The sequence below is a fragment of the Podarcis pityusensis genome (genome assembly GCF_964106645.2).
Source record: "Podarcis pityusensis genome assembly, chromosome: 3".
Taxonomy (NCBI): Eukaryota; Metazoa; Chordata; class Lepidosauria; order Squamata; family Lacertidae; genus Podarcis; species Podarcis pityusensis.
In genome coordinates, this window is record NC_138026.1 from 62125279 (window position 1) to 62413636 (window position 288358).

General features: G+C 41.3%; 2 long non-coding RNA genes across 3 annotated transcripts; one reads left to right on the forward strand and one right to left on the reverse strand.

Annotated features, from left to right (window-relative positions):
• Nucleotides 1-55579: 55579 nt before the first annotated feature.
• On the reverse strand, nt 55580-72278 carry LOC308472586. Its single transcript, XR_013983594.1, has 3 exons — nt 72197-72278; nt 57412-57587; nt 55580-55628 (listed from the first exon to the last, which is right to left on the reverse strand). It is a non-coding gene; the product is annotated as an uncharacterized lncRNA (long non-coding RNA).
• A 1208-nt stretch (nt 72279-73486) lies between these two features.
• On the forward strand, nt 73487-197042 carry LOC308473909. 2 transcript variants are annotated; one of them, XR_013984390.1, is made up of 5 exons: nt 73487-73695; nt 120240-120436; nt 186785-186852; nt 193955-194012; nt 196243-197042. It is a non-coding gene; the product is annotated as an uncharacterized lncRNA (long non-coding RNA). The 2 variants fall into 2 exon arrangements; XR_013984391.1 differs by lacking the exon at nt 196243-197042 and adding an exon at nt 195354-196026 and having other exon boundaries at nt 73489-73695.
• The last annotated feature ends 91316 nt before the right edge of the window (nt 197043-288358 follow it).

The following is a 288358-nucleotide window of genomic DNA, read 5'->3' on the forward strand; positions in this document are numbered from 1 at the left end:
GGGTTGACTACCCCTGTTCTAATGCCTTGTCTCAATTTGAAAATTATCTCCCTCTTCCTGCACTGCCCAACATTCCCAGTTATAATGTGGTGAATTTATTGCATTGATACTTGCCTTTAAACTCAGCAAGATGCCTTTTGGAAAATATCCCACGCACAAATTTCAAATGTGAAATTAAAAAAAAAGTCAGTGTTGAATTCTGAAATGTTGGAACTGGAATACATTTTGTGTCAGCTTTGCTGTTGTCTCTAAAATCTTTGAATTTTCTTTCCCCCTTTTAATATGCACAGGGAAAGGATATTTTGTGTGCCCTCCCAGTGCTCATTAAATGCAAGCCTTGGCACGAAAGTTGGCATGAAAAGAATCCATGTGAAAGAGTCCAACCTACCACTTTCCTAGAGACTGATATAATGGGCTGGATCTTCACCAGCCTTGAAAGCGAGGGTCCAGCTGCTCCCATGTGGCAGTGGCCCTGTGTGTTTTCTGTGCTTGAGTCACTCACTGAACTGTTATTTACACAACAAACCTGACTTTTAAGCACTGCCAGGCTTCAGGCTTCAAGCTTAAGCGATAGGGAAAACAAGGACAGGCTGGTCCAAGCCACATGCCGATAAAAACAGGCAGGTGTTGAGTCAAGCATGTATCTCTCCAAGCCAATCCCACCCCCACCCCAATCCAGCCTTTTCCATCTACATGTCCCACCCATGTACTTTTATCATGCGGTACTCATTTGCCTCATGTATTAGCTAATTTCCACTAAGACAACATACAATAAAGCCACAATAGAACAAGAATTACAGTCATACAGCTCTCCTTAAAATTGGTTGGGAAGGAGAACTGGTACTACCCCCATCTGTGTGTGTATTGTGTGTGTGCTGATCGCCGAAGAATTGATGGTTTTGAATTATGGTGCTGGAGGAGACTCTTGAGAGTCCCATGGACTGCAAGAAGATCAAACCTCTCCATTCTGAAGGAAATCAGTCCTGAGTGCTCACTGGAAGGACAGATCCTGAAGCTGAGGCTCCAATACTTTGGCCACCTCATGAGAAGAGAAGACTCTCTGGAAAAGACCCTGATGTTGGGAAAGATGGAGGGCACAAGGGGACGACAGAGGACAAGATGGTTGGATAGTGTTCTTGAAGCTACCAGCATGAGTTTGACCAAACTGTGGGAGGCAGCGGAAGACAGGAGTGCCTGGTGTGCTCTGGTCCATGGGGTCACGAAGAGTTGGACACGACTAAATGACTAAACAACAACATACATATATACACCACACAAGTGCTGAGATGTTTCTAGAAAACAAGGCTTTTCATCTCTAATGAAAGGGATTCTTGCCATTCAATGTGCCCAGCCAGTTCAATGAATCCGTTATCAGTGTCATAAAGCACAACACAATGCTTCCATATGGGTGTTGATTGTGTGATTGGGTTCCTCACACATACAAGTTTTCTTTTTTTTTTACCTCGGTGGCATCAGAAGTTATTACCCATTTTCATCTGTTGAAACTGAGTTTAGGGAAATCTAGTTAAAAAACCCAATTGCCAGTGACCTGTTTGAAATATATTGGCAGCCCATTTATAATATTAATTTCTCAAGCACGTTCCCTTCTCTCCATTCCTACCCTGCTGTGGCTCAGAGGAGGAGAGTGGAAGCATCTTTCCCCAGGTTTAAGCTAATGTCACTTTCTTCTAACATCTGACAAACAGCAAACTGTGGTTCGTTTAAACTAGGTTTTATTGAAACAAGCCAAGATAAACTGTGATCTCTGGTTTGTTTCAAAGAAACCATAGTTTACAATTTCAATGCATTTCCCACGTCAGACTTTAAAGAAATGGAGTTATTTCAAATCCAGAAGCAGATGTCAGGCACATGTCAGAGAAGGAAAGCGGAAGACTCAAACCTGAGACTCTAGCAGGCTTTTGTGTGTGTAACACTAGAGCAGGGGTGGGAACTGTAAGCCAAGGAGCCAAATGTCCTCCTTCAGGCTTTGCGATTGCCATTTGGGACTCTCTCCAAGCCACACCCTCCTTGAGAGCTTTTGCCTGGCTGCAATGTATCCTTGAACTTTAATGCTCTCTCTTGCTTTCCTGGATGACAGGTGGAGAGCTGTATGTGGAAAGGAGTAGTGAAACCCATGACTTCTGCCAGCCTGGAACATAGCCTACTGTACAAAGGCAAGAGTCACATTCGCTGCTCTCCCCACTTTTGCATCTGGCCCCACCCACTGGATGGTGGCCTACCCTACACAGACACGTCTGTCTCCCTTGAGCTCAGAATGATTCTCAGCCTCTGCACTGAAGAATGGTTTGGCATTTCAGCGGAACCAGTCTGCATACTGTAGAGTGAGTCAAAATTGGCCTTGGATCTCTGCAGTGCACATTGTTTCCACATATTATGGAGCAGACTGCAGGGTACCAGCAAGATCATGTCGTGTGAGGCAGGCAGTAGAAATTTGCACAAGCAAACCCCCACGCCTTCTGAGAAGCAATATTTCGTTCATATTCAATGACTTTTCCTTGCAGGTTTTTTTTTTTTAAATGGAAAACACCCAGAAATATTTCATGACAAATAGCAGCATTCCGTTTCAGAAAAGGGAGAGAGGAGAAATATGCATAGGATCCGAGTAAAGCAGCTGCTGTGTAGAAACCATTGCTTAATATGCTGAGCTTTGCTGCATATTTATTTCCCTGCATCCATCTGTTTTCACTTGTTGTCTCTTGTTTTATAATTGGATTGTAGGAAATTTGGGGGCAGGGAATAATCTCTCAGTTATTTGTTATTGCAGTACTTTGTACAACGTGATCGTTAGACCCAAAATAAATGTAGTCACAAACATTTCCGTGTGCTCGTTGGATGACAAATCAGGTGGGGAGAAAGCCCCAGCTAGATGCAATATAATTTGACTGGATTTTCTTCATATCTTACCCTACGAAAAAGGGTTCCTTCGCCCAAGACAAGACTGTGGTTTGAGTGGGACTTTCCAGATGATCATTTTATTGTGCAGTAAATGCACAGCTGTTCTTCAGTTGTTGTGAAGAATCCAAATGTTTGGGGGTTTTTTTTTGTTCCTAGCTAGTGTTTCTCTTACTGAGAAACCATATTTTCTTGAGACTCGGTCGGTGAGATTTTGCAGCTGGGAAAATGAGATGCTCAGCTAGCCTGCCTATGGTAGGCTGAAATATTATGTAGCATGTAATTACATGAATATCCTGGGCACCTATAAGTAATGTGTACAATGTGACACACCCCTCCCAAGGCCCATAACATCCTAAGAAAGCTAAAGTAATAATTTACTTCCCATGCATTTTTAATTTTACCATGTCATATTATTTGTTGAGGACTTCCTATAGTATCACTTCAACACGGGAACACTTGGATAAAATATATACAGTGACATTTCCATCAGTGTGCAGCATATATTCCCTATGTGCTTTATAGGATGCAGCCTTCATAAAGAGCAGTAAAGCTATCTTCTCCAGTGGGCTAATCTCATGCTATATCATAAGTCAGCTCCCTCCCCACTTCTTCTCCGGTACTTTGACCATGCTGTATACTCCGTATCTCCAAAATGTGTGTGTGTGTGTGTGTGTGTGTGTGTATCACACTGCCATTTACTGTGCGTTCACTCCAGTGGCAGGGTTTTAATCCATGATCACAGGACATTATCTGAATTGCATCTTGTTCTTTTTTATATTTTATTTTTAGAAAGTCCTACGATTTGATGTGCTGTTTATCAAACCATCTTCACACTGATTGGAGTCCTTAAGCTGTTCCCAATCTATCTCCAGCAAAGTTGCAGACGCCTTCTCTGGGTGGTGTGAATGTAGGTGTGTGTGGAATTGGAGCCTCACACTCCTGTTCCTACTTGCAGCTTTGTTTCACTTCTGTTTCTTCTCAGACTAAGGGCTTATCCACACATACCTTTCCTCCACTCTAACCAGGCACAGCTCATGGTTTAAAGCCCCCATCCTTTTTTCTTTAGATTTGGAGCTTTCCTTGCAAAAAGCCTGCTCTTTAAAGCTCAGTCAGAGCAATCATCAACCCTCTGCAGAAAACCTAAACTGATGTTTGTTCCACTTCAGCTTTAAAGAGCAGGTTTTTGCAGGGTGAAAGCTCAGGGTGAAACACAAACGTTGCCTCCACCAATACATCCGCAGCTCACAGAGAACACAGGGTTGAGACTAGGTTTTGGGGAGAATTTCAGTTCATTTCACATTTAAAGGCAAAGCTACCAAATTCACATTTTCCAAAACAATATGTGGGCTTAAACACAGCCATCCTTTGAATTTCACACTTCTACCAGTTTGCACTTCTCCTCAGCAGGGCATTTTTTCAGGGAACTCAGTTCTGCTACCTCTCAGGTTGGCACTGCTCCTCAGAAGCTAATGGATTCAGATGGTTTCCAGTGGACTTTGGGCTTTTCCTAAATGATATGGCTGGTGCTTCTATCAAACTTTGGTAGATCTGTGGAATGAAAACCCTGTCATGTAGCCATCTGGCACCCACTGTGTCATGTGCAAAGCATTTTGAGGATAAAATCTCTCACATTCACTGAGATTGGGACTATACTTTGGTAGTAGAGCATTTTTTGTCTAGTTTTAATTAATTTTCAGTGGTGGCATTTTGCTGTGGAATGTTCTCCTGCCACCCACCTTTACGTTATTTCTGGCATCAGGTGGGAATCATTTCCTTTACCAGACTTCATAGCAGTTTTACTTTTACTGTACTTTTTTATTTGGCTGAGTTGCCTGTTTAGTTAATATTATTACAGACATTATTTTATGGATTAAAAAAACATGTTGATTGTAAGCCACCTTGATAATATAGTTGGTGAGGTTAAAATCTAAACAATAAAGCACAAATAAAGAAATATTTTAATGTGGCAAAGCTTTCACCCTCTCCTCTGACAGCTCTGGTGAACATGAGTGTCATTTCCTTGTAAAGCATACAAGATTGGGAAATAGTTTAAGGGGGTAATAATGATTTCTCTACAGACTTCTGAGGATGGGAGCTGTTAAAATGAAGAGCTCAACTGTACCAGGGCTCTTTTGCAACTGAAGCACTCTAATTGAGAGCCAAATTCATTAATAATTGCTTTCCATCAGGGATGTCACTTTTTTGTTGTTGTCAAAGATATTTTTTGCATGATTTGCAGGGTGTAGTGCATGACCAATTCATAATGTAAAATTAAAAACTTTCGCAAGTGCCTCCAAGCATCTGTACCGGATTCTAGCTACCGCTTGGCTGAACAGAAGAATTAAATATACACAGTGGAGAAAAGATCCCCTTTGAATGGCTGGTGGCTAATTGTGGTTGGATTTACAAAGATCCGCCTAGAATATTGTAGCCAAGAAGCATTTAATCAGGAATAGGAAAGAGGGTTGCAAAATGTTTCTTGTTTCAAGTCTTGAGGATAATGCAATAGTTTTGCAGAATGAGAATGAGGATACAAAGCCAGGTCTTCTCAAATAGTGGGGAAAGAAAATCTCCTGGATTGGATAATAGGACCTGTTTCATTTCCCAGTGATTTTGCAGAGAAGTGGCAGCCCCAGCTTGTCAGTGGAAACTAGACACTCTTATCTTAAATACAGTAAAGGGAGTGGAAGGGAGAAGAAACTTTGCTTAAGCACCTGCTCCTTCTTGCTGAACTATGTCTAAAAGTTTGGCAATATATCTACAGCAGACCAGGGGATGGGACACTGCCAAAAAGTCCTTTCTTTTGTTGTTACCCTCCATATTTAAGAAAAAGGGGTCACTTGGAGGTGGACCTCCATTTGTGAACATAAGGTCTGGGTAGCTGCATGTTGAAGGAGGCATTCCATTAGGTAGTGGGGCTGTGAGCTTGGAGGTACTTTGCTCCCAGATCACAGCTGACAGTTTTCCTGGGATGCCAACTGCATCCTCTGCTGTCAGATGACCACTGTAATTTGTGCCATAATGATACCCAGAACAAACTATTATAGGGTGTTCAGTGTGAACCTCCTCGTGAAGAAGGTAGGGAAACTGCTATCTGTATATCATGCTATATTGGACGTGGGTGGTGCTGTGGTCTAAACCACTGAGCCTTTTGGGCTTGCCAATCAGAAGGTCAGCAGTTCGAATCCCCATGAAAGGGTGAGCTCCTGTTTCTCTATCCCACCTCCTGCCATGCTAGCAGTTCAAAAGCACACCCGTGCAAGTAGATAAATAGGTACCGCTGTGGTGGGAAGGTAAACGGTGGGAAGGTAAAGAGGACCTCCAGAACAGCATGGGCAAGGAAAAGATAGGTCATTCCATCAGGCAAGCAGAAATGCTTGCACAGATGGAACAATCTCGTTAGGAATGCGGGTGGCGCTGTGGTCTAAACCACTGAGCGTCTTGGGCTTTCTGATCAGAAGGTCAGCAGTTCAAATCCCCACGATGGAGTGAGCTCCCGTTGCTCTGTCCCAGCTCCTGCCAACCTAGCAGTTCGAAAGGACGCCAGTGCAAGTAGATAAATAGGTACTGCTGTGGCGGGAAGGTAAACGGCATTTCCATGCGCTTTGGTTTCCATCACGGTGTTCTGTTGCACCAGAAGTGGTTTAGTCATGCTGGCCACATGATCTGGAAAGCCGACTGCGGACAAACGCCGGCTCCCTCGGCCTGAAAGCAAGATGAGCGCCGCAACCCCATAGTCACCTTTGACTAGACTTAACTCTTCAGGGATCCTTTACCTTTATCTTTTATAGCTGTATTACACATACGTTGAAACTGCTGTGTTGGCTATCAATAGGGTACCTATCCTAGTTCAAGGTGCTGGTTTTGATTTTCAAAGTCCTAAACAGTTTGGGCCCCAGCTAGTTCAGGAGATGCCTACTCCCATATCAACCTCTCTGTCAGTGAAAATTACTTGAGGCAATCTATTTAAGGTTCTATCTGACTTGGAGGCTAGGTTGATCTTCAGCTAGAAGTGGGTGTGGCTGTTCCAGAAGGAGGGGCTGATAGTACGCACAGTGCCAACCTCCCTGTTGCCTCCATCCTGGTAAATCGTAGTGATGCCACTGCTGGAAGCCAAGTATGCAGCACCCTACTTTCCTGTGGGCTGATTCTTTGTTCCATGAATTTTGGGTGCCTTTCTGCAGCCATTTGTTCCCTCTCCCTCTCCCTCTATCTCTGCTCTCTAGGCACGTAAAATTTTCAGCAGGCTTGAAGAGTTTACTCATTGTTTATCTGCTGTTTATATTAAGATTTTAGTTTTTATTTTGTTCAATTTTTATTGTGTACCATCTAAGAAGGGGGAAAAATCATCTAAATTTAGGAAAGAATGAGTCTCTGAGCTGACCTACCACACCCACCAAGAACATGGAGCAGGGCAAGAACTCAAAATGAAAGCTGAGCTCCATGGGGCAAGTGTTTCTAAACTGTATGAGTTGAGCAGGGATGGATCCCTTGGCACAGGGAAACCATTTCCAACATGCGAATGGCAGCCGTTAGGCATCATGCTGGAAACCTTTGTCTCAGAGAGAGGAAATGCAGGGGGCAAGAATAGCAGGAATGTCTGCTGCCACAAATCCAGCTATCTCCAGACTCATCTACTTTGGAAAGGCAGCAAACATGGAGAAAGTGGAGATGTTGGACAAAAGCCAATAGCAGGGTGGAGCTGGCTGAAGGCTCTGTGGGATGTTTTTGAACAAGTTGGGGAGGCAGATGACCAAAGATGGTTACTGAAAAATTGCATACCAGCTGAAAATAATACAGCCAGCTGGAACAACAACTGACATTGGTATGAATGAGAGGAGGATGGTAAATAATGTAAAGAAGGAATGCCAGGGGTGAGAAATCGCAAGCATACAGAATAGCAGTTCACAGGGTGAACGGCAATGGACAGATGAGTTTACGTATTTCTCATCAATTATGTTCTTTTTCCATCCCATCCTCTCCAGTGCTCCTATCAGTCCAACATGATTGCACAGTCACAACTGTGGCTTTATAGTTAGCTGAACAAGTCAAACTATGCTCTATAATTATAAGGTCTGAACATTTTGGGTAGGTTCCACTCGTGTAAAAGGGCTTTCTCCCTCCCTACTGCAAGCACACTGTACCCTCCCCAAATCTGTTCTAGAGCATGGGGGGGGGGGACCCAGGATGTATTTAGGGGGCACATGGGAGGAGAGAGGAGGGAGTCCTAGTGCTCAAGTGGGAGTCCTTGCACCAAAATAAGGCTTACCTAGCCCTTCTTTGGATGCAACCTTTTATTTTAAAATCACATGTTCATCTCATGTGTGAGGAAAATCCACACGTAAAAGCGATTGTAGGGTCACTCAGCTAGCCTGCCTCCAACTTATTTATTTATTTATTTAATTTTATTTATACCCTGCCCTCTCCAGCCAAGACCGGGCTCAGGGCGGCTAACATCAGGTATAAAAACAATTGATTAAAATACTACTTAAAATGCAGCCTCATTTCAGTGGAAGCCCAGATCAAAAACTGTTTGGGGGGAGAAAACGTCAAATCTTCACCAAGGCCAACTATCCAGACTGGTCCTACATGGGCCAGGAAAGCCAGGGAAGTCCCCAAATAGGGGTTCCATCACAGAAGGAAAAGGAAAGAGGGGGAGGAGATCAGGCTGGTTCCAAGCCAAAGGCCAGGTGGAACAACTCTGTCTTACAGGCCCTGCGGAAATAAATCAGATCCCTCAGGGCCCTGGTCTCATGAGACAGAGCATTCCACCAGGCCAGAGCCAGTGTTGAAAAGGCCCTGGCCCTGATTGAGGCTAATCCTTAGGGCCCGGGACATCTAGACTGTTGCTATTTATGGACCTTAAGGTACTCCGTGGGGCATATCAGCAGAGGCGGTCCCATAGGTACGAGGGTTCCCTGCCCAGCCCTATTCCCTGATGTCCGTGTGGACATCTGAAGAAGTAAAGCCTATGAACATAGAGCACCACATGTCTAGACTTCTGTGTGATCTGATCACACAGAACTAGGCTTCTCTTTTTCAGATGTTCAGGTTGGGGATCATGGGCTACGTACAGCTAAGTAGGTACACTAGTGGCCACACAATGGACTTTCCCCTTCTCTTCTCATGCTCCCCTAAATTGGCTTGGAGGTTCCAGAGAACTCCTCCCCACATGGGGAGGAGGGGGAGATCGTTCTGCCAGGAAAGCTGAAATCCTTCTGCCGACAGAACAATTGGAAGAGCAAAGTGTTTAATTCATCCTCATGTCTAGCCAATACTGTGGGAAATGTACCAGGGAGGAGGCCACAGGATGGAGGAGAAACGCTTGTTTCAGGCCAGGAGTTAGCCCTTTAAGGATTCTCATTCTTCAGGGAGGGGATGGAGCTTAAAAGAGGGATTAACTACACGGAGGGAATCAGAAGCTCTCAGCCCATCTCCACCTTTAGTTCATACTTGTAGCTTTTCCATAGTACTGCCTTAATGGAAGTATCAGAACAAATTATTGCTGGTTTGGGGAATCTTTGACCCTCCACATGTTGATGAACTATGAATCTCATCATCCCTAGTTATTGTCCATGCTTGCTGGGCATGATGGGAGTTGTAGTTCAGTAAGAGCCAAAAGTTCCCTACATCTGTGGTAAAACTGCCTGATTCCTAACTAAGGGTGGCTTTCTGGGAGCTGCACCAGATCAATGTGTATACCTGTATATGAGACATGTATTTCTGAACTCTCCTATAGACAAGGTAATTATCTGGGTTGTATGTGACACAAAATATGAAAGAGTAAAGGAAACAGCTAGAGGAACGTGTTCGAGAGACTTCCTCAGAAAGAATAATTTGGCTGCGAAAGACACCCTGAAGGATTTGGAGCCAGATCAGTTTCTCTGGCTAGAGAAGGTACTGCAGAGTGCTATAAACTCCTTCTTCCTTCTAATCTGAGTCCAGAATGGGACATTCTTCCACAGTAAACACATTTTCATTTACTAGTGTTAGAACTGCATAGAGTGCTTTTGCAACCTGATCTCTACTCTGGACTGTATCCAATGTTAGTCATGCTCAGAGTAGACCCATAAAAATTAATGGGCATGACTAAATTAGGTCCATTAATTTCAATGGGTCTACTCAGAGTAAAACATAGTTGGAAACAACCTTCTAATTTACTGATAAAAAGTGTCAACCTCATTTTCCTCATCACCCTTATTTGAAAAAGATCTGGAAGGGAATGGGGAGGCTTCGCTGTGGCTTTGTTAGATAAATCTAATTTTATCCATCACTTTTTTATTTTTATTTTTGGGACTGCATCGTGCAGCACAGTCATTTTCCAGTTCGTCTCGAGTCACTGCCATGACTCTCAGCTGCTAGTCAAAGAGGCCGAGTCAAGGTCATGGGACCCTTTGTTGATTCAGTCGAGAGTAGACAAGCTTTGTTCCAAAGGGCTGTCTTCATTTTGTTTTTACCCATGTGTGCGTGGAGCGAGGCTGTGACTGCCTCAACATTTACAACATATTTTCCTCCCAATTTGTTTAACTTCAGCGAAAGAAAAGAAAAACAACGCCCCTCTATTAATGAGCTGAGAGTGCTTCTAAAGAAAGAATGTGTAACCATTCCAAAATGAGAGCGTGCCAAGCGCCAACTTCTTGCAGTACTTCTGTGCTCTCGTATTTGTTTCAAATGAATGGGTTCCAAAAGGACAGTTTGGCTACTGGGACATCTTCTTGTTGCTCTTTTGTTAGACTCGCTTGATTATTATATATTTTTTTCTGGAGTGTAAAAACTCCATGTTGAAAGATACCTTCCAAAACTGGTCCTGGGTCAGTTCAACTTGAATTCTTCCAGCATAGGACTTGTGCAGTGGGCATTTACCAAATGAACATATGGCAAGATTCAGGAATTATATTGGGCACATAGGAAATTTACCCAGCTGGGAGAATCCAACAGCTGGTTATTTTCTGTGCCTTTCTTCTAGGGTTGTTTCAGACCTTTGTATGGGTAGACAACATGATGCCCTTCAGAAGCTGTTGGACTACAGTCCCATAATCTCCTGCCAGCATAGTCAATGGCTAGTAAATCAGGTCCTCCCTTAAAGAGGGCACGTATTGTGGTGAGACCTAGAAAACCGACACCCTGTGTTGTGGGGGGGGGGTATGATTGGTCAGCCACAACACCTGATTTGTAGGTCCCTCGAAGCTGGGTGCAATCTGGCCAATGGTACACAGTCCAAATGGTTTGAGGGACCTATTTATGCCCATGCACATGACCCAGAGCTTCCTCTTTCGGCGCGTGCATTTGGAACACCCGCCCACCACTTTCTACTTTTAGGGCTTTGACTTGACCTTGCTATGCCGTCGTGTGTCGTCTGTCGTTGGGACAGAGGCACGGCAGGAATTTTCCCCACTTGGCTGATTGGCTCTTGCCATTTGGGTTTCACCTGCCACATAGCAAATCGTCACAACTTGTAAGGTTGCAGATAGGCTCTGGTTCAGGTGATAGGGATGGGAGAATGCTCTCACCATCCCTATGTGAAGGCTTTTCCATTAAAGGAATCCAGGGGCTCGATGGTTTGGTCATCCCTGAAAGGGGGTTGTGCCCGTGCCTGAGTCCAGGGGGACATTTAGGTGGCAGAGATAGCCCGTTCCTGGCTTTCCAGGTGTTCACCCTTGGCTGACCTATGCTGGTGCCCTGGGTCAGCACTACTTGCAAGGGTGCAGGGAGCTAGTCGAATCAGAGCCTATGCAACCAGTCACTTTCTATAATCAATAAAGTTGTGGCCTAAATTCTGCCAAAAAAACCAAAACCAAAATTTGAGTCAAGTGTGAATTTATTTAGGGGGAGGTTTCTGGGTCTGAACACGCAATGATGAGAGCTTTGCCATGCCAGCCTCTACTCTGCCAGGTGGTGATATGATGCAGAAATTGCAGTGGTTCTATGGCTACATCTGGGGGAAGAAGCACAGATTTGTGGAGACAGGGAAAGGATGCAAAGCTGGTATGGTTCTTTAGCATTCTACTGGTTGAGGTCATCCCTCCAGTGCAGAACAATAACCACATTCTCCCATGATGTAATCTTCCTTACTACCCTCATATGATAGTCCTTTCCGCACAACCACCATGCTTCTGAGAAATATTGGATAGCAATGGAATCAGCCTCAGCGTTGTTCAGGTCAATAACTTTTCTGGCTGTGTGGCATGGGACTGGAAAGGATAAACACCCAATGCCTGAGCCAAGGTCTTCCTACATCTGACACTTAATAAAGTTGTGGCCAATTTTAATTCCATAGCACGTTGTCTTGAGTCATTATTCCACTTGGGGGGTTGCCTGGGGCTGGGGGGACTCCGCCTGTCCACACAAAGGAATCTCTCTCTCAAACTTCCTACAAAGAAACAACAGTGAAGTAAAATCCTTTATTCATCAGCTTCCAGGATGGAGGTGATCTACCAGGGCTCCTGGTTTTGCTCAGTGGAAGAAAAATGTGTGTGAGAAAGGGGAGATGAATTCGTATTTGATCATGAAATATGAAATTGCGTAACAACCATGCGCACCAGAAATCTTGTTGATATTTCAGTGTTTACAGGGAAAACTGCACAACACACAGAGAGGCGAATTAAACCAAAGGCCTCACTTGACTCTGCTAATGAATTTTAACTTGAGCATTTTATGTTATTCACCACTAGTCCCTCTGTTTTTGTTTGCCCACAGATTCATATCCCCTGGGAAAATCCGATTTGCTCAGCAGCACAAATATGTTTGCAGTGCTTAAATACGATGCCAATTGAGCAGCTCATGCTCCAGTGATACTTACAACTTTGGATACCAGCTGCCCTTATCCGAGTAATTTGTTCTTACAAAATACCTATTTATTTTCCAGTCTGGTTGTGTTTGTTCTGGATTATTAAAAAGTAAAAGCAAATCAGAAAACCAAGAGCAATGCAGATCGGCACACTTTAAAAGCCAGAGCAACTACGGTAAATAGCTCCTTTTTTTTGCACTGGCAATATGAAATCATAATGTTAAATCATTGCATTTAATCACTACAAAATCCTTGGAATAGTTAAAAATTAAATTCAGCCCTAAATCAAAATGTGTTTCCCTGTTGAAACATTTAATCAGCACCTTCACAGTGAAAACAATGAATGAATGAACTGTCATGACAGGTTTTAATTAAAAGTAACATTTTTTATAGCAGAAAAGTGAAACAATTAATTTCATCTCTAGCCTGCTATTCTCCCAAGGATCTCAGGGTGGTTTTCATGGGTTCCTGCCCCCATTTCTATCCTCCCAACAGCCTTGTGGGGTGGTCTGTGCTGAGAAGTAGAGACTTGCTCATGTCTTCCATATAGCTGGGCAATGAAAGAGCATGCCAGTGGTACAGAATGTGGCACCCTCCTGATATTGTTCAATTTCAACATCCATCAGCTCAACAAACATGACCGATGATTGGGGTGGTAGGAGTTGCAGTCCAGCAAGATATGGAGGGCACCACGTTGGTTATCCTAAGCTTACGCCATAATAAATGTGCTAGTCCTGAGCTGTGATTAGTCTGTGTATTTGGGTGGAATTCAATGTAAAAAAGGTAAAGGACCCCTGGACAGTTAAGTCCAGTCAAAGGCGACTATGGGGTTGCGGTGCTCATCTTGCTTTCAGGCCGAGGGAGCCGGCGCTTGTCCACAGACAGCTTTCCGGGTCATGTGGCCAGAATAACTAAACCTCTTCTGGTGCAACAGAAACCAGAATGCACAGAAATGCCGTTTACCTTCCCGTCACAGCAGTACCTATTTTTCTACTTGCACTGGCGTCCTTTCGAACTGCTAGGTTGGCAGGAGCTGGGACGGAGCAATGGGAGCTCACCCCATCGTGGGGATTCAAACTGCCGACCTTCTGATTGGAAACCCCAAGAGGCTCAGTGGTTTAGACCACAGCGCCACCCGCGCCCCTAACAAGATTGTTCCATCTGTGCAAGCATTTCTGCTTGCCTAATGGAATGATCTATCCTTTACTTGCCCATGCTGTTCTGGAGGTCCTCTTAATTTTCCAGAATCCAGCTTCTGAATACCAGTTACTGAAAACCATGAAGTGGGGCAGAGTGCTCTTGTGCTCAGGTCCTATTTGGGGGTTTCCTGCAGGCATCTTGTTAGCCACTGTGCGCACAGGATGCTGTTTTTATATCCAGCAGGCTCTTAACGTTCTTACAGTACACTGTGCTGACTTTCTCTCCTTGCACTCAAAATCAGACTATCTGAAAGATATAATACTGTCTCATGAATGCTATTATATTTAGCAGAACTTGGGAATCACTGTTTAAGCACTGAAACATTTTAGGGTCATGCTGTAAAGAGCAGTTAATTATTAATGTATTGATTATGTTCTCAAACTCAAAATACACCCATTGATTAGCCTCCCCTCCCAAAGGTTATCCAAGAATATTCAAGGATTTTTGAACTTTAAAAGTGCGACTATGGGCAGCAGTCCAAGATGAGCCAGGAAGCAGGAGCCAGAAGTTGAACTAGGACAGCAGAACAGAAGATGAGCCCTGCTGGATCAGGCTGCAGGCAGTAGCAATAGATTGGCTGGGTTCCCATCAGCTCCTAGTCTCACAGGCCTGCTAATAGAATCGTTATCTGTCAGAATCAGCCAAGCCCTGCTTTCCTCATGGTAATAAAATACTCTCGAGGTTTTTGCACCTTATATATCATCGTAGTTATGTTTGGATGGCACATCAAGGATAGAAACAACAAGCCAATGTGCCCATAGATCTTTCCAGCCTTTGTCTGCATGATGCCTCCTTTACATGAGTTACTAAATTTGTATTGATTTGTGATGATATGTGGACATGGATGGCTTTAATTTGATTTTGCTCCTTACATGCTGAGTGTTTTGTTCAGGCAGCAGAACCTTGTGAACAAGTTTGCCCTTTTAGATGGCTACCCAGCTGCCTTCGACTCCCACCAGAAAACTCATTTTTCATTGTTAGCTTATTCTTTTTCTATTACCCTATCAACTAAAACAATCCAAATTTCTGCCATAAGCTTGCCAGCTTTCCTATGTTTGGCATGCTTCACTATTCACCTTGCATCTTACTCTTTGAATACATGTGCATTCAAAACTTACTTTTCATGCTTCACATTTGCAAGGCAATTTGCAGGGCTTTTCAAAGCACTTCAGACACTTTCTGAATCATCTCTATAAGAAACTTGTAAGGTGGACCAGCATTTTTAGGCTCAGGTTGCAGATGGGGTGCTGAAGATGACAGGTAGTGACTTGCCTGAAGTTCATAGATGAGCTCAACGGGAATGAGTTCCTCGTAAGCGTGCTCAGGGTTGCAATGCTACTCTTATGGCATTCAATATATGGGCAAGGATCCTGAGAAAGTATTTCTGATGTGCTTTTGTTCTATGAATTTTCATGCATTGTATCCAGTTCTGCACTCCTGATAGCATATGGGCAGCAGAGTTTTTCCTTCCACCTGCAGCACCCTAAAAAAGAAAAAGAAAAGGCTTCCTGTAGCTTTTCACCAGGAAGACAAGTGGGGAGGGAGGGGCTTGTTTCCAATTTAGAGGAGAAAGAATTCTGAATTCATCAGAAAGCACATTCTTCAATAGTGTTTTTCTATGTGACAGTTGATAAGGTCTGTGAAACAATAGCCCAATGAAGAAGAACACTGTGGCTCGGACAGAGACACCTATTTATATCAACTACAGTCCTGCAGCTACAACTTCAGACCAACTAATGATACGGTAACAGCAATAAGCCTCAATGTGAGTCCATCTGTCAGTTGCATGGGGTGCCACAAAAGAAGACAGCATCTTATATTTCCTGCATCCCAAAAACAAAGATGAGCAACTTGGAAATGTTGCCTGTTAACAGAGGGAAAGAACTAAATCCTTATTTGGCTGCTGGCAAAACATGTTTGCTTGTGAGTTTAAAAAAAAAAGAGGGTTGAAAATATTTTGCATAGGAAAATGCTGGACATAAACTACACTAATCAATTAAAAAATCATCTTAAAAAAACATACATTATATTGGTCTTTGGGGATTGAAGACCATTGTTTTCTGTGTTACAGGTACTGTATATGCAAGAATAAGCAGATTGGCATTTATTATATTGATTAACTTACCCAGTGCTTTTTAAAAAAACATGTTTAGGGGTACTCTCATTTTCCTGCTCATATTGAAATACTGCCCCTCAATGAGGCCAAACTGAGAATCACAAAATGTTTAGGGGTATGCGTCCCCCCAGAAAAAAGCACTGAACTTACCCAAGGCATTGTATAGGATAGTTATTTACAGGCATGAGACAGAGCAGTGGCCTTCTGCTGTTGAGTCAGGAGCCAGTACTGGGTAGTAGCCAAATCCAAGGTGGATTACCATCATGCAAATACAGTCATACCTCGGGTTGTGAACGTGATCCATGCGGGAGGCACGTTCACAACCTGCAGCGATCACAACGTGCAGCGCTGCGTCTGCGCATGCACATGACACGATTCAGCACTTCTGCACATGCACATGATGTCCTTTTGTGCTTCTGCGCATGTGCGAGCACTGAAACCCATAAGTCATCTGGTACTTCTGGGTTTGGTGCGGTCTGCAACCCAAAAAGGTGCAACCCCCAGCATTCATGACCTGAGGTATGACTGTACATGGTAAAAAATAAATAAATAAGGAATGTGTCTCCAAATTCATGTTTGGGTCAAAGATCGGTCACAGGCCTGGAAATATTGAAGACTACTAAGTTAGAGGTTGAGCTATCTGTTAGGAAGCTTGTACAAATAAGAAATCAATTTTAGCAACTTCTCTTCTCATGCTATGGTTCCTGTACCTGGATTTGTCCATCCCCAGGTATTTTGTTCACTGCATGCTGTACTCTTTTCACTGTGTGAAGCCGATTCATGGGTCGTTGCTTCTGCAACATGGTGCCCTTTTTGGATTAAGACAATGGACTGAGCTTTAGTGATTCCTAGTTTATGCTTTTTTCTATATTGCTAACTTCAAGGTCTGCTTGAAAGAGGACAAGTGCAATTTTCCAGCAGAACATTAATTGTTAGCACATACTCCACACCATCTGCCGAAAGTGTTGAGTGTCCAAACCTTCTGGTTATCTGACTTGTGACTCCAGCCTGAGGCATCACTTTAGTGTATTGTTGTACAGTGTGGTCCTATTTATATGTGGGTTGACATCTGGGGAAAGTCTTTTTAGCATGTGAAAATGAATGGGAAATGTCCCGTTGAAATATTCAGTTTGCATTTTTTTAAATATATATATATATTATTATTTTTAAAATAGTTTTTATGGCGAAATTGACATACAAACTGTGAGACAAGGACAACCGTGGCTTTAAAGAAGAAAGGGAACTTTTTACAAATTACTTTTAAAAAACCAAAATGATTTGGACTCCTTGGCAGGTTTTGAATAAACATACACACATTTATTATTGTTAACATAATAGATAGACAATTTAAGGATTTTTACAATTTTATAATATGCAGAGAATAGTATGTGTTTTTCTTGGGGGAGGGGGGGAAATGGCAGTTTGCATTTTCTAACTATTAGAATGCCCTGGAAGCCACCTATCGGGAATTTTTTTGGTGGGGGGGGGGTAGAAAAATGTTCACATAACATTTAAATTTGCTATTGCTGTTTCCATCATCACATTTGAGAGTATATATATATTTTTTAAATGATATTTATTCCAAATTTAAAGTTACAAAAAAGAAAAAGAAAAACCATACAAAATACAAAGAAAACTTTAACCGTAACAAAACGTAGAATGAACAAATAAAAAAGAAGAATAAAATAGAATATAAAAAAAGACTTAACAAAAAATATAAAAATACATTAAGTTAAAATAAAACAAAAACAGATTAGACCTTTACTTAGCCTTTTTCTCTTTACTTATTTCCATGACCTCCTCTCACCTCCCAATTTTGTATTCTAGTTCAGATCGTATTTCCAGCAAATCCTTCTAACCTTCTTTTCATTTACGTATTTTAAAATTAAAATAATGTAGTTAAACCTCCTCTATTTCATCAATTTCAACACCTCATTTTTGCTTAGTCCATTATATCATATCTGCCAAATCAACCTAATATTCTTTTTCCAACCTCTTTCTAACATTCTTTTATGTTGCAATATTTTTGAAGGTATATTTTAAATTTTTTCCAGTCTTCTTCCATCGACCCTTCTCCCTGGTCTCGAATTCTGCCGGTCATCTCAGCCAGTTCCATGTAGTCCATCACTTTCATCTGCCATTCTTCTCGGGTAGGCAATTCTTGTGTCTTCCAGTACTTCCCAATGAGTATTCTTGCTGCTGCTGTGGCATACATAAAAAAAGTTCTATCCTCCCTTCGCACCAATTGGCCGACCATGCCCAGAAGAAAGGCCTCTGGTTTCTTCAGAAAGGTATATTTAAATACCTTTTTCAATTCATTATAAATCATTTCCCAGAAAGCTTTAATCCTTGGGCATGTCCACCAAAGGACAAATGATAGATTTTTGCTAGCTTGACTGGGGTTAAGTACCACCTATAGATCATTTTCATTATATTTTCTCTTAAGGCATTACATGCCGTAAATTTCAAACCTGTGGTCCATAACTGTTCCCAGTCAGCAAACATAATGTTATGTCCAAAATCTTGTGCCCATTTAATCATAACAGATTTAACCGTTTCATCCTGTGTATTCCATTTCAACAGCAAATTATACATTCTTGACAAATTCTTAGTTTTAGGGTCTAACAATTCTGTTTCTAATTTTGATTTTTCCTCCTGGAAACCAATCTTTTTATCTAAATTAAAAGCCTCCCTTATTTGATAATAATGAAGCCAGTCTCGAACTTTAGTTTTTAGTTTGTCAAAACTCTGCAGCTTTAGTTTATCTCCATCTTGTTCTAGAATTTCATAATATTTTGGCCAGTTTGTCTCCATATTAGTTTTTTTCAGAGCCTTAGCCTCCATTGGTGACAACCACCTTGGTGTTTTACTTTCCAACAAATCCTTGTATCTCACCCAGACATTAAACAGTGCTTTCCTGACAATATGGTTCTTAAAGGCCTTATGTGCTTTAACCTTGTCATACCATAAATATGCATGCCATCCAAAAACATTATCAAAACCTTCTAAATCCAAAATGTCCATGTTTTCAAGAAGCAGCCAATCTTTCAGCCAGCAAAATGCGGCTGATTCATAATAAAGTTTAAGGTCTGGCAGGGCAAATCCACCTCTTTCTTTAGCATCAGTTAAAATCTTAAATTTTATTCTAGGCTTCTTGCCCTGCCAAACAAATCTCGAAATATCTCTCTGCCATTTCTTGAAACAGTCCATCTTGTCCAAAATCTGCAATGTTTGAAACAAAAACAACATTCTAGGCAATACATTCATTTTTATCGCAGCAATTCGGCCCAACAAAGATAACTTCAATTTTGACCATATTTCCAGATCCTTCTTTACTTCTATCCAACATTTTTCATAATTATCTTTGAATAATTTCACATTTTTAGCAGTCATGTGAACCCCTAAATATTTCACTTTCTTAACCAATGTTAATCCTGTCTCCTTCTGAAACCTCTCTTTCTCAATCTCTGTAAGATTTTTCTCTAACACCTTAGTTTTCATCTTATTCAATTTAAAACCTGCTACTTGACCAAATTCTTGGATTAATTGCAATACTCTTTTTGTGCTGGATTCTGGCACATTTGAGAGTATATTTTAACAGAGTTTGCATAAAACAGGAAGTTAATTTTATTTCTACTTTAATCAAATGCTGTGGATTCTTATAATGGTTACATTGCTGCAGTAATAATGAGGCAGAATGGGTGAAAGAACAGCTTCCTTCAGCAGACCATGTTAACTACTCCTGCAGTTGAGAGATCCGTTTTGAGATGTGCTCTTGGAATCTTGTCAGCTGTGAATTGCACCACTGAACAGTTACATTAGATAATCCAACTCCCCAAAGTATGCTGCTGAAAGATATGCTTCATAACCCCATTCAATGTATTAAAAGCAAAGTGTTCTTCCGGAATTTCTTTCCGTATTAACAGATTGTCTTTATGACTTCTAGATTCCTCACATTGTTTTTGCTAAACTCATCAGAAGCCCAAGTCCTTCCAATTGCAGTTCAAATGGAAGTGGGTCTATAACCCTGATGGTCAGAGGAGGGCATGGAAATCAAAACCTAATCACACTATTTCTGTATGATGGGTTGGTGCCGGCTAAGCTTTACTTAGAGTGGACCCACTGAAATGTCTGAACCTAAGTTAGTCATGTCCAATAACTTCAATGTTATGACTAACACTGGATACAGGATTATGTTTGTTTGATGTGTTTATTCATTAAATTAGAAACAAGTAATAATCCACTGAGGTATGTGAACATCTATATTTGCCTTAAAAATAGCACAACAGTTGTTGTTGTTGTTGTTTAGTCGTTTAGTCGTGTCCGACTCTTCGTGACCCCATGGACCAGAGCACGCCAGGCACTTCTGTCTTCCACTGCCTCCCGCAGTTTGGTCAAACTCATGCTGGTAGCTTCGAGAACACTATCCAACCATCTCGTCCTCTGTCGTCCCCTTCTCCTTGTGCCCTCCATCTTTCCCAACATCAGGGTCTTTTCCAGGGAGTCTTCTCTTCTCATGAGGTGGCCAAAGTATTGGAGCCTCAGCTTCAGGATCTGTCCTTCCAGTGAGCACTCAGGGCTGATTTCCTTCAGAATGGATAGGTTTGATCTTCTTGCAGTCCATGGGACCCTCAAGAGTCTCCTCCAGCACCATAATTCAAAAGCACAACAGTTACAGCTGGACAAATGCTAAAAAAGGGATGCATCTTGTCAAACATAATTTGGTACCTATTCTTCTCGGCATCATTTCCCTCTTTTCCTTCTCAGGCTTTGGCCTCAGTGTTTGGCCACTACCATTTAATCCTGTTGGCTCTGGCAATCCACGTGGCTCTGTTTATGGGCGTGGAACATATTTGGTCTAGCAGGCCAGATCTTTATCTGCCCCCACTCCAGAGGGCCAGCTTTCCACGAGGATGGCGGGAGGGAGGATATGGTGACCAGGCAGGATTGAACTCTCCACACACCAGCTGATGGGAAGAAGGTTCAATCCTGCTTTCTGCAGGGTTCATGTGCAAGAATTGGGTTAGTTCGAGTAAAATGTGGTTGGTTTTAGATTTTTTCTGTTCTTGTGACTTTTGCATGGTTTGGTAGCTGATTGAGTGTAACCTTTGTAAAAGCAAGGGACTTGGATGATGAAATAAAATGTTAAGAGCAGCAACAACGATTCCTTATTTTATGTTATAGACAAATACAATTTGCTAGCCAGATACAGCTGTATTTGTTTTGCATTGAAATAATTCTGCTTTTTAGACTAAGTAATTTAGATTCTGTTTATGTTTGAGGGTACCTAAAGGACAGAAATCTCAAGAGTGGTGCACTTCTTGCCAGAGTTTCAGAAAATCCTTGTGACATCATAGTGGAATATGAAAAAATGAATGACTTTCTTCACTGAGTGCTTTCAAGTTGCAACAAGACGGTTTCACTCTCCTATTTACTAAACATTTGGGTAAAATAATTAACTATTATTTTGTCTGAAATCCAACATGAATTAATATGGAAGAAAAACATGAAAACAACCTTAATTGATGGTGATTTCATTCTTTCTCTGCTATATATGCTAATAGTTGCCTTTTTGTTGCTTCCCAAGAAGACTTTTCATTCTGTGTGAATTATGGGTGGAGGTCAGGGGCAGAGAAAGTCAATTACTGTACTATGAATTACAGTATCTTTCTAACTTCTTTCTCCTGATTGACTGCTTATAGTCAGCAACCATAGTATGTTAAACACTAGCTTAAAAGGGAAAAAAAAGGTGCCCTTTCACTGACATGGATTTATCCATATTCTACCTGTGTGTTTTTATAGACCTTGTCTCATTTCCCAAGATCCTTGTGAAATAATGCAGAAAATAATGGTTTATTGTATCTAAGTCATCCTCAGAGTAGACCCATTGAAATCAGTGGAGTTAAGTCACATTAGGCCAAGGCCACCCACTCACTTCCATGTCTAGACTTGAACCTGAACATTGTACAACGAAACCTAACACTTTATACAGTTTGCAACACAAATAGACGCCCCCCTCCAATCCAAAGTCACAATTCATACAATCACTGTTTATTTTAACTTGCCCTTGGCCATATGAATGATTTGTTGTCACCCAAGAATTCCACTGTGGTGTTCACAAGCTCTTAATAACTGAAGTTCCAAGTTATAAGAGTAAGAAAAGCCCTAAAGGGGTCAAACTAAGAGTCCACCAAGAGTCAAAACAATGGCCAATGAGATGTCACACAAAAAAACCACCCAAGCAAGGCATAAAACCAACAGAGCCCTAAGGCTTCCTTGCTTGTTCCCAGTGCCTGGAGGAACTCTGTCTCTGAACTCAGAAGTTCCACTTAGCTATCAACTCCAATTGGATGGACCCAAAGAAACATCATATGGTTTTCACTTCTTCATGAATCATCACCACTGACTTATTTGTATGTATGCTGCTTTTTGGCCAAGGCCCCCCAAGCGGTGAACAGATTAATACGAAAGAACAAAGCAAAGCTGCAGTAAAAACAAATGCAAAAGTACAATAAATAAAGACAACAAATAAATAAATAATCAAAAACCCAGGTACACCATGAATCATACTTTATACACTCATGAGTTGCATATGTGCTCTTACCACAAACACAACTGCCATCCACCAGCTACTGCCTGCAGAATGGGCTTCTCCCTGGAAAGAGCTACAGCTGTGGTAAAATTCTTGCAGGCGCTCTCCATAAATGGGGCTAGTTGCCTCAACATTCTGGATTCTCAATAGGCTGCAGTTCTCCAGGTGCAGTAAAAGAAGGTCTGGGAAAACTAAAGTTGGGATTCATTTCCCAGCCAGCAATAGTCCTATTACAGCCACATATCCATGGCACTGTTTTAAAATAGGTTTGGGGGAATTTCAGTTGTGTAAAAACGATGAAGAATTGAGGATTTGTAAAAACAGAGAAATAAAAAAGAGCAAAACCTGTTTATTTGGGAGGTCATGCTCAGGACACATCTCAGTATGCAGCCACTGAAGACGTGTCAAAGACTTTTGCTAGCAGACTTCAGGTTGTGATGTTTTGTTCCAAGAAAATTTTGGCATTTAGATCTGGTGCTTTGTTTAGAATCTGAAGGTCAAAGCACAAGCAAAACCTTCTTCTATTGTTATGCAGTGGGGCGGCGTGGCAATGCTTGATATGTGCTTGCCACCTGTAAGGGAGAGGAAATAAAGAGGTAGAGACCAAGAGGTCATGTCTCCTGTCCGTATCTAGATTAATGGGAAATGGCAGTAATATGCTAGCTGTTAAGACCCTTCCTCTTTAGTGATACCCAGAGAAACTGAAATGGTCAGTAATCTGAGAGATAACCCTTGCCATGACTCTCCACCTCTCTCTCTCTCTCTCTCTCTCTCTCTCTCTCTCTCTCTCTCTCTCAGCTGAAAAGCCCCACTGCCGCCCCTGTGATGGGGGGTGGGGGTGGGGCAAGAGGCTCTACAAGTCCCTCATAAAGCCTTGTCATTGGGCACATGCATGGGAAAGAAGGCAAACGTTGCCCCCCTACCTTGCCCCCACCTCTGACCTGGCGGTGAGGCTTGAGAGCAGTGGCAGAATGCCCTTCTCTTCCTGAGACTTGGTAAGATAAGGGTGTTCCACCAGCGGCAGAAGTGGTGGGACAGGCAGGGGACCATCCCTTGCATTTCCGCCACATGAGGCCACTGCTTCAGCCCACCTCATCTGTGGGCCGGCTCTGCTAGTAACTAAGGCTGTGCACACATTAGCATTTACTCCAGGTCCAGGGCACTCCCACCGTTGGTGTTTGAAGCTCAGTAGACATCATGTTAATCACAGTCCATAGGTATCCTGTCACTTCTCGAGCAATGCTCCTTTTGATGCACTTTTCCTCAGACCAGCTTCCATCCCATTTGACTATGCTTGCATCACAGCCCACCGGTAAGGTAAGAGGGCTGATGGTCTGTTCTTGGGCTGAGCTGGCGGGGAGGGCATTCCTCTGGGGTATGTGAGGATACCACCCCTTTTAAATTTGTATTGCTGAATTTATCATCAGGTAAGAGTGTCAAATTGTAATGTTTGTGGGATATTTGCAACGCAGTCAAACCAACAATGCATGTTTGCTAGATAGGCACATGATAGGAGCTGAAGCTGAAAGAGTTTGCCGGTAAGTTTGCTAGAGAGAACTTGGAGAGCCACTCCCATGGGGCTCTGACAGGGGGAGGGCATAGTCACATATAATCTCCTCAGCTGGCTAGACACTTCATTTTTGCTTTTTGACCTCATTCCAGCATTGTGAGAACATCTGCATGTCTGAGCTCTATTGCTAGATTAAGCTAGATTTAAGCATGTCTTTGTTCCTATTTTACCATTTTAAGCCTGCCTAAACAAAGCTGCTGCATCTGTTACTCTTCAACAAGTATTCTGAATGAGTAAATGCTTTTTTTACCTTTACAATACTGTGTGATTATTGTTTTAAGGGGGAGAAAAGGGAGAAATACCAGGAGAATCCAGTCTGTATTGAAGCATCCTGGATTACTTAAACTAAAAGACTAAAACTAGCCTATCTAAGCTACCCTTTTAAGCTGCAAAGGAATAGCACTCCGCTGAACTCCTTTCCTAGCATCTGTACACCATAGCATCCGATGACACCCAACTCTATCTGTTGATGGATGGCCATCCTGACTCGGCCCCAGACACACTGACCAGATGTTTGGAAGCTGTGGCTGGATGGTTTCGTGGGAGCCAGTTGAAGCTAAATCCTTCGAAGACAGAGGTCCTGTGGCTGGGACGGGGCGATATGGGATTGAGGGGGCAACTCCCATCTCTTGCGGGGGCGCAATTAGTGCCAGCACCGTCCGTTAAGAGTTTGGGTGTAATCTTCGACACCTCCCTTTCCATGGAGGCGCAGATTGCAGCTATAACAAAGGCGGCATTTTTCCATCTCCGCCAAGCTAAGCAGTTGGCTCCTTACCTCTCTCGCCCTGACCTAGCCACTGTGATCCATGTGACGGTCACCTCCAGACTGGATTATTGTAACTCGCTCTACGTGGGGCTGCCCTTGAGACTGACCCAGAAACTCCAGCGGGTGCAGAATGCTGCAGCGAGACTCCTTACGAGGTCTTCGCTGCGAGATCACATTCACCCGGTGCTATACCAGCTGCACTGGCTCCCGGTGGAGTACAGGATCAGGTTTAAGGTGCTGGTTTTAACCTTTAAAGCCCTATACGGCCTAGGACCCTCGTACCTACGGGACCGCCTCTCCTGGTATGCCCCACAGAGAAACTTACGGTCTTCGAATAAAAACATCTTGAAGGTCCCAGGCCCCAGAGAAGTTAGGCTGGCCTCAACTAGAGCCAGGGCTTTTTCGGCTGTGGCTCCGATCTGGTGGAACACTCTGTCACAAGAGACCAGGGCCCTGCGGGACTTGACATCTTTCCGCAGGGCCTGCAAGACAGAGCTGTTCCACCAGGCCTTTGGCCAGGGCACAGCCTGACTCCCTCCCTCGGCAATCTTCGCGGAGCTCTGGCTCAATGGTTGCCAGTGGCTTGAATTAATTAATTTTATAACGAATGATTTTAGACTGTTGTTTATGCTGTACTTTTGTACTGTTTTATTGTTGTTAGCCACCCTGAGCCCGGCTTCGGCTGGGGAGGACGGGATATAAATAAAATTTATTATTATTATAGCTGTTGACTTTTCCCTTTTCTTGCAAGGAATCCTATTCGGAATAAGGGAATTTCCCTTTAAAAAAGGAAAACGTTGACAGCTATGCTGTACACATCCCTACAATGTTTTTATGTATTGTAAAGTTGTTTAATAGTACTCAGTGTGGGGACCAAACCAGCATAGAGCAAGGTCCTACCTGGGTCGGAAACGGAGAGGGAGTGGTTAGGTTGCTGATTGTACAATACTGTATCACCTTAGATGGAGGTGGTTGTAAATTATGCTTAATGCTTCTGGGGATTTTTGGTAGCCCAGATGTTCACTTTGTTCACTTTGTGACAAATGGTTGGCTGGGGATTAGCTGTGTTATGGGTATGGTTGGTAGGAATGCTTGAGTTTTGTACGTGGATGATTACCAAGGACGTGTTTGGGAGATGTTTCTGTCAGGAGAGGGAAGTGTGGATGCAGCTTCTGTCACAGTTATTTTGTTTAATTGCAAATGATGTGATATTCTACTTTAAATTGCATTTTATTTTTACTTTTATTTTTTATGTCTAAAAGAATATTTTCCTAATTACACTGTGTATATTTATTGTATCTTCTTTGATTTTCATTTGGAATGTTTTCTTTGTACTGTTCTATCTGATGTTTCAAGATCGGCTGAAAACCACTTGGGTGGACTCGCTGATTAGGAGATCCCATAGATGCAGTGTTCAGCCGAATGACCAAAAAAACAATGTAACTATTAATTGTGTATGTGCAGGAATTACTTCCAATGATCTAAAAATACAGCTGACATCACTGGGAATGTTGCAATCCATGTTTAACAACATTTAACTCTCAAATGGGTATCTGTAGGTAAGAAAGAGAGTAGCTTGGCTGTCTAACCTTCCTCCAAAGTTTCCCCAGAAATTCTCAAGTTCCAAATGGACAAATGCCACACCACTTCTCAGAGTGGTGAATCCCATCCACTCTAAGAAGAATCTGCCATACCTGGCTATTTAATTACTGCGCCCTTGCCTCCTAAACACACTTGCTCTGTGTGAATTGCTAAATACCTTTTTCACCTGAGTTATTCTAGGCCCAGGTGGTATAGCATGAATGGGCCCAACATCCCTCAAAAAGGTACTGATATTTCAAAGGTTGTTCTTTGTATTACAAGCATCTGGAGAAATGGTTCTGTCTCATCTTCTGCTGTGTAACATTCATTGGGAGCCAAACTGATACATGTTGGCCCGTTGGTTGATGTTCAGCTACACCTGCTGATCACTGACAATTGCTTGTCTGTGCCCAACATCCCTCACTGTGCCCAGAATTCAAGTTCTCATTGGGCAGGGTAATGATCTGATAACAAATCTGCCACACCACTAATGAGAACTTGATTTTGAACTGCTTCTGTACACCCTGCTTCCTTTCCTACTGTTGTATCAATAGTGGCTTCAATATGAAAAGAATGGGGCCCAGGCACATGCAGTACTATGGAAGTGACAGCCACTTTCCAGTTGAAAGACCCCCACAATCCAAAACTGTGTTAGCAATTATCATGTGCTAGTAGGAACCCAAGAAAACTTACCTTCGCCTCAAGATGTAATGCAGCACACAGGCAAACCTGCCCTATCCACAGTACATAGAAGATTATCTTTTCCCTCACCCAGCATAACCCAAAGCCTAATCCTCCGGCAGCTTCAAAATAGTCCAGCAACTCCACTTCTAATCCTCCCAAAAGTCATCTAGGAAATCCTTCCATGTGACTACATTTCCTTTTAGCTGCCTGAACACCTCATGATTAATACAGGTATTGAAAAACTGGCTGCATACAAGTAGTCACCAAATGATTGATCATTCATTCATTCATTTCCTTTGTATACCACCCTTCATCTGAATATCACAGGGCAGCTCACAAAATAAAATACCTTTATTGTCAATGTACAACCTGTGTACAGTGAAATTAACCGAGCCTCCCCCCCCAAACACTCAATCTCATTGCACTCTGTGTGCTTGTCGCACAACACACCAACCCCGAAAGTCAGTTGCACTATATTATTTTCCGTACAGCAGCCTAACAGCCCACGGATAGAAACTGTTTTTTAGCCTGTTGGTACGACTGATTATACTTCTATATCTCCTGCCCTAGGGTAGAAGATTGTGCTAACCGGGGTGTAAATCATCCCTGAGAATTTTTCTCGCTCTTCTGAGGCAACGATCCCTTGCTATGTCATCTAGCGGGCTCAGGGGACAGTCCATGATATCATGTGCTGTGCTCACCACCCTCTGTAAAGACTTTCTGTCCATGGCTGTCAAGCCAACGTACCACACTGTGATACAATATGAGAGGACACTTTCTATTGTGGACCGGTAGAAGGAGGTCATCAATTGTTGTTGAACATTGTTCTTTCACAAGACCCTGAGAAAATGGAGTCTCTGTTGGGCCTTCCTAACAACCTGAGTTATATTGTTTTTCCAAGTGAGGTCTTCACTAAGGTAAACTCCCCCAAATTTAAAGGAAGGGACTCTCTCCACGCAACCCTCCCGATATACAATCTCCTTTGTTTTGCTAATATTTAGGTGCAAGTTATTCTCTAAGCACCATGTAGATACTTTTTGAACCTACCCCCCTGTATGCTGATTCATCTCCACCTGTAATTAGACCCATTATAATAGTATCATCTGCAAACTTAATAATTACAGAAAACACATAATAAAACAAAAACAAGCCAATAACTCCCTCTCCCAGAAACACATTTAAAAGGCCATAGATTGTTTAATCAGCCCAAGGCTATGTTTTTGCCTGGCGCCTAAAGATATGTAATGAAGGAGTCAGGTGAGCCTCCTTGGAGAGAGCATTCCACAAATGGGGAGCCACCGAAGAAAAAGCTCCCATTTTCATGTTGCCACCCTTTGGGCCTTTGGACTTTTTGGATGCAGTTAAGAGGATATTCTTTTTTATTATTATTATTATTTTTAAATGATATTTATTGAGAATTTTAAGATTACAAAAAAAACAACGAAGAAAAAAAAACACAGATAACAATTAAACAATACAAATCGATAAAAGTCAAAATCAAAAAGCAAAAGCCAAACACATAATACATCAAAATCAAAAAGCAAAAATAAACAAAAAAAATTTAAAAGCAGATCCAGTATTCTCAAATCCTTAACTGTCATTACCTTATTTCATCGACCTCCTCAGACCTCCCTTTTTTGTATTCTAGTTGTTAATTATCTCAGCAAATCCTTTCCATTTTTCATAATATTCTGTCATTAAATTACCTTAATCTATTTTAACCTTATTTTACCATAAAAAACCCTAAAACGTAAAACTTAAATCTTATTTATACCAATTTCTCATAACCATAGCAGTATCTTCAGCTCACAGGCAGAGGTACCTGCCCTCCCCCGAGGCAATTGAGCGAGATACTGTGTGTTTACCATCCGTCTGCGACCCCGGCAGGCTAGGTAAACAAACCCGGCGATTCTTCTCATTAGTCGTGAGAAGAACACACCCTCTGCTTCTCTCCCTCCCTGCATTCTCCCCAGGGAGGGGAAATGAGACAGACAGGAGTCCTTTCTACATGTTTTATTCCTGTCACTCAACAGTACATAGAAATGCGTCTGCACCCTTCAGTCTCCATCAGAAGAGACACAACACTTCTCCCCTGTACTTCCAGTACAGGTCATATGACACACTGAGCTAACATCCGGTGCTCAGTACAGAGAATAGGCTCCACCTTTTCTCCAACAGTACATCTGCACTGTTTTGCATTCCAGCCATCTGGAGCTGGCTTTTGCCTTGGTGCTTTTTCCCAACATCCTCCCCCAAAAGCATCAATTGGCAAAACATTATCCAGAGAAGAGAACAAACAGTTGTTATACATATAACAGTCCCCTGTTGTTTCAGTTCCACCCTTGGAACTCCCCACCTCTGGTTTCACCAGTGTACCTCTCTGGTTGTCTGGCTTCCAAGGAATGAGTGCTTCTGCATTACCTTGGCTAGCTACCCTCTGTTGTGTCTTTGTCTCTGACTTAGACACTGCTTCAACCTGCTTTGAGTTGTTAACAATAGCAATACATGCAACAGCTAAGTTAGCAAACTCTTTTGAGTACCTCTTTGGTGGTACACCCTTTGTAACTCTCTCAGACCTGCGTATGAGGTGCTGATCATCTCTGCTCACTGGTTCAGCCTCTGGACTCTTAGGAGAACCAGATCCAATAGTAAACAGTGGTTCTTCCTTCACCTGTGAAGGTCTATCCATTGTGTGAGATTTCCTCTCAATGACTGTTAGAACTGAACTCTCTGAGCTATCACTGTCATCATCATCAGTACCACTGTAATCTGTGACATCAGAAAAATCATCATCATCTGAATCGCCACCTGTGGGAAATGTTTGTACAACTCGCTCTTGTTCAGGAGCACTCTCTAGGAACTTTGTGAGAATCACCTGACCAGATTCAGACAAAATTACTCTGTAGAGACCTTTTTCATATCCCACAAAAATGCCTCTGGCATTCTTTACTCCACCTGGAGCTTCTGTTCTCACTTGAGACCCGAAAACCTTAAAGTAGGCAACAGAAGGTTTTCTATTGAACAGCTTCTCAAAAGGAGATCATCCCAACTCTGTTGAGACCTTTCTCAACCACACATGAAGATAGGACGCTAGCGATTCGGCCCAATATTCATGTGGCAAATGTGAACTCAGCAATTGCGCATTCATCCCCTTTTGCAATTCTTTGTTCACTCTAACACAGACCCCCCTGTTCCACGCTTCTTGCGAAACTGCAACTTTGTGGTCTATCCCTTTTCCATCCAGGAACTTCTGAAACTTCTGTAACAGAAAAATTTGCTTGTGATCTGTGAAAAGACAATCAATGTTAGCATCATGCATATTTTTAACCTTGTCACAAAACTCCTGAAACTTTTCTAAAGTTTCTTGCGGTTTCTCCATCATATAAACCCAAGAATAATTAGTGAAACAATCCACACACAAAAGGTAATACTTTGCACTGCCTCTAGATGGTTCTAGAGGACCAATCACATCAGCATACACCCGCTGAAATGCTCTGTCGACCTTCTTGGTCAGCTTTCTGGTGCTCACACTGGTCACACCTGCAAGAGAGATTTCGTTAGAAATAGAAAAATTACATTTTATGTAATCACTTTGATCAAAAGTCAACAAATACAGTCCATCTTTCTCTTTGGCAGTAAGAAACAGTTCTCCATCTTTGTAGATCTTGCAGCTTTTAGCATCATAGGACAGTTTCAGTCCTTTCTTTGCAATCTGCGACACACTCAGCAGATTAAATCTCAGTTCTGGAACCAGGTAAACATCACTTATAGTCAAGTTCAGACTCTCAAGATACACAGTTCCAATTCCGGTCGCTTCCAACTCCTGACCGTTGGCCTGTTTCACAGCGAAGCTTTGCTTCTTCAACGTCGTAAATAGTCCTCTGTGCGGGCACAAATGAACCGTTGTGCCCATGTCAATTATGAACGCGTTCCCAACATCTGGCGTGGTTCCTTTCGCCATCATAGCCTTTGCAGGTTTCACCTGGCACTTGGAACGGCTTTTGCCTGACGCCTCAGGCTTCGTAGAGCTGCTCTTTGCTCCTCTTGACTGGCGCGGCTTCTTACAGTTTCGCTGTAGATGCCCAGTCTGTCCACAATTGTAGCATCGGACAGCACTCAATGCTACACCATGCTTCCCAGTAGCATCAGCAGTGGGGGAATTAGAACTCTGTTCTTCCCTCCCCCTGTCAGCAACACCCATTGCACCTTGTTCAGGAACACCAACAGTTCCAACAGCCACAGTTCCTGCACTCTCCCCTCTGGGGTCAAAGCTCTCCTCAGCTTTCGATGAGCTCTTAGGAACTTGGCCAGCATCATCTTGGCTCACCCCTTCTGGGGTAGTTATCCATCCAGACCCTGATGAATAACTGTCTCTGGTCAGGGGAGATGAGTTAGGCAAGTCTCCCCCTTCTTGGCATCCATTCTGAATCCAAGCCTCTCTCACTTTCAAACAAGCTGTAAAATCCAACAGTTGTTTTTTTCTTTCTCAGGCAGGCAAAACTGCAAGTTGTTTACGCTCTTTGCACCTGGCAGCTAAACTCTGGCTGCTATGGAAAGTCCCTTCCAAGAGCTCGTAAACCTTGTAGCCAAAACATTCTCTTGTTTTGTTTCGCTTTCCCAGGCTCACAGTCCAGCCCCTTTGCCAGTAACTTTCCAACTTTCCGTTACCTAGCAACAATGCATTTCAATGGGACAGTTTATCAACCACAAGAATTTGTGGAATGCAGGCTTCAGCCTTTAAGCTGCAGGCCTCTTCCTCCCGGAGCTGTATTTTTCCAAAACGCAGCTCCCCGTGAACCAGTGAATTAATCAGACTGCGTTCACACTTTTAGCCCGAAATGCAGCATACCTTGAACTTTGTTGCTCTGGAAAACACCTCTTCTTTCCACCAGCTGTCTGTTGAGCCTCTGGCTTCTTTCAGACGCTTGCCTTCTCCCTTGGAGCAGAGGAGGACAATCCACCAGCCTCTCATGCAGATGTCCGATGAATCGCAACCATCCGAAGGCTGCCATATGTCAGTATCTTCAGCTCACAGGCAGAGGTACCTGGCCTCCCCCGAGGCAATTGAGCGAGATACTGTGTGTTTACCGTCCGTCTGCGACCCCGGCAGGCTAGGTAAACAAACCCGGCGATTCTTCTCATTAGTCGTGAGAAGAACACACCCTCTGCTTCTCTCTGCTTCTCTCCCTCCCTGCATTCTCCCCAGGGAGGGGAAATGAGACAGACAGGAGTCCTTTCTACATGTTTTATTCCTGTCACTCAACAGTACATAGAAATGCGTCTGCAGTCTCCATCAGAAGAGACACAACACTCCTCCCCTGTACTTCCAGTACAGGTCATATGACACACTGAGCTAACATCCGGTGCTCAGTACAGAGAATAGGCTCCACCTTTTCTCCAACAGTACATCTGCACTGTTTTGCATTCCAGCCATCTGGAGCTGGCTTTTGCCTTGGTGCTTTTTCCCAACAATTCTTACATAGTTCTTTTTAACATTTCTGCTAAAGACAAATAATTTCGTTCCAACATTTTTCTAATACTCATTAATTTTACAAAACATTCCTAAATAGAATTTTTGAAACTTTCTTCCAATCTTCATCCAACGTCTCTTCCTCCTGGTCTCGGGTTTTGTCAGTCCTTTCTATCCCATCCATCTAGCTCATTAACCTGGTAACCTTATGTCCGAGGCCCTTAAGTCTCTTCCATTTCCCTTCCGCAGATCTTCTTCATATTTATACCTGTACTTTACTTTGTCTTCTGCTCCTTTCACTCGTGGAGACTCCAGCTTGACAATATTTTTGTCCCTTCTCAACAGATCAGCCCCTTTTCCATAGTCCACACTGAACTTCATGTGGTATTTAAAAGCATGTTTCAAGGTCCCTCCAAGGTTGAGGACCCCCACAACTCCAAACTCCTCCCGGCCCAATGCCAGTTTTGAAAATTCAAAACATCCCTGCATAGGGGGGTCTATCCAGCCCCCCATCTCCAAGCCAAACAAGACTCTGTCTCTCCAAATCTGGCTTTTTCCAGGTTCATTCGTCAGATCCAACAACTCATGTTCCTGCTGGGCCACAGTTCCCTCCATCTCTGCCTCTTGAGGTCCAGCCACAACCTCCTCCCTCATCTGATCTGTCAGAGCACACTCCTGAATTGATTCCTGAGTGGGTTCTATATTGATACCCACTACCTGTCCAAAATTTCTGATCACATCAGTCATCAAATCCGTCTTCTCATGTAACTGTTCCAATAATGCACTTGTTTTGCAGAAAGCACGCACCAGAGCCTCCGAGTACATTGTTGTGCAAGGTCAAAGTCTGATCCCACGATCTTAATCTATTGCAGCTGCAAAGTTCCCCAGTTCAGATTAATAACAGTTTCAGAAGCTCCCTCTATGGGAAGAACTTCTATTTGTATCCATCTCTCTCTCTCTCTTTTTTAAAAGCAGATCTAACAACAAAGTTTCCTTTTTCAGATATTTTGTCAATATTTTGTTCCTTTTAACTGTGAAGGAGAACAATGGAATCACTATGTTTCTCTTCTTTTAACTATCTGTCAGAAACGTTTGTCTATAGTCAATGAACTTCCCGAAAGCGTCTGTCCTGACACCCCGCTCCCAGGTTCAAGACGGTGGAAAATTGCTTTTCTTTACACTCTCTTCTGCAGGTTTAAACAGTCCAGAAAAAATCCCCCCTCTTCTCCTGCTTCCAAAGGGGGTTCAGTAATTTTAAATGATGAAAGTTGATCCTTTACAAATGATTTTCTAAACTCTAGCTTGCCATGTCTTTGCTTTAATCTTTCTACAAAAAGCGGAAGGCTGACTTCCTGTTTAGACCTTCCCGCTTCAGTGCCAAATTAAAAGGAATTTCTTAGTCCAATTTTCCGTTCTACTCACGGGTCGTTGTTTAGAGTCCAATTGTCCAAATTTAACCTACTCACGGGTAGTTGTTTTTGTAGCCAGATTGTCACAGGAAAAAGGTAGAGGTCTCCGGTAACGGCTGTGCGGCTTTGCTCCACGGAAGAAGCAGTTGACTCTCAGCACTGCGCCGCTTACCCCGCTTCGCTCCGGAGCCCGTAATTGGGTTCCTTTACAAATGGGGGTGTGTGCGAAAGGTGCCCACCGAGTCCCACGGTCACAGGCTTCACCCGCCTGTGATTTTTTAAAGGGTCCCCGCTTCGCTGTAGCGGAACAGACCCGATTTCCGTAGAGCCAGTCCCTCCAGATCAGAGGGAGTCTGCCATTACCGATGGCGCCACCCCGGAAGTCCAGTTAAGAGGATATTCTTTCCTGGTTCCATTCTCATGAGATCCAATCCACTTCTACTTATGCTTCACTCTTTTTTTTTTTTTTTTTTGCTACATTATCACAATAAGAACAGTCACTTGCATTATTCTCAGAACTGCTGAAATAATTGAATAACACATGGTTGTTTTTAGCTAGAAGAATATTATTGTGTGCCACATGAAATATAGAAAATTGGTTTATCAATATTTATGTTGATTTTATTTTGCATTTGATCCTAATCCAGATTCTGGCATTTTAATGAGAAACTATTTTAATTTTAATGAGACAGACTAGACCAACCATGTTGAGTGCACCATCTTGAAACCAATGGCAGTGATAAGATCTTTCTTGGGAACTGAAAGGAAATGGAAAGGACCAAATTGTGTGCATGCACACACACACACAAACAGAGAAAGAGAGAGTGTTCTGAGTTCCATGGCTCAAATACTGAGATACAGTTTTTGTAAAGAAGGGCACTCTCTAGATATGAATGCATCATTGTTGTTCAGTTCTCAAGGCATGACTCTGTTTTGGTGGATGTTTACAGAGCATGTCTAAGTCTTCTGGGAATATTAATGGGAGTTATGAAAAGGGGATAGATCAGTCTTGCGTCTTTATTACCGTTCCTTGAAAGAACTAGAATAATGGGGGAAAGCACAGTTATTTTTTCTGGTAATGTTCCATCAGGTCCCTGACAGAGTCTTTATTGGCCTGTCTATCTTCCATTACTTGTATTGTCCAGGTAAAGAATAACACAGACATGGTGCAAAACAGTCTCTAACCCTGACAAATGTTTCAAAAACAACCTTGTGTAACAATTGGGATGGGAAGTTCAAAGTGTTTTCTTTTATTACGACTGTGTGCAAACTTGATGGCCAGTGGTTTTGTAGAGTAAAAAAAAAAAAAAAGACTATCCCCTCACCTCTTTCAAGCTCTGGGTTTCATAAAAGATTTTTGTGTGCAACAGCTGTGCTGTTTTCTTTTTAGAGGAAGAGGGAAGATGTTACATGAGGGTGTGGGAGACAGTCATCAACCCTCACATAATGAAATTTCTGCATACATGCAAATGATTAATATAATTATAATGTAAGTTAACTACCATTGCATAATATTCAACATTTGTTATGCTATCCTAGAACTGGAATTTTGCATGGAGGTCAATCTATGGTTTGTGTTTTCTTGCACACCTTGTCCTATCAGTGCAAGACCAGCAAGGCTGCAGTCCTCCAGAACTGCCTCATTCATTCATGGTTTCTGTATGCATGCTTTACTGAAATGAAAGAACGGACTGCTCATTAAATCCAAGCTTCCAAAAGTCAAGCTCTGTCTTTAAAATGGATGTTGAAGTACCTTGTACAATGTCTTAATTTTCAGATCCCCTGTGTTCCTCTGGCCATTTGACTAACTATACAACTAATTAACCAATTTTAAAATAACTTCAATGATTTTCTTCCAAAAAAACAAGCAGGGAGAAGAGAAGATCAGAACCATTATTAAAGGGCAAAACAATTCAACGTGCACCAATTATAGTGGTCCGAAACTGATTTTAATTAGAGAGCAGAATGCACTTTAGATCACTTTGTTGATCTTGTCACTTTCAAAGCTGGCTCTTAGTGCTTGTTTGTCTAAAATTCTTGTTAAAGTACAGTTTTTAATTGGCTTACAGAATGCTTTTCTGAAAGGCTTTAAAATGATTCTTTGGCTTTAACAGTGAATTAGTGCTTCAAAATAAACTGTTCCAATTACAGTTGGCTGCTGATACAGTCCTCAGTAGCAGGAAATGTTACACTTTATTAAAACTGAACAGCACAATTCTCTGTTCCCCTGTGCATGCCCCACTGGAATGAGGGGTGGGCAACAACATAATAATCCCATAATGCATTTTTGCCATTCCTGTCTTTCCAATGGACTCGGGCAGGAAAATGTCTCAGGAGACTTTCATTTACACTCTTTATAAAGGCTTGCTATTAAAACACAGGAATGAATCATGCAGTGCTGACAAACCGCAGCACATGAATAATTTGCAGATATCATGAGTTCAGACCAATCGTTATCCTCTTCTCAGTAAGAGCAAATGCCTAGGACAGCTTCCTATTGCCCTTCCTCCAGTGCCGTACTGCAAAAGTAGGATTGTAGGAAGTCCTGAAGGTAAGAGGCAGATGTTTCCATTCTGAGAGCAGTGTCCAAACTGCACAGGGTGTGCACGTCCTACAGTTATTCCCATCAGTCATATACATATAGGAAGGGATCTGACATCCTAAAGTAACAGACCCAAAATAATAAGGATATGCATGTGGGCTGGTGGTGTGGCCAACCTCCCATTTAAACCAATGGCCAAACTGCCACTGACATATCTGAATTTTGATGGCACCATAAACAAAGGGATCTATTTTTGATGGATATCATTAGTCCTTGAAGTCTCCTTCTGGCATTTCACATCAGATTTAAGTAATTGTGCGGGTAGGGGAAGCAGAGTGTCATGGTTCTAAAATACACAGGGAGTACAGGAGCACCCGGCTTCGGAAATTCACTCTCTAACTTGTAGAGACAACCAGAAATGTGATGGGGTTGAAGCTGGCAGCCAGTGGGAAGTCCCAAAAAAGACAGTAGAAGTGGGGTCTGTGCCATCAGAGTGCCACTGGTGTCACTTTGCAGGCAGCAGCTGGTGGGAGGCTGAAGGAGGCCTGGCTGGACTGGATAGAGGGCCACATTGGCCCAATTCAACCCCTGAAAGGTGCAAATGGGCTTGAATTGCTGTGTCCGTGTTTAAAAACTCACATTTTACACAAAACGAGAGTGGGCAAACTTTGTAAGTTAGTTTGCCGAGATTTGGGGTACTGGATGTTGTTTTGGAATGTTTTTAATAGGGTTTTAAGGGACGCGGGTGACGCTGTGGGTTAAACCACAGAGCCTAGGACTTGCCGATCAGAAGGTCGGCAGTTCGAATCCACGCGACAGGGTGAGTTCCGGTGCTCAGTCCCTGCTCCTGCCAACCTAGCAGTTCGAAAGCACATCAAAGTGCAAGTAGATCAATAGGTCTACTCTGGCGTGAAGGTAAATGGTGTTTCCGTGTGCTGCTCTGGTTCGCCAGAAGCGGCTTAGTCATGCTGGCCACATGACCCGGAAGCTGTACGCCGGCTCCCTCGGCCAATAAAGTGAGATGAGCGCCACAACCCCAGAGTCGGTCATGACTGGACCTAATGGTCAGGGGACCCCTTTACCTTTACCTAATTGTTGTAATCCACCCTGCGGCCTTCAGGTGAAGGGCAGGTAAACAACAACAACAACCTACTCTCTCCGGGGAGTAGCAGGATGAGGAATCAATGTTTTCTTTCAAGAACTGCTCAAGTTCAGTGTTTCAGGTGTATAGATTTTGAACACTATTATTATAAAATGACAGATTCACAGAGCAGTCCTATACATGTCTACTCAGAAAAAGTATATCCTATGAAGCAGTGGGCTCTCAATTGTGGGGCCCTGAAGCTTGAACTGTTATGAGGGTCGCTTTGCAACCAGCCACCAGGCCTGGGTAACTACTGTTAACTTCTTCAGTTCCATGACAGTTCATCACTGTTTTCTTTAAGTTTAACTACTACACCTCAGATTTTGATTAAAATTGCCGTACTGGACTATCTCACATGTCAAAGTCCAAGATGTGAATAAAAAATTTCTCATCCCTTAGAGTTTTCAAGTTACTGTGACACTCCACCTTTATAACATCTTTGCTACTGGCTCTCAAACTTTGGGATGGTTGAAATATATACAACAACAAATTAATTTGAGTTGTGCAACACAAATTGGGTCTGCTAAACCCAACATTGTAAAGCAATGTGGACTACAGTCACTTCTGGTGCTTCTCTAGGGTTGGGGCCCCTGAAGCTTCAGTAGTTTCATAGTAGATCCACTCTTGATCCTATGTTGGAGGTTCGAATCTGCACAATGGGGTGAGCTCCCGTTGCTCAGTCTCAGCTCCTGCCAACCTAGCAGTATGAAAGGATGCCAGTGCAAGTAGATAAATAGGTACCACTGTGGTGGGAAGGTAAACAGCATTTCCATATGCTCTGGTTTCTGTCATGGTGTCCTGTGGTGCCAGAAGTGGTTTAGTCATGCTGGCCAATTGACCCAGAAAGCTGTCTGTGGATAAACACCGGCTCCCTCGGCCCGAAAGAGAGATGAGTGCTGCGCCCCATAGTCGCCTTGGACTGGGCTTAAACGTCCAGTGGTCCTTTACCTTTACCTTTTTTTTACCCTGTGCAGTGTGGGCATACAGCCAGCTAAGTGGAGGGAAGTGTCAACAATTTTATTCAGCCATTTTAGCAATGTGATTTATTTGCTAGTATGACTTTCAGTGCTTTTATATGATTATCATATGCTATGTGATTTGGGCCAGAGCAGCTGTCCTTAGAGGTATGACTAAATCCCCCCACCCCTCATTTAAAAAGGTATAATATTGCTGTACTCCATAGCCACCTCCACCTGCTTTCAATAGTCTCTGGGGTCTGTGGGGTTAAGAATCCCATTGCCCTGTTCTTATGTTCCACTTCCTGACATTCCCACAAACTCAAGGAAAGTTAAGAGGTATGATATGGTAGCATTACTGTCTAAACCAGATACCTTTTGAAACATTCGCCATCTAGAATATATTGATCCGATTTGTTATGGTAGTTCAACCTTCACTGGTTTTCAGCTCCCCCATAGTTTCCCCCTTCCCTCTTGTCAAGACACAGCTGCATTTTGCATAGTGTTGATAATAGGAAATGAAACACTGTATCATAACAGTGCCCAGCAGGGCATAATCTATCAATTCTTAATAAGATTACTTACCTAATATATGGAGGAAACATCTCTCATAATATTGTACTACATAACAAATAGGGTTATCGGAGGTATTTTTATATTGGTTTTCTGGTAATGCTGTATGGAGACATCTGAGTGAATTAAGGGGAGCTGTGCAACGTAAAATACTTGCCAGGTTTTTTTTTTAATAAAAAAAAGTTTGCTAAAATAATATGAATAATACAAACTGTACTAATAAACAATTTCAGGACTCTAAATGACCTGAGAAAGGACTGTTCCCTCTTTAAAATGAAATTTTGAAAAGTTATTAAAGGAGTGCACAATCTGCCAGTCTTGGAGTAAGTAATGTCATCATCTTCATTTAATGTGACACAATCAGGGGGTCCAGTTCATTACATTGCAGAGAAGCAGGGAAAGGAGAAGCACAAATAGGTTGTGTTCGTTCTCCCCTGTGGAGTTGGTCCATCTAGCTCTCTGGGATTTAAGATGGGGTTCTGGCCCAGCCTTAGCTGGAAATGTCAGGGATTGAATCTGGGATCTTCTGCCCACGAGGCAGATGTTGTGTCACTGAGCTATGGCCCCTTACCCTCAGCAGGTATTAAAAGCTGCTCAACTGCATTTTAATTGGATATTAAAAAAGGAAAAAACATATAGCAAAACAAAAGACAAAAGAGAATGGCTACAGCTTCCTAGCAGCTACAGACTCACAGCTCTAGACCCACCAACCAGGAAGCAACCCTGAAAGATACAGCCGGGTTATATTATGGAAGTGTTCCATGCATCACATATGTAAGATATCCTGATACTTTGACTTAGAAGGGGCAAGGGAGCTTCAAACTGGGTTGGACCAGCCTTTTTGTAAAAGGAGTTCAGCCCTTTCCCCTGCCCTGAGCCATTTCCCCAGTCTAAACGCCTCTTCTCAAAACTGGTTTGGTGGCCAAATATAGGCCAGGCATTTGTTGGGGGGAGCACTAGCTGCGGACATTAGTTACTCCCTCCTTCCTCTGATTCCTCTTCCAGAATCAGAACCTTGAACTTTTCAGAGAAAGCATAGTTTTCATGTAGTTGTTTGCGGTTGTTATTTTAACCTCCCAGTCCCAATTTGTTTTGCTTTTGGTACTGTTCGTCTTCTCAGGAAATGTTTAATTTATGCGGTTAAAATTAGCCTTGCAATGTAGAAGGGAGTGCTAGGCCACTGGAATTTCCCCCCTATAAAGTTAACCCAATTTTATCTTGATTGCTTAACATCTGCATAGTTCTAGATGCATCACACACACACACAAAATATGCAGTGTTGGGGCAAGACCAGCTCAGGACAGCAGCTTTCTTTCAAAAAGAGTATATATGATAATAAACCAGTGGGGTCTTGTCTTCTTTTTATTAATAGCTTCTCTAATTCTTTGTATGTGGTCTAGTATTTTGTATGATTTACTGCGCATACAAGGTAATCATTCCATGGTTTCAACATTAAGGACTTAATTCTGAGATCCGGGGGTGTTTCCCCCCAGCATATAACTTACAAGGTTTCAAGGAGGGCATTTTAAAGACCTAGTTGTATTTTGTGTCAGGGTTTAGAAACCAGATCACAATTGAAAATGCCAGTTAGCTTGACCATTTCTCTTGCACACACAGCCTCTGTCTCTAAACTCTGCACAACAGGGATAAATTCAACAGAGGCAGCTTCTCCCAAAACGGAGGAACAATCCCCTTTTGGACATTACAATATGCTACAGAAGTGTGGAAGCATGAGTAACCCATACCTTTATTTTTCACTCACGTTTTAGCATCCAAAGCTATGGCCATGAAACCCACTGGGTGACCTTGGGTCTGTTGGACTGACCTGCCTTACAAGGTTGTTGTGAGCATACCATGGCAAGGAGCAGAAGTGTGCATGATACCCTGAGCTCCTGGGCGGGAAAATGGGAGAAAGCTGTAATAATCAATAAAAAGATTATTTGGTACAATGGCGAGGAGATGAAAGAACCAGCCCCATGAGGAACCATCACCTCAAGGTGTTTAGAGTGCCTTGAAACAGTGGTTTGCAAGGGGACAGTGTCCTCTTTGCTGTTGCTCTGTTGTTCCACGGGGATGGAAGGTTTAAACCATTAAACTGAGGAATGTCATATCAAATATCTAAAGTTTAGACCTTCAGTTTGACAATCCTCAGTTTGATGCTTTGTGCTGTTTAAAGATGTTTATTAAAGAGCTGATTCCTAAGCCATTCTAGTTAAAATGAGGAGACATTGCACTGAGATGGACGGCCTGTGTGGGCATGTTCACGTGACTGGATTTGTGTGAAGGGAGAGAAGGGATGCGTTAGCTGCCTCCATCTCCTGTGGGGCATCTCTGTGGTCTGGCCTTGCTGCCTAGCTCCATCTTCACTGCATTGGTGGCAGTCCCCACCTCATCGCATTAGAAGAACGTGTGAATCCAGTGGCATCCGGTGCCTACACGAAGATGGCGTGCCAGAAAGACAATTTCAGCTTGTTACTTTCCTTAGCTAGTACCTTACATCACATTTTTAACAGGTGTTCGGTGAAATCTTAACAATTCTGGGTTTTGCTTTTGTTTGCCTCATGGAAGTTGACGTACTAAGCACATGTTACTGTCAAAGTCTGGTCCTAATATTATTTGGCACGTCTGCCTCATCTAGTTGCTTTCCAGACTCAGTTTGGGTTTCCAGAAAAAAGAGAGCTTTTCATTGAAATGCTACCAATACTGCTGAACATCTGGTGACATATTTTAAAACAAAACATTGCTGTCTTAAAGCTGGCTGGTGTAGGTGGTGGGGCTTTTAAATAACTTAAAACTTGCTTCTCCTTTGCTATAAATCAGCCACACGGAAATATTCAGTCAGGAGTTTGATTGTGAGGCTTTTAAAAATGGTGTTGCTGTAGTCTTTTTTTTTTTTTTTTTTTTTAAAGGCTCCTGCCAGTTAAATTGATAGGTGGGTCTTTTCTGAATTACTTTTCCAGTGAAATCTTTGTGGATAGGATCTGATATTAAAAATAAAAGTAACTGTAACAGCTTTGAATGTTCATGCATACATCAACAATGTAAGTCCAAGCCTGTTGGATTTTCAAATGGGTAAATTAAGAAGGTAAATATTCTGGCCCTTTATGGGAGAGGGGGAATTGAACAGTGGCAACAACAGTTTTAACTTTAGGATGAAATTTTTAAAAATCTATTTTTTTCCACAGTGCAATCCAATGTTTGTTTATTATGGGGTAAGTCCAGCTTTCTTAATTAAAATATATCATAAAACTTCTTATTTTTTTCTTCTCAAGTGTCCTTTGGAAATCTTGAACAACAACAAAAAACCAGAATAGTTTTTAGTTTTTGTGTCATTGGATTAGGTGTTTTGCAAAATATTCTCCATCACCAACCAAGCATGTGCTCTGTGACACACAAATTACTATGTGAACATTCCGCCCAGCCCTATTTGGCTTTGTTTAGAAAGAAGCCCAAATCAGGGTAAATTTGGATCCAAAGAGGAATTGAATGGAGATGGCCGTCTCACAAAATGAACTAGATGAGTTAACAGAAGTTGGGAATATCGGTGTCTCTTAACTAAGGCTGCAGGCTATTGTGGCCAAATTTACAGAAAATCTAAATGAGGTTGGCTGTGTTATATACAAATTAAAGACATTAGGATTATACCTAAAGGAGCTATTCACTGGGCATCGTACTGCCCCTTTTGAAATCACTGGGATTACAACAATGCAAGTGGTCTTCCAGCAGCCCTCTATAAGCAATAAATCACTTGACAAATATGTTATTAAAAATAAGCTGCTGTTGTAGAACTTAAGCCCATCCTAATAGGTTTATTATGTGAGGTTGAGAGCAAGAGCAACACTGGCGTTTTTATTTTAAACATTATCATGAGTAATTACTTTAGATGTTTGCTTAACAAAACAATAATGCTGAACGATGCAGATAAAACACCAGCATTTCCCACTGAAAAGATTTAGGCACCTTCAGCTGCCAGATAAATAGAGGCCGACTTCTACAAGACAAACAAAGTACTGATGTCAGGGAGTTTAATTGTCAGAGAAAGGCAAATATGGTGAAACATTTTCTTCTGCTTATTCGTCTGAATCCAAAGCTGATCAGTCATTTCATGTCTTACTTTCCACCAATGCATGGGCATAATTTCTGAAGTGGGTGCATGGGGAATTCACATCTGTGCATAGCTTGGCGCAAGCTCAGAACCTCACTTAGGCCACATCTGCACTATACATTTAAAGCACTATGATACCACTTTAGTAGTCATAGCTTCCCCCAAAGAAGCCTAATCACTGTAGTTCATTAAGGGTGCTGTGAAGTGTTAGGAGACCCCTATTCCCCTCACAGAGCTAGAGTTCCCAGAGTTCTGTGGTGTTTGGCCAGGGATTCAAAGGCAATAAGCACACTTCTGACTGACAATTATGGGTTTTATTGATTATGCATAAAAACACATGAACCATCTACACAAAGTCTAAGGCAAGTTGCAAAGCAGTTTATTATTTATTGAATTTATATACCACCCTATGCCCTGGGGTCTCAGGGCAGTTCGCAGAATAAAATCAAGATATAAAACCACCAAATACCTAATAAAAATAAAAACAACAACCCAATACCCCCCCCCCCCAAAAAAAAACACATTTTAAAAGGGCATAGGATGTCAATCAAATCAACCAAAGGCCTGGTTAAAAAGAAACGTTTTTGCCTAGCACCTAAATGTATATAATGAAGGTACCAGGCAAACTTCCCTGGGGAGAGCATTCCACAGATGGGGAGCCACAGGAGAAAAGGCCTGTTCTTGTGTCGCCACCCTCCAGACCTCTCAAGGAGGAGGCACACGAAGAGGGGCTTCAGAAGATGATCTCAGGTTCTGGGTAGGTTCATATGGAAAGAGGTGTTCTTTGAGGTACTGTGGTCCTGAGCCCTTTAAGGCTTTATAGCAGGCACAGGCAACCTCGGCCCACCAGATGTTTTGGGACTACAACTCCCATGATCCCTAGCTAACAGGACTAGTGGTCAGGGATGATGGGAATTGTAGTCCCAAAACATCTGGCAGGCCGAGGTTGCCTATGCCTGCTTTATAGGTCAAAACCAGCACTTTGAATTGGGCCCGGAAACTAATCGATAGCCAGTGCAGTTAAGCACTATTATGACAAAGCCCTTCTTAAAATAATCTAACTGATGCCTCTTCAGCCATCAGAGAATCCTGTAGAAATGACAGGGAATGCAACCCCCTTGCCTGGAGCTGTTGCAAAGCGCCATTCCAGATCACTGGTCTTATGCTGTGTTCTCTGAGAAACATTTCCTGGGACTTATATTTATACTGCTGTGCCTGGGAACATGGCAGGCAGCCATTTTCTTGTGCCAGGAGGTGCCCCTGGCATCATCTCAGGTACATCAAAGGGATGGGCAGCTCCCCTCTTCTATTGTTAGTGTGGGAATACTAATCACCGTTCTTCTCATGGCTTTGATCCTGCAAACACAATGACTCAGTCATCTATCTCATCCCTGGTTGACCTCATGTAGTGATAATGCAGGTTACTGCCTCTGCCTTATCTCTGTAGACTAAAAATAAGCTATGGCATATTGATTCTTTGTTTACCTCGTAAAATGAACCCCTTAAAGGACGCAGCCTAAAAGATCAAAATATTGCAATGGCTGTCTGATAAGACATCAAGGTTGTAATTGTTGGATGCCACTTACCTCCTCATGATACATTTGTTTTTCCATACATCTAGAAAGAGGGATTGATTGTAAAACCACCTTGGGAAATGTAGCTCTGTGTGGGGAACAAATCTCAGCACCCTTAACACCCTACAGTTCCCAGGATTCTTTTAGGGAAGCCATGCCTATTAAAATGGTGCTATAGTGCTTTCAATGTGTAGGTAAAAAAAGGGTAAAGGATCCCTGGACAGTTAAGTCCAGTCAAAGGTGACTATGGGGTTGCAGCGCTCATCTTGCTTTCATGCTAAGAGAGCCGGCGTTTGTCCGCAGACAGCTTTCTGGGTTATGTGGCCAGCATGACTAAACTGCTTCTGCCGCAATGGGACAGAAATGCCATTTACCTTCCTGCCACAGCGGTACCTATTTATCTACTTGCACTGGTGGGCTTTCAAATTGCTAGGTTGACAGGAGCTGGGACAGAGCGATGGGAGCTCACCCCGTCGTAGGGATTTGAACTGCCAACCTTCTGATTGGCAAGCCCAAGAGACTCAGTGGTTTAGACCACAGTGTCACCCGCATCCCTTTTCAATGTGTAGGGCTGATGTGGCCCCATTAACTGTGATGTACCAAGAGTGGTGCCTTTGCTTCTTTTTTGGTCTAGACTCTCTTATTGCTTGGGTGAATTTCATTTCAAAGGTGACTGTCCTCAAGAAAGACATAGCATGGCTTCTCCCTCTCCCCCAGTTACGACCGCCCACACACAATTACTTTGAGTCAGTAACTTGCCACGACAGAAATTTGCAGACCAATAAATGTAATATAGTAGACATATTTTTATATGGATAGTACAGTTTGTAATAGGGCTGGGGCAATTAAGGAAGACAGATGAGGGTCTGCCTGGACCTTTCTCCAATCTTCAAGGGCCTTGCATACACATGCAGTCACTTTATGGAAATATGGTGAGGGGAGATTGATCTTTGACTCAGCTTCTAGCCAGCAATAAATTTGACAGCTAGCTTTCAAGAAATGATATCCTGGACAAGATCTATTTTATTTTAAAAAAGGATGAAAGAGTGAAAACAAAAACAAAAAACTTAATCTGTTTATCTGCTCCCACTTCCTGGGATGATGAAAACCACATTAGATACTCAGACCTCTGCAGTCCAGAGCAGTCTTATTGGGTATTTATGTAGTGGCTGATCTATAGCTTAATGTAAGTAGCCTAATGAACACTTTCAGTGACAACTCGTGGGCAATACCTAGAGCAGAAAGCTGGATTTCCTTTCAGTTTCCTAAGAAATTCAATGGAACAGCATTGCTCTGACCAAAGTAATTGCACTTGGAACAACAGGGCATTTAGCAGAGAAACTATTGATTAGTTGAAGTGATTCAGATTAATTTGAAAGGACATTTCACTTGACCAAGGCCATTTTTATTATATTTTGATAGAAAAAGTTTGTAGTTGGAGTCTGGTTGTATTGGGTGCCAAAAGGAGATTATGTCATCTATATTCTCATGTGCCCTGGATTTGTTGGACTCAAGATGCCTGCTGATTTTGCAGTTGGAGAAGCATTGTGTATGCTGGCAGTCTTTTCCCACCATAATGTATGATGTAGATTTCTAGTCATGAAGAAAATAAACAAAAATCAATTATAGGTACTAGATAGATAGATGGCTAGATGAATAGATAGATGGGTGAGATTGGATTTCTTTCTCAAAAGTGGATTCTGTGTATATTATATGCATATGTAATCTAATTTACATTTAACACTGAGGCTTTTGGGAGGAAGCAGATCAGGTGAAGAACTAACCAAGAATGTATAAAAATGCTTAGGATGGTTGTGTTGTAGCATCTTTCTATAGTATGGTTAGATACACTCTGGGATTGTACCCTGGGACCTTTTCCCTTTCCTTGGTTCAATGGAGCTTTTAAATAAAAATAATAAACCAACCAACCAAACAAATCTTTGGGTATATTTACTTAACTTTTCCTGAATTGCAATTAGTGTCCAAAACTTCAAGGCAATGTGCTACAAGCATTATAAGTCGGAGAACTCTACAAAAATAAAATAATTCCCAAGTGTTTTTCAGTGATGCTCAGAACTGTTGACTCTGTTCTCGGTTGAGCTAGGAAAACTTGCCCATCGCTATTTTTAATATGGTTTAAACATATCAAACAGTAACTTTGCTGTGCTAACAACACCTTGCAGTGATAAATACACCATGCTGAGGCCAATGAACACTGCTAGTGCGCATGCAGCCACAGCTCTACAAAAGATGTAGCAATTTCCCTGAACAATGGTTGTATGATGTATCTTTCTCTTCTTGCAGCGAACACAGTGATAGTCCATTCTGTGTCTCAATGATGCCTTAGAGGCGACAGTTAATTGCATCCCTAAATGAACATTTCAATAAGCTGACATTAGCAGCTGAATGAAAGTGACAAAAGACAAGGAATACAACACGAACACCCCTGCAGTCGCTAATCAAAGAGTGCAGTGTGTTTAATGGGGGTGGAAAGCGCAATCCAGTGTATGTTTCCTTGGGAGAAAAGTTCTCTGAATTCAGTTGGGGTGAACGCCCAAGGAAGTAGGGTGGGGAGGAGAGACACAGAGAGCAGTCTGCTAGGAAACGAAGACGATTTGAAAGAGCTTAAGCAGGCTGGATTGTGCCTGAGAAGAACACGGAAAGAAAAGAAAGTGTGATGATATGTGGGGTCTGATGGATCTGTAATAATAATAATAATAATAATAATAATAATTTATTTATATCCCGCCCTCCCCCTCGCCGGAGCCGGGCTCAGAGCGGCTAACAGCAATAAAAGTAACACAGCATTCTAAAATCAATATTCTAAAATCAATTCAAAATCAAATGGCAACCACTGGGCCAGAGTTCTCCGAGGCTCACCAAAGGAGGGGGTCAGACTGTGCCTTGGCCAAAGGTCTGGTGGAACAGCTCTGTCTTGCAGGCCCTGCGGAAAGATGTCAAGTCCCGCAGGGCCCTAGTCTCTTGTGACAGAGCGTTCCACCAGATCGGGGCCACAGCCAAAAAAGCCCTGGCTCTGGTTGAGGCCAGCCTAACCTCCCTGTGGCCCGGGATCTCCAAGATGTTTTTATTTGAAGACTGTAAGGTCCTCTGTAGGACCTGTAGGCTTTCATCTGGGAGAGCAACCCTTTGCCATAGAAACTTGAGGACTATTACTTTGCCCTGCTGGAAGGCATCAGGGTACTTGTGACAAATGGCAGCAATTCTTTTAGTTTCTATTGTTATCTCAGGCCTACTTCAGCACCTAGCAAACAACATACCTTGCATTACAAGGGTTAGGGATGTGGGGAAGACTGCTATGCTTCTATCCTGAAAGCAAAGGGCTGATAATGAGTGTGAGTAGGCAGACCTGAACAGGTACTGGTACAGCTGCTGTCTATACTTGAGGACCCATCCAGACTGGGGTTTTTCTTTGGGGGGGGGGGTATTTGGCAACATGTTGACACAACAATAGGGCATTAGTGGTGGATTAAGGTCCACACATCATTCCGTTTTGTTAGTTATTCTGCAATGCTCCCCCAAGGTTCTTGAATTATTGCCATCTGGAGGAGCATTCTTGTGCTGTAGCAGATCAAAAGTGGGACAAAAGGAGGAGGAGAACAAATATAGGGGAGATTATTGAGTCGTCCTTGTTCTTACTTTTATTATGTGTTTTTGTGTTTTTAATATTGTAATTTTATGTTGTGAACTGCCCTGAGATCTATGGATATATGGTGGTATACAAATAAAATAAAATAAAATAAAATAAGAACTAGTAGTAGTAGTAGTATGAAAAGTTAGAGAATTTCAGCAGGGAGCTACAGGACATGTGCTGACTGGAAATGAAGCAGCATTTCTTCCCCCAAACATCTGCAGGCACACAGATGCTTGAAAGTGGGCTTGTCCTGATGCCGTCATGAATGTCGCCCCCCCCCCCCGGAAGTCTGAAGGGGCCCTGTGGCTCACTGAACTCAGTGGGACTTACTTCTGAGTAGATATGTAAGAAGTGCATTATGAATGACTGCACAGGAAAATAAATGAAGGTCCCAGTGGAAGGATGGAGAGGAAGCAGAGGCAAAGCAGGGAGAAAAAATGGAGATGAATGTAGCTTGGAACTGCTATCCTTCAACACTCCCCATATTTCCAGGCCAGTTTAATGGCCATGGTTTTCATGCACATTCCCACCATTTGGATAGCTCATTTGGAGACTCGTTAGTTCTTTCCTTCTGCTTTTTTGCTTTTTGCAAGGAAAGGAAATTGCTTCAATGGTTTTAGAATGAAGAGGTGGACTATTTGCAGTCTACCAAGGACAGGACCAGTGGTGATAGTAATTGTGATAAGAAGAGTTGTGAATCTTATAGATCCTGTTCAGCAGAAGCTGCCAGGGAAATTTGGATTCTCTCTCACTGGAGAAACAAATACTGGAAAAACTTCAGGTAGAGGAAATATGCTTTGTAATGAATACCGTGTGCAATACAGACAATGCCAAACAGAAGTATCAAGGAGTTGGAGCACTTTCCTTTCCTGGAACTTGGGATGGTGAGGAATTTCATTTGGTCAGCATTTTGAAGCGAACTCATATGGATTGTTTTTTGGGATTTCTCATTTTCCACATTTGGATACATTTTTCTCAGCTCAACAAATGTACCAAAATGCATATTTCATGATGAAGTAGAAATGGACATACATTGACATAAAATATTTAAATACGGCTTTTGGGGTTGATTTTTTAAAAAATCAAATTTTAATGTGGAAATGGGATGGAATGAACCAATGAATGAACACATACAACAATGACACGGTGCAGAAGTAGATTGATCAATCTGTCCCTGAAGCACTGGGGACTTCTAAGGGGAAAGGAGAGACAAGAAGGGGACATAATTTGTGAGTATCTTACAAGAATGAGAAAATTTATCCCTGTCCTTGATAAATGTTCTTGCTCTTGTAGAATTTGAGAATATGGAATTAGTCAGGGAAGTTGGCTTGAAGTAGGTTTCACAACTGATAAAAGAAAGCTAATTTGCCACACACCCACTCAGAAGTAAATCCTCTTGAATTAAATGGGGTTTATTCCCTGATAAGCTTATGGAATTTTTCTGCAAGCCAGAATACTTCAATGGGTATTTGTACAAATACAAATAATGTATTTGTAAATTCCAGGTGCTTTGGACGAACAACAGCAGAGACTTTTCTCTTCATGCACTTCATGTAAGGTCCTCCAAAGAATTTGGCTGGGTTGGTAGCAGAATGCTAAATCTGGTGGGACTTTGGTCTGATCCAGAAGATCTCCTATGCTTTCACAGGGGAAATAGGGAGAAATGGAGTTAAACAGGGAGCTGGTTTAGATTATTCATTGGTGACCTTCCAAATATCTGATTCTGAAGAAAAAACATTCAGCAGGACAAGAATCTAGATATCATGCTTATGTCAGTAGCTTCTCAATTTATGGTCTCTCTGGAAAGTACTGGTTTAAAAATATGTATACATCATCAGGCAGACTGAATAAACTTGGAATTTTTCCAGTTTGTTGCTTAAATCTCTCTCTCCCCCCCCCCCTTCCCATCTCTCTGTGTATGTGTGTGTTATTTAAACATTAGACTGGAGATGGTTCTGATTTATTATGCAATTATGCATGCAGGAAAAGTGTGACAGACTTGCTAGCAAAATTCTTCTAGCAACTGTGCCAATATTATTTACTGCACATGTGTAGAAACTGGATATTAAGTTGTGATATCTTTGGCTGCATAATGATATTTAATAATGAAACATCCAAAGCAAATGGCCCATATTATGAATGAATTGCTTGGGAAATTTCATTTTCAGCATAAAAGTGGCTTTCTGATGAAAGAAAGGCAAACCAAATATTGAGAACCTTTTTTTCTCTCCCTTAAAGCCCATGGAGAGAAAGGAGACCCATGGATTCTCCCTTCTGAGCCATATAACAAAGAATGTGGACTTGGGTTTGAACCCTGAAATATCAGGATGTTGCCTAAAGCGCATCCTTTTGATTGTATAATAAACCTCTGAAGATGGAGGTTTTATGTGGGGAATAAATGTTTATATGCTGATGGGCACTTAATGAGGCATGAAAAGCACTGCGGTAAAGTGGGAGCCAGCTGCCTCCAGCTGGTTCCCACATGTGGCTCTAAATGTTGTTTGCAGGGATTTGATGGCTTCAAATGTCAGGCATGTCAGGGACCGTGGGAACAGTGCCAGAGTTACAGCCAGTGCACATATTAAGAAAATCCACGTTGGATCAGAGGAAAAGCCCATCGAGTCCCACATCCTGTTTCCACCAGTGGCCAGGCAGATGCATCTGAAACTCTCACAAGCAAATAATGAAGGCAATGGCACTCCCCTGTTTTACCCCTAAGCAACTGGTGTTTACTGCCTCTGATCAAGGATGCCCCGCTTAACAATTGTCTTTGGCTAGTCCTCTTTCAAATTGGCACTTAACTCCATAAATTAACATATGCCTTTTATGAAGTGTTTTCTTTTGTATGTCCAGAATCTATTGCCAATCAGCGCAGGATTTATCTGACACATTTGCCTCCAAGAGACACACTGCCTCATGGGCTTCCTAAATTTATTTATTTATCAATTTTATTTATTAAATTTCTATACCGCCCTCCATCTGAGAAACACAAGGCAGTTTACGATATGAAGCGCAAAACTACATAACATAGGAACAAAGAAATAAAATGTGACCCCCCCAACACAGTTTAAAAGGCCATAGATTGTACAAAGAAATAGAGGGAACATTCTTTCATATGTGGTGGACTTGTAAAAGGGTATTGGGAAATGATCCATAATGAATTAAAAAAAAATGTTTTAAAGTACAGCACTTTCCTAAAAAACCCAGAGTCCTTTCTGTTGGGGATAATTCATACTAAAGTTCCCAGGTGTCAAAAAAGGTTATTTATGTATGCCACTAGTGCGGCCCATGTTTTGTTAGCCCCCAAATGGAAAACGAGTGAGGTCCCAACCAAAGAAGAATGGCAACTTAAGTTGACAGAATATTCGCAGCTTGAAGACTTAACATATAAAATACGTTTAGAGAAGATTGGAAAGCGTTTATTGAATATATGAGAAATAATTGTGTACAGCTGAAAATGCTGGCAGCATTAAGATAAATTCAACAGTGTAAATAAGTTTTGAGGGATGCAACAAGGGAATACTGAATGGTATAGTTTTTGCAAAATATGCAGGGATTTATTATATGTAAAATGAACCATGGAAAGAGAAGAAGGGAAGTCATTGATATCTTAAGGATGTAAAAATGAGTACTTTAAATTGTAAAACAGAAAATTTAACAAAAATTATATACAAAACAAAAAAACCCAAAAGGCAATATATTGTTTAATTAGCCAAAGTCAAAGGGAGATAAAGATAAAGATATATAAAGATATGTAACACAGGTGCCAGGCGAGCCTCCCTAGGGAGAGCATTCCACAAGTGGGAAGCTTCCACAGAAAGGGCCTGTTCTTGTGTAACCACCCTCTGGGCCTCTTGCGGAGGAGGCAGACAAAGACAGGTCTTAGATGATGACCACAGGGTCCAGGTTGGTTCATATGGGGAGAAGTGGTCCTTGAGGTGTTGCCGTCCTGGACCATTAAAAGCTTTAAACGACAAGTGTTTGAAACACAGCCCAAACCAATCATCTGTTTTCTGCACCATGATTGCTCGCTTCCATGTTTATCTTCAAACTTTTCACTGAATCCTGAGGGCTGGGATCATAATAAAATATGACAGTTGAATTTATTACATTGCGGATTTAGCAGCAAATTTCTGTGACTCGAGTAAGAGGGTGCCGGGGCAATGAACGAGTGCCCAGTCACATATTGTTTGCCCAACAAGGCAAATGGTCACAATTAAAAAACTACAATATGATATTCATTCCACATGTAGCCTTGTTGCTAGAGGATAACTGCTCTCCTATTCATCCATTTAAGAAGGTGGGGAGATGTGCACTTTTTCTCTCCAGTGCCTAAGCGCACCAATCTCCAGAGAACTAAATAATATAACTGTGTTATGATATTTGAGGGAGAACATTACAGTGGGTAGGGTCTTTTTGAGCATTTTTATACTTGAATTGTATCACTGGGGGCCTTACTTTAGTCATTTATTGTTTTAAAAGGATGAACATGCCTACACTTGAATGGCATTGCAGGGAAGCATGGAACTTCTAAGGATATATATTTTAAAACAAACAACTGTATGTTGTTGTTTAGTCGTTTAGTTGTGTCCGTGACCCCATGGACCAGAGCATGCCAGGCACTTCTGTCTTCCACTGCCTCCCGCAGTTTGGTCAAACAACTGTATAGAATACCACAAAACTGGATGGTCACATGAGGAAGAAAGGTGTGTTCCTGTTTCTCATATCTACATCTAAGCATTATATGCAATAGGTGGCAGTAACAGTTGTGGAGCCGCATTCCAGATGGAGATCACATCAGTGGTGACACTGTCAGGGGGAAATCCTCATTATATTGTTCTCTTGAGTGCTCAGACAATGCAGCATTCAAACCACAGAACCAGAGCATTGCGTTGAGAGGACAAGTCTGAGTCTCAGCCTAATGCATGAATCCACATTTATTGCCTAAAACAGCAACCCTGCATTGAATATTCTCTTCCTTCTTGTCTCTGTTTTTATTCTGTATGCTTGATTATTCAACTATTTGGAACCAGTGCTTGAAAATGTGACATGCTTTGACTGCAAAGCACTGAAAGGACCAGAGCAATTTCATACTCTAGTTTAAATGGCAAGAGTGAGGGATAATTCTGCCCAAGATCTTGGAGACTTGCTTTTAGTCAGAATGCTGAACTAGATGGACCTCTCCTGTCACTCAGCATATGTCAGATCAATATGTTTGTTGCATCCTATGAGTTGCATCTCTGGTGCTAGGTCTATGATGGCCTACTCACAAATGCAGATCATCACTTGAGGTTATAGTCAACGTGTGATGAATGTGTATGCATTTGGGCCTTCGCTCAGTGGTTAGAGCATCTGCTTTGAATTCAGAAGACCCAGGTGCAATCTCTGGGGTCTCCAAGGAGGGCTGGGAAAATCCCTTGTCCAAAATCCTGGAGATTTGCTGCTAGTCTGTGTCAACAATACTGAGTTAGATGAACCAGTGCAGCTTCCTCTGTTCCTATCTATGCCAACAGACATAATTCTATTTCTGCAAGCTCTCTTCTTTCAGCGATGCCCCTGCAATGAAGTCAGACTTCTTGCTGTCTAGCAGTTTTGACTTCTATTGTTTTTCCCTCCTCTCCAGGAATGAAAGCTTGCTTATTAGTTTGAACGAATACTCTTTTGTCAGTCTGGAACAATTAGCTCTCAGAGCTCTCATTGTGCTTTCTTTGGCTTCCTCATCTGAATTTGAATTGCATATTTCTCCTCTCAGCTCTTCTGATATTATTGCATTAAACATATGGTCTGACTCGGTTTGTCAGGATCACACATTATAAAACGTTTTGATTAGTAGAGCTGTGCTTGATGGTGGTGGCTTCCTCCTTCTCTTCACAAGGAAGAGATATTGACTATATAGTGTACTGATCAACACAATGAGATATATTCATGTGATACACTGGTAAGTGTTCTCCTTTGTTCTATTAATAAACCTCCGTGAGGCAAAAATGGGTTTCCTAATGCTCAGGATTTAAATCATCTTAAACTTGAGATGAGAATAAGAAGAACCCTTGTAAAGAAAATGCTGTAAAGAGGAGGTATCCAGCGGCGTAGGAAGGGGGTGGGGGCGGACTACCCCGGGTGCCCTCACTGAGGGGGGTGACATTCAGTGCACTGCCTGCCCACGACTTCCAAGCCTACCCCAAGCTGTCAGGGTAAGGGGGGAGATGCACCGATTTGCCAGCGGCATTCCCCCCTTCCCCCTTTGTTTTGACAGCTTGGAGGAGGCTTGGGAGGCGGCGTGCCGAATGTCTGCCATGGGCAGCTCGCTCCACCCCTGTGAGCAGCTCATTCTGCCCCTGGATGCAGGGCGTGCATGCCGCTCTGGGCACCTGAGTGGCTATCCCGTGCCTGGGAGGGCACCCTCTGCACCACACACTCCTTGGGGAGGTATCTACGTACATCTATTCTACATTATTCACCTTTTGTGTATTAGCACAAGGTAAATTAAGAGGCTAATCCTGCAATTATACCCACATGAGTCATTGTTCATTCAGGGACTTGCCACCATCCAATCAACAGGAGTGAAGCTGACTCTTAAGAAGTTACAGTGTGAGCTGGTTATGTTGCACCGGAGATTGCAAGCTTATTTTCTTAAAAGCAGAGGTCTGAGTCTTGACTTCCTGGCCTGTATCAAGAGATTTCTTTATTATTGTACTGTACATGGGCATGATGAGTTATGATTTCATCATGTGGAGAATGTTTGTATGTCATCACCTGAACACTGACAGAAAGGAGAGAGAGAAATGACCAGGTGAACATAGTTGTGCAATTCAGTTTTCTCCACCTTTCAGAAATGCTGGTTGCTGCCATATTAGCTGCTGAGAATTCCAAAAGCAATGCTTTTGCATAATTACCTGGAAGAGGGATTAAGATGGAGCTTCCATATGGCACTTCATATAATATCCAGTATTTTCAGTCTCCGTGGCCGAGATGTTAATATAACGGTTATTCACTGGTAGGGATGAAAGGATGTGTTCGTTTCAGTTTCATTCAGTTTCTCATTTTTCCAATGTTAAATTCAGTGCTTCATATTTCTGCAGCAATTTGCAATAAAAAAAAATTCTCATGAAAATACTTCAACATTTTTTGGGAGTTTCTCTGAACAGGATTTGGGGTTTTTTTGAAGACATCTCAAAGAAAGCAAGATGATTCTTGCTGGACTTCAATTGGCAAGGAGTTCTACAGGGCACAGCCTACCACATGAAAGGCTTCGTTCCTGGTAAAGGATGCCTGAAGCTCAGGGAGATGGGCAAATATCTCGGTGGTCGGTGGAATATAAGAAATCAGTTCCTTTGGACCCAAGTTATTTAGGGCTTTGTGAATAAACACAAGAATGTTGAACATGGCCTGGCAGCATATTGGCAAGTTAAGGAGAACATACAAGTGGGACCATGCTGAGTAGCCTGTTTCCTGGTGTCGACAAATGGAGGGAAGCGGTTCAAGGATTCCATGAAATCTGGAACACAGAATCATTGGGTTGACATACTGCAAGTGTGCTCACCTCTTTCCCAGTGTGTATGTGAAATCTGCAGTGTCAAATGCCCCAAGTATCCCTTGTCAGGAACAAATTGCAATCCCCAGTTCTGGTCTTGAGAACAGCGGGATAGGATACAAAGTAGAGAAATGTACTTGCCATGATGAAGCTTCTTCTAATGGGCCTTAATGTGGATATCACAGAAGTGAAAAGGTAAATGTGTGCAAACATTTCACGTGGTTCTACCTAGTTATTCGTTCATCTTTCATATGCACTGAAACTTCATGTAACTTAATAATGAAATCCCTGCCTAACTATGAAAGGAATAATGGTGCAATATGGAGTGCATTATGCTCAGTGATGTGTGGGAGGTCTGCCTACAAATTCTGTTAACAAATAACAGAAGAAAACAATTTAACGTTGAAATTGAAATCTTCAACAATTGAACTAAAATGAGATTAAGTTTCCTTGTAGAGCCGGGTATGTACATACTCACTGTATATGTGTGAGCGTGTGTGTTAATTGCCTGCTCCAACCCACAAAGCCCATCAATTATGGGCCTTTCACATTTTAAAAAGGGGCACTTATTATAGGCACTTAGCAATGTTCAGCCAATCAGCTCACTCAAGTGACTAAACATACCGAACCCTGCAATTTTCTTTCCTGAGTGTATCTCGCAATGGCAACCGTTTGGTGGACTTTTGCAGATGTGATCTCTGAAACTGAGGTAACGCTGAGGCATACAGCAACCAAGGAAGCCAGCCGTAGGGCATACCTCATGGTGGATACCAGCCAGGTCTATCTGCAGTTACAAATTTTCAAGAAGCAGAGAGGGTTGGTGGTGGAAAGGGCAGATGAGATACCGCAGGATTAATTTCTAATGCCATGTTCCTTTTCCCTAGCGGCAAAGAGATATGTTTTATTTGAGGGTGAGAGGGAAAGAATGATAAATCATTTATTTGAATGAAAACTGGTGCACATTACAAAGGCTAAGCCTTCCCACTAATGATCTCAGTAATATCAATTTTAGATAACACTGAAGTACTGCCAGTAATATTTCTCAGGATAGTCACAAGCGCTTCCCCTAGTAATGTGCTACCTTTGTCAAGCTGGTGCCCTCCAGATGTTTTGAATTGGAATTCCCATAGCCTGTGCAGGCTGGAACTGATGGGAATTGTAGTCCAAACATCTGGAGGGCACCAGCTTGTTAAAGGCTAGGTTAGTAGAAGGGGAAATGCTAAAGGCTTGGAACCCAACTTACCTTCCATGAACAGAACAGGATTCATGTTCACAGAACATGGCTTACCAACTTTTCCATGCTCCCTGGTGCTCCCAAAATATTGCTTCAGAGGTTGTGAAACTTTTGGAAATTGCTCCCCTCTTCTACAAACCAAGGAACAACTTAGGATCGAAGCCGTAGTATCTCTCTTCAACATCCTTAATGCATGAGAAGTAAATATGTGAGAGGACCACATATGGCCTGAGTATATTAGTTACGCAATTTACATAATTAATTGCATGTATTGTGAAAAGTTATATATTTTCACAACAGTGGACAGAAAGGTAGAAAATGAACTGCAGCAGAATGGAAACAGTGCTGTATTTGACAAATGTAGGGTGGAAAAGAAAATGATGCCTTCTTACATCCCTAGGCATAGACCATGTGGTGCACTCCAAAAGTTATTGTACAACTCCCAGCATCCTTGAACACTGGCCCTGCTGGCTGAAGGTGATGGGGCTTGGTGAGCTTATCATAACTATTATTTCCAGCATACCTTTCTGCTTCTGAGCTCTCCAGAGGCTATAATAAATAAATGGTGCTGTGATTTCATGGTGTTGGTGATTGCAGCGCTACAGTGCCCAGTCCTAGCAAGCTCTCTTTTGCTGATGACTGATGGATATGCCCTTTATGCAACTAAGGCTTCTATTTCATTTTGGTGATAGCATAAAAAGAGCAGTATTTTTTAAATTATTTTTTGCTGCTTTAGTTGCATGTAAATAATTTGTGTAGCTCTTTAAATGGTCGAAATTGGAAAATAGCCCAAATAATAAAACCAGATTACAGCAACATAAAATGTTTGATTGATCATGAAAGTTGTATGAAGCCACTAACAGTTGGGTTGCCATGCTGTTTGCAGATACACTATACCAACCCCCCATTTGTTTATTTGAATAGTCAACCCAGGATCAGTTCTAGCTATTATTAAAATTGTAAAGAACCTTAGCTATTACACATTGTGTCTAGCTTTTATTCTTTAAAAAGATTAAAGATTAGTAACCGAAAAGCTTGGCACTGAAGATGTTGTAAATTATATTGAAAGCTCACACAATATTCTGTTTTTCTTACGCCACTAAGGCAGCAATCCTATGGCCCCTGGATAGCATCCCAGGGGCCAAAGGATGTTTCAGATCTCCCTTTTCAAAGGCAGAAAGAAATTCAACCTTGTAGAGAGCGATCCAGCCTTGTGAGCTGTCCCCATATTGCTGCAGAAACCAATTTGCCCCTTGCCTCACTATTACAAGAACTCTAATGTCAGCAGATGGGAAAAGGCTGTGCAACAGGGGCAGATTGGGGGCATACTGGAGGTGGATCAGGGTAAGAGCTGGACCCAAATATCCATAGCCATCCCACTATCCTGACAGGCTCCCAAAGCAGGTGGAATATGGAAGCCCTGGAGCTTTTGTATCTATTTGTTTTCCCATTGTTTCCAATACAGTGGTACCTCAGGTTAAGTACTTAATTCGTTCCGGAGGTCTGTTCTTAACCTGAAACTGTTCCTAACCTGAAGCACCACTTTAGCTAATGGGGCCTCCTGCTGCCGCCGCACCGCCGGAGCACGATTTCTGTTCTTATCCTGAAGCAAAGTTCTTAACCTGAAGCACTATTTCTGGGTTAGCGGAGTGTGTAACCTGAAGTGTATGTAACCTGAGGTACCACTGTAGACCTTTTTATTAAAAAAAACCTCCAGAAAATAAAAAGGTAAAATAACACTCCACTTACCCTTCTACCCTGACACTGCATGCCCAACTGAGCTCTGGACATAGCAGAGGACTTACTTCAGAGGAAATATGCATGGAATTGTGCTATAATGTAAATTCACATGTGAAGGTGTCACTGGGAAGACCAGCCTTTTTCTTTTCATTTACCTGCCTACATAGTGTACAATACTTTTGTTCTAATCAAAGCACAGTCTCAACTCCCAGCCAAAATTCATAATATTTTATTGCATGTTAATTATTCCAATTTACATATTTAATGTTAGGAATGTAATTTATGCTCAGTACAATATCGTTATTGATCATCCATTCATCTTATGTTATACTCTACCTGCTTCCTTCAATGCTGTTGAACTGGCCGTATACTTCAAGCTTGCGATACTTGAGGTAAATCTTTAATTGTCCTTTGAGGCAGGAATGATGGAGCTCTTATACTTATAAATAGCTAACTCTCTCCCCCCCCCCACTGCCCCAACAATTCCTGAAGGGCATTTCTAAGGGCACGTGTGTGCCTGATCATAACAGCATTGGCATACTGATCTGTGCTACAATCCATTTCCCATCAATAACTCACCTTGAATAGTTCTACTCTACTTCTTCGTATTTGCATAGTCGTTACTATCCCAACCTTCATGCAGTTAGCTGTGATAAATGGCTTTCTTGCTAGCCATTGCCTTGCTGATTTATTTTTTATTTAGTAAATGTACACCAGACCTCACTGGGTTTGTTTGAGGAGGCTTACAAGGAGATATGGAAAAACAACATATTATCTATCATCTATCTATCTATCATCTATCTATCATCTATCTATCTATCTATCTATCTATCTATCTATCTATCTATCTATATCTATCATCTATCTATCTATCTATCTATCATCTATCTATCTATCTATCTATCATCTATCTATCATCTATCATCTATCATCTATCTATCTCTACTCACAAACTAATAAATCACATGAACTCAGCAAAGGCTAAAACACAAAAGCAGCAGTAGATTTTATACAAGTGTTCAAGTTGGTTAAGAACAATTGGGTTGGATCCAGAGTTATGCTCCGTTTATCTCAATGAGTCCCCCAGTGGCGGATGTGGTAGGGTGCATGTGGGCAGGAGCAGCAAGACAAAGCGGCTCTTCCCATTTCGCCTCAGGAGCCCCTGCCCGTGAAAAAGATATTCACAGCTGGAATGCCACCCTTGAGAAGGACTTTCCCCCAAATACCACCCTGTCCACCACCCTCAGCAGATGGGGGAATCCACAGAAGGGTTCCAGTAGCTGCATGGGCAGCTTCATAAGGAAGCAAGTGCTTGTTGAGTCAGACTGGTCCCAATCCTTATAGGCCAGTCTCCCTGGCCGCTTTACCAACCTGGTGCCCCCCCCCCCAGCCTTTCTCAGACATCTTACTGATTTCTTCTGGGGATTTATTTTTTATTTAAATGAGTCAGTTGTAGCCACAGCATGGGGAATGAGGGAACGAATGCCAATGCAAATCCACAATATGTGTAAACTGGAGATGAAAAAAAGAGAGGATTGTATGTGTTTAAATACACATAAAATGAATTTTAATGCTGTGGTTCCGTCGTTGTCCTTATATAAATAATACTGATATTTCCTTGAGGGTGGGGGACAGCGGTCATTTTCTTTTTGGCTTACTCTTCATTGTGCTATACATTGTTCTACAAACGTACTGGCTTCTCCCTGAAAGTGTAATTTGATTTCATATGGCAGAGTGCCATGTAAACTAGAGATGTGCCAATAAGTTCAGGCTCATAAAATATATTACAGAGATACAGTTTTAAATGAACACACTTGTTTCTAAGTAGGCTGAAAAGAAACTGCTAACAATATTTTCCTGACATCATGTGACATAACTGCTCACCCAAAGGTGAACAAGCTATTCTGGGAAAAATAAGATCATTGAATCAATGAGCTAATTGCTTCTTCCCTTAAACTTACACTGCTGTGTACAATGATGCAGAGATCATTTACAGAGACACTATGCAGCAGCCTCACAATAATCTGACTGCTGATGATTTGCAATTATAAGTTCAACAGCAAATTGTTTTAATTTGAAAAAAGCCACGTATATTTCCCAGCCACATCACAGTGAGAATTTTGCACCTGTTTCTTCAATATTTCGATGTGCAAATTGGAGCCTTTGAAAATAACAAGTCCATAGAAATTGGGTTATTTCTAGAGCGAGTGAATTATAACTCAGCCTAATTTATCTGAACTCCTTGGATGTCTCGTAAGAGTACAAGATGTGTGCTGCTGGATTGATTGAACCAAAAATCCATCTAATTCAGCATTCTATTTTTTCCCCATCAGTGGTCAGCTGGATGCCTTTGAAAAACAAGCAGGGCATGAAGGGAACAGTTCTCTCTTGCTCTTAGACCCCAGTACATTGTACTCTAAAGACAGTCACCTTTCAGGAAGGTCCAGGTCTTGGGACCCTCCTCCTGAATCTGCCTCCACATGCTTTCAATGGAAAGCATAATAAATTTAAGTATATGGAACATAAACTTAATAAATGTATTCTATCAGTGCTTTTTTCTATTAAAAATGTTTAGGGGTACTCTCATTTTCCTACTCATCTTGAAATACTGCCCCTCAAACTTAGATTCACAAAATGTTTAGGAGTATGCATCCCCCTGCGTCCCCCCAGAAAAAGCATTGTATTCTGTAGATTTTATGTGGTTTATATAGTGTTTAATGATGATAAATTCATTGATAACCGTGAAGGACAATTCACTAGATGGGCAAACTTACTTTCTTAGAATGCAAACGTAGTTTCTCAACGATGTCAGGAAATTGCAAATCAACATAGTTGCCATAAACATTATTTACCATTACTTAAGTGAAGAGCAGAAATGATCTAATATTTGCATGACTCAAACAAAAAATTCATTTGTTTATAGTAATTTATAGTAATGTGTGGCCACATGTCACACATCAACTTTACCCACTTGTATTAGTTCAAAGAAGTAAGCATGTACATCCAGAGGCAAGGCTGTCGAAACCTAGTGGAAATGTAGCCTTATTGGAGTTCACCGATTGGGTCTGCGTTGCTCCTGGACAGGAGGAAGGAAGTCGAATGACACCGAGGGTTGGTTCAGAGAAAGAGTTCTTTATTTCTGCTCTCTGGAACAGCAGAAAGGCACCTGCATGGTGTGTCCACAGCAAGTCCAAAGAAATTCATGCAGTATATATATCCTCCAGGCACCCTCTCCCTCCCCCAGGAATCCAACCACGTCAGCCTATACACACAGGTTGACATCACATATGTTCCTGCTCCGGTATTCTCAAAACCTAGTGAATATGCCCAAACTTTTTACTGCATTGCCTGAAGATTTTAGCAGAGTCCTCAGCTACTAATTTTGCCTTCCTTTGCAGAAACACTAGCGCTGAATTGAGATATTCCTGTAACAATAATGAAGCCAGAAGTGATTTAAAATGCAAATAGATTTATTAGAGTTATCATGAAGAAAATCTATGCAAACGGCGGAAGCCAAAGTTAATACTTGCATGTTTCTTCATTTGCTTGGATATTGTCAGTTCATTGGTGTGGCTGGCCTCCCTCAAAGAGCTGTTCAACCCTGACCATTGGTCATGCTGGCTGGTGCTTATGGGACCAGCAACCTCTGGAGAGCTACAGGCTAGCCATTTCTGCTTTAGTTAATCATCTTGGCCAGCAGCAGTTCTCCTTATAGTTGTCCTACATTTAAAATTGAGATGTCATCTAAGCCAGTTTCCATCCCCACTTCTTGTGGAAGCAATTTCCGTAAATCAATGATTGGTTGTGGTGAAAGCGTACATATTTTCATTCATCCTGAACTGGCTGCCAGTCAAGGGTTCCTGTGAGGCATGCCTCTTGAATAACTAGCATTTGAGATGAAATGGTAGTGCTTGGGTTATAAGCAAAAAGGAGCTAAGGCGTGGGCTATTTAATGGCTATTTACTTTCTCCCATGACTTTTCCAGTACATACTAGTTCTGTATTTCTCATTATAAATTTCCTCCAAAATCCAGAAACCAGTGGATAGGCAGCTCTCAGCCCTTTTATTTTTCAATTCACAGTTCTTCCATCTCCCCTTGTACCTCTAGTCTGAATGTTTAAATAAGAAAGTGTTGAGCATTTACATGCTAGATTAAAATTGATTGATTCAAATTAGGCACATTGAGAAGGGGATTGTAAGAAAAACACTGGGGCCGTATTTGAATAGTAGAGTGCTTGGTATCTGGTGGGCAATCTCATCCTTTATTTCCACATTGGGGCTCCAGATCTAATCAGCTGTCAGGAGAGCTATGGCTTGGCCAGGATGCAGGCCCCTACTCAATGTGCCTTATTTGAATCAATCAATTTTAATCTAGCATATAAATTCTCAAAACTTTCTTATTTAAACATTCATCAATTTTTGTATAATCTCAGTACCCAAAATTATGTTATCAACATCAGGGCCGGATTTGGGTTTGATGAGGCCCTAAGCTACTGAAGGTAATGGGGCCCTTTATGTGTCCAGCTGTCCTTTGTCAGCAACAAATTATCACTGTTTTTGTGTGTTGAATATATGCTATATGGTAATTTATGGCCCTAATAGGTATCTAAAGCCATTTGCGCATAACAAAATATGTATTTTATCAAAGTAATTGTTGAACTGAAATACAATTAAGAAGAAGTATATTAAAAATGAGCAAACCATTTTAGGGAGCAGGCTAGCAGGTGGGGCCCATTACTTACATCATAGGAGCCTACACAACACAAAACACTGTTGCTGTCTGTAGGTTTTATTTTATTAGTTTTTTATCTTCTATTTTGGAAATGTACATCCAGTTTTTTCCCCTTTTAATTTTTTTGCTGCCCCCAAGAGAGTGGGGCCCTAAACTATAGTTTGTTTAGCTTATACGTAAATCTGGCACTCATCAACATATACAAGCAGAAAGGTTATTTTCCCATTTTGTTGTTTTTCCCATGAGACATTGGTTGAATTGGACCACATATATCAGTATGAATAAGTTGCAAAGGCTCTGGGGAACTTTTCCGGCTTTGCTTGGGGATAGAAGGTCTTGTTCCTTTCCTCAACGAACAACTTTCACATATTTCACTATTCAGGTCAACTTTACAAGGTTTAATTTCCATTCCTCTCACCACACCTTTCTTTGGCAGGTCTGCCTTAATCCCAAAGTCTCCATGTCTAAGCCTTTTGTGCCATAGGTTGTTGTGGGGTATGAAGTTATCCGACCCCCAAGCCATCTGAAGGCAATCTTGTATAGGGAAGGGTTGTTTTTTTTTAAAAAAAAGTTCAATGTTTTATTATGTTTTTATATATGTTGGAATCTGCCCAGAGTGCTGGGGCAACCCAATAAGATGTATGGGTATAAATAGTAAACTTATCGTTGTGGAATGGGCCTTCCCTATTTTCATTGGAGAAATGTTGGCGGGTATGGTACAGCTGCGGTGCCACGAGTCCCACGGGTGGTGGTGGTGTGGCAGAGCAGGGTGGCACTTCCTGTTTTCCCTCAAGTGGCAAAATAGACATACCACCCCTGACCTCAGTATTTCAGAATTTACAGCTGTTAGTTTTGAGGGAAGGCAGGCAAGGACCCACAGCCCAGGTGGGGCGCTTCAGGGAGGAGGTGTGTAATTCCTCAGCTCGAATAGGCTCAGGTGAGGGTCAGATGCTTTGTCAAGCCCAGAAGGTATAACAGAAAAGCCATTCTGGCCAGGCCTGTGTCCTAAACTTTCTTATTTAAACATTCAACAATTTTTGTACAACCTAGTGTGACACTTGCTTTCACGACTTCCATAAACCCAGCATCTGCACTCCTTCCCCCTTCTCCTTAGCCTCAAATTCCTTTTTTCTTACCTCCGCACATTCCTCCCAGCCCCTCGCTTTTTCCATTTACCCAGCAAGCTTTAAGAAATATATACAGCGTTCGTGTATAAGTAGCATATGGTTTATAGATTAAATTTATGTGAGATCATATATTGACAGAGTTGTTCTCTTTAATTACAGTCCACACACATGCCACATGTAGTATATAAAAAACATATGGTTTGAGTGTTTTTATATATGAAACGCCCATATTTTTCCAAGTGGACAGATTTCAGTGTTGCTCTGCAATTACTCTCTCAAGGCTTTGAGATGATGATCAATATTCTTCCCACCCCCTTCAAAACACAGGCTTAGATTTTATGCATTCTGCAGCCAATTCCCAGGTTACCCCTTCAGCTTCCTGCGTCTCAGTTTTGGGATTGCTCTTACTCTTTTAAAACTTTATTACATTAAGATTTCATTTTTAAGAGGTTCCAGGAATCTGTTCCCCTGATCATTTCTTTGGTTTTATGTATTTATCTTGCTGTCTTGACAAATGTAAAATTCCTAACGTTGCCAATGAAAGTTGTGCACTTTGGCTGGGATCCAGAAAAGAATGAGGTCAGCAGAAGGCTGCTTGCCCTTTGATGGGTTGGGGTTCACACTCAACAATCAGGAGCTGAGAGCCAATGTTTCTCCAAGCCTCTGTCAATGTAATGTGAGGTGGAGGGTGGGGAAGGAAGGGAAAATCCAAGGCCTTCATTTTAAGGCTGAGCCAAAATTTATCTGAGAAGAATCTTCTGACACATTTGTTGAAAAACTTCAGTCCTCCCTCTGGGGAATATTTGGTGAAAAGGCTCTCCCATTTTTCTTAGCCCATGAATTTTGAGTGCAACTATGCGTCCAGTTTTTAATATTGTTTAATATTATTGTAATATAATTGAATGGCGCAATGGGCTTGGCCCCATGCTTCTTATGGTTCTCTTCTCGTAGTCCATTGATTTCATCACCAGCAACTGAGAATATAGTTCAATTAACATAAAGTGAGCCAAAATTTCTCAGGAGAGAAATTCCTGAGAAAAACAAGTCTTTCACCTCCCAATCCCTGGCATATTTGGCAAACTCCACACCCCCATCTCACTTTCACTTCTTGCAGTAAAAACATAAACTACATTCAGACAGCGCTTTATACCATATTCCTGTTTTCTTATCTGATAATTTCCATATCTTATGCAATCTTTCACACAATGTGCAAAACATTTCGGGAAAACTAGTGGAATCTGGGTGAAGTTCCATGCTGGTTTTTTTTGTTACTCCATAAGAAATCTGTTTGCAGCCCCATTAATCCTGGAAAATTGCTGCATTGTAATTTCATGTGGCGAAATTTGGGGTGGTATTCTGGCATGCAGTTCTTTCCCGACATTTAAAATTTAGTGTGGCATGGTGGCAGCCACTGTTCTATAACACAATGGGTAATGCAGTATGAAAGTTAGAATGTTAGAATTATGCACCATAATTTTTCAGGAAAATGTGCATTTAGTTTGAGTGACTAAGGATGCGAACACAAGAATAGAAGGGGGTGTTCTTGGTGGTTGCACCAAAACTTTGGAATGCCCTTCACTTGGGGACCTACTAGACTCCCTCTTTCATATACAAATGTAAAACAGTTTTCATCAAACAGTTCTGATAGATATGCAAGAGAATTTTGGGGATTGGGAGCTGTGGCTAAGGAGAGAGGTAAGCTAATTTCCACTAACCAGCCAGTTCTTGGGCTACATTCCTTTACTCTTGATCAATGTTAAATGACCCAACCATGTGGTTAGGAGCTTCCAGCTATGGAATCAGGCCCCTTCTGAGAAGAGTGTCTCAATCTGGTGAGAAAGAACCATGTGATTGAGGGCATTCACTTATCTTTTATAGTGGCATAGTTCCTTTTTGATCTGACACAGACCCTCCAAGTGTCCCTATTTCCCTGATTTAGAGATGATGTCCCGGTTTATGGTTTGATCCCAGCATGTCCCACTATTTCTTAGGATTTCCCTATTTTCATTGGAGAAATGTTGGAGGGTATGGGTATCTGACCCCCGAGTCATTGCTTGCAGTTTTCTCACAGGGATCTGGTTGGTTACACTGGGACCAGAATATGTATGATGAGCCATTGGCCTGATCCTGCAGGCTCTTTTTTATTTTCTGTGTTCTCCTGCTGTGATCTGAGAGTGTGGTTTTGAGAGTGGTGGGATGACCCAAACTGAGAAAAGTTCAGCATTTGTAGTCACACTCATTATACACTCTTGGGTTCCTCCAGTGAGTCAGTAACTGTCAGTTATTAGCATGTGCACAGCAATAGACCTTCCATAGGTGAAAATATTGAGGATCCATTACAGATCTTCTGCGAATGACAGATATTTTTTTTTTTTGTGGTAGAAGAAACTGGGGGGGGGGGGGTTAGTACATTATTCTGGACTAGCAGCTCAATAATGAGAATGTTGTGTGGAAGCATGCCAAAAAATCTGAAAAAAGCAACCAGGCTAGTAGAAGAGGTAGGTGCAGAAAGTCCATGACTCTTTTGTTTATTGTTCTTTTAACTTCCATGCAATGGAGGTAACACTTAAAAGCTTCTTTGGACAGAAATCAAGGCATATTGTTTGTACTGCACAGTTAGCATAGCTGATCCCTCCAGAGAACAGAATATTAACTCTGGATTGCATTTTCAGATACACATCCAATATATATCTCAAACAGTTAAAACATAAAGTGATGCAGTGCTATGTTGTGAACTGAATATTAGTGGCAATCAATACTGTCTATATTAGGGATGGGAATTCAATTTGACACTGCTGCTTACTAAGTTCTGTTTATGATATATTATTATGCATCATGTATTACTGTGCATTGCTGTCTATTATGAAATGTATTTATATAACTGTTAATTTGTTTTGTTTTATGGATATCCTGTGATAAATGTACTTTATACTGTTTATTGTGTCACCATGCTGTGTCCTGTTGATGAAACACCATTTATACATTTCTTCTTCTTCTTCTTCTTCTTCTTCTTCTTCTTCTTCTTCTTCTTCTTCTTCTTTTTAAATTGTACCCAGTCACTGAATTTTAATATTATAAGTTTGGGGCAAGTTGTGTAATTTGTATGACTAGATATCTATTCTATTATTGGATCAATTACTGTATCCATGTGATTGTATTTGGAATTTTTGACTTTAAAATAGTCATTAATGAATACGCACATTTTTCAACTCAGAAGAGACAGTGGCCACAGTGCATACTTAGCTACAGTTCTGGAAGGCCTTCTGAGCAGTTCAGCTAAGTCAGAAAGCTCTATATTTTCCTGCATATTAAAATATATAAATGTGTTTTGAATGTATGCTGCAAAGTTCTTTTTGTGTGGAGTCTATTTTAGGTTTCCAAGTACAGATTCACCATACAATCAAAATGAACTTTCTAAAAACATTGAAGAATGCTGGATTCCTGATTTTTTTTGTCAAAATTCCTATTCATCTCAATACAGTAAGCCAGATCTAAGAAGGAGATCAGGCATAGTAATAAGAGGAAATCTTCTTAGGCACTCTGAAAAGAGCTACTAGGAGAGATTTCACGTTCCATGCTTGAATGTTGCCAGAATGTAATGGCTACTAATGTTTCCTTTTATATACAGATAATGGTTCATAGATATAATGGCATAATCCTACAAAGAAAATGGGATTCCGTAAACGGTAACTGGCCAAAATGTAATGGCTGATAATTGCTCCTTTTGTACAGTCAATATTTTCCAAAGCCTAGATGCCGCAAAATACCCATGCCCCCCACTCCCTATTGGCAAGAGTGGGGAGTTTCTGAGGAATGACACTTTTGTTTTGCATTGAGGATTAAAAAATTATGTGGGCTGTCAGCCAAAATAAAATGATTGGCAGATGGCTCTGTCCAGCTGATAAAATGAGTGCCACATAGCCAGGAAAAGGGCCAGGGGCTAGAGAATGAAGCAAGCCAGGTGAAAATGGCAGGGGAAGGAAGGAGCATCCAAGCAATCATTATTGCTAGATCTGTCCAGATTTGACCCATTTCCTATTATTAATTAATTATTTCTGCTTATAGCCCTTGCTTCAACCAAATGATCCCAGGGCAGTTACAAAAACGTCGCAATGAAAGCATGTGCAATTTACATTAACCTTAAAACAAAACCATAAGATTGACCAATGATAATGTTGGCATGACAGTCGCAACGAAGTGCAGCAATGCACAGCAGTGTGGGAGGAGGGAGAGCAGTCACTCAACCAATCCCCTGGGGAAAGAGCTGCGTCTTGAAAGCAGACAAAGATGGTGCAAGATGTATGTTGGAAGATATATTCCTGCAACCTGGCTGCCACAACAGAAAAGGTGATCTCACACACCGCTACCCCTCTAACCAAAGAGGAAAGTGGGGCTGCCAAAAGGCTTCCCCTGAAGATCTTAACGTGGGATGATGTGGCATGCCTTCAGATATTTGGGCCAAGTCATTTAGGGCTTTAAATGTCAGTATCATGAAGAATCCCACCAGCATTGCTAGATTGAAGTGTCTCCAAAATTGGTGCTTACCTCCCTCCAAAAACAGTGAATTTCCCCATTTAGTGGCTTGCATTGACCCTGCCCACCCCAACATGGCGTAGATAATAAGTTTCAAGGATCCTTGCCCTAGTGCTAGCAGAGGCAGGCTTGTTTATGTAGATGTCTGCTTGGATGCGGAACCATGCAAGCAAACAGATTCTGCGTGTATAATTTCTCTTCAAAAGCTAGGTATCTGTTCAGAGCATTGCTAGAAAGCTAATCATTAGGGCCAGCCCACCCCGGGGAAGGCCGAGGAATCCCATGGGGCAGTGCCTTTGCATGTACTTCACTGCCTGCTACTTTTGAGGTTGCACAAAAAGATGTCAAAAGGGCTCTGATGGGTCTCTGGCCCATGAACAAGAGCTTTGACATATCTGTCCTGAGCCTGCTGATGGCAGTCTGTTGAGAAGTCTGCTATCAGCAGTATTATGGCTGAAAAAGGAACAAGTGGTCTCCTCTGTGGCAGCACCTGCTGTGTGACATGAGTGTGCTGATAGAGGCAGACACCAAAAACAGTTTGGATACATCTCTGATTTGTATGTCACTTCCCCCCTGGCACCACCAAATGCCCCCATTCTTTGTTGTAATGTGACATCTTCATAAGGTGATGGCTGATACATCCACCTAGCTCCTAGTTTATCAGAATGTGACCCTGTGGTTTTGAGAATCAGTCTCGCCAATTGTTTTTGTCAGTACAGTAAACTGCGGCTGAAACATGTCAAAGCCTGATGGGAGCTTAACTTTCACACCTAAATTAACATTAGTTGACTGATCAGTATGGGGCATATTTGACTCTCATTCAAATCAAAATGTAAAATGGCTCTAGGCTGCAATTCACGATCCTAGACCGTTGAACCAGGTTAATATGCAAATGAGAGCTAAAAGGTATTGAGACTGACAGCCAAGTGACAGGAATATTTCTCAACTTTTTTTATTTCTCCTACACTGGTGATTGGGTCATGATTGAGAAAATCGTAAGAGATGAGGAAGACCCTGAAAGCCACTTAGTTCAACCTCATGCCTGAGTGAAGGAGCTGGAGCATCAACAGATGGTCTCTGGCCTGAAGACTCCCAGTGAGAAAAAGTCCACAGCCTATATAAATAACTGGTTCCATTGTCCAACTGCTCTTACCATCAACAGTTCTTACCTAATGTTTATCTGCTCTTCTGTAACATAAGTCTCTTAGTTCTGTTTCTGATGTGTGACACTTTGCCATTAAGTAGCCTCATTGCATACATTCAGATGACCAGGTTGGAATGTATGTCTTCATCATGCCATGCCCTGCAACATTTCTCCAATGAAAATAGGGACATCCTATTTAATAATAATAAAAGGGACGTGGGTGGTGCTGTGGGTTAAACCACAGAGCCTAGGGCTTGCCGATCAGAAGGTTGGCGGTTTGAATCCCCGCAATGGGGTGAGCTCCCGTTGCTCAGCCCCTGCTCCTGCCAACCTAGCAGTTCAAAAGCACGCAGTGCAAGTAGATAAATAGGTACTGCTCCGGCGGGAAGGTAAAAGGCATTTCCGTGTGCTGCTCTGGTTTGCCATGCTGGCCACATGACCTGGAAGCTGTACGCTGGCTCCCTCAGCCAGTAAAGCGAGATGAGCACCCCGACCCCAGAGTCGGTCATGACTGGACCTAACAGTCAGGGGTCCCTTTACCTTTACCTTTATTTAATAATAATATTTATTATTATTATTATTATTATTATTATTATTATTATTATTATACCCCACCCATCTTACTGGGTTGCCCCAGCTACTCGGGGCAGCTTCAGACATATAACAACATAATAAAACATTAAACATTAAAAAGCTTCCATAGACAGGGCTGCCTTCAGATGGCTCGGTGGTTGGATAACTCCATACCTTCCAACATTTCTCCGATGAAAATAGGGACGTGTTAAGGAAAAGTGGGGTATTCTAGGATCAAATCAGAGACTGGGATGGTTTCTGTAAATCTGGAGCTGTCCCTGGAAAAAGGAAACTTGGAGGGTCTGTCATGCTATGGTGTGTTATTGTCATATTAGCTGAATTAAGCACGAATACCTTATTTTCACATAGTTGTGATTATGAAACTAGCCCGAGGTGACTTTGATAAATCAAACTGTAGGGCCTAAGTAGTCATCTGGATAGCTAATTTGCTGTGGTTTCCTAGGCCTCCTGTGGAATGTATGTTAGATGTCTGATAGTCAGGGAACCTAGCAGTGTGAGAGGCAGATAAAATAACCACGACAGCAAGTTAGTTGTGGAAGATGGCATGGAACAGGTGGAGACCATAAAAAAACCCTGTAATGGCTTTGCTCTCTTTTGTTTCTCTTCTTGCCCTTGATGTCCTTCACAGATAACCCCTAATTGTTCTTCCTGATCAAGCATTGTATTGGGAGCACTGAAAACCAGCTTCAGGAATTTGTGCTATTAAGGGCTGGGAGGAAAGTTTGTTAGCTGCATAACATGCTTGCTTTTGCCCGATCATAATGTGTGCTTGAAAGAAAATGGAATTCAAATAAATAATTAGTGAAACTAATAGAAACCAATGCAGAATACAGTGCTGGCCTTTGCCCCTTTTTTGCTGCTTTGGTTTAAAGAGACCATGCTTGGAGGAGTGGGGGAGATGCAATTCAATGACTTTCTTCTTACTCTCTCCTGCTGTGCTGTGACCATGATTCAGTCCAATTCATCTCCCATCCACAAAGCGACTTTTAACACCTCAGTGCTAAGTAGTATCATCTCTCTCTGTGCATTCAGCCAGCAAAGAACCCTCCCTCCCTCTTTCCCTCAAATAGGAACAAATGCTGGGAGGGACAGTGCTCTGGTTACACAGGGTAATTCTTCTCCATGAGATTTTCCAAACAGCCATAATGATAACAGAGGACATTGTTTTTTAGGCTCAATAGATACTTCTCTTGCACAGGACAGCCTGCCATTTTAAAAGCCTAGTAGAGGGGTCAGGAGGAGGAGGAGGAGGAGGAGGAGGAGGAGAAACCAAGCCACTTGGAGTAATATAACCAAAGAACCCTATTGCAATATCATGAATCAAACTGATGTTTTATTAAAAATTAGCACATCTTCCTTACAGGTTCTGCCTGAAATATGTAGCCAAATAATACAGTTACCATCTCACTTACTTTAAGGCATCCTTCTCCAACCCTGCAGTTGTTTTGAACTTCAATGCCCATCTGCTCTGGTCAGCACTGATAATGATCGGGGATAATGGGAGCTATAGTCTAGAGCATCCATAGGATATCAAGTTGGGCAATGCTGATCTAAGGATTGGTTCAGATATTAATCTAATTTCTATCAATCTACACCAGGATTTGGGTATCTGGGACCCTCCAGATGTTGTGGGACTCTAGCTTACATCATTCCAGATAACTGAAATCTGGACATATGTTCCCTATCCCTAGTCTATATGCAGATAAATATGGAAGCATTCTGAGAAAACAAAAATGGTGTCTATCAGAAGAAGGGAGACTGCAGGAATGCTGGTAAGTTTTTCTCCTCCCCCCAACACCATAAGTTGCCTGATGGGGAATAAAGAGTGCTGGCAATGCCACCACTCAAAACTTGATAAATATTATTCTAGAACAGGTGTGGGAAACCTGTGGGCCTTTAGAAGTTGCTGAACTACAATTCCCATCATCCTCAGCCATGGGCCATGCTTGCTGGGGCTGATGGGAATTGTAGTTCAGCAACACTGGAGGACCGCGGGTTCCCCTCCTCTTTTCCAGAGCCTTACACTGAAGCCTTCTTGTCATGTTTCTGAAATGTCTGCTTAGGAACAAATAAGGCTTTGCACACAACATGTAAATTTCAAAACAGAAGCTGTCTCTTTAAAAAATGGCCTTTCACCCATAAAAAGCTGAGCCAAGCCAAAGGTTTTAGATCATGTTGGAGAATTGCCTAGCCAGGCATTCTGTTTTGCTTTGTTGTTTCAGTGGACATCCTGCATTTCAGAATACTTTAGCTGCCTTGTCCTCTTCAGAGCAGTGCCCTATTGTTCCATAATTGTCCCTTATCTTTGAAATTTGATGCCCACTTGCACTACCCAAGTACGGTCATTTAAAGGAAGAGCGTGAGAATGCACACAGTGCAGCTGAACTCCTGGAGAAGTGAGGATTTGTCAAAGCTATTGTAAGGTAAGAGCTTCTATTTATAATCTCATTTAAAATAACTCCCGATGAAAAAAGAAGATGACAAACTTTCCATCACTCCACATCATTCCTTATGCTCTACACTGAATTCTGTCCCTGTGGAATCCTCCTCTGCGTTTTTCACTCTTCCAAAGGACAGGAGCTTCCAGTCTGACCATTAGTACATTTCCCAGAAATAATTTACTTTGCTCTTGCATGCGCTATTTAGCGATCTATCTGCCATGTTGCAATGAAGTTTACAAGCTGTTCTTTAAGCCTACAGGGCACATTTTGATCTTTATTTTGCGGGGTGGGAGAGAGGGCTGGGCCAAGGAGCCCTAGATTTATGACCCTACAACTCTGCAAAACATATCCATTAGCGTCTATGCAGCTGTTTATCTGTGAAGATCTGCAGGCTGTATACTGTTTACACAGGAGGGGAACAAAATCTTATTTACCATCTCAGAAGGTGCTGTGTGTAAATAACAAAACCATGACACTGAATCCCAAAGATGAGTGAGATAAATAAATATCCCAGGGTGCCGAAGAAGGTGCCATTCCCATTTGCAGCTGTCCTAGTTGAAAACCTGGAAGTCCACATAAACAGCGTAATAGGGCACATGTTTACAAAGCTGGGAACTGGGAGACATAGCAGATTGACTAGCTGGCTTATTTTTAGATCATTGCTTGTCCCGTCATAGGAATGGCTCTCTGTTCCTGCTAGCCCCCTTGGACAGAATAAACTCATTTCTATTTTCCTCTTGCAGAAATCCAGTCATTTCAGGACACCCTGTTTTCCCCTTGCAGAAATTCGCCACAGAACTGTCCTTGCCAAGCCCAATATTCTTGTAAGTGGGGCAAAACTAGGATTATGCAGAGTCCCGACATAGTATATTCTCTTTGCAAGAAATTCTCAACAGCTGACATGCAAAAATTTTCATCAGACTTCATTCAGGCATCTTATGCCACCATTTCATACATATTATCAGTTTCTTATTTATACTTCTGTTTCTACTAATTGTCATAATTTAGATTGTGGATAGGGATCTGTTTTCTCTGTTTGTGGAATAAGAGGTACAGACAAAACCCTATCAGTCTAGTCTGTCCCTCAAACTGTCTTTGCCATAATGTTCATGGTAAGTCATTTAACTCTTTTGTAGCTTTGTTTATCGCCCCTTCCTCACAATGATTACTTTTTCTACAGATCCATGCATGTAAATGGCACGTAGAGCAGGGGTGGGGTACCTGGGGCCCTCCAGCTGTCATTAGACTACAACTCCCTTCATCTCTGACCATTGGCCATGGTAGCTGGGGCTGATGGGAGTTGGAGTCCAATAACACCTGAAGGTTCGAAGGTTCTCCCTTCCTGCTCTACAACAGTGCATCTACAAGAGTACTTCTCAGCAGAAGAGGCTTCACAACTCTTTGCTGAATCCTGTGTGAAGAATTCATTTGTCTTACATGCATCTTGCCCTTCATGCTTACAGCAGGCAGGAAGAAAAGCTAGTGATTTGATCAAGGCTGCTAGTGAGCTTCACAGGAGAGCAGAATATCACTCTCCAGCCTGGAGGAGCACTAGAGGTTTGGGGATTTGAACTAGGATTTCCCATATTCAAGCACGACATTCTTCAGTTAAGAAGAAATGTATAGCTCATCTCCCTATGTTGGGTATACACACACACACACAGGCAATGGGAGTGATTTTGAGCAAGCAAATGGCTGGGAAGGAAAGGGTTAAGAAACTGTTTCGTAAGGTTTTGCTATCAATCCGGGCTGCATACTCACCAAACATTTAAAAGAACACTTACTCCCACCCCCAAGACTCCTGGGACCTGTAGTTTGTTAAGGCTGCTAGGGATTGTCATTTTGTGAGGAATAAACTACAGTTCCCAGGATTCTTTGGAGGTAGGGGGAATGTGCATACCATTTTGGATATATAACTACCATATTTTTTGCTCTATAAGACTCACTTTTTCCCTCCTAAAAAGTAAGGGGAAATGTGTGTGCGTCTTATGGAGCAAATGCAGGCTGCACAGCTATCCCAGAAGCCAGAAAAGCAAGAGGGATTGCTGCTTTCACTGTGCAGCGATCCCTCTTGCTGTTCTGCCTTCTGAGATTCAGAATATTTTTTTTCTTGTTTTCCTCCTCCAAAAACTAGGTGTGTCTTGTGGTCTGGTGCGTCTTATAGAGCGAAAAATATGGTATGTGGTAGGCAATAAAGATACATGCAATGTGTATTTCAAAACTAGGGATGGGGGAGAGATTTGATTCAGTTTGCATCTAAATGCAAAATGATAGAATTCACACTTCAGAAATATTGTGTAAACCAAAATGTATTCATCCTTCAAAATTCACACTTTTCTGAATTTTGCAATATATAGTTTTCCAGCCTTGCAATGTGTACAAAAATGCATATATTGGGGTGAAGTGTACATATAAATGCCTATCGATAAAAATGACATACAAAGGTGCATTATGATGCACTCTCTTTGTCCGTCTAGGTACATGACAAAAATTATACCAAAATGTACATATGAGGAGAAATTTGCACTACAATTCTGATGGAGTTTCATGAGGACTTTTAAAAAAAATCACAAACTAATTTGGAAACATGGAGAACTGAACTTAAAGACTGGAAAAATGAGAAACTGAAATAGACAGATTTTCCCATCCCTATTCAAACTTTACATCATTTGTGACTTGAATATTTAAGCTGGTATTGGATTAGGCATCACAGTTTCTCTGGTCTCAGTTTTTGGTGTGACTTTCACATCATTAGGCCTACACAAGATCCATGAATTTCAACATGGAGGATTTTTTGCATTCCACTTAAAGAGGTCACTGAACTGTGAGCCAATGCCACATTTTGACAAAAAACAAACAAACCTCAAATCACATATTCTGAAGCCATCTGACTCTGGAATAATTGCTCTGGGAAAACCTCAGATAACATATTCTGGAGCAATCTGACTCTGGAATAATTGCTTTTATAGCTGCAGCCTTAGTATATTGCAAATATACTCACTTGCCAGTGAGTATCTGTGGTTAAAAAAAAAAAAATCCGCAGATTGCGGCACTAGCTCTTTTCACCCTTGCTAACAAATCATAAAACAATCCATTTCCTTCCTTTGTTTTGCCTCTTTGCAGTAGGTCAGGAAGGTTGGGGAAGATTGCACAGAGTGACAGCATCTCTCATGTTCTGTCACATTCCTGAAATAAGAATATATCATGCACTTATGAATTGGGGACAGTGTCTCATTACCAAAGGAAGCAAACAATTCCCGAGGTTTGAATAATAAGAGAGGATGAAGCTGCCACGGCTGCCAAGCGAGAGAAAATAACCTGCTAATATTATGCCCAAGTGGCCTGACTTGCAAAAAATGTAAACCCCCGCCGAAGCTGGTGGAATCTGCAGGTGCTCCGTATCTCTGGAATTCAGGCCAATCTTGACTGACATTTTAAAAGTTCTTCTTATTTATATTCACTTCCCCTCCCCCCCTTGCCACAAAAATACACAGCTTGCATTCCCCTTCTCCACCCCTTCCCCTCTGTATGTGCAATATATTTGACAGAATGTAAAGTTGACAAAATGCCCATGAACTTTTGGCTTGCAATTAAATTCTTGGTTAACTCACAGTGTATAATATATCCAAATGGGTTATAGAAATAGACCTTGTGAGCAGTGTTGCGTATGTGTTTGTGGAGGGAGGGATTCTTTTCACATATCTATGCTATGTATAGCTAGGACACTGAGGAGAATGACATGCATGAACGTCAACCTGGTGCCCTCCAGATGTTGTTGGACTACAACTCCCATGAGCTTCACCAGCTTCACCAATAGTTAGGGATGATGGAAAATGGAGGGGTGGCTAACACCCCAGAGGACAGGATCACACTTCAAAACGACCTTGACAGATTAGAGAACTGGGCCAAAACAAACAAGATGAATTTTAACAGGGAGAAATGTAAAGTATTGCACTTGGGCAAAAAAAATGAGAGGCACAAATACAAGATGGGGGACACCTGGCTTGAGAGCAGTACATGTGAATAGGATCTAGGAGTCTTGGTTGACCACAAACTTGACATGAGCCAACAGTGTGACGTGGCAGCTAAAAAAGCCAATGCAATTCTGGGCTGCATCAATAGGAGTACAGCATCTAGATCAAGGGAAGTAATAGTGCCACTGTATTCTGCTCTGGTCAGACCTCACCTGGAGTACTGTGTCCAGTTCTGGGCACCACAGTTCAAGAAGGACACTGACAAACTGGAACATGTCCAGAGGAGGGCAACCAAAATGGTCAAAGGCCTGGAAACGATGCCTTATGAGGAACTGCTAAGGGAGCTGGGCATGTTTAGCCTGAAGAAGAGGAGGTTAAGGGGTGATATGATAGCCATGTTCAAATATATAAAAGGTCACATAGAGGAGGGAGAAAGGTTGTTTTCTGCTGCTCCAGAGAAGCGGACACGGAGCAATGGATCCAAACTACAAGAAAGAAGATTCCACCTAAACATTAGGAAGAACTTCCTGACAGTAAGAGCTGTTCGACAGTGGAATTTGCTGCCAAGGAGTGTGGTGGAGTCTCCTTCTTTGGAGGTCTTTAAGCAGAGGCTTGACAATCATATGTCAGGAGTGCTCTGATGGTGTTTCCTGCTTGGCAGGGGGTTGGACTCGATGGCCCTTGTGGTCTCTTCCAACTCTATGGTTCTATGATTCTATGAGTCCAGCAACATTTGGCAGGTACCTTGTTGGCTTTCACTGTTTGAGATAGTAGGCAGTCCCCCTCAAATAGTACTGTTAGGCTACTTGAACAGTATTGATTCCTTTGGAATCCTACCTAAGGTGGGGTGTACTGATACATTGGAGCAATTCAAACTAACTGAAGAGGGTTGAGGGTTCAGAGTCCCTCATGACTTAAAAGTATGTGTGTGTGTCTCTCTCTGTGTTGCATCATTGTGAAGGCTAGTCTTGCTTCTGTCCCTCCTAAGCCAAGAGGTTTGGAAAGGATAGGTGAGTAACAGGACTTTAGCTTGTTGGTTTGTTTGTATAAGTTATATACTGCTTGCGATAACATTACACTAATAAAATAACAACCAAACATTACATTAATAAAATAACAACCAAACATTACACTAATAAAATAACAACCAAAAATGAGTAATAGCAAAGTGCAATAAATATCCATTGCAATGTTAAGCAAAATATTAACACAGAAATATCAAGCAGTGTGATCAAAAAAATCAAGAGCCACTTGCATCTCTATGGTAGGAGTATATAAAGTATGAAACCTGTCCACAAATTCTAGGTTTTAATTGAATGCAAGGAGTAGTGTTTATGGGCATGCAGGACTCTTGCTTTTTTAAATTTTCAAATGGCAGGCACCTTTTAGATTACTAACCCATCTTTGGTACAGTGCCAGGTATTTCATAAGCACAATCCCTAATAATTCATGTAATTTTCTTTTATAAGATGGTTACATTGGCTCTTCGTATCTAGCCCATCAGCTGAATGACTGATCAAAAGGATGTTAACCTTTCTGGAAAAGTGCCATGCACACAGTCCCAGCTTGAGTTTGTAAAAAGAAGCCACATGGGGATGTGCATGTAATGCCTCTAGCTAAGAAGGGGTGATAACATTTAAGTCCTCATAAGACTATAATAAACCATAAATGCAAACTACAATTGGTTCAACTTTCACTAAGCCAGTTGTTGGAATGCTTTGCTCAGAAATAGATTGTGGATTTGGGCAAATATTTTTATATTTAAAATATGATATTATGGACTCTCTTAAAAAATTGGTGTGAACCACACATAGCTTGTCCAAGCTATGATGGTGATGGATAACAGAATCCATGGTGGAGCTATTGCCGCTTCCTATGCCCTGCCGGCTTATTGTGGCCAGAATGGGAGGTGTGGGTGGCTTTTATATGGGCATAATGTGAACTCCTCTCAGGATATAGATGCCTACTTCATGGCAGAACTCTTCTCTGCAAGAGCAGCACTTACAGCCATAACTAAGGCCTTTTGGCCTAAAGGAATAGGTTAGTAGTCTGCAAGTACTCCTTTGTTCCAACTTGTCCTTAATGGTTAGGAGTGCCCATGCTGATTTGCCACTTATGGTCATTCCTGGATCGGGATAGCCTGGCCTCATTTGTTCATGCTCTGGTATCCTTTCATTTGGATGGCTGTATGTGGGGCTTCCCATGAAGATGGTCCAAAGCTTACTTCTGGTGCAGAATGCATCTCCTAGGCTAGGGCAGTCTGATGTTGCACTAGCTGTCAATGATTAGTCCCAATTCAAGGTGTTCATAAAGGTAAAGGGACCCCTGACCATTAGGTCCAGTCATGGCCGACTCTGGGATTGCGGTGCTCATCTTGCTTTATTGGCCAAGGGAGCTGGTGTACAGCTTCCGGGTCATGTGGCCAGCATGACTAAGCCACTTCTGGCAAACCAGAGCAGTGCACGGAAACACCGTTTACCTTCCCGTAGGATAAGTACCTATTTAGCTACTTGCACTTTGACGTGCTTTCAAACTGCTAGGTGGGCAGGAGCAGGGACCGAGCAACAGGAGCTCACCCTGTCATGGGGATTCGAACCGCCGACCTTCTGATTGGCAAGTCCTAGGCTCTGTGGTTTAACCCACAGCATCACCCGCGTCCCCAAGGTGTTCATACCATATTATAAAGCCCTAAATGGCTTGGTACGCAATTACTTAAAAGAGCTCCTTCCCCAATATCAACCACCTCACACCCTACAATTGGCAGGCGAGGCCTGGTTGGTGTTGACCCATAACAGGAACTTTCCTCTGGTGGCCTCTTGCTTGTGGATTGCCCTTCCTGGTGAGATGTGTCTGTCTTCCTCATTACTGACTTGTTTAGCTAGGCATTTGATGGTTGAAATGTACACCCTTGAAATCACTGGTTGTGATAATACTTTTAACTGTTTTAGGCTCTTTCAGGGGAAAGGGTAGGATGTAAGTTGAATAAGTTTTAAAAAAACAAAACTATGTTGAATTTTGAATGTGAATTACTTAAAAAACATAGGTATTTGATCCAGTTTTGGCCTAGAAGGAAAACACACCTGTGCAAAAGTATCTGTTTAAGTGGCTGTAGGATTGCAAAGCCTAGATGCAATGTAACTCTGAGTGAAATGTGTATGCACAAGAACATCTGAGCCTTTGATTGATGCAAATCACTGAGTTTACTGAAGGAATGGAAGAGCAAATGGAACCAGCTAAAATTCTAAAGGGGAGGTGAATTTTCCTTAGAAACCTACTGTTTGGGGTTAGGAAAGTGGAATTAAAAAAATGAAAATTCCCTCTGGGGATTTAGTATTTGCCATGATTGAGCACCTGGAATTTCCACTTGTGTGGATTGTTCAGACATGTTACATAGCAACAAGCTTTTATGTATGGTGGCAAGCAGGAATGGGTGCATTTGTCACTGCGGAAATGGTGGGTGTGAGCCAAATAGTGGGGCATGGAATTAGAGAGGTTTGGACCTGCTTCAATCCATTCTGCCAGTCATTCACACTTTCATCTGGGATTTTCCATTCCACTACAAATGGTGTATTTTGCAGAACTATGTCTTCCATTTCTTTGTCCACTGATGCAGAAATATAAGGTTCTGGTACATATATCATAGCCTGTAATCTCACATATGTATCAGCCATCAACAGATATCTACAGATAGTTCCCTTCTCTGTGTGTTCCCTTTCAAAGTAATTTCCAGAGATGTAGCCCTTGTAGTCTTTTACAGCAAAAACAACAAAATGTTGTGGCACCTAAAGTTTACAAAGTGGCTAATGGCTACAATTCTAACCATGTCTACTCAGAAGTAAGTAAGCCTGTGAGGTAGGTTAGGCTGAGAGAGAGTGACTGGCACAAAGTCCCCCAGTGAGCTTCATGGCTGAGAGAGGAATTGAACTCCTTGTCTCCAAGTTCCTTGACTGACACTTCTCCCTCATGGGCTGTCTGCACAAGAGGCTTCCATCCTTTTGACTGAAAGCCTTCTAAAATCATGTTGTTGTTGTTGTTGTTGTTGTTGTTGTTGTTGTTGTATTTATTCATACCCCACCTTTTTATCCTGACAGGAACTCAGTGTTTCCGTTGCTAATCTGTTTGTGTATTGTGTAATAAGTATATTAAATAAATTAATTGTATGTGTGTGTAGTGTATATATATTTATAATTATATATATATATATATTAATATAATTAATTATATTAAATTATATAGAGAGAGAGAAAATTTAATTATATATATTCAATTACATATATTAATTGTATATATTAAATAATATTAACTATGTTGCAAACACTTTAATTTATGATATGGAAAGTTAATTCAGTGTGTGGCTCACGGGTTTTGTGTTGAAGTACTCTTGCAAGGTGGACCACCCTGATCTAGAGGGTCATGTTTTCCTCACTCTTCTTCTACTACCTCAGTACTCTCACCCTATCCCTATCTTAATTGTTCTGCCCCTTCACAGGATCAACCTGAGTTAACCAGGGACACAAGTGATAGCTTTCAAAGTGTTTCAGATTCAAAGTGTTGGTGCTGACCTTTAAAGCCCTAAACGACCTCGGCCCAGTATACCTGAAGGAGCGTCTCCACCCCCATCGTTCAGCCCTGACACTGAGGTCCAACGCCAAGGGCCTTCTGGCGGTTCCCTCGCTGTGAGAAGTGAGGTTACAGGGAACCAGGCAGAGGGCCTTCTCGGTAGTGGCGCCCACCCTGTGGAATGCCCTCCCATCAGATGTCAAGGAAATAAACAACTATCTGACTTTAGAAGACATCTGAAGGCAGCCCTGTGTAGGGAAATTTTTAATGTTTGACGTTTTATCGTGTTTTACCAGATGGGCAGGGTAGGAGTGAATGAATAAATTAAATTAAATTAAATTAAATTAAATTTTAAATTAAATTAAATTAAATTAAATTATTATTTCAGCAGAGTGTTTGTGAGAGTCAGTAAAGCTGTTGATATTTAGTGTACCCCTAAATCCTGGTGAATGTTGTACAGCCAGTGCTGCTGGGGCATTCTTCATGCTCTGGCAAATTGTCTTAGGCGAACAATGCATAGGAGACTGTAGTCGCACTAAGGATCTGCTTATGAGTTTCCCCAGCGCACCTGCATGGCTGCTGTGAGAGCCTGCTGGATCAGGCCCTTCTTATGTTCTTCTGTTTCTCCACCAGTCCCCCAACTTCTGAAGAAAACCAAGCCACACAAAGACTATTTCCATTGCCTAGAGAACAAAGTGCAAAGTAATAATAATAATAATAATAATAATAATAATAATAATCAAAATGACTGCTTCAGAGAATTAGCAGCTATTCTGCAAAACATTCCAAAGGAGCCAGATCCATCAAATGTAACCGTTATGTGAGTGCACATCCATTTATTTCCACTAAAGATTAATTGCAAAAAAGAAGAGAAAAAAGTTTTGCATTTGAAAAGTTCAGGGTGCAATAATTAGTTAGCTATTGCTGGTTGGGGAAGTCACACAACACTGGAGTTGTTCCAGAAGAGGATAAGCATAAAATATTTGGCACTCTGAGGAGTACAATTCACATGTGAGAATGCAGGCACATGGATTTCTGGACATGGCTTTCTGCAAATCTTTATAGGAAGTGCAGGGGGCAGAAATGATTAATTAGGCAGTGACTCTTCTACCCTTCAGAGGAGGTTTGTTGAGAAGCAGCTAGGGGAAATTGCAACATGTTGCAACACAAAGTCAGTGCAAAAGCATTTTCTTTAACAATATAACACCTGATTCTCAATGCAAAACATTTTTGGACCTTGTTATGTGCTTTAGTAACCTTGCCAAACTTTTTAATGGCTAGGCATTTTCCTTATGATTGGCTTTCCCCCACACTAATTGTTATATAAGCATTTCAAATCACATTTCCCCATGTCATCTTTTGCTTCATGTTACATAAGTCAATTCAGGAACAGACTGGTAAGCCACTAAAAGCTTCACTGACACAAAGTTAAATGGAAACTATTTATAAGGAGACATGCATACATACATCTATTGAGAGATTTCAGGAGTGGGCCAGTGGGGGGTGGGGGTGGCAGGGAGAGCAGCCTGACCAAAATCCCACACAGAGCTCTGATCAGTATCCAACAGAGATGTCCAAAACCTGCTTTTAAAACACACACACTTACACATTGCTGCTGCCTTTTCCCAGTTCAGCAACTAAAATCTTGCAGAAAAATAAAATAATAACCTGCCTTGCTCTTAAACTTCAAGAATTTCAAGTGCACTTCAGAGTACAGTAATATAGATCTGCACTGTATTGCTCCTGTGAGGTTAAATAAACAATAAATAGTGGGTGTAAATGTGGGTGGGAAATGTATCCAGCACTGTTGAAGAACTCGATAGGCCCTTCTTCTCTCCCCTCTCAGTAATGCAGATCCTTTTTCAAATAGCCATGAGGGATTGCACAACCAACTTGAGACATTTTGCTGAAACTCCTCTGTCTTCCCTCCCACTTCCGCTTGTGTTGTTGTTTAGTCGTTTAGTCGTGTCCGACTCTTCGTGACCCCATGGACCAGAGCATGCCAGGCACTCCTGTCTTCCACTGCCTCCGGCAGTTTGGTCAAACTCATGCTGGTAGCTTCGAGAACACTGTCCAACCATCTCGTCCTCTGTTGTCCCCTTCTCCTTCTGCCCTCCATCTTTCCCAACATCAGGGTCTTTTCCAGGGAGTCTTCTCTTCTCATGAGGTGGCCAAAGTATTGGAGCCTCAGCTTCACGATCTGTCCTTCCAGTGAGCACTCAGGGCTGTTTTCTTAAGAATGGATAGGCTTGATCTTCTTGCAGTCCATGGGACTCTCAAGAGTCTCCTCCAGCACCATAATTCAAAAGCATCAATTCCGCTTGTACCATGTCATTAAAAAGTCCAGTGAGGTAACTAAAGCACATAACTAGAATAAAGATACATCTCACCTTTAGTTAGGGATTCTTTCTCCTTGGATCAAACCTCAGCACCAGTTCCTATTCTGAAATGAAACCTGTGAGCTCATGGGCTGTTTCTTTTCTGGGCCAGGGATATCTCATTGATCATCGCTGCTCCATTGACTAAGAGCTCATCCACACTGCCACTTGTTCTGCCACCTTGCTCTTTACCACTGAATCGGAGCAAACGTCACTGAGGTTTTCTGTGGACTGGCATTTGCTCTGGTTCAGAGGTAAAGAACGGGTTTCCCTGGGGGAAACGGGGGCAAATGAAAAACCGCATTGATGGAAGGAGCAAGTCTGCCCAGGTCCTCCTTGGATTAAATTGACATTTCCCCTGCTTGCCCTCGTCGAAACTGGGGTGGGCGAGTGGGCATCTGAAGCCAATCAGATTGGGTAAGGCAATTCAGCTTCACCCACCCTCCCATGCCCCACCAAAGTCATTCATACCAGCCTCACAAACACTCCCCTATTCCACTTACTTAGTGCATTGACTGGGAAGTAGGAGCAACAGTGGGGGTCACTGCAGTTTGGGAAAACTCCCTGTACCTTCCACCAACCCTTCTAAGCATGCTTCTGAATACCAGTTACCGGAAGCTGAGGTGGGGAGAGCACTTGGGTCCTGCTTGTGGGCTTCCCATAAGCCAGATGACTGGCCACAATGAGAACAGGATGCTGGGCTAGACTGGTCACTGGTCTGATCCAGAAGGCTCTTCCTAGGTCAAGTGACAAGCGTACTACAGGAGGGTAGTTCTTGGTGTTCTTGCAATGGTAGTGCATTTTACCAGAAAGGGTTTCTTTCCCTTTTTCTTTTAAGAAAGGTATTGTTTTCTGGGTACTCATATAGTGTTTCATTAGAGGACATGGAAACATTCATAATACTCATAATCTGTTTTTAGATTAAGATTGCCCCACATGGCACATCTTAGCTTGATTTCCACCTGTTGCAACAAATGTCATTTATATCCTATGCCTGCATTTAATCACTTGGTTTTTTGAGCATGTGTTTTAGTTGGGAATTGACTGTGTTTATCTAGAAAAAAATTATGCAGTGTGTTAATCAGTTAGGGCTTTTTTTTTTTTAGCAAAAAAGAAGAAACTTTATTTAAATTTTGCTGAGTCAACAGCCCCATTCAGAAAGGCTATATTGATTTAAGCAGTTCTATTGATCCCCTTCGTATCAAATCTGAGCTGCTAGCAAACTCACAGGTCGGTGATGTTCTCTTCAATTGATCCATGCTTGGCTCACTGCAAATGCTTTTCAACAATATTTTAAGTAACATCTGGTAAAAATCAATGTTTCAACCTTAGGGGGTTTAAAACACCAAGTGTTCAAACATTTTAGAACTTTTTGGTGCCATTCTAAAAAGTTACTTGGCAACTGTAATCCAAAGGGCCTATCCAGTTAATTCTAATGTAGGGGGTTAAAAGTACCAGTTAAGCATATCCTATCTCTGAATTTTGGTAGTATACTTATCTTTCCTGGTATAAACTGCCAACAGGGACCTAATGTTCCTTCCTGCAGAATACTAATACTAATACTGTCTGACAGGACAGTAAACAGCTGTCCTGGATGAGGAATTCAATTTTTAATTCCAGTTTCCCAACCCCAAACAGTTGATTTCTGCAGAAAATCTGTGCGTTTGGATTTAGTCAGGATCCATTTGCATTGCAGCTCCTTTAGTATCATGATGGAATTCTTCTACAGCTAGAATGGAAAGCCTATAGCCTTCCTGATACTGCTAAATTCCATCTCCCGTCAGCCCCACCCAACACAGCCAGCAATCAGGGAGTAATGTAGTAGTAGCAGTAACATTTGGAGTGCCACAGATTCCCTCTCCCCCATTTTCCAGGCACACATATATGTTGTTGTTGTTACTGTTGTTTGAACCTTAGATTTAAGCAGCAAGACACCCGTGGAAGAAGTAACTGACTTCACTGGGAACACCTAAGCTCTCCTAAGGTGCAGTCATGCTAAGAGGGAACATGGATCGACTAGGGTTGCAGGAATGTGCATTTAGTTCTGTTGCAGAGGCCACGTCATGTCTCCTGGCCCCTCATGTGATAATGTGAACTTCTACAGTTCAGCTAATTCCAGGCCAATCAGACACTTGCTAACAATTAAATTTTAAAAAGAGAACATTAGTACCATAATTTTGTAAGATATCGAATGCATGTGAAAATTTCAACTCTGTTTGAGGCTCATTAGTCACATCTCTGGATCTCCATGTATGTTGAATACCACAATGGCCAATAGCTGAGACTCTAATAATGAAGTACCTCAGGTTAAAACTTTGGCTCTATCTTCAACTGATTTGGCCTACCAGCAATGGTATTGAATTGGTATTGAGCTCATATGGATAGGATGTGTGATAGATGTACCATTTGTGTTCCAGATCTTGTCTGCTATAGAATTTAGTAGAATATTCTGACTTATTTTTGCTTCTGCCTCAGGCTTTGACCCTTGAATCTTCCAGGCTCACATTGTGCTTCAGGTGTTGTAAGAGAAGATTTTTATCAATGAGAATGTAAGAAGCTGAAATGTAGAAAACACACCAACCTTAGACCAACTATTGTTAGCTTCTATGGTGTTTTTGAATTATGGTGCTGGAGGAGACTCTTGAGAGTCCCATGGACTGCAAGAAGATCAAACCTGCCCGAAAAAGACCCAATATGGAGGCCAAATGGCCAAAATATTGGGAAATTCTAGAAAAAGATGGAGACAATTGGAAACTGCAGAGTTTGGAGAAAATGAAGGATAAAGTGCGAGATTGGTTACATTACGCTCAGATTAAAGAAGTTTTTAAAAATGACAAGAAATTAGGGTTCCAGGTGGAGAAATCGAAAATAGAAACAGAATTGTTAGAACCTAAGAGTAAGGTACTTTCAAGGATGTATAACTTGCTGTTAAAATGGAACACACAAGACGAAATGGTTAAATCGGCTATGATAAGGTGGGCGCAGGACATTGGGCATAATATTATGTTTGAGGACTGGGAAAGGCTGTGGAGTACTGGATTGAAATTTACTGCATGTAACGCTTTGAAAGAAAATGTAATGAAAATGATATATAGATGGTATATGACCCCAGTCAAACTTGCAAAAATTTACCACCTGACTGACAATAAGTGTTGGAAATGTAAAGAGTGTGAAGGAACATTCTTCCACCTCTGGTGGACTTGCCCTAAAGTGAAGGCGTTCTGGGAAATGATTTATAATGAACTGAAAAAGGTATTTAAATATACCTTCACTAAGAAACCAGAGGCCTTTCTTTTGGGTATTGTCGGCCAAGGGGTGGTAAAGAAGGACCAGACATTTTTTATGTATGCAACAACAGCAGCAAGGATACTACTCGCAAAGCATTGGAAAGCTCAAGATCTACCCACACTGGAAGAATGGCAGATGCAACTGATAGACTACATGGAACTGGCTGAGATGACCGGCAGAATTCGTGACCTGGGAGAAGAGAGGACTGAGGAGGATTGGAAGAAATTTAAGAATTATTTACAAAAATATTGCAATTTGAGTGAATGCTAAACAGGATGCTAGATCAAAATAACTGAGCACCACTAATTTAGATGATTTTAAGAAAACAAGTGAGAATTGAGAAAATATAACTCTTTTTGAGAACTAGAAGATTATGAAACATAGAAGGGATGTAAGAATGTAAATAAGATAATAAATTGCTGACAAAATGTTATAACGATGAAAGTGGGAGCGGGAGATGTGAGGAAGTCCAAAGAAAATGTGAAATTATGTTAAGATATATGTTACATTGTTTATTATGTTTATTTCTATTGTAAAACCCAATAAATTTCTATAAAAAAAAAAAAAACAAGAAGATCAAACCTATCCATTCTGAAGGAAATCAGCCCTGAGTGCTCACTGGAAGGACAGATCGTGAAGCTGAGGCTCCAATACTTTGGCCACCTCATGAGAAGAGAAGACTCCCTGGAAAAGACCCTGATGTTGGGAAAGATGGAGGGCACAAGGAGAAGGGGACGACAGAGGACGAGATGGTTGGGCAGTGTTCTCAAAGCTACCAGCATGAGTTTGACCAAGCTGCGGGAGGCAGTGGAAGACAGGAGTGCCTGGCGTGCTCTGGTCCATGGGGTCACGAAGAGTCGGACAGGACTAAACGACTAAACAACAAAAATGGTTATAAAAATAATTTAGATACCACCTTTCATTGCAAGAAGAAATGCCAAGGCCCTACAGCTTGGATCCCATTGTTACAGATGTATAAAAATGTAAGATTAATAAGGTCAGTGAAATCATAGAATACACCCTATATATCATATTAATTCTCCCTCTATATTTCAGAGAAAAACTGAATGGATAAATAGGTCTTTCAAAATAAAATTCCAAATCTAGCAAGGTTAGAAATAAAGGAAGGAATTTTCTTCTGAACAAATGGCATTTTCAGTGTACTAATATATTTTTTCCCTGTGATCACCCTGACTTTATCTAATAATCTACCTCCTATTTACTGCAGCCTAATTTCATTTGGTTTTAGTGATCACTACTTTTCCATTTAAAGTGATCTGATTAGAACTTCAGATATTTCCATTTTTCAACATATTGCACATCTCCTGCAAGTCTCCCTACCATAGATTCAGGTGGAATTTGATTAAAGTGGACAATTTACTTATGATGCATGGTCGGTTTAAGACACTCGAGCAGGCAAGAAGGCGCCAGCACAATTTTGATCCAGCTTGGGCACCAGTTAACTTCTCTTTGTCCTTGATATATAATAAGGATTTTAGGAAATTGCATCAGATTTCTCTTATATAAGAGTGAGGCTGTGCTTCTTGATAAGCATCACAAATGTCTTGTCTCCCTCCTTTCCCTCTTCAGAAACGTATGCCTCCCTCCTCACTCCTCGGTATCTAAGCTAGATTATAGCACAGGCCTTTCTCATTGCATGTGCAATGAGGCTAGCAGATGTAATGATTTTGTGTCTTGTAATGTTGTTTATTGACAAGGTTTAGCGCAGTTCAGGGATGTGGCTAATTTCCTCCCTATACTGCAAAAGAAAACCAAATGCAACAAACAAACAAAAAGCCTTCTCGGTGGTTGATGACAGCGGCGCTGCAAACAAATAGCTCTGCACTGATGTTTTGTAATGTTGCTGATTCTTTAATGAAGAAACCTCACTAAAAATTCATGGTGAATGGATAGTAAGCTCATTAGCACAATGGTAAGAAAAGATTTTTAAACACTACCTCTAGTAGGCAGAATAGCCGTCGGGGTACGGTTTGCATTGACTGCAATGCTGCGGATGTACCACACAGGTAAAGCACATTCAAAGTGCATTATTCCCCGCCCCCTAAATAATCCCGGGAATTGCAGTTTACCTTTCAAAGAGCTACAATTTTCAGAAACCCCAAAATAACTACAGTTCCCAATGGTTTTTTGGGGGGAAATAATGTGCTTCAACTGTGTTTTAAATATAGGGTGTGTAAGCAGCAGGCTAATGCAACATGCACACGAAAGCTTATACCAAGAACAAACTTAGTTTGTCTCTAAGGTGTTACTGGACATTTTATTTATTTTTATATATATTTTGACTGCATCAGACCAACACAGCTACCTACCTGAATCTTACTGTGTCATTTGCTTTAGTGCACATGCTTGCTGTGGTCATGTAGCATGCCGTTATCAGTAGTGACTGGTGAACTTCCTTTAGCTCACCTTGTTTCCAACAAGTTCCTCTAGAGTGGGGGGAACGAACTAAGAAAAATGTTAAGAGCTGTAACGGGAGAGGATGATGATGATGATGTTATTATTTATACCCTGTCCATCTGGCTGGGTTTCCCCAGTGGCATCAGCACTACAATGGTTTGAAAAATGTTCCTATTTTTGAGACACTTCAACCTCTGTGAGCTTGCTCCCAAAGTGACTGCTTTCTGAGGAATTTATTGAAGCACCATTTCCTTTCCCCCTTTCACACTCAATTGAATATACTGGAAAGTGATCAGGCCTTGGATCCAATTGTCAGTAAAATCAAGAGGGGGGAAATATCCCATCTTTATATGAATGATTTCCATAAAGGCTGAGATGTGTCCAACTTGCATAAGAATGCATGTTGTAGATGAACAAAGGCTGGCCCTAGAATGGGGAGGTTTTGACCTTTGCTCATTCTTGACTTAGGAGATCAAAGGAGATGATACAAACAGAGCAGAGCTCCAGTTGGATTAAGATGCGATGGATCTGAGTGATGCTGGTTGCCAGTTGCTCAGAAATGCCAAAACAAGTAGTTTACACAAGAAAGGCACAGAGTTGCATCTTAGGTTGGCAAGTGCAGATAAATACTGGGGAGATAATAATTCACCTCCTTCAACATGTACATGTTGGTGCATGAAAGGGACAATGGAGAAACCATTAAACCCCTCACTGGAGGCAGTAGTAATTATTTGATAAATTTGCAGGAGAAATATGAAGCCAACCTCCTAAATTAAGGCAGAAGCTGAATAATTTGTATAGTGCTATTAATACCATTTAAATTGATTGCCTTATGATTTGTTGTTGTGCTGTTAGATTAAATGATACATCAATGTCAGTTTTGCAGTGGAGACCCTCCCCCTTCAAATCAATCATTGACTAGATTCAGTTCCTTTTCCTCTTGTGGTTTTAAATGTTTTAAAACGAGTTATGCAGAGCCTAAATTGTCCTTAAGTTGCATCTCCTTTATATGAGTACTTTACTTGGGAATGATGGACTTGAGAAGTTCTATTTTCAAGTGCAACAGAAGAATCATATGCACATACATTGTTTTAACTGGTCTTAATAATATATTTATATGTTGTTGTAACTTGACCTGGGACCTTATGGTAAAGGGAAGGTAAGAAATCTAATTAATAACAATCAGTCAAACAAGAACTGAACCAGAATGATTCTCATTTTAAAATCGAAATGGTGTTTAGCCTTGATAAAGTTAGAAAACAGCAATGTCAGGACTGCCAGATACAAAATATCACATCTATATGGGATGCGTTCATTAATACTGAAGTTACCACAACCACAGTAATGGAAAATCTGTAATCACGGCTCCTTTAGTTTATACTGCAGTTATCTCAATGTTTCTATTCTTACTTAAAAGCAGTGGTGTGTGTGTGTGTGTGTGTGAGAGAGAGAGAGAGAGAGAGAGAGAGAGAGAGAGAGGTTTTGATCAAGGCAGAAGAGGGGATGGGTCAGTTATTGTATCCCAACAATCTAAATTGTTTCTCTGCGACTGTTGCTGCCCTGCTAAATAAGCAATTGAGATGCAGGTCTGATTTAACTCAGATCAGTTTATTCTGAGCCAAATTTTCTAATTTGGGTGGAAAGTAGCTTAGCTTGTTCCAAACCAATCTAAGAATCCAGGGACTGGAAGGAAGAGATTAGTCTCCAGCTACGCTACTCCATACTTCATTTTCACTTATTCCAAAACTGTTCTCCTTTTCAAGCCTTACCTCCTCACTTTTTTTCTCCCCGTGTTTCCTATACTTACAGTTATTCACAACTTCCTTCTTTTAAGTTAGATTGGTCTAAAATACAGCCGGCATAATTGTGTTTGCAGTGGGTCTTCTGGGATAAGAACCTGCACAGCCTCTGATTTGTTTACAGGTTGCAAGGGTGCGTCGGAGGTTGAAAGGAATGGAAAAAGAATCAATAGCCACTGGCAAGATCATGGCCTCTGTATTTATGTGCAAGGAAAGTAATATATAATAATCTTAACTGAACACTTAACGTTCATGGTATAATTTTTTTAAAACCTGGAAACACGACCATGATTGATGGGAAAGAGAGGAAGTTATAGATAGGGCAAAATTAAATTTGTCCATGTGTCATAATGCATGGTGCTCCATTAATGTTTCTCCTATAGTTATTTATAATTCTAGTGGCTTAAGTGTGTGGTTGTAGTATAGTTCACCATGTTCATGTGGGTATACAATTATAAGAGCATTGCCACATTTTCTAACCTTTTAGTATTTCCTCATAGTTGGAAATGTGTCATTGTTCATGACATTCCATAGGTCCTCTAGGGAGCTGGGAGTGGAGAAATGGACCCATCCTTTTACGCTATGTTGCATCCTTTGCCTCCACCATCTGTATTTAGTATGGTGACTTATGCATCACACACACACAAAACTGAAAAAGGATAGGCAGACAAAAGAAGACACAATTTGCCTAGCATTTGCAGATACTAATTTATATATGTATGTATGGTGATACCTCGGGTTAAGAACTTAATTCGTTCCGGAGGTCCGTTCTTAACCTGAAACTATTCTTAACCTGAAGCACCGCTTTAGCTAATGGGGCCTCCCACTGCCACAGCGCCACCGCCGCGCGATTTCTGTTCTTACCCTGAAGCAAAGTTCTTAACCTGAGGTACTATTTCTGAGTTAGCGGAGTCTGTAACCTGAAGCATCTGTAACCCAAGATACCACTGTACATGAATGGCCACTCCATCCCTTTTCCCACTTGCCCCAGGTCTTTCCCCTCTAGGGTTGAATCCTCCTCATTTTTGCCATTCTCAAATATCCCAGGCCAGGCTTGGAGGGGAGTTAGAGCCTAACATAGTAGCTTCTTGCCTGGCAAGTCCCCTCATGTCGCCTTTTTCTGAAGCCAAAGTTCCCAATTTCTTATCACTGTTCTACCAACAACAGTGATAAAGTGTAACAAGAGGACAGAACACTGGGGACTGGCAATGTATTGCCGTATGAACTGCATGTGCTGTACTGCACCGTTGAATCCTTGGGTACAATGAGGCACATTGATTGCTACACAAGTGTAATATCAGAAATCAATCCAGTGTGCAGGTGCAATTGCCCATACACACATTTTGAGACGCGGTGTTTCTGCATCTGCGCCGAGTCTATTAGAAATAATATACTGTGGTTGATTCTGCAACAGGCAAGACACGCTCAAGGGAATAAAGCAAACAAAACTGACAACCTCGCAGCTCATTTTAATGGCTCCCCGAACAGTCACCTGGTTAAAAGATTACGTTTGCAATGCTTTAATGCAATGATGAGTTAAGAAAGTTCAAGAAACTCTGCACTGTTTCTTTATGATGATGATTATAAAAATTGCTTCATGTTTCCCTGAGATGCATTCAAGCTGGTGACCTAGAGGTGGAAGCTTTGGTGTCTTATTACCATTCCCATGAGCCATGCATGAATTTGTGGACCTCTCCGGAGCAATTCCATGGTCTGCAGCAGCACACCTATCAGGGCAGGAAAGCTGATTAGCTGCAGCCTGCTTTGCACTGGAATTTAGATATCAAGCTTCTTGTGAGCTTGAAGAGGCCCTGTTTTGCTTTGCATTCCTGGATTTATTACTAAGCAAAACCATCCCTCCAGCAAGCTTACTCTTACCAGGGAGATATTTTACCATCTTCCTTCTCGCCACTGAAATAGTTTTCTGCAGCAAAGGTGCCTGAATTTAGCTCCAGCTAATTAAAGCAATGAGAATCTTTCCTCACCCCATCTCATTTCGTTATATTGAAATTGCCTTGCATTCTATCCCACACCTTCATTGTAATACCAGGTTATTGTTGTTGTTTTTACAGACACACAACTTTGAAGGCTTTAGTGTTGTTTTTTAAAGTATATAATTATTTTCAACATTTCAGACATGGCTTACTACAGGCATGTCCAACAGGTCGATCTTGCTTGACTCATCGATCGCGGGGGTGTATTGGATCGATTGTGGTATCAAGATAGTGATCGCCTTTGTGTTTCATTTTTGTAGTAAAAAAAAGAAAGAAAGCTCAACAACTTTGGTCAAGTCTTCCCTAAAAAAAGCTCAGCAACTACTGGCAATGACAATGGATAGATCACAGCCGGTCTTTTTATACTGTGAGTAGATCGCAGTTTCTTGGGAGTTGGACGTGCCTGGCTTACTATAAAGACTACCCTTTGCCAACTAGGTGCCCACCAGATGGTTGGGGCCTAAAACTCCCACCATCCCCAATCCTTGGCCATTCTGGCTGAGGATGAGTTGTAGCCCAAAACATATGAAGGCCACCAGACTGGGGAAGGCTGGTCATGCCCTGAACTTACTACAAATAGATGAGAAAGTAGAACATTGAATTTGAGCCTCTGGTATATTATACTTCTGCAATGTTTTTCTTTTTTCTTTTTGAAACGGGTAGTAACTCAGAAGGCTTTACTACATGAAGGCAATTAACAACTAGAAAAGTGAAGATAGTTTCTGGGTGAGATACAGGCTTGGTTTTTTAAAGTACAGATTTTTGATGTTTATCTTCCATATCAAAGTTCATGAGTTGCTTTTGGGTAACTTGTTATTCAACACTGCTACCAAAAAAATGATGAGAAACTGATCCTTCAGACATTCATCTGTTTGTCATGTTCCTAAAGCTCATAACTTGGGACAAGGTTACCTGAAAGACTGGCTGTCCCTCTGTAGACCCATAAGATCAGTGAGATCATCTGGAGAAATTCTACTTATGGCATTTCACCCTGTAGAATATCATAGGGCAGTGACTGCCAGTAACTGCATTTTTTGCTCTTGTCTCTGTCCTGCAGAGTGCCCTTCCTTCTGTTATACAGCAGACATCTGAAGCTCTTGTCTGTTCAGAATTAAATTCCATTGTCCTTATTTCCAGGCAGGGGACTATAGGATTGCCACTTAAACTATCTCCATTACTAGCTTCCCTACACACCTACCACATCCAACCTTATTGTGTTCTTAAGGTGGTCAGAGAGTATTCTGTTCCTTCTCTTCATCTGATGATCAGTATTCTGAAAACACCCATACCTTTGCTTTCCTGTTTTCTGATATGTGAACAGTCATCATCTTATAAGCCACATGGATGCTAAAGAAATCCTCCCCAGGGAGCAAGGCATGTGCAAATATTATTCACCCGGAAATTCCAGTTAATTAGGTCATGGCAAGGGCTCTGACACAGCTTAGGTCTTATTCTGTAGAGTACTTAGTTTAATGCAGGGACAGAGAACCCTTTTCAGCTCAGGGGCCACTTTCCCTCATGGACAGCCCTTCTGGAGGCCGCATGCCAATGGTAGGTAGGGCTAGGAGGAAAGTGGTTGGAGCAATGGATGTAAACGCTTCCCTCTGCACAGTTGGCTGGGTTCCAGCCAGCTATTTTGACACCCCCTCCACCTACCATCCATTCTCCACCCACCAGCCAGAAAAACGAGAGGCAGCCAAGCACTGATTCCAGCCAGGCAAAAGCACATGAGGACGATGCAAAGCAAAGCTGGTAAGAGGGTTGGGCCTAGGGAGAGTCCAGGGCAGCAGAGAGATTCCTCTGCTCCTGACATCATGTCTAATCCAGTCATGAGAGGGAAAGGAAAGGATAGAGGCAAATGGAGCAAGGCGGGTGGAGGGAGGATGCTCACAGCATTTTGAAGCTGAAAAAATCTCTCAACTAAATTATGCTTCATTATTCAAATGGTGCTCCTTTTGCACAGAGAGATCTTGTCTGGTGCTTATATGCAAGCCTGCCTTGCACATTGTGGCTCGCATAATTTAGTTGAGAGAGTGAGCATCCTCCCTCACCCGCCTTGCTCCATTTGCCTCTATTCTCCCTCTCATGAGTCTCTCCCTGAATTAGATATCCAGCTTTGGTGTATTTTTATACCTAATTAGACCTAACCTGTCACATAGCAAATAGCTCTATCTATTGTGTGATTTATAACGTCTTTTTCTATGCAACTGTATATTATCTCAACAATTCAAATCCTTGAATGTATTTTAAGTAGAGAGATGTAAACAGCTTGTTTAACTTGACCTTCAGATGCCCTTTCCTGCTCAATCCTGAGCTGATTTCATTGGTATACAATATGCACTGTATTTTCAGCCTGTTACTATAGAAAAGAGCTGTGAAATGGCATTTCCCCTTCCCGTTTCTGATGCCTGTCATGCTTCGTCAATGCTGACAAGCAATTATTAGCCTTTGTTTCTTTTATACTGTATATTGGCAAAACAATCATTGCAAGGAATTGTAGAGGTAGAAGCCATTATCTTTGTACTGTAGTGGTAACATAGCTTTTAGGCTTACTGAAAATATCCATTAGGTTCTGTCCTCTTATCTCGAAATGCTTTTCTGCTCCGCTTTTGAGTTGCTCTGGGAGTTAAATCGCCAACTTCGCCGACACTAAGAAAGGATACGATAACTTTATTCTCTCTCAAGTTGATTTTTATTTTGGACTAGCCTTTGTGTGGTACTGAATACACCTTCTGTTCAGTTCAACCCTAGTTAGATTCCTTTTTCCCCTTACCCCTTTTTAAATTAATTGATTTGTTTGCACAGGTAAGTTGTTTACAGTTGATCCAATATACATAAAACTGACAGGCAGATATACAGGTATGCAAATATCATTAAACATCTATTAAATACTCAAATGAAGCATATACATTTCATGAAGTTCCCAACAATGAATGTTGATGGACATTAACTTGTGCCTTATTGCACCTACAAATTATAAAAATGCTCCATTTTTTCACATAAGGTTATCCAGCTGCCTCCCCTCTCTGACTTGGGGATCATCCATAATTCCTCTTGTTCCACTGCTTTCCCCTGGGGAAAACTGATATTTAGGACTCAGTTGCAGCAAATGGCAATTCGTGCTTTCCTCTCAGAAGTGTGGATGAACACTTTCTGTATTTGTTTTTACTGTAGGTATGGTATCCCAAACTTTAATATCCACTTCTCCAGATTCTGAGAAAATTTGTCAGATTCTGTGAAAATTTGGGTTTTCTTATTTGCAATGAAATGCCATGCCTTTAAAAATAAATAAACTATTTTTTAAAAAAGAGGTCATGCATGACAACCACATAATATATCACTGAATTCCTGTGTTTTGGATGATTAACCTACAGAAGAGATGTGGAGGTGGAAAATAGATCTGACCCACATGTGGGTCTATTGCGTGGACAGGCAGAGTCCCCAGATCCCGAGCGGTCCCCCTGTCATGTGGAATAACGACTCAAGACAACGTGCTATGGGATTAAATTGGCCACAACTTTATTAAATTTCAAATGTGGGTAGACCTTGGCTCAGGCATTGGCCGTTCTCCCTCCCCAGTCCCCAGCCGGGGACCTAGGGAGCATCAGGGTTATCCAGTGTGTGTGGGGGGGGGGATGGGCCGGCTCTGGAGAACATATGTTCAAGCAGAGATAGCCGCCCCCGTTACGCCACCGCCGCAGGGGAGAGCTCTTGCCCCCCCACCCCTCTAGCAATGAACAGACCACACATTATTAAGTAAATTTAAAAGCTGTACTTACTAAAGCTAAAGGTCTGGTTCATGTGTTATTCCATGCAGCAGCAAGGAGAACACAAGTAGAATACTCTTGGGTGCAAAAATACAGATTATAGTTTCAAGCATGCAGTCTGAACTTTGGAGCAAGTTCAGACTCATCCAGTTAAAAAACAACTCCTTTCTCTCCTGGTCTTTTTGGTGTGGTTATTTAGAGGAATGGTGCCTGTATTGAGAAAGGACAGGGAAGCTTGGGTAGTCATCTGAAGAGCATAGCTGTTTTAGCATCCTGTTTGATTTTATGTTTGATTTTGTTTTGAAGAATTTTGTTGTTGTGACCCTAGGGATGGCACTAGGCACTAGGAATGAATTTATGGAACTAAAGTGGCAGTGGCCCCATAAAAGTCTGGGAACCACTGATCTCCATGTATCTGATGGTTTGCAAAGTGTGGGAGAACTGTTATGACTGTTTTGAAATGTGCTGCATCTTTCCAGGGCAGAGGCACCATTGTGTTCAAGGCTGCTCACTTTTTTCCTGCAGTTTTGCTCCCAAAATGACAATGTAGAAAGATGGGAAGATAAAAATGCTGGCCTTAGTACTTCTATAAAGTGCGCTCTCTCTCTGTCTCTCTCTCTCTCTCACCCACCCTCAGAGAGTAAAAACAAACAAAAACAAACAAACCCTTGGGAAAAATTATAAGTCTTTGTTTTATTCCACTTTGCAAGCCACTGCCCTAAATGAAGCCAATAAATGACTTTAGTAGCACAGTTTCCCAGCTGTGATCCCTGCTTGCCAAATTTCAGCCTAAAGCCATTTTTACAGCTTAATTGTAGCACACTTGTAAATAGGGGGTTGCTTTTGGAAAGGTTGACAGACCCATTGGTCTTGTGTAGCTACACAGGTGCTGCTATAATAAACACCTTGAAAGCTGTAATAAGTTAAAGTTTTAGACTCCCTTTTGTGCTAATAGCAATGGCCTATTCCTTGAGTAGATAAGAGTGGCCCTCAAACACATGCTGCAGGTTCTGTTGGACAGGATTTTGCACAAAATTTACTTTCAGCTCCATTCTTATAATTATACTCCTTTTACAGTGTTTGGTAAGACTGAGAAAATAACAGCCATTGTTTTTCTCCCAGTGTGTATGGGCCCTGTAAAAATAGAAAAATAAGCTAGAATCATGCCTTTTGGTTGATTCTCAGAAAGGAGAAGCAAGGGGTGATGCTGCGCCCAGTATACCTCATCTCCTTGCTTTGCACCATTCTTGATAGTTTTTGCATGACTGTGCCGTTGGCCACTGATAATGATTCTGACTTGCCTGGTTGAAGTACACAGAGGTGTGGGTGTGTGGGTGTAGAAATCAGTATGTTTTTCCTTCTTCCCCTGCCCACCATGGAGGCATGTGGGCTCCAGAAGGTAGTTCAGAAGGGAATTTGACCCTCAGCCTGAAAAGAGTTATAGGGAATGGCTGATAGTGTGGAATTTTAGCTCTTAAGAAAGGGTTTCAATATTATGCTGCCTTAGGTTGAGATCATGCACAAAGTATCTAGATCCTACTATGCACATCCTGCCCCATATTGAGTGGGAGAGAAATGAGACAAAAGTGACTGAAATATTCCTCTCCTTGCTATTTCTCCCCAAAGTGTACTTTGCCACAATATCACGATCAGGGGCTAACCTCAGCATTGGAGGAGGTGATTTTTTTGTGGAAGAATGGTGTGAGGTAGGAAAGGGCTCACCTTCCCATTTTGTACATCATGGTCTCTCTTCTCTAACTCCAATGTAGCTATTTCTGGAAAAAAACCCCAGAACAAGCCTGGGAGAGATGATCTAGCATAGGTCTGACTGCACAGGAAATGGAAATACATGAGATAAACCCTGTGTGAACGTTGAAGCTCCTCAGTAAACTAAAATTACAGTTCGCCAACATTACTCCAGTAACTTCCATGCCATCTTACTGGGTAGAACACCTGCATCATTTCTGTCTTATCTCTTTGATCCATCACCAGGTTTAGTCCTTCAAACCTGGTTCCTGGATGCATGTGTCTCATGGGGCTAGAGATGGAATTTGTGTGGGTGACAACAACCCTGCTCCCTACCTGCCAGCCTATGCTGGTGCTGAACAAGAGCTGTGTCTAATTCATTCATTCATTCATTCATTCATTCATTCATTCCACCTAGATGCCAGTAAAACATACCAGGTCAGTCTCCTCAGCCATGATTTATATGTGAGCTGCATGCTCAATCATGGTTAAGGAGGACACATCTTTTGTTCTCTACCTAACAGGGATGGGCATATTTAAAAGCATACTGTATAAGGCAAGTTGGATCAAGGCATCATACTTGATAAACTATTGGCTCTAAGCCCATGCAGGGCAGGTTTGTGATCTTCTCCAAAGCCAACCTTCCCACTGAATCTGTCTTCTCCCACTTTGGCTGCTCAATAAGGGTACAACCAGCAACCTGGATCATTGTGCCCAATTTTTCTTTTGGGAAGGGACTGCTGAGGGGAGAGCTGACCATTAATTGTGGACCCCCGATACAGGTATTTTTTTGTAAAAATAAATAAATGTTTGGTTGGAGAACCACACCACAAATTTCAGGTGCTAATTTCAAAGGATGCCTGTGTTTCCGGTCATATTGTTTCAGAAAGTACTAATTTGATAGATTTGCCTTCAAATAGGAATTGAATCAAATTCCTCCCTCATACCTACATGAGAGCTATTTTTAATGAAAAGGACAGAATTTTCCTGCATCTTTGAAAAGTATCATGTTTAGCTCAGTCATGAGAAAAAAAGTTATCTCAAGTGATTATTCAGATGTCAGCTCACCTTAGCTTGCCACACATCCTGTATCTTTGGAAACTCCCTATTTTTAGTCCTGAGCTTTCTCTGCATTCAAAACTGCTGACAACACTGAAATCCTTCCTGCACAATTCATTTGGCAAATAATTAGGAGCAACCATTGCTGATTTGCTTTATGTGTAAATTAATGAGCCATATGTGGGCCACGTTAAATTTAAGATGTTGCATATTATCTGGGCAAGTGATATTATATAACACAGTGTCATGTAGCATCTTGCAAGATGTTTAAGGTTTCTGTATCATCAGAAGCTGAAATATTCAGTGGAATCTTTTACTGTGGTCTGAAGACTAGTCTTGTCAGTCAAAAGTGAGTAGGTGTAGGTCCATTGACAGTGGTTGGCATGGTAAGCCAATTTTCTCTGTGCAGCAGGCCTGATCCACAACTATTGGAAACTGACCCACAACTATTGGAAATGAGAGTGAACAGTTGTAAGCAAATGGTTTCATGCGTATTAAGCTTATCTAGTGTGCCTATAAGTGTCTGATCCTCCCCTTTAACATTTTTCTAAATGTTAACCCAAGCATTCAAGGGAAAACTGGGATAAAAATTCAAATTAGAAAACAATAGCAACCCAGAATGTAAAGACATACCAATATCAGCATGCTAAAGTGATAGCCAGCTCTTCAATTTTTGTGTTTTAAAGTTCTGGTTCTAATGTTTTTTCAGCTGCCATAGCGAAAGACGTTTTCAGTCACCTGAGGGAGGTCTGTTCCACAATTTCTAACAGTTTATAATGAGATTTTAATATAGTAGTGGAAACCTTTAAAGATAACCAGGGGAACTTTGCCTGCCTGGTGTGGCGTAGAGGCCCCTGTCAAAACCATTTCCAGTCACCAGCTTGGTTATGTTAATTGTTGGCAAAATTTGATAAGAAATGTGGCCAGTTTACTTCCCTGTCTCTAAACTCAGCCGTGGAAAATTTGGGCACGTAGAATTTGGTGGCTGGTTTCATCAAACGTAAGCAGTCTGGCTATGGGATATCAGGGGCTCCTCAAATAATTTCAGATGCAATGCTTTTCAGCGAAGTCAGTTGTCTGTTCATAGGAACAATTTCACACAACCTTTCACCACATGTAGAGCAGAGAGTGATACTACATCTAATGTCCTCTACTCCTATGCATGTGTACAGGTAGTTGAAATTTTAGAATAAAAGCTGTACACATACAGCTGGGTGTGCCGGACCTTTTGCTACACATAAATAGTTATCTGCTGTCAGGGCTGGAGTCAGATGCAGGTTAGCAAGATAGGAAGCAAAGCTCCAATGTCAGTGAAGTAAACTCTTTATTCAAGGAAACAAAATACAACTCAGCCAATCCATGACATGTGCATGCTGGTTCATTTTCAACCTTCAGTTGAATGCTACTGGTTACAGTAGAGCCTAGGGATGGAGGAGGAATTCAATTCAGTTTGCATTCAAATGCAAACTTTCATGCATTGCAGATTCCGAAACAATATGCAAACCAATCCAGGGGTAAAATATGGGGAGAAGCAAGTAAGCCCTGTGCCACATAAACACATGACACGGTGCATGGACTCCATTTGAATAGCAATGCCCATCAACTTCGGGAACTCCAACCCGCTCAAATATTTTACTTGGGGGCCAAAGGCCCCTCAGCCCCTAGGAATTGGCTCCTATGAACCAATCAGAGTCATCCTTCAGAAATTCACATTTCTCTGAATTTTGCAGTGCATTTCTCCAGCACACAAAAATGCATATATGAATGTAAAGAGTGCATAGAAATGCATATATTAGTTAAAATAACATAAAACACATATTTTTGCAAAGCAGTTTCCCCTGATGTGTATCTTAGGATAAATTTGCACTAAAGTGCTAATGAATTTTCATGAGGGTTTAAAAGCTGCAACCCACAAACTAAAGTGGGAGTGTGGAGCATTGAATTTAAAATTAGAAAAAAGACAAATGGAGAGAAACCAAAACTGAGTATAAGTGGGGTTCAAGTGAAGAAAAATCAAACCTTGTCAAAGCACGGTCAAAACTGAAAGACTGTTTGGATTGTTTGAAATCCAATTCAATGTTGTCTGTGTGCTTCCAGCCTTGTATCCTATGTTTTAACAAACAAACAAACATCAGTCTATTCAGTCCCAAAATTCAAGGGTGAATGCTGATCCTTGTGTAGCAAAAATGGCAGCATCCATGCAAAAAGAAAAAGGAGAAAGGAGGTGTGAAAGTTTGCAAGGGGGAAAAAAGTCTAGAAAAAAAACCTTAAGCGGGTGGACACCCAAATCAGCCCCCTGAGGACTGAGAGAGAATGTTGAGAAAGAATAACTCATTCTTGGTCAAATTGGGAGAGCTGGAAGTCTGTGTCAGCCATGTTTACACCCCACTATTTCCATAATTATTGGAATTATTACTAGCTGTACATAGCATTGACAGATTCACTATACTCTTTCCCACATAGTAAAAATAGATCAGTCAGGATCTTGGCACAATATTTGTGGTACAGCCGCATGCATAATAAACAGGAACACCGTTTTTTTTTAAGGGGGAAAGAAGGAAGAGATAATTTCAAATAGCATGGAAGTCCATGTTGGGGTTAGAGAGCAAGTTTGTTAAACTGGTTTGGGTTCTCATTAGTGGTCAATACGTGTGGGTCAGGAGAGGAAACGGAAAACCACCTCCCTCCCTCAAACTTACTTTCATGGTTGTAAGATGGGCTTAGCATAATTCATCGCTCAAAGAAGCTCCTTTACAAAACTACCTGCAGATGGAAAAATTTGTCTTGTCTTGTTTATTCACTCTGGGTTCCTGAGCTTGTTTTGTTGCATTTGGAAGTGAATTGTTTGCCTTTTTGGTGCAGGTAACACTGGTCAACATTTTGACCCATTTGAAGAGGGGGCCCATTCATCTGAAGTGTTGTGGAACTAACAATATGACTCAGGCTGAGGAATGTGTGTGGTATATGTTGGGTTGTGCTTTTTCTTCTGCTCATGAGTGTTAAAAGAGAAGAGCAAGGAGGAAGAGTGGGGAGGGGGTGAAAGAAATAAATATTCCCCTCTAGATAAATATTAATGCTGGACTCAAGGGGGAAACAAATTTTTTTTAATAAAAAAATGTCAATATTCAACATATAATGAACATAACACTCTATTGACTATTCACTAATGAAACTTCTAGGCTAATCTAGGCTTCTGGCATTGGCAGAAAAATGTCCATATTAAGGTTCCCCACCCCCACAGTCAGTCTACCAGTAATAAGCATCGTTGTTAGAACAGTTTGGAGGACATAATGATAGATTATTTGTGATACTGGTCCCATTTGTGAAAAGGCCCAGATGTAACTTGCCGAAGATACAACTTCTGGGATGTGATAAATAAATAATCTGTCAATTCAAGGGTGTCCCCCCCCCCTTATTCCAAAGAAGGAAGTATCTGTTTTGGGTTCGTTGGTTTTTGTTCAGTAGCATGTTCATAGTTACAAGTTGTCAATGTATTCCAACACCCCTGAGATTCTAGCTCTCTTCCCTCTTCCACATTAGCCCAAATTCTCCCTAGTTGTTTTTCTTTTATCATAGAAAGCTCCGAGCTGCCCTTGTACTGCTCTGGTGGCACTGATGGCCTGACAAGCCAAAAGCCAGTGAACTAAGCACTAATGGGGGCTTGTGAGAGGTGCAGAATTCTAACTTCGAGGATTTTGAGAAAATATTAAATCCCTGCAACAAGATGTTGCAATGTGGGGTGCTTCTGCAGTGTTCAGGCAACTCTTTACTATCCACCTACATCTGGTTTTCCTTAACCCACTCATCCAACATTTAGTAGCCAGTGACATTGAGCATGCTCAGTCCTCATTAGGCAGGGTGTGTGTGTGTGTCTTTTAGGAAGTTTCCTCTATTTGGGAGGGTGGCATGGTGGTGTCCACCTTTTTGGAAGGTAGAGGGAAGGTGTCCCAGGTATATGAAATGATTTAATTTCACCTTTGAAACAGCTCTCTCTTTTGCCCTGGGAACATTTTAAAATACCATAGTTTCTCAGCGCGAACTAGGAAGTGATGTACATAGACAAGGAAATGTAATTTGTTTCGTTGTTCTTCTTTTCCAGCCACTCCATTCTGTTTACCCCTTGAGAAGGTAAGGGCTATGCACCCAGTCTACTAAGCATTCTATTTCTCCCCTCCCAGATTGTCAAGTGTTCTGTATTAACCAATCTGGAATAAATACTGCTCTGCTTCAATTCTTACCATGGCTCCTCAGATGAGGCTTCCCAATACTACACTGGTCTACTCAAAAGTAAGGCCTAATGAGTTTGATTTGTTTACTCTCAGAAAATATAAAGAGATTTAAAAATAAATAAAAAATAGTATAGCACACCAATACTGTTCTGGAAAGCAAGTTTAAGCAATTCCTTTCAGACTCTAGTGTGCTACCAGCTTGTTCTTAAACAACTGCAGCAAACACTCCCCTAGCCCTGCCACACAACCAGGAGAAAGTTATTAAAACACACCATCAATTTATTTATCTCAAATGAAATCCTGCCTCTTCCAAATTTTTCTGAAACTACATGAAACAGGGAGCACTTTGAAAAGCAATGGGAAAATAAAGAGAAAAATAATGGGAAAGAAGGGGTAGCTCAGTCAGTAGAGCATGAGGGTCTTAATCTCAGGGTTAGAGCCCCACATTGGGTACAAGATTCCTGAATTACAGGCCATTGTACTAGATAGCCCTTGGTGTCCCTTCCAATTGTACAATTATATGGTTTTATGAATTTTTATGGTATGGAAGAATGAGACAGCTTTAGGAGCTGTTAAAGGTAAAGGTAAAGGGACCCCTGACCATTAGGTCCAGTCATGGCCGACTCTGGGGTTGTGGTGCTCATCTCGTTTTATTGGCTGAGGGAGCCGGCGTACAGCTTCCGGGTTATGTTAGGAGCTGTTGGGGATGCATAAAATGAAGTTGAGGGCTTCATATACCCCCCCAGGCTTCTCAAATGTGACATAACCTATTCTTTAAAGGTGTTGTGTGCATGCATATGAAGAACTGGATTGTGTCTTTTCCAAAAAAGATAATTCTTCATTACTACTGCTCTTTAGTATTGCCTGTTCCCCTCCCTCTAAAATCCTATATTAAGTATGATTTACATAACATCCACATTACGTAATAGATACTGTGAAAGATACTGAGTTTGGCATTCCTGAAGTGGGGAGTCTAAGAGGGCAAAGGATGTCGGCCCAGTCAACGCCATAAAAAGGAGAATGATGAACATACATATACAGAGCTGCATAACTGATAAAGTCAGGAAGAGTGAATGTTGACATTTCTGTGTTTCTGTCTGTTTCGATTGCATTTTAAAACTTGATATCTGTGGGGATTTTGCTGTTTTGTCTACATGTGATATGCGCAGTGGGGAAACAGCGATCCACTGGATCAATCAATTCCTTGAAGGTTATACGCTTTGCTGGTGGTTTCAGGGTGGATAATTAAAAAAATATGCCTTACTGCAGGCTGGTGAAAGATATGTTTGCTGACAGGGGCTTGTGGGAAGAGGTGGACTTCAAAGTGGCTGCTTGTTCAGAGCATGGAAAATGTATCAGTGAAGACAAATATTGTCAGAGTACAGAGCTTGTGGTTTAAGCTCAGATGAATGAACACATCACTTCTGTAATGATGCAAAGGAGAAAAGATTGTAAATCTGGCTTCTCTGGGAAAAGTGAACTTTGAGTGAATTCTGAAGGCATTATTTCTACAGAAAGTGCTTTCAAATTTACATCAAAAGCAGAGCACAAAGCGCCTTCTTCTTTCTCTTTTTCTCAGCTCCATCCACGCAGCTCAGCAAGTAAACATGGGAAGGCATTTTAATAGCTGGCAGTGCACTGTTTACCCACCGCTTTATCAAACAGGATGGCTGCAGAGAGTAATCAAGGCTTCATATGGATTGCATTATTTTGATGCATGGTGTCATATTTTCTTACTGGTTCTGATACATCAGTGACTTTCAGTTGCTTATCTCAGTTTTGTGGCTTATAAACTGTAATTGACTGTCTCCAGGGACAACAGTAAACTATTTTTCCCTTTGCTGTTATCATTTTTTGCCCTAAACTTTTATTGTGTGCTCTTTCCCTCCTTGAAATAATAATAATAGTAGTTATTATTATTATTATTATTATTATTATTATTATTAATTATTATTATTTCAGCTTGATAGTCTATGTGTGTATTAATGTAACAGGCAACATTTTATTCTGTTGATCTGCAAATTCTGATTTTTAAAGCAACAACTGAAGCTGTTTCATGTGTTTTACTAGTGTTACAATATTCATTAGGGGCATTTAAAATAAGCAGATTTTAAATTGTTTCACCTACAAGAACATAGTGCATTTTTCATCCTTATTTAACCCATGCATATCCCATCAGGAATCCTAATATGGTCTGGGGGCCATTTTCACCAAACCACACCCACTTGACCTCCCCTGATGTCACTTGTGATGTCAGGTGTGAGGCAGATAAAGGCATGGTAGCCATCACTTTGAAGTCTGTTTGCTAGGGGTTTGTACTGAAAAACTTGCAAGTGGACTTCAAAGGTGATCTCCTTTCAAGTTTTCACTTGATATCATTACCTACATCTGGCAAAGTTCACCTGTAGGGAGAAGGGAGGAAGGATCTGGTCCCATGGTCATGTCCAGTTTCCCACTGTTCGTTTATCATAACATCCAAATGCTCCAGGAGCTAGTTGCAAACATTCACCCTTCCACAGATCTTTGACTAGGGCTGCCACAGTCCTTTCGACAAAAGAGTTGGATGAAGCCCATCTTGGAATCTTCAGCCATGAAACCGAGGAGCTACTGAATTTAAAGAGTGGCTTCTCACTGCTAGCTTTAAAAAAATTATGTGTGTGTAAATTAATATAATATAATATATAATAATATAATATATAAATTTCTGGTTTACACCTCATAGCTATCATAGAGGGACTTAATGGCTTTCTGGAAGATATGTCTTCTCATTCTCAACTCCCCATCTCTAATGCAGGTTTAGTAATATGGTAATCATTAAAGGTGGGCAGCAACCACAAGATTCACCTTGTATCTGTAGTTTGGGGAGCAGCCTGATCTGTTTCAGATGTGCTCTGATTTGATTCATTATTTGGGTCTACTTTTCTGTTAAATCTGAATCTTTGTCCCACCTCCATTAACTAGAATGGGGAATCCAAAATGGCTATAACTTTTATGAAGGCATCCCTAGGTAAGAAATCTGCCAAAGTTCAGACAAATAGGTTATGGTACTATCAAGCTAAGTCATTTTACCTTTGTTTATAGCAAAATTAGAAAAGTCATAGTTTCTTTTTTGCTGCCACCTCTTTTCTGGAAGTACCTTCTAGGAACAAAAAGAGAGAGAGATCTAGGATTTTTAATTGTTGCTTGGGACAAAAAACACCTAAAGAAGAAGCAGATCACCCCAATAGCCTAACACCACTGCTTATGCCTTGCTCTCACAGCCAAAACTCTGGAAAGAATGATGAGAAACAACCCTGCTTATTTACTTCAAGATTCCTCCTGCAAATCATTGGGATTGGAGCGGCCTCATAAAATATTTTGTTGTGGTTAAAAGCAGACATGTCCATCAAAATGAAAAATCCTCCCCTCTCCCCCACTTCTTGAGTTTTGGGGATTTCTTAAAGTCAGCATGGTTTCTTTTCTCATAAAAAAATAAAAAATTGTGCATTAAACTTTTTGGAAAAAAACAACTCAGAAATTTAGAGTGGTGGCTGATCTGCCTCAAGACACCTTGTTAATGTGTCTTGCGGGGACATGACCTGAATCACCCCCATTTTTCTTGTTGTTTGGGGTACACACAAAGCCAGTGGGCACCCCCAGTAATCACCAAATGAGGTTGTGGATTCAAGCCCCACGTTGGGCAAAAGATTCCTGTACTGAAGGGGGTTGGACTTAGATGACCCTCATGGTCCCTTCCAACTCTACAATTCTATGATTGATGCAAGAGTTGCAAGATAATGAGTATGAACAGTGCTTTGACGACTTGACAGTGCTTTACAAATGTTAAATGATATGATATTAGTACTTGACCAAGTATTAGTACAAGGCCATTTGGCTGGGAAACACAAATCCTAGGATGGGAGCTCTTCTGCCATAGACTGATGACACATTCTAGAAGAAAGCTGTGTTGTTGGGACCATTGATCATGTTGTTTTGATATTGGAGTACAGAATTGTGGTCTATAAGTCCCAAAAATATTTGTGTTCTTCAGGATTCTGAGTTAAATGGCCAAACTAGAAGTTGGCAGTCCCACTTCACAGAAAAGAAACTAGAGTTCAAGGACAGTTAAGTTACCCTAGCGGGCTGGCCTTTGAATGAGGGATAGAATAAGGTGACAATTAGGTTCTCCACATTATTTTGCAATTTTTTAAAAAGTCCTTATGAAAATTTGCCAGCATTTTAGTGCTTATTTCTCCTAATACGTTTTTTTACATGCAAGTTTCCTTAATACATTTAATACATTTTCACTAAAATATGTATCTTTATGCACACTTTCCCCCAATGCACATGTTTTAATACAGTTTATGGATAGAGAACTGCATGGCAAAATTCAGAGAAGTGTGCATTTCAAAGGACAGCTGCATTTCCCTTAGCAAATTGTTTCAGGAAGTGTGAATTAGATAGGTTCTCATTAAAATGCAAACCAAACTGAATTTCTCCTGCATCTTTACTTTGAACTCCGGGCTTCTTTCCACCTTCGCACCCACGGTCTGTACCCAAGAATGAATGAGCTTATATGGACATAGCATACCTCTGTGAACTTTCCAAGAGAAGGTGGGTATTATTCTCAGCATTTTAAAGCAGGAAGCAATTAAGGCTGTCCTTATAAACATAGGGACAGGAATGAACCTAGATGTCCTGGCTCACTCTGCAATTTACTAAATCTAATAGCTTTTCCCAGCATAAGAAAAACCACCAGATGGGGACTGTACCATCATCAAATAAATGAGGGATCTTCACTTAATGATTTGCCATTGCTTATAAGCCTAGCATTTTTAAACTGAGGGAGACTGGAAAATTCAGGATGTGATTACCCTGGCTGAACTCTTATGAGCTGTTATGAGCTTCAGATTGAGACATTCTTAACATCAGTCCAGGCCATCCTTAGATAGTCAAGTAAAACAGGCTCTTAGTGGTTAGTGGAGAGGATACTGAGGTACTGGCCTTGGTTACTTTGGGCATGAAATATATGCCTGTCAAAAATCCAAGGTAGTCAAATGTAAACTTTGCATGTTGTTGGTATTTTATTTTTTAATTTTTTAAAATAAATTGCTTTATATGTTTTCAGACTATTGAGAAGAAATCTGTATTTTTCCAGTATTCCAGCTGTTTGAGATTGTGGCTGCAATCCTGTTCACAGGCTGTAATACTCTGGATACTTATCTGAGAGTAATCCCCATCAAACTCTTAGTCTTGCATCCAAAGACACATGCATAGGATTGTCCTGCATATTTTTTTATATTGATATTGCATGGTTGCTGCCTTTATTTATCTTTTCTTCTTCTCCCACATTATAATTTCCTAATCCTGAAGGTTCATACAAGACCTTGTATTTTCCCTTGTGTACAACACTGTTACAATTTCACATCTGGCAAGGTACTGAGGAGGGAATCTTTTAAAGCTGTTTGTCTTAAGGTGCTTAAAAAAAAATGCAGCTGTACTGTAGTGCTTATAGACTCTTACTGCTCTTCTGAAACCTTTGGACAAAAACCCAAATTGCTCCAGACCAGCCCTGTTTAACATCACAAGACAGGTTGTTGTTGTTGTTATTGTTGTTGTTGTTTTACTAAAGCTGAAATAGTCAGGTGAGAAGATTATTGAACTTGATTTATGTATAGAACATCCCTGGAAATTGACAGTCTGTCTGATTTGTTTTTCATCCTCCTAGTTTTACCATTGTGACAATTGAAGGCGGAGGGCAGAGAATAGAAAAAGGAGGTCAGTGGGCAAAGAGTTGGGGTGGGCGAGACACCTGGAGTATTAAAGTGATTTAACCAGTTTATATTAATGGTATAGGAGGGAGTTTTTGGGGGGTCCTCAAAGCAGAGCAGGCAATGGCTGTGCCATATTGCTGTATGGTTTCAGCTATCAACATGTCTAAATTTAGTTTTGCTGTTAACATTTTATGATTTAGAAGGCTATAACTGCAGCATAGTAGCAAAACAGCCATCATTCCCTTGGCTTTGTTTATCAGGCTTCCTCTCTGCAAGGCTTCCCGTTATAAAACAAATTGGGGGGGGGGGGGGAGAAAGTGAACAGGATTGAAGGGAGAGACAGGTACTATTTCAGTCTTTCATTTTTTGTTCCATCTGGCAAGTTATAAGAATAAAGATACGGATAAGCCACTTTTGAATAGTCTGTTTTTCAGGTGAAAGTGGAATCCAAATATATAGCTTATTGGCTTCACCAGTGACAGCTAAAGATAGCCCAAGAAGCATGTGTGTGAGATGTAGTTTGACATCTGCTACTCAAAAACTAGCTGGATGTTTATTATGCTGCAGGGAAGATATTCCACGTGCTGCAGTCATTTGCTAAGTAGAAAGCAGATATAACATGCAAAGGTCTAGCACAGGCATGGCCAAACGTGGCCCTCCAGCTGTTTTGGGACTACAACTCCCATCATCACTAGCTAACAGGACCAGTGGCCAGGGATGATGGGAATTATAGTCCCCAAACATCCCAAGTTTGGCCATGCCTGGTCTAGCATTAACCATGAAGCTAGGTGAAGTAGTGCTTCAGGCAACCAGTGCTATGGGGGTTGCAATTTTCTTAGCTCCAACCTGACTCTTCATGTGTAATTAAAGAAAAGAGGAAGACTCTCATTCTTTGCTACAGGTGTGGAATTGCTTAAGGTAGCAATCTTAACTCTGATAGCAGGGGTCAGCAAACTTTTTCAGCAGGGGGCTGGTCCACTGTCCCTCAGACCTTGTGGGGGGGGCGGACTATATTTTTTTGGGGGGGGAATGAACGAATTCCTATGCCCCACAAATAACCCAGAGATGCATTTTAAATAAAAGGACACATTCTTCTCATGTAAAAACACGCTGATTCCCGGACCACCTGTGGGCCGGATTCAGAAGGCGATTGGGCTGGATCCGGCCCCCGGGCGTTAGTTTGCTACCCATGTCTAATAGCATAAGATAAGCCTGCTGGATCAAACTGACAGCCCATCTAGTCCAGCATCCTAGTCTCACAATGGCCAACCAGATGCCTGTGGGAAGCTTGCAAGTTGGACAACAGCACTCTGCCCAACCAAAATTCCCCACAACATGTATTCAGAGGCATGGTGTCTTTGATATTGGACGCAGAGCATGGCCATTGTGGCTAGTAACCCTATTTACCTGGGAGAATTGAATTCAATAAGACTGACTTCTGAGTGGGCATGGCTAGGATTGCACTGGAAGGCATTAGCACTGAACTTGGAGATAGCCATATATGGGAGAGGGAAATCATGCCTCAAAGTAGAACTTCTAACAAATCTTTCCATGACTTACTTATAAATTGTGAAAACTTCCAATATATGATAGCCAGACTTTGCTCCCTTGACAGCTAGAAACAGTCTCTCCTAGCACCAAAACTAAATTACCCATTTGTTTCTTTTCAAATTATAGCAGAAATAACTATGCCAGCTCAAGGTCAGGCAGAGTTTTGCCCATTGCACTGGATGTGCATTTCTGAGAACTTAGGGAACTTTGGAATGGGTGGATCTAAAAGTCCCTCTCAGTCCATCTCTGACATGCCCCCAGAACACCCTTACACTTTTGCCCTTACCACCCATGGGGCACTGTTGATGAAGCACCTATAGTGGCAGAGGTTTCCCCTGCCAGTCAAGGGAAGACCGCTGCAGTAGCTTAGAAACCTATTATAGTACAGTGGTACCTTCGGTTAAATGCTTAATTTCTTCCAGAGGTCCATTCTTAACCTGAAGCACCACTTTAGCAAATGGGGCCTCCCACTGCTGCCACGCCACCGAAGCACGATTTCTGTTCTCATCCTGAAGCAAAGTTCTTAACCCGAGGTACTATTTCTAGGTTAGCGGCGTCTGTAACCTGAAGCGTATGTAACCTGAAGTGTATGTAACCTGAGGTACCACTGTAATAATAAGTAACAACAACAATAGGTGGGACCCCACAAAGTAGATCCACTAGTGCAAGAATGCCTGCTTGCATCATGGAATTTTCCCTCCCTCTTCTCTACCCAGGCACGCTCCCCAAATCTGCTCCAGGGGGTCAAGGAACCCATAGTAAGGTGCAGGGGGCATGAGAGGAGAGGGAAAGGAGGTTCTGTTGCACAGCTGTGCTCTAATAGATCTACTTTGCTGGTATGATGGTTATTATGAGGATGGTGATGTTGATCATCGTAATAGTAATAGACCTGTATCCTGGTAACTTTCCAAAGACCATAGACTTGCACCCTTAAATAAATGAACAACATTCAGTAAACACCCACTGAGGGACAGAATAACTGAGATTTCTACATTATTCTCAGACCAAAATGGCCTCCACTTAGGCACACCTCCAGATTTTTTTGTTTATTTGTTCTTAAAAGTGGAGGGTGGGGGAGGGCACCAATAACTCAAAATAATTCATATGAGTTCATATTAAGGAAATATGTTGTTTGTATTCTCTATGGAAATTAGGCTGTGTGTTTTCACTTTATGCATCAAATTTAGCTTTCCCCCAGATAACCCTGAGGGAAGCGGGTGCAGCTGATTTCTTAATTTGCAAGCCAAAAACCTGACAGCCCCAGATGTGAGCCAGTCCAGCTTTAGGTGTGAAAGCTGTTTTTGAAAGCCAAAATACAGGCAATTAAGGAGATTCTCCTCATTTTGAGCTCCTCTTTAACCAGGCTGTCAGTCCTGGATGTGGTGTTCCAGACAGAGCAAGGATGAACATGATAGACAGAACACCTGGAGCCTTTCCCAAGAGAAACAAAGCAGAAGGACAAATAAAATAAAAGCAATGACCACCTACTGTAAAGAATTGCTGTGCAACAATGGCAAGGAACGAACTAATGAGGAAACGCATAATGAGGCAAAGGAGAACAGATAGCAGGATAGCTGGGCAAATGCTGTGCACTACCTCAAAAATACAACAACCTGTACACACACTATCCTTAAAGCTATCCTTAAGTCAGAGAAGTGTTTACCTTATTAATACAGTGCAGCCTTATTTGTGCATTTAAAAATTCCATTTTGACTCTTAGAGAAAATACACCCACTCATGCAAATTTATGAAAATGCCTGAAACCACCCCAAAGGTGTTGTTCAAGATTTTGATTGTTTTGGTTGAGGTGGGGGGGACCCATCAGTCAAGCTTCTTTTGCCATAGTTGTGCCATGATAGCAACCTAATGGTTAATGCGGGGGGCACCAACCTGCGACCTGTGGGCACAAATGCACCCACAGAGGGCTGCCCTGTTTTCCACAGGGCTCCTATCCTCACCACTCAACACTGATAGTAAACTTTCAAGAAACATTATATTGCAGCCAATAAAATAGATTGTGGTGTGCGTTGTGCATGGTGCCCACAAACATTTCTCAGCTTTGCAAAGGTGGCCTCAGGCCAAGAATTCAATAACTCAGTTAACTTTGAAGTAGGCAGAAACTGCCTTAAACTTCCCTCCTCCACCTTGCAGGCTTCCAAATGTCTGTTTGTGAGGTGGAAACATGGATGAAAGGGCTTTCCTTTTCTAAATATCTCCACTTATGTAGAGTGAGGGAAGAAAGCAAATATGAAAACAGGAAAAGAAATATTAGCTGTCCATATAGTGATCTCTAGGTAGAAATAACCAATAAGAGAAGAGTAGATTCTCCTCCCCTCAAAAAAACACTCACACGTTGGGCAAATAATCACCTTTTAATTGTTTCCCCTGGGTGTTGCCTTTGTGCTGGCTTGCACATTCAAGGTGGGTGGCTCAAATGGGGAGGTTCAGAGAGCATTGAACAATGTGGAACCCTGTGTGATCAAACTAAGCATAAATTAACTTGAGCGTTATAGAATCATAGAATCATAGAGTTGGAAGAGACCACAAGGGCCATCGAGTCCAACCCCCTGCCAGCAGGAAACACCATCAGAGCACTCCTGACATATGGTTGTCAAGCCTCTGCTTAAAGACCTCCAAAGAAGGAGACTCCACCACACTCCTTGGCAGCAAATTCCACTGTTGAACAGCTCTTACTGTCAGGAAGTTCTTCCTAATGTTTAGGTGGAATCTTCTTTCTTGTAGTTTGGATCTATTGCTCCGTGTCCGCTTCTCTGGAGCAGCAGAAAACAACCTTTCTCCCTCCTCAATGTGACATACTTTTATATATTTGAACATAGCTATCATATCACCCCTTAACCTCCTCTTCTCCAGGCTAAACATGCCCAGCTCCCTTAGCCGTTCCTCATAAGGCATCGTTTCCAGCAGATGTTATGTTTCAGCAGATGCAAACACCACCATTTCCTTAAAAAAAAATAAAAAAAAAATTATGGAATAAAATGTTGCATTGCAGAAAGGACTTAACTGTATTACGCTAATTGAAGGAGAGTGCCTGTAAATGTTTAATATGCCCACAGGAATGTATGCAATCCAAGAAAACAAAGAGCAAAACATCAACAGGAAGCTAAATTGTCCTTCTCAGATACCTGAGTTAGGAAACCAAGACAGGATTAAGTTTATAGTTAACTGTGAAAGCAGGATAACAAGGCTGCAATCCTAATCATACTTACTTGGGAATAAGCCCAACTGAATTCAATGAGACTTACTTCTGAGTGGTTGGCATCTGTCTGTTTCGTGAAACAATGTTTCATGCATCTTTGGGCAGTGGAGAGTTACGGTGCCTGCTGTGTCTGTAGAGACCTGTACATAGGATATACATCTGGATTTTCCCAGGCATATTTGGAATACAGCAGTTGGGAGCAGTTGAGGCAAGACGAATGCCTCGCAAGATGAAAAACTCGCTAGACGAAAGGGTTTTTCGTTTTTTGAGGTGCTTCTCAAGACGAATTTCCCTATGGGCTTGCTTCGCAAGACGAAAACGTCTTGCAAGTTTGTTTCCTTTTTCGTAAAACCGTTAAAACCCAGGGTGCATTGCTTGAAGAGGTGCAGTTGCGGCTTGACTTCGAGGAGCAACTCATAGCATGCGGTGTGGTAGCCTTTTTTGAGGTTTTTGAAGACTTTGGTGATTTTTGAAGCTTTTCCAAAACTTCTTTTGCAGCCATTTGGTAAGTTAAACTTTTAAAACTTTTTTTAGGGTTTTTGGATTTTGGGTTGGGGTGTTTGGAATTCAAGGACTTGGCGTTGGGGAGGGGTTTGCAAGAATCTGGAAGCTTGTGTGTTTTTTTTCTGCATTTTTATGATTTTTTGTGACCATTGGGCCATTCTGCTGTTTTTTTAAAAAAAAAATTCTGGATTTGAATTTCTGTGTGGTGGGTGGCTGGGGGAACAGTTGGGGAGGGGTTTGCAAGAATCTGGAAGCTTGTGTGGTTTTTTTCTGCATTTTTATGATTTTCTGTGACCATTGGGCCACTCTGCTTTTTTTAAAAAAAAATTCTGGGTTTGAATTGCTGTGTGGTGGGTGACTGGGGGAACAGTTGGGGAGGGGTTTGCAACTGTTGGGGAGGGGTTTGCAATTTCTGTGTGGTGGGTGGCTGGGGGAATAGTTGAGGTTTTTGAAGACTTTGGTGATTTTTGAAGCTTTTCCAAAACTTCTTTTGCAGCCATTCGGTAAGTTAAACTTTTAAAACTTTTTGGGGGGTTTTTGGATTTTGGGTTGGGGTGTTTGGAATTCAAGGACTTGGTTCTGGGTTTGAATTTCTGTGTGGTGGGTGGCTGGGTGCTTTTGAATTTTTTGGATGTGAAGCACTGATTTTTTTTGGGGGGGGTTGCGCGGGTAGGAGCTGTGCTGCCATGGGACCCAAGAAGACTGCTGCTGCAGAGGCCGGCGAGGGGAAGAAGGAGAAGGTGACGCTGGAAATGAAGAAGGAGATCATCCGGAAACACGACGGTGGAAAGCGTGTGACAGACCTCGCCAGGGAGTTCGGGAGGAATCCATTGACCATCGGGACCATCCTGAAGATGAGGGAGAAGATCCTTGTGACTGATGCAGCCAAGGGAGTCACCAGGATCGTGAAGAACCGCCCAGCTGTTCTGGAGAAGGTCGAGAAGTTGCTGCTCATCTGGTTAGAAGAGAAGCAGCGTGCAGGGGACACAGTGACTGAGGCTGTCATTTGTGAGAAGGCCAAGGCCTTGCACGCAGACCTTGTCCAGGAACAGCCAGGAACCTCAGGCGAGCCAGAAGTCTTCAAGGCAAGCAGAAGCTGGTTTGACCGGTTCAAGACAAGATCTGGAATCCACAGCGTGGTCAGGCATGGAGAGGCTGCCAGTTCTGATGTTTCTGCGGCTGAAGACTTTGCCTTGGAGTTCCTGGAGGTTGTGAAGACAGAGGGCTACGTTCCACAGCAGGTCTTCAACTGCGACGAGACCGGGCTGTTTTGGAAGAGGATGCCCAAAAGGACTTTCATCACTCAGGAGGAGGCCAAGTTGCCTGGCCACAAGCCCATGAAGGACCGTCTGACCCTGCTCTTCTGTGCCAACGCAAGCGGCGACCTGAAGATCAAGCCCCTGCTGGTGTACCACTCGGAGAACCCACGGGCCTTCAAGAAACACAAGGTCGACAAGGAGCAGCTGAGTGTCATGTGCCGATCCAACAGTAAGGCTTGGGTCACACGTGTGCTGTTTGTGGACTGGGTCAATCTTGCTTTTGGCCCTGCTGTCAAACAGTACCTGCTGGACAACGACCTGCCACTGAAGGCTTTGCTTCTGATGGACAATGCTCCTGCTCATCCTAAAGGCCTTGAGGAGGACTTGTTGGAGGAGTTCAGCTTCATCAGCATCATGTTCCTGCCGCCTAACACCACGCCACTGCTCCAGCCGATGGATCAGCAGGTCATCGCCAATTTCAAAAAACTCTACACCAAGGAGCTTTTCAGGCGATGCTTCGAGGTGACTGATTGCACCACCATCACCCTGCGGGAATTCTGGAAGGACCACTTCGACATCGTCACCTGCTTGAAGATGATCACCACGGCCTGGAACGGGATCAGCCAGAGAAATTTGAATTGCGCTTGGCGCAGCCTGTGGCTGGACTGTGTGGCACCAAGTGACTCTGATGCACCAGAGTCAACAGTGGTGCAGGACATTGTTGCCTTGGGGAGGACCATGGGCCTGGAGGTCACAGAGGAGGACATCAGCGAGCTGGTGGAGGAGCACGACCACGAGCTGACCACCCAGGAGCTGGTCGAACTGCAGGCAGAGGCTGCGCAGGAGCAGGCCTCGCTGGAAGAGGAGGAAGCAACTGAGGAACTGCTGTCCTCCAAAGAACTGAGGGACATTTGCCTGAAGTGGAAGGATGTGCAGGCTTTTGCACAGTGGCACCACCCTGACAAGCACGTGGCACATGACGTTGCGAACACTTTTGATACGAGGGTCATGTCGCCTTTCAGGGAGGTGTTGAAAAGGCGGATGAAGCAGCAGACCATGGACAGGTTCTTCAGCAAGAACCAAAGAGTGGAAGAGGAACCTTCTTCGAGTTGTCCCCCAGAGTCTTAGAAAATGTACTGTACACTTTGTTGATTTTTAAATGTTTTTCTGTCATGTTTAGAAACTTAATTTATTGTTCCTTCAATTTTTGAAATGCTCTTTACAGTATGTGTGACTTTAAAGAGCACTTAATAAACTCTTGTTGTACCAAATTTGGCTTTGTTTGGACTTTTTTTGACCATAGGAACGCATTAATTGAATTTCAATGCATTCCTATGGGATTTCGTGCTTCGCAAGACGAAAAATTCGCTAGATGAAAAAACTTGCGGAACGAATTAATTTCATCTTGCGAGGCACCACTGTATCTGGGCAGAAATTGGGAAAATGTCTGGGAAAATCCAGACATGGCGGCAGTACCGTTTTTGCAGTTTTTCCATAAAAGTAGCTCAAAAGTGGCAAAGAGCTCAACAAGGTAAAGGTAAAGGGACCCCGGACGATTAAGTCCAGTCGTGACCGACTCTGGGGTTGCGGTGCTCATCCCGTTTTATTGGCCGAGGGAGCCAGCATACAGCTTCCGGGTCATGTGGCCAGCATGACTAAGCTGCTTCTGGCAAACCAGAGCAGCGCACGGAAACGCCGTTTACCTTCCTGCCGGAGTGGTACCTATTTATCTACTTGCACTTTGACGTGCTTTCGAACTGCTAGGTTGGCAGGAGCAGGGACCGAGCAACGGGAGCTCACCCCATTGCGGGGATTCGAACCGCCGACCTTTGATCGGCAAGTCCTAGGCTCTGTCGTTTAACCCACAGCACCACCCGCATCCCTAAAGAGCTCAACAACTTTGGGCAAAACTAAAAGAAGCTCAACAACTGCCTAGATTTTCACAGTTTGAAATATGGCAACCCTACCTATATGAAGGCATCTGCTTACACTGATGCTGATGCTTTCATATTCGGAAGTGTTAGAAAAGTGAGAGTGAGAGGAAGTCAGGGCAAGGAAAAGGTGTACAGAAACATATCAAAGGATTGATTTCACATATATCCCAGAGCAGATGACAAATCTTGGAGATGTGGGATAACAGGAGTGGAAATATCACGTTTGGTGTATGCGTACTAAGTTGTTCTGGGAGTTAGTGTTGGTGAACACCAAGGAAATGACAGGTTGTAACAAAGCAGGCCCCATTAATCATTTTGTTTGGTAACACAGAAAATGAAGTAAACAGGGTGAATAGAGAAATGCTTACTTATGTATTTACGGCTGTCAGGATGGCAGTCTGCCAAAAGTGGGAACAGAAAGAATCTCTGACACAAGAAGATGGTTGAATGGGATATGGGATACATGCTGAAGCTGACGGACAGGATCAAAAACAGAGAAGGTTGGCATGGGAGTAAGAGCTTTATTGATAGATTGTCATTGTTTATTATGGATTGGAATAACAAAGTGCAACCATATAACTTGCTGGGAGATGGGTAATAGATGACGGCAAATGTTCACTACTTCTCTTCAGTTTCCCTCCTCCCTTGTATAAAGCATATGGCATTTACTCTGTACAGTATGTTTTTTAACCTCTGTATCTCACTTATGTTATGGATTAACACAAACAATTATAAGCTTGTATTACAACTTACTGCCATTTATTTTTAGTTTTAAAAATGAGGGGATTTATTTATTTTTTAAGAGCATTTTAGAAGGGAGGCATTTTTCAGGACTGCCAAAAATGTTCACAGGAAACTGAAGCTCTAGTTTCCATGACTTGCTAGAAGACTTTAAAAACCCTTATGTTTTAGTGACCTTTAAAAGTCCCATCTGAAAACGTTCTTGCTGACTCTTCTGCAATTCTTTTTATTCACTGTATGCTACCTTTTACAGCCTCTGTGATGAACAAAAGCTAAAGGGATTAAAATCGAGTTGATGGGTTGCCAAACCACTGGATGTTCTTTTTCTAAACTACGTTTATTTTTGTTTCCCTAGTTGTCCTTTGTCGCCCATCTGCTGGAATCCTCTTCTAGATAAGACCCATTACAACCGAGTATTAGGCCATGGACTGTGCCTAGTCACTGACTATCATCTTTGTGCAGAACAATGGGCAGAAAGGTTACTCTCTACCTACACATCGAGACCTTGAGGAGTAACAGGAAGCACTGTGGAAAAAGGCATGCTGGAGCCTGGTATTTTTTGTGGTATTTTTTACATAAACTGTGCTATTCATGTAGAAATGTTAAGCCAAGTAAATAAAGCAAATCCAACTGTAATATTATTACCAATGTTGTAAACCTTGGTTTACAAACTTAATCCGTTCCGGAAGTCCGTTCTTAAACCAAAGCATTCTTAAACCAAGGCATGCTTTCCCATAGCAGTGGGGGACTCAATTTACAAATCGAACACACTCAACAGGAAGCAGAACATGTTCTGCTTCCAAGGCAAAGTTCACAAACCAAAACACCTACTTCTGGGTTTGCAGCATTCTTAATCCAAGTTGTTCATAAACTAAGCTGTTCTGAAAACAAGGTACCACTGTAGCTTGCAAGTATGGGTGAGTTGTGGAAACTGGAAGAAATATATTTGGGTATCCTTTTGTCATTAAGTATAAACCACACTCATAAAATGTGTTCAATGAATTCCAGCCATTCTCTTTATAACTGGGACCTCCACAACTTTATTAGTCAGATCCTCCATCATGGAGGGCACGTGTTGCGGTGAGATCACCAGAAACTGCCTCCCTGTTGTGGGGCGGAACCGTTTGGATGGCCAAAACACCCCATTGGTTGCCCCTCTGTTGCTGAGGCAGAAATTTGGTCAGTTGGGTTGACTATTGGCTGCTGAGGGGCTACTTAAGCTGCTGCATGTCACTGGAGAGTTTCACTTTCTTGCAACGTGCAGCGGATCACCCGCCCTCCTCTCTCTATATTTAGGGTTGTTCTTATGGCCTTGCTATGCCTGTCTAGGAGTCATCTGTTTTGGAGCAGGGGCCCAGTAGGAATTTTGCCATTTGGCTGATTGGCTGGTGCCACTTGGTTTTTGCCCACCATGTAGCAAATCGTCACAACTTTATAAGGTTGGCGGTTAGGCATTTGGTTCAATGTTTTGGGGAGAGGATGTTGTTGGCTGTGCCTGCCCCTCTATTGCTGCTGCTAGGGAATTCCATTAAAGGAATCCAGGGGCTCGCCATGCTTTTGTCCAAACCCTGTCAAGGGGCTAGGGCCATGCCAGAGCCCCTGGGAGCATCTGGGGTGAGCTGTGAGATCAAAGCCATTTCTTGCTCCCCCAGGTTGCTTTCCCTTACTGACATATGGTGGTGCCCAGTGTCAGTCCTGTTCCTGTCACTGTGCAGGTTCAGGTACAGTGGTGCCCCGCAAGACGAATGCCTCGCAAGACGGAAAACCCGCTAGACGAAAGGGTTTTCCGTTTTTGAGTTGCTTCGCAGGACGAATTTCCCTATGGGCTTGCTTCGCAAGACGAAAATGTCTTGCGAGTCTTGAGATTTTTTTTCACTCCCCCCCCCTTTATCTAAGCCGCTAAGCCTTTAATAGCCTTTTAGCAGCTAATCCGCTAAGCCTTTAAGCCTTTAATAGCCGCTAAACCGCTAATAGCGCTAATCCGTTAAGCCGCTAATAGGGTTGCTTCGCAAGAAGAAAAAACCGCTAGACGAAGACACTCGCGGAACGGATTAATTTCGTCTTGCGAGGCACCACTGTAGTCTGGAACCAATGCCTAAGCAACCACTCACATGCTGTAATCAATAAAGGACTTCCGGGGTGGCGCCATTGGCAATGGCGGACTCCCTCTGAATTGGAGGGACTAGCTCCGCGCGAAACGGGTCTTTTCCACTACGGCGAAGCGGGGACCCTTTTAAAAATCACAGGCGGATGAAGCCTGTGACCATGGGACTCGGCGGGCACCCTTAGCGCCCCCCCAACCCGCAAAGGAACCCACTAATGGGCTCCGAAGCGAAGAGGGGGAAGCGGCGCGGTGCTGTGAGTCAACTGCTATTTCCGTGGAGCGAAGCCGCACAGCCGTTGCCGGAGAGCGCTGCCTTTTTCCTGGGACAATTTGGCTTTTAAAATAAGCATCTGTGAGTACTTAAACTTTGAACAATTGGACTTTAAATAAGGACTTGTGAGCAGAAAGGAATTGGACTTAAAAATTTTACTTCAATTTGGTACTGAAACGGGAAGGTCTAAACAGGAAGTCAGCCTTCTGTTTCTTTGTAGACAGAATAAAGCAAAGACAACGTAAACTAGAGCTCAGAAAATTGCCTCTAAAGGATTGGCTTTCATCATTTAAAATTGTTGAACCCCCCTTCGGCAGCAGGAGAAGAAGGGGGATCTTTTTTGGACTGTTTAAACCTGCAGAAGTGAGTTTAAAGTAAAGTAACTTTCCACCGTCCTGATCCTGGAGCGGGATGTCAGGACTGACGTATGAAGCTCATTGACCAGAGATAAACGCTTTTGACAGATAGCTAAAAGAAGAGGAACATAGTGGTTCCATTGTTTCCTTTCGCACCTTAAAGGAACAAATATTGACAAAATATCTGAAAAAAGGAAACTCTGTTGCTAGACTTGTCTTTAAAAGAAAGATCAAATAGAAGTTTTCCCCCTAGAGGGAGACTGTGAAACTGTAACCAACTCCTGGGAGCTGGCAGCTGTTACAGATTACAATCGTGGGAATAGACATCTGACCTTGCAGGACAATGTATTCAGAAGCTCTGTTGTGTGCTTTCTATAAAACAAATGCCCTACTGGAACAGCTACATGAGAAGACAAATTTGATGGCTGATTCGATTAGAAATTTTGAACAGGCAGTGGGAAAATATGTGGAGCCCACCCAGGAATTAAATCAGGAGTGTGCCCTGACAGAACAGGCCCAACAGGAATATGAGCTTTCGGATTTGACAAATGAACTTGGAAAAAGCCAGATTCGGAAAGAAAAAGTGTGGTTTGGTTTGGAAATGGGGGGTTGGATAGACCCTCCTATGCAGGGATTTTTGGACTTTTAAAGTCTGGCAATGGGCCGTGAGATGTTTGGGATTGTGGGGGCTCTCAATTTTGGAGGGTTTTTGAAACATGTTTTTAAATACCACATGGAATTTAGTGTCAATTATGGAAAAGGGGCTGATCTGTCAAGAAGGGTCAAAAATATTGCTAAGCTGGAGTTCCCGCGAGTGAAACGAGCAGGAGACAAGGGAAAATACAGTTACAAATATGAAGAAGAGCTGCAGAAGGGACATGGAAGAGACTTAAGGGCCTCGGATATAAGGTCACCAGGTTAATGCGCCAGATCGATGGGATAATAAGGACTGACAAACCCGGGACCAGGAGGAAGGGACGCTGGATGAAGATTGGATTTGTTTTTATTTCTTTTTTTCATCACTAGGACTGTTTTATAAAATTGATGAATGTTAGAAAAATGTTGGAATGAAATTATTTGGCTTTAGTAAAAATGTTTAAAGAATTATGTAAGAATATTATGGTTATGAGAAGTTGGTAAAAATAAGATTTAAGTTTTAAGTTCCAAGGTTTTTTATAGTAAGATAAGATTAAAATAGTTTAAGGTAATGTAATGACAGAATATTATGAAATATGGAAAGGATTTGCTGTGACAAGTAACAACCAGGACACAAGGAAGGGGAGGAGGAGGAGGTCAAGGAAAGAGGGTAATGAAAGTTGAGGAGTTGAAAATAATGGATTTGTTTTTAATTGTTTTTAAATTTTTGTGGTGTATTTTTGTTTTTCTCTCTCTTATTTTGTGTATTTGTATGGTTGGAAGTAGCTTGTTTTTCTCTTTTTCTACTTTGTTTTCTTTTGTAACTTAAAAAAAAAATTCCTTCAATAAATATCATTTTAAAAAAATAAAAAAAATAAAGTTGTGGACAAAATTTAATGCCAAAAACCTTAAACTAAAATCTGTGTCTTTTATGTCTTCATGTGGGGGTGGTTTTGGGGGGGTCATCACATGCAATTATTGCTATTATTTACTAAATTTGTATAGCACCCATTATCCGCAGGGTGGTACACTACAATTTAAAAACCACAAACTACATAGTAAAAATAAGAACAACAACAAATCCACAATCCCCCCTTAAGGCTGCTCTACTCGGCCAACCTGAACACAGCTCAGCAACCATATACTGGGATTTGCCAATTGCTTTGCACCTCTCCTCTCCATTTTTCAGTACTGCTTGGGCAACGAAACCAGCTCCTGATAGACTGCTGCTACATGTGATATTTTCTTCTTGATTCTCTGAAGCATGGTAGGAGTCTTGCTAGAATAAAATTACAGTGGTACCTCAGGTTACATATGCTTCAGGTTACAGATTCCGCTAACCCAGAAATATTACCTCGGGGTTAACAACTTTGTTTCAGGATGAGAACAGAAATCGTGCAGCGGCAGCCATGGGAGGCCCCATTAGCTAAAGTGGTGCTTCAGGTTAAGAACAGTTTCAGGTTAAGAACAGACCTCCAGAACGAATTAAGTTCTTAACCCGAGGTACCACTGTATAAACTAAAAGGAAGGAGAAGGAGAAGAAGCCAGTCCCTGGCAGGACCCCCAAGCTGGCTTAGCCCCCCAAGGCCTGGGGCAAATGTACTTGGCTGCCCCCCCCCCTGCACAGGCCTGCCTGGAGTACAGTAAGTCCACAACTTACACACATTTAACTTGTGTGCATTCAGCTTTCCACACTTGGCAAAAGATTTTTTTAAAAATTAAAAGGGGGTGGAAAGGAAACAGATACCTGGAGAAGAAAGACTTTGGCAATACCACCTCCCATTGGACCCAATGTGTTCTGACTATATGTGATTTTGGCTCTAGGCATGATCCTGGAATGTAACTCAGACCTTCCAAGTGTCCCTATTTTTCCAGGGATGTCCCTGATTTAGATAAGCTTTCCTGGTTTATGATTTGATCCCAGAATGTCCCACTTTCCCTTAGGAAGTCCCTATTTTCACTGGAGAAATGTTGGAGGTTATGGTAACCCCCATGTAAGTTGCAGGCTTATTGTGTCTGAAAAGAATAAATTGCTACAGGGAGCAAAAGAACACTGTTCAAAATGAAAATCTCAGGCAACTTGAGCTAGACTATCAGTACTTGGAGTGAACGTGATGCTACTTTTGGAGGCCTTAATTCTGCTGTGCTGGATTTGAAATTATTAGCTTTCAATTAAACCTTTTATTAGCTGAAGACAGTGAGCACGGTGAATGTGAAAAGCTCTTTTCTCTCCCTCTTTTTTGATTTAGGAAATAATTACCCAGGTTTCATGACAAGGACCCAGGTATCGGCAGGTTACATCAATTTTATCGCATTAAAGGAATGCTAGAATCACAGCTGGTTTTCCCAAAGCAACAGAGCTGTCATTCACAGGGAATCTCATTGAAGTGCAAATGCTGTCAATCCTCGCTTCAGTCCATTCATTTTGGAAGAAAATGTATTTGATGCCTGAGGGATGGGGACAAATTAAGAGAGATTTTTCTTTATGCGATGGACCCAGCAAGGCCCTGCATACAGTACAGCAAACTGCACTACCTGCAGGGTGCTCATCCACCATGAAAGTCCTCTATTATCTCATTCTTTACATGAATGAAATGTGAATACAGTTCCTCGTTCTCAAAAACCATTACACTGATTGGATTTTGTCTGGAAGCCACCGAATGAGTTTTTCCACACAATTATTTTCAACAGATTGAAAATGTGTGCCTCTCTTCTGTCAGGTGGTGACGGAAGCCGCTCTTGAGTTTTAAGGATCTTAAAAAATAGCAATGTTTTGTAACCTTTTTTCTTTTCTTTTTTTTGAAGTCTTCAGCCTGCAGGAGATGGGGAAGAAAATCAACAATCTAACAAATTCCTTTCTTTTTCTTTTGCCAGAAAAAAATTTTCTGGAACATTTACTGGGTTTATTGTGTTCGATGACTGGAATTGATTTCAACATAAACACACATGTGTTGAAGACATTCATTCATAAGGAAAAGATCAAGGGGCCAAAACTATGTTACATTAACATATATACCAGCAACACAGAAGCCTCAAGAGGCAGGGAAATTTAGTGGATGGGGTGTGGGACTTGCACTGGGAAATGTAAGTTCAGATCCTTGCTTGGACATGAAGCTACTGGGGCAGTGACTGTTTCAGTGGTTATGAGGAAGAGGAGATTGCTGATATGAGCTCTTTGGATGACTGGCAGTGTTTTATTAAATTAGTTAACATAGTATTCTAGGAAGCCTGTAGTTCTGAATCAAATACCGTGGCCTCAGGAATTTTCAACAACAACCACCACCACCTTTTGGTTTAAGGCAGAATCATAAAATCACGGAACTTTAGAGCTGGAAGGGACCACGAGGGTCATTTAGACCAACCCCCTGCAATGCAGGAATCTATTGCTCAAAGTTGGGCTCAAGCCCACATTGAAAAGAAAAGTGGATGGCAGGGGCGTAGAGCTTGGAGAGGAACAAATTCCATGACAAGGCACAAAAACCAGCAGTGTACCAGAATTGGTTTCATATTCTTAAATGGTGTGTCTGCCCTTTGTTAAACAAAAGACAGTTGTTTTGAAGCTCTGAACCTTGTAAGAAAGATGCAATCTCTGATCTGAAAACCTGCCCTACAACAGTGCCTCATTTAGGAGGAAACTGCACTCTGCACATTTTCAAAAGAAATCTTTGTTTATGGTAAATCATTTCCCAGAATGCTTTTGTTATCTTGCACGTCCACCTTGTATGAAGGGCGGAGGGAAGTCAATGGATTCAGGGAATCCTAAATGATGATGTGGATGATTTGTTTGAATTTAAATTTGTTATGTAAACTTAATAAAAATATGTATATTTTAAAAAAATCCTTATTTATGGTCTGTATACTACAGAGCCGAGTCCTGGCGTTGAAAATGGTTGCCACAATGCTGCTCTGAATCTGAAGACAGTACCTCAAACTGTGAGCACAACATTATTCTCCAACCTGTCCATTCTCTCACTCAATTGACTACAGGAAAATATTGTTTGCAGTGCTTTACTTTGGCAGCAGGTTGGGCTAGATGACCTTTGGCTGTGGTCTGATAATTTAGCTGGAAGTAGATTCAATTTCTTTTTAGTTGAAGTGGATTCAGTTGATTTCAGTGGAATGTGCTTTGTGCTTAGGACTGCAACATAACATAGACACTTATTTTTGCAGCCTTAGTTTTAGGAAATCCTAAGGATGTTTGTGTGTGTGAGTGTGTGAAAGAGAAATGAAAGCAGTTTAACATTTCATCCAATGTGCAGCAGGGCAGAAGAACACTCAAATCTGAGTGTCTCCAATTATACAAAAACAATTTCTTTTAGTGGGGGACAGAGGTTTAGACATGCTCAGAAGCACTTCCAAATTTCTCTCTGATTGGTGGAGGCCTAGCAAGGTGTTGGAAGGGCTTGGGGTCATTTGGATGCCAGCAGCTTCCTTCTTAGCCTTTTTGACACTAGAGCTCCATCAGTTGGACCACAGCATTGGAGAAGCTGTCACCAGCAGAGTGGTGGGATCCAGCACTGGATCTGTTTCACCAACGTCAGACCTCTGTTCATGATTTCAGGTTGGTGGATCCTGTCCATCCACTCATTGGAGGAGGAAGAGGAGGGCATGGGGAGCGCACCGCCCCCAGCACCACAATCCCGGTGGGGTGCCATCGTGGCTGTCCCCCCGCTGGGTGCCACACCCCTGTGGGTGGTGTGCCACACCCCCAGGATGCACACCATGCCCCCGGGGCGTGTACCAGACATGCCTCCGCCTGCTCTCCACCACTGCGTCCACTGACCACTTGAATGCTGTCCCAGGGATCATAGGACTGCCCCCTTCTAGGATGGCAGATCTCTGCCTTTTCTCTTGGTGGAGAAGGAAGCAAAATCATCAGGGACTCTGTCTTGCACACTTTAGCCTCGATTTAAGTGTGGGTGTTCAGGGTTAGGGTGTAACTGTCTTTGAAAATGCTTTTTTTTCTGGCACATGCATTTTTTCGGGTGGGTGGGAAGGCAATAGAATGAAGCTTTAGAGTTGTTGGGTTAAAAACAAAACAAAATTGAGGCGATGCCCATTATAATAAAGAGTGTGAATGTGTGTGCACAATGAACATATGTTTATATTCCAAAACACATGTAATTAAAGCGGCTAAACTGAAAGAGAGGAAGGAAGATATAATTAAGCACGAAGGTTGTTCATGCTAGTTGTTCCTCCTCCTTACTTATCCGATCAGCCTGTTAATCATATCCCCCCCTCTGTTTCAAGATGTTTGAAACTTTCCTAATTTGAGCTGGCAGCTCTTCCCTTAATGTTATTTTAATAGACCTTGTCTTGCTTTCAGAGAGCAATGAAAGCAAAGGTTTCGTCAAGAAAGAAAATTGCCTTATCCCTGCTGAGTTGTTGATTTAGTACAGCTATTAATGACTAAAAGAAGTTAGAGAAAAGATCTTCCTACTCCATCTTAAAACCAACTATAGAGGAAGAAGTCATCAGGGTCATTTCCTAAACATTCCCACAATGGGCAAGGTACCCTAAGTCCTTCCTTCTCCATCCTGGTTGGCTCCATATGCTTTGGACTACACTTATCACCAGCTTCATCCATCACAAACAAATATATCCTTGTGGGTTGGCCATCTTGACTACTGTGAATAAATGAATGGTAAGGGATCTGCCGGGGGGGGGGGGTTCCTAATATCTATGGATATTTTCCTGAATGGGCAATTCACTTGCATGCATAGTGTCTGAGATGAACAGGGTGCTCTATATATGAAATGGAAGTGAAAGATGAAACTAGGGGGAGCCACCTTGTGGGAGGCTGTTCAAGTTGCTCTCTGGAGATCTGCTGCCTGCATTAATGGGCCTGCTTTCTTCCAGCAGATGACCTCCGACGACTTCTATCTCATCGGTCTGATTGCATTGCTTTGTAGTATTACTGTAAAACTTACTTTGCTGAGAATACTCATTTGCATTTGAAATATCTCAGCTTTGCATTACCTAAGATCAGACTCCCACACTGATAGATCAGAAGGAGTTTTAAACCAGTTACCGAAAAGCTGTTATTCCAGAGCTCTAAATTATATTTTCCCATCTAACTGTTCATATGGTCAGAGCAATGTAAAAGTGTGTGTTAACTGTATTATTTGGATGCCGAAAAACAAGGTCATCATGACATTGACAGCAGTATTGACAGATCTTGACAAGTTTAAAGTCAACTGAAAGGTAGAATTGAAATGCTTTTCCTCCCCCGAGGAATATGTTGGATAATGGCATATCTTTATTGCTGTTCAGCTTGCAAAAAGATTTAATTTTTTTATTCTTTCAAACAATAAACTTGCAAAGTAGGCCAGTGTTCTCATTTTATGGAAAAAGGAGTTGTATTTAAGGCTGCAATCTTTTGCACAATTTCTTATATCTGTGTAAGTATGTACAGCAATGAGCTACATATGTGGCCAAACCTTTGAATCATTAGGACATATTTGTAAATAAACTTACTAAGGCTCCCATAGCAGCACAGGAGAGGAAGGAGCTATCTCAACTACAAAGTCAATTTTTAAAATGGTTGGATTGAACCTAGATTTCACAGGTCCATGCTCAGTATCCTGTTCTCCCTGAATTGTGCAAAAGATAATCACAGAGGAATATACCTCGACTGGAATTCAAAAAGAATGCATTGAGATTTTGCTTTCTGGGTTGGGGAGTGGATAAGCAGCCTGATTTCTTTAGAATTCATTGGGAGTTGGGTTTTCTCCTTCCTTAGGCTGCTTTTGAATGTCCTAGTTCATAACAAAATAACACAAGCCTGTACATCCTTGTTTTTACTGCATTTTGTCAGATTGTTCATGACTGGAATATTGATTGTGAGATTGCATCTGCAACTGCCAAGCACTCACCTCCCATCAGTCTAGTTCTCCTTTTCCATTATGCCATAAATAGATTGCCCAGCACAATAGACTGCACAAATATGCAATATCAGTCAAGTTGCATGAGCCTGTTTCTGTGTGTCAGTGTGGTTTAAAAGAAAAAGGAAAAGAATTCAGACACAAAAGCGGACTCAGTGTATAGAATTTTGAAATGCATTATAATTAATAATAGTAACAAGTAAGGTGGAGATCCTTAACATTTAACATCCCAGGCTTGAACACATTCATTGGAAATAAAGCCCATTGATTGTAATGGAAATTACTTCCAGGGTACTGGGATAAGGGCCCAAGTGCTCACTAAATGACACGAATGTAAAAATAATCTCTGTTGGCTTCAAAATAACCAAACTAACTTGCAACCTCATCTTTTTACTCTGTATGCACAGATAAGGACCCCAGCTTGTATACCTTAAAATCTTCTGTGCTTATCAGCCTTGCAGAAGAGGGATGAAAAACAAAATATGAACTGGAGCATCCAATCTTTTAGAAGTCTAAATTGCATAATATCTTTTTTTAAAAAAGGAAGGGAGGTATGCATGAGTTGCACTTCCCAGAGACTGATGTTGGTGTGGATACCCCCTTACATAACTCCCCCCACATGGCTGATAAGATAGCTCACTTTGCACTCATTACAAATAGTTGAACCCAAAGTGAATGCCATGCCCCTGTCCCCAGCTTTGGAGAGCCAGTGTGGTGTAGTGGTTAAGAGCGGTAGTCTCGTAATCTGGGGAACCGGGTTCGCGTCTCCGCTCCTCCACATGCAGCTGCTGGGTGACCTTGGGTCAGTCACACTTCTCTGAAGTCTCTCAGCCCCACTCACCTCACAGAGTGTTTGTTGTGGGGGAGGAAGGGAAAGGAGAATGTTAGCCGCTTTGAGACTCCTTAGGGTAGTGATAAAGCGGGATATCAAATCCAAACTCATATTCCTCATATCCTGTACTAGAATGCTCTTCCAGTTGGGGAGCCATTTGCATACGCTAATTTATATGTAGATATGAGAATTAAGAAGTAATGTAATGCCTGTAATTTCAACAGAAATACATTTCACCCTGTTCACATACTTGTCTGTGACCAGGTGCTATATGTGCCCACTCAGTACTTGGAAAAGATAGGAAACTTCAAGGGCCCTGATCCACCTTATTGTGGCTCATTGTCTTGAAAACAGGCTTTCAGTGGACCGCATTTCAAACAGAAGACTCCTTCCAACAGGATTGTCCTCTGACAGCCCTACCAGTAGGGTAGGACAATGGCCGCTGTTAATGCAAGAAAGAGACCAAACCAAACACTAAAGAAATTAGCCAGCCTTGATCTTTCCGGAAGAGATTTATCATTGCTTGCATGATGTAGATGGCAAATAGCTATGATGCTATATATTAAAGCTGTGGGATAAAAAAAAAAAATGGAATATGAAACATGTACTGTTCTTTTAAGCAAAGTCAAATTCAGATGAAAACCACCAGAAGTGGGATGAGGGGCAGCATGAAAAGTTAACCATCAAAGTAAAAACAACAACAACAACAACAAAAAACAACAACGCCCAGGAATGGTTTAGTGAAAACAACAATTTTAAAAATGGATGCTTAGTTTCATTTTCTTGCTTGCTTATGCATTCTTCAACAAATGGACCACGAGCCCTGACAAAAAAACCTAAAATGATAATAAATTCTATAGTAAGATACGCTAATGTAGCAGCCCGCAGATCATCTTCAAATATTTAGTTTAATGAGTGAGCTGTTATTTCCTATTACTGCTGCTTCTCCTGCTAGGAAGTTGAGTCTGGTTCCCAAAGCCAGTGGGAAGGAACCAGGACAAATCAGCATAATTAGAGATGTGCATTGTGCTTCATTTTCATTTATGTTTACTCCTTGTTATTACAATTTTTCTTAATTGTGTTCTGCAGTAATTCTAGAAGATGCTAATGGAGCTGGCCTTACCTCCAGGCTACTGGAGGCAACATGAGAGCAGCACTTTCAATGCAGCAAATGGGGAACAAGAGACTTTCCTTTTCCAGTGCCAGCTTTTTCCTTGCTGCTATTGCTCCTTAAGAAGAGGCTCCTCTTAAAAGAGCCCTCCTGGATCTAGCTGAGCATTCTGCTTTCGCGGCAGCAAACCAAATGCCTATAGGAAGCCTGCAAGCAAGCAGGACCTGAGTGCAACATTATTCTCCCATCTTGTAATTCCCAGGCATCTGGGTGTGTGTGGGAGAGAGAGAGAGAGAGAGAGAGAGGAGAGAGAGAGAGAAAATGTGTCTGATATCCCCTTAAAACTGTCACAATCACAAAAGGACATGGACTAGGGCTGAGAGTATATGAAAATTGTTGGGATGTGAATAAATGCTAGTAGAAGATATCTTTATTAGCCTTCCTTCCTCATGTTTGTGAGTTCAGCAGAGTGCCATCCCTTTGCAACTTAAAAGGAAACTTATACAGTGGTACCTCGGGTTAAGTACTTAATTCGTTCCGGAGGTCCGTTCTTAACCTGAAACTGTTCTTAACCTGAAGTACCACTTTAGCTAATGGGGCCTCCTGCTGCTGCCGCGCTGCCAGAGCATGATTTCTGTTCTCATCCTGAAGCAAAGTTCTTAACCTGAAGCACTATTTATGGGTTAGCGGAGTCTGTAACCTGAAGCGTATGTAACCTGAAGCATATGTAACCCGAGGTACCACTGTATAGGCTAGTTTTAGCTTTTTAGTTTAAGTAATCCAGGATGCTTTAAGGCAAACTGGATTTTCCTGATATTTACCCCTTTTCTCCTCATTAAAACAACAACAGTAAAATGTAAAAATACCATTTACTCACTTGGACTACCTGTTGAAGAGTAACAGATACAGCAGCTTTGTTCAAGCAGGCTTAAAATGTTAATTCAGTTACAAAGGCATACTTGAGTCTAGCTTAAAATGTGGAGCTCAGACATGGCAGATGTTCTCACATTGTTGGCAGAACAGAAAGAGATGGAAAGAGGAAAGGGGTGTGCCCAGGCAGGTAGGAGAATATATAGCTACGCCCTACCCCTGTCAGTGCACAGAGGGAGTGTCTCTCACAGAGTTCTGTCTAGCAAGCTTACAGGAAAACTCTGAGCTTCAGCTCCTGTCAGGTGCTTATCTAGCAAAACATGAACTGTTGGTTTGACTGTGTTTTAAATATCCCACAAAAGAGAAACAGGGTCAGTTGGCTGCTGTATGCTGGCCTGGTGTTCTCTGTCATCCTAGAGAATTCAATGTTTTAAGGTTCTGCCTCAGTTCCCAAATGGTCCTTTTAAAACCCTGAGATTATGGAGGGATACTGTGTGCGTAGTGTTTATTTTATTTTTCCTCTTTGTTGTTTTCAGTGCAAAGAGTGCCCCAGCGGGTCAGAAGAAGCACAAAAGTGAATGGTGATGCCTTGGATTACCCTATAGGGAAATTACCGGTAAACATGTGTTTAGGACACCTGCAAAGTAGGGGCACCAAAACAAAATAGAGACATTTCAAAATAGAAGTTGATGTTTGATATTGCTATTTATTTTTTTTACTCATGTGAAATTGGATACGTCTGGTTTGTGTAATGTAGGAGATAGGGGAGGAAATCAATTCATTGTTAAATAACAAAAGTATCAACAACAACAAAAGTAACAACATAAAAGTAAAATAACAACAACATAGACAATTGGATACCTTATCTTAACCCCTAAACAGTAACCTTAACTTTTTCTGTTTAAAATTTCCTCATGTGCATCAGAAACTGCATGCAAACTTTATTAATGACCTGTTTCTTCAAGATAGTCAAGCCATTATTCATCTATAATTCTGATACAGTATTCATTAATTAGCTCCCTTAACGTTTAATAAATTTATTACAAGTATTCCGTGGCTGAAAATTCCACTAGCTGGGCTTTTTTGTCAGTGTGGTTTGATCAGCCATAAGTTATTAACATTTAAATCTGCTAACAGCATAATGTGATTTTGTTTGTGGCAAAATCATTAGTGCAACTCGATGCAGATCAAAGGCAAGTTTTTCAGTAAAGTGAATACAAATAAAAGAAAATAGAGTTAATATGACTTTCATTAATGTGTTAGTGAGGGTGATGATAAGGACAAAATCGAGAGCCGAAGACAGAAGGAATTATTTGCTAGAACAAAAAAGTGAAAAAAGGCGATAACAATCTATACTCCTGAAAGTGAGAACATTTGATAGGACTAAGATAAAATCCTTTGTAAAGCTGTTTGAAGTTTTTGCAAATAATTTGATATAATTTACAACAGCAATTTAAACAATGCAGTCATTAACAAAAATTATTTTTGTTAGCTCATTCCTATATGGGTAATAAGAGTCTTCCACATCTTGAGTCTTTAACTGAGTGAGAATTTGGTTCTGCCTCAGTTTCCCGCAGTCTTTTGCAACCTGGTGCCTTTTAGCTGTTTTGGACTAAAGCCCCAGCCAACAATACCTAGGGTCAGGGATGATGGGAGTTGTAGTCCAACACATTGGGGGGTAGCAGGTTGGGGGAGCTTGGTTTATCACACTGTAAAATGCTGTTGGACTGGGGCAGGGGGCAGCCTTGCACAACACATGGGGAACTTGAGCCTGTCCAGATATTGCTAGGCTCCAACTCCCACCAGCCCCAGTCAGCATGGTTCATGGTACTGGTAGTCTAGCAACATCAGAAGGGCCACAGGTTCTCCACCCCAAGGATCTAGTGGGGCTTGGTGTCGTCTTCTCCAAGGAACAGAACTAGCTAAGTGCAGAAGTTGGGCACACAATTGAACATTTGAAAATGCAGACTTTTTAATGAATCAAGGTCTGAAGGTGTGCAAGCAAAGTCAGATGGTGGGGGCCAGGGAGCAGATTTATTCCATGTACCCAACTACCACATCTCAGATAGTGGAGGTCCATGGAAGAGGGCTTTATCTCACTGTCGAAGCACCCAAGTAATTTCATATTGGTCCTTTAGACATGAAAATAGGAAGCTGCCTTATACCATTTGAGGGTAGAAAGCAAACGCTTTCCATTGTGGGCTACATGTCTAAGATAGCACAAGTTCTTATTTTTTGCCATTTGCTCCACTCCAGCAAGGAGGAGCAGAGCAAAATGGATTACAAATCTGATCACACAAATGGTACTGTGCTTGTATTACTTTGCCACACAGGGGTTACACGGCCCAAGTGGATACCACACCTGGTGTCCAGTCTCATCTAATGATGATCATTATTCAAAAAATTTGCATGATTAACTATGACCCAGAAACCTGCAAGCCTGTAGCAACAGAGAAAAGGAGGCTAAAAGAAACAGAACATGCATACTACATGGGAACAAAGCAATGCTACAATAAGGAAGCTACTTCAAACAGAGTCAAACAATTGGTCCATTTAGCTCAGTATTGTCTACAGCTGACTAGTAGTGGCACTGCAGGGTTTCCAGCAGGGAACATTTCTTGTCTCATAATCTGACAATCTATATTTTACGTAGACCTAATTTTCTCCTGTGAAATTTAACTCTAGTCTTATTATGTATGATTCTCAAGGATGGTGAATCTTGAATGCTCCCCGTTTTGTTCAAAATGGATGCTGTAATGAGTTGTTTACAGCAAAGAGAGCTGCTACCCAGTGCTGGGTTTTGCAGTGTGCCAGCTAAGTGGTATTTCTAGATGGTTCATTGTGTCTTGTACTTTGTTGATTTTTCTTGTTCAGTGTTCTTGAACTGCTGTTGCTGGAAGTACTTAGCTGAGAGATTCACAGGAAAAAAGCACATAGCATGGGGTGGATGACCTATGAAGTCAGACATGAAAGGCTTCTGTTTCAGTCTCTTTTTCTCTCCAATGCTGTTCCACTTGATTCTGAAGGATTAGTAGCTGTGTGACACTACACAGCAGTCATTCTGCTCCCTAGAGTAGCCAGTTAGATTCATCAATCTCTCCCTCTCCCCCCCTTCACTCGCTCTATTTTTAAAGCTTTTTTTTTTTTTTTTTTAAAAAAGAAGGTTCAGTCAGCTACATCTGAAGACAAATTCATTATCCAATTTCATTTGCAGCTTGCAGTACTCTGGGAAAAGGTTCACACATTATATAAATATCTGAGATGAGAGGCTTTTAATTGAATTTGGTGGCTAGTAAAAAGCAGTTATACAACCTTCCCTCCATCATCAATTTACTAGAGAAAAAATGTATAAAAAGAAGCAATGGGGGGGGGGGGGGTCAAGACTTTCCTGCTACTTGTGCTCACCTGGTTTGTATCTGGAGAAATGAGCACAGTAGGGTGTAATCCACTCCATTATAGTCAGTGAGAACTTTGCTTAGGCTTCAATGGGATAAGGTAGTGCCACAATGAGCAAACATGGGATGGGAGAATTAAAGATAGATGATGTCTCTTTTATCATTGGTGAGATTTAAAGGCCGGCAGCCCGAGAACAGAGATCTCTTTAACAGCAAGGAATGATCAGAATGGACAACAGAAATGTGATGAACTATCCTCACCAACTAGATGAAGCATAGCTTAGCAGAGCTGATTCTTGAGATAAAATGAGATTCAGATCTAATCACAATTCGGTCTTCAAAACTATAAGTTACAGTAATAATTCCGATTCTATTGTGATTGTATTTGGCTTATGAATAGGGCAACAATCTCCACCAGTGTCCTAAAACCACATCTGGATCTCAGAACTAAGGAACTTAGTTTATTAGACAAAGGGATCTGGTAGTCAACCTATGCTGACCTGTTATGTGAGCTAGCTGGGGCTGATGGGAGTTGTAGTTCAAAACATCTGGAGGGCACCAGGTTGGCATATGCTGTGGTAGGTGGTGATGGGAAGGACCTCTGACAAAGATATTGGGGAGCCTTGGAAGAAGGTCTCTTCCTATTCTGTCATGTTAAAGAGCATTATAATAATGAAGTGAATGATTACATGCTGTAGTAATGATAATTTTTTATACTATATTTTAAGAAAAATCATGCTTTCATAGTCTGAAGGTGTTTTGAAAGTTCCTCATTGTGGAATTGAGGTAGAATCTTTTGCAGTCAAAGATTCTGAGCTAAGGAAATCCCTACATGTCTCTTTAAGAACTACAGAGAATCTTTCTCCCATTTCATCAAAGCAAGCAAAACATATAGACTTTGTGCTAAATACACAAAGAGTTCCTTGCAGGCACGAAAGGTGAAGCTCTCCTCAGCTTTACAGCTTCTAAGCTACTTAAAAAAGGGAAAGGGACCCCTGACCATTAGGTCCAGTCGTGACTGACTCTGGGGTTGCGGCGCTCATCTCGCTTTATTGGCCGAGGGAGCCGGTGTACAGCTTCCGGGTCATGTGGCCAGCATGACTAAGCCTCTTCTGGCAAACCAGAGCAGCACACAGAAATGCTGTTTACCCTCCCGGCGGAGCGGTACCTATTTATCTAATTGCACTTTGACGTGCTTTCGAACTGCTAGGTTGGCAGGAGCAGGGACCGAGTAACAGGAGCTCACCCCATCGCGGGGATTCGAACTGCCGACCTTCTGATCGGCAAGTCCTAGGCTCTGTGGTTTAACCCACAGTGCCACCCGCGTCCCTAAGCCACTTAGCAAGATGTTAAGTGGTGAGATATGCACATGCTGTCCTGGATCTGGCCAGCCTATCTCATTGGATGTTTTGCCCTCAACTGTCAGTTGAGACCCAAACATCAAATGAAGGTTCTTCATTATCTCTCAAGAACCTTTGAAGGCAGGAACCCATGTGTAATGCCTCGTAACATTACCTGGATGCAGTGCTGAGATGGATGAGAGAAAATAAGCTGAACTCCAATCCTGGCAAGATAGGGGCATCATGGATGAGTTGTTTCTGTGTTTGAGAAATTGGTCAGTTGCCTACTCTGGATGAGGTTGCACTCCCCCTGAAAGAGCAGGCACACAGTCTGAAAGTGCTTCTGGGTCCAGCTTCGCCACTGGTAGCTAGAAGCTCCTTTTATCTGCAGCACCCGGTACCATGGACCAGGAGAACTTGACCACAGTAGTTCAGGCATTTGTGGCCTTAAGGTTGGATTGCTACAACGCAGTCTATCTATGTGAGGCTTCCTTTTTGATTGATCTAGAAACCGTAGTTAGTACAGAATGCTCCTCACCAGAGAGGAATTCTGTAGTAACATCAGAGAGTAAATGGCAGGCCAATCCAGAGCAGCCTCTCCCATCCTGGGGCCGCCAGATGGTGCTGGACTACAAGTCCCGTTATCCCTGACCTTTTGGCTATGTTGGCTGGGGCTGATGGGAGTTGGGAGTCTAGCATCTTAGGGAAGGCTGATCTAACTATAATTAAATGAAGAAGAAGAAGAAGAAGAAGTTTCTATATCACCCTTCATCTGAGCCTCACAGGGTGCTTTACAGTATAAAAGCACAAAATACATACCACAATAAGAAACAAAACCATCTCCCTCTCCTTTCCTCCCCACTCCCTCTCACACACGTACACATTTTAAAAGGCCACTGCTTGTTTAGGTAGCCAAAGGCCTAGGCAGTGCTTTTTTTTCTGGGGGGATGCAGAGGTACGCATACCCCTAAACATTTTGTGAATCTTTGTACTTTTGTCCATTTACTGTATTTATTTCCCCCGATTTGAACTATAAAATGGTGGCTTTCTTGAGTCAAAATGATATTACCCCTAAACATTTTTTTTAGAAAAAAAAAAAAAAAAAAAGGACTGGGCCTAGTAGAAAAGGAATGTTTTTGCCTGGCACCAAAGATATGTAATGAAGGTACCAGGTGAGCCTCTCTGAGGAGAGTATTCCACAAGTGGGGAAAAGGCCGGTTCTTGTGTTGACACTCTCCAGATGGAGAACGGCCTCAGTTGATGATTGAAAGATCCAGGTTGGTTCCTATGGGGAGATGTGGACCTTGTTAACAGTGTATCTGGAGATACCAGACACATACACCATATGTGGAACAACTGCATGGCAGCATGCAAACTTATAAAACTTAGGTTTTCTATGCAGTCTCTTCGCAGCAGCACTGTTTCTAGAGGGGTCAGTGCAGCAGTACGAAGATGCAGTCCAAGAGCTGTGCTCATTTGTTCCATGACCTTGCCAGGGATCTTAATGCGTACTCTTATATCATGTGCTGCAGCAAGATGTCTTAGTCCAGCTCTGAAGTTTTCTCAAGTCACATATAGGGCAGTTCAAAACTGGGTTAGAAAAGTTGTGTTTCTCTGGCTGCTCTTTCAGTGTACGAATATGTGTGAAGAGAGAATGAAAAGGACCTAGTAAACAGGAGTATAGCTTCAAGGGTTCATATGCCCTTGGTGGAAACAGTTCCAAAAGCTTAAAATCACCTCAACAATTTGGGCGGTTTTGTTAATGGCAACCCTATGGTATTTGGATTACTACACTGGGAAATATAGTAGATTAAAGACTAAATAAGTCTTTATTTAGTCTTTAATCTAAATAAAGTGTAGAAGACTAAATAAGTGTACTGAATCAATTGTTTGTAAATCCTTTCATACTTTCCATGAGTTACATTTTAATTAGGAAGCATTATTCTATATAAAGAGTTCAACACACTTTAATGACTTACATTTCTTCGGAAAAGAGTCTTATGCAATTAGTTACCGTTTCCTTTGTACTACACCCACATTATTTTACATAATTTTTAATAGCTATATAGATTTCATAGATCATATTTAATAGGAAGATGTTCTAAAAATTGAGAAAGCTAATTACTTGTAGGTTAATAATTGACTTGCTTAAATTTAACTATCTTTCCGGGCTTGCCTGTGATTAAAATCATTTTGTTAATTTCTATTTTCAGTAAAAAAAATATCAGTTGCTAATGAATTCAAATGAATAGCAGCTACTTTCGAGATTTAACATGAAAGCTAAAATTGTAGGAATACTGTTAGCTCATCGTGTCCTTTATAAAATAGTAGCACTGTTTATCTACATAACTGAGCTTGCCATCTGATATTACAAACTACCAAGAGCTATTTATGCACTTCTGTTTATTATTTTCATTCAATAACCTCTCACCAGGGGAAAAACCTGTTGTTTCTGGCTGACCTAAGAAAAAGTCTAAATTAGCCAGAGGAGGTAAAGTTTATGGATAATACAGATCTTCTTAATTTTCTTCCATTTCTGCTTTTTGTGTTTTCCACCATGTTGCCCTGGCCGGGAATTAGTAATGAGATAGACATTTGTTCAGTTCCCCAATTCATGTTTCTCAACTAATATGAACAAATGTTTGTTTATTCAATCAATCTTTCAATCAACCTATCAATATGCAAACTAAAATACTGCTGTCCTTTGAAATTTGCAGTTTTCCGAATTTTGGAAGTCAGTTCACAACCAAAAAAGGCATTATATATTCGGGGAAAGTATGCACAAAAGAATAAAAATAATGACCATGAATACATTATATTACAGGAAATATATTGTAAAAATGTGTATTTAAGGTAAAATTGCATTTCATGAAATGCACGTGAAAATGATTTTGTAAATGATCATCATCTGATGTGGAAATGGGGAATAATGAAATGATAAAAAGTAAAATGGAAATATGCATCTAACCCTACTTGGAACAATCTTCAGTCACAACTACCCTACTCTTCTCTTAAACCCATCATTTATTGGAACTAAGTGCACATTAAATTCAGCAGTGATGCCCAGTTTGGATCCATTCTGAATCCATCTGCAGTGTTATGAAAAATGTCTAAAAGCCTAAAGCAGCATCTTGCTTCTTCACAGTGCTAGTGACTCCAGCATCCCAATATCAAATAATTTCATTGAGAGGGTAGTTCACAAAATATTCAGCAAAGATTTTAGTTGTGAACTCTGGATTTTGAGACTGAAACTTGATTCTAATTTAGAAAGGAATTTGCCATTAAAATGTGATTGTGATGTGTTGGACTAGGACCTGGTAGGTCAGGGTTCAAATCCCCACTCAGCCATGAAGCTCACTGGGTGATCTTGAGCATCCACTGTCTTGCAGCCTAACCTACCTCACAGGGTTGTTGTGGAAAGGCACACAACAGCGAGATACTTGGAAGAGAGAATAGAGATGTAATAATAACTATTAAAACCATTACTAAACTATATTAGAGTTGCCACATACAGATTGTTCCTTCATATCTGCTGTCAGATACAGGGTTGTATTTTAATTTTTTTTAACAAGAACCTGCAGAGTGCAGACTACAAAAGAAGACACTGGAATCCTAGACATGCTGTGCTGCCTCTAATACATATGCTAGAACTAGACCTCTGTCTGGGGCACCAAGTACGGATGTTTTAAACTGATGTTTCAGTGCCTGCTAATGATGCTTATCCCATGGCCAAAGTGATTAGCCCACCCTGGAAAATCCATAGTCACATTTTCAGCTGTGACTATGTAATTAAGAAGGAAGAAAAATATTTGATAAGAGTTGAATGGTGGAGACAGAAGGAAAATGTCTTCCTGACAATATTTTCTTTATCGTAGCGGACTTTGTCATTTCTGGGCACCATGCCTACAAGTTCATATATCTGCTTTCCTTCTGAATATATTTGAAATTGATACCACCAGCGATGCATTATTGCCTTGATTGATCTTCATTCAATTTGGGAAGAAGCTCAAGTATTACAAAATGATTTCACACTGATGGTTCTGCTTGCATCACTTTTGTGGAGGTCATCTCCTCTCTGTTCCCATGAATGGCAAATGATTTCAAGTGGCCACAGAAAGCACTTGTCGAATGACTGAAATATTTGCATCCTGTGCATAATACCACCAAACAGGAGATGAACTTTGCAATACCTATAAACGGCTGAGAAGTCTCAGGCTGAAATGAAAGCCTGCTGGATATTTATTGCTGCACTGACTTCCGTGTGATTCTTGCTGAAAATACTTACAGGAAGCATGATGTGTCGTCAACCGTTGATGACAATTTTATTTCACTGTTGATTATGTATAATTTGTGAACACAATATGGTGCGTTCTTTTGTGTTCAGGGGTGCCAAACAGGATTTTTTGGGCCCAGTATGTTGTGTGTGGATTGCTGCACTCTGCTGCACTTGCAAAAGAAGACACACATTTACATAACGTTTGCATACACTTTACATCATATGCAAATGTGTGCCTTCTTTTGCAGATGGGATTTATCCAAAAATAAATCAGGGCTCTCACACAAGTAATAAGATGCCCAACAGGCAGAATATCAAGAGTTGAAGCTTTCCCCATAATTGCATACTAGCAATGCCTACCACATCACTGTTAAAGGCATGCAAGTCTTAGTCTCCTGCAGTGCCAACCCTCAACCATGCACAGAACCCAAGTTTCACGAGCTGTAAATCAGTTATGATACCACAGCTCTTTCATCTGCTGGTCTTACATTGCCAATACTACATTCAATGCAAGACCAGGCATTTCAGATGGAGGGAGTAAAATGTAATTCAATCCTGTTCAGATGCTCATGAGCTATTTCAATATTCACACTTACTTCCTATTATTTATTTACCTCACCATTTTTATACTACCTTTCATATGATATCACAAGTCAGTACCAGCATGGTACGATCTATCACTCATGAGGCAAACTGAGGCAGCCAACATGGGTGGGGGACACTCCTCCTGCCCTTGCTGACACACCAGAAGTGAAAAATGGCAGCATTGGCTTCAGCAAGATCTTATGGGATGGTCACGATATCTCACTGGAAGGCTTTGGTGGCGGGGGGATGGGGCGGGCGGGAAATGGCACCTTCCCATTTTGCCTCAGGTAGTGAAATGCTGTGGGCTCCCTTTGAGTACCAGAAAAAGCCTAGGTACAGAAATAAAAACACTAGAACAGCAATAATATGAGTGTTGGGATTACACTCCTCCCGCACTGCAGATGTGTGGGATTATTGCATGTCAAATGTCTGTTTACATTCCAGCACAGATTGCTGGAGTCCCATGAGCGGAACATCCGCTCTGTATTGCTTTTGTTTTCTCTCTCTCTGAGAAGAATGTCAAGGAGAGAGGCCATGTTTTTCTTTGTCCTGATTTATGTATAATAAATGCATAGTTTAGTATAGTATCTATGCCTCGAGCCTGATCTGTTGTGCAGTTTACACTGCTGAGGAAATGTGTGCTCCTGCTAAATAGCTGGAGTCACAGATACAAGTTGGAGGAGGATAACTGATGGCTCTTTGCAGTGGCAAGGCTGAGAAGGGAGATGCTCCGGCTGGGATCAAGCCAGCTGGTTTCCACCCCCAGTTCCGACAATGAGTACCTGTCTGAGATCAAGAGGGAGGTGATTCCACAGTGAGGGTGCCACCATAAAAGACCATTTTTTCCTGGTTGCTACTAAATGCATCTCCCCGAAATTCAGCACTGCCAGGAGGGCTTTATTGAACAATCAAGTGGGACAAGGGTGGCGCTGTGGTCTAAACCACTGAGCCTCTTGGGCTTGCTAATCAGAAGGTTGGTGGTTCGAATCCCTGCGATGGGGTGAGCTCCCGTTGCTCTGTCCCAGCTCCTGCCAACCTAGCAGTTTGAAAGCACGTCAAAGTGCAAGTGGACAAACACCAGCTCCCTCAGCCTGAAAGCGAGATGAGCACCACAAGCCCATAATCACCTTTGACTGCACTTCACTGTCCGGGGTCCTTTACCTTTTTTTTATCTATTGAACAATCAAAGCCAGCAACACACACACACACACACACACACACACACACAGTGTAGCTATTCATGTTTAGCCTGCCATAGCTCTTTCTTCTTCTTCTTCTTTTTTGCCTTTGCTCTGGCCAAATCTGATGCACAGATGGGAACACAGCATGACCTTTTCTCATACTTTCTCTAGGCTGGTGATATTTAACCTGTACGTGAATGGAAGATTCCAGGAACAGCAGTTTAATAACATTGGCCGGCCTCGTTCTTTTGAAGAGAACACTTAAATCCTGTTTTCTACGTCTGTAGTGCAGCGGTGGTGGAATGTGAACTCCTCTTACATAAGGAACTCCTCCAAACTATTTTTAAATGCTATTTGGACTTTTGGGGAAAGCTGCTTGCATCCTACAACGCCAACACTGGGCTTAAAACAAATGGAGAGAGAGAGAGAGAGAGAGAGAGAGAGAGAGAGAGAGAGAACAAAAATCCAGCTTTGGAACACTTTGATCTATAAAGGAATCCAGAAATTTACTTACATAGTCAAGAATGTGACTGGCTTGACTTTTGTATTATGTTACACATCATGGTTTAGGCATCTTGTTTGCCTTACAAGGTTTTACAGGCAACATTGGGGATGTTGTCCTGCGCTGCTGTAGTAACTATGAGTGCAGCTAAACAGCTGATTTAATGAGGTAGGAATTTAGCACAATGCTGTATTCAAAGAATTCAGGCACCAAAGGCCAGTTGTCAGCAGTATTTCCCTCTGGCTGTATATCCACAAGCAAAACAACTTTCCATATTATCTTAACCCAAATGTCAATTACATTATGGTTGCAAATTATACATTCTCAGATTCATCGACTTTCCCTCCTTTTTATGGCATACTTAGAGAAATTATCTTCACATCCATAAATGCATGCTGTAAATAATCTCCTGAAAACATTAAGTGATAAAAAAATAAAATAAAATAAATGCTACGAAGCAATTGCAAATGGATAGCAAAATCTTGGTAGAAATAAAGTGGTATTATTTCCTAAAACATTTCCTGCTACCCAATATAAGCAGTTTCCCAGCATATAATTGCACCAGTTTCTCTGCTGTCCATGCAGTAAATGTCTCTGAGAGCATTAAAGCTATTGGTTGATTGCTGCACCACTGGAGTGGCAGCCGTTGCATCGTGAGCAAGCAAAAGGGGTCTGGGGCAAGAAAGAAGAGCAAGGCTTTCAAGGTGGAATTTCACCTGGGGCAACCAGTGGCTGGACTCAGTAGACCATCTTCACAATGTTGTTTGTTTATTATTTATTTATTGGATTTATATACTGCCCTGTACCCAGAGGCCTCAGGGCAGTTCACAGAAAAGATCACAATGTATAAAATAAAAATAAGTGCCAAAAACAATAACCCAATAACACCCCATCCCCCCCCCCAAAGAGTCACATTTTAAAAGGGTATAGGGTGTCAATCAGGTCAACCAAAGGCCTGGTTTAAAAGAGGTGTTTTTGCCCGGTGCTTAAAGGTGTATAATGAAGGTATCAGGAGAACTTCCCTGGGGAGAGCATTCCACAGACGGGGAGCCACTGCAGAGAAGGCCCGTTCTCATGTTGCCACTTTCTGGACCTCTTGAGGAGGAGCTACATGACAATGCCTCAGAAAATGATCTCAGGGTCCGGGTAGGTTCATATGGAAAGGGGTCGTCCTTGAGGTATTGTGGTCCTGAGCCGTTTAAGGCTTTATAGGTCAAAACCAGCACTTTGAATTGGGCCCAGAAACCAATTGGTAGCCAAGATATGAAATACTCAATTCATTGCAACCACATTTCAGTGCCATTTTCATCAGGCCAATGACCCATCTAGTCTGTTCTCACAGTGGCCAACCAGGTGCCTATGAGAAGCCCACACGCAGGGCCTGAGCACAGCAGCACTCTTCCCATTTGTGACTCTCCGCAAGCGACCTTCAGAGACTTATTGCCCCAAACAGTGCAGGCAGGACTTAGCCACTGTGACTAGCAGAGAAGTGATACTATTACTACAGATTCCCAAAGCTTATTTCAGGCTTCCTCAACCTCAGCCCTCCAGATGTTTTGAGACTACAATTCCCACCATCCCTGACCACTGGTCCTGCTAGCTAGGGATCATGGGAGTTGTAGGCCAAAAACATCTGGAGGGCCGAGGTTGAGGAAGCCTGGCTTATTTTCTTCATCTGATGTAAAATGTAAAATAAAAATATGGCATATCCTTCTAGGATTGCCAGCTTTTTCATGCTCTGTGATGTGCCTGAACCCAAAGCAAATTCACTATGTGAAGCTTGAGAAAAATGTAACTTGCTTAAGTTATTCATCCCGAGCTGCTGCTGAAAGCATACGTATGGGACAGCGCATTGATGGGTTGGACCCATATGATAGCTCAGCCAGTAGAGCATAAGATTCTTAACCACATGGTCATGGGTTCAAGCCCAATGTTGGACAAAAGATTCCTGCATTGCAGGGGGCTGAACGAGACGATCCTTGTGGTCCCTTCCAACTTGATGATTCTATGATTCTAATCCAATTATTAAGGTAGAGTTGCTAGAATGGAAACCTTTATAGTGGTTAGGATCTCAAGTTAGGCTTGCTTAAGAGCTTGGGTATGCTCATTGTGACACTGTTCTAAAAAGAATAGGAGGGCCACACCCTATCCCCTATCACAAACTATTGTTTAAGTTTGCATGGGAAACTATTCTGGAAACGCACACTGAAAGCCAGCTTTGGGTGCATGGAACCAGTTGTATGGTTCTATGTGTCCCAGAGACCCCAGTGCTGCTGCAGAACATGATTTTGCTGGCCTGACTTGCTATTCATAGGATGCTAGTGTAGCATGAGCTCAAGTCATTGCACCATGGCTAAAGAACCTGTAGTCTTCCCAAAGTTCTTGGATTCCGTTAGTCTCAGACAGCATGCCTCATGCCTAGGCATAATGGGAGTTGTAGTACAGCAACAGCTTGAGGGCCCCTGCATTATTCCTAGCCATATAATCCTAGGTGGAATCCTATTCCTACATACCTGGCGGTATGCTCCAGTGAACTGGAGTGGGACTTATTTATGAGTAGACATCAATAGGAAATGCTCTGTAACACAACCAATTATACAGGCAGCTATATATTCCATAATTGCTCCCCTAGAAAACTGTACTTGATTTCATCTATTAAACAGAGAGGTAAAAGTCTCTGGCTCCATTTAGCAGTCCTTTGAGCAACAGGGTGCATAATTAGCTTTGCAATTCCCTTTTTTAATGTTGGATAATTTGTTAGCCTTAAATCATTGTATTTTAATTTATTTTCAAAACATTAAATATTAAATATGGTACCACATGACCCCCTAGATGTGATTAATATAAGTAATGATAAAGCAGGCATATAATTAAATATCCCTTCCATAAATAGACTGCAGAAGGAAGCAGCCATTAAAATAACATTATATTATTGAGAGGGGAAGCATTAGTGCACTCAGTCTTAATTCTGAACAACAGATACCCAACAAGATTTTTTTATTTTTTTCCTGTGGCTGTTGAAAACTATTTATAGGGCAGTATAATTACATGAGCCGGGAAAGAGCTACAGTGTTTTCCAAACAAGAAGCCTCAGAGAGATCAGCCATGATCCTGTGGCTGTTAGATTGCAGGCGCTACATGTATTACTCTCCAAGTGAGATGTTGACCTGCTACTTAGTCACAAAATTTAAGGAGGTCAGAACAGCAGAACTTGGCCCTAGGTGATGAGGGTCATGCGTGTGTGCTTCTTCAAGCCACCAAGGAATATCTCCAGCAGCAGATACACATTATTCCTTTGTTGTTGACGGAAAAGCAGCCAGAGGGCCCTCAATCTTGCACCACGCTCCCAATTCTGAACCATGTTCTGATCCAGAAATCTGGTATCTGGTGGGAAATTGCCTCCCACCCTTGGCTGCTATTTACAGCAAAGACCAGCCTTGCAGGTAGAGAAAGGTTGTTTTGGGGGATGGGAGGATTTTCAGCTAGAAGTCATCATGAGAACAAGATGGAGAGTGCAGAGTTGACTGGGACCTCATGGCTGCCTTCCCTTCAAAACAAAAGTGGTATCATCAAACATTATTTTATTTTTTAAGGGTGACTAACCGTGTGTAGTGTGGACCCAAGCCATGCCTACCAGGGCAGGGCATCTGTTGTTAGCTAACACAAAGGAGCATGTAGACCTTCTCCAGGCAATTGTTCAGATCAGAGGAGAGGATCCGCTGGTTTCTGCGCTGAGCCAAGATGTTTTGCATAGGCTAGGACAGAGAGCAGGGAGCATGGGTTTTCTGCTCTTCCATTCAAACCAGAGAAGCACAGACACCAGAATTGAGGTTAGTCAGAGAAAGGAAAAGAAGAGTCATGTTCCTTTGTCCACTCAAGACTGTTGTATCACTCCAATGCCTGCAACAAAACTCATGGATCCACTGCTGTCTCTCAATTGTTGTTGAGTGAAATCATTACCAATCTAGCCCACATGCAATGGACAAGTAAGCTGTTGTCTAGTGCCTGTTCTGCTGCTTGTCACCAGTTTCGTCATAGGTGGGCTAGGAATGCTAAAAGAACTCAGTCTTTCTGAATGTCCTGACCTGTACCTTCAGAACTACAGGGTGGATCTCATCCTAGCTATTCAATGAACTTCAAACATCATAATTGTTTTAATGGTGCTCTCAGCAGTTTTTAAATATATCCAAATTTGCATTTAAATACATGCCTGAATATGCATGGGAAAAGAAAATATAATTTTAAATGTATAGTTTGATACAAAATATCAATTTTAATGCATGTTAAATTACAGATCAATGTGGAACAGAACTTCAGATAACACAAACCAGAAAGACAGCTTCATCTATCTCTAAAGGTAAAGGGACCTCTGACTATTAAGCCCAGTCTCGGACGACTCTGGGGTTGCGTGTTCATCTCGCTCTATAGGCCGAGAGAGCCGGCGTTTGTCCGCAGACAGCTTCTGGGTCATGTGGCCAGCATGACTAAGCCACTTCTGGTGAACCAGAGCAGCGCACGGAAACACCGTTTACCTTCCCGCCGAAGCAGTACCTATTTATCTACTTGCATTTTGATGTGCTTTTGAACTGCTAGGTGGGCAGGAGCTGGGACCAAACAACGGGGGCTCACCCCGTCGCGGGGATTCGAACCGCCGACCTTATGATCAGCAAGCCCTAGACTGTGGTTTAGACCACAGCACCACCCACGTCCCCTCATGCATCTTGAGGTACATTTTATTTATTTCTCCATCAAGATCTATATACCACTAACTGAATTCCCCTGCCCCTCAAAAAACCCACGCCTGAAAGCTGTTTACATAAAACTGAGCTGTTCTAGACCACTACTTGAACTTGTGTCAAGCTGTTTAATGTCAGCTCTTTGATCCTGTGTTGTCAAGCAGATTTTAATTGTAAAATATTTATTCTCTGCTTTTTTTATTAACTCCCCCCCCCCCCACTATCGGGCCATTGCAGTACTTGCCATAGCCTAATTGGAATTAGTTGTATAGTTCTCAGCTATTATTACAGGAACATCTAATAAACAAACTTCACAGAAAACTTGAATGAACAGATGATGGTGGTAAATCATACATGAATAGCAGATTTCATAAAATGTGATCAGTTTCAGGGCTTGCAACAGACATATATTTGTGGGCCTGAGATCTCCCAAATAAATAAATATATACCATTGAAAAATATAATTACAATCCTTTCTGTAGCTCAACAGGAAGCGAGAGAATCCTCATCCTTCCGGCAATGCAAAGCTTAAAATAGTAAACAACAGTAGACTGATTTCTGAATGCGTTAAGCATGGCATTTTCATCTCTTTAATTTCCACTTGTTCCTGGAAACCTTTGAGTGTGCAATGGCAAAAGAACTGCAGCTTTATTTTCTGGTTAAATATTACAAATATTAATAATTCATGTGTGGACTATATATTATTAATCTTGTTTAGCAGCTAGACAGAAGCTGTGTGCAAGTGGCTGTGGTTAAAGAGACTCACAGCTCTTTCCCAACAGACGCAGAGAAAAGTACACCACAGTGTATGGGGCTACACTGGTACAAAATGGTCAGTGTGCTTTCATTGATGTGTGTGTCTATACACACAGCCTCTGCTATAAAAAGCATAGAGGGATGCTCTTTTATGCAACGAAAAGACTGGTAGATTATTATTTTTCTTTTCTTTTCTGGATCGCAGTTCTAGCAACCAGTGTTATGTGTTTACTGACTGGTTGTTTTGAGTACATCTTTTTTCTGCTTTAGTGATAAACATTGCATGCAGAAAGTGCTGGGTTTTCCTTTCGTTTTAGAAGAATTATACAGTGGTATCTCGGGTTACAGACGCTTCAGGTTATAGACTCCGCTAACCCAGAAATAGTACCTCAGGTTAAGAACTTTGCTTCAGAATGAGAACAGAAATCGCGCGGCTAAAGTGGTACCTCAGGTTAAGAACAGTTTCAGGTTAAGAATCGACCTACGGAACAAATTAAGTTCTTAACCTGAGGTACCACTGTATACGTTGGAGTTTGCATCAGCTCTGTGGGCCAAATAATTGATAGGTTTCAACAATAAAATTGGTTGGCTTCTAGTTTATATATCTATATCTATAGCCAAGTAAAGAGGAGCGGGAAGCTTGGAAGCTGGAGCTGCCCCACCACCCATTGTCTATCACATTCACATATAACTAGCATTGCTAAAGGGGGGTAAAATAAAACACAGCTGTCCTATTGGTAAAGGGGAAGAAATGGTTCGCTATTTCATATGCAAGAGAATGGTTATGGATTATAAGTCTACCTCGTGAGAAAATGTTTCATGGTTGTCTTTTGCAAAGAGAGGGTGGGGACAGGGCCGGATTTAGGTTTGATGAGGCCCTAAGCTACTGAAGGTAATGGGGCCCTTTATATGTCCAACTGTCCTTTGTCAACAACAAATTGTTGCTGTTTTTTGTGTTGAATATATGCTATATGGTAATTTACGGACCTAATAGGTATCTAAAGCCATTTGCACATAACAAAATATGTATTTTATGAAAGTAACTGTTGAACTGTAATACAATTAAGAAGAAGTATGGGGGAGGGCAAGAAAGTGGGGCCCTAAGATATAGCTTGTTAAGCTTAGATGTAAATCCGGCACTGAGTGGGGAGCCGGAGAAAGGAGTGAAACTTGCTGTAGCTGTTTAGTGGGAAACTTATTTGTTCGTCTCAATCCTGCCCTCTAGTGATTGGAGGCATGCAGAGTTGTTCTAACACACGTCCTTTAGGAAGAAGGTGTGAGGACTCTAGGACCCTGTCAGAGCCCTCATGCCTCCTTCCCAAAACCCTGAGCTAGCTTTCCCCTTGGCTCAGCATCCAGTGCCTGCACTCCACACACACAACCCTAAATCAGTCCCTAATTTCCCTCAACATTGCCCCCCCCCCGTATTTTATTGGGGAGCCAAAGGGATCTGGGCCCCTTAGAGTTGTTGCCTATGACGCTACCTTTTACTGACTGCTGGGTTCTGTCCTAGCAAGTGGAAATAATGGATACACAGGTCTTACCGGTGCTCCTGTGCCACGCATTGCTAACATAAAGTCATGCTACAATTTTCTAATTAACTATTACATACCTGCAAGCTATCACACATTCCCATACTCAACAGATGAAACTTTGGGGCCCCTTGCAATGTTTCATTTTGGAACAGGTTGTAAGGTTTGAAGAGGTTGTAAGGATTCATTGAACGTAGTGTGAATACAACAAAAAGATGCATGCCATAGAGGTAGACTCTTGGGAGAGTGACGATTGGCTGCAGCTTCATGTTGAGTGTTCACTACGGGGTTGTTGTTGTCTGTAATTGTGAAAGCGCCCTGATTCAGAGAGAGAAAGAGAACTATTCTCTGCACCAGAACTTGAATATGAAAGTTCCACTGTAGTTTTTAATCTGTGGACAAAATTGCTTGCATCTGTATTTGTTTGGAGCTTAAGCATGTGTTGACACACGGGGGGGGGGGGACTTTGCAATTTTTTAGTATGTAGGGAAAGGATGCAATAAACAGTAGCTGCTCTGATGGCTCATTGACATTTATTCATCCATTCTAATCACTTGACTTTGTGGAGGCAAAATGTAATATCAGAAGCTTAAGATCTGGAAGATTCCCTGTGTTTTGCTACAGCCCCTTGTCTTTGCCCATCAACACCCACCCTATTCATCACAGAGCCTGTCAAAACTGACATCGCCTTAGGCAGCAAGAGGAGCGGACACAGTGGAATCTGAATGAAATGTCTTCATACTCACCTTTAAGAATGGCAGCTATTCACCAGTCTTAGCATTTCAGACTTGCTTGTGACAAGGCTTCCATTTGTACTGAAGGTGCATTCCAAACAGATTTTTTTTTTCAAGCCCAGGATGGAAATATAGCTGTGCCTAAAATACCAAATGAAACAAAGAGGCAAAATTTAGTTTTCAACCAGTATTGAGAGTTCAGGCTCACACTGCTGTCTGCGATGAAAGGTTTTATCAAATGGAAACGGCATGAGTGAGGAAGTGTTTCTATATGCTTCTACAAGCCTTAGAGCTCTGAGTGCAAAATTGGGGGAGAGTATTATAAGGTCTGATCTTCTTGATGTTTAATCTTGTGATCTAGTCATAAGGTCAGAGGCAGATTTAGGGGAACGTGACTGGTTTGGTCACACAGGGTGCAGAGCCTCAGGGGTGCCACTGGGGATGCCATAACTGTTATTTCGAATGGAAAGAGAAAGGTGAGTCTCCCAAATTTTGACACCACACAGGGCACCACTGAAATTTGAGACCCCAAGGTCCACCACTGATATGGTCATTTAATACAAGATTCTGGATCATGAAAATGCACTTACAAGTGTAGTGTCACAAATTCTGCACAATTATGTAAAGGACATTAAAACCTATTCACCAGACCCCTTTGTGCATGGTATTCCTCTACCAGCACAACTTCAAATCCCACTTCAGTTTGGGATTTGAAGAAGTCTGACCCAACACCTTAATGCATAACACTTGGGACTTTATTTCCAATTGACAAACAGGAAAAAAATGACTTAGCATTTTGTGTTAATGGTGTTCCATGATGTAGTGCAGTCCAGAAACACCTATGCATTTTGTTTTCTCTGCATGTCTAGATTGGCTCCGGCTCAAGAAACTCTGAGTATCCTGTATACTCACAAGTTCCTTCCAGGCTCAAGATTATGGCATACCCGAAAAATTCTTTCTTTATACTTTTAGCTTTATTGCTCTTATTTACATGTCTAATGAACATTATGCTCATATTAAATGACTCCAGCATAATTAGATTCCCTAGCACAGAAGGATAATTGTTAAGACTAAATACACGCTCATACCTTGACATTTAACCAAATAAATGTATCTCTTGCACTCCTGCTTTGCATGACTGAATGCTTTCCAAGATGCTTTTATTGTTTTCTTAACTACCATAATGCCACATCTAAATGATTCTTCTTTTATGTATGACTGTAGGGCCTTTCTGACAAGCCTCATCATTTTGTTGAACTACCTATTTCAAACATACGATCATCACTGTCAGATTCTCTTTTCCTATAGTTTATCTCCCCTTAGGAGGTTGAAGCTAATTGTATGGAAGACATTATTCCCTGATATTTCAGCTTGCTGCTACTTTGTCAATAAAGACCGATGCTTTATTTAAGCTTAAACTGGTCCTTCCCTCCCCATCTAAACATGGACATTGTGGAATGAAGGAGGCACATCTGAAAGGTTAATTATATATACAGCAGCCAGCAAATACACATAACTTTTCTTGAAATTTCAACAAATTCATATCCTCTGAATTTCTGTTTTGTTAGCTTTTATACTGCTGTTTTTAAAAAATAAGTGATATAGAATATGTGTGTTTGTTTAGACTGTGCATGCCTAGAGACTTTTGAAATATCAAGCAGTGCAGTAAAAAAAAAAAAAAAAAGCTTTTATTACAGGCAAACTAAAAGCTTGCATCCCAGAGCATTACCTGGTTACTTCAAATGCATATGTGGAAGTCAGCAACTATTCCTCCACTGCCCTCTGCATTTTGGATTGTGTCGCTCCATTGTTTCACCAAGCCCTGAGTCCTAGGAAAGTCCTGCCTCCCATACCAGCTCAGCCAATCAGTATTAGAGGCTTCACCAATCACAGTGTTGATCTTCAGTAAGGGGAAAGGCTGTCAAGAAGAGAGGTTGCATCTCACAGTAGACAGCACACCACTAATGGAAGTTAATTCAAAAGTGACACTGGCACACAAGAGTGATATTAATTTGCTCATTACCCACAATGATTATTTATTCTCCAACATAAAGCTGATCTGTGAAGGCTGATGGACCTTTAGGTTATCTGCGGTGGTGACATCTCCCAGCTATCTATCGCAGCTGAAGAGGCTTAGGTTTAATTAGTTACATTTGTCTTAATTTATACAGTGCCACACCACAAATACCCAGGGTAATTTATGCAACAAAACAATTCAATGCCAAAAGGTATTCAATATGAAAGTACAGTAAAAAAAATTGCAATAATATTGTTGATTTTATCCATCTATCTTGTACTCTGCCTTGCTATATTTTTCTGAAAATGTGGATTAGAAATCCAATAAATAAATAAATAAATAAATTTGGGGCCTTCCCCCAGAAGGCCCTATGTGGAAGGCAAATGTGAAAAAAGGTGAAACCAGTCCTTCACACATGGTCATTGAAAATAGGAGAGTGGAAATATAATAAAGTTGTGAGGTTTTCACCATTACATTTTCAAAAAAATATTTCTTATGACTATGAAAGCTGAACAATTCTAACCAGATGCTGAGATTTTCTGGAATCTAGGAGGAGCTTGAAATACACATCACAGATTCTTGGGAAACTCCCATCATCCATAACCATTAGCCTTGCCGGCTGGGATTGATGGGAGTCCAACAACTGAAGGACCACAAGTTCCCCACACTTCCTTTAAACCTAACCCAGCAAAAGAGCAGCGTAAAATCCAGCTTCATCATGGCATGTTCATCCAAATGACTTGGATGAAGGAATTGAGGGGATGCTCATCAAATTTGCAAATGACACCAAACTGGGAGGGATAGCCAATGCCACAGAAGGCAGTATCAGGATTCAACATGACTTTAACAGATTGGAGAACTGGGCCCAAACTAGCAAAATGAATTTCAGTAGGGACAAATGTAAGGTTCTGCACTTAGGCAGAAAGAACCAGATGCACAAATAACAAGGAGGAGGAGGAGGAGGAGGAGGAGGAGGAGGAGGAGGACACCTGGCTTGCCAGTAGTACAAGTGAGAAGGATCTAGTGGTCTTAGTAGACCAGAAGCTTGTCATGAGTCAACAGTGTAATGCAGCAACAAAAAATGCTAATGCTATTCTAGGCTGCATCAACAGAAGTATAGTGTCCATATCAAGGGAAGTAATAGTCCCAATCTATTATTTCTTGGTTAGACCACATCTGGAGCACTGTGTCCAGTTCTGGGCACCACAATTTAAGAAGGATATTAACAAGCTTGAAGATGTGCAGAGGCGGGCAAGCAAGATGATTCAGGGTCTGGGAACTAATAATAATAATAATAATAATAATAATAATAATTTATTTGTATCCCACTCATCTGACTGGGTTGCCCCAGCCACCAAGCCTTATGAGGAACGGTTGAGGGAAATGCGTATGTTTGGCTTGGTAAAGAAGAGACTGAGAGGAAATATGATAGCCATCTTCAAATGTCTAAAGAGCTGCCACATGGAAGATGGGACAAGCTTCTTTTCTCCTGTTCCGGAGGGTAGGCCTTGAACCAATGGATTCAAGTTACAAGAAAAGAGATTCCTACTAAACATCAGGAACAACTTTCTGACCGTTAAGAGCTGTTCAACAGTGGAATGGACTCACTTAGGAGGCTGTGGGTTTTCCTTCATTGGAGGTTTTAAAGTAGACCATCTGAGATTTCTGCACTAGCTCTACAATACTATGATTCTAAGTACACAAGAAAATTCTTATTTTTGATCTTTCAGATCATTTTCAAGGACAGCTTCCAAGGATATTTGTTTTCTTCCAGATGTCCCTCCCTCCATTTTCTAGGTAAACTTTGATCACTTAGCAGTAAAATACAGAATGAAGCACCTTGGAAGAATCAATCCTCTCTCAGTGGGTAAGATCACTTACTTAAGGTTAAGCCCTAAAAGCATTATGTGTCTCTTACAAAGATATTCTTTGTAGGTGTGACAGATTACATCTCGTATTGTTAGCAGAAAGCCTAAGAAAAGTATAGACACGTTTAAAATGTACTGCTGTACGGAACAGAATGTAGCATCTAAGGAGACAAAGAATCCATGAATGCCTAGGGGGGATGTACGATACGCTGAAATATGACTATTTCAAATCTTATTAAGGTGGTTTTGTGGAGGTATAAATCATCATCAAAGAAGAAGAAGTAAAGTAGCACACATAAGAGAGAGAGGAGAAAACAGGATTTGCATATGCTAATGTATGCAAATGTACAATGACTATTTTTTATTTCACCATAGTGGGGAAGAATGTGACCAGGTGAGCTTTGTTTCTGCAAAGTTTGCTGTCCAACTACTAACTGCTGATGGGCAACTTCAAGGCCCTGCTCTCCCTTCTTGGGGTTTAGCTTGCCTGATGGAACAATCTCCCCTCTGCTCCCCTTGCATACTGCTGTGCAGGTTCTCCAGGACACACACACCCCAAGCCAATTCTGCAGGGTACATAGGGCATGCACAGGCAGACGAGAGGGGGGAAGTTATGTTGCTCTATATGAGAAGCTCCTGCTAACACACCTTAGCTGAATCAACCCTTTTATCTTCAAACCAGACTTGGACCAGGCAGGGCTCTACAAGCAGAAGACGGTGAAGTCAGACACATGGCCAAACTAGCTGTAGTTCAAGGAAGATCTGGTTATCTAACACTTCCATAGCTCCTAAGCTTTAACTGGACAGTTATATTGTTCAAATTCTCTGTCCACTTATACAATATATCCCTGGTTCTCTGAGAGGGCCTTTGGGAAATGTCCTTTTCCAAAGCGCTACTGGCATTGCTCTGTCAAAAGAAGGGCTGATTCCATAGGACAGAACCACACAATCAATTGCACTTGTATAGTTGCATCACTCTGCTATGTGCCATTGACTCATGGAAGAGCAGCTCCATCTAGCCAGAAATATATCAAAAGGATACCTGAGAGATCTGAAGGAAAATTATTTATAATCAAGCCCATCTATCAGTTGCATAATCTGATTTCTTAAGTTCTCATTCATGGGCAGAGTCATTCCCTTAAAACACTCAGTCATTTGGCCTCTTCATAAGATGATACTAAAATATTCATTTGGACCATAAATTATAAAGCAACAAGAACAATGACAAGGAAACAGATTGAAGGCTTTTATTCTAATGCACGATGGCACACACAGGTTATGGGATAGTACAGTACAAGATGTTTCTGCCCTGTTCTTATTAGCACTTCACTGTTTCTAAGTGACCAACGCAAAACATTAGCCATAAATGTATTACAGATGTTAATACAGTCAAGTCTTTCTTGTGGATTGTCCAAAGTTAAACCGCAGCACTAAAATGGCAAATCGGTACATGCCATTATTTCCCCTCACACAGCTAAATTTCCAGAATTCTGTGGGGGAAGGAGGATTGTTAAACCACTCTGAGAATTGTAGCTCTGGGAAGTGCACTCTTAAACTACAGTTCCCAGGATTCTTTGGGGGAAGACATGACTGCTCAGAGTGGTTTAAGAGTGCTTTAAATGTTCAGTACAGGTGTGGCCAAAGCTTCAATGGATACAAAAGGCTCCCCGTTTCAGATTGTAGGGTTATGGACCCATGGTACAGGCCTACTGAATAGTGAAATGAGCTTTAGAGTACTTAATAAGTGCTTAAATAATAACTATACAGCTATAAATTGTTATTCAATGATTTCCAATTAAGAGCTTCTCATCTCTTTGCAAAGTGTGGGGGAAAATTATTCGGGACAAGGCTCTAACTGAACTCTGTTAAGAACACTGTAGAAATTAGATAATAGTGTTCAGCACCCTAGGGGGAGCTTGTACTGTATTTAACAACCAAAAAAATTCATTGGAACTTCAAGTCATTACACCATTTTGTTATGCTTAAGTGACAACAACCATGAAACCTTTTGTTTAAATCTCTTTTATGCAGCGTAACTTTGGCTAAAGTTAACTTAGACACTAGTGCTGTTTTTTCTCCATCTACGTTTCAAACAAAGCAGCAGCTCATTGGCATCATCGCTTCCTGGCCCAATTATAAATCCACAGAAATGCACAATACATCAGGTTTCTTATCCGTGCTCATTTTATTGGTGTACAGTAAGTGTATTGCCAGGAGGAAAAGCCATAAACACTTCTGTACTCCCCAATCATTTGACCATATTTAAGAGCTAAATTATTTCTACAGCTTTGGGAGTTTGGAAGCCCTGTTGGCCAACCAACAGAATCAGCTGAGTTAATTGTAAAATGGAAATTGGAGAGTCAGTGATAAGAAAAATGAACAGTAAGCCAGAATGTGCATTTGCTACACTAACTGCTGATGAATAAGCAACAAGATATATGTAAAAACCAGGGCTGAGCATGCCTGCCTCCAGACTAATTTGGGATCCAACCCAGTGCCTCGGAGCAGCCCTGATCTGACTTGGGATGATCTGAGACAGACCTGACCAAGATCAGGGTTCCAAACTGAATCAGGAGCCTTGCACAGTTTTTACTGAGGGTTTAACACCCTCATTAATAAATATGGTCAGCAAGGCTGCTGGGCTGGCATGTGTCTCCTTCTCACCCACATCATCACCCAACTGCCCTCCTTGTGAAAGCATTGGGTTGCTCTGGGATAGGCATAGGCAAACTCGGCCCTCCCGATGTTTCGGGACTACAACTCCCATCATCCCTAGCTAACAGGACCAGTGGTCAGGGATGATGGGAGTTGTAGTCCCAAAACATCGGGAGGGCCGAGTTTGCCTATGCCTGCTCTGGGAGGTCTTGATCTTACCCAGTGCTGCCTCAACCTGCTCCAGCCAAATCCTGGGTTGACTTGAATTGGCCCGATTAGTATAATTAGTATAAACCCCAAAGCCTACAGTTTAGCAGGATCTTTATTGGGACCAACTAAAAAAATCACAAAAGTCTGGCAAGCTTTTGAGTTCTCCAGCAGCTCCAGATGACCTGTTTATTGAACATTCATTTCTGATTTGCATGCATAACCCAGAAGTTACACGATGTCCAGTCTTTATTGAGCCTTTGTTCCAATTCATTTGCGGGAAGGTTATATGACAATGAACATTCATCCTGAGCATTCACCTGGGTTATATATCTGCCCATTAATCAGTCATTTACCCCACACTTTTAAGTGCATATCCAAAATGTCTTTTTTTAAAAAAGGATTTGTTGCACTGGAATGAGTGTGTGCCTTTATGCTCTTTAATTGCAGAAATCTAAATTTCTAGTATGTGGCTGAATTCCTCCTGCAAAATAGTGACTGTCTGAAGGTGGCCCAGAGTTTTTCATCAGGGCCAAATTACACAAAGCTGGGGGTTGTGGGGAATGAAAGAAATATGAATCTCAAAGTACAAATTGAGGCTGATGTTGCCATCATAAGGTCAGCTTGTTGACTCCATTCCAAGGTGGAGATTGCAAACTGCATAAGTTTCTCCCAGGTTACAGGTGTCAGGTTATACATCTAGGATTCTGGGATGAAGAAGCAATGGCTGTTCCCTATTTCTTCTAGGAACATGCCTCCCAAATCCTGCTGTGTACACATCCTTTAGCTGTCTTTAGTATCTTTTGTTATAATTCATTGGAGAAAAAAATATCTAATGATCACTGTCTCGCAATCAACCCCTTCTGTTTCCAGTATGGCTCCCATACTAGGTATGGTAAGCATCTTGAGCTGACAAACCCTACACTCATTGAAGTTCAGCCTTCCATGTAGGTATTGAAGTTTTTTCCCCATGAGAAATGACAACCCTAGGACCAATCTGAATTTTGCACACAGGTATGTAAGGAAAAAAGGAAAAGAACTTTAAAAAAATACAATGGAGTGTTTAATAAGCCTAATATGAGTTTATGAGTTCCAAAAGTGATTTGGATAAATGGGAATGCACAGTTAAGGACATTCAAAGGAGAGTAAATGAAAGAGGAAGAAAAAGGAGACAGAAAGCCAAGGGAGAAAAATGAAAGGCTATGCAACTGCATTTGTGAGGGCCCCACATGTCACTTCTGTCGTGTGCTATCTGGGAGGAATTACAGAATTGTAAATTTTTGGTTTCTCTGCTAATTATGTCATTAGCTTTGAAAGGACTGAAAAAGCGCCTCCCCCCTTCTGATCTGACAGTTGCTGAGGAGAGAAATGCTAACCCTGCTACTCCCACACGCAAAACAAAAAAGAAATTTCCTAATGGAATCTTGACTGTTCTGAGAGGTGTTTAAAGGTAAACGGCACACTATCACTCAAATGGCAGCACAGCACACTATTCTTTCTTTTCTTGCAACAATGGATTTGTGCAGCTGCTGCGCAATTATCTTGCAGTGGACATGTTCTTGTATCCAACTTTTGTGAATTATTAAACTTGCATTATGATGTTCACAAGGGCATTGTATACTCTGTGAACAGGCCCAGACTCTCGACCCCAACTCAAATTCTGTTTACTCCACTTTGGACAGAAAAGGTTCTGCACCATTAAATTCATGTCATAGAAAACAGCTCAGGTCACCCGAATAATAGAGCTGATGACACAAAGCTCTACTTCTTTACATCTGCAGGTGAGGCAGTGGGTGTCCTGGACCACTGCCTTGCCTTGGTGATGGACTGGATGAGAGCCAACAAACTGAAACTCAATCCAGATAAGACTGAGGCACTGTTAGGGGGCAGGTCCCTAGATTGGCTACATGGGAGGTAACCTGCTCTTGATGGGCTTACACTCCCTCTGAAGGAGCGGGTATGCAGCTTGGAGACACTTTTGGATCCTTTGCTGCTGGTTGAGGCTCCAGTGGCCTCCATGGTGTGGAATGCCTTCCATCAGCTTGGGCTGGTGCCCAGTTGTGCTCTTATCTGGACAGGGATAGCCTAACAACAACAACAATAACAATTTCTTATTTATACCCCCCCCCCCCATCTGGCTGGGTTTCTCCAGCCACTCTGGGCGGCTTCCAACAGGATATTAAAAACACGATAAAACATTAAAAACTTCCCTAAATAGGGCTGCCTTCAAATGTCTTCTAAAAGTCAGGTAGTTTATTTCCTTGGCATCTGATGGGAGGGCGTTCCACAGGACTGGCTCCACTACCCAGAAGGCCCTCTGCCTGGTTCCCCTGTAACCTCACTTCTTGCAGTGAGGGAAGCGCCAGAAGGCCCTTGGAAATGGACCTCAGTGTCCGGGCTGAACAATGGGGATGGAGACGCTCCTTCAGTTATACTGTGCCGAGGCCATTTAGGGCTTTAAAGGTCAGCACCAACACTTTGAATTGTGCTCGGAAACGTACTGGGAGCCAATGCAGGTCTTTCAAGACCAGTGTTATATGGTCTCAGCTGCCACTCCCAACTACTGCTGTCCATGCTCTGGTAACCTCCAGATTAGATTACTGCAACACGTTATGTGGGTGGGGGTTATTGGTTTGTTCTTGTTCTTGTTTTTATTATGTAGTTTGTCTTTTTTATCTTGTATTTTTATGTTGTAAACCACTCTGAGATCTATGGATGCAGGACTGTATACTAAATAAATAAATATAAAGTCAGAATGAATGGCGCAGAACAAACTGAAGCCTCACCTCTCCACGTGCCTGATTTAGATTCCCTTTGGCCGCAGAAGTTTCACTGGGCAGTGCCCACATACATTCATAGCTGGCAGCGATACATATTCTGCAGTAGTACAATGAAAACACAAAAGGTGCAAAAATATACAGCCTCAATTATAGCAAAACTGATTGTTTTGCAGGACTTACGGTGTACTATGATTAGAGGCTACAGTGAGCCCTGTGAAAGTTAAACGAATAGGAAATCAACTCCAAGTGGAAGCAAAACTCACCAGAGCATGAACAGCTGCAGAAAACTGGTTGGGAACAGGTACACCAAACAAAGCAGATGAACCGGGTGTGTTATGACAGCAGCGTAGCCCTGGATTCTGCGAACGTAAAGGGATTTGCTTTCTAGCTGCATTGCAAACATTGTAAACTAGGGATTTGAGAGCCATCTTATTTATTTCTTTATTGCATTCATATCCCTTATTTATCCAGGGGGCTCAATGTGGCATGCATGGTTCTCCCCCTCCCCATTTCATGCCCACAACAAACCTGTGGGGTAGGTTAGGCCGAGAGGCAGTAACTTGCCAAGGTTGCTCAGTGGTGAGTTGAACCCTGGTCTCTCAGGTCCTAGTCCAACACTCTAAATGCTACAACACACTGGCTCTCTCACATTACATAGGTGATGTAGGTCGCTTGCATTTTGCAACATACACCACTGAAACAGCAACACACAGGAAATCCAATTTGGTTAGTGCACTATATCACATGCAATAAAAGAAATGGATGTGATCATAATCCATTCATCTACAAACCCCTTTATATGTTCCAAGGCTTACTGTAAAAAAATAAAAATTAATATGGTGAAGAATAAAAGTTATTTACATTTATTTTTCAAAAAAGAAATCACTATCCTTCCATGTGATGCCTATTCAACAACACAAGGACTTCTGCATAGATTCAACATTCGCCCAGCCTATTTCTCCAAGTAACACCAAGGCTCCACCTTCCAAACTGAGTGTGTCAGTTTCTCCCCACTTTTCCAGACATTCAGGTCCTACAAAGGTCTCAGAGCCAATCACTTAATCACCCTCTCCAGCTGTGTTAATCAGCTGCCTCCATTCATGGATATTTACCTCTTGCCAGGCAGGGCAGTGCTTTCCATTTAGAAGGGCAGCATCCTGCAAACAGTGAAGCCCATCTGCAGGGAATAATAACAATAATAAAGTCCCATTTGGAGTTCAGTAGCACCAATCAAGGACTGGAGGAATTCCATTCTGCTAAATGGAGCATTTAACGCCCAAGAGCCTCAATTTTGCAGACAAGCTAAGATGGAGAAACAGGGGTGAAAAACAACAACTTGGATATTCCAGCTATGAAATGGATGCAATAACATTTCTGTGTCCTCCCTTTAAAAAACTATGGATTTTTGTTGATACCTTTGTCGAATGCGCTGTTCTCACAGTGATGATATTGGCTGCAACAACATTCCTGCTTAAAATGAACTTTGATTCTTATTTCAGCTAAAAAGTTATTAGTTCCATACAAGATCATTATACAGTAGTCCATTAATCTGCCAATTTGCACTGGGATTAGTTCAGGATTGGATGAAGGTGTCTTTCTGCCCAGCCACGGTCACTCTTCCATACATGGATCTCCTTGTTCTGCCTGCTGAGCATGAAGGTTTGGTGGAGGAAACCCTGATTCAGTAGCCTGTTCAAAGCTGCAAAGTGGGGCATTCTGGTGTGGGGAGAGGCTGAGTCAGTCTGGCATTTACTGGATCCTGAGTTGGCCTCATTGCTGTCGCATGATGGGGTTGTGTCCAGTTGGTACACCAGCTCCAGGCTGCAGCAGTGATTTGCCTGTCCTTGATCTTCTGTCCAGTGTGGTCCCATGGCTCTCTGAAACTCTACCACTGCCCAGTCAGGGTTTGGATTATACTTTTGGCCTGCTGTGTGTGTGTGTGTGTGTGTGTGTGAGAGAGAGAGAGAGAGAGAGCACACGCACGAGAGAGAGTGTGCACTTTATAGAACCATCAAGTACATGTAAATCAGTCGTTCCCAAAATTCTTATGGGGCCACTGCCACTTTAGTTCCATAAATTCATTCCTAGTGCCCCCTAGGGTCACAACAACAAAATTCTTCAAAATAAAATCAAACAGGATGCTAAAATGGCTGTGCTCTTCAAATGACTATCCAAGCTTCCCTGTCCTTTCTCAATACAGGCACCATTCCTCTAAATAATCACACCAAAAAGATCTGGAGAGAAGGGAGTTTTTTTTAACTGGATGAGTCTGAACTTGCTCCAAAGTTCAGGCTGCATGCTTGAAACTATAATCTGTATTTTTGCACCCAAGAGTATTCTACCTGTGTTCTCCTTGCTGCTGCATGGAATAACACATGGTTTTGGCTTTAGTAAGTAAAGCTTTTAAACTTACTTAATAATGTGTGAAAGTCTTGTGCAGTGTTATTTTTCTTAAAAAATGTTTAGGGGTACTCTCATTTTCCTACTCACATTGAAATGCTGCCCCTCAATGAGGCCAACCTTAGATTCACAAAATGTTTAGGGGTATGCGTCCCCCTGCATCCCCCCAGAAAAAAAAAACACTGGTCGTATGAGAATCTGAAGTGCAGAGCAATGTGTGCATTTCAAAATGCTTTACTGCCATTTGACCTTGCATCTTGAATATTCAGAAGTAGTCTTTTGAGGACATTGTATGGTGTGGTGTTGGCTTTGGTGAAAGATGACTGCTCCAGTAAGTACATGGAAGGCAATCATCCTTTTCTCCATATAATTCCCCAGGAAGGGACTGGACAGTAGGACATACTGTCACATTCTGAAAGAACTTCAAAACTGATTTTTTTGGTATCGTATCCACAGAGAAGGCATTAGCTGCTTTTTAAGCACATGTAAAATGTTAAAGAAAGAGGCAGTCTTCAGACCACTGGATAAGTACAATATGGATTCATTCACCAATTGGTTCATTGATTAATTTGCAGAACTGCATTCTGTACATGGATGAAAAATTGGGAGGTTTGTTCCAAAATAAAAAAAAGCAGGCCAGAGTCCTCCCCATACTCAGTTTGATTCTAGTTTAGGCAATTGGTTTTTTGCCATCTGTATATTCTTGGGGTTTCTAATAATCCACCACTAGCAAACTACATGGTTTTGCATCTTCCATGTCAGAAAAATCAATTGCTATTATCATTTAATCGATTTCCAAATTGCATATCAAGAATAAAATTATTCCCAAGAATTCAAGCCTGCAGTAAGTAAGCTGAGAGAGGTTCTTATAACTATATTTGGAATTGAACGCTGTATTCTGTAAGGCATGAAAGATGGAATGGTAACAATGAATGGTGAAAATGCACAGTGACAAATCATTAAACTAATCCCATAAGAATCCTGGCTGTCACTTTGTACATTTTCTAAATACTTAGAAGACACTGACAGAAGTTTATTAATGGTTTGTCACACTGCTTACATTTCTCAAATGCAAACGCTGCCCTTTCTGGGATTTTGCATGCACCAGATTATCATTTTCATAGCTACATTTTGGAGTAATTGAAATATTACCAGGACAGGCAGAGACTGAGAATAGCTAACAAACTAAAAACCTGTGATTCCTCCCTGAATTTTGTGGCAAAAATAAATGGCAATGTGATGCTCATATAATTTATTATGGCTGCAATCCTAACCATGTCTACTTAGATGTAACTTAGGTTGAATACTATAACATTGTAAAAAAACCAATTGTGTCCTGTACAGAAAGTCAAAATCAACCAGCTCAACCAGCTCAAAAGCTGCAATCCTATCCACATTTTCTATGGAGTCAATTCCCTTGAATCCAGTGGAATTTCCAAGAAAACGTCATTAGGATTAGGCTGCAACAGCTATGTATTATCCCTTGCAGAAAATTGCTTCCTATTCCACTCAGTATCATCACAGCCAAAAGACAATTCCAGCATCTTCCTCCACTAAGGAATAGTGGAAGTACAACTGAGGCACTGAGGCAGGGGAGCTGCAAAAGCTGCATTTTGGATGTGTTTACCATTTTAGTTTTTCTCAAAACCCCTACGACAAACATTAGCATATTAGCTGTGTTCAGATGCTGAACCATAGCTTACCATGACAAGAATGTGAGCCCAAGTCTGGCTTGCTCTCTCACCTGCCTTCACCCTCCTCCTCCTCCTCCTCCTCCAGCATCACCATGAGGAGGCATTGGGAAGATTAACCTCAGTTTGTTGTGTTGTCAGAGCTTGAGAAACTGTTAAGCTTGACTTCAGCTTGATTCAAACAAGTAATGGATTATGAAGCTGGGTGGTTTAAACAAGCCATCATTTAGATTAGCCACAGTTTAGGGTTTGGACAACATGCTAAACTGTAGTTAATCAAAACCAGAAGCAAAAGCCTTCATGTGGCCATACTGTGACTCCAGGGCTCATTACTTTAGCTTGATGTCTAAATGTAGCCATATTCTGTCTCTCACCTAGATTATAGAGTTCTAGGACACAAAACCTCCATGTGAGTTTTAGGGTACTCAGTTTAGTTTAGAAAATAAAAGACTAAAGGTAGGTTTGAAAAACACATTCTTTTTTTAAAAAAAGGTGGAATAATTTCTCTTCAACTGAGGATAGCAGACAAAGCAAACAATGCTAAAATGCAATGAAATAAAATGTGAACATAAGGAGGAACTTCTTATATGGTCAAGACAGCTGCAGAATCTTCTTTGTGGGCATTTAAGAAACATTTGAAATAAGTTGCTGTTTCTGTTTTCAGGTGGGAAACATGCTACCCTTCAGGGCAGGGAGTTTGGGCTGCATGATCAATATTGTACTTCTAATTCAATCTAAGCAAATTTTTTAATGAAAGTATAGTATAGTACTATTGATTTCCATAAAACTTGCTTCTCGTTATTTAATGTCCTTAGGATCACATTCTTTGATTGATTTATATTATCACTGGGTAAAGTCATATATCAATTTATTATTTGAAAATGAGAGCACTTTCTGTGAGGCTCATTGATTACTAGTCTATAAACTGTTATTTTATAATGGAGTTTAAAATGATTTAATGAGATACATTCTTTATTTCAGAGATGACCAACCTTTCAATGTTAGGCTTTTGATTTTTTAACCGTTGTACAGGGGGAAATTTCAGCAGAAGCAGCTTATCTAGTCACAATCTGCTGCTATTAGAAATGCTGCATCTGCTAAAATCCTCTTTTCTATATAACGAGTGGTCAAAAGTTTAGTCATTCCTATTTTCTTTCCTACTGGAACACCATCAGACAGAGAGAGAGAGAGAGAGAGAGAGAGAGAGAGAGAATATGAATGAATTGCAAATTGAAATTTTTGTCAGGTTCTAGTACAGTGATAGCCAATATTGTGCCCTTCTGGTGATGTTGAATTCCAACTTCCATTAACCTCAGCCAGGGATGATGGGAGCTGTGGTCCAGCAACATCTGGAAAGCACCTTGTTAGCTACTGTGATCCAGTAACATTTAGTGAATATATTCAGATTAGAGTAAAGCTGAATATTATTTCTCTCCTAACACTTTCAGAGGCCATTGATCACTTGCAAAAGCTATGAGGGGCATTTCTGGTAACTTTAAGAGGCGTTGTAAAAAATTGTTAATTTTCAGGGGAAGCTTACTACTATTAAAAACCAAACAGCAGAGTTTTGTCTTCCTTAACACCCTCCATCAATTTAGAAAAAAGGAGTAATGCTTCCTATCTCAATGGATATAGTAGTCCAGTTATCCCAATTTGATTCAGGATGACCCGACTGAAACAATTATACATCATGATGTCTTTCCTGGGCCCCTAACTTGCTATGGCAGTAGGGAACTCACAGAAGGGTTTTTTTGGGGCTGGGGGGTGTTTCAAACTCTTCACGGTCCTGCTGGCATTATTGGGAAATGACAAGGTTATTGGGAAATGAAAGTGTTAGGAGAGAAATAATATTCAGCTTTACTCTAATCTGAATATATTCACTAAATGTTACTGGATCACAGTAGCTAACAAGGTGCTCTGAAGTGGACGGAGTTTAAACAAGGCCGTTTAAACTTCTTAGGGTCATTTCATGGCACATACCAGTATTTATTAATTTAAGTATATATACTTCAGAATTGTTCAAGACACACAACAAAAATTCCTGATTAAAAAGTTGAATACAACAGAATACAATAGATTCTTTGTGTAACCACAGTAATAATAGTTACGATGTAAACTACCCCAGGGCTCCAACATCATGGGACTAGTCCTCTTGATCCTCTGTAGCACCATATATGATGACACCTAACATTACAAAAGCAAGGGATAAAAAAGCAGGCCATGGTTATTAATACGCAGTGTTGAGATTGCAGTTAGAGGTGGCATTCCTTGCTTTTTGAGCCAGCCAGTGCTTTTAACCAGTTTCATAAAGGTAAAGGTAAAGGGAACCCTGACAATTAAGTCCAGTTGCAAATGACTCTGGGGTTGCGGTGCTCATCACGCTTTAAAGGCCGAGGGAGCCGGCATTTGTCCGCTTCTGCAGACAGTTTTTCCGGGTCATGTGGCCAGCGAAACCAGAGCAGCGCATTTACCTTCCTGCTGGAGCGGTGCCTATTTAATCTACCTGCACTGTGTGCTTTCGAACTGCTAGGTTGGCAGGAGCTCGACCGAACAATGGGAGCTCACCCCGTTGTGGGGATTCGAAGTGCCGACCTTCTGATCGGCAAGCCCAAGGCTCAGTGGTTTAACCCACAGCGCCATCCACATCCCTAACCAGTTTCATAGTATAGGCCAAATGCTGCAGTAGGAAGACAAGTGGAGATGTGGGATTCTGAGAAATGAAAAATTTCCCCATTGTATTAGAGTTACAGAAACATATGTGAGAAATGACTTTGAGTTGATCCTTGGTGAACATATCTCCTTTTCTAGATGGCCAAAGGATTGTGCAATGAAGCCAGAAAAGTAAAAAACTGGCTCAAGCTCAATCAAGAAAGATATTTTTGTTTGCCAATAAAGTTACAGCTGTTTGCTTTTACTGGGACTCTAAGCATGTATTTAAAAAAAATAAATACAGAATGAGAGGAATTGTTTCATGCCTTGAGAAAGCCTCCACGAACAGCAGCATTTTAAGCATCTCTTCCGTAAATGTTCTTAAGACTTATCACACACAGAAACACACACAGAGAGAGATTCATAAAACGTGAGTGATCTGATTTGTGCCAAAATTGAAATTGTTCTGCTTCCAAACTGTTTGAACATTAGGCAAAATATTTGTGTCATGACTATTTAACCTGACTCCATGTGCTGCCAGGACAGACACAGATGGGGAGAAGATAGAGGCTGATGCATTCAGTACCCTCCCAGCCTGAGCAGGGGGCTTTTCCACCTTCTTCTGACTCTTAGGAAGTAACATCAGCATCTCCTCTATATCATCAGAATCAGTGGCTACAGAACCAGGCATCAGTCCTTCAAAATAAACACAGACCACTCTTCCAAGGACATCATGCCAACAGCCATGCAGGCCTTGCCAGACTTCAGGAGAAATCATTTCTAGATACAATGAATGGCTGTGCTTCAAGCTTTGTTTAGGAACTGATTAGGTTGCAGTGACTAATGTTGATGCCCAAGACTGGTACGAGCTGTAAGTGTTGTCAGACTGATTTGGAATAGTGACCACAGCCCTATACAATTCAACATGCGTGTAAGTAGAAAGTTATCAAGGAAGTAAAAAAACAATGCTATTTAAAATTAAAGTTGAAAGGGGAAAGCAAGAAAGTGAAAACACTTCAGCATTTTTGGAGACCATTTAAAAATACAGCAATAAAAGCCTTATACCATAAATTAGGAAAGGCATGAAGAAGCTAAAAAGCCTGCCAGCATGAACACAGTCAAAAAACCAATGACAGGTAAGAAAGACTCCATTAATGAAATGGAAGAGGACAGACAGGAGCAAACCCTGACAAAATAAGTATAAGCTGGTGATAAGTCAAGTCGAAAAGGGAGGGAGGGAGGGGAGAATTTGAGAACCATATTGATAAAAATATTTTTAAAAACCAAAACCTTTTTTAAAAGATCAGCCAGACAAAGAAATTAAATGGTTGTTAAAGGGTAGATTGCAGAAAAGTAATTCTATAGCCTTTGCTAGAGTAAACGTTGAATAGATGCTCAGTTCTGAACTGCTTTTGTACATAGGAACAATTCATACTTCAGCAATTTTCCTTGAAAATAGCTATAAGTAGATAGGAGTGCTGTGACATTATGGGCAATATCCAGTTGTGGCAGTCCACTCAGACAACAGCCAGTTTGCTAGCAGGATCCTTGTTCTTAGCGTAGCTAAATCCAGTGAGCATCTTCTCAGAATTGCAAAATATGCTGCTAACCTCTAATACAATAACTATTATTGTTTTCAATTACATACTCAGTGACAGTTTTTTAATTTTTTAGAATTCTAATAATTCTATTTTATTTATAAAACATACAAAAAACACAGAGAATACAACAGCCTCCATATCCTGCACTCATATGATCCCTGTGGTATCAGGTTGTATGTCCACATATTAGTTTTGAACATTACAAGAAAGAGATGTTTAGAGCATTCAGCATCCAGGAGGCCAAATGGAAACTGGTCACATGCACAAGTTCCAGCTTTGTGAGATGACAAGAAGCCCCTATATCATGAGCCCATGATATCTAAATCTGAAAATATGATTTTGGCTGTTTGTCATCAAGTCCAGTTTCATTGGTATATGAAATAAATAGCTGCTAAATAGCTTTTCTCTTCTTCTTGAGACTTTTATATCATGTTATCTTCTCAGCAAGAGCCAATAGTCAAACATTATACTGTAAATTGATAGTCCATACTTAAGCTTATACAATAGTGCTCTCAAACTTCTTACACTAACAATATGTTGGATTTCACCCTGTGTACTTGGGCTGCTGTCAGTAGGCTTCTCACCTTGTTGCTTCAAAAATACTTTATCACCCTTCTTTTAAAAGCCTCTGTTGTTTGGTAATAATGTTGTGGTTGTTTCCTTAGTCTTGTTCTATCCGAAAATCAATAAAATATGGTTTTAAATAAAGTCTGTGTCTGAGGAATGAACAGAGAATCCTGATGTGGAACATTCCTCTCGCAATTCAAGACAGCAATCAACAGTGTGAGTGAATTTTGCTACTAGGTTGTTGCTGTTGTTGTTTTTCAAAAAACCTTCTTTCTTGCAACAGCAGGCGCTGGCTAGAGTAAGCTGGTAATGTAATCTAGGCCCTGTGGGAGAAACCCATAAAGTGCCTTCTTCTTATAACAACATTGCTCTGGTTGCCAGGAGAAGCATCGCTGGGATGGAAAAAAGTAGACACAGCATGGTCTCTTTCCATTTGACCTAGATTGTAGGGCATGATGGAAGCAGCGCAGGAGGGGAAGGCAGTGAAGAAGCTCTGGTAGCACAAAAACAAGGCTGACAACCACTCACCTAATGGTTGTGTTCCCTCTGAGACACCTTCCAGGAACCACATACTAGTGCTGGCTGGAGCCAGAGGCAGAAGAAGACGAGTAATCGTACTTTTGTATATAGTTGGTCAGTTCCTACACGCACACACCCACCCATCTCTAGCCTCTGTCCAAGGAAGCAAGAGCTATTGTCAGAGTTGAAAGACACATCCCAGCCAAGCAAAACCACTCAGAGAGGGTATGACACAGGGGCAGGAGGAAGTGCAGCTGGAGAGGGATTAAGGCTGAGGAGTCCCAGTGGCCAGGCAGATAGGCTTTGGGGGGCCACATAGGGACCCCAGGCCTGAGGTTCTGTGTCCCTGCAACTAAAAGTAACATCAGGAGGGCCTCCAAAATTCTGTTCCTCCTGAAAATCTCAGAACCTACCTGCTGTGAAATACATAGGAATGCCAGGGCCACATGGAGAGCTGGTTTCCTGGCTTTCTTGAGTCTTGGCTGACTAGGCTGAAATAAATAAATTGAAGAATGAGAGATGATCCAAGCTAGCTCATCCCAGCCACACTCACTGGTGATTTCATTGTTTTAATTTTCCTACCCTCTGCTAGGAAATAGAATGAAATGTTGACGCATTTCAATCCTTTTCTCTTTCTCTCTTTCTCTCTCACACACATACATTAAAATCACAGTACTGTATCGCCAGATAGGTGGTGGTGATATTCCTTATTAAAACACAAATACTGTAATTACAGTTTATATGTGATTATCCTGAGTCTGCACAGAATGACTTTAAACAGCCAAACAGCCATTAATTTCACTGTTCAAAGAGACGCTCATAATCTTTTAAAAATGTCATATAAAATATTCATTTCCAAATGCCCTACGGTGATTTTGGAATTTATTTAAAGTGGGCTGTTGATAGCTCTTTTATAAATAAGCAATTACAGTACACTAAAAATATCATGGCCCATCACATTATACATTCTATAATTTCATGGATGAAAGGCCTAAAGCTGATCTGCATAAATGTGGCGTGCCTCTCAGCAGGTGAAGGGTTTGATTGCACATGATAATCAGAGTTATTATTTATAGTAACCATTTATACCTGTTATTTATTAAAATGCTGTAAATCGTATATTGATTTCTTGCAGGAAGTCACCATGGCTTGGCTGAAAAGTAAGCATAATAATACTTCAGTACTTTTCATGTTCCTGTCCATGCTGCTAGTCTGAGCCCAGTTTTGAACCCATAATAGATTAAGATTGTTTTAAAAAAGTTAGCGGAGCAGAGATTTCATTAAAATAAGGCAGTGATTGCATGCCAGTTTCACGGACAGGTGCTTTCTCAAGTGATAATAGATTATATATGGTGTGCCACTGTTCAATCTGCCTCTGTTTGGTAATTTAATTTATGAGATTTGTTTTCCAAACTCAGGACATATCAAATCTTCCTGGGAAGTGGCATTGGCCTTCTTATCAGAACTCTTTTAACTTTCCTCCGAATTATTCAGATTAGGATAGTGATGATTATCTGTGCATGAACATGCTGCAAATTTCACTTCAGGTGAAATCTGGTGGTCCCTGTAGGATCCTCTTAATACATCCTGAGAGTCTCATAGGCACTTTTTAAACTCCCTTCTTCTCAGTTTCTCAAAAATTCCCAAATGTATAACTTTGAAAATGTTCCTTTACATGAGGAGTATAGACCTGCTTGGCCCAAATGCCACATTGGGAGTTTACCAACCATCCGAGATCTGCATGCCAGTGGTGGGCAGGGCCAAAGTGGACAACACACATGCATTTTTGTGAGTGCCCACACTCCCCTCCCTCATACAGACCCCCCCAACATCTATGCTCACCACACATACATACCGTATAAAACACTCTCTTTTTAATGCAGCATACATACAGACTAAAAACTCTTGTTTGGTAAAGGTAAAGGGACCCCTGACCATTAGGTCCAGTCGTGACTGACTCTGGGGTTGTGGCACTCATCTCGCTTTATTGGCCGAGGGAGCCGGCGTACAGCTTCCGGGTCATGTGGCCAGCATGACTAAGCTGCTTCTGGCAAACCAGAGCAGCGCACGGAAACGCCGTTTACCTTACCGCCCGGAGCGGTACCTATTTATCTACTTGCACTTTGACATGCTTTCGAACTGCTAGGTTGGCAGGAGCAGGGACCGAGCAACGGGAGCTCACCCCGTCGCGGGGATTCGAACCGCCAACCTTCTGAACAGAAAGTCCTAGGCTCTGTGGTTTAACCCATAGTGCCACCCGCTTTAAAGGTAAAGGTACCTCTGACCGTTAAATCCAGTTGCAGACAACTCTGGGGTTGCGGCGCTCATCTCGCTCTATAGGCCGAGGGAGCTGGCGTTTGTCTGCAGACAGCTTCCGGGTCATGAGGCCAGCATGACTAAGCTGCTTCTGGCGAACCAGAGCAGTGCATGGAAATGCCATTTACCTTCCCACCGGAGTGGTACCTATTTATCTACTTGCATTTTGAAGTGCTTTCCAACTGCTAGGTGGGCAGGAGCAGGGACTGAGCAACGGGAGCTTACCCCATCATGGGGATTTGAACCGTCAACCTTCTGTTTTTTTTTTGTTTTTTTTTTAAATGATATTTATTAAGATTTTCAAAAATACAGAAAGTAAAGATTAAAGTACATTCAAAGCCTTATTTTCATACATCCACTTTCCGGGACTCCCCCCTTCCCCCACCCCTACCATATTCCCCTTTCATATTGTTGGCTCCACAAGCTCTCAGTTCTAATTGAAACTTAATTTGTTTAGGCCATTATTCGAATTTAAAATTTATACACTCCTCATCAATACCCTTAATAAAAAACAAAAGTTCTTTCCCCAGGGCCCACCCCATTTTCATTCCACAATTTCCCTTTTTTTAATGATAAGGACACCCCACACAATAGAAATATAAGAAATAAGAAATAAAAAATATAATAGATGAAAAAGAGCCAATTCAGAAAAAAAAGTTGACAAGCCTTTGGATTTTAGTTCTCCCCCCCCTGTCCCCGGTTTAATTTCCCCCTGACCACCAAACCATGTTATCTGCCTGGAATTCTTAAAGTCCATAAATCACCTATTTCCCCCAACTCCTTGCTGGCTTTTTCTTTTTATAGTTATTTTTTAAGACATTTAACTTCAAATCTTTAATAAAACTCCCCCCATTGTTCTTTCCAAGTTGTAGTCCAATTTCCTCTTGTTCCGCTGCTGAAACGTTCTAATTCAGAAGTTTAGTAACTCTGCAGGGATTATTGTTATTCAGGAACAAAAACTTGCGTTCAGTCCCTTCCTTTCTTCAATAGAAAATTCTATTGTCTCCTTTAGCTGAACACCCTGTAGACAAAATATTATTTCCGTTTTGCAGCTTTCCCAGAAGATAACCAGTCCTGTAAAATTCCAATGGTATTTTTCCACTTACGACCATCTTTGTAATGTCCCGAAACTCCTCTAGGGGGATTGTTGTAACTTTGTTTTCTCTAATCCAAAAGTCCAATTGTTATCCATGTTTTCGCCATTTTGTATCCAAGTTTTAACGGGTTATAGCAAATTGTAACAAATTTAACCAGCAAAGTTCACATAATAAAATCCTCTCTGCTTTCCGACTTTGACAGCTACTTTGACAGCTGTCAAAATCTCCGACTCTTTTCACCAGGCTCTCTCTTCAATCACCCCGGTTCCCAGTGGGGGGGGTTACGTTTCCCTTCTCCCTCAATTCTTCCTCCAGCACAGTTCTTGTAGTTCCCCATCGTGGAATTCTTAGTTTTTATCAGCAATACAAATCTTTTTGGACCTTGGTTTCCCCATCCTTGTTTTGGAAGGTTTACAGTAGGGAGGGGGACTGACTTCCTTTTTGGATCCCCCCCCCCGCTCGTGTCCAATCCGAAAAAAAATTCTTTTTTTCTCCTTTTGAACCCGGTTTCCAAATTACTCACGGGTTGTTGTTAAGAAGTCCGAATTTTCAATGGAAGAAGTCAGCGCTCTCCGCCGGATGGCATGCGGCTTCGCTCGGCAGGGATAGCAGAGGACTCAAAGCACCACGCTTCTCCCCGGCACCCGATCCGTAGCCTTTAAAAAGGCTCCTTCACGAGTCGGGAGGGCGCTAGCGGTGCCAGCCGAGTCTCCATGTCCACGGCCCCCGTGGCCGTGGTTTTTAAGGGTCCCCGCATCGCCGGTGCGGTAGGACCCAGCCCCTGCCGAGCAGGCTCCCTCCGGAGCTCGGAGGGAGTCCGCCATTCGGCGATGGCGCCAACCCGGAAGTCTGAACCGTCAACCTTCTGATCGGCAAACCCTACGCTCTGTGATTTAGACCACAGTGCCACCCGCATCCCTTCTCGTTTGGTAGGGTTGCCCTATGTCCGGTTTTTTGTTCTTTGGAATATGGCGACCCTAAAAAGGAGCCACACTGCCACTGAGTAATCAATGAGAAAGAGGACCCAGCATTGCAAGTGGCAGCTTAGAGAATAAAGTAAGAACCCACCCCACCCGCGGGCAAGGCTGGGGAGGGGGTGCATTTGGCAGAGTTGTCCCTGCATCTGTGACAATGGAGTGACACAAGCATCACTCCACTGGTGCAGCACTCCCACTTCCACCCCCTGAACACGTAGGACATGTAGTAGTGCTGTCCGGATGCTCACCACTCATAGCCAGGAAAAGACCTTGAAACAGGGTGTTCCAGAGTCTAGAACAAGGTCATGTCTGAGCCAGACCAGGATCCATTGGCTCCTGAGCTGGTCTCACTGCTGTCATGTGACAGCTCAAGCCCAATCACTTTGCCATGTCTAATTTGGCACAGTGAATTTACTGCACACCAGGTTTGGATTGCATCCTAACAATTGCTATTATGGTACAGGCATTCACAGACTAAGGCCAATCTCATCAGATGAAAGAACTTTGTGAGGTGTGACTTTTTCTGGCACATGTACTGCAGTAAAAGAAGGCACCACCAGGCCAAACTTCTCCTTGCCATTCAGCTGTCAAAAGCAAAAGAGAACTCTACAAGAGAAAAGGGCATGCCAGTATGTTTTTTTAATTAAAAAAATAATACATACCTGTCATAGTCAGGTATTTTACAAACATGAGTGTCCTATTTCAGGCAAGGTATTTGGGCCTAACTCAGGAGAATCAGGTAAACTGTGTTTATCACACAATTTCAGCAACAATGGCCTGATCAATCAAATTCAAGCACACTTAATAGGCACACAAATTGCAATTACATTTTGTTAATCAGTAGGGTCTATTATTATTATTATTATTTAATGAGACTGATTGGAACTGAAGAAGACAATGATGAGTTGGCATTGTATGTCTTTGCTTTCTTTCAACAAAATGTTCCTTGTGTGCTTTTCTGAGAAGAATACAGTCATGCTTTGACATGAAAAGGGAGCTATTGTCAATGAGCTATGCAATCTATTCACTTCCTTATTGTAAGGCCTTCTCACATTTGCTACAAAGAGGCATTTTCCCCCGCTAGACCAATCCAAATGCCCTGCAAGCTTCTGACTGCTGCCTTGTTGTGGCACACTGTGAATCCCATGACTGTTGCTGCTGCTGCTGCTGCTGAGCAATATGGAAGCTTCTCTGCATGAGCGACCTCCAGACAAAGTTCAGGAGGTAATGAGAGCTCTGGTCACGATGAACCTGATGACATTTCCTTAGAATGAAGCGTTTGAAGACACTTGGCCAGTCTATTACCAGAACCTCAAGTTTGATCAACAGCCCAGTTTGAGCTAGAATATTAATGAGTATTTAGTGTATTTATGAGTCACCCTAGAAACTCCTGTCACCCCAGAAGCTTATAGAATTAAGCTTCTTTAGTGTCATTTATTTACTTCAGTTGGTCAAAATGTGGCTCAGATGCAAGTTCTTGGACCCCACTGGATTCTGGGCTGGTTTGCTGCAGTGTTTTGCCACATGTGAAAATGACTGCTTTAGACAACTCAAAAGCAACCCACTGTACATAAATCTAGCATATGTTACTTCTGACCATGAGCAAATTGTTCAGCACACAATGAGGCAGATTGGGTGGCAGGGGGGCATTTAAATCTGGGACACCCATTTGATCAATTGACTTTGTAGCTGGCTGCAGTGCATCCTGTATTCACTGTGTGCCAGTTTTTGAGTGTATGACTTTGTCCTAAATTGGAGTTATACAGAGCATACCTAAGCCAATTCTTTGAAAGAAGTTGTCCCTTGATAAATTTAAGGCAAGAGCACAATGCAATGCAGCTTGACATGCCTAAATTGCTCTCAAAACCCAGGTGTGTTTCCTTAGCCATGCACTAAAGAAGTTTCTGCATGTTGCTCAAAGTAGAAAATTAGGTCAAATTCAATGGCATGTGTGTTGTGTATGAACCCTACAGTGCTTATACACACACACTAGGGGTAATGTAAGTTGAGCAGTTAATGTGCATAACAACCAGTCATTATGCACATTCTCCAGGCCTCGTGTACACTTCATTAAAAAGGAATGCACACATTTTTGTCAATACAGATATTCTCCAATAGGCCTTGGCAAATCTGCACATCTTGATGGCATTTTGTGTATTCTCCAGGCAGAATGCCTGATCAGTACACAGAGTTTTCAAACAAATACTGTTTTCTACCTCTAGTTCAGAGAGTCTGTGCCTTTCTTCATGCTTCCTCTAGCCCACTAACCAATCTTACATGGCCCACAAAATACTCACCTGCTGATCATGTTGAGCACATGCATGTTATTTAATCCCAGAAGAAAATCCACTTGTGGGCATCTTAATGCAGAAAATTGCAGAGTAAAGTGATGAAATGTGTAAAAATTACAGGAGTGTTGAAATAAAGTGGCAAACTTCTTTCCTGCTGTATTCATGGGGGAATCATAGGGGAGCAGCAGAAAAGGTGGGGGAATGATGACATTGCATACCCTTGTGTAGTGCCTCAAAACTCGCTTTTTGGGGGGGAGGGGGCAGAACCACGGTCAACTATTGTGTGAGATCACGGTGTCCAATATGGCCACTGTTCTCTTGCAAGAAAAAACTGGAAGATGGCATCTCAGATTTTGCCATTGCGGTGTTGGAGGGGTGACATTTTCCAGTGGTGTTTGTTATTGTGTCACACTATGCCCACTGATGTGAACAAAATTTAGTACAGCATGCCAGTATCAAAACTCCATCTTCCTACAACGCAATAGGTACTGTGGTGTGAAAAACACATTAGAAAATGGGACAGAAGCACTAGCATTATATTCAGGAAAACTAACATTCCCCACCTCTGACTATACCCAGAAACTAAGAAGAAGGAAGCTGAGTAGCAGTGCTACCCCTTGGATTGGTTGTAAATAGAAAGGTTGGGGTTGGCTTAAGGCAGACTGAGACTGGTGGGGCAGTGCCCCCTATACTCTAGTGGAGCAGACCTCACTGACCACAGTCAGGCAAACCCACCACATTTCACCAAGGCTGCAAGAAATATTCCAGCACAAATGTTTATGATCAAACTGTCGGTTAAACCAAATCAAGCTGTAAGGCAAAAGAGGGCATTTTTAAAAATGGTAATAATAAAGCAGCAACATAAATGAATGCAACAACAGTTCTGCTTTGAATGTCTCTGCTGTTTGTTCACAAATGCATTTCCATATTATTTCGTTCCATTGACATGCATTTACCAAAGCCCTATTGCAAGAAAAGATGGTGTGGGAGTTCTACCCAGGAACTGAAAGAATAATAATAAAAAAAAGGTATTCCCCACCCCCATTCCTTTCTTTTAACATTTCATGGCAGAGAACAAACAAAAAAGGCTGGAGCTCAGGTGGGAGGTTATTTATCAAGAGGGTATTTGTAATAAGCATGAGAGAAGTGTCAGCTTGGAGAAAGGGGAATAATAACTGAATAGAAGATTGAATGCTTTCTCCTGAAAACATTGATAAGTGGTAGCTGAAAATAATAAAAAGGGAACAGATGCACACATATAAACAGACAGAAAACTGAAAAATGTTCCCTGTGTAAATGAGAATAGAAAAGGATGGGGGGGGGGAGACCACCCAATATAGGCTCCTTTTATCCCAACCTACATTAGGAATATATCCTAGTTATTCTAATTCAATATGCAACCTCCATCCCCAGTCAGCATACCAGCCGTGCATGGTAGAGTACTAGTGGCTTGAGAAACCTTGTCTTTTTCTGCCTCCTTAGAATTTGATTTAAGACTTTTCTCCTATCTCCTTTAAAAACCTATACAGACACCACTGAAGACCACTTCTTCAGCTCTTATTGTATGTCCTCCTTTGCTGGTATAGTGAGCGTCTGCACCAGGGTTGGTGACTAAAAGGAATGTGTAGTATTTGTAGGGAGATGTTCCACACCATTGTGCATGGCCTAAGGTTTATAGCTGCAATAGCCCTGTTAGTGCCATCCCCATGGAAGCAGTTTTTGATGGTCATTATCTGGGGGAGGCCCTGAACTTTTCCTCTCAACATTTGTAGCATTTGCGAACATTCCATTCTACCAAAGCAGTTTAATTAGTGATAAGCATGTGTGTATATGTGATTCACAGCTGTCATCTATAATAAAATAAAGCTGTCAATTTGGAAAACATAGCAATGAGATAGCTATGGGAGCTAGAAATTGACTCTATTTCTAAATTAAAGCTGGGATTGATGGAATGTCCTGGATAAACATGGATGAAAGTGGATTTGAAGTCATACACTAAGTATTTTCTCTGTGGTGTCTTTGCATTAAACAGTAGTCTTGCTCTTTTTGTAGCTGAGGCATATCCAAAATTCCATTCTGCCTGACTGCAGTGGGGGGGGGGATCTACATACAGACTGACCCAACAAAAGATAACAAACTAGGGGTATATTTTATATCCCTTGGTATCATCGTCTCTTATTTCTGTGGTGTTTAGATGATAAGGATGAGTGATAAGTGCTGCAAAATATCAGAGCTTCCACAACACAGAAAGGAAATCGAAAGAGGCATAAGACAATAAAGTATGAGACAAGTATGATCATGCAGCAAAAGAAGCATTTAGAAGATTTAGTTTGGAGAAATGGTGGGTAAGAGGCGACATGACAGAAGTTTATAAAACTATGCATGGCATGGAGAAAGTGTCTCAAGAGAAGTTATGCTCCCTCTCTCATAACACTATAGCTCATGCACAACCAGTGAAGCTGAATGTTGAAAGATTCAGGGCAGATAAAAGAAAGAAGTTCTGCATGGAGCACATGATTAAACTATGGAACTCCCTCCCTCAGGAAGAAGAGACGGCTACCAACTTGGATGGCTTTGCACAAATTCATGGAGGATAAGGCTATCAGTTGCTACTAGCCATGATGGCTCTGCTCTGCCTTCCCAGTTGGAGGCAGCAATGTTTCTGAATACCACTTGCTGGAAACCATAGGAGGGAAGAGTGCTCTTGTGCTCAGGTTCTGCTTGTTGGATTCCCAAACAACAACTACTACTACTACTACTACTACTACTTATTATTTATAACTGCCCATCTGGCTGGGTTTCCCCAGCCACTCTGGGCGACTCCCAAAGGAATATTAAAAACACAATAAAACATCAAACATTAAAAGCGTCCCTAAACAGGGCTGCCTTCAGATATCTTCTAAAAGTCAGATAGTTGTTTATTTCCTTGACATCTGATGGGATGGCTTTCCACAGGGTGGGTGCCACTACTGAAAAGGCCCTCTGCCCGGTTCCCTGTAAACTCACTTCTCGCAGGGAGGAAACTGCCAGAAGGCCGTCAGTGCTGGACCTCAGTGTCCGGGCTGAATGATGGGGGTGGAGATGCTTCTTCAGGTATATGAATCTGGTTGCCACTGTGAGAACAGGATGCTGAACTAGATGGGCCACTGGCCTGATCCAGCATGTTCTTAAGTGAGAGGAAAAATATGGGTTGGAAGGAGAAAATTGGTGTGGTGCACTAAAGGAGAATGGAATACAAGAAATAAGAGATGAAAAGCACAATCTTTATTCTTAGATTCCACCAGCTGAGAAATGGCAGAAATGACACTAGAACCTGAGATATGGTGCCAGCATGAAAGATGCACCAATGGAGCTGCCCAAATATACTGGCAGAATGTTCAGCCAATGGGTGTTGTGTTCTGCTCCCAAAGATGCACCAGCAGAATGGCCAAAATGTGTTGGAGTTGCGGATGGAACTTGAATGTCACAGGAGAAAAGTATAGTTGCACATATTGTCCTTATGCACACAGTCTGGGAGTGAGACTGCTTGTGTCTAGGGTTGGTGCAAAATTTTGTTACTTTTCATGGGGAAAGTATTATGGGTCTCATGAGCAGGAAAGGGGCTTTCACAGGAAGCAACATAATGCTCACCCCTAACAAGCTCTTTGAAGAAAAATCTACTGGAGGGCCCAGCATCATGCTTTCATCATAACTGCTCTTTTCATCCCTGCCCTGCAACAATATAGGTATTTATGCTGCTAAAAAGAGTGCAGAGAGATCTGACATCTGCAATGCTCATACAAATCTGAGCATTCCAAAGCATTTATTGGTGCATCATGTGTGTAGATGTTTCAGTGGGCCAGAGAAACTCTTTTATGAAGATTTGGCAGGACCACGCTAATGAACAAGCCAAGCTAACAAAACAGGTCGTTCCCTGACAGGGTTGTCTTGGAATTATCTCTTCATTATGTTGCTAAGATTGATTAGGAATTAACATGTATAGAAGGTGTATTATCAGCTGATGGAGAAGTCATGTTTTCTTGCCCTATCAACCTGACAAGGTCAGCCAAATATTTGGGAATTAGCCTTCATGCTGGAAGATTGCCAGTTGTTTAAAGCAGTATCACCAAGGTGTTTGTAATAATCTCTACTGAATATATATTTATTGTGAGGCAAGGCTTTCAGTATCTGCATAAATTGTAGGTTTCTGACTGCATCTGGAACTTCTTTCTGTGGAACAATCATATGAAAAAAGAAGCAATAAAATTCAATTGGATAAGGAAAATAAGGGAGAAAATGAGATAAATCGGAAGCAGATAATAGCCTAATCTGTCAAATTCTATCAAGTGGGGGTATTTATGACTAGAAATCTGAAGCATGCGGTTTGGATTTATAAGAAGGTAAAACTGGTAATGGTGGCCAGATCTCTCAGTACAAAATATCCTTTAATGAAAGACTTTGAAGTTGTTTTCACTTTAAACTAGTTCCATTCTCTTTCCTTTTAATATGGACTAAATGTTCTCTGATCTATGTTCCAGATTTTAAAAGCTTAAACACAAAATAATTTTGTTGAAATGAAGAGTTTAATATTCTTTCTTTCTTTCTTTCTTTCTTTCTTTTTCTTTCTTCAACATGGAATCTAGATCAACTAACACTTGATAACGGATATTTTGTGCAGATTTTTTTCTTCAATTTTTTTGCATTTGATATTGTAATTATGTTAGTAAATTTAGCCATTTTAAAGGCTTCAATATACCCAGTTACCTGGGACTAAGCTATATTGAACCCAGTGGGATTAACTTCTGAGTAGACATGCATATGAATTCTCGGTTAACAATCTTTCTGCAGAGGAAACTAATAAAGAGATGTGATCCTCGTTATAAAATAAGATATTTTGAATAAAGGAACTATTGAAATAATCTGTCCATCACAACCAGAGCACACCTTACCAGCTAGCAGTTCAGCTTGGCCTCCATGCCTCTCAGTAGGGCACCACCAGCCGTCCCCACCTTTTCCTCCTCTTACTGCAGGTGATGAGCAAGTTTTAGATGAGTAAATAACTTTTTAAGAGGACAAGACTTCAAATTAGAGCCACTGGATGAACGGGAGTATTTTTACCCTCCTAAAATTAGCAGAAATGCCTAAATATCTTGCTCAAAACTTCACAGATGGCAATATTAAACTTGGTAACTTCTTTATAACACTGAGTTATTAGGTGTCACTCCATTCAAGGTCAATGAATTCATTTGCTATCTAATTTGAATGTGACGTGATCTAGCTGCCATTGAAGTTAATGTTCCTTGATTAATAGCAGCTGAAAAGCCTTTTCTTCTCCTCTTGAAAAGACCCTTCCATTTATGGTATTTGGAAGCCATGAAACGTAAAATGCTCAATGCATGAGTTTAATGCATGCAGTGCTTCTGCTTAGCATAGAGGTGGTATGGCATAGTGGAGAAGGCTTGCCTTGGGCTCAGGAGCCTTGTCCATTCATCCACGAAGCTCACTGTGTGGCCTTGGGAAAATCACCATTCTTAGTCTATTCTTCTTCATAGTGTAGTAGCTGTGAGAATAAAGCAGGATAATTATGTGGGATGCATACAAAGGTGCCCTTCCTTGAATGGAAGCAATCACTCCACTTACAGGTGGGAGCCTTCCATTTGTGACCTGGATTCAGTAGAGACTTTCCATGAACTTAGACTGGGTGAGTTTCCTCTTTCCCTTGCAGCCCCCGTGACATCTCCCAAGCTGTTATGGAGAATACGCCAAATTTCCAGAAAAAAAGGGCTTTGGGGGTATGTTGTGGTCTGAGTCTGTAAAGGGGAAGCTGAGACTCAATGGCATTCTGCTCCATGAGTAGATTTCTACTTATGGAATGCTGGTTCCCACCTCATGTGAGCTGCCCTGTGGACCTTGGACAAAGCGTGGGATACAAATGTGATGAATGTATTGAATTTAATCCTGACATGTGTCTACTGCATCAATGTCCAAAAAGGTTTCAGGCATTGAGCATCTCTATCAACATGCATTTACAGGCCACTTCCTGACACTTCTGAAACCATACCAAGTGACACAAAGCATCAAAGTGTCTGGAGAAGGGCCTGGAAGTCAGCTGTGTTCCATGTGGGCTTAAAAGTTAACATTAATATAGCTGTCCTATGAGATGCAAATGTGTTGCTTTGGGTTTTCCATAGAAAAGTAAAGTAGGGTATCATTAAATGTAGGCGGCATCATCTTTAATCATTGTTTAAATGAAGCAGTTTATGTCAGAGTGATAAAAATGAAATCCCCTCTTCCTCACAGCTATTAAACTTATAGGAGCTCCATCTTACTTGGATAGTGCTGTTCTTGCACTGTATGTCCACCTACATTTAAAGTCCAGATATTTTGAAGATCAGCAAGGCACAATGTGAGGACCTTCCTTGTGAATAAGGACTAGTGTTGATCAGAATTCTTACCAAAAACAGTACATCATCATTTGTCATTGAGAGATCAACATAAAATACCAGTTATCCATGAACTTGTTTCTACTGTTGTGCTGTGAACATTTTTTTTAACTATCCCAAGATATAACATTTTCTCCCTATCTGCACCTGCTTCTCTTTTCCTCTTTCCTATCGCCATCAGAACAGGTAAAGAAAGGACCAGCAATCCTGCCCAGGAGTCACTGCACAATTCTCACATGTATCCGTGAGTGCCATGCATGTGTTGATACAGCACATCTTTGCTAACACATGGCTTATCTTTGAGTTGGGCTCTCAATTAATTGGCCTTTCTGCTTTGCAAAACTGGCTACAATTCATGTCAGCACGAGCATTCCTAGGGAGCTGTTTGGTGGTGCAGGAACACAATAAATCTGCAGAAAGCTGGATATTTGGAGTGATTCAGAATTTTTAATAGGCTGATTATCTTGTGGTATAAAAGCATTCTCACCTGAGCCAGAGTTTGCTGAAGACAAAAGAAGTCTGTATGCCTGTCAGAATATCCTTTGAATGTGAGAGAAGCAAAATAAAAGCATCGTCTTACAACATAGATGACCCAGAGTCACTGAGGGGCAATAAATGGCTTGGAGCCCCCAGAGGACATTTTTATGGTTTAAGAGTAATAGAATGGTGTCTGAAAAGAGCAAATAGCCTGCCTTTGTGTTTGTATACTATGCAGTGCGGTAACTTCTACCACCTACCAGGTGTGCTTCATTGTATAACCAAGTATTGATTGTCTTCTGGGTAAAATTCAATGATAACTGAAGTGTCACAAGCTGCATTTGATCATTACTGCAACTTTCATTGATTTTCCCATTGGCTAGCCAGCACAACCTTTTCCCAAAGAGAAATAACTACATTTTGAAAAATCAGCCCTGGGAAAGATTTTCTTTAATTCTTTGGGGAAATGATAAATAAATAAATGAGGAGTTTGGCTTCCTTTCCTCTTTAGAATATCAACATAACTTGTAGTTTGTAGACAATTACATTGTATGACAGAGGTTTACGCTGCTAAGAATTATTAGCTTTTTTTACATTACCTATGGGAAGGAATCACAGTTCAGTTCAGTGGCAAAGTACAGACTTGGCATCCCAAGTTTAAAAAAACACCAATTTGTGGGTGATGGGGAAGATCACTTGGTGCTTGAGAACTTGGAGAGCCTCTTGCAGTCTAAGGAAGCAAAAGTGATATAGCTGGATCATACCCTCCAACATTTCTCGCTTTCTGCCCTGAAGATTCCAGCCAAGCTACCTGCTAAAAGCCCTCCCATTTCCGAAGTTTGGCTAGCATTTTCTGGCAGGCAGGTAATCTACACAACCTACAGTTGGAAGCCCTCATTTGAGTACCTGCCCTTGCAACCTGCTACCTGGCCCAGGAAAGCTCCACAGTGGCCTTAGAATGACAGCTTCTGTTTCCTTTGGGTTCACTCTGATGCTGAAGCCCCTTCTCTGACCCTTTTTGGACAGAATATATAAGGAACTATAGGTATCAAACTGAAGTATCACATTCACTCCACTGAATTCCATATCTCCTTCTCTCTTGCCTGAAGAACCCCTGTGCAGCCATATTTGGCTATGTATCACCTCATCTCTCTCTATCCATTTCTTCCTGGCCTTCTTGGGCTTCTGTCCGTGCCTGCATTGATCCAGTTTTTTGAGAGTTGATGCTGGAGAAGCAGAGAGTGGTCAGGGTTCCTCCCCCATGGCCCAGACAACTCCAGTGACATGGAAAGAAATGGTGCTGCTGTGGCTCCCATGACACTAGCAGACAGGAAGGTGCTTTGCATCAAGAGAAATTGGTCCATTGCAGACCCTCCCAGTGTCCCTATTTTCCAGGGACATCCCTGATTCAGAGAAGTCATCCCAGTTTCTGATTTGATCCCGAAATGTCCTGCTTTTCCTTAGGATGTCCCTATTTTCATTGGAGAAATGCCAGAAGGTATGGAGTTAGCCAACCCCCAGTCTGAAGGCAATCCTGAATAGGGAAGGTTTTTAAAAATGTTTGATGTTTTATTATGTTTTTATATATGTTGGAAGCTGCCCAGAGTGCTGGGACAACCCAATAAGATGTGTGGGGTATAAATAGTAAAATTATCGTTATGTAATGGGACGTCCCTATTTTCATCAATTCAAAGGCAAGCAGAGATACTTTTAGACAAAGAAGAATGAAGAGCTTAGAGGTCCCGAAACACCAGCTTAGTGTAAAAGTGAACAAAGGGTGAAGTGGCTGTCTCTACTTTTCTGAAGAAGAGTGCTTGACTGCAGGTAGGTGTTTTTCACTGCTAGCTGGCAGGTCACACAAGATCTCAGGGCACTGCAGAGAGTTGGGGTAGGTAACCCTTGGGGTCTCTTCCAGCTCTACAGTGCTACGATTATGTGATTCTAGGGCTCTCAGTAACCAACTGATAAGTCTTAAGGTGCTGCCTGGATTGCATATGGGGAATTTTGAGTTTATGCACTTCCAAGAGCAATAGAAAATGAGACAAAGAGGTCCAGGCTGTTCCCTTGTCTATCTCAATAGAGGGTGGTGACTAGTCTTGAAAACACAGCCAATCCTCGATTGCCAAGTCTTGCTAGCTAATGTTGCAGATATTAAGGATATTCTGAGCCAATATGATAATATGGGGATATAATTGTGCTATCTGGAAATAGCTTTGTAATCTGAGGGTTGATCATTTATTTGTATGCCTTTGTTTCTTCCAACAGGGACCAGTGATAAAAGAGGACAGAGTCCTGAACCTTTAATAACTATGAAAAAAGAGGCTTTTCATCAGGTATTTGCTATGCATGCTGTGCTTCCTGAAATTATCTTTAGAAACTTTTAATACAATACACCTGGCTCTCCTTTGCATTTGATCACTTTATTAGGTGGCTCTTTTAACACATGTTTTAGAGTTAACACATCCACATACCACAATGACTTAATGCTGGACATTTCTCAGACAAATCATTTTTAAAAATTCTTATTACCAACGGAACCAATGCACTTGTTTATATTTGTTGACATAGGGCTTTCAAAAGTGGGCTCTATATTAGTTTGTCTTAATTTCCAAAATCCATATTAATTTCATGCTATAAGAGCTATGAATTTAAGATCTGAGATGCAGCTTCTATCGTCTTAGCCTTATAGGATTTATAGCTTTTCTGGAGTAACCAGGAAAGGGAGAGAGAGAGAGAGCATATAGAGAGAATTATGTTATTAACAGTGTTTGAACTTCAGTATGTCAACTAGCGTGTCCGTCATGGTGTAGACAATTGATCCACAGAGATTTAACCCAAAGCACTTTTGCTTGGCCCATTAAGCTGGAAGCTGCTATAGAGTCATCTGAGAATTGAGTTGGCTTTAAATTATTATCATTCATACTAGAAGGCCAGCTCATCCCAATTTAGGTAAAGGAAAGTGGAATAGTCTCTTTTGGACTGGAGAGGAAATAATGTACTTCTCCTATAAAGGTAAAAGGTAAAGGACCCTTGAAGGGTTAAGTCCAGTCAAAGGCAACTATGGGCTGTGGTGCTCATCTTGCTTCAGACCGGGGAGCCGGCGTTTGTCCACAGACAGCTTTCCTGGTCATGTGGCCAGCATGACTAAACTGCTTCTGGTGCAATGGGACACCAGAATGGGATGCCAGAGCGCATGGAAATGCGTACCTATTTATCTACTTGCACCGGTGTGCTTTTGAACTGGTAGGCTGGCAGGAGCTAGGACAGAGCAATGGGAGCTCACCCCGTCACATGGATTTGAACCGCCAACCTTCCAATCAGCAAGCCCAAGAGGCTCATTGGTTTAGACCACAGCGCCACCCACTCTCCTCCTATAGGACCATAGAAGAAAGAGGAATAGAGATGAACTCCAAATCACCCATTGTTGCAGGTTTAGTTTGTTACAAAGACAATTTTGCCTAGCCGGTGGCTCACTAGTAAAAGTATTGTTATGAGTTTGGGAGAAGGCAAATTCACCAAAATTCTTAGATTTAGTAAATGTTAGGATTAAATCAATGCTTGGAGTATTGAAGAAAGCTGCCAGACGCTGAATTTAGTAGTGTCAAAAAGACAGGCAAAATTGGTGGGGCTATAGCCTTTAGAGAATGGTGTCACTGTAATATTATAGCCACTGTACTTTGGTTCTGATCATGAATGCCCCTCCAACTAGTGGCTGCTATTTACAATTTTTTAAAAGATACACACAATGTCAAACCATACCTTTAATGCCATGGGTAGTTTGGTCCTCAGTGTGACACACAATAAGATCAGGGCTCTTTTTCAGCCAGAACTCACCCGAACTCAGTTCTGGCACCTCTCTGGTAGGCACAATTGCCATTAAAAGAGAACAAGGGAGGTGTTCATGGTGAATTCTGGCACCTCTTTTTCTAGAAAAATAGCACTGGATAGGATCATGCTTTCTTTTTATTATTGTTAAGATCCTTTTGCTTGGAAAGTTTCAGAGTGCCCATCTCTCTCTTTCAAAATGGGCTGGCAGTATCTTAACCACTGAGGTGAAATCCCCTCAGTTTTCAGACACAAAGGGGTGCCTTAGACCATGCCTTGCAACAAATGACAGGATTCTGTTTATTGTATTCTATTATTACATTTATATCCCATCTTTCCTCCAAGGAGTTCAAGGTCACATTGGTAGTTCCCCCCTTCCCCATTTTATCCTCATTGCAACCCTGTGAGGTAGGTTGGACTGAAAGACAGTAACTGACCCAAAGTCAACCAGTGAACTTTGTGGCAGAGCAGGGATTTTCCCCTGGTTTCCCAGGTCCTAGTCCAACATTCTAACCACTATACCACACTTGTTCTTGGTGTGAAAATCTAGACCACATTGTGAAATAACCTGTTTCATTCTTCCCATTAGTGAGAGAGTTCCAGAAATCTTTAGATAGCGCTTTAAAAAAACAACAACCCTCTTCTTTTTCCCCTGTAATGATTTCATTTGACACTTCCATCGTCAGATGCTTTTATGCAAAACTCATACTGTGCAATTCATATTTTAATAGTACATATAAACTCAGAAGGAAGTGCCATTTTGCTTCCATGGAACTTACTCCTAGGGAAGTGAATTTAGTATCGCAGTCTACACCCACTTATCTGAGATTGAGCCCCATTGAACTAAATCAAACTTACTTTTGAGTAGGCCTGTATAGGATTGTGCTTTCAGGGAAATAGTTTAAAATGCATTTGAAATTTCTTTGCATTTTTTTTTTTGAAAACAAATACATTTTTAATTAATGTATAGCTGGAAATGCTTAAAATATACGATAATTTCCATCCTCAAAGCTTTACTGTCAGACACTATGTTAAGCCACCATTAATCATAAGTGGCTACAGTCATGTGGTCATTGTAATTTGGTCATGCTGTACAAAAGATAAATGATATGGAATACTATTAGCAATGATGGTTTTAATGTAGACATTTATCATTATACGAGTTTGTTTGATATGACTTTGGGATAAAATCAGGGAGAAACTGCCTAGCTGTTAATTTTTTTATGCCTTTAATGATCATTTGCATACTTAAAAAATGGAAATAAAAGAGTGCTAGTGTTTTCTGGTCCCCTTTCTCCCCCAATGTTCAATGACAGAATTACAGCTGACTCTCAAGGACCCAAATACAGAATAGATAGAAAAGTAATGATGACTAGTTGTAAGCTGGTGCCAATTTTTTTCCTATGAAAGTGATGGGGAATTTTTGGAAGGGGGGAGCAATTTTTTATTTTATTTTTTGCATTCTTAAAAACAACAACACCTTGCTAAGCTTTTTTACACACTGATTGTCATTTGGTCATACTTGCTCCTTTCCCCGACCTGTATTTTTGTGCCATTAAAATAGAAAGATCAAGAGTATCTTATAAATCCAGCCAATCAGGGTTCATGTAGAAGGGAGATGCTGATGTCACATCACCATGCAACCAGTCTGATTTGGATACATGGTGACATTATGAAGCGAAAGTAGAGTGAGGTCAGTGCTACCAGTCCACAATTTGAATGGTCACGTAAGTGGAAAAATTGAGAGGTGTATTTCAAGGTGCTAAATGTTTCATGAAATTCACTCTCAGTTTCACTTCAGCTCTAATCAGTTGTCATATATTTGACATTAATAATAGAAGCCAAGTTTTTGCAAGCTTTCTATTTATAGGACTCATAAGGCTTATTCGACTCCTGAGAACAGTTAAATTGCTGTCAGGAGAAATGCAATGAGGGATCCACACAAAGAGAACCATTCCTCCACCTCTTCTCATAACAGTCTTTCAAATATAGATTCATGACACATCCGTATGTCTTCCCTGTTCAACTTTGTCAAAAGGTATAATGGAATAACAAATGCTGTGCAGCTTTCTGAGGCAAGAAAAAAAGACAAAAGAAAGCTGTTGCAATCCTGCCTCTGTTGGTCTCCCTTCATATGCTGAACTCTTAATAGCCATCCCGTGGCGCAATGGATCAGTATGCCTGGGTGTTAACCAGAAGGTTGGCGGTTTGAGCCCCACCCAGGGATGGCTGTGGGCAAGATTCTTGCATTGCAGACGCTGAACGAGATTATCCTTGAGGTCCCTTCCAATTCTGTGGTTCTGTGATTCTATAAACCTCATTTTAATAAATGTACACAGTGCTTTTTTCTGGGGGGATGCAGGGGTATGCATACCCCTAAGCATTTTGTGAATCTAACGGGAGAATAAACTTTTTTTTTTTAACAATTTTTAGTTTCTTCTCTAGCATGGTGAATCATCAGTTCCATTGCTACCCCCAATGGCAGCCTCATTTCCTGTCACGGTGTTTCCTGAGTCTCAGACAGAAGTGAGCGTTTAATGTGTGGAGTAGGAATCTAGCACGGTGATTGGTCAGTTTTGTTGTTACCACCTCCGATGGTGGCTTCATTTCCTTTCCCGGTGCAATGCATGTTCTTTGTACTTTTGTCCATTTACTGTATCTATTTTCCCTGATTTGAACTATAAAATGGTAATTTTCTTGAGTCAAAATGAGAGTACCCCTAAACATTAAAAAAACCAAAACACCACATTGAATGTACATAAATGTTGCCACACTTGCTTGGGACAGATGTGTCTATATACATCTACTTCTTCATGTTTGGGGAACAAGACCATGAAAATCTTGGGGGTTGGATGGTAAGGTATTGAGCTCAAATGTGTGAGGAGAATAATAATGTGTGCGGGAAACAGTTTGTCCTTTCTTTCCCTGTTTATTCAATAGAGCTGGTCCAGAAACTAACGCACCTATCAAAATGCACAAGAACACAGCACCAGCATTTATTTAGTTTAGGTAGCCAAATGCCCTCATAAGGGACTTGAGGAGCAAAAGAGATCAGATAAGAACTTTCCACATATGGAGTTGTATTGAGAAAGTAGTATTAAAGGCAATTGAATGGTTAACTATTGGGCCTTATCCTGGGAGGGTGGAGCATAAGAAGTGATATAGCTGTCATCACAATGTTTTGCTTTTCAAAAGGAGGAAGACGTGGTAGAAAGCTGGAGAGAGATGGAGAAACAGGAAGAAGAGATATATGCACTTTTTAGTCTAAAATGGGGATGAAGGAACATTACTACTACACCTAAGCATAGTGATAATAAATAATAATAAAATTTTATTTATATTCTGCCCTCCCCAGCCAAAGCTGGGCTCAGAGCGGCTAACAACAATAAAAGTAACACAGCATTCTAAAATCAATATTCTATTCTATTCTATTCTATTCTATTCTATTCTATTCTATTCTAGTACTCACATTAAACATCATAAAACCAGGTGAACTATTTTGAGTTTCCTGATACCTAGCTCTAAAAACCTTTCTGGTTCTGTTTTTTTTTTTTTAATTACTAATACTATTAGCAAGGAAGTTCTCAAAAATGAGGGGGGGGGGGGAAATAAGCTAGACCAAATAACTAATAAACACAAGTGACCAAATCACAAATTTCACTCTTGTTTGATAAGGGTCTACACGTAGGGCCATATTTCAAAAAGTAAAAACCAGGACACCCTGAAAGTTGTTGGGCTTTTTTATATTTGTTTAGACAAACCCCAAAGTTGTTCAATTTTCCTTTTTTTTTTTTTTTTTTTTTTTTGGTGCAGAATTTGAGTTTTATTGTGGCACGTAATTTTCTTTTTTTTTTTTTTTAAATAATATTTATTAAAATTTTCAAAAATACAGAAAGTAAAAATTAGAATACATTCATAGCCCTATTTTCATATATCCACTTTCTGGGACTCCCCCCTTCCCCCACCCCTACCATATTCCTTTTTCATATTGTTGGCTCCACAAGCTCTCAGTTCTGATTAAAAACTTAATTTGTTTAAACCATTATTCGAATTTAAAATTTCTACACTCCTCATCAATACCCTTAATAAAACACAAAAAATTTCTTTCCCAGGGCCCACCCCATTTTCATTCCACAATTTCCCTTTTTTTTAATAATAAAAACACCCCACATAATAGAAATATCAGAAATAAAAAATAAAAGGTATAATAGATAAAACAAAGCCAGTTCAATAAAAAGAAGTTGACAAGCCTTTGGATTTTAGTTCTCCCCCCCTGTCCCCGGTTCAATTTCCCCCTGACCACCAAACCATGTTATCCGCCTGGAATTCTTACAATCCATAAATCACCTATTTCCCCCAACTCCTTGCTGGTTTTTTTTTTTTTGTTTTTTTTTCCTTTCATAGTTATTTTTAGAACACTTAACTTCAGAACTTTAATAAAGCTCCCCCCATTGTTCTTTCCAAATTGTAGTCCAGTTTCCTCTTGTTCTGCTGCTAAAACGTTCTAATTCAGAAGCTTAGTAAGTCTGCAGGGATTATTATTATTCAGGAACAAAAACTTGCGTTCAGTCCCTTCCTTTCTTCAATAGAAAATTCTATTGTCTCCTTTAGCTGAACACCCTGTAGACAAAATATTATTTCCGTTTTGCAGCTTTCCCAGAAGATAACCAGTCCTGTAAAATTCCAATGGTATTTTTCCACTTACGACCATCTTTGTAATGTCCCGAAACTCCTCTAGGGGGATTGTTGTAACTTTGTCTTCTCTAGTCCAAAAGTCCGATTGTTATCCATGTTTTCGCCATTTTGTATCCAAGTTTTAACAAGTTGTAGCAAATTGTAACAAATTTAGCCAGCAAAGTTCTCATAGTAAGATCCTCTCTGCTTTCCGACTTTGACAGCTACTTTGACAGCTGTCAAAATCTCCGACTCTTTTCACCAGGCTCTCTCTTCAATCACCCCGGTTCCCAGGGGGGGGGGGTTTACGTTTCTTCTCCCTCAATTCATCCTCCAGCACAGTTCTTATAATTCCCCATCGTGGAATTCTTAGTTTTTATCAGCAATACAAATCTTTTTGGACCTTGGTTTCCCCGTCCTTGTCTTGGAAGGTCTACAATAGGGGGGGGGACTGACTTCCTTTTTGGATCCCCCCCCGCTCGTGTCCAATTCAAAAAGAAATTCTTTTTTTTCCTCCTTTTAAACCCAATTTCCAAATTACTCACGGGTTGTTGTCTAAAAGTCCGAATTTTCAATGGAAGAAGTCAGCGCTCTCCGCCGGATGGCATGCGGCTGCGCTCGGCAGGGATAGCAGAGGACTCAAAGCACCACGCTTCTCCCCGGCACCCGATCCGTAGCCTTTAAAAAGGCTCCTTCACGAGTCGGGAGGGCGCTAGCGGTGCCAGCCGAGTCTCCATGTCCACGACCCTCGTGGCCGTGGTTTTTAAGGGTCCCCGCATCGCCGGTGCGGTAGGACCCAGCCCCTGCCGAGCAGGCTCCCTCCGGAGCTCGGAGGGAGTCCGCCATTCGGCGATGGCGCCAACCCGGAAGTGTTCAATTTTTCAATTGACTCCCCCCGGATGGCAATTTCACCTTTGAAATTCTGTTAATTTTCAGGAAAATCTTGACATATGGTAGCCCTAGCCGTTCTTGGTCCTGCACACAGTGGAAATGGGTAAGTAATCTCATGGGCTGACTCCAGCTCTCAAAATAACACCTGACCTCTTTCCAAGGTCCCTGTCCAATTTTAAGGAAGGTGTGGTAAAGATGTTTGCTCACAGTTCTGCAGGAGGAGAAGTACTCATAATGAGTCTTTTCACGTATTTTGTACAATGTTGCTTATCTTCTTCTTTTCTAACTAACACTCTGAAAAGGTGAAAGATCACCTCTAATTTTTCATAAAGCACATTGATTCTTTTGTTATGCCACCCCACAGAAAAGAAAAGAAAAATAATTGGTGATGCAATATTTGAAAGTATGTGCTTAGGTATCTGAAAACCCTCTTCTTTGTGGTAATGCTAATTATGTAGCCTGAGCATCCATGAGGACACTTGATTGTTCTGGGGTAGAGGGAAGTGGTTGCAGCAAGTGAGCAAATCTAAGATGCACAGAGTATTATCCTGAGTTACAGGTATACAGCTGTGCATATATATCATATACACACTCAGTGTGTGTCCGGGCAACTCCCCATTTACACGGGCATTGTGTTCCGAGCTAACATGCTGTAAGCTCACCTCACCCCATTCCACCTCTTCCCTCTTCCAACCCATTCTGCCCCCACTCCCTTCCGATGTTGAAAATGTCATGCATGTCAGCAGTCACACACATGCCGAACACAAGCAAATGGGGAATTTCAAAGGTGAAAACAAAAGACTCTTGTTTTTGTTCAGGAGTGAAATCATTGATTTCAAGTTTAAAATGTGAGTTTTGCAAATCTCGTATCAATCAGAGCTTCCCCAATCTACTTAGCCTCAACATGGTCCGATGAACTAGTCTGAAATACCATTTTGAAAAACAAAAACAAAATGCTGAATGTAAATAGTTCACCCCTGGGAAATATGGATTTTGGACATATCATTCGAACAGTGGCATGTCAAGGGAAATGTAGAATCGAGAGATTTTTAAATCGTACACATTTCTAATTAATTATCATAAACCCCATATGGACACATGAGGTCATGATAACCAACATTCTGTGGGTCACTGGATTTAAACTGTCTCAGATGGTGTCATCTGTATAGAACTAGGCTTGGCATCTTACATCAAGGCACCATCTGCTGTAGGGGATGAGTGAGTGAAAGTTGTATTTCTTATCTGAATTTTATCTTTCTAATGATGCATGTCTGCACAGGTTCATTTCTTTGATTCTCTTTTTGAATGGCATTTTAAATTTATCATCTAGTATTGCTGTCGCTTAGTTTATTGAGTCATTATAGCTATTCAGTGAAGTTTAACTCAGAGTAAACACAACTAAATGAAATGGACATGACTAAGTTAGGTCCATTAATTTCAACAGGTGGAGTAAAACTTAGTTGAATACTACCCAGTATAAACACTGATAACTGGGAAACACTGGTCTGCAAGCACTCCAATCGGAGAACAGCCTTTACCAAAGGTGTCATGGGCTTTGAAGACACTTGAACTCAGGATGAAAGGGAGAAATGCGCTAAGAAGAAGGCACGCTTGGCAAACGCTCACCATGATCAACTCCCGTCTGGAAACCTATGTCCCCACTGTGGAAGGATGTGTGGATTCAGAATTGGCCTCCACAGTCATGTACAGACTCGCTGTTAAAACTGTGTATATGGAAGACAATCTTACTCGGCTACGAGTGATCGCCAAAGAAGAAGATTCTCTTTTGTTATGTGTAAGACCATTTTCTTGGGATTGATCTACTTGATCTTTAAAATGGACCATTACTGAAACAAAAGGCCTCACTTGTGGTGATACTCCATAATACTACCTCCATAATAATACTACCTATATTACAGCAATAATGACTTCTTGATATGGTCTTGTACATAATAGTACAATGGGTGGTATGCAACTAAGTTAAACTCAGAGTAGACCCCTTAACATTGATAGATCTAACTTAGCCATGCCCACTAATTTTAGTGGGTCTACTATGAGTAAAGCTTGGTTGTATACCCACTAATGATACATTACCTAACTGTTACATACAAAATAAAAGATACCATTAAAACACTGAATTTCTTACAACTTGAAAATGACTTTTTCCTTTCTCTAAATGTGAAATGATGGACCAAGATTTCACCACACTTTAACTATAATTTGGTAGGATTGCAAGGGACACAGTATTATTGCCAGGGGGCAAGATTCTGCCTATGGGTCATCCTTAAGATATAGTCGGTCATTAATCCTCCCTTTCTTCTTTCTTTTTTTAGAAACAAAGGAGGGGTGTTAGAGCACATTTCATGACTCCTTGGTAACTGACTAGGCTGGGTTATGATCCTACTTTCCCATGTGGAAGATGCAACCACCTCACCCCACACGCATCACATCACATGTGCCAAAGAATTTTTTTACATCCGCCTAACCTGTCCTGGCATCAAAAAACAGCTGTGAGGCACAACACTGGTAGAATAACCCTTAAGATCTCTGTTACAAAGCGTTGAAATGAACCATCAAAATCATTGTTTTTTCTTTCCTGGAGGACTCCCCAAGGACTACATTGAAAACAATTCTGCCTTGCTGTCTAACAGAGTTCACATAAGAACTCCAACCTAGAGTGACATTGGCAAACTTCTGTGATGTATTACACTGCGTAACACTGTATATACTGTACACAAAGGAGGTAGTTCCCACAGTCATTCTTCTTATTCATCTTACTCAGGCTCATGGGAATTTTTTGTTGTTGTTGTTGCCTTCCACCAGGATGTGCCTAAATGAGTATGCCTTGAGGCATTGTGCTCTTAAGAGTCAGAAGATCTCTGAGAAATCAAGCCAGTGTATCCCTGTTGAACAATGACTTTGGGAGGGAAGTGAACCATGAAATGCTGTTTTAACATCAGTGTTGTTTCCTATTTGGCTGCGAATCTGCCAAAACAGATGTGAAATGTAAACACAGGAATTTTAAATTTGGATTGTCTGCATGGAAATGTAAAAGTTCTAGCATTTTTAATTCAAGAAATGTGAGTATGCCAATGAATAGCTTTCAATTTTGATTAAAAACAACAACAACCAATCCAGAATTCTGAGCCTACAATAGCATCAACAGAAAGAACTTAGAGAGGGGAAAGATGTGGTAAAGTGTTACCACACAATGCAGGTGATGCTGGCAGAGTGAGTGCCAAATCCCATTCAGAAACACAAACTGAATTTTTAATACTTGTATCAATGTGTATTAATTTGTATTTGGCAGGTCATAGTTGGTGGCATGGAGGCAGTTAAATGGGCTGGTGTATGATAGGTACCGTTCAGCACCAGTTGGTAAAAGGACTTGCCCTGCATGTCTAAACAGAAAAGTTTTTATCAGATGCTGAATACGGTATAATGAACGTGCCTGTCTAATATTAGTATTGTTTAATAATGTTAATGATGGCTTGGAACTTCCCCTGCATGCAAAGACAGGCTCTGGCATATTGAGCAGATGAGACCAACAGTGGGTCCAACGGTCAAGAAGAAGGTTTCTGCACATGCTGTAGAGGGAAGTAAGGGGCAGACAGGGCTCACCAACCTGGGAAGGTAGCCCACCTAGTAGTAGGAAAAATCTGAGCCCAAACCTATGCTTCTTTGTGGGGCATCTTCTGGAGAAGAAAAGGCTAAGGAGTAAACCCTACACAAATCAAGAGTGGAGTCCCTAAGACAGTTGGATGGTGCCTTGTACGCCCCCTTCTGGCAACTCCTGCAGCCAAGCTGGTGCCAAACATAATGCTCTGCTTTACTTTGGACCACATCAGTGAAGCCGGGGGGGTGGGGGTCTTGTCGTCTGGGCAGCCCAGCAGGTTGACTTCATCCCTGGAGGCACACTCCATTGTCTCTTAAGACAGACAGATGCCAACAATTATATTTTAATTTGTTACATGCCCTTCACCCCAAGGTCCAGGAGCAGATTAAAATGATTAACCTGGTACCTAATTGGCAGGCAATGAAATTATTTTAGCAGTAACACATCCTCACTTATGACTTATCCTGAGACTGCAAAACAAACAGTAGATATCCTGATGTATCATAGGTGGTCCTAGATGTATAATTCTGTTCTAGGGGTGCAGAGGAGCATTACCAGGAGAAACTCCCTTGTATGGTTACAGCACAGTGTGTTTAATCCATAAACAGGCAATGAATAGAAAAAAATATATAATTATTCCCCAAATGCTTTTAAAGCTTAAGGGCTAAATTTCTAAAGAGTTGTGTAGGGAGTTGTATGAGTAAATCTCATTATTGTTAACAGGTTTTATGTATTAATCTTTTTATACAGTGTTTTTTTTTAAATAAAAAAACCCCTCACAGAAATAAAATATAAAAGGGCAGGAAAATACAAAAAATATGTACAGAACGAGCTCAGAATATTATCTTTCCATTGATTTTTTTCATTGGACTTGTCTAGGAAGTCAAGTTACAGACAAAATCTTCCAAACACAGTTGCAAGCGAGCTTATTTACTTCAGTGCACTGTAATTTATGTGGTTTGGGGTAAATAACTTGACAGAAATGTCAGGAAACCACCAGACAAATGAAACAACAGAAGGAGTGCTCTTCCACACTTCAGCAGAGATTTAGTGAAATGGAGTGAAGGTGCCCATGGGAATTGCCTTGATTTAGGGTTGCCATAGGTCTGGAAAATCCCAGGCATGTCCTCTTGCCCATCCAGGGGGATTTTGACAATTGTAAGCAAATGTCTGGGTTTGGGGGGGGGGCAGGTTTGAAGCAAAGTGTTTGTGTGCGTGGGCGGCTGATTCAGGCTCAAGCTCTGTTTCGGGCTCAGAAGTCCTGGCTGGCGGGGGGGGGGGGGCGAGTGGGTGTTCACCCAAAGAAAGCTCAACATCTTTGTTTGTCTGGATTTTTCCCTCTGGAAATATGGGAACCCACCTTTGATTGGCAATTTTATTTTTAGAGGTGAAACAGGAAGTGCTTCATTAATGATGTGCTTCCTGTTGTGAGGCTTTAGAGATACCATTATGGGTTGGGGGCAACTGCTTTGATTCTGATTCTGATCAGTCATCTGTGTTATTAGCTGTAGGAGCCCAAAGGCACAAGTATCACTATGTGGGGAGTAGGGAACAGATCTGTGTTGTGTCATCTCCTTATGCACCCTTTTCAGGCACTAATTTTGCATCCCGCTAGGGGTGGAATTTATTGGCATTCATCCACTCCCTGCCTACAAACATGGGAACATCAGTGCCTGAATAGGGCTATGAAGTCCAGACTCTCTGTGAAGTCCAGACTCTGATTATCAATAACTGGAATGAATCTAGGGTAGACCAAGTACATTGCTTACAAAAGAGGAAAGGCATCAACCAAAAAAGAGGGCCAAAAATTGCTGAAATTTACACGTGCTAATTTATGTCAGTGGAAGACAGGAGTGCCTGGCGTGCTCTGGTCCATGGGGTCACGAAGAGTCGGACACGACTAAACGACTAAACAACAACAACAACACAATTTATATGTACAGATGCCATTTTAGAAATTACTACAACTTAAATATACATTACATCTCACTCTAGAGAGGAAGACTGACCAGGTAACTTGTGTGCCTGCTCAATCTGCTGCCCAGGTGCTAACTGCTGGTGGGCAATTTCAAGGCCCCTGTTCTCTCTCCTTATGGTTCTTTATCTTTAACCGAGACTTGGATCCCACAGCTCTTCAAATAGAGGATTGTTCCTGGCAGCTGTTCAAATAGATGATTGCCCCTGTAAAGTAGGACACACAGTTACCCTGAATCAACAATAGGTGATTGGAGCTCTGTTGTGCCAAACACCCACAAATGCATGTGTAAAAAGTGGTCCTAAATTGTAAGGAACTTGCTCATAAATTTTTTTCTGTGTCCCAGCCGAGAACCCACTTTTAACAGGTCACCTCTCCATACCCTCTTTTCCCTTGTTTTAGCTTTTGGCTGTTTCTAATGAAAGCCGACAATTATTTATACTAATTAGCTGGGCAGTGGATGTTAATGGGATGAGATTTTAAATAGGCTCCATCAAAATGATGTGGATAAATCATTTGTGCCCTCCTTATTGCAGCGTCTGCTCTTCAAAATTGGGGCAGAGATGTAAAGATACCGTAATAGCCTTTCTGGGGCTTAAAAAGGAGGCACATTATTTTTCACATTGGTGAATGTATATACACATATAAAGCTTATAGATATTTTGATACTGATCTTAGCTTATCGGCAGGCAATGGAGCTGTTTGAAAAGCAAATCTGTGATTTTTAATTTAAAGCCAACAAAGAATGATGATGTTATTGTATATACGAGCTTATTTACAACGTGAGTGCTGTTGGCTGGTACCCAGGGCCAACCCATCCATGAGGCAAGGTGAGGAGACTGCCTCAGGCGGCGGGATTCACCGGGGCAGCAGATCCTGATGTCAATCTTTCTTAGCCCCTTGTTCCTGATGTAGATATTCCCTTACCCCCTCCTTCCCTGATAGGGAGGGGGTGCCATTTTGGCCTTAGGTGCCAAAATGTCTTGGGTCAGCCCTCCTTGTACCTAATTTGTGGCATTCTGCCAAGCTGTCAATCATTTACAAGAGATGAGGAGAAAAGGCCAGAAGATACCTTGTATAAAGGAAATTGGAGCATATCAGAACACTGTGGTTGCCTATGTGTTTTCTTTCACTAAGTATAGATTTTCACACCTGAGGAAAAAGTCTTGTTTGGTCAGTAAGTGGATTGGTGCTGCCATGTAGGTGGCCAATTCCCAAGAGACTGTGATCTACTCACAGTTAAAAACTGACAGTGATCTACCCCCTTTTGGGGGGTTCAGGTCAAAGTTGTTGAGCTTTTTCTTTAGGAAGGAGGAAAGCCCCTTTTTTGGGGGTGCAGGGCTAAAAAGCTGAGCTTTTCTTAGGGGAGCCAAAGTTGTTGAGCTCCTTTGGGGGGAGCCAATCTACCAACAGATCTACCTGTTGGATGTGTCTGTGATATAGCATAAGGAAAATCTAGTCAATCATAACATGCAAACTTGGGGTCAAAGTGGGAAGATTTTTACATGTTGATTTATATATTTTGAACACTGTCCAATGTATATGCTGGTTATGGTTTTTTGGCAGTAACTATTCTTTTGTATAGGAGTGAACTGAAATGGTTTTTAATTTCCCCCCCAGATTGTTTGTGTGCTATGAAACACATCCTCTGCTTTTATTTATGTGTATGTGTGTGTCAGTGGCAGAGAGGTAATGTGTTCATAGTGTGGTTATACTTACTTCCTCCGAAAGCCCATGTCACAGATGCCTCCACAAAAAGTTGAGCATTTAGGTCCCATGCTGTGAAATACTCTCCCGGGGTGGATCTACAAACAGAGGGGAAAACACTATAATTAAGTCAGAAATTAAATCGTTATAACAAAAGGAGAAAAAAAATGCTATGGAAAATTGCTTAGAATTTTCTTTTGCTCTCTGTCGCCATCTGGTGTAAGAAACACTGTTTCTTGACTAATGTAGCTGAGTCCCAGCAGAGAGTTAGCAGGCTTGTGCAATGGTTTTGTGTGGCTTTTTGTGTTTGATGGGGGGGGGTTGTATATGTTGCAGTACATCACCATGTTATATTGTATGCATTGGGGGTATATAAATACTTCCATAAATAAATAAATAAATATTTTTTTTCGCCACTCCCTAGAACCATTCTGGTGATGGCAGTAGTGGCATTCTCATTCCGAGTGAGGGCAGTGCAATGGAGGAAACATGGTCCTCTCTCTGAACTGATTGCTTTTGCCCTTAGTGTATGTCTTCACATAGCCAAATGTGACTGTTTACATGGTGACACCATTATTCCCAGGAAGACTATACCAAGTTAAGCAAAAGCCTGCTGCTTTGGGCTCCTTCGGGATTAAAGGTGGGATATAAATTGAAATAACAATACTACTACCAATAATGGGTCTGAAGTAGGGGTGTTCATTTCAAAATGTGATTAGTTTCTGTTTGAAATGAATTGTGAAAACTGAAACAAACATGGAAAACTAATGTGGTCACATTTGTTTTATTCTCTCATATTTGTTTCTGATAGCAGGCATTCCGTTGCAAATGGATATATTCCTGATGCTCTGTTCAAATCTCAAATGGAGAGAGGGACCAAGAGAGTTGTGAAACTGACAAGATGTACCAACATTTGACACAAAGAAATATTAGTCCAAGACCTTTAAAACTTCTGTAACAATCTGAGAGGGTATCCCAGTCTACTTACTTTCACCATCACACCATCCCTTGGTCACAGAGGCTAAGGGGAAGGCTTCTTTCTGAAATTGTCAGTCAGCCTTTCCTCTCCAATCCCACTTTTGCATATTTCTGTAGCAGTAGCAGTTATGCTGCTGTGTTTGTGTGCCCTTTTTTAATTGCCTATAAAATGGAGATCACTTGTCCAATCTGTCTTATACTTGGCAAGTCTGATCCCTTTGAGGGATAGTAGAAAGTGTGAAAAAATTCATGTCACTTAAATATAAAATGTCAAGAGTTACAAGCTGAAGAATACAGAAGGATGGATCACCATTGGACGCCCTGCTTATAGAGGATGTCACCCTGTCTTTAACTGCATATAAATTGGATATATTTTTCCAATTCTCCTGTAATTGCATATCTAGAGCCCTTAGGTGCCTTACAGGTAGTATGTTGCTTTATGAGGATGGGAAGCACCCGAGTTGTAAGCAGTGAGACACATGCTTTTTTAAATGGAAATGAAAGTGAAACGAAACGGGGAGGTGACCTGCAACTAGTATGAAACTAGTGTGAAACTAAACTGAATGTTGCAAACCTGGATGCCCATAACGGTCTTCATTGGTGACTCCATGCAGAACCACCTCTGCAACTCTGAGTTTTCTTTTTCTAAGTAAGTTTGTAGCCCTCTGAGAAAGAAAGTTATGAAGCAAACTGTGCAGGTACACTTCCAGTCAATTTCTGTGAAATGAGCCAGACTGGCTGCTCCCACCTGTCAGTGCTTTTAACCAATGAGTGAAGTCAGAGCAGTGATTGAAAAGTCAGTTGCCTGGACACCAGGCAATAGGAATCCCTGGAGTCCTATGAGCTGCTGTTTCCTCCTCCCCTTTAGTGCTCTTTTCATGCTTCTGTTTTATATTCTAGTTTTTGGAATCTCTGTCATTTGAATTACCAAACAGGGGTTCTTCGGAGATCAGTAGGTTCTTCTGAGATTAGTAAGTACCTAGAAGTTATTTTCTGCAAATGCCACTAGGTAATAAGTGTGGGTGGGTGCTAAAGAATCTATCTCCCCACTCCCAAAGGCAAATGCAAGAACTTTGTAAACAGGCTTAGGTGTGTCTCCTGCTGCACAGGAGTTAAAGTTTGGGTGCTCATTAAGGATTCACTGTATAGTTTACTTACAGTGCAAGTGTACCGTATGTCCACACAGAAGTAAGGGGTGAAAGCAAACTCCACTGCAAATTTTAATCAGTGGAAAAAGGGACTCTTTATCAAAATGCCCAACTTTTTAAAAACATAGATTTTATCCATTTTTATGAAGAATGTGCATAGAAAAAAATATGACAGCATAGAATGTGCATAGAAAAAAAACTGAGTACATGTTATAAGCATGGTGCAGCTAGTCTTGGGTTTGGCCTGCAATTGTCTGTAGAATCCAGTGGCCAGCCTTGTCAACAGCTTGGATAGTAAGCTGTGCTGTCTGTACCCTGATTGATAATAAAGATGAGTGCTACCTTCAGGATTTTGGGTCTTAGACATCATTGCATGCAAACAGGACGTTGCATATCCTATTTGGCAAGATATCTGCCAATAAAGAAGCTTAAATTAAGCTGCTCAGGGGTCAAAAAATCTTCCAGATTTGGATCACGTCAGCATTAGACAATGATGTGTGTCAGCAGCAGTTTAAATATAGTCTTTTCAGAGGACACCTTTAAGGTTAACATACAGATCTAGTTATTTTGCTGCACAGACAATACTGGGAACTCTTAGTATTCTAGATGGATTCTGTGTGCCTCCAAAAATATCCCCGTGTGATCAGCTCTCAGCACATCAGTGTTCTTGTGCTGAGTAGTGCCTGACTGGCTTTTCAATACCCTCACAAATAAATCCACAATAACTGAGTACAGCTGATGAATCATCTCCTTGAGTTAGATTCCAAAATAGCCTATTGTTTTGTTCTTAAAGGATCATATTTCTATTTTAAATCTGGCTAACTTTAAAGAGTTTTTCTTTTCAAGTAAAGTCTGAGAGGTAGATGTTGCATAGTCATAAACTGTGCATGCATCACATGCATGTCTTCCATGAGTCTTCACTGGTGGGTTGTGTTCTCTCCCTAGGACAAGGCAGACATTTATTCTATTGAAGACTGTGTTCCTAACAGGCAGGCCACAGCCTCGTTATTCAACCTGTCTAGCTACCACTGAAAAGTAGGGTTCCCCAGAATTTGTATCTGGAAACCTCCCAGAATAAGGGTGAGAGAGAAATATAAAGTCACTAGCAGAAAAAAGGATATATTAATCTCACACCTTTTTCTGAGAGGTTTCCAGGTTGTACTCTGAGGAAGGCCAAATGTTACTATCTACTACAGCAGATCCCTGAATTTTCTGATGTCATACCTGAAAAAGGTAAGTGATGCCCAATACAGGCCTTATAAAGACTGCTGCCATTGCTGCCCAGGAGGTCTCACCTGCTGAGTGCCTGAGGGTCCTGTTCCTGCCTCTCTCAAGGGATCAAATAAATTTTACCATATTATACATATTAAATAAACACAGTTCATTGCCTCCATGCTCCAGAATGATGACCCAAGAAGGTATGGATTTAATAAAGACCACAACTTACTTTCAGGAACATGAAAGAAGCCTGATGGTCTCTCCACTGGGTAACCGTGTGAGCTTCTTAATACCTTGAAGACTTCCAGCTTTCTACCTTAAATAGGGAAACACCACCCTGTCTCTAAATGCTTCACCAGTCCACATTACTATGCAAAATCCGGAAGGGTGTGTGATTTAATCAGGAGCTGCAGTGTGATCTGCAAGACCACTGAATTAGGATGATCCACTGTGGTAAACCCCCCCCCCCCCACCATTCCTAGTTGCTCATGCCCTTTCTATACCATCCTGGATGAAGAATGAAAGGCCATTTGAAATATATTTCAACAAATACATACTTTTTAAAAGTAGCAAAATGCTGTTGAGAGGTAGCATTTAAAGGGAAAACACTTGGCCCCTCACAATCAGCACTGCCAGAGGATATACAAGGTATATGAGACACCCATGTTCTCCTTCTTCTTCCATCATGTAGTGGAAGAACTGGTTTCAGGTTCCAAAAACAGCCTGAGTGGAGACTCCCACATCTGTGGGAAGATCTGAAGTTGCCAAAGGAAAGTGAAAAGGGCTTAATGGGGAATGATAAAATATTTCACTTCTGTGCCAAATTGAGAGCACTTCCAAACTGTAGCTATTTTCAGGTGGGATTCAACCACATACCAGTAAATCTAGGTTCCACCACCATAAAGTGATGGGAATATGCAGTGGAAAGTGTGGGATGACATTTTCTTTTATATAATGTCACCTACCCACTCCACAAACAAATCAGAGTGGATGCTGCTTAAGTTACCAATGACAACTAATCTCCCTGCAAAACAAATTGGGATGTTTGTTCAATAAACAGGTCAAACGGAAGTACCCTCAGCATTTTGTAAGGGTTTGTTGAATATTATTGGCATTTTATTCCAAAATAATCCAGTTTATCCAATTAAATACACCTGAGTCTAAGTTTTTAAGATGTGCGGTTAATATAGTGAATTGGTTTAATAGTGATTTGCTTGATAGTGAGTTGGCTTGATTTGCTGCTGTTGCATATAGAACAGTAATTTTAGAAGTTGTATTTTTACTAAATATACCGCTGAATATGGAATGTTTTAGACTCTTAATTCTGCAATGATATGTTCCCCTTTGGTCAGGCCTAGAAATAATCTGAATTCCCTGGATTATTTCCACATGGATGACAAAATAATCTAGCGGGTCCAAAACATTTCTGGGGTGGAATTGACGAAGTTTACTTATTCCTATGTATGTGATATGAAACAGGCCCTGGCCTTGCATATCTATGGGGCTGGTCCCATGAGGCACAAAAGAAGAATACCTGACTGATCAATGGCATTTGACATTGCTTCCTTGTTGACTTTCATTTCCCCCTGCTATATGTCAAATTGCAACTTCTGCCCTTCAACATCATATTTTAATTCCACAGGTTGTTGACAGTTCAAAAGTAATTTAATTGGAAGCAGACTGTACATGTGCTGTGCATCTGGTTTGCTTGGTGGAAACAAGGCTAATCTGGCACAATTTATTCTTAACAAAACCATATTGATTCCTAGCAATCTAATCACTCCATTTTCTTTTAGGTGCTTACAAAATGTGGCCTTGATATAGAAAAGAAGTATATTTATCCATCGTCCCCTTGTCCTTACTCTTTCCCCAACCCATACAAATAAAATCACTAAGGCCGCATGCAACCTTATGCTCACTTACCTGGAACTCAGCCCCACTGAACTCAATGGGCCTTACTTCTGAATAGACATGTATAGAATTCACATGCATTGTGAATTTAGCCTTTTGCAGGATTTTAGAAACATCCTGCTTTTCAGTGGCAACAAGGATTCTACACCATTAGGATTCTCTGGTAACAGTCAGTCTAGATGTTGCATTTACTGTGGATATTGCGCTCCCCACCCAGTGAGGTTTTCTCCCCACTCATCTACTGACACTGCTATATCCTTTAATGCAAACTACTGTGTGAGGCAGGGTCATCACACCATGAGTTTCCTCGCCCACCCTAGCCCACGCCACTGATGGACATTGTGGGTGGGAAGTGTTATGCCATGATAGCTCTGATTCACATAAAGAGCATCAATTCCCATGACAAATGTAACATGTGTATGAGTTCTGAACAGCATCAGCCATGCTGACTTGAATATTCATTTTGCCCAAATACTGTTTCCTTGCTTTGTGAGCTTTGTTCATCCAAGTTAGGCATGTCCTATCAGGGAAGAGGTTTTGTCCTAGAATTCTCTCATGTTGTCTCTGACTTTCTGTACACTAGAGGGCGACAAGACGGGGTATATATGCCTGAGCCCAAAGACCAGCAAAGGGCTCACCACTTTGCAAAGTGCAAACCTCAGCTTTGTACAGAAAGTCAGAGACAACATGAGAGAATTCTAGGAGAAAACCTCTTCCATCCAAGGACACTTCTGACCCCCCAAAACCATGAACTTTACACTCAGCTACTGTTCCATGAGTTGATTCACTATACAGTGGTACCTCGGGTTAAGAACTTAATTTGTTCCGGAGGTCCGTTTTTAACCTGAAACTGTTCTTAACCTGAAGCACCACTTTAGCTAACGGGGCCTCCCACTGCCGCCATGCCACCGGAGCATGATTTCTGTTCTCATCCTGAAGCAAAGTTCTTAACCTGAAGCACTATTTCTGGGTTAGCGGAGTCTGTAACCTGAAGCGTATGTAACCCGAGGTACCATTGTATAATGGTGGCATAACACTGTTTGGGCTAGGAAAATGGGCTTGTTGGCCTGGGCAGCTGCCTTAAACGCAGCATGAGCAAAGTCTTTTTTTCAGATTGACCTTTTCATTTTTGAGACTCGGAGAAACTGCTTGGAGATTTACAAAATTATGCACATGGTGTGGAGAAAGTGAATAGAGATAATCCACCCCACCCCACCCCCGCTTAAAAGACTAGAGTTTAGGGTCCTCTGTTGAATTTGATTGGCAGGAGATTCAGGACGTATGAAATAAAGTATTTCTACGCACAGTAACCTAATGCATTTATAGATTTCACTATCGCAAAGTTTGACGATGACACTATTTAGAAGACTTTAAAAGGGAGAGCAAACCAGTTCATGGAAGAAAAGTTTATCGGTTATGACTAGTAATGATGGGTACATGGAACCTTCAGAGCCTGTGTCCCCTCTCCGCATGCCTTTTGCTGGGAATGGCAGTGGGCAGAGTGTTGTGCTCATGTCCATCTTGCAGGCTTCCCACAGGCATCTGGTTGGCCACTGTGAGAACAGGATCATGGACTAGAGAACAAGACCATTGGCCTGATCCAGCAGGCTCCTCTTAGGGTCTAAGCAGTATAGAAGTAGGAACAACATCGGAAGCGAGTTCCATCTTCCTTGCATGCATTGGTCTCACCTACTCAGTGTGCATTGGCCCTGGCCACCTTCCTGTGTTGAGTGAGGGCATCTGCAGAGGCTTTGACTCATTCATTTGTACACCAGTAGAACCCTCCATGTGATTAGGGGCCTTGATAAAGCCCTGAGGGTTCCACTCATGTTCAGGCTACAGACCTTTCCCACCCAACACAGGGCAGCTTCTGAGTCCCCATTGCCATAGCAACAGGCAAAGGCTGCTACCTTCATGTTTTGTTGGGCTTCCCAGATGCCTCTGATTGATCACTGTAGGAAACAGGATTCCGGACTAGATGAATCTGTGTTGTGATCCAGCAGAGCTCTTCTTATAATGCTGACATTTATTTTCATCTCTTTTGTCTGTGCTACAGTCTAGACAAATTTTGGGATTTTGGTCCCATCCCATTAATGAGCCACATCAGCACCATCTGAATGTCTGGATCTTGGTTTTCTTCTTTTATAGCTCCCTTCTCCCATCCATTAGCTTAACTTGCATCCCTGATGTCACACTATATTGTTATCAATGCCATTTAAGCATGCTACTGTTAAGCAGGTAGGATGATTGCTCTAATAAAAATTGATAAGTAGGCAGGTAATCCCTCCTAATTTATTGCCATGGCAACAGACAGTAGATGTGGCTTGTTGCTGAAGAACAGAATGCTAATAATCAAATGTGTCTTACCCAAATGAATCTATAACACAGCTTGCTAATACAGTATCTTCACTGTATACATTACTGAAAAGTCATTCCCATTAATTCCCCATCTAAATTACTTGATGGATTTGCTCAGAAGAAGAGAGAAATGGATATATCAAAACGCTGCTCATTAAAGTACTGTCATTTAAGTAGTGTGCATAGTCTCAACCCTCAACACGTTATGTTTGTTTCAGTAGGTTAGTTATATGTGGATGAAGTCCAGTATTGTATTGTGATTGTGACACGGCATAAAGAAACACAGAAAATGCACATCAATTAAGTAATAATCATTTGGCAGAAATGGTCATTACTTGCAGTAATGGTTGGTTTGTTACCTAATAGCCCAAGGCAAGGCTGGGGGCAGTTAAAGTTATAGCAAACTGGTTGTGAAATGCACCAGTCAGGGATTTAGAGGGATTTTTGCTTGTTGTCTGTTATGTGCTATGTCTAATGGTTTATTTGCTTTTTTAAACAAGTGATTGTATCAGAGAACATTACTGAAAACATCAATTGTTCTTAGGAAAGAGACAATTGATGTTCTGCTGGAAACACTAAAGAATATATTGTGTTAAATAAATAGCTCTAGGCTGATTCCCCTCTTGTATACTTTCATACATCTTTCAACACTATGGCAAGAAATGGCATGAACCATAGTAAATCTGTCTGAGGCGCTTCACTCGTATATATCTTTGTCAGGAAATGGTTTTGTCCAAAGCTTGATATGTTCATATAAGTCTCTGCTTCTATCCCAGAGAGGCAATATCACCTCTCTTATTTTTATCACAATATTTGTTTGGCAGATTTTAGCATCCATTTCCCACTCACTGCATGCTCTTCCTTATAATTGCCAGGTCTATCGGTTTGATAACTGGATCCATTGCAAGGTTACCATTAAAACAAGTTGCAAGTTGTCTTGGTGGATCAGAACCAAGTTTTATTTATTTCCTCACCTTGGTTGCAATCTAGCAAAATGTAGGCATTGTTAACTAAAAAGTTCCCACGAGGATCGTGGTTGTTTGCCCCGTGCATTGGGCAATCAGATGTTCAGTAAGCATTGACCATGTTTTGTTCCTAGTGATATGAAATCCAAGTGCTGCATAATCATAAGAACATATGAGCAGTCTGCTAGACTAGGCCAAAGGCATTTTGTCCTCAGAGATGCCGACCAGATGCCCATTGGAAGCCTACAAGCAAAGCCTGAGTGCAACAGCACTCTCTTTCTCACTTGTGATTGTGGCATGACAAAAAGAAACACAGAAGATGCAAATCAATTAAGTAAAAATTCTTTGGCATTTCTTTTTAAGCCACCTGTTCCATTTGGTACCATAGTATCCCGAGGCAAATTAATTGGATGGGGAAAATAAATTCTATAGGCTGCATGCAAGCTGGTCAAAGGCTCCTGTCTGGTGTTCCCTGGTTGCTCAAGCAGCTTATAATATCTACTGTTCCTTGTCTTGCTTTCACTATTCCAGGATCTGCTGCTTCTCTGGGTTCCCCTGTGTCCACTTTTGCTTCCACCATATACAGCTTCACCATCTGCCTTATAGCTCACCCCTGAGGAATGGACTAATCAGAGGCAGTTTTAGGGTAGTGTGACCGGTGCAATCGCACTGGGTGCCACACTGTGGGGACGCCACAACAATGCTGTAGAGAATGGAACTTGAGAGGCAGAGGGGCCAAAATTTAGGGTCACACAGGGCACCACTGAAAGTTGGGAGCCTAAAATCTGCCACTGTCAATTTATTTTATCTCTGTTTCTTATTCTATCAGTCTTAAATTCAGTACACCCCAATTCCACAACAGTTTATTTATTTCAAAAGTCTGTGTAATTTTGTTTGTTTTTGTGCACATTTCCCCTCCATTCACATATGCAATATTGCCTAATATACAAAAAATGCCAACAGGTTCCCCATATGCAATGAATTTTGCCTGTTGTTTTCATTTGTTGTTGCTGTTGTTTAGTTGTGTCCGACTCTTTGTGACCCCATGGGCCAGAGCATGCCAGGCACTCCTTTCTTCCACAGCCTCCCGCAGTTTGTTTGTTTTCATTAACAGGCACATTTTGGGGGTGCAGTTACACACCCAAATGTATTGTTATACATCACAATACACCCAAATGTATTGTTATACATCACAAAATTCAGGGAAGTACTCTAGGTGGCCCTGGATGGAAGTGAGGCCATGAGCTGCCAAGAGCTCCAGGAGAAGGACAGGTTCACTTGGAGCTAGGCAAATGTCTATAGCTCAGCGGTAGCTCAATCATAGAGCATCTGACTTGCATACAGAGGGTAATAGGTGAAATCCCTAGCATATCCAGGTGTGACAGAGAACAAGCCCTGTCTGTATCCCTGTCTGTAACACTGCCAGTTGGTGTGGACAAGATGGACTAATGATCTGACTTGGTATAAGACAGTTTCCAATGTTTCCAACATTGGTATAAGACAGTTTCCAATACAGTGGTACCTTGGTTCTCAAACTTAATCTGTTCCGGAAGTCCATTCCAAAACCAAAGTGTTCCAAAACTAAGGCGTGCATTCTCATAGAAAGTAATGCAAAACAAAACAGATTAATCTGTTCCAGACTTTTAAAAACAACTCCTAAAACAGCAATTTAACATGAATTTTACTATCTAACAAGATCATTGATCCATAAAACAAAAGCAATAATCATTGTAAAGGTAAAGGGACCCGTGACCAATAATCAATGTACCATACTATAAAATAAATAAGACAGTAGTGTAGATGATAAAAATTAAATTTTTTTTTTCTTACCTGCATTGATGATAGTCATTGTTTGGATGGGGGGCTTTTATCCATTTCCACAGCCACACAATCAATCAGTCAGTAGCTGAACTGGGATCCACACAGTCACAAAAACAAATTAACTGAAAAAGCCTCAAAAACAAAAACGCAAAATCAAAAACAAAAGTGCCAAACTCAATCCGTTTGTCTGTTTGACTTCCAAAATGTTCAAAAACCAAGGTGCAGCTTCTGATTGGTGCAGGTGCCCCGGAAACAATAGTCGACAGCCGTATCAGACGTTTCACTTCCAAAAAACATTCGAAAAGCGGAACAGTTACTTCCGGGTTTTCGGCATTTGAGAACCAAGGCGTTTGAGTACCAAGGTGCTTGAGAACCAAGGTACCACTGTACAATAAGTCATTCTTTATCTGGTGCCTCAGCCCAGCATGTTCCCTGCACAGAATGGTTATTGGTTCCAGATTCTCATTCATAATAGTTTTGGCCCTGTATTAACCCAATGTTATGTTTCTAGCCTCTTATTGTGGATATAGATGTAACCTTCTTCTTTTAAAAAAGTACATCTTCAAGAGATACAGTAAAACCTCGATTGTCGAACGTAATCCGTTCTGGAAGCGAAATGTTCAGCAACCGAGGCATGGTTTCTGATTGGCTGCAGGAGCTTCCTGCACTCAAGCGGAAACTGCATCGGATGCTTGGCTTCTGAAAAACATTCAAAAACTGGAACTGGTTTTTGGCGATTGGGAGCCGAAATGTTCCAAAACGGAGGCGTTTGGGAACCAAGGTTTGACTGTACTTGATTTCCTTATTTTGGTTTATGTCCGGCCTTGTACAACATGCAGCTACTTTGCACTTCTGCTGATGTCTCACGGTTCCTGCCCACTTTTTGCCAGTAGACACATAATTGTAGAAAAACGAATAGGCCAAAAAATAAAATAAAATTCAGACTACTACTGTTAAGAAGATGAAGAAGGTCATGTTTATGGGAAATTCACAGAGATCTACTTTGAAAGACAGGAGAGAGGAAGCACCCGCCTACAATAACATGTTATTCCTGACATATCATTGTCTGCCGCTTGATTTATCTGGATTGTGTCCCTTTATTTCTCGGTTGCATTCTATAGGCAGTAGAGACTTGAATGTTGAAAAGGAACTGAGAGCTTATGGAACTCTCTGTTCTCCAGAGCTTCTATGTTAAATTCTATGGTAAAGCCAGTGAATCTTTATTAACATTAGTTGAATTAGATAGGGAACATTAGGGGATTTGATTACTGAGATAATGTAGGAGCAGCACTGTGAACACTTGAAATGCTATATATGAATGCTTAGCATTCTGATGATGATTATTAGAGAGATTTAGGGCCTGTGTTAATGTGTACCATCAAAAGCAAAGGCACCCATGAATGTTCAGCATCTCTGGGAATCAAGACCTTAATATTTGCAAAGTGCTTTCCTGACAGAAAGAGCTGCCTGCATGTTAAGCACTATTAGTGTCATGTGTACATTATGCTGCCTCAATTGATTCCAATCGTGCCTAATCAGGATTTTTCAAATAATTCCCCTCTGTGTCTGGAAAGGAAATTAAATAAGAAAGTCTTGTGCATGAGGGTTTTATGCGAGGGCTTGTGAGAAGAGAAAGCCCGTTAAAATGATGGAAGAAAGGGCACTGGGGGAAGGAAGAGAACTGATATTTATCGGGGGGGGGGACTACCAGTAGCCCTAGGCGATGAACTGTTGCTTCAAATTGCACAAGGAAAGAGTGAGAAGCCAACAGATAAAACAGGAGATAAATAAGGCAGCAGTACAGCTTCAAGAAGGTTCTTGAAAAAGCTGTTGCCGAAAAGCATGGCAAGCTCAGGCACCTCCTGGCAGCTTTCAATCTGGCAGAGGGAACACCAGGGCCCCTTTCTCATTTCTCAATGGTAGAATTGACCAGTGGCAGAAGCAGCAGCAACATGAATAAATCACAAAGGAAGTCACACTCCTTCAAGCATGCTCCCATTGGGAAATGGGAGGCCACCCTAGAAGAAGCCCCTGCTACCATTGCAGGGGCCTTTGGAAGACTGTCTGTTGTTGATAATAATAATAATAATAATAATAATAATAATAATAATAATAATAATATTTTATTATTTATTATTTATTATTTATTATTTATTATTTATTATTTATTATTTATTATTTATTATTTATTATTTATTATTATTATTTATTATTATTATTTATTATTTATTATTTATACCCCACCCATCAGACTGGGTTGCCCCAACCACTCTGGGTGGCTTCCAACATAATAGAAAACCACAACTAAACATCAAGCATAAAAACCTTCCCAATACAGGGCTGCCTTCATATGTCTTCTAAAAGTCAGAGAGTTGTTTATCTCCTTGACATCTGAGAGGAGGGCACCACTACTGAGAAGGTCCTCTGCCTGGTTCCCTATAACCTCTCACAGTGGGGGAACAGCCAGAAGGTCCTCGGAGCCGGATCTCAGTGTCAGGGCTGGACAATGGGGGTGTAGATGTTCCTTCAGGTATACAGGGCTGAGGTCATTGAGGGCTGTAAAGATCAGCACTCTCACTTTCATGGTGAGAGGAACTCTCAGTGATTTTTTACTTTTATTATTGAAGATTTGTATGCCACTTCAGTAAAAATGTGCACACATGTTTAAGAAGTTTTCATAAAAATATATCACGTATTTGTGAGAAAATACTGATAAAACCAACAGACTAAAGCCAAATAGACATTAAAAAGTTATCAAGCTATAGATACAATTAACAGTTTTTTAAAAAACACACACCAAATTTGCATAATAAAGTTACATGTTTGAGTAGTCTTGTTTAAACAAAAAAGTTTTTAGCAGGCATCCAAAGCAGTAATATTAATAACCTTTTCTCTTTCACTCCTTGGGCTCCTTGGAATAAGATGGAGGCCCTGCTCCTGGAAAATTGAATGTTGCCCCAGAGGCCCCTTGAATGATGATTCATTTCTTACTTTGAGGGACACCTGGACTGAGTGGAGCCCATGAGAGTCCCTTCCCCAAGCATCCCTGCCAAGGGGAAATGGGAACTTTCCACCAGAGAACTTTGCAATGGTAGAAACATTTTCCGCATGGAGGAATTGGGTGTCAACCCTTTCGTGAGCTCTTTAGTTTCTGTCATCTGCTTACACACAACAGGGGTAGGAAATCACTGATTTGGGAGCTAAATGTGCCCCCTCCCCCGGTTCTCTAGCCATAGCCCTCAGGACCACATCAATTCCCCAGCCGCCACCCCTCTCCCCAGGCCATGCCTATCACCAGCCCTGCTTTGCATCTTTCTTGAGTATTTTAGTTTGATTGAGGTGTGTCCTTGAACTTTGATAATGCCTCTTGCTTGCCTGAATAAAGGAAAGAGAGGGCTGTGTGAATGTGTGTAGGCATGGGCCTACTGTGCTTAGCTAAGCTTTGCATTTGCTTCTCCATCCACCAGTGGCCCCTAGAAGGTTACCCAGAAAGGGATGAATGCCTCACCTTAAAAAAGGGTTCCTCACCCCCAGTGTTTGAAACTTCCATTATTCTAGGCGCATTTTGTGACAGGGAATTTCATTAGTCTGAGCAGTTTCTGAACTCTGGGTGCAGTATTGCGCCTAAGACTTCAGATTAAGACTGCATTGTGGAAGGAAAGGAGGACCTTTTTCTGCCTCCCCACTTCCAACTACTCTCTGAAGACTGGAGAAGAAACCCTCTTAAGAATGTTAGGGGGGTGTACAGGGGAAGGACTAGAACATGTGAAAAATGAATATAAGATTTTAGCTGCAGTTCACTCATTTTCAGCTTTGTATTCTTGTTATAAAAAAGCGCGCCTGGACATTCCGTTGTTGTGCCCATAAGCTAGGTTTAAGGTGCCATTTAGCTCCTAGTTTTCATATCTCAGTTTCTAACACTGCCCACCTCTGATCCATGGCATCTTACCCAAGACAACCTGTTTATGCATATATCTATAATCCATCGCAGGAATTTGGACTTTGTTATGATTTATTCAGATGCAAAACCATTCAGCATTCTCTAATTGGTGAGGAGCAGGGAACAAGGGAGGCAAAACTGACTAGAAGAGTAAAGCTTGATGTAGGTCAGGCACACATTCTGGTATTTATTTATTTATTTATTTGCAAGGGTTTGTTGTGTGAAAATCAAAACAAATGGGGAAATGCTCACATAGCTTAATAAGTCCTAATTAGCAGATGTATACAAAACAGGTCATTTACTCTATAATCTGGCCTCATAGCCATAGAAGGGGGTAATAGTTCTCTGCTATTGAACCTGACGTCTTATTTACAAATTGAGCAACAAACTGCTCTCTGGATTGAAATAGCTTTCAAGTCAAACAGTGTTCCTTTTTCACTTTGTGGAGCACTCCCTTCAGATAGGTTCCCCTTAACAACTAGAATATCCAGTTGCCATTAATCTAACCTGTGAATGAACTTCCATCATAGTGTGGTTGCATAGTTCTATTTAACACACGAGAAAGCTTTCACTAATTTTGTAGCAGACAAAACAACACTTCATTTTTTCACCTAAGGACTTCAGAAATCTTATAGCCAAGCTTTTCTCATAAACTTAGGATGCCAAGGACTTCTGTTTTGGTCAAGTGAGACTCTTGACCAAATAAGTTTATTTTTATTGATGAGTGGGGAGCTGGTGGGGTAACACGAGAAAACTGATCCACATAGTAAGGAATAGTAAAGAAAGAATCCAGCCTACATCTGTCTCTAAACTATTATGGTCTCTTAGTTTTCTGTCATCTGTGTACCCAGCTCAGGATGCTTCATGTTAATCTAAGGTAGCCCTGCGTACTAACTCATGAATTAGAATCAAAAGGATAATAGTACTTCAATTATAGATATGCAATTTTCATTGAGTTCAATGGGGCTTACTCCCAGACAAGTGACTTTAGTATTAAAGCTATTTTCACAGTGGGAGTTCCTTTTTCTTCTGCTGTGTGCAGTGTATCTGTCTATGGGAAATAGTGTGGAGCAAGTGACAATCCCTCTGAAAAAGCTTGCAGCCAGGGTGGCAAGTGAAGGGTTCATGAGGTTAGTCTACTCTAATGCTTAAGTAGCAGGGTGCCCTTTCAGATAAAAATCACAGAAAGATATAAGTCACCTTCACAAAAGAAGTAGTGGCTGGTTGGATTAAAAGCACAAAGGAAATGGTTTGAAAAGCCCACATCTTTCATTTACAAAAGTCGCATTGAGGGTTGGAAAGTTATTGTGACACGAATCTTTAGGACCGCATAGCGGTTTGCTGTAATATTTTTCAGTCACCTTGGCCTCATTGCCATCACACACACATGAGCACCAGTAGATATTGTTGGTACTATTCTGAACCCTATGAAGGGACCTCCTATTCCTGAAACTCTTTGTCATAATACTCATCTTCCAGCATTTTTCTTGTAGACATGATGAATGGAGACCAGTTCAGGGACCTTCCAAATTGTTATACTTGGCCTTGTGGCCACATGTTCTTATCTCTTGGCAACAAGTTAGGGCATTGGATTAGACATAACACCTACTAAAGGAGTACAATGTTACAACCCAGGATGGAGCACCAGAAGAGTATGTTGTAAATCAGAGCTGGCCCTGGACAAAATTATGACCTAGATAAGGATTATATTCAATCCCTTTTCTTTGTTTAGTGTGTGTGTGTTTTCAATATTTTATATAGCTTCCATATTTGCCCTTGCACCATGCCAACCTACTGCTTTGCCCCACTCTCTTCTGGTAAGCATCAGTGACACCTGCTGCTTAGAAGCTATCACTGCAGCTCCACTTAGCAAACTGCCATATATAGTTTGGATGTGATTATTTCACTGTCTTATTAGAATATACCATTATTTTTCTCTGAATATAACAATGGTTGCTATTAGCCAGTGCTATATTGATCAACCAATTGGTGTCCATTAAGGTAAAAGTGCAATTATTTTTTGGGGTTGTTAACCTTTATTCCCTGATAGTTGCTGTTTTCTTTTTTAAAAAATAGTCATAAAAGGTTATATCTTGTGGATCTTATAGCCTTCAACTGATACCTGAATCAGTTTACTCCTTTTTTATATGTAATTTGCATTATAGTCTTTGGTTGAATCCCTTGATCGATGGATAACCCAGACAAATCTACATTCAGAAATTGTCTGAAGTTAGAGTTATTTTGGATCAAGTGCAGGAGAAATTCCATAGTGTCTGTTTAAAAAAAAAAAAGGTTTTTTGTTTCCTTTTCAATAGAAGTCTCTTAAGACTGTTGACAGAAAAGAGGCAAGTGTATCACATTGGGAACAATATGTTGTTCTTTCTTTGTAACGGTACATATTGTTTTGCTTCCTCTTTGGGCTGTTTATTTGAAGGATGAATAGGTCACTCTTAGCAGGAGAGCTCATCACATGAGCACAGATACAGAAGACAGATGAGTCAGTTCCACACAGACTACAAATTACGTATGCTGGATAAATCTATATCCACATTTGCATTTGACCTAAGCTTCAACTTAAAAACAAAACAAAGAAACAGGTTAAAAGAAATTAGACTGAATTTCAGACACTGTTTGCAGGAAGCACTTCAATATAAACTACATGATTGGAAACAAGGAAGTCTCTTTGGCAGACATTAAAAATGAAATACTCTGTGTCATTCTGAATGAGTTTGAACACACATAGCCAGGGATACATCTTACAAGGAGGAAACTTCCTCAATGTATTTCACAGAGGCAAATGAGTTGACTGGAAAAGTTTGTAGCTTAAATGCTTGACAGCCAGGAGTGGCCATTATATCACCTGCCTTGGTTGAGGCAAGAGTGAGGAACCTGTGGTTCTTCTGGACTCCAACTTCCATCAGTTTCAGTCCGCATGGCCAATGGTCAATGATGGTGGGAAGTGTAGTGCAACACACCTGGAATGCCACAGGCTCCTCATCCCTGGATTAAGGGACTGTGACCCACTGTAACATAGATTTTATATCTGTGTGCTGAGGTAAAAAATTGGTTTGTTCTCAAGCCCTGCTTGTGGACTTCCTAGATGGCTACAGTTAGAATCCAAATGCTGCCTTTGACAGATCCTTTGACAACTCAGTCAACAGAGCATGAGACTCTTAATCTAAGGGTTATGGGTTCGAATCCAATGTTGGGCAAAATATTCCTGCATTGCCGGGCGTTGGACTAGAAGACCCTTATGGTCCCTTCCAACTGTACAATTCTATGATTCTGTGATCCAGCAGAGATCTTCATATGTTCTTATCATATGCTTCCCAATTCACAGTTATGCGCTTGTTCCAAAATGAATGCTGGAACAATATTCTCAATTCAGTTCAATGGAGAGGTCAATACTGCAAGCTTATGCACAAAGCTGGTCCTCTTGCAGGTTGGAGAGCAATGTGTGTTGGCCAAAAAACACTCAAACCTAGCACACATCTCCCAAGCTTAGAGCTCTTTATCTTACCTTGAGCTGCTCACTCTTCTCATCTGACACATTTCTTTCATAGCGTAGATTTTCACCATTTCCCAAATGTTAACAGGAGTTCAGAACATTCTAAAACAATATTCTTCCCACTTACACACACACACACACACACACACACGTAAAACAGCTTTCTCTTCACCTGCACACCAGTCCTGGTTTAATGGGTTAGTGATTGTGCAACGTAATGATGCTCTTTCTGATAGACCCACGGTAACTGATGCTGATTACTGTACATTTTCTGTCTTTTCCGATGTGTATAAATGGATGTGAGGTGGGAAAGTCACACAGCTTCTTCCAGGAACTGCAGTGATGTCTAAAAAAAGAAAGCTGCAGTGAGCAAGAACACAATGCAGAATGCTGGGCTCATATTTGTCTTCTCTTTTCACTCTCTTAGGAAATCGGAGTTGCAGGGCGTGTGACCCAAAATGTCTCTATTGAGTACTGCTGCTCTATTACCATAAAGGCATCACATTATTTTTAGTGCACTTGGATTTCAAAGCACAGAAGATAATAGATACTGCTGAAGAAAAAAGATTATGAAAATAACATAGATATGTTAATAGCAGCAAAGACTGCCGGGGGATTTTAATTTGCATTTATTATCCAATTAGAAATTACCTACACATACTAGTAATGTCAGTGAAAAGACCAGAGATTTCATAGGGGTGGGAAACTGTGTGAAGTGGAAATATATATACATTTCTGATGAAATTATGAGAATACAGTAAACATAGTAGTTTGCTTGGCAATTAGAATTATTGTATCTAGAGGTGTACTTAACAAATTGTGCCACTAGTCACAATAATTTTTGTGTGTGGCAGCATACCCTGATTTTTGATCACGAACACAGTACAGTTAAGAACTACTGGTGTGGCTGGCAAGTGTTAGCCATGAGCCATATATAATAATGCACAATAAACAAGTTCTAACATCACCAAGAGATAGCCAGCTACTTCACTCTGCCTTGTATAGCATCTACAGCCATGATTCTGGTCCTCACCATCATTTTTAAGGCTAGAGAAGAAATCCATCCTCTTCTGAGGAATTATAGCTCAGAGAAAGTTGGATTCTGCCAGATTATGAGAACCAACTGAGAAGCACATCCTCTCTAAGGTCGTATTAGGGAACCTGTGGCACTCCATATGTTGCTAGACCTCTGCTACCATCAATCCCTTCCAGCATGGTCAATTGTCAGGAATGGTGTCAATTAGAATCCACCAACTTCTGAAGAGCCACAGATTCCCCATCCCTGCTCTAAGTCTCTCAACTATGTACAAAGAGAGACTTCAGTGGGAGTACTCTTGGGCTTAGGGGGTTTCCTTGGGGGCAGGTGTCGTTGCTGTTATTGATATTAATTTTTTGTATCTCTCTTGTTTCTTTATTATGATCTATGTGGAAATTGTTCAATTTGATTGTGTGCTTTTCTGTTTTATGTTTATGATTGCTTTTCTAGGAAGAAATGGTGGAGATTTACCCCAACATTTATTTATTTTTCTTGGATCAGGCCAATGGGATTTTATTCTGTGGCTGAAATTCATTTTCCATATTTCGAGGTACCTAGGAGCACACTGCCTTTTCTCCTTATATTGCATTCAAGAAATGTGTGGTTCTTTATCAAGCTGTACGTTGAGTAGAATGAAAAAATAAAAATGGGTAGTAAACAAGACCACTTTCTAAAACAACAGTCCTGGGGATCCACAGACCTGCTGGTGCCCTCCTCCAGGTCATCCTCATCCTGCCAGCCTTTGTATCCCTGCCACTCAACAACACTATTTTAGATGAAGACACCACATACAATGGTACCTTGGTTGTTGAACTTAATCCATTCTGGGAATCCGTTCGACTCCTGGAACTGTTCGAAAACCAAGACACGGCTTCCAATTGGCTGCAGGAGCTTCCTGCACCTGATTGGAAGCCATGTTGGATGTCAGTTTCCAAAAAAAAGTTAGCAAACTGGAACACTCACTTCCAGGTTTGCTGCATTTGGGAGCCAATTTGTTTGGGAGTGAAGCCATTCAAGAACCAAGGTACCACTGTATTGGTCTTTTTGTCCTGGCCATTTCCCTTTGAGGAAGCAATGAAGGGTCTTTATAGGGGCTGACATCACATGTCCCAACTGCTAGGTTACCAGAAAGTAGATTATTCAACATTCCACCCCAGGATTGTCTTTTAATTGAATGAGGTGGTAACTCTGTGCACACTTTCTTAGGAGCAAGTCCCATCAAAGCAAGTGTGACTTAAAACCAAGTAAATGTGTAGAAGATTGCATTGGAAATGAAAAGGAGCAAATATTTTCTTTCAAAAAATCTGTCTGTAAGAATTGCTCTTACAATTTACTTCAGAAAAACTCTCCGCTGAGTCGTGTCTAGAAATATTTGCTTCTTTCTTGTAAATTCACTTTCTAAATATCCTTTTTAATACACAAATGGGCCCTCCTTGTATCTGAAAGGCAGGCATGCCTTCAAGTGCTGTTCTTGAGCTAGCTTTCTATTATAGCCCATGAAAAAGAAATGGGACCAACTCCAAAGCAATCAGATTGTGTTACTGGTCTGCTGAAGAGTGAGGATTTTATTTTGTGTTCTAATTTTAAGCACATATGGGACTGACAGCTTTTTAATGAAAATCTCAGTGCCTCAATACACGTTTCTGACACTTTCATACAACGTCCCATAGAGAAGAAATAGACCACAACATATGTTTTGAGATGTGCAATGTGAAAGCTTGAAATTATTTCCTTTCCCATCATCATAAACATCTTGTTGCTATCTAATAAGCAGATTACCTTTTCCTTCCACCCCTCTGCTTGGTGCTGATGTGGTAAAGTAGAAATGACACTACTAATTCAAGCAGGCTATGGATGCCACGTTGGTCCCCAAAGACAAGAAATGGAGAAAGGAAAGGATATCTCAACAAAATGCTACAGTTATCACATTTCCGCACCAAGTTGATCAAACAATAATTCTGTTCCTCCCTTTGGCGGGAGGGGAATTTGCCTCACTTTCCCCTGCCTCCACCAAGGAAAGAGACTCAAAGTGCTCTCTTCATCTGGGAGGTGGCCTTTAGTGGGATTGTGTGTCCAATTGGAGGAAGGGGAATAGCCTGCTACTTAGGTTTGCTCCGCCCTCTTCTCCCCTTTTGCAGATCCCTCAGTCTGGAGTTTGGCAACTGTTCAAGGTCCACCAGTAAACGATGGCCTCTTATATTCATTTCACTGGTGACCCACTGTTTGAATTCTAAACTGTCGATCTTCTGTTTGCTCTCTTTGGAGTCTCCTTCAGCTTGTTTATCTCCTTCTAACAATATGGTGACTAAAACCGTAAACACAATTCCAGCAGAGTCCTGATTAGCATCAAGTAGGCTGGTATTATCACCCCCTGTGTCTTGTATACTCTGGCCCTGTTAACAGAGCCAAAAACAGCATTAACCTTTTCGCAGCCGCATCATGATGCTGATTAGTATATATATATATATATATATATATATATATATATATATGATATTTATTACTTTTTCAAAATTTCCAACACAGCAACAAACACAAAGAAAAGGAAAAAAGAAAGAAAAAACAATACAAATATCAAATCAAGCAAAGACAAACAAAAACAATTTAAAAACACCTCAAACATTTTCAATATCTTATATTTCATTCACTTATTTCCAGCGACTTCCTCACACCTCCCTTTTTGTATTCTACTTCTATTATTTGTTTCAGCAATTCCTTTCCATCTTACTCTGTTTTCTGTTGTATAATTATCTTAACACATTCTTGCCATACTTTTTCTTTAATTTTCTATTAATCTATTTATACTTAATTCCTTATGACATTTCAACTAAAGCCATGTAATTTCATTCCAACATTTTTCTAACAATCCTTAAATTTACAGTATTTCTATAAATAGTCTTTAAACTTTTTCCAATTTTCTTCCACCGACTCTTCACCCTGGTCTCGGATCTTGCCAGTCATTTCCGCTAATTCCCTATAGTCCATCTACTTCGTCTGCCATTATCCAACATTTCGGTGTTTTCAAGAAGCAACCATTCTCTCAACCAGCAAAAGGCAGATGATTCACAATGAAGTTTAAAGGTCTGGCAGGGCAGGTCCACCTCCTTTTTTAGCATCCATCAATATCTTGAGCTTAACTCGAGGGTTCCTGCCCTGCCAAACAACTCTAGGAGCATCCCTCTGCCAGCTCCTGAGACCCTCCATCCCATCCAGAGCTTGCAATGTTTGAAACCACAGCAACATCTCCAGCAACACAGCAGCCCCCATCCCCACCACAATAACTCGGCCCAACAGTAACATCTTCTGATTTGACCATATTTCCAAATTCCCCTTCTCTTCAATCCAACATCCTTCGCAATTGTCCTTAAGCAGATTCACATTTTTGGCGATCATACTAACCCCCAAATACCTCTCTTTCTTAACCAGTGTCAGTCCTGTCGCCTCCTGAAGCTCTGTCAGGCTTTCCTTCTCCAACTCAAACAGGGCTCTTGTCCCCAAATTTATCCGCTCTTCTCTAAGTTCAATCATAACGGATATCAGCTTATGTCCATCAAGTTGTCTTTGTATGGATGGGGCTCTCCTCTCCAGTTGTATCACCTTAAGTTCAGCAGCAAGGGTTTTTTCCCTGACTTCATCTGCAGTTTGCCGTATCAGAGTAGATTCCTGTATCAGTTTCTGGGTGGTTTCTGAATTGGTATTCACCTTTTGTCCCAACTTATTTAATCTTTCTACAATTAAATCAGTCTCAATATTTGCAACATCCAGTTTCGCATTCCTCGCATCTGTTTTCTTATGGAGTTGTTCCAGCGAATCATTTATTTTCAATAATGCAGCCACTAAGGCCTCCTCTATCAACATCCCGTCTGCTTTTTCCCTTCTGTTTGCCATAATACTTTAGAAATTCAAGGTCAATTCCAAAGTCTCACACTTTTCTTATCTTGCAGCTGGAAGTTCCCCCAGCCCAGCTCCTGTAAAGTAACCAATTTCAAAAGCTTCTGCTAGGGGGAAACAAGTTGTAATTGTATTGGTCAATATGTCCTCTTTTAAACACAGTTTCAATAATCCGAAGTTAATTTCAATTTTCAGTTACTTTCCTCCTTTTTTGTAAACAGCCGGGAACAGTAGAAACAATGTATTTCTCTTATTTAGCTAGCTATCAATGAACGTTCTAAGCGCTGTCAATAAACATTCCAAAAAAAATATATCAATCTTACTAGGAGCCCGTTTCCAGGGTCAGAGCAGCGGTGTTTTAAGCCTCTCCGCTCTCTCCCGCAGGCATATTCAGTCCACACCTTCCCCCTCTCTTCTCCTGCCTCCAAGAGGGGGTTTAATGTTCTTTACCGTTGGAAATTTGATCTTTTACAAAAGACCTTCCAGGACTCCAGCTTGCAACTTCGTTGCCTCAGTCTATTTACACAAAGGGAAGGCGGACTTCCTGTTTTGAACCTCCCCATTACGATGCCAAATTAAACTTTTAGAGATCCAATTCTTCCGTTTCAACTCCACTCATGGGTAATTACTTTAAAGTCAAATTGTTCACAGGAAAAGGTCAGCGCTCTCCGGCAACAGCAATGTGGCTTCGCTCCGTGGAAGAAGCAGACAATTTGATGCACCGCGCTGCTCACCCCACGTCGCTCCGGAGCCCCATAACCGGGGTTCCCCGTGAGTGGGGGAGGCGCAAAAGGTGCCCGCCGAATCCCACGTTCACAGGCTTCTCCCGCCTGTGATTTTAACGGGTCTCTGCCTTCGCCGTGGCGGCCAGACCCAGATTTCCACGGAGCAGATTCCTCCCGGTCAGAGGAATTCTGCCATTGCCGGAGGCGCCTCCCCCGGAAGTCGATGCGGATTAGTATATAGACCATGATCCAATATGACATGTGAGTGCTTGCCAAGACTAGATGTTAGCTTGTTTCCACACTATTTTGTTCATCTATATTTCCCAATAAAACTATATGTCACAGCGGGGAACCACTTTTGTCACAGGTATGGAATCACTTTTGGCCAGAGCATCACACACAAAAAACATTTCTTCAATACAGGCAGCAAGGCAGCACTCTCCACCACGCCTGAGGGCAGCCAACCCAATCTGAAGTAGCTACCTCATCTGCCTAGTAGTAGGGCTGGCCAAGTCCCAGAGGTAGCACCTGCAGGTCTAAATGCAAAGTCAGGCAGGCAGGCAAGTGGGCAAGAGGCCTAGGTGCCATACAAGCTCTTCTCTGGTGAAGTCAAGTTACTCAGAGTAAAAAAATAAAATAAAATTGGTGGTCTGCTCCTTAGGCTCAGCAGACATAAGTACTATATGACAGGGCCAGGACTGCAGCTTAGATGGCATCTTTGAAGCACAGAGCTCAGTCTGCTAGGCTGGGGTGAAGCAGAAGGTAATAGACTGTGGCTAGCAGCTGAGAGCCCACTCCAATGTCCACTGTCCTTAGGCAAGCTACTGTTCTCTTATCCTCAGCCCTGCATCTTCAGCAAGGGGACAATACTTCTGGTCTATCTTTCCGAGATACAAATTTACTCTCCAAACACTTTTGTTTTTCAGGGCTCTGGGAAAGGGAGGGGCTTGCTGGCCCCCACCTACTCCTGGCACCGCACAAATGTCTAAAGCAGTTCTATTTTCTGCCAGGCATTCTCGGAGGAATTTGTTTTACAATACAAAATTGCGTTGGGTGAAATTGAGCAAAGGTTTCATTTGCTACAATGAGATTTTGCTTATTAAAAATAATTAAATCCATAAGGCTCATACTAAAGTTCTACCCTTAAGCCTCAGCTCTGCAACCTCCTGTGTTCTTGTGGTTTGTGCCAAGTCCCACCCCATTAAAGTCAATGGACTATATCTGGAAGGTTAATCCTACATGCACTTCCAAGGCAGAAGGTGCTGAGTGGGGCTTAAAGATAATAAGCAAATATTATAAGACACTGAAACAAAATGAAGATGCTTTTTTTCTTTTTTTTTTTACAAAGACACATCACAGGAACCCATGCACTAATCAATCACATTTATTATGTGGAAATTTTGTGTTCCCCCTTTTTCTTCTTGTTCTCTCCTGGTAAACCCATTGTTTTTCCAGGTTAGCTACTTGGGTGGAAGCCTACATACCAGAAACAGCTCACTGGGTGGAGGTAAAGCTGCTACAGTAGTTTTGAAGCAGGTAGATCATTGTTGCTTACTGAGATGAAGGGTGGCTTGGCAGTGGGGAGATCAGGGCAGTGGGGACGTCAGGCAGGCACCATGCTGACCTCCCACCCACCTCACCTCTCCTCCTCCTGGTAAGCAGCAGCAATTCAACAGCTGGCAAGCCAGCATAGCCACTTCTGCTACATACATACATTGGAACAGAGCAGGCAAAGGGGGGGAAATCAGGGGGTTTGAGGATGATGGGTAAGGCATGATAACATTGGTAATATGGCTATTTACTGAATTTCTGGAAAGTTCCAAAAATATATGCAGAGACCGCTTGCCAGATGAGGTGAAACCACTCTGCTAGCTTTCCGGCAGGTGGGTTTCTGTTGCTTACTGGTAAGGAGAGGGGGAGAGATGAGGCAGTGGAGGGGTCAGTGGTGCACAAGAACACTAGCAAAGCTAACCTGTCAGTCCTGTTGGTGCATATGCCTTGCGCTACCCTCCCTGCCAGGTGAGAGACACAGCTGCCAGGATGCTGATGCTGCAGCTTCGCCAGGTAGGCCTGTCAATTTGCTTCTGGATAAATGGGACGTCTATGTACGGGGGTGGGGTGGGGGTGCCTGGGAATTGTGTGTGTACAATTTTTTAACAAATAAATAAAATGTGAGTAGGAAAAAAAGAAATGGAATTTACGGTTAACTTTCCTGAGCATTAAAACAGCTGAGAAGATGAATACAGGATAAGAAGTTTCCTAAACAAATTATGATTAAATGATACTCTGCTGAGAAGTCCCATTGATTTCAACAGGCTTTATTTCTAAGGAACGCTGCTTAGAGTTTCAGTCAGGAAAAGATTAGCACCTAAAGCTTCTTAAGGGGAGTTAGTGTGTTCATTTTTTATGCTAGGAACTATAGATGTGCACTTTAAAATGCTTCATTTTGCTTTACTTTTTGTTTCATTTTTGGCAGTCACATCCATTTCATTTCCCATTCGTTACTGTTTCATTTGTTTCATTTCTCTTTCATTATGGTTTCATTATGGGTTTTTTCCTCTCATTCAGTTTTTATTTCTACATGGCTCTCCAACTTAAAGCCTACTCAGAGTAGACTCGGTGAAATCAGTAGCCTTAGTTGGTTCTAGGATTAAAATAATGTCCATTTATTTAATGAGTCTGTTACTTAGATATAATCCAATAGCTATAATGTCTTCCATACAAATAGCATGGAATTTCACATTTTGTACTATTTGATGAAGTCATTATACTGACAGACAGAATGGGTGGGGGTTATAAGCAATAAACAGGGAGCACCACCCTCTAAGTTTGTAAGTAAAAATATCGCTTAGTTACATATTTTGTTAATTTCAGAGCATGCCAAGGTCACGCACAGAGAAATTCCCCTGGATGTATCAGATACAATGCAGTGCCTTTTGTATGTGTGCAGACATTGAGCTAACGTTCTGATGCTTCAGATTAGACATTTTCATGTTATAATTTTCAGGGGTCATCAAGATCACCCCTTTCTACAGAATGTTCTAGGAGGTAGCAATTTGTTGAGCAACACAGTGCCTCTTTGTCTGTTTCAAGAACACCTTCTATGAAAATAAAAGAAACACAACTGCTTTATATTGATTCATTCCATTGGTTCCTCTGTCTGAGGATTAGTTACACCACAGCAGCTCTTCAAGATTTCAGGCAGGGGTCTCTCTAAGTCCCAGCATTACCTTGAGATGCCAGAATTTAAACCTGGACATTCCACATGTATGGAAGATGCTATACTACCGAGCTGTAATGTTTCCCCAAGATGTCCCCCATTCTTTTCAACATTTTCATTCATTTCTCATGTGAAGGGTTGCCTTTTGCAGTGCAGGCCTACTCATGTACTGAGATCTTCTAGAGAAGATCTTATCTCAGTCTCACCATTATCTGGGGCCTTTTTGGACAGGAACACAAGAGAAGACCTTTTCAGTGGCAGTGCCCCAGCTTTGTAACTGCCTTCCCACAACCAGAGCCATAGCTAGGTGATCTTGCACCCCTGGCTGAACCGTCCAGATTGCGCCCCCTAGCCACGGACAAATTAGCTCTTCTTTCCACCTCTCCTCCAATCCCAACCCCCTTCCACCCATTCAATTCACCCTCTATTGAAAACCTTTTATTATGAAGCAATAATTGATATTTTTATTTATTAGACATATTTCGGACATATTTTTTTTAGCCGATTTTGCACACACACCCTCTCATCTGCGCCCCTAGCGGGGGCCCATTTCACCACCCCCTAGCTACAGCCCTGCTCACAATAACCACCTTTTTTGCAGTGAAGCAAATATTATTAAATATTATAATTATTATTCACATGCATTTTGCTTGCCAAGTTAAACTATTTCTTTTCTGATCATAATGTTCTAATTGGTTGCTGATTTGCATTTACAGTTTTCTACAGTTCTGTTCTTTTTTTTAATTATTGTGCATTTTCATTGCATTTAGCCTTTTTGAGTGTCATGGGTCAAAAGGAGGAGTGTAAATTGAAATAAATAATAAATACATTACAGTGGTACCTTGGGTTAAGTACTTAATTCGTTCTGGAGGTCCATACTTAAGCTGAAACTGTACTTAACCTGAAGCACCACTTTAGCTAATGGGGCCTTCTACTGCTGCCGTGCCGCTGGAGCACAATTTCTGTTCTCATCCTGAAGCAAAGTTCTTAACCTGAAGCACTATTTCTGGGTTAGCGGAGTCTGTAACCTGAAGCATTTGTAACCTGAGGTACCACTGTATTCTGTTCCCTCCTCCTTGTTCCTTCAACATCTAATGGCAAGACATTTAGCAGTGTGGATTCTTCCTTTCCTTGTGCACACATGGATATTTTGCACTAAAACACATCCCATGATCTCTCTCTTAACCTTTCAGAACTAAACCTTTTTGCTATTGCTGTGGCATGCAAATATATTATTTTGTGATGCTCTCTTTATTCTGAAAGGCATGACAGATGCAGGTACAATGGTAACAACTACAGGCTTATTTTAGTTGGGGATTTAGGATGTGACCCACTTTAAGCTGACTACATTTGTATGGATTGAACTGTTTTCAGGAGGGGAAAACATGACAAAGTTGCCAAGAATATGCCTCTTTCCAGCAGGCAGAAAATTAGTCTTCAGCTTAAATGACACAAAGGCCAAATGATACTACTCTGCAATATATTTGATACTGAAAATCTGCTGTTTCATGTTTTCATAAAAGAAGGAAAGAAAGAAAAAATTACAAGCCTCCTTATTGGGGTTTTTTTTTGGGGGGGGGGGACCTTGAACATTCTTGTCTTCACCAGTTACACAAATCCATGTTGCTTTTGTAAGGAATAGAGCACAACATGGCTCTATTTATTTCTAAATGCTGTATTGAAGAATTTCTGCTGTTTGAGCATGTAACTGATACACATGCATTTCTCTTTCTTCTGAATCATCCTCTGCTGGATTCAGTGGAAATCTTTCTGTTGATTTAATGGACATTATGTCAGGTTCATTATTTCAGTGAAGAGTAATTGTGCAGTTTATAGAGTTTTTTATTTGACTAATCATTTTGGCTGCAGGTTGTGCTGTGGAAAGAACCAGTACCTATAAACCCTCCATTGAAAATATTGATGTGGGTAGCATTTCTTCTAAACAGAAGCTGTTTAACAGTCAATAAAATACACTGTTGGCAGACATTCAATTTGAAATGATTAAAGAATTCCTACATTTCCAATAATACTAGCGTAGTCAAAAGTAGTGTAAGGGAAAACTCTAGATGCTCTTTGGCTGAGAACACCTTGTAGCAATACAATTATGGCTCAACAAAGACTCAGTCATGACACCATAAACTTAATTATCACTATGCTGGCATTCAAATGATTTCATATATTCCTATTTAAGGAAATCCATCTTTCCTCAAAAAAGGGGGTGTTATTTATTTATAGGGTTTATATACTACCTTTCTGCCAAATTGTGTCCTTCCTTAAAGAGGGCACGTGTTGCGGTGAGACCTGGAAACCGAAACCCTGTGTTGTGGGTGGGTAAGATTGGTCAGCCACAACATCGAGGGTAGGTCCCTCGATGCTGGGTTCAATCTGGCCAATGGGGCGTGGTCCAGACGGATCGAGGGACCTTTATATACCCATGCACGTGACCCAGAGCTTCCTCTTTCAGCATGTGCATTTGGAACACCTGCCCACCTCTCCCTACTTTAGGGCTTTTGCGCTTGACCATGCTATGCCGTTGTGTGTCGTCTGTCGTTGGGACAGGGGCACGGCAGGAATTTTCCCACTTGGCTGATTGGCTGTTGCCATTTGGGTTTCGCCTGCTGCATAGCAAATCGTCACAACTTGTAAGGTTGTGGATAGGCTCTGGTTCAGGTGATACAGATAGGAGAACACTATCGCCATCCCTATGTGAAGGGTATTGCGTTAAAGGAATCCAGGGACTCAAATGGTTTGGTCAACCCTTGAGAGGGGGTTGTGCCCATGCCAGAGTCCAGGGGAACATCTGGGTGGTGGACATAGTCTGTTCCCGCCTTTCTGCCTTTCCAGGTGTTCACCCTTGGCTGACCTATGCTGGAACCCTGGGTCAGCGCTACCTGCATGGCAGGGAGCTAGTCGAACCAAAGCCTATGCAACCACTCACTTTCTGTAATCAATAAAGTTGTGGCCTAAATTCTGCCAAAAACCAAACTAAAATTAAAATCAAGTGTGAATTTATTTAGTGGGGAGGTTTCTGGGTCTGAACAAATTTAAGCCCTAAAACAAATACATTGATATCAGCATACATTAACATAATTCAAGCTCATTGTGAATAGCAGAAGAGAGGTGCAGCCACCATACTGGAATCAAAATAGGCCATCATTTTATTTAACTCTTCAGTTTATGAACTGTAATGACTGGTAAGGGAAAGAAGACTCTCTGGGTTTCCCATCAGAGGATGGCTTTTTTCACCTACTTTCCCCCAACCTCTATTTCTAGCAGCCTTCATAAGGAAACTGATTTCAGAAGAACGCTGAGGTGACTTTCTAGTATTTGGGGTTGATACATAAATGATGGGGTGGAGATGATAATCATGTCATCAGCTTTGGGCTGAGTTTTCAATGTGAAGTTATTGACTATTTCTACTTCATGTATGGATGAGCTATTTTGCACACTTAATTTTTTATGTATGTTAAATGTGCCATGATTCTGCTCTATACTGATCCAGAGCAGGCCCCAATGTATTCTTAGCAGAATAAAAACATGATGCAGGGTTCCCAAAAAATAGACCAGAGGCAATCAACTTTTTCTTTCCCCCCCTTTTTTTTTACTACTGAAGGTGAATGAGCATAACGGTCACAAATCCAACTCTTCAGGATTGGCACAGTCCAGTTGCAGCAGACTTAACTTAAACTTACAATAAGACTAAAACCATAGCACTTAAGCATACTACGTACAGAACACCACACCAGAAGGAAAGAGTGACAGAAAGTGAAACCCAGGCTCCTTTTGGCCTGTTATAGTAAGGATGACCTTGAAAGAAAGAGATCACAGAACCAGTTTGAACCAGCTGTTCAGCTTCTCTGAAAGAATAACCCAAACATCAGGAACCTTCTGCTTGTTTCCAGGCGGAATAGAAGCTTGCTTGTGAGCTAGAAACTTCCAGCTTGCACCATCTTGTATCACACAGAGAAGCTTCCAGAATCTTCTTGAATAGAATAGGAAAGATCTCTACACTTTAAGCCAATACTTTCTGTACCCAAAAAATGCAAAACTGACAAAATTAACTACATTTTTAGATTTATGTTTTAGTGTTATACTGTTTACTGTATATTGTTATTGTACTACTACTGTTGCACTACCGATTTCGTGGAGTGATTTCTCCCTGGAAAAGTGCCTTTTCCGGAGTAGCAGTCTCGTGCAGTGCCCCCAAACACATGTTTTTGGGCACTGTGCCGGGGAAAAAAACACTTTTTAAGGGGAGAACTGTGGCCTGAAATTGTGTGAGATCATGGCAACCAAAATGGCTACTGTGCTTTCATGATGAAAAAATAGGAAGATGGTGTCCAGGAAGATGGTGCCCCAGATTTTGGCTCCCAAGTTTTGAGTGTATGCAGCAATGCTCGGTGCAGCAGTGCCCAGTGCTGAGCTGCACTCCTCCGTGCCCAGCTGCCTAATGACTGGGCCACCTTCACCCCAAGCAGGCCATTCTGGTGATGCTGAAGTTTGCATCGTTGTAAGTCTGTCCAATCACTAAACGATCTCTAGGCCCATCTCAAATTCATGAGGAGCATATTTCCACCCAGGCTATCTTCATCTGTGCGAGAAAATGTTTCTCCAATTACTCACCAGCTTGCTGGTGACTTCAGGCCCTGAAATCTTTACAAGGGCATTCTCTCACCAGTGAATCACCAGAACGTGTGGGAAGCAGGTAGGGACGGGTGAATCTGTCAGGTTCTGTTTCTTTCAGTTTCTCTTTTTCCCCCAGTCTTAAATTCAGATTGCCACAGTAACTTCATGAAATTTATCAGCATTTTAGTGTGATTTTTCATAGTAAACACATATTTGTATGCCCTTTGGACGAACATAGAGGTTTCTGGAAGCAACCTTTTCTCATATACATTTTTCATATGTGTCAGGGGTTCAGGAGCAGAGGCAAGGGCAAGGGAGGAAACAGAGAGCGAGGGGGAGGAGGCAGAAGAAAAGATGAGTGATGACGACGACCCGAGATCTCCGAGTCTTTCCAGTGAATCAGAAGATTCACAGAAAGGAGCACCAGTGGCCAGGGGAAGGGGGGAGCCTAGGGGGACACCCCAGGAAGATAGAGCCAGAGGGGACTCAGAGGGGAGCAGTTGGAAATCGGGACCAGCGTCACCGCCAGAGAGCAGGGAAGAGGAAGGGCGCCAGGGATCAAGCGCTGGCAGCTCACAACAGGGGGGAGGGCACGAGTCAGGAGTGGCCACACCTCCATCGGGGAGCGAAGAAACGGTCAGACGGAAGGTGGAAGGTTGGGCGCGCGCGCCAAGTTCAAATGCACAGGAAGGTGGCGCAGTAGGCAGCCCGGAAAGGGAGCCAGGTCCTAAAGCCTGCCGAAAGGAGGGAGAAGAGTCAGGGGGGTCAGCGTCAGCGTCAGAGGAATCCCGGAAGGAAGAGACCCCGGGGGGCAGAGGGACCCAGAGAAGAACAGTCAGGCGGAAAAGGTGGAGCAGGGCTAGGATATTAAGTTGGTGTACAAGGGGCGGAGACTCAGACGGAGCTTCGCCGATCTAACCATTAGACGTAGGGTTGCACGCAGCAGCTTGAGAATGGAAACTGTAACTCAATAAAGACTTTTATTTAATGATCGCTGGCTAGCGTGATCCTCTGTGAGCTAGGATCTGGAAGCAACTCTGACAATATGCATTTTTTATATACCCCCCCCCCCAATATAGGAACATTTGTACATACTACTTGGTTGGAGCAAAATGTTTGGAAGGTCCATTTAAAAGGCTAGCTGGGCTTCAGTTCACATATTGGTCTGAGAGGTACAAAATAGGTAGCCTCTGATTAAATGCAATCAGAAAGGAATTTCTTCCCCACTTCTAAAACTGTCTCCTACACCACAACAATTCTTCCCCAACCTCTCCTGCTATGCAGTGGATATGAGGAGCAATATTAAATCATTTTTAAAGCCCCTAAACAATATGACCATCTCTCCAATTCATTATGAAACCAGAATATATGACTTGGAGAAATTTGTATGGACACATTTATGTTATACAAATAGTAGCACTTTATTTTGCTAAGCCTAATAACTGGATTAACACAACCTTCCTTCATTCTAGTGCATTCCAGTTGTTGTTGAACTGCAGCTCCCATCATTCCTAGCCTTGGGCCCAAAATATCTGGAGAACACCAGCTTGGGGGAGGGCTGCAATAACAGATCAGCATTTTAAAAAACTGAAACATCATCTCCATTTAAGGAGTAATCAGAATTCCCTGTAGTATAATAGTCATAGTATAATAGTCATCAGAATAGTATAATAGTCATCAGAATTCCTTGCAGTATAATAGTTTTAAGCTATTTAGGGTTTGATGGTAGTATCTGATTCCAGTGATGATATTCTCCAGCTTTGAACTTTCATGAAATTCTCCGTATATTTATCCAGCAGATTTCCACTACTTGAAGGATTTTAGCCTCCATTGTCCTGTTTTCTCTTTTTTTTTTATAAAAATTTTTATTAGGATTTTCTCCTTTTTTAAGACAAACACACACAAAAGAACATCATAAACATCAACATTACACACAAAAAACACATATAATTTCAAAATCTTATTTTCCTAACCACTTTCCCAGACTTCCCCCGCCTCCCCTTCTTGCATCCCCATTCAAAATTTAGCCCAGCAAGTTCTTTATGCCCAAATTAATCCCTTATTAATATTTTATTTAAATCATCTTCATTAACCATTTTCAAACTTCTATACCTCATTTTAATACCCACATCCACCTTTTCTAAGATCGATCCACTTTCCCTTTCACGAAATTCCCAATTATATATATTTACAGAAAATCTTAACAAATAAGAGCATATACTTGTAGCCCTTTGGATTCTAACGTTCCTCCCCCCCCTCCCCCGGTTTTGGTCCCCCAAAAAATTGTCTTTCTATCTGACAGTTCTCAGCCTGGATCTATCACGTCCGAGGCCTTTAAATCTCTTTCAGTCCCTTTCAGCCGGTTTTGTTGACAGTCCTTTATGTTGGACATCCAATCTCGGAGCATCTTCGACCCAAAAGGGTCCAAATTTTTTCCAACCAGTCCTTCGTGTTCAAAAGAAGAGTCCAGATCTTGCTTCTTGTTCTTTCCAAGTCCCAATATCCCAAATGCCTCAAACGGTCCAATTTTCACCTTCACCACATTTGTAATCCATAAGTCTTTTGGACTCTCCATGGGAAAAGATCCCCACTCTTCATTCTCAATTTCAATTTCAAACCAAATTTTTGACATACAAACTTTATCTTCCATGCATCCTGACCTTGAAGGCCTCTGGTTGTCCTTTTTCACTTGCATCATTTCTGCTCCTTCTTCACGTTCCTCCAAAACAGCACTTAAATCTTTCTTCCCAGCTGTAGATTCTTCTTGAGTCATGTCCACCACTTCAGCAGAGTTGTTTATTTTTAAATTCAAGATTGTCAGATTCGTAGCCATAACAGAACTCTGCTCTTGCAGCTTTCCCAGAAGTTCAAAGACCCTATTTAACTCTGCTTGTAATTTTCCATCTGCAGCCATTGTAATGTTCCAAATCCCCTCTAGAGGGATTTTTGTTACTGTATTCTTTTTCCAACAATCCGGATATTTTATTATTGTTGCCACTCTAATTTTAAAAGCTTACAGTCCCAATGTTACAAAAGTAACCGACACAAATAACAAAAAACAGAATTTCTTGACTTTGACAGCTCAGTTGACAGCTGTCAAACTCTGTAAATATCTTCACAGGCTCCCTCTCGGGTCACTCCCGGATCGGGGGGGGGGGGGTTGCACTTCAACTCCAAAGATCAGTTCAAATCCTCCAGCAATTAACTTATAGGTCCAAATCGTGAAATTAAGAATTATATCTCAAAAAGAAAAAAAAACAGTCTCTCGATCTTAGTTGTTTAATTCTTGCTTTAAATTGCCTGCAAGAGGGGGGGAGGCGGACTTCCTTTTGGCACCTCCCCCGGTCGTACCGAATTCAATTAGAAGAAATTTTTAGTTCCAATTACTCACGGGTTGTTGCATTTTAAGTCCAAATATTCAAGTAAAGAAGTCAGCGCTCTCCAGCCATGGCTTGCGGCTTCACTCCGTGGAGGAAGCGGTCTACTCACAGCACCACGCCGCTCCCCGTATCCTCTCCAAAGCCTTTAAAAAGGCTTCTTTGTGGGTCGGGGGGGCGCAAATGGTGCCCGCCGAGTCACCAGGTCCACAGGCATCTGCGCCTGTGGTTTCTGAGGGTCCCCGCGTCGCCGTCGCGGCAGGACCCCTCCTCCACCGAGCCGATTCCCTCCGGAGCTCGGAGGGAATCCGCCATTAGCTGGTCGCGCCAACCCGGAAGTCTCCATTGTCCTGTTTTCTCATGGCACAATTGCACCAATTTTTTAAACTCTTAATCTAACAAGATCATTGTTTTGCATCACCACAACGTGTTTCAAATGTCTTATGTTTGTTCACAGATTCCCTTCTATTCCACTTTGAGTCAGAAGAAGAGGTATGACTACAAAATCTATGATGCAATGCAACCCTGAGCAAAACATGTTTGCACAACAACATTGAACTGAACAAATTTTGAGGTGGAGTGATTTCTGGCAGTTCAAATGAAACTGACTTTGAAATATCCAGTGGATTTCTTTCAAAACTGTCTACAGTTTAGATATAGGAAAATAAAATTGACAGTAGTATTCCTCTTAGAGTCCCCCCACCCTTTTGATGCAGATCATAATAGAAGCAACATCTGGGTGGGGGAAGTTGTGGTGGGTGTTTTTTTTTAATCTTTGCATCATCCCTACCTGTCTACAGTTACTGAAGCACCTACTGTGATACATGGAAGTATGGAGTGAGATCTACCTGTATGATATTTTTATCACAGCCCTCTAAGTAACCTGTCTTTTTTATGCCTTGGCCTTGGTTCATTAACTTTTCACCTGGGGAATGCAGTAAACAGAGAAAAATCAATTTTGACTCAGTCCAGCTCTCTAAACTTTCTAGAGTTCTTGTTCAACACTGAAACCATGACCCCAGAGACTCCTCTTTCATAGAGAATATATATTAACTTTGTCAGTAAGTCTGATTAAATCTCTCTCTCCTTCTCACATTTCTCCAAGGCTCTTTTTTGCCCCTCTTTATGCTAGCTCTTATTGAAATGAGATATAACAGAACCACACCGGGTTTACCCTAAGGAGGTAACTGCAGACATTACTTGATTGATGGCTGCTCTGTTTTCCCACTGAAATAATTTTCATTCCCTTTTCCCATCTTTTTCCTCATCTCTGCCTGAGATTTCCAAATAGGCAGGTGGAGAACAGAGTGTGGATGTCTTTCAAGCTTTAATATGGTCTATTCTGCAGTGACAGTCAAACCATGATGTATGCTATTCCAAAAAGGAGAATTCTCTATCTCTCCAGCTTCCTGGGGCAACCAAGCTTGGGTTTTATTTGCTATTACATTAAGATATTTGTCAGATCATCAAGGGGAATTCATAAAAAATCAAAATCAAAGGAATTCCCCTCTTCTTCCTTCGTACTGTTTAGTTTGTCAAAGTTTGCAATAATTACACATAGGACCAGTTCACCTGGCCAAGGACTATCATTCTGTTTTCTAGTAAGTAGACATACATGGTCCTCTAAAGCATATGTATAATGTATCTAGAGACTCCATGCATAGGGTCACAGGCACAGAGACACAGTTTGTGAGCTCCTTTTCCTCAATAAAGGATGCATGTTCAAAGTTATATGTGTCCCAAGTCTATGAATGGAATCTCTAACTCACACAATATATTATTTTGCACAGTGGAGAGAACTGAATGTGCTTGATCTACCTAGCACAGAATGATGGTCCTTGACAAGGTGTGTGCCTGAACCCTTAATATTTATATAGCAGATTTTCTAATATATCAAAGAGCTTCACATAATTATCCCATTCATCATTACAACTCTATAAAGTTGGCTGCTATTATTAAACCTCTAGTAGCTTCTCTCAAGCCACTGATTGCATGACATTTTGAATGGGGGACTTACTGGGTCCCATATCAATCATTTAACCACTATGCATACACCACTGTTACTGATGGATGAATCTGTTTCTAGTCCATGTCACTTCCACTTGTATTCAGTTCACTCATAAATCTGTTTAACCTGCAACTATTTTGTGGGGGGGAAAGACACCCCAAAATTGCACAGAACAATACAGTTAAATACTTTCAAATGAAGTTTCTCTCCAAATATAGGTACATTTTCCCCAGTTGTTTTTTTTTAAATTGGGTTTTATAAACAAGGATAATGTTATACAGACAAGTATACCAAGTTTTCTCATGTCATTTGTATATCACAAAAATAGCATAATAAATGTGGGAAAGTATCTACAACATGTTTCATTATTAGGGCTCAATGTATAAGTTATTGGTTTACGAATTGGTTTAAACAATTATGAAGAAGAAGAAAAGAAAAAAGAGAGAGAGAAAGGGGGAGTGGAAGGGGAGTGGCAGGTGGGGTGGGGTCAGGTGGTTATGCTTCTGTTATTCTACTTAGTGTGTGTGAGGGGTTGTGTCAGTGTTACTTGTATGGGTTCTCTTACTATTAATTTGTTGTATTTCCTTGGCGGTGAGAGAGGTTGGGTGTGGCTTAGGGTGTGGTTGGTTGTCTTTGGTTGGCTGTAGTGAGAACTGTTTTTGTTTGTGAGCGGGGTGTGAGTGTGTATTTTTGAATCAGGTTAGCCAGATTGATTCGTATGCTGTTGGCGGATTCTCGTCGTTGTCTTGTTGGACTGTGCATGTGATAAAAGGGGAACCAAACTGGGGTGGAGGCATCTTCTTCTATTTGTCTCTGTGTCAGTTTCAGTCTATTGGTTAGTTTTTCTAATAAGGCTGTTTCCCATACTATTTGATACCATTGGTATCCAAATATACATTTTAAATACATTTCGATACTTTTATTTCTGCCAAGAACTGCTTTGGAACATTTGGGAAGCACAAAAGCTGGCTGACAGCTAAGCTCTGATTTATGGCTGTAGTCAGCTCACAAAATTCACAAAATTCAAATTCTTCAAGCATCCAAAGCTGTGAGATTTTTTAAAAACAACGACAACAACTAACTTATACCCCGCAGGTGCATTATAAGCTTCCAGTTATGTGGCTGGCTTCATCTCCATAGTTACAAACATTTGTTATTTCCAGGAATTATCTACTCACCAGGTTGATCTGCCTGGGAATGATAGCATAGCCACAGCTCTTCATCATTATCTAACACCCTGCTGCTAATGGGGCTTTTCCTTTTCATTTGCAATTTACAGTGGCTGAGTGCTGAACAAGAATTTATAAAGCTATTCATTTATGTCTGATTAAAACTGTACTGATATTGAACTCAGGGTTAAATCTCTGAAAAAATCCTAATGATTTCAGTGGGATGTAAGAGTGCTCTGAGGTTGAATCTTTCAGCTAATATTTTGATGGCAAAAAGCCAAGTGATGCATTCAAACCCTAATCTGTGCTCAGTTTCCAAACAAGCATCTGAACTCGGATCAAAATTTGGGAGTAGTAGATTCCAGGGATGAGGGACCTTTTAGGGACCAAAGGGTGCATCACCCCACACCTGCCTTGTTTGGGGTGCATTCCAAAAGTGGGGGAGCCAGACATGCACATATTGCAGACAACACACAGATCTACACAGCCTTAAATAAACACTCTTTAGTGTGCACACAGACTCACACAGACACACCTAACATGTGCATAATAGCACAGACACACTTCATATAGATGCACAACACCAAGATGCACACGCTTAATGTACAGAGGACAGACACACAGATACACACTTGACACAGACAGCTTAACACACACATACCACACACAGAGACACAAATTTAACTGAAACACAGAAATGTTGTCCTGCTTCATCAAAAACACAACAAAAGAGGGTTTTATTTGTGAGTAATAGAGAGATCTTTATTCAGGCTAGTAACCATCATCTCAAGTTCATCTGCTAGCAAGATAGTTCCTCTTGTGCACTTCCATGGTCTATGTCAGAGTATACTTGAGAGGATTCTTTATTTAAAAGATTTATAACCCTACTTTCCATCTTTCAGGAGCCTGCAATTAAAAATAGAACAAAACAAAAGCTTCCGAAAAACAGCAGCAGTTCAGGAACACAGATCTAGCCAGACAGGGCATAGGGACAGCAGAATAACTAGTGTTCAAAATGCCGCTGAAACAGCAAAACCATGAGTCGTGAGGGCTCTGGGTGTTGCCACAAATGCTTTCTGCAGAATCCTGGGTCTTAAATTAAAGTGCACTACTAAAAAAAAAAAAAAAAAAGTGTTATCTCCGTGGTCTGACAAGAGGACCAGGGTGACAATTATATTGGGTTGGATCAAGACTTAGTTTTCAGTGAACACAAGGTATTTTCCTGTTCACAAAAGCAATCAAGATCCAGTGGAAAATGTTAAGTACAATTATTTAATTGCACACTGAAATGGAGAATGCCTGTATGTATATTACTAAAGGTTTAACTGGAAATTATTTGGATGTATTGTTGATTGTTTTTCTACGGTTTTTTGGAGACGTTCTGGATAGTAAAGCTTTAAACAATACTTATGGGTCTGGACAATGTTTTATCCCAAGAGAAGTCAGTTTTTATGCATCCAATTGCTTCAAGTTGCACAATATTAATATCTGCAGGAAGATATAAATTTTCTCATTCCTTTCAGCTTTGTGGACAGCAAATGGATTACCCATAGGACTAAGAGAGTCATGCATGGACCTAGTCCTTCCATTGCAGGGAACTAGATAGCGGAGTTTTGCAAGAGTTTATTGCAGTATATATGGGGCCCTGTATGAAGGTTATTTTTTTCTGCTAATTACAGTATTAGCTGGTCTTCACTACTATCAAAACAGATTTTTTTGTGGGATGTTGGGGAGGGTTAAAAATAGGGCAAAGAGACAAACAATAAAAGTAGGCCTTAAAATATAGTCATTAGGAGGTGAAAATGCAATATCTGTGAAGTGGAATTCCTTCCCATATCGCTTTCATTTGCCGGCCTGTCATAGGTGTAAACTAATGAGGAGATTGGTTGCCAAGATGTTTGCATGATGAATATCAAGGTCATTTTTCTTACTGAGGTAGATACTGCCTATATGTTCTTACTGTTAAATAATGCAAATCGCCTGTGAAAATGTACTGCTTGCTGAGAAACACTTGCCATTTATTTCTGCCTTTTTATCAATGGTCTTAAATACTTCCTATAATTATTGTCCATTTGAAAAAGATTAAATCTCTGTGACTTAGAGTGCATGCAATAATTTAAGGTTTAGATAGTGCATGACAGAACAGGAAGTAAACATGCATCTGGTATTGTCTTTAAAAATAATCTCCAGCAGACATGTGGAAACTCTCCAAATTCATGTTGATTTGTTCTTTTTTCTTTTGTATTCTCTGGAGTAAAGTGACATTTACAATATAGTGATTTACTCTGCATATAATGATACACCAAGCCACTATTCCTTGAAGATAATTTGAAGTTTCAAGATGTGAGAGTAAGAAAATAACTACCAGAGCTGGTCAAAATGTTATTTTCATTGAGAACTACATTTCAAGGGGGAAAAGGAGTTGTTTGTTGTTGTTTTCACCCCATCATAAATGTAAGAAATATATGATTAATACATTCTTATCCATGTTCTGGCAGATTTTCTTGAAATGCTGTTATTTTTCAAGGGATCAAAAATACCAAGTAATAATGACAATTAAATGCATCACGTCCTATCCCTAGATAGCTACTTCTCCCACTAGTGAACTTATTAATCAAATGCTTTGAAGTTGCTATGCCAGTTTCAGCCAAAATAGGGAAAACAGCAAATTAGGGGATTTGCGTGTGAAACCAAATAGGATGAGCTAAGGAGCATTTTGCATCCCCAACCATTTTGCATACTAAAGCTTATATGGAAACAAATTATGAGTATGTATTTACCAGGTGTATTTACCATTTGCACTGCAAGTTCTTTACACATTGTGGAGTTTGTTTTTTAATGCAGCCACTAGAACAGATGACAATGGCATACTTCCAAAAGACATCATTTCTCATCAGAATGAGACTTCTGAATAAATATGTTTAGTTCATTCATGCCCATTTAATAGCCACAATATTTCGTTGGAATTCAGATTTGGCACTTTGGAACAGAGCAAGATTTGCTCCAATGCGTTTTAGAAGCTTACTCAACTCAGGATCTGAATCCAAATCTGTTTTGGATTAAATTAAACTTCACTCCTTGCTTCACTCACTACTATGGTGAAAATCAAAATAGCTGAAACTTTTTCTTCTTCTTTTGACAGAATTAAGCCATATTACAGGCAAATAGATCATGGGTTTTTTTATTATTATTTACAGGATATGATTCAAGTTTTTTTTAAAAGACATGGTTATAATTTTTTTAAGTTCTGTAGAATCGTGGTTGCAGTTTGGTGGGGGGGGGGAGGGAATAAAAGGAATTTACTTTTCTCCTTACTAAGGTAACTTTACATTTTAGATTCCTAGCTAATTAACATCACCAACATCATTACTTGGCAGTATTGATTGAAGTTTGGTTTATAAAACACCTAACTCTTTGTGATAGATATGCCCAATTTATGTGACACACTTCTTTTTTCATGGTACCAAAGATCTGACAACTTTCTCAACATATATATCCATTGCTAAGATTGCAAAATTCTTCTCTCTTTTTCCTGGAGGGTACCATCAGACATATCTTGTTGACATTTAATAGGGCACTCAAGTGTATCTGCACCAAGAAAGCTTCCTTCTATTGTATTGTACGTCCAACATTAAATCCCTCATGGATCTTCAGACTTACAAGAAGTCACTTTAGTCTGGCTGTTGAAGAAGCAGTGGCCAGGTGGTGCCCCCATGTGATCCACACTGAGATTTTTGATAGTGTTGTTGTTTCATCTGAGACACTAAAAAAAAAAAAAATCATTTCACTGCTTGAGTCTATAGTTCAGTCTGCTCAGAAATGAGAAAGAATGAGTTATTGAACATTAAGAGATACATTTTCAAGAACATCAAACAAAGACCACTTATAAAACCTGGAGAAGGAGAAGAAGAAACAGTCAAAATAATGTCATGGGAAAGTCAAGTATACACTCTTCCATGTAATGCTGCTGTTGAGCATCTTGGCATGAACTTTCTGAGAAGCAATTTGGTTCAGCTTATAGCTTGGTTGTGAATGTTCTGAAGCTTAAATTATTCCAAGCAATATTGTCATTGATGCTGAGTGGGTAGTGAGATGATGGTAGAGGCAGAGAAAAGTCATGTCAGTGCTGTGAATTCACAGAGATGCGAACTGTCAGAAGCACTACAGTGCAGGCTGTGCCTACCATCACACTTGCGTATGGAAGATGCTGCTGCTCTGTCACGTCTACAGTGCTGAGCCAGGTCTCCAACATCTGATGCTGTGTCATAACACCCATTGATGAGTGGGTAGAGCAGGGTGGGGTGCCTCCAGCTCATGGGCTCATCTTGGCCAACAAGACCACTTTCTCCAAACCATGCTACTTGCCCATGATGGGCAGGAGGACAGTGTTTAATCCTGCATTGGCTATAGCAGTCTATTCCCACCAGGTGACAGGATTGCACAAAAAGGGAGCAGGATTTAATCCCTGCTCATCAGCTGTCAAAATTGGCCCATGAAACCGATCCCGATAAGGATAAGGATAAGCCATAAAGGTTCCTCTCCCCTGGTGTAGGGTCTCCCATCCTGTCAATTAAACGAAAATTAAATGAAAAACCAAAATCACTGCTCAGCAGCCAAAGCCTCAAGGAGAAGCCCTGTGAACCACTACTGAAGGTTGAAAAAATCATCAGGGTCATTTCCCCTTTTGCCACATGACCTGATTGGGTTACTTAGCTTCCCTTTGATAAGATGTAGTATATATGTACCTCTTTCACCTCGCGCTTAAACCCATACAGTACACATTCATTTCAAATAGCCCTCTGCTTTAGAGTCCTCTGCACTATATCTTAGAGTATGGTATTTGGGGATATGGCAGTCATTGGTTCCTTAATCCCATGATGGCATTAGTTTCTGGTCAGCTTTCTTCTTCACCTGTCCCTTTCCTGCCTTAAAGGGAATTTCTGACAGGCAGCTGTCCTTCAGGAGCTGCTGGGTACAGTGATGGGTGTTTAAGTTTAGAAAAGTGATGCAGCTTTGAGGAAGGGATTGGGCCATCCTTCTCCTTGATATGTCACCCAACGTACAGCCCAGGTTCCATCTCAGTTGAACAACTATGTTTGATCTGGAAGAAGTTTAAATGAAATAAACAACTTATAAAGCTGATAGGAGCCAGATGAACTCAAAAGCATTCACCTTGCATCGACCCATACCATTTCAATTTTTTAGTGCATTTTGGATGAACATTGGTTGATTTCACAACTGTAAAATATGCACAGATGTAAGTGCTCCCAGACAACTTTCATTCTGAAATTTTACATTATTTATTTCATACCACATACTCCAAATGGGGACTGACAGCATTGTTGAAAACACATAATAATTATTTGCATGATGAACCAATCTTGCCATCTATTTATGCTTCTATAGTCTGATTCAGACTCGCCACAAGTTATTGGTTTGCTGCTCTCCGTTTTGTATTGAACTTGATTCTAATTTTATTTATATCATAGAATCATAGAATTGTAGAGTTGGAAAGGGCCACAAGAGTCATTTAGTCCAACCTCCTGCAATGTAGGAATCTTTTGTCCAAAGTGGGGCTTGAACCAAAGATCCTGAGATTAAGAGTCATGTGCTCTACTGATTGAGCTATCTCTTCCTAGTGTGTGTATAAAATCATACTTGTGTCACAGGACCAAATGACTGCTTTATTAATGCAGCTTTATCCATGGATAACAAATAATTACATTTGAGACATTAAGCTGTAATATGCAAGTAGTTATGTGTGCATGAAGTGATTGACTTTAATGGGATCAAGCATCTTTAATTGGGGCTTGACTGTGACCTTCATTGCTTTCCATGGCAGTTATGCAGGAATATCTGCATTGGATCCATTGACTTTGGTGGGATTAAGAAGATGCAGTTTCTGGCAACAACAGAGGCATGGGGGCAAACATGTAGTGCATTTGCAGTGCTCCATCTGCTGAAGCCAGCAATGGAAAGCCATGCCCAGAGCTCTCCCTATGTAGCAGCAACATACAATAATATGGAAGACTGATTCGTATGGTGCAAATAGAGAAGTGATCTGCAAAGCACCTCAGTCCCCTGTCCCAACAAATAGGAAGGGCTTTAAAGAGCAGCTTTGAAAATGAAATCCAATTAGACTTTCTAATAACTTGAAGTTATTGATGGCTCACATTGAATATATGCCCCTGTCATTGGCAGGCTGCCAGTTCTTCCAACAAAGTTGATTGCTCGTCCTAAGTCTAAATGTGTGCCTGAGGCTAAGATTTTCTTGATAAACCCTGTCAAATTTCAAGTTCAGATCAGCCTGGAATACAGATCTTCTCTTGCCCTATCTGTACTCATCAGCTAATTAATTAACCTCCCAGGTAAACTTTGTATTTCTTTAACACTTTGATGGATCTCATAAGCGCAACAGAATTTCAATTCCTAATTATGGCAAGATCAATCAGTTCTGGTGTTTTTAAGTTTTAAAAGTTTTCTTCCTTACATTATGTAAGGGTTTAGGCCTATAAGAAGAAGCCCGCCTGCCGACACCAAAAGACACAGGTTCTAGCAAGTTCAACAGCCATCCCCATTGTTACTGCTTCTGTTTGTGTGTTTTTTTAAAATGATATTTATTGAGAATTTAAAATTACAGAAAGAGAAAGGAAAAAACAAGAAAAAAGGAATGGAAAAAAGGTATACAAAAAAATAGATTAAACAATATAAGTCAATAAAAACGAAAGCCAAAAAAAAGAGCAAAACACACAATACATCAGAATAAAAAAAAAAAATAAACAAAAAATTTAAAAGCAAATCCAATATTCCCAAATCCTTATCTTTCATTAACTTGTTTCATCGACCTCCTCACACCTCCCTTTTTTGTATTCTAGTTATTAATCATCTCAGCAAATCCTTTCCATCTTTCACAATATTCTGTCATTAAATTACCTTAATCTATTTTAATCTTATCTTACCATAAAAAACCTTAAAGCTTAAAACTTAAATCTTATTCATACCTAATTCTTTTTAACAAAACATATTTATACATAATTCTTTTTAACATTTCTACTAAAGCCAAATAGTTTCATTCCAACATTTTTCTAATGCTCATTAATTTTACAATGGTTTTCTAAATGAATTTTTAAAACTTTCTTCTAATCTTCATCCGTCGTCTCTTCTTCCTGGTCTCGGGTTTTGTCAGTCCTTTCTGTTCCATCCATCTAGTCCATCAACCTGGTGACCTTCTATCCAAGGCTCTTAAGTCTTTTCCATGTCCCTTCTGCAGGTCTTCTTCATGTTTATACCTGCACTTTACTTTATCTTCTGCTGATCTTATTCTTAATTTCCTTCCTTTCTCTCGGGGAGACTCCAACTTGACAATATCTTTATCCCTTCTCGACAAGTCAGCCCATTCTCCAGAGTCGACACTGAAATCCAAAAGATATTTAAAGGCATGTTTCAAAGTCCCTCCAAGATTAAGGGCCCCCACAACTCCGAACTCCCCCTGGCCCAAAGCCAGATTCGAAAAGTCAAAACATCCCTGCATAGGGGGATCTATCCAACTTCCCATCTCCAGACCAAACAGTACTCCATCTCTCCAAATCTGACTTTCTCCAGGTTCAGTCGTCAAAGACAGCAACTTATGTTCCTGCAAGGCCGCAGCTCTCTCCATTTCTGGTACTTGAGGTTCAGCAACTACCTCCTCCTTTATCTTCTTCACCACTTGCTCTGTCAAAGCACATTCCTGGATTGATTCCTGAGTGGTTTCTATATAAGTATTCACTGTTTGTCCAAAATTTCCAACTGCAACAGTCATCAAATCCATCTTCTCATGTAGCTGTTCCAGTAAAGCACTTGTCTTGCAAAAAGCAAGCACTAAAGCTTCTTCTGGGCACATTCTTGTTCAAGGTCGGTGTCTAGTTCCCACGATCTTTTATCTCTACAGCTGTAGAATTCCCCAGATCAACTCCAGCAACAGTTTCACAAGCTCCCTCTAGAGGAAACAATTTCTATTTGTATCCGTCTTTTTAAAAGCAGATCTAGCAACAAAGTTCCTTTCGTTTTCCAGATATTTTGTTCCTTTTAAGTGCAAAAGGGAACATTGGAATCAATATGTTTCTCTTTTTTAACTATCTGTCAAAAACGTTTTGTCCACAGTCAATGAACTTCCCCAAAGTGTCTGTCTCTGACACCCCGCTCCCAGGATCAAGACGGTGGAAATTTATCTTTCTTTACTCTCTCTTCTGCAGGTTTAAACAATCTAAGAAGATTCCCCCCTCTTCTCCTGCTTCCAAGGGGGGTTTAGTGATTTAAACTGATGGAAATTTAGTCCTTTACAAATGACTTTCCAGACTCTAGCTTGCAATGTCTTTGCTTCAATCTATTTACAAAAGCGGAAGGCGGACTTCCTGTTTAGACCTTCCCGCTTCGGTGCCAAATTAAAAAGTTTCTTAATCCAATTTTCCGTTCTACTCACGGGCAGTTGTTTAAAATCCAATTGTCCACAGGAAAAAGTCAGCGCTCTCCGGCAACAGCAATGCGGCTTCACTCCGTGAAAAAAGCAGTCGATTCAAAGCACCGCGCCATTCACCCCACGTCGCTCCGGATCCCCGAAACCGGGTTTCCCCGCAAGTAGGGAAGGCACAAAAGATGCCAGCCGAATCCCACGTCCACAGGCTTCTCCCACCTGTGGTTTTTAACAGGTCTCCGCCTCGCCGTGGCGGTCCATACCCTAGTTCTCACGAAACGGATTCCTCCTGGTCAGAGGAAATCCGCCATTGCCGGAGGCGCTAACCCGGAAGTCCCTGTTACTGCTTCTGTTTGCCCCATATAAGAATTATGAGTGAAAGAGCTTATGGGTGAGAGACAGAGAGCCTAAACCTCACCTTCCAGGTTGAAAGGCTGGAGGTCTTGAAGGGTAATGGAGTGTTGAGCAATTTAGTAGCATATTATATCTTGCATTTGTCTTGGATCATATATAATCTGCCATCCAGCAAGATCCAAGTTGTCCAATGGACTCTGTCCAGCCTGGTGCTACTGCTGTTGAACATCAGGTCTCTCCATAGTAAAACAGCAACCAAGTATGTTTTAACTGTGGATGAGTGGGCCAAGTTGATGTTCATTACTGGATGGATAAACTGGGAGGGACTGATCTGAACAAATGTTTCCACTTGGGTTTTCTGTGCAGCAGCACCAACATAGAGTTGGATGTTGAAACTAATCAATGAGTATTCATAAATGACCTGACTTAAAGAAGCTGGCAATACCGGATGGAGGAAGGTGTCACACCTTTATGATGTAGTACAGAGCTTTCTGTCAAATATATTGCTGTTTACCAATTTAATGGCACCTCGTAGTTTTCAGGAATTATATAGGATTACAATGTCTTTATTGGAAGCACCATTTTAAATTTGTCTGGTGCTTGGGGATGGGGTAGGAAGGAGGGCTTCATTTGCTGTTCCCTCTAACATTGTATCTGTTGCTTGAAAGTGGTAGGCACAGCAAAACCATTAATTACATTTATGATATCCTCTCCATGGAATGAATATTATTGATAGAGACAGCCTGACAGTTGACTGAATCTGTGAACCTGTGAGTTGTTCCTTGAGATCACATACAAATCTTCACTCAGGCATGAAGTATTTCAAACAGCTTGCAAGAAATTCAAAGGAAATTGTTTTATGAATTTCGCTTCTCATTAATATTTTATTCAGGCACATTTGAAGCGTGGGATGAGGAATCTTTGAAAATATTATATGTATACGAGGAGCAATTGCAGGGTAGTTTGAAGATGCAAAACTGTGAAGAAATGAATTTGTTAAAAAAAAAAAACCACAAAAAACTCCAACCCTTTTCCCTTGGTTCAGCTGGTTCGATACATCACCCTCTCCTAATTACAGTGGTGGTTTCTTGGCCACCTAATAATCTGAAAAGGAGACATGGGCAGGGCAAGTAGCTGAGGGCTATACAAGGAACCAATGAGATTTTTAGAATACTATTAGCAAGCATCACAACACAGTTATTCCGTACTTGCTGTCGAGATATTTTGTGTACATGAGGAGAGATATTAATCTTGAGCAGTACGAAGGGATCGTGATGATGATGTTTAAGCAAACATTCATAATATATAAAATAAGGTAACACAGAAAGGTGCTTTTAAACAATGTCAGAAAGGCAATCAACAGATATAGTTTTGTTGATCTGGAGTTCCCCTTACTTTTCTTCATTACAGTGCATAAGAGCATTGGAAATGCTATTGTGCAACTTCCAGTCATTTCATTGGGGCTTGCAGTTGAGAACTTCCCAGCAATTTGAGTCCATATGGTTTGGTGGACCAAAGTTCCACCTTATCCTGGGCCTTCCCTCCAATCCAGAGTCATGCATCACCCATATGTCTACCAGATTAGCTTGTGCCATTCCATTCAGGCAGCGCATCAGAAACAGAGGACTGAGCTTTTGATGAATGCTTACAGAAAAATCTTGTAAATATTGAGAGGATTCCAAATTAAGTCAAGGCTAGCTGTCTCATCATTAGCCCCAATCAGAGAACCAGTGCACCTGAGAAAGGTACTGTCATGACAAAAAAGAAGGAAGGAAGGGAAAGGAAAGGAAAGGAAAGGAAAGGAAAGGAAAGGAAAGGAAAGGAAAGGAAAAGCAAACTGGGAAATACAAGCAAGTGAGATGTCATACACTCCTGGAGAAAAGTAATTACTGTTAATCTTTGACGCATCTTCATTTTCCTGCTTGTCGCTACATTTTCTATGAATCATTTAGTATTTCTCACAATAGCTTTTGTTATGTACACACATATGCAATCTAAAATTAAGTAGTTATTTGTATGTGTTTATAGGAAGATAATGTATGTTGTTTATATGAGAATGATGTTCACCTGCTTGAATGTTGGAGGTGTAAGCAGCACTTTGGGGGCATCTGAAATGTTCTCTCTCTCGCCATTCCAAGTCCCTAATTTGAATATTTTTTCATGGTTGTTTGATATCACCATCAGCGAATGAAACTAAAAACTCAAGGCAATCCTTCCTGGACTTGTTCAATAGGCAACCCAGCCAATCAGCTCCCCACTTTCTCACACTTTAACTTAGTTCCATGGCTGAACACTTAGCGTCCTTTTGACGTGATCCCAGAATAATTTTCAAAAAGGGAGTGCTTTTCACCACTGCTGAAAACATTCACCCCTAAACCCCATGCCCCCAACAACAACACCTCCATCTCAACTCGATGCTAAACGTTACGATTTGTGCTGCTGAGAAGAAAAGAACTGTACGTCGCTGTGTGGACTGCTGACAAGTCAAGAACCCCTTGCCATTGCACTTCCAGTTACACCCTGTCGAAAGTTGTTGGCACTTCACAAGCTTCCATTTTGGCTCCGATGACAGGCAGAACTCATTTGAGTCACAACAAAACATTTCCCCGAAAGGCGGGCTTCACTGGGGCAGGTGACAGGAAATAATTAACACTCTCTCATTCTCTAACTCTCTCTCTCTCCCCCCCTCTTCCCCTTTCCCAGCCCCACGCCTCATGCTTTAATTAATTAATATTGCTTCTTAAAATAAGAAGTTGTTTACTTCAGCAAGCTGATTGCTGCTCACAAAAAACATCTGAGACACGGCTGTGCCCAAGGGATTGCATTAACTTCATTGTTTATTATAACGACAAACAAAGAGCTGCAAAAGCTCATCTTGCCATCAGGCATCCTGACAATCTGCCAGTTTAGTCACCAATAATAATGAGACTGGCACAAGCAATAAGCTCAGCACTAATCTAATGAGGGCCTGTTTCAATTGCCCATTGATATTACTGCAGCTGCTAAGCACCCGATGCTTAGGACATGCAAACAAGAGGTATGTCTCCAATCAGCCAGGAGATAATTATCTTCCCAATATGTCCTTCCTCATGCACCGAAGCGGGGCTGCCTTTATTCCCTCATCCTCAGAGAGTTCATGCCGGCAGAGCCCCTCTAGTCAACCATGTACAACTGATGGGATCATCTCCTCCATGATGAGCATGAGAAGTTTCAATTAGGGTCTTCAAGCAAGCACCCATGCAGATGGGCACATACGTGTGATTTACAGACCCACGCTTACCGAGATCATGTGATATTACTTCCCTCACTTTGTTCCCGCAGTGAATACAATTAGGAACTGATGGGCAAATGACATGATTCCACTGCTAATGAACTTCCCTACTGAGGACAAGTACAGTGCATTACCCTTTTGTACTTCAGATTCTTAATTGTCACTTTTTTACCCTCAGCATGATTATTATACATGCAAACTTTTTTTTTACTTTTTTTGGAACTAAGCTATCATGTGTAGCATTAAACTGTTTCTGCTCAAAACAATAAGTTATTGAGAAGGCAATGCAAGTGCGATCTGATTTCCAAGAAAAAGGCAAAAGCATGTTTGCAATTACATTTCTCAGTGTCTGCTTCTGTTATCCTCTTTTTGCAACCATACCTGTAGCTGCACAGAAGCAACTTATATGAAAGCTTGTGTGTGTGTGTGTGTGTGTGTGTGCATACGTGCTGTGGTTATGCACAAGTATGAGAAAATGCACATGCGATGAATTAAGTAAGCTTCCTGAGAAGCTCAGTTCCCCCCTAAAAAAGAAAAAGAAACCACCCAAGAGCATCACTGAGATTAAGTATGTAGGCAGTATCTGTCGGTATCTCAGAAGCTTGAAGAGATTGCTGAATCAATTTCTAGCTTTCAGAAGGTAGGACACCAATACCATTGACCTTTATGGTAGCTAACAGCATATCCCCCAAATGTTGTTGGAAGACATCGTCTATCATTTCCTTGTCATTGGTCATTCCCCACGGGGCTAATGAGAATTGGAGTCCAACAGGCCTTGGAGGGCACCATGTTAGCTACTCCTGCATTATGGTATCAATTAGCAAATGATGGCCACTTGGGCAACTATGATAATCTGTGAGGTTCCATCTTTCCCCTTCAATTGCCAATCTCATTATAATTTGTTGTTTATATAGCGCCAACAATGTACAGAGCACTTTACACAGAAAAGGCTTCACAGATCCCTACTTCAAGGATCTCAGAATCTAAAATAGACATGCAAAAAGAAGGAGAGAATGGAAGCAGGGATAAACAGAGGAAGAATTTTAATCACACATACTTTGGCTTAGTTCCAGTGTGGTATTAGGAGAAACAGGAGAGATCCACTGCATTCCCAAGAATGGCTGGAATAAGGTAAGATCTACCATGCTGCCCTCAAACATTTTAGCACCTCAACCCAAAGTGAAAATGTCTCAGTTAAAGACATTGATGGGTGTATCCTTAAAGACTTGCTGTTAGTAGCCCAAGTTGTTCTGGTAAAGTAAATCCTTACAATCTCCAGAATATAGACTGGCTAAGAAAATACTTTAATTCATACGAGTGTAGGAAGCTGTAGAGCTAATGCTTTTATAGAAAATCGGTGTCTTGTGCATTGATTTGCAAAACCTGTGGTGTAAAAAGATGGCAATAAATTACCATTCATGAGTTTTATCTTCTGTGCATAAAACCTAAAACAGCATTTCCTTTAAAATGTTTGGAAAACACCTTAAATGCTTAGAAACGAGGGCAATTCACAAGACAGAACAAGTGGGATCTGCAACAACATAATGCAGTATGGAATGCAGTATAAAATTCCAACTAGCTCTGTGTACTCTTCCAGGAAAGTCTACAGAAAGTCTATTTCATTCCCCTGCTACCCAGTTTTCCTCCCTTCCCCCCACAACAGCCATGCCCATTGAGCATGCTAAGTCCTTATTGAGCTTTTTCGTATTTCCCCTCTTAGTAGTATTTTAGTTTTTCTCTCCCCCCCCCACGCCCACCCTCTGCTAAACATCTGGAAGAACTTTCTGGCAGTAAAAGCTGTTCAACAGTGGAATGGACTCTATAGCGAGGTGGTAGATTCTCCTTCATTGAAGTTTTTTGTTTGTTTGGTTTTTTAAAATGATATTTATTAAGATTTCAAAAAGAAGAATTACATAAGTAAAGAAAAGGAAAAAAACAAAAGCAAAAAACAAAAGTAGAAATACAAGAAAAATACAAAATACAAAGTACAGAAAAAAGGAATAAAAAACACTTTAAAAAAAACATCAGTTTTTCCATACCTTACATTCATTTCCTTACTTCCCTGACCTCCTCATACCTCCCTTTTTTGTATTCCAATTCAGTTAGTTAATTCAGCAATTTCTTTCCCTCTTTATTTTCTCTTAGTCCTTTAACTTAATATACTATAACTTTGGATTTTCACCTGTTAACTGTCCATTTTTGCATACACCTTTATAGCATTACTGCTTAAACCACTTAACTTCGTTCTAACATCATTCTAACATTCATTAATTTTACAATATTTCTGTAGATAATCTTTAAATTTCTTCCATTCTTCTTCCACCGACTCTTCTCCCTGGTCTCGGATTCTGCCAGTCATTTCGGCCAATTCCATGTAGTCCATCACCTTCATTTGCCATTCTTCCAGAGTGGGTAGATCTTGTGTCTTCCAATACTTTGCAATAAGTATTCTTGCTGCTGTTGTGGCATACATAAAGAAAGTTCTATCCTTCTTTAGCACCATTTGGCCGACCATGCCCAGGAGAAAGGCCTCTGGTTTCTTCAGGAAGGTATATTTAAATACCTTTTTCATTTCATTATAAATCATCTCCCAGAAAGCCTTAATCCTTGGGCACGTCCACCAAAGGTGAAAGAATGTACCTTCAGTTTCCTTACATTTCCAACATTTATTATCGGGCAAATGATAGATTTTTGCAAGCTTGACTGGTGTCATGTACCACCTGTATATCATTTTCATAATATTCTCTCTTAAGGCATTACATGCTGTAAACTTCATACCTGTGGTCCATAACTGTTCCCAGTCAGCCATCATTATGTTATGTCCAACATCTTGTGCCCATTTAATCATAGCTGATTTCACCGTTTCATCCTGTGTATTCCATTTCAACAGCAAGTTATACATCTTTGACAGATTCTTAGTTTTGGGTTCTAGCAATTCTGTTTCTAATTTTGATTTTTCCACCTGGAAGCCAATTTTCTTGTCCAAATTATATGCCTCCATTATCTGATAATAATGAAGCCAGTCTCGCACTTTATTTTTTAATTTCTCAAAACTCTGCAGTTTCAGTCTATCTCCATCTTGTTCCAAAATTTCCCAATATTTCGGCCATTTGACCTCCATATTGAGCTTTTTCAGAGCTTTCGCTTCCATCGGTGACAGCCACCTTGGGGTTTTGTTTTCCACTAGGTCCTTATATCTTATCCAAACATTGAACAATGCTTTCCTGACAATATGGTTTTTAAATGCTTTATGTGCTTTGACCTTGTCATACCACAAATATGCATGCCATCCAAATACATTATTAAAACCTTCTAAATCCAAAATGTCTGCATTTTCAAGAAGCAGCCATTCTTTCAACCAGCAAAAAGCTGCTGATTCATAATAAAGTTTAAGGTCTGGCAGGGCAAATCCACCTCTTTCCTTTGCATCTGTTAGTATTTTAATTTTTATTCTAGGCTTCTTGCCCTGCCAGACAAATCTAGAGATATCTCTCTGCCACTTCTTGAAACAGTCCATTTTGTCCAAAATTTGCAATGTTTGAAACAGAAACAACATTCTAGGCAATACATTCATTTTTATCGCAGCAATACGACCCAACAGTGAAAGCTTCAAATTTGACCAAATTTCTAAATCTTTTTTCACTTCAGCCCAGCATTTTTTCATAATTGTCTTTAAATAAATTCCCATTTTTTGCTGTTATGTTAATCCCCAGGTATTTCACTTTCTTAACCACTGTTAAACCTGTCTCATTCTGAAACCTCTCTCTCTCAATTGGTGTTAAATTTTTCTCTAAAACCTTGGTTTTTAACTTATTCAATTTAAATCCTGCAACCTGACCAAATTCTTGAATCAGTTCTAAAACCCTTTTGGCACTAGATTCTGGCTCCTGTAACATCAATACTAAGTCATCTGCAAATGCTCTCAATTTGTACTGTTTGGCTCCGACTTGTATACCTTTAACCAACTGGTCCCTTCTAATTGAAGTTTTTTTAAATGGCCATCATTCATCAGTCATCCAGCTGAGATTCCTGCAGGAGTAGATGACTCCTGAGGTCCCTTCCAACTCTACAATTCTATGATTCTATGAAGGCACTTGCAAATCAGCTATACCAGCTCTCATTTGATGAAGAACTTGAACTCAGGTTGGGGTTTCTACCAAAAATTTAAACGCTCAGATCAGTTTGACACATAGGCAAAATGCAGTTCAAAAGCACAACTACAGTTCTTCTCAAGGTTCAGGCGCTTAACTCCCTTTGGCTTTAATCTAAGGATCTAAGCCACCAAACTGTGTGCAAGTTGGTGGCATAGTGAGCTATCTTGACTGTGCCCCCTAACCGATGTTCTGGTTGCTAATTGCTACCGAAATAGTGGGATAAAGGAATACACTTTCAACAGGTTCAAAATGCTGCTGATGTTTTATGAGGCCAAAAATAAAAGTCTTTTATAGGCAATCAAGAAAGGTCTATTTTTTCTCGACACGAGAATTTCTTCAATTAAAACGGGCCAGGTGGGACCAGGAAGCAGACTTGAAATTAGATGAATTCAAGGAGAATAATAATCTCTACCATCTTGGCACTCGGCCAAGATAGTGAACATATTAAGATTCATGTTGAAATTGTCCCCAAATCTCTGAAAAACTGATTAAGCTATAATTCTCCTGTCACTTCTGTGGAAAACCCTGGTAGTGGTCAGGGCTTCCAGCAAAACATAATTGTGAAAGAACTGGGATTGGCTGTACATGTTACGTTATTCATGCCTTTAAGCATGCTTGAAAAAGCCACTTTGACTCTGAAGAAATAGCAGCCTTGATCCAGAGTGTGCTCCCAATATAGATTGTGCATCAGTTCCCTGCTGAATCTCTCTCTTCCCTGCCCCATAACTATTTATCCATATAGTAGCTGCCCACATTTTGAAAAGAAAAAGAATCTTCAAGAACAAACAGTTGTGTATGTGTGCTGTTTGATTGTTTGTTTGGAAACTGACATGAGACTCCTGCTTTGGATTGTAGCTAGGTACAGGCCACTTTTTATTCAAAACTAAGGTGCACAATTTAAGAAAGAAAGAAAGAAAGAAAGAAAGAAAGAAAGAGGGAGGGAGGGAGGGAGGGAGGGAGGGAGGGAGGAAGGAAGGAAGGAAGGAAGGAAGGAAGGAAGGAAGGAAGGAAGGAAGACTGTGACATGCACTTTGGTCCTTGTAGGATGGAAGGTTAGGTATGTTGCCAGCTGAGCTGTTCATTTGTTTGCTGTTGTGTGTGCTTTGTCATATTGTTCACATGTGCAATAATGCATCATGCACAAGAGACATTTCCATCTGGCTGTAGTGAATTCACTAGGTTACTTTTATCAGGAGCAAATCCTTCTTCTGTATCTCAGTACGGAAAGTATTCAGTCAGATCTGGGTAAAGCTTCACAAGAGAGATCTTTTGCAGAACTGCTGCTGGCAGTATTGCAGCCTTAGTTCTAATCTGCATGTTGAAAAGAGCATAATTCAACATATCCCAAAAGTGTGTGCTCAACTTAGGGATGGGCAACTCTGTAAATATTTATGCACACTTCAGTTCACACAGTTTTGAACCCATTACTTGGCTGGAGAAATGCATTACAAAATTCAGGTAAGTGTAAATTCCAAAGGATGGCTGTGTTTTGGTGTGCAAAAGTGTGAGTTAGGTGGGTTCACCTTAAAATGTGAACTGAATCAATTTTTTTCCCATTCCTACCACAGGTATATTTTAAAGGTACCCTTAGATATTTACGGTTTATCAACCATTTCTTCTCAGAAGGAAAATGCTCCCTGTGAATTCTCAGAAGTACCTTTTTCTCAGATGCCACACTCAGTGCTACTCAGCAAGGCAGGGATGGATGGAACTGCATAGAACAATACAATGTATGGAGTACTCAGATGCACAGAAGAAAGCTCAGAGGCAGTTTGTGTTTGTGTGTGTGTTGGCCAGCTGACTGACTGCTGAGCAACTGAGCAACTAAGCAGCTTTTTAATGTGACTTACAGCTCAGACTAAAGTGCACCAGCAGGCTCTGGGGTTTATAAAGGAGGATGTGAGAAAAGATTGATTCCTCCTGTTCATCTGCTTCTTTGGATAGAAGGCATCTGCCGGGGGGTTTCTGCTTGCTGACTTGAACCTCTGTTTCTTTCAGCATCTGTCCTGGTGGCATGGTGAATAAGGAGCTGGTCCCTGACTCCTATAACTCATAGTCCAAGCCCTGTGGTGCTTGATGTTGGATCCCTTTCTTAAAAAGAAAATATGCTTCCTTTTCAGTCAGTCAGGAAATGTACAGTCGTACCTTGGTTTTCGAACAGAATGCATTCTGGAAGTCTGTTTGACTTCCAAAACATTTGGAAATCAAGGTGTGGCGTCTGATTGGCTGCAGGAGTATCCTGCAGCCAATCGGAAGCCACAGAAGCCATGCTGGATGTTCAGCTTCTGAGGCAAAGTTCTCAAACTGGAACACCTACTTCCAGGTTTGTGGCATTTGAGTTCCAAGTTGTTCATGAACTAAGCTGTTCAAAAACCAAGGAATGACTGTACTCTGCCAATGAACAAACTTGACACCGTAGATACTTAGTTCTACAGATTGCTAGCTAGTATGCACAGGTGGGGGGGGGGCGCGCGTCAATTTGGTATCTAAATATAAAATGTCCCATATATCAATAGTGAAACTCATTCTCTGAGTGCCAGTCCTTATGAAGCCAAAATGGCACCATTGAGGAAACCTCACGGTCTGCAGAAGTATACAACAATGTATGGGGGACAATCCTCAAGGGGAGGGGACCTAAAAAGAGCCCAATGAACACTAAGAATGATCAGCAGCCACTTAGAGCTGTGTGACTTTATGGGGGCAGGGATGGAACGGCACATTTCAAAAAAGTGAAGGGCTGGCTGCCACAAATCCTGAACAGAAGCACTCCACTGGTAAATGCTTTCCTGAAGGTCACACTTTGTTTAATGATTTCTCTGGTAGACATTGTTCCTGGAAAGTACTTCATATCTTTATTTCCACTCAACCTAAGGTGCTGACTGTCAAATAATATACCCTTTTCCCCATCTTTGTCTTATATGAAAATGAGTAATTTGTTTACCGAGAATGGTATTAAGAGAATAAAATAATGTACAATGTCATGAATGATTTCTCTCTTCATGAGCAATTTGCTATATGCTTTCAAACAATGGGCATTTCAATACTCAGAAAATAGGATTTGCATGTTATATCACAAAAACAGAATAGGATAAAAGCATAATCCACAATGTTGCAATATCAAATGCCATCAGTTTTACAGGGGGAAAATTCATTGGGCAGTAAATTATTTACAGTTGGACATGATTAAATTCCTACTTCTTCATGAAGCAAAATATGAGAAATCAGAATGAATTCTCATCTACCTGGCATTTCCCTAAGCCTGTCACTTCACTACTGCAAGATTAGTTTACAAAGAGCTTTAATGTCAATATCAGCCACTTGGATACATTTGGAGACAAGCGTGAATGAATTTTGAAAGCCTACAACCTGAGCTGAGGTGAAGCTATCACTAGCAGACATTCTGGACCAATTCACACTCCATCCCATTGTTTGTGACTGCTGTAACTTTGCTTATTACAAACTGTGCAACCACGCATCATAGGTCAGATCATAATTTAGCATGCCAGCTAAAACCATTCTACCATGAGTGGCAAGTGGTATGATTGCATGTTGACTTTTCATCTTTGTTCCCAATCACCTGTACTAACTTAAAAACCAATTTCTCCACCAACAGAAAGCTTTTGGGAATCAAAAACAGTTTTTGATCCACGGATGAGTGGATTTCACTCATGCCCAGAGTCGAATTCAGAAGTGGGGAACCTCTGTCCTGTGGGCCAGTCTTGGCCCCCTAGGCTTCCCCATTTGGCCTGCAAAGGCCAATTTTGGCCAGCCTCACCCACATGCCCTTCACCTCCCCCAGCACCTCCTGAAATTGTATGAGGTAATATGTGCATTCCATTTTTGTAGTACACATATCAATGTGTGTGTGCACATCATTGATGTAGTGGTATGAGAGGTGTGAACTGAACTAGCCAAAGACATCAGCGTATTGCATAAGTGCCATGTGCTATAAGAAATTCTAAAATAAAAATGGCACAATAGAGACTTTCTAATGCACTGGCTTCACTTCAGAAACAACCCAGGAAATTCTGAACTCCCCAATCTAAGGTGATACTCTGGGTGGAGACACTTTCAGAAGCCCTCCTAGGAAATATGTATATTAAACCTGCATCTCTGAAAATGACCATTTTGGCAAGATGAATGTTCCTTTTTTCAGGGGTTACTCTTGGGATTTATTAGGATTACAATCCTAAAATGATTGCTTCTTTTAAACAGCAGCAATGCTAACCAGTTAAGAAAAACAGTAGGAACTACAGCAAACTTTTAAAAGTTATACTTTTTCATACCCTGTGTGTGTGTGTGTGTGTGTGTGTGTGTGTGTGTTTGTGTTTTGGGGGGAAGGGAGATTTCTGGTGACACATTGGGGACATGTTCTGAGGACTGATGAGAGGGGGGCTCACCTGTGCTCTGCAGGTGTCACACTTTGGACTCAAGAGGGGAAGAGGAGGTGGAATCTTGGGCATTGGTGGGCAGAAGGCCCTGTCACTCAGCTGATGGAGCAGGACGGATGACAGTTCTAAAGGGAGTTCCTAGATGGAGCTGAGATACCAAGAGGGCGTCTGATGACAGGCATGGGAAAGGGGAATTTTTTTTTGGAAATGAGACCTTTGGCAAGAGCTGCACTTGTTATCTAGGGAGCTAACAGGTTTGCAAAGCTCATTGCTAAGCCATCCCCAGCACAGATGGCAGACATCATGATTTCAAATGGTATGATAAAATTATGACAGGGTGGGAAAGCTACAGACTGAAAAGTTTATGTAGAACTTAGGTTTTTTTAAAACACACACACACAAAAACCCCCCAACAATCCCAGAGTAGTTAACCTGGATCTAAACTCACAATTCTCTCTCTTTCACCCTCTACTCACAATTTATTAACTATATTCACCTGAATCATGTTGCCTTCGTAGTGCCTGTACAGCAATGGCTCAGCTGGTGTTTTGCTACTGGATATAGGGTTGTTGCCACAAGCATTGCTACACTGCATTTGAGCAACGTGAAATAACTTTGTTTGCCTTAACTAGACAACTGACTGCCAAATTAGATGCAATGTCATCCACAATTTTGGGAATGACTATTTAACATTGAATTGTAAGTGTTTTGGGAGGGAGGATAGATCTAGATTGGGTTCCTGAAGAGGGGGTAAGGATCTTTAATTATATCCTCCTCAGTCCCAGTCAAAATCCATTCTCCTGCACCTGCTATTTGCTTGGTGTATGTTTGGGGGGGGGGGGTCAAGGTTAGAGCTGAGGAGGACAGGTAGGAGAGCACCAGGATGGCAAGGACATGTGGCTGAGCCCAGGCCTGACTCAAGCCTACTCCACAGCTGCTAGTGCTCCAAGAGAGCAGGCTGGGGCCCAGAGGAAGGCCGTGCAACAGAGGAGACCACAGAAGAAAAGATATTACTTCATTTTAAAATATATATATATAACTTTTTTTTCTCTTTTTTTTTATAAAAAAAGTGTCCCCGGATTCTTTGAAAAAAATCTGGTAACCTTACGCTTGGTGTGGTGCAGCACACTGCAGTGTAGCCAATCCAATGCTCTTGCCACCACACACCACACTACATCAAGCTTCACACACCTTCCCCCTACCAGTAAGCACCAGCAATCCAGTGTGTTGGGAAGCCAAGGGGGCACTGGGGGCTCACCCTACTCCCTCACCGGGCACTACCAGGCAACACTTGGGCGACCCTGGATTTAAAGGTATGTCTAAACCACAGAGCCCAGGGCTTGCCAATCAGAAGGTCGGTGGTTCGAATCCCCGTGACAGGGTGAGCTCCCGTTGCTCAGTCCCAGCTCCTACCAACCTAGCAGTTCGAAAGCACGTCAAGTGCAAGTAGATAAATAGGTATTGCTCCGGCAGGAAGGTAAACGGCGTTTCCGTGCGCTGCTCTGGTTTGTCAGAAGCAGCTTAGTCATGACCCAGAAGTTGTCTGCGGACAAATGCCGGCTCCCTCGGCCAGTAAAGCGAGATGAGCACCACAACCCCAGAGTTGTCTGTGACTGGACTTAACGGTCAGGGGTCCCTTTACCTTTACCACAGTCAAAACATGGTGGTCTTATCAGTGCTGTAGCTTGGAATCAAAGCTGCCCTTGTGTAAATGGAAGGAAGGCTTCATTGGTTGCTCACACTAGAAGGAGGAGGGAGGTCATTAGAAGGAGGGAAGGAACGTTTCTCTCCTCCATCAGTGATTGGCTTCATGAGTTCCATCTTCCACTTACATGATCTCTGAATCCAACTTAATGTATTATTGTCATTGTTATTATTAGGGGGAAAGTGCTCTAGAAAAAAAATAATCATTTATTTTCAGAGTTGGTCTATTTCAGAATGATAGATAAGAAAACTCTGGGTCGTGTTATCAACTTTCACAGTCACTTCATATGACCTCTGTGTTGTGTGTGTATTCTGTGCTCCTTTTTAGTCAGTTGAAACAGACCATGATGAAGGAGCCACCTGCATGTGGGGTCAGATTCAGCATTTTGGTTTGAGTTCATATAAATTTATGTTGCTGCTGTTATTACTTCAAAGTTTATTAGAGGTTTATCAGCACTCAGCATTCTGTGCATCCTAAATGGCTAATAATTCTCCATAAGTGTCAAGTGAGACAGACAGTGGGCTACAGAACAATTTTTTTTTTTAATCCCCTGTAGGTGATGCAGAAAAAGAGGTTCTTGGTTAAGACATTTACAGTGTTTTCAAAAGAGAGGAGAAAAGATGGTACGTTTGTATCAGCATAATGAAAGGCTCATCCATCACATCATTCCCCTCCCCCCCAAATACAAGATGGAAAGTTTCCACAGATATGTCTATGAAATGCATAGCAATCTGTAATCTAAATCTGCAATCTTATGCATATTTTCTTGGTAAAAATAAAATAAAATGCCACATAAGTAAATACACAACTAATCCTATATAGAAACTTTAATCCTTTTACTGTTGTGCAACCTGTCTACTATGTTTCCTGTCATATCCTCTTTGGAAAGGGCAGCAGAATTGTATACATGCCTGCCTGGAAGAAAGAAACAGCCCCACTGAGTTCAACAGCACTTATTCCCAGGTAAATTTAATAAAATCAGAGACAGCTTTCTTCATGCATAGGACATACTGTACATGGGTCCTTTAAACACAGAAAAGGGTATTGAGAGATCCCATCACAAAATTCCCACATGACATCTGCTGTGGCCCTTAGCGACTACTGCAATCCTCTACAAAAAGAAAAAGAAAAAGAAATATGTATGTTGGAAAGTGCTTTCCATGTAAGCTGCCCTCCCCTACAAAACTGATTTTAACCTCACCAATTGACAATAATAATTTCACCTAGACAGCCCCCAGTTAATGTGATTTCACATCAGTTGGCAGCCTGCTCCATTAAGCATTGAAGTTCTTCTTATAAAGATGTTCTCTTTTCTTTTCACATAAATATAATATACTGGGCTGTAGCTTAGTATAAACCTATTAATTTCTCTCACTGGGAACAGAAGAAGAATAATTGGTCCCTGTCCTTCTCAAGGTCCCTCAGTGTCTTTTGTTATGAATTCTATCTCCCCATAGCATTGCTTCCCTCCAAATTATTTCTTATGTGCCTTGTTTTCTAAATGTTTAATCATTCTTATACTCTGAACTTTTCCCAGTTTGTATGTCTTTTTTTAAAAAAAAAAGAGTTCGAGCCCCAGTCAGATTATCAGCGTCCAGCCAACATTTAGAAGCATGCAACCTTAAAAAGAATAGTTAGCTTACTTGTTTTAGATTTATTGCTCTTAACACAATATAATATATCAAGGCATTCACATTTTTCATGGTGAAAGTGACACATCCATGACTTAAATGCAATACATCATCTATAGAATTCTCAGCCCTTTATCAATCTGAGGTTTATTCAGAATGTTTCCTGTTATCTCCTACTATGTGTTGTATTACTGTTTCCCATGTGAATCAAAACAAAGCTGTGAATTAAATTAAACGTTGTTCCACTTCTTTCATCCTGCTTAGTCATTTTAAATATGACTTCCCCAGATTCCTTTTGGCTGTGTGAATCAGGCTGTGTGATGAGTCAAGCCCCCACTTTTGTTCCAAAGATCAATTGTGCAAGGAACATCCAGTTCTTACATAACATAATTCACCTATCACATGCAAGTGCATTTCAATCAGGAAATGAATATTATGGATTCTTTTTTCACAAAAAGAAGCTAAAAGAATAACCCTTATCTCTTCAGCTTGAAACTGGTATACAGTGGTACCTCAAGTTAAGTACTTAATTCGTTCCGAAGGTCCGTTCTTAACCTGAAATTGTTCTTAACCTGAAGCACCATTTTAGCTAATGGGGCCTCCTGCTGCCGCTGCGCCGCTGCTGCGTGATTTCTGTTCTCATCCTGAAGCAAAGTTCTTAACCTGAAGCACTATTTCTGGGTTAGCAGAGTCTGTAACCTGAAGCGTATGTAACCTGAGGTACCACTGTATTTCCATCACCGAACACTGCTGGCACCATTCTTCTCTCAATTGCCATAGCAAAGTCAGATTTATTGTTCATCAGAAAAAGTGTTTTGCTTCCCTTCTAGTTCTGAAAGCAAACACTGGTTTGTTTGTTTGTTTGTTTGTTTGTTTGTTTTTAAAAAGAGTTTCTCAACTGCTACCTCTTCAAGTTTCAGATATTTGAAATTTTACAGAGGAGTATCAAAGAGTTATTTTCTGAAATGTACACACTGTGGCTAAGAGGAAGCAATCACTTCAATCTACTTGACCTGCAGGGTGGAGAGCAGTTCCTTGCAAGGGTGTTGACTTGGGTCTTTGCCAATCAGGGCTATAACTTGCTATCAGAGGAACTAATTTACACATTTAATGCATTCAGCGCCTATCTTCCCTGGTGTTGCATGTAAAGGACAATCCTGGCCTTAATCGCTGGTAGTCCTCAGGCTTCTCCCATTAATAGTGTATATTAGGTTTGTGCATTATGCCCGCAGTTTGCCCAGTATCTGCATCTGCAATTCTAAAATTCTCATTGGTTTCTGAGTCGCTCTGTGCCCCCTCTGATCTGATCTGTGTTTTGGGTTCTAAGCAGTTCCTCATTCACTATAACAGGGAATTTAAAACAGCTATAACTTTCTCCGCTTTTGGCCAAAGTGGATAAAATTTATTACTACTACTAAAATTTATATCCCACCCTTCTTCCCACACATACAGAAATTAAAAATATATAAATAAAAATAAAATAGAAACATATTTCAAATATTAAAAATTAAAACAATTAGGTGGTTTTTGTGGGGAAAATAAAAGGGTTCACTTTTTTCATAATCTTTTATGAGGAGGAAGGGTGTTGTTCCTTTCTTATTTTACAATAATTAAGAGATAGCTGAGTGGTGTGTCTTCTTGCTTGTACTTTTATTTTTAAAAATGCAGGTTCACACTGGCCTTTCTTTCTCCCCATCATTTTTGATCCCTAATACGCCTTGCAGGCATTTACAAAACACTGCTTGTGGAATTTTTAAGGGCTATGAAGCTGTTGCTTTTCTCTTTTTTGTTAAAGCCGAGGAACTTAAATTAAGTTTTAAACTTTTTTTAAAAAAATAATAATAATCCTCCAGCACTGTGCTTTAACAAAGAAATAAAAACACAGAACTCTTCAGTGGTGTGCAGGCAACTTTTAGGACAGCCTCACTTCTTGAAAAGTCCACGGACCTAGCAAAACATAGATATATAGGTAATTATAGAGTAGTGAATAGAACAGAAAAAAGTGACAGAGCAACATGAAGCTTTGGTGGGGGCAAGGCAACTCAGGGGTTACTGACATTGTGCTGTCACTTGGGAGGGGGTAGGTCTCTGGATGACTCTGATTTTTGCTCTAGAAAAATAAATATATTTATTGAGCACTCATTTTGATTTGTTTGCATTCATCCCGATTCCCTTTTTGGGTGTTTACACATCTTCTTGTTAATCATTCTTCATCCCACTCTTTTCAATGCATTTCTCCATCGCTTTCCCAGCTACAAAAGTTCCTTTTTTTTGAAAAGTAAGAGGAAGGTCTTCTAAACAGATTTTTAAAAAAGAAAAAAAAAACAGAGGGGAGTGATTGCCACTTGTGTCAAATCCTTCCCAAATAACCATCTGGAAGAAAATTGTGTTTGTTAAAATGTGAAAGAGGTGTGATGACATTTTCAATGCAGGTATTATAGTTTCACCAGGGCTGGATCTCATGTGAGTGACAGAGAGGGGCTTCTCCCCCTCTTTATTGTGATGAGCAAAATGCCTTGGACATATTAAAACTGTAAAATTCAATTTCCCCTGGATGGCTAGCAATTTGGAAGCTCTGAGTTGTTTAGCTCCCAAATAAGGACAGTTGTGTGCTCTAATGTAAAACAGGAAGTTAAGATAAACGTTTTCAAAATAGTCTAGGGAACATAGGGAGCTTCCTTTACAGTGGATGCCCGGGTTGCGAATGTGATCTGTGCTGGAAGCACATTTGCAACCCGCAGCGTTCACAACCTGCATCGCCGCGTGTGCGCACACGAGGGGCGTGATTTGGCGCTTCTGCACATGTGGAAAGAGCAATTTAGCACTTCTGCGCATGTGAGAGCGCCAAGTAACCTGTTCCGGTACTTTCGGGGGCGGCACGGTGCGCAACCAGAAACCCGCAACCTAAAGCGTCTGTAACCCGAGACATGACTGTACAGCCAGACCACTAGCTGTTCTAGCTCAGTATTATTTATGTTTACCGGCACTGGCTCTCCACACGTCCCAAGAGGAGTTAGCCCAGCCCTGCCTGCATGCAATTTTCAGCATTCTACCACTGAGCAACTGCCCTTCCCCAATAAAATGCAGATAAAACTTGATTACACCATCATACCTGATAAATGACCTCTTTAAGGCAGGGATGAGGAAGTTGTTGTTGCTGCTGCTGCTGTTATTTAAATTTGTATAATGCCCTTCATTCAAAGATCACAGGGCGCTTCACGACACAAAAATACAAAATGAAAATACAAGAAGTATCTGTCATGGATGGTTTGGTTGAGATGCCTGCATTGCAGGGAGTTGGACTAGATAACCCCCAGTATCCCTTCCAACTCTGCAATTCTATGATTCTGTTATTCTAAGTTGTTGGACTCCAGGGCGTATCACTTCCAGTCAGCATGGCTGATAGTTAGGGCTGGTTGGGAGTTGCAGTTCAGCAACATCTGGAGAGCAACAGCTTTCCCGACCCCTCTTAAAGCTTTCAGTATATTTCTTCACATGTCGATTGAACAATACAGAAAGTTTCATTTGATGAACTATTTCCTTTCATGCAGTAGGTGAAGTCATAAAAACAGTTGCAAAAGAGATGCAATGCTCCCACAGCACCAAGAGGTGTGCCAGCCACTTGCTCCTGGGTGGTTTACACCAAGTCTACCCAAAGGTTATAGACTACAATTCCTATGATATCTCCAGTATTGGCCATACTTGCTGGGGTTGATGGAAGTTGTAATCTAAAGCATATGGAGAGCGCATTTTTGGCTACTCTGGGATTGGTATCTGCTGGATCTCACCCTTCTTTTGGAGAGTATCAAGACAAATTGAGTTAGAGACAAACCAGCATGAGAAGTGCAAATGCAAAAGGCAAAACAAAAAAACCCCCAAGTCATTTCTAATTTTGTGTTCCCACCCCAAAAGGTAAGCACCAAGCTTAATGGGAAAGGAGAAATATTGCAAGAATTTACAAATCAGGGAATATTTGGAAAATATAACCTTGAGAAAGAACTTATCTGTAAGCAGGAGATGGTGATGTTGCAAAAGTCAGTTTTCATTTGTCTTAGCTGTGGAAAAAAGAGGTAATCACTAAAGATCATTCATGAATCCCAATATACTTAATTCACCCTACAGACATTTTCTCAGTGTTCCACCTATTTTCTAGTTCTGTCATGTTACTCTTGGTAATCCATTGAGATTCCTGCTTAGACAGTTTGCTATTTCCTACTCTTTCATTCATTTTTCATCACTTTGCTGCTCAGATGTAGAATTCCTATACTGTGATCATGCTACACTCTCATGGTTAAATGTATAGTAGAAGACTTGCAGACAATTTCAATAATAGAGCCATTGGTTTGGGGCAAAACAAGCTGTCAGTCGGTGCAAAAAATGCTTACAACAAAGCCCAGAATAGCCTCCAGTCCTGCACCACATTAAAGAACTTCAGTTCTCTGGTATACCACCTCTGCACACTGCACAGGGCAATGTCTCTCTTTAGAAACCTTTTGCCAAGATTTGGGCGACATTCCCACTATACTTTTATAGCAATCTGATTCCGCCGTCATGCCCCCCCCCCCCCAAGAATTTTGGGAGCTGTAGTATTTCAAGGATGCTGAGAGTTGTTAGAAGACCCCTGCAGCCCTAATGGAGTTACAATTCCCAGAGTTCCCTGTGAAGAGGGATTGACTGTTAAGCCGCTCTGGGAATTGTAGCTGTGTGAGGGGAAGGGGGATCTCCTAACAACTCTAGGCATTCTTAACAAAGGACAGTTCCTAGAATTCTTTGGGAGAAGCTATGACTGTTTAAAGTGGTCTCATAGTGAATGTGGTCATGTTGACCCAGATTCCAAGATGCACCATGGCATTTGGAACTAAGTCATTGTGGGGTGTGTGAATGAAACATCAAGCATGAAAATATGTGTTTTGTGCAAGTAGGAATTGCTAGCTTCTTGCATTTAGGGGGATGTAAAGGTTTTTCTGTGGTTGAATTGTCTTTAAAATCATTGACATTCTTTCTCTTTAAAAATATAAGAAGCCTATGCTCTTTTGCTAAAAATCATTTTTCTTGATAGATTATAATTTATACAATATGAATGTCATTGCTGAAAGTTATTCTAAGTGGATATAGACTTTGATAGCACCCAGCACTATTAAGCTTATTTTTGTCTAACTGAAACCTTGACTAGTCTTGCACCAGCAGAAGTCGATCCAGTATATCATCTTTCTATTTTGCCTCTCCTATTGCATCTCATCAACACAGCAACAACTGTCTCCACTAAACTAGACCTGAAACTTAATCCACATATATAAATAAGTAAACAACAACAAAAACAGTAAATCAAGGACTGTAATAAAAATGAACTGTTTGAAAGAAAACCATGTTAGGGGATTTATTATTATTATTTGCTGTAAGCCACCCTAGTTGTCAATGGACTGGAAGGAAAGGTGTTGGGTTTTTTAAAATGAATGAATAAATAAATTTGTCTGGCAAAGTTCTTGAGTTTCATGGTACAATGGCTTCTTCATGAAGACGTGCTATTTGCAGTTACCTACCACACTTGTTACCCTTCCTGTAGAATAGGGCTGTGACAGCAGTGGCCCTTCAGATGTTGTTGGACTGTAATCCCACAAACCCCAGCCAGCATGGCCATTGCTCAAGGATGATGGGAGTTGTAGTCTGGCAACATCTGGAAAGCCACAATGCCCTACCTCCTGTTTAAAATTCCACAGCAATATTTATTATTGTAATATATCCTTTTATAAACACACACACAAACACACACACACAGAGAGAGAGAGAGAGAGAGAGAGAGAGATCTCCTTTTAAGATTTGTTTTGTTACTATAGAAACATTCATAATTATTTCATAATACCGTTTGTGAAAGGAATAATAAGAGTAGATTGGGGATGGGCAACTTCTCTTTTCTCAGGGGCAATCTATTTTCCCAACAGAAGTTAGTTTATTTTGGTTTGTTATGTGTAAAAATGCTGCTATGGCTGGGTCAAGACATTTGTGTCTCGAGGCCCCAAGACCCACCCACCCCCAAAATAAATACACATGGACACTTATATTAGTTTAAGTTTTGGGGCAAATTTTGGCCACAATTTTATTGAAATACAATCACGTGAGCGGTATTGGCTTAGGCATTGACTCCCCACTATAACTGACTCCACCTCTCAGGGTGATCATCCAATGGGGTAAACCAAACGAGGGAGCTAGGTCGATGTGGACCAACCTAAGCTCACCCTGGGGTTCCTGTGGTCCTGGCATAGCCCTAGCCCCTCAAGCGGACTTCGGACGAGATCCAGGACCCCCAGATTCCTTTAATGGAATACCCAGTTCCTGGAGGAGCAGGTGATGGCCGCACCTCCCCTCCCCACAATCCAACTGAGCCAATGCCTAACTGCCACCATACAAGTTGTGACGATTTGCTAAGGGGTAGGCGAAAACCAAATCGCTAAAGCCAATCTGCCAAATGGAAAAATTCCTACCCAGCCCCTGTTCCAAAACAGGCGACCCAAGCCAAAGCAAGGCCTAAACTAGCGAGGGTGGGTAGGTGGGTGTTCAACAGTGTGAAGCAAGTGCCCCTCCTTGCATCACACTGCTGTTTTTATAGCCCCTGGGATCACGCCACCCACTGGCTATTGGCTAAAATCGCCTGGCGTGATCCCAGGGGAGTGGCCAGGACTTCTTGCTCCTCCTCCTCCCCCCCCCCCCATTTTAACCCTGCAGGTGAGCTCTTGGGTCCCGCGCGTAACCAGGACCCTCTGTTATGAGGATCACATTTGGCTGCCTCAGGTAGAGCAGAAAATTGTGTACCTCCCCCCAAATAAAAGTGCACAGTATGCAAAGTTGGCTGAGTTATTTTGGTACGTGAGGCTGAAAATCCCAAAATGTGTCTCCCTGGGAGTAAAACTACAGTAGGAATCAATAACAATTTGCTGCCCTTTCATGACACTCAAAATGACCCTCCACCCTGAGGTCACTACCTTCCTCTGTCTAATAGTGGGGCTGGCCCTACCTATCCCATATAGGTGGTGTAGCTCAATAATTTTGCATGATTGAATTATGAGGGCTTCGCAGTTATGGAACATGTACACACAGACAGCACCAGGGCACTATGTTTAATACAATCCCCCCAAAAGAAAAATGGAACAAGTGCAGAATCTCTTGAAAGACAGACAGAAGACAGACCACACACACACACACACACACACACACACACACTTCACCATACCTTGAATAAAATTTGGTAAGGCTTCCAGGTACAACATAGACTTGCTCTGGGTGATAGCTGGCAGCGCCTGCAGTAGACAATATCAGTTTTGGCATACATATTGAACAATTAAGTGATATGAAACAAAATTAACTGGGAGAGGGGTAAAGCAAGGAAAGAAATAGTGAATTAAAGTATTAAAGATAAGTTACTATTCATATGAAGGCTAAAGGGTACAAAAGTGTTGTTGATGATGAGAAATATTTTAGGCACGCTGACAAAATTTTACAAGTATAAGTACTGTGAATATGAATGTCAGCACCTCTCCCTCTGTGAAATTCCTCCATGCTTGTTATCATAACAGAAATGTTCCATGTTTCATTCTGACAAAAGGGAAATTGGTAGTTAATCTTTTGCAGAATCTATTTAATGCTTTAAATGCATCGCAGTAAAACTTATTTTAACTGCCCTGCCCCAAGTCACACAATTCCAGATTTACATCTTAATTACCACTGTGAGATGTTCCGATGGAATTAGTTCATGCTAAAAGGAAAAGGAAAGGAAAAGGAACCGAGCAACCATCAGGCAGAAACAATGATGGTAGGAAATCAATCACAACACATTCAGTAGCATATTCTGTGTGTGGTCATAAACAAATTCCTATTGGGACAAAGTTGATTGCATCTGGGGGTAATTACTGGGCCATTATAGAGTAGATTTGCATGTCAGTTTTGGCATTAAGAAAACCAATAAAGAACACTGTGGCACACTGAAGATTTAAATAATAATAATAATAATAATAATAATAATAATAATAATAGGATGAGCTTTTATGGGCTAGAGTTCACTTTATCAGCCATGTTAAATGTTAGGGATCTGCACTGGATCTCTGCATCCCAAATGACAAGGCAAATCAGGGTGGTTCAGGTCATGCTCTCAACTTCCTTAGTCAATCACACAGTTAACAAGTCATCTGAAAGTGGATCAGGGATTTTCTACATTAAACAGAAACATAATTTTTCTTTTCCCACTCTAAAATGGTAGAATCATGATATGTGGGAGATCCACTTCACCCATTTTTCTGGAATTTGGCATGATTTATTCCCACACCAGGCCTGCAGATTGCATCCAGTTCAGGAGGAAAATAAAGAAGTTAGAGACTTTCTTTTTTTAAGGTTCCCTGCATTAAAACTCCTAGATTGGTCCTCCTGTCTACTTCTGTGAAAATGGCAAGAAAACACACACCATTTTTAGATTCACCATTATAGTAAATGTGGATGGAACAGAGTTTCAGGTTTCAGCTGATCAGGTTTGGACTTGAATAACAATCAGAACAGGAATAACACAATGTGGATTTGAAACAAACTGGGCTGCTTCCAAATGCTAGAGAAACAAATCCAAGGAAAATCTTGTGGTCACTGCATACCCTTTGTAAGTGTTACAATAATGCTATCATGGGTTCATATATATTTGCATAGCGGTGTTCATGTGGATGCTCTGACATTTTTATAGGATTTGCTAGATTGCAGCTCACTACCTCCTGAACAATAAATAACATGGAAATGTCACTTGCCAGCATTAAGCTTGCTCCGAAATTCCACCCAAAGCAAAACTAATACAAATTCTTAAATGTCTACTGAGGAAGCATGCAAGTTTCTATCGCACTTCTGTTGGATTCTGTTTTGTAGACTGTGCATTCCCATAATCCACTGTATTCTGGTTACCAATACCTCCCTTTTAGGGACCAGGTGATTGACAAAGTCATGGAAAAACCACTGAAGACATTCTTGGATGAGACTGAACTGCCAGGATCCATCTCAATTTAGATTCAGGGCTGGGTTCATGTCTGAATCAGCTCTGGTCACCCTGATGACCTTTGCAGAAAGGACTAGGAAACCCTTCTCCTTCTCAGTCTCCCAGTGGCTAAGATACACTGACTATGGCATCATTACTCTGTGGGATGGGCAGGACTTTTTTTCAGGGGGAACTCACCAGAACTCAGTTCCAGCACCTCTGAGGTGGGTGTCATTGCCATTCTAAGAGAAAGTGGGAGGCGTTCATGGCGAGTTCTAATACCATTTTTCTAGAAAAATAGCACTGGGGAGCGGCATTGGTAGCACTGTGTTACATTGATTTAGTTCCTGCTTGCAAGGTCATCTCCAGAGAGTAGCATTGGAAGAATATTCTTCATGCCCCTGGGGCTTACTCCACAAAGTGAAACAGGGTGCCATTTTATCCCTAATGCTTTCAACATGTGTCATGAGGAGTTTGGGATCAGAGTGTCATCCGTGTGCCTGATGGAATGATTTGCTTAGTGTTACATTGAATACGACTCCATAGGTTTGCAGGAATTATCATCAGCTATGTTCTGAATTGTCTCAAAAGGCTTAGGAAAGTGGCCACTAGAAAACAGCCTCTGTTAGACAGGGCAAAGAAATGCATAGACATTTCATGTGACAAAGGACATTGAATAAGGAGACACAGCTTAGATGAAGAATTACATGACTAAGGCTATACAGTAGCTAACGGGGATAACACCAGAATAATAATTGAGGAGATGCCAAGGCAGAAATGCCACAGTGCCATGGTAATTTATTAACATATGAGAGAGAATTTGTCTGCACTATTAAGTTCCAGGAGCAGTAAATTCCAAGGGCAGTGAATTCTTAATTAATTTTCCATTGTGGCATCCCTCTTTCTGGGGGCTCTGCTACCACTTGCTGAAGCAGTTTTCTGACTTCTGTGGTGTTTAAATGGGGAGGCAAGGAGTGCTGTGGGCATCATTGGCTACTGACATAAACTGTCCAGCCTGCCTCCATGGTCTTCACGTAGCAAACTCCCTCACCAGCCCCCACTGCTGCCCTCCTGAAAAGATTCGCTTGGCTCCTTTCTTACATAACTTTTGTTGCCAGTTATAAATATTTTTGTTTTCAAAGGCATTGCTCGTGTCCTCTCTACTCAACTGTTTGCCTTTGGGATTGGGATTGCTGCTCTATTGGTTTTTAATGGCCTCTGCATGCTGTTAACTTTGGTTTGTTTTTCAATGTGATTTCAAATTGTTTTAGATGTTACAGTGTACTTTCCTTTTCTGGGGAGTTTGAAAAATGACGAAAATCAATAAATGTGTAAATAGCCATGTTCTTAATTGCTCATCTGGGCTGCCTGCTTCTGTGTAGAAAAAAACACTTGAGCAATCCTAGGCTAAATTTACACAACACGCTTTCCTCACCACATTTATCCTGTTACTTGCTGGAAGTTTTGGCTGCAGTTTGTGAAAACGGTATCCATTCATCGTATCAACTCTGAGACTATCTGCTGGTAGTTACAGTTTGTGACACTGTTAATACAGTTTTTATAAATATTTTGTGTGGATACATTCTAAACAGAATGACAGCAGACTGGATAAATGTTTATTTCTGAAACAAGTGATCAATAACTACTACAGTCGTACCTTGGAAGTCAAACGGAATCCATTCTGGAAGTCCATTTGACTTCCAAAACGTTCGGAAACCAATGTGTGGCTTCTGATTGGCTCCAGGAAGCTGTGGAAGCAGTGCCAGATGTTCAGCTTCCGAAAATAATTCGAAAACTAGAACCCTCAGTTTTCTATCCAGTTTCCTATCATCCAGGAGCCAAAATGTATGAGTTCCAGGGTGTTCAGCAACCAAGGTGCAACTGTACTTTTATCAGTGCTTTTGTGGGGTAAAAAAATACTATGTCAATACTCAGATCTTGATAAAAGTGACTGCCATGGGCAACCAAATAAGAGGCATCAGTACTCTATACTGGTGATGAGTAGCATCACAAGAAAAGCACTGCTTGTAGCGTCCATCCATCCATCCATCCATCCATCCAATAGATGTGCCAGATACCTGGATAAACAGAAAGATAGCATGTTTATCAGTTGCCCTTTTCAGCCAGTCAAACTCATTCAAGGAGTTTGAAAAATGGAGGCCTAGAAAAGACACAATTGTAAAGCATTCAAGTTTATTGAATAGGATGACATCAGGTTTGTCAAACAAACAAACAAACAAACAAACAAACAAACAAATAAATGAAAGAATGGATACCTGTTTAAATAATTTGGCCTATACTGCCTAGGCCTGTTTCCCCTTTGAAGTAGAGAACCACTGCATATTTTCCTCACTTCAGCATCAATAGTGGGGCACTTTTGATTGTTTAAGCAAAGCTACAACTGAGTTCTCAGTTAGTGGCTATTGATTTATCTCAATAACACAGCAGAACTGAAGGAGTAAGAGAAACAGAGGTAAAGCTAAGGAATTATGGTTTATTTGGCAGATGACTCATTGTTAAAGCTGTGTAAGTGCAGATTTGCCATACAAGAATGAGGAAATTACATGTTCACTTGAAATAGCGGAAACAGCCTAACTCTTAGAATTTCCCATGTGAATTCTTGGATTACAATTTCAAAACCCACTCTCTGACAGTTACTTAGCACAAGCAGTTTTTCTGTGGATATTCTTTCCATAATATTTCCCCCCAAAGTGCTCATGAAATGCAAAAAATGCCCACAAAAGACCAGGAAGACAACCCCCAGGACAAAGAGAACATAATATAATAGTCCCAAGTTATGGGGACACTTCCCTTTGTCCTGGAGATCTATCTATCTACCTAACTATCTTACACCAAATCTTGTTAATGGAAAAGGCTGCAGTGTTTCGTAGCTGCCTCCTTGTTAGAACAAATAAAGTGGGTCATATTTTTTGTTGTTTAAAGCATTTCCCCTCTTTGATAGAAAAAGTCTTTGCATAGCAGAAGACTGATGAAAATAGATGATTGCCATATTTGCCTTCTTTCACAAATAAAACAACCACCCATGATTTTGTCTCTACAATCTTCTAGTTACTGGAACATTCTTTTTCCCTCAGTCATGCCAGACTGGGGGAGTTCATTTTCAACCTCACATCCCAGTTCTGAGATCTGCCATCCATCATTACTAATCCACCTTTCCTCCTCAGTCCATCCCTGTATTTCCAGCTGTCTATCTGATGGACGTTTCTCTATAGCGCCTCCACACCATTTCAATTGGTGCAGTAGATTGAGCCTATTCCAAACATCACCTCCCACAAATGGAAGGGCTCTGATGGAAGGCTTCTGTTGCAACAGAGGAACTCCACTGGCAGAATGGAGATGGATGCCATTTTCTTGATGCTCATACCTTTATGCAGCTCCCTATACCTGCTCCAGAGTGTTGGTGCACTGGGGAAGGCAGAGAGGGGGAGGGAAAAACTCCCCTCCTCCTTTCCACTTGCAGGAGTGTCATGAATGCAATTCAGCTCAGGGAAAGGTACTGCTTGTGGAAGCATTCTCTAGATCCAACCCAAGAAGTCTATGACTGAACTGCTTATCTTTCTTCCCTAAGCCTCATCTTCTTCTTTTTAAAAAAACAATATTTATTATTTTTCCAAAAACTTAAACACTAAAAAGAAGATAAACAATACAATACAACACATCAAATTAACAAAACAAGACAAAAACAATAGAATAAATCAAACAATTTCATTATCCCATCTTTCATTCACTTATTTCCACGACCTCCTCACACCTCCCTTTTTATATTCCACTTCTGTTAATTATTTCAGCAATTCCTTTCCATCTTCCTCTGTTTTCTATCCTAAAATTATCTTAACTCATTCTAACCTTATTTTTTCCTTTAATGCTCTATTAACCTATCTGTACTTAATTCCTTATAATATTTCTACTAAAACCATATAACTTCATTCCAACATTTTTCTAGCATTCATTAATTTTACAATATTTCTGTAAATAGTCTTTAAACTTTTTCCACTCTTCTTCCACCGACTCTTCTCCCTGGTCTCGGATTCTGCCAGTCATTTCCGCCAGTTCCATGTAGTCCATCAGCTTCATCTGCCATTCTTCCCGGGTGGGCAAATCTTGTGTCTTCCAATACTTCGCAATGAGTATTCTTGCTGCTGTTGTTGCATACATAAAAAAAGTTCTATCCTTCTTTAACACCAATTGGCCGACCATGCCCAGGAGAAAGGCCTCTGGTTTCTTCAGGAAGGTATATTTAAATACCTTTTTCATTTCATTATAAATCATCTCCCAGAATGTCTTAATCCTTGGGCATGTCCACCAAAGGTGAAAGAATGTGCCTTGAGTCTCATTACATTTCCAACATTTATTTTCGGGCAAATGGTAGATTTTTGCAAGCTTGACTGGTGTCATGTACCACCTATAAATCATTTTCATTAAGTTTTCTCTTAGTGCATTACATGCTGTAAATTTCATACCTGTAGTCCATAACTGTTCCCAGTCATCCATCATTATATTATGTCCAACATCTTGTGCCCACCTAAGCCTCATCTTCTTGACTGTCTTCCATATCTATTGTCAGTGTCTACCCAGAACAGCCATGAATTCTTGACTTTGATCTGTGATACCTCCCTCACACATTCAGTCTGTGAACATAGGATGACTATTTCCTACAGATATTAATGGAATGGTGTGAGATCCAGCCTTGTATTGATTCCTTGTGCTTCATTTTTAACTTTAAAGAATCATCAGATTCGCCTGTTTCCAATTCAAACACCTGATTCAGTAAATCAGACAATGAGGGTGAGTAGAGAGACCTAAGGCAGGAGCTACTTTTCTCTTGCCCTAAGCCATCTCTGAATTATTGCCACAAAGGTGAGACATGTCCCCATATTGGCTGGATATCTTAGAATTATCACTCACGATGACAGGTCCTCTGGCTGTATATTTTCCCTGACATTATGATAGCTCAGGCAATTATTGAAAAACCTTTGCTCCATATTATGTTTAACTCGTCCCAATAGTGTAAGACACCACTTTCAGGTTCAGTTGTTTCCCCCTAAATGTTGATCTCATTTAAGAGTCATCCTGCTTTCTTGATTGCATAGCACAAGTGGGTTGCTGTCTGTTTTCTGTATCTGTTGTCTACCCACTTTTAGTCCTGCAAATATGGTCCATAAACCAGCTCCTATTTTCTCTTAATATACAGCCACACTCTTTTCAACTAAAGTGTCAACAATTTAAAACATCTCCCAATTACACTGTAGCATTGTGTGTGCTTCATTCCCACTCCAACAAATATACAATACAGTAACAAGGACATAGATACAATAGTATGTGTACATAATTGAGAAAGTCAATTTCTCCTTCAAGTATTTTAAAATGTAAAAAGCAACTATCTTTGTGTTAATGAAATTACTGCTGTGGCCATAATGAATTAATACAGCGAGGAGCACAAACAATCAATAATAAAACATATGCTCTCCAAAACTACTTCACAGAAAATGATGTAGACAATACAACAACCGTCCTCCTTTGGGACACAATGAAAGCGGTCACCAGAGGAGCTTGCATAAAAGAGAAAGCATCCCTTAAAAAACAAGCCTCCTCAAAAATTAGCAAAATAGAACAAGATATCACTGTCTTCTCCTTATAGAACAAAAAAGGAGGGAACTAGACTCACTAGAAATCAACTAAAACAATGATCAACATTCTATACGCAAACCCTACGCCAAAGGATAAATGGGCATAAATCTGATATCAGGAATCACAAGACAGAGAAACCAGTAGGAGAACACATCAATCTCCCAGGACATTCTATACAAGATCTCAAAGTAGCTGTCTTATTACAAAAGAATTTCAGAAATAGACTGGAAAGAGAAGTTGCTGAATTGCAACTTATTACGAAGCTTGAAATCATGGAGAGACCTAGTCTGAATAGAGACATTGGATTCTTATCTCATTATACACGATAAAGCTGTTTTTAGCCATCTCACCCCTTGCTTTTTCCTGTAAGACCAATTGCAGTTGTTAACAGTAGTCAACAGGTTTACCACACCTATCAGCCAATCACCCATTCCCACCACCCTTCTGAGTAATACCCCTCCCCACCCTCTCACTATATATAAGGGTCTGGTGACTTCTGTTTCAGTGTATCTGAAGAAGTCTGCATGCACACGATAGCTCATACCAATAACTAACTTAGTTGGTCTCTAAGGTGCTACTGGAAGGAATTTTTTTTATTTTGTTTCGACTACAGCAGACCAACACGGCTACCTACCTGTAACTATACTCAAGACAGTGCTTCTACGAGTATGGCGGGTAAAACTTGAGACTATTAGTAAAAACATGTAGGAAAAAAATCACTCAAAACAAGAATACACTGCATCACCAAAAAAGACGTCAATATAACATTCTCCTCCAAAGAAATAACTGCAGAATTTGCAGAATTTTACTCCAACCTATATACCGCCCACAACCTGCTGGAGGAGGAAATCAGAAAATTCCTGGCAGGACTGACCATGCCAACCTTAACTGATGAGGAACAGGAATTCATAGACAGACCTATCACCCCAGAGAAAATAGAAATATAAAAACATGGTAAACTTAGATCCATGAATTTCAGTTAGTCTACTCAGTGTAAAAGTTAGTTTAATACAACACATGCATTAAAAGTTAGCTTAATACAAAACCTTCAGCTCTAACGTTCAGTATATTTTGTAGAGACAAGGGCAGAATAACTAAGTTCCTCTAGGTCAACAGATGATCTTATATGAAATAAGGGTGTGGGGTGTTTTGTAGCTGCTGCTGTGGGTCTACAAACACATTGGATGTGGATTGTATTCACAGCTGAACTAACTGAAAAGTTGCCAGATATGATCACAAGGAGTTTGTGTTTCATTGCCTTCAAACTATTATCTAAGGCTATAGGTATGAGAGCTAATGTGGACCACTGTGCACTGCAGTGGCCTCTTTGGTTTGAATGTGAATGACCCACATTGTGACCTGTGCACTCTGCTGCTTAGCATTTGGGTAGGATGAAAATGACTAACCAGCTCAGAGGTGAATATAGCAACTGAAAGGAAAATCATTCAAAGAAAGTGAGAGAGAACATATTTTCTGCTTGCTCTTCAAGCCATTTTCATATGTGGCAATGGCCTGTAATTACTGAAATGCTGTTCCTTCATATTATGGTATGCCATATTGTTGTTGTTGTTGTTGTTGTTGTTGTTTAGTCATTTAGTCGTGTCCGACTCTTCGTGACCCCAGGTATGCATATAGTGTGGCACTAATTTCAGATTCAGATGTACTACTAACAATAATCATTGTAGCAGTAGCTGGGAAGGGCTATAGGTCAGTGCTAAGCATCTTCCTTGGATGCAGAAGGTTCTAGGTTAAATCCCTGGAAACTCCAGGTAGGGGAAGGAATCCCCCCTGTCCAAAACCCTGGAGAACCACCATCAGTCAGTGTAGACAATATTGGGTGGGCTACACCAGTGGCGTACAACAGCTTCCTATATTCAGCCATCTTCAAATATTTGAAGGGCTGTCATATAGAAGATGGAGAAATTTTGTTCTCTGGTGTTCCTGTGCATAAGATCCAAAAGATAGTAGAAGAAAAAGGATTTAGATGAAACAGTAGGAATGGTGGTCAATGGCGGAACAGATTCTCTTTCATTGGAAGTTTCACAGCAGAGACTTAATGGTCCCCTATTATGGATTTTCTGCATTGGCAAGGGGTTAGATAAGATGGCTTTTGAGGACCCTTCCTCCTCTACAACTCAGGGCAGGAATTTGAGGCAGAATCCAGGGTCGCCCTCAGTGGGTTGAGCAGGAGGGCCCATGAACACAGCAGGGCCAGCTTACCACATTTTGCAGCAAAGTTGCTACAATCTAAAGGGCCAATCTAAAGTTGGTGTCTGTACTGGATATGAATTATATATACATTGGTACCTCAGTTTTTGAACAGCTTAGTTCCCGAATAGTTTGGAACCCAAATGCTTGAAAACCGGAAGTAGGGGTTCCGGTTTTCAAACTTTTTTTGGAAGCCAAACGTACTCCATTTTGAGTCCTGAGCTTACATTTTTACTGTTGCGCTGCTAATTTGCGCCCCCCCCCCCTTTGTAATTCAAGTCTTCCATTTCTGATTGCAGTGTTCTGAAGTGATATTTGGAACTTATATTTGGTGCTTTTGTTTTTGCTATTTATTTTGCATTTTTTGTTTTTGAGGCTTTTTCGGTTAATTTGTTTTTGTGACCGTGTGGAACCCAGTTCAGCTACTGATTGATTGATTGATTGATTGATTGATTGTGTGACTGTGGAAATGGATAAAAGCCCCCCATCCAAACAATGACTATCATCAGTGCAGGTAAGAAAAAAAAATAATTTTAATTTTTATAATCTACAATACTGTTTTATTTATTTTATAGTGCAGTATATTGATTATTGCTTTCATTTTATGGATCAATAGTCTCATTAGATAGTAAAATTCATCTTAAATTGCTGTTTTAGGGGTTGTTTTTAAAAGTCTGGAATGGATTAATCTGTTTTGCATTACTTTCTAGGGGAAAGCGTGCCTTGGTTTTGGAATGCTTTGGTTTTGGAACAGACTTCCAGAACAGATTAAGTTTGAGAAAGAAGGTACCACTGTAATGAATGATTTTATATAGGTGTGGTTGTAGTATTAAACTTTATAACTGTTTTAAATATGCAGATTTTTTTTAAACTGGATTTATATATGCAATTGTTCTGTGTATGTTTTAATACTATAGTAAATCACTCTGAGATGTCTCGTGCAATGTAATTAATAAAATTATTATTAATGTTATTGGTATTATTTTTCACTTACATAGTACTGCTAATTTACTTGGCTTTTTACAAGCATGTGGATTCCTTTCCAAGTGGCTCACAACCAAAGATGATGTGGAGTTCCAGAAAGCCCAGACAGGACCCCTTTCTCATGTGATGTTATGCCTGCGCTGTGGAAGCTGCTTTTCCATGTTGAGATTCCATGCTGCTGTGGTAACGAACTGTATACAGGAACAACATGGGCAGGGCTACTTAGATGGATCTTGCAGTCATCACCTGAGCTATGCAATTGGCACTGGCCCACGTGGTTTCAGTATACAGATGGTTGCCACAGCAGCATGGAATCCTGTCACAATGAGATACTGTGAGAAACAGCCCTGAGACGAAAACCTGCCCATGTATACAATCGTTCTTCCATCAAAGAACAATGAGTTGTTGTGCTTCAGATTTAGCCAAATGGATGAGTGGAAGAGTCAGGGGAAAACATACTTAAGTGAACAAATGAAGGCTAAAAAATCTGAGGCAAAAGAGATGACATTAAGAATTAGATATGCATTTTGCTTCAAGTTGCTGACTCAGCTGCAGAGCTTTCCACAAGAGCTCTAGTAGGAATAAAGGGGGGAGTGGAAGTTTAATTTGGCAGGCATTTTAATAAGGCAAGGCTGTAGAAGTTTCATATTCTTTAGAAATACATGCCATTACTTTGTTTCAGATTTTGAGGTTGCTTTCAGATATAAAACACAGGAACAGTAACCGGAGGCTCTTTTACAAAGTATGCGCATGAATGCAGGGCCCCTCCAGATGACAGTTTAATTGTGTGTTCCTGATGATTTGTGCTCACGATGGTATCAGGCCAGTTATACATGATCTCACCTTCAATACCATTGAATGCACCTGCAAAAGTTTCAGGGGAGACATACTGCTTTGTTTACAATTACTACAGATTCTGTAGCTCCTGGCTTAAATTCTGTAACTTTTCATGCCACAAATGCTTTGGGTTGTTTGGGAGATTTCAGCCCACTTTTGTTGTGTTAGAGTGAAAGAATGGCCCTCCAGTTGTAATAATGCAGTAACACTGGGGAAGCAGCACAGAACAATTAATGAAGTAGAATGGTGTGTAGGCAATCCAGTTATTGCACTATTGTTGTATAAATGACATGATGCACAAAACACCCACAAAAAGCACCAGTTTGGGGGCCCCCAAAGGAGGCAGGTCCATTACAGCGAATGGGGCACTGCTTTATCAAGTAACCAGTCTGTGCTCAACCAGCTCCCATCTGCCTGCCTTCTATTCATAACCAGACCAGAGGGCGACACTGACTGCAAGATTCTTCCTCCACGTTCTCCGTGTTGCCCTTGTAGAACTCAGCATGGAGGATGAGGAGAGGGGTGGGAGCAAACCAAGTATTGGTTGGCTACAGTTATCGTTGGCTTTGGCTCCACCACTGCACTAACAGTCCAAATGGGCAGCAGTCACCACTGGAGGACCCACGCAGGCACATATTTAGAAAAAGGGGGAAACAGAATAGGTCTATACCACTATTCTAGGTGTATAGAATAGGCGGTAATGCTTAGAATATATTCTTGGGAAATCTATCAGCTCCTAGTCATCAATTCATTTTCATTTATGTGATTGATCTAATGCTGCTACTACTACTACTACTACTACTACTACTACTACTAATGATAATAATTCATTGAGTGCAATGCACTTCACTAAATTGGTTACTAGTGATACCCATTTAAGTGAGGTAAGAATTGGAATTAGCTGCCCATCTAGTTACTATAGGACATTCAGGGGTGAAGTAGATGTGACTTGAATTGAGTGACTGCAAATCATGTCTCTAGTTTTTTTAAAATAAATATTTAAATAGCAGCCCCCATCCCAAATTAGGATTAGGATTGCAACATGCAGGAGTAAGTTAGTCCCTCCCCCAGCAGTTCCAATAAAATTCGCACACAGAGAGAGTTGCTATTTCCGGGGGGGGGGGGGAGCTTCCCTTGGTCCCCAGTGTGATCCTAAACCAATCTGGGAAGTCAGTGGCTCTCTCTTTCCTTTTTTAAAGAGAATGATTGAGTTGCAAAACACTAGGCCTTCTCTAGGTTGATCATTTACTGAAGCCTTTGCTATACTCAGAGCTATGCCAAGTACTGCAGTTTTGTACTAGACTGATTGTACTAGCGACTCTGTCACTCAAGTGTCTTGTTCTGATCCAAGCAAAAACTCCGGTTGTGTGCAGGGAAGGGGGTCTGACTCAAGGCAAAAGTTCATGTTTGGGCCCAGCAAGGCAAAGCAGGGCAAGGTTTATAGTGGCACCCAGGACCAGTGGAGGCAGAGACCAAAAGGAATCCATGTTCACAACTACTAAACTGGTAAATGTGTGCAAAAATGCACCGACAACTCCCAACTCCAAAAAAGAAAAGAAATCCACACCAACTTCTGACACCATGTGATGTCTGATTCTCAAAGGTTTTGTGAATCAAGCTCAACAATGTGCAGGCCTCCAAAAAAGACAATCAGGTTCATTCATTAGTCAAACCACAAGCAGGTGTAAACAGACACCTAGAGAAGGAACAATAGACCAAAGCACTTGGTTGAGTAAATATTTTTTTACCTATTCTGATGAAGCAATTCATAAATCTTAAAAGGACATTACACTAGGAAAGAAAAAAGTGTACAGATCAGAATCAAACAAGTCAATACAGCAAGAAGATACCATTTATACCCTGTCTTTCTATGTATTCAAAGCACACAGGTAACTTACAGTATTAAGCTTAAAAGTAGCATTTGTAATGTCAACCTCCTTGGTTGTTCATTGAGGTGCTACCCAATACTCATAAAATCCTGCCTGATATACCACCAAGATTGATCACAACTCCCTAATGAGTGTGCACTCAGTGGCGATCTGAGATTTGCTGTCGCAGAATGTGCGAATCAGCCCTGACTATAGTACCAATTAGAGGAGGAAATGTTTGGACAATATATGAAGCAATTAAAACTGTTGAAACAGTCAAATCCAGTGCTAAATTTTCTTACATCATTATCCCATTTCACTCTTACAGAGCTTGAATCTATGGAATGATTCCACACATTTCTAGAAATGGAAATAAACAAACAGCACTGAGCGTTTGAACTAGATACCAGCTCTTCTACATAAGAATAAATAGAGCATATTCATCATCATTGAATGTGTTAAACCTCTAAGTATCACAACTCTGTAAATAAAAGACACTGAAGTATTATGAAGATTAACTGTACAATGTGGGTTGAGAAACAAATGTAGTACCAAAATTAATAATAGTATCTCAGGAGCTTTGCAAGTGAAACCGTTTAGCCATGAGGGCAGGAAAAATATTTAAAGTGATTTTGCAGTGCTGGCAGTGACAAATATATATTTCCCCTTTTCTGGGTGCATATCTTAAAATAAATCCTAATCCTAGCTAGCTAGCTCTACAGACACTTCTGTCACTTCTTTTATAGAGGAAGAGCCAGCACACCTGGCATACATGTTAATGCATAGGAGGTGGTGAGCAGTGGGAAGGATAGAAAATTGGATTTATTTTGGGCAGGGGAAGGAGTAGAGAATAAAGAACTATCCAATTCTTCGTTAAGTGAGCAGTTGCTTTCTTATATTGGGTGCTGGGAAGTTTATCTCACACCTACAAAGATGAAAATGTTAAAAAAGAAAACTAGCAGAAAAAAGGAAACTAGCAGAACCAACTCTCATTACTCATGTATGGGGAAGAGCAATAAGTAGCCAAGTGAAATCAAGAATAGGGCTCCTGCGCTTTTCATTGTTGTCTAGTTTGGTCACATCCCGCAGTGATGCTGGGGGCTAAAAGGGCAACTGTCAGTCCCTCTTTTCTAATACAACTAGTACAAATCCTGTCCTACATTGTATCTCTGTTCATACTAATGAGAGATGTTTTAACATCATTGGACTAAATCCTCAAAACTGAGGGAACTTTTTTGGGGGGGGTATATGGTGCAGAAAATAACAACGTGCACATTTTTAAAAATAGATTTAAAAATAGGTAAAGTTTTGTTCTCCTGGGGGGGTTGGTGGCCTCGTGTTTCCCTGAGCATTCAGTCAATCTTTGCCAATCCCTACATTTCCTGCGGCTGATGAAGTCAAGCAAGCATAAAATGGGACTTCAGGTTAGAGGTAATTCCACTTTACTGCATGTGTTCTGGATGGTAATAAGGTTTCAAATGTGCTAAGACTGGAATAACTCATGTTGTATACCCAACTGTCAGTCGCTTGCTGAAAAGCAAGTAGTACAAGGGAAATACCTGAGAATCTGATGCCCCAAATGGACCACTTTGAAACACAGATATGGGTAACAAAAGAAGCTGCCAATAAAGTCTTTACATAGAAATACCCTCAGAGTGATTGTGTGAGCTGTTGGTTCTGAGAGCTGCTACAGTCACCAATGGAGACCACTGCCTTAGCACTGCCAGCTGATTTATGAGTAGCCAGGAATGAAGGAATAGTGGGAGGTGAAAGGAAATGTAGGAAACTCCCTACTCCTCCCTATTTTCCAGTGACAGAGGAAGTTCTATGACCATGGGTTTGGGGATGAGTGACAGCAGGGTGGGATGACCCAGCAGCAGGGACAGGGACGAAATCAGGATAAGGGCACATGCTGCATTGGAAATCACCGTATTTTTTGCTCTATAAGACGCACCTGACCACAAGACGCACCTAGTTTTTGGAGGAGGAAAACAAGAAAAAAAATATTCTGAATCTCAGAAGCCAGAACAGAAAGAGGGATCGCTGTGCAGTGAAAGCAGCAATCCCTCTTGCTGTTCTGGCTTCTGGGATAGCTGCGCAGCCTGCATTCACTCCATAAGACGCACACACAATTTCCCTTACTTTTTAGGAGGGAAAAAGTGAGTCTTATAGAGCAAAAAATACGGTATTTTTCTTTCAGCCACTCCCCTCTATCCTCAAATGCATTTCCTCCCAACATAATCTGTAAAATTAAGTACACTTATGCTAAGAACATAAAAATAGCCTGCTGGATCAGGCCAATGGCTAATCTAGTCCAGCATCCTGTATTCACAGTGGCCAACCACATGCCTGTGGGAAGCCTGTAAAGTGGACTATATCATCCACATGCTGCTTTATCTATCACAGACATTTTCGAGAACAGCTGACCCATAACAACCATACAACTTTCTATCCTTTGGAGATTTTCCAATGCTGGATTGTTCAGATATTTTTGGAACGTTGTAAAATCTTTCTGTTGGGTTAGCTTTTGAAGGCCAGGATAAAGCGAAGCGAAGCCAATGAGGGATTTAACAACCATTTTATTTTTTAGCTGCTTAATTGGATTTAGAATAAAATTCAAAGGAATATTTTACATGTGCTTTTAGATTTGTTTCCCTGTTTTGTTTTGAAAGGAAATAATGCATTCATCTAAACAGCTGGATAACTTCTATTTATTCTGTGAGCAAATCTGTTTCAAAAAATGTAAAAAGGTTACAAGTGGTACAAACTGGAAAGGAGACCTGCAGTAGCTGAAATTGCAGATCTGGTGCAAATCTCTCACTGTTCAGAAAATCATGAGCATTTTTCTTTATTTTTAGAACATTTAAAAAGTGTGTACTTTTGCCTTATGTTAAGTGTAGGAGTTTCTTTGAAACTCATCCACATGGGAACAACGAGCATGCAGTGAACCAGCGGGATAAAGTTCACTTCAGATATTTGCCAATATTTCACAAAGGGTGAAATGAAAGTCATCTAACTGTTTTAAAGATTCCCCTCTAAAAGTATTTAACCCTCCATTGATAGAACAATTGATGAACTGGCATCAGGGTCAAAAGTACCACAAGAAAGTCATACCAAAATAGATAAGTGATAGACGTTATTAAGCATTTGAAGGGGCGGGGAAAATCATGGGCATATTATGGGGAGTAAAAATGCCAGAGAGGAACCCAACTTCGGTGAGTGTGTCTTTGTGTATGACTATATACCAGCCTGCGTCAATGTGCAAATGTGTGTGTCTATCTGCCTGTCTCAATATCTCCCATTCTGCTCTGTATTTGTGTGTTCCATGCATATGTGTGTGCAACTGCTATATGTGTTTGTGTGTGCATGTGCCTTGGCCATATCCACTATCGCCATGAACATGCAACCCACGGTTAGTCTCTTCAGAAGTATCTTCTTGCTGTATTCCCTTGGATCATTCATGGGGCAAAACTTTAGCACTGTACAATTGGGAAACTGATATACATGTTAATAGATGCTGGAAGGTGTCCCTTTAAGCCTAATGTAGGAATTGTTAGTTTTACTTCCTCTGTTCTTGATGATGAATCCAATTTGATGCTAGTCTTCATCGACCTCCCATTGGAAACCATTCCCTGATTATCAAATTGTCTATGATAAGCGAACCATATACTCCTTTAATATCTATCCTTAAATGGCAAATTTCTTGATATGGTGTTATCACAGAGGGAAAGCACAATGACATTTCATGCAACTCAGTTTCCACATGAGGAGATAAAATGCAATGTGAAATTTGCCACTTTCCTTTGTGAAAGCCTTTATAAAGATAGCTTTTAATAGACATGGGAGTGGATTTGACTACAGTATTGTACAACAAATCTGAAGGAGAAGCAGATTATTTTTATTATGTGCAATCCAATCCTGTTCACGTTACTCAGGAGTGAGACCCATTATATTCAATTGGACATCCTCATGGATAATTATGTATAAAACTATTGCTGGAAACTCAGCAGCAGGAATTTACAATTAGTTGATTTTTGTGCCCTAAGAGTTGTGAACAATCTTTAGAACCAGATCAGGACAGAGCAATTTGTTTCAGGTAGCGCCATAGGGATGTACAGATGAAGGCAGGAACTGGTATGTGAATGCTTGTTGATGTTGTTTATTTATATCCTGCTTTTCCAATGCAAATCAGCTTACTACACTGGGAGGAGAAAGGAGAGGTGCCAGGTGAGAGCTGAGAGGGGCTACTACCTTCTGTGGGTGGTAAAGGCTAAGAATTACCTTTAAGAGAGGACATATGCTACTTACTTTATTTGTAATTTTTGTAGCTGTTATCGTATTGTATTTAATAAAAATGTTGTTGTTGTTTAGTCATTTAGTCGTGTCTGACTCTTTGTGACCCCATGGACCAGAGCACGCCAGGCACCCCTGTCCTCCACCGCCTCCTGCAGTTTGGTCAAACTCATGCTGGTAGCTTCGAGAACACTATCCAACCATCTCGTCCTCTGTCGTCCCCTTCTCCTTGTGCCGGCCATCTTTCCCAACATCAGGGTCTTTATATATCTCTATATATATACATGGATTTTTCTTGGCAGGGATACTGGAGTGGCTTGCCGGTTCCTCCTCCAGGTGGATCACGTTTGGTCAAAACTTTCCACTATGACCTGTTCATCTTGGGTGCCCTGCTCAGCATAGTTCATAGCTTCTCTGAGTTATTCAAGCCCCTTCGCCACGGCAAGGCAGCGATCCA